At 39.2% G+C, this 288,358-nt stretch overlaps 2 protein-coding genes across 5 annotated transcripts in view; one reads left to right on the top strand and one right to left on the bottom strand.

The window, feature by feature from the left end:
• TMEM131 (transmembrane protein 131) overlaps nucleotides 1-127,220 on the bottom strand; it is a 159,992-nt gene extending 32,772 nt beyond the window's left edge. Inside the window, exons 1-32 of one of the 4 annotated variants that reach the window (XM_081326465.1) lie at nucleotides 126,894-127,220; nucleotides 97,002-97,063; nucleotides 80,074-80,114; nucleotides 55,731-55,799; nucleotides 51,354-51,446; nucleotides 48,801-48,924; nucleotides 47,732-47,848; nucleotides 42,083-42,209; nucleotides 40,928-41,004; nucleotides 40,224-40,374; nucleotides 40,080-40,136; nucleotides 39,304-39,365; nucleotides 31,329-31,437; nucleotides 29,565-29,673; nucleotides 28,855-29,008; nucleotides 28,593-28,763; nucleotides 26,648-26,758; nucleotides 26,400-26,534; nucleotides 24,789-24,893; nucleotides 23,476-23,562; nucleotides 21,787-21,939; nucleotides 21,233-21,308; nucleotides 21,021-21,138; nucleotides 19,627-19,765; nucleotides 19,431-19,540; nucleotides 18,109-18,175; nucleotides 17,713-17,864; nucleotides 16,930-17,072; nucleotides 16,524-16,710; nucleotides 14,495-14,680; nucleotides 1,084-1,242; nucleotides 1-496 (exon numbers count right to left, since the gene is read on the bottom strand). The exon at nucleotides 1-496 is cut by the window's left edge and continues 97 nt beyond it. In XM_081326465.1, coding sequence (XP_081182591.1) covers nucleotides 1-496; nucleotides 1,084-1,242; nucleotides 14,495-14,680; nucleotides 16,524-16,710; nucleotides 16,930-17,072; nucleotides 17,713-17,864; nucleotides 18,109-18,175; nucleotides 19,431-19,540; nucleotides 19,627-19,765; nucleotides 21,021-21,138; nucleotides 21,233-21,308; nucleotides 21,787-21,939; nucleotides 23,476-23,562; nucleotides 24,789-24,893; nucleotides 26,400-26,534; nucleotides 26,648-26,758; nucleotides 28,593-28,763; nucleotides 28,855-29,008; nucleotides 29,565-29,673; nucleotides 31,329-31,437; nucleotides 39,304-39,365; nucleotides 40,080-40,136; nucleotides 40,224-40,374; nucleotides 40,928-41,004; nucleotides 42,083-42,209; nucleotides 47,732-47,848; nucleotides 48,801-48,924; nucleotides 51,354-51,446; nucleotides 55,731-55,799; nucleotides 80,074-80,114; nucleotides 97,002-97,063; nucleotides 126,894-127,095 — 4,149 coding nt within the window. In that variant the 5' untranslated portion in view covers nucleotides 127,096-127,220. The remainder of the gene's footprint in view (nucleotides 497-1,083; nucleotides 1,243-14,494; nucleotides 14,681-16,523; nucleotides 16,711-16,929; nucleotides 17,073-17,712; nucleotides 17,865-18,108; nucleotides 18,176-19,430; nucleotides 19,541-19,626; nucleotides 19,766-21,020; nucleotides 21,139-21,232; nucleotides 21,309-21,786; nucleotides 21,940-23,475; nucleotides 23,563-24,788; nucleotides 24,894-26,399; nucleotides 26,535-26,647; nucleotides 26,759-28,592; nucleotides 28,764-28,854; nucleotides 29,009-29,564; nucleotides 29,674-31,328; nucleotides 31,438-39,303; nucleotides 39,366-40,079; nucleotides 40,137-40,223; nucleotides 40,375-40,927; nucleotides 41,005-42,082; nucleotides 42,210-47,731; nucleotides 47,849-48,800; nucleotides 48,925-51,353; nucleotides 51,447-55,730; nucleotides 55,800-80,073; nucleotides 80,115-97,001; nucleotides 97,064-126,893) is intronic. The other 3 variants (XM_081326462.1, XM_081326464.1, XM_081326463.1) reach the window with 3 other exon arrangements.
• A 19,904-nt stretch (nucleotides 127,221-147,124) lies between these two features.
• On the top strand, nucleotides 147,125-261,502 carry VWA3B (von Willebrand factor A domain containing 3B; the record flags this gene model as incomplete). The annotated part of the gene is made up of 28 exons (XM_081326387.1): nucleotides 147,125-147,434; nucleotides 173,291-173,509; nucleotides 173,729-173,823; nucleotides 175,993-176,243; nucleotides 177,624-177,783; nucleotides 181,050-181,219; nucleotides 182,746-182,858; nucleotides 197,478-197,594; nucleotides 202,251-202,447; nucleotides 208,799-208,953; nucleotides 210,204-210,342; nucleotides 211,527-211,658; nucleotides 212,703-212,801; nucleotides 214,990-215,172; nucleotides 217,740-217,867; nucleotides 223,619-223,791; nucleotides 224,540-224,632; nucleotides 225,495-225,534; nucleotides 225,638-225,794; nucleotides 226,976-227,094; nucleotides 227,772-227,822; nucleotides 232,874-233,093; nucleotides 244,692-244,782; nucleotides 248,976-249,100; nucleotides 251,057-251,194; nucleotides 253,407-253,504; nucleotides 255,644-255,882; nucleotides 261,219-261,502. 28 exons carry the CDS (start codon nucleotides 147,125-147,127, stop codon nucleotides 261,500-261,502), a joined length of 4,296 nt encoding a protein of 1,431 aa, XP_081182513.1.
• Between the last annotated feature and the right edge of the window lie 26,856 nt (nucleotides 261,503-288,358).

Genomic DNA, 288,358 nt, shown 5'->3' with positions numbered 1-288,358 from the left:
AGTGGCAATATCAGAGTCTTCTGAACTATGCCTTGTGTTGTTAGCACATTCTGAATGTGAAGGTGTAGGCTGCTGCATCTGTGATGAGGAATTTTCATTCTGCTGCTCTTGTTGCTGAGATACCACTGGTAGCTCTGGTAAATGTTGCTCTAGTAAAACTGGTGTATGCTGTTGGTTTGATTGCAAATTTTGTTTTGTGCTTTTGGACTTCCTGCCTGCTGCATGACTCTGAGTTGCAGCATTAGAATCCAAGCAGAAAGAACCTGCTCTGTTCCCAGTCTGTGCAGAACCTGCCTGCACAGAAGTTCTGTTTGCAATATTAGAACTGTTTTTAAACTTCATGTTATCAACTTCAACTGAATTTCTATTGCTGTGTAGATTCACTGATGAGTTACATTGCTTATGACTTCCTGCACTGGATCGTGATGAGGAACTTCCTGGTCCATAGATTCCTCTGGAAGAGCTGTGATTTGATTCTGATCCAAGGGGATTCAAGCTGAAATAAAAATAACCACATTTAAATCTCACAATGCAAATATTTAGAATATGGGGATCAAGCTACTTACTTAAAATGCATGAGGTTTTAATGAGTAGATATTAAATTCAATTTTAATACACTGAAGAGGTATGTGGAATTAATGCTTAATTTATATCTAAAAGCTCAATATATTAAATAAGTTTCCATTCCATAATCACTGCTGACTCTTTATAAGAGTCCACTGCCACTCTTTCTTCATGTATATATTTTCTCTATAACTGAATTTCAACCATATATTAGCCTTAGAATTCTGCAAATAACTAAAAGCTGGTCTCATGCATCACTTAAAATATACTGCTACAAAATATAAGATGTATACCGTGGATTTACTAATTTGACATATATCTAGGGTTAAAATAATATATTAATTGGTATTTATTAAGCAAGACAATATAGCCTAAGCAACAAATTTGACTAGTAATTTTTAATTTTATGTATATAGATTTGCTCAAATGTTGTGACTTCAGTACAAATCCATTCTGAGGGCAACATAAATTAGTGAAACTGTCACTTTGAAAGCATTTAATTTCTAAGTAAAGCCATACTTTCCATCAGATGAAATTCCAAGTATTCTCCTGAGATCAAATGGCCTTCCCATATCAAAAGGAGGATTGGATGCTTCGAAGGAAAGGCGCCTTCTAAATGGTTCCCAAATTCCTTGAGCTTCTAAATAGGCTGTTCCAATTACCAAAAGGAAGAGCACACTGCAAGAGAAGTGTAAGTGCTTTTATTAGTTTGATACTTAAAAATCAAAAGATATAATGATAGTCTATTTGCATTGATACTAATTATAAAATTCCATTCCTTGACTTGCTAAACTGTAAAATATACAAAATAAGCTTAAATATTGATTCAGCCAATCAGACTTGATTTGTTTTAATTTTTACTGCTTCACTTTATGGAAAAAAATAGACAAATGGCAACCAGTGCAAGTATTTCAGTAGTAATCCAATAATTTTTGGAAACTGCTCATTTCCTATTCTATGACTATTAAAGATTTCAGAATAAATTTGAAACGCCACCTGGTGAATTTACATTCCTTCTGGAACAAGAAGAATTAACTGTTTAAGAATGTTAAAAACTGGAAATAAATAGCAAATTGCTAAGCAAGATTTTGGTCTAAGAAAATTATAAATGAATTAAGAGTCCAGGCAAGTTTGGACCATGAAACCTTTAGCGTAAGATTTTGGAAATAATTAAATAAAATAAACAGCATTTTGTGGAAATTAGAATGTTTTGTGTATTTCGAATCAAAACAGAAACTTGAGATTTTATGATCTGAGAAATTGGATACTAGAGAGGACTAACGATTCCAGGCAGAAAAGAAAAAAAACTCAAAACACTTTGGGTTTCAGTTAGTGTGGAGATTTACAAAATGATAAAAGACACTATAACATTAGAAATATTTCAGGAGATTTTTCAAGAATGTGATCAGATGTAAGTAGCTACAATACTAGAAACATCAGCAATGATGTCTGCCTCTATGGATAGACTATATCCAAAAGATGTTAATTTATTTTTCCTGAAAGTACAAGGTCTGCTTTTTATGGATCAACTAATTCTTGATCCATTAGTTGTGACGTGAATTGACCAACAAGCTTGTCACGTGAGCCTGATGCCATGGGCTGAGAGCAAATGACTGGCCCAAAGTCACCCAGACGGCTTTCATGCCTAAGGCGGGACTGGAAATCAGTAACTAATTTTCTAACCGTAACCACTAGACCAAACTGGCTCTCAAATCCCACAAGTGTTAAATCTGATGTATAAATACTGGAACCAAAAATACTAGCTAATAAAAAAGTGAGGATTATAAGATGGAAGAAGCAGTTAATGTAGAATTACAAATGACAAAGCAAATAAATGACCAGGATAAGAACTTAAACTGAATACAAAAGAAGCTGGTTAAAGTTTTTAAAAGATCTTCTTTGAGAGTTTAGCAAGTCAAAATCTGATAATAACTCTTCAAAGGATTTACTAAGGTGGTTTGCTAAAGCCTCAAAGAAGCCTGTGATGGGAAAAAGAAAAATTGAAGAGAGACCAAATTCTACAACATTTGAATGAATTATAATAATAATAATTTATAATAAATAAATAATACTAATACTAATAGAGTTGGAAGGGACCTTGGAGGTCTTCTAGTCCAGGGTTTCCCAACCCCTGGTCCAGGGACCAGTACCAGGCCACAGGATGCCAGCAACCGGTCTGCACAAACAAGCAAAGCCCCACCCGCGGGATGCAGGCAGCACACAAAACGATGCCCACTCTAGTCCATGGAAAAACCTCTCTCCACATAACCAGTCCCTGGTGCCCAAAAGGTTGGGGACCTCTGTTCTAGCCCAACCCCCTGCTCAGGCAGGAAACCCTATACCACGGGTTGGCAACCTGCGGCTCTAGAGCCGCATGCAGCTCTTTCAGCTGTCTCCTGCAGCTCCCAGTCCTCCGCCATGTGCAGTCCCCCCAAAAAAAAATGGGACTAAAAAAGTTCAACCAATCAATTCAAACTTCTCACAAAAAAAACCCTCGCGAAGTTCAAATTGATTGGTTGAACTTCTTTGGTTTGTTCTTCTTTGAGGACCCAGATTGTTGGGGGCAATTAAGCTGACTTTGTAATAATGCCCCTTGGGGGGGGCATGAAAGCCCTAATAAGCAGGCATATACATAGAATGAAGGCTACTGCTAAGCTTGTAAGCCGCCCTGAGTCTTCGGAGAAGGGCGGGATATAAATGGAATTTTAAAAAACCTGCTAATTCCAATGCTGTTATTACTGTTTATGAGAATCGCCATACCTTGGCTGCATGCTAGTGGGACATTCCCGGTGGCGGGAATGAACGAACGAATGAATGAATGGGAAGGCGGCAGCAGCAGCACTGGAGAATGATTTCTCTCCTGGCCGTTTGCTCCGGTTTCCAACCAAAACTGAGAAAGGGAAAGGTGGGCCAGCGGAGAGATATAAAAGTGTTGCAGCCACTGCCAGGGAGCAAATAAAGTGCAGGGAAGGGCTACTCTCCCAGGGTGGGAAGCCGGTGGCAGCAGCAGCACTGGAGACTGATCTTGCTCCTGGCCGCTCGCTCTGCTTTCCAACTGAACAGAGAAAAAGGCGGGCCAGTAGGGAGATGCAAAGCTGTTGCAGCTGCCGTCGCCACTGCCACAGAGCAGATAAAGCGCAGGGCAGGGCTACTCTCCCAGGGTGGGAAGCCGGCAGCAGCAGCAGCAGCGCTGGAGACGGATCTCTCTCCTGGCTGCTCGCTCTGCTTTCCAACTAAACTGAGAGAGGGAAAGGCAGCAGGGAGATGCAAAGCTGTTGCAGCCGCCACCACCGCCGCCAGGGAGGCAGATAAAGCATAGGGAAGGGCTACTCTTTCCTGGGGCGGGAAGCGACTCCACGGCCGGGGCTTGGAGGTAGCTCATTTTCAGGGAGTGGCTCTCTTGGTGTCGTCTGTTCGTGAGCAGAGTGCCCGGCCTCCCCAGCCTCTGGAAGGCACGGAGACCCTACCTTTCAGCCATCCCACAGGCAGTGGATCTTCTGAGAGATTCCTCTGTGGTGCCTGCCAGGCCTACTGACCTTGGCAGCAAGACCAAGCCACTGGTGCACCCCCCCATCGCCGTTTGTGCAGGGACCCGGAGGTGTCCCCGCCGCCACATGGGGATCCACCTGCCCAGGGCTCAGTGGCAGCAGAGGCAGCAGTTCCTCTCGCTGAGCCCTGTTAGAGGGGGCACCGTGCTGCCCGGACACATTGCTGCTCCTGCCGCTAAAGACAGCAAGCATGGTGGCTCCCAATCTTTGCTTCTATTTATTGCATTGCATTGCTTTACACTTTCCCATTGTATTGCATTGTGTTGCACTTTTTCATAACATTTATGCAATTCTTCCCATGTTAGTTGAAAAACTTCGATTTCTGAAAGGTTTCCTGGGGAAAATAGCAAATCACAAGGCATTGTTTAAAATAGTTTTTCAGTGTCCAAAAATAATAAGCCCCCTGTTCTGTGCATGCGTGTGCACTTTTTGCAGCTCCCAGTTTTTTTCTTTTGTGAGGGAACTGGTTCCAAGTGACTCCCTGTTTCGGGTTGCCGACCCCTGCCCTATACCATTTCAGACAAAAAGTTGCCCAGTCTCTTCTTAAAAACTTCCAGTGTTGGAGCATTCACAACTTCTGGAGGCAGGTTGTTCCACTGATTAATTGTTTTAACTCTCAGGAAATTTATCCTTAGTTCTTAAAGATCAAGACTGTTAGAACTAAATGGAAAGGAAAAAAATAATCTGTTTAAGGTTAAAATAAGACTTGTTTTTATAAAGTTATGGTAATCCTTTACAGATTTTTTTGCTGACACCAGGATTGAAAAAGTTAATAATTTATGGCTTTGCATATAAATAAGGGATGGGCTATGGGAAGAAAAGATATTGATTTGCAGTGTTTTTTTCTTAAAAAAAAAAAGGTGCCGGAACTCAGAAGTGCTGTCACTGGGAGCCATGCCGGTGTCTGTAAGAAACCCCTCTTGCTATGGCGTTTCCACCTGTCCTTTGTACCCCCGCCCCAGCAGCTTGGAGCCACAGGCCGTGGGGATTCCCCTCCCCACAGCTGCCGTGGGGATTCCCCTCCCTGCAGTTGCCACGCTGCAGCCCATGCTGAGCCCCCATCCGGAGCTGCTCCGAACCCCGACCCAAAGCTGTGTTCCTCGTGGCAGCAGTCTCCGGCACTGAACAGCTGACAGCCTCTGGCACCGTCCCTGACACTAGCTGAAGACCCCCCAGCCACGGAGCCTCTGGCCGCGGCACTCGTTCACTTACTGCCCTGTCGCTTCCAAATGCAGTAAGTGAGCGAGCAAATGGTGTTTGGAAGCGTTTAGAAGCGACGGGGCAGTGAGTGAGTGAATGAGCAAATGGCATTTGGAAGCATTTAGAAGCAACGGGGGAGTGAGTGTGTGAACGAGCAAATGGTGTTTGGAAGCGATGGGGCAGTAAGTGAGTGAGCAAGCAAGAGGCCTTTGAAAGAGATGGAGTGAGTGGGGGAGAGACTGAAAGAGGTGCTTTTGAAAGAGACGGAGGAGTGAGTGAGACTGACTGGAGGCTTTTGTGAGCAAAGTGTGAGTGAGTGGGGGGGCTTTTGCGAGCGAAGGGTGAGAGAAAAAGGGAAAAGTGAGGGGGAGAAGGGAAAAAGAAAAGGCACTAACTTCTGACTTCCTCTGTTGCAGGAGTAGAAGGAAGCATTAACATTGAACCTCAACTTTTTACTTTTCTATAACATTATAAACTAGCCATTTCTATAACAATAAATGAATCTAACCAATGAAACCCAAAATACCCCCCCTTTTTTTAGTGATCACATTTTTGACACCTTGTTAAGCACTGGTGGTACTTGAATATTGTCATGTCCTAAAAGTGGTACAATTTCTGAAAAGGTTGAAAAGCCCTGATGTAAATGCAGCCTAAATTGTTCATTGCCATCCTATTTGCAAATATCTTATTTCCTAGTTGAGATGGTGTAGTTGGGCAGCAGGGAGAGGTACAAAGTTCCTGCCTTTGCTGCAGACAACTTGCCTGTGCAACGTTTGCCGACTGGGTCTTTTGGCGCACTCAGCAGCAATTCCTATTGGCTTTCGAAAGCCAATAGGCCAGGGGTAGGCAACCTTGGCTCTTTTATGACTCGTGGACTTTCGAAAGCCAATAGAGGGAGCAGCACAGCTTGTGCAAAAGCTTTTTTTTTTTTTTTTGCAAAAAAAAGGTGCCGGAACGCCGTTCTGAGCGTTCTATGAGAAAAAAAGCCCTGGTGATAACCATCTATTTGAAGGGTCCAATATCCATCATAATTTTGTCAGTCACAATGGCAGTGTAGTTTTTTTAGGTAATACAGAGGAGCAGTTTGCCATTGCCTTCTCCTATAGAGTATGAAGTGATGTCTTTGCCACTGTCACTAAAGTGACCATCTACTCCAACATCTTTCTGTATCTCTGCTACGCAATATAGGTACCTGTTTGCTTTAGCTGGGCTTCTAAGAGTATAAACAGTCTTGATGTACTCTCACAACATTTTTGATCCATCCCTTACATAAACATCAATCTCCAGTGCAATAAGGCTTGAGGGGACTCCTAGTAGTAAGTTACCCCAATAAAATTACCCCTTAATTCGTTCAAAGTTTGCAGCTTCCTCAATTTGGTATACTCCAAGTATGTTGGGACTGCAATTCCTAGAATTCCTAGGTATCTGGGAACACATTTTCAAATTCCACATTTGAAAAGCCTGTTTATGGCATTATAAATTAAGTGCCTTAAATAAGGTAGACAATTGGATAAGCATGAAGGATTTTAGACATTCAGCTATAAATGGCATTTTCTTGCTTAGCAACCAGAGATACCAGATTCTAAAACTAGATCGTTTTCTTCTGTGATCTCTATGTGCTATCTTTTTCTAAGTTCTAAGAATATACATCTGTATAAACATCTGACAGCCTATCCTCTAGAACATCCATTCCTCTTTTCATTTTAATACATTAGACAACTAACTTTATCTAGCTGACATTGAATTTTTTATGCTTGTAGAGGTATGCTAGTTCAGAAAAAGTGAAAACGTTGATTATTTTTTATAAAAAGTTGTAATTGTAATTGAGCTGATATAATACGATATAGCAAGATTGAAACAAACCATGACTCCCTCCATACAGGGAAAATTTCCTTGAGTCATACTTGGATATCCTATTTGCAAATAATATCTTACTTACCTAGTTGAGATGGTGTAGTTGGGGAGCAGGGAGCAGTGGTAAATTTGAGGGGATTCAACAACAATTAATAAAAAATGAGCAAAGATTACAGGAAATGGAAGTAAGAATGGAGAAGGAGGAGAAGAAAGTAGAGGACTTAAGTGAAACACTAATACGGGCGAACAGAGAGCTTGAAACAACAGTGATCTTCCTGGAAGCAGAGAAAGCTGCCCACTATCTGCGCTTTCAAAATGTTAAGGAAAAAAAAAGGTGAAGACCTGCTGGACATGATGGCGGACTTAATGATGAAGGCATTAGGCATAGGAAAAGATGAAATGTTGGCGGAAATTGATGAGACGTATAGGGTCCAAACTAACTATGCGAGGAGACATAATCTTCTGAAAGAAGTACATGTGAGATTGGTTAAAAAATTGACCCGGGATGAATTACTACATAGATCAAGAGAGGAGCCGCTAGACTATGGAGGACAACAAATAACAATTCTCAAACAAATACCTAAAAGAATGAGGGATTTGAGACGAGGCTACCAATTTTTGACATCAAAATTGATTAGATATAATGTGAACTTTAGATGGCTAACTCCAGAAGGCATTCTAGTCACGTGGCAAGATAGAAGGTATAGATTAGACTCGATAGACAAGGCAGATTTTTATAAGCTCCACTTTAACAATGAAGATGAAGTAGAAGACCAAGATGGAGAGGACATAAGAGAAAGGGATGCAAGACAGATGGCTATAGTAGGGAAGGTACTAGGAACAGAGGTTAGAGGAAATAAATCTGGAGAGATTACAGAGAAATATGAAGGCAGAGACAAAGAAACAAGAGAGATCTGTACAACAAGAAGCACAAGACCCAGATATAAGTAAAATAGAGATGAATGCAGGATTTTGTCACTGAATATTAATGATTTAAACTCACCAATGAAAAGACGGAAAATCTTTAATAAACTTATTTGTCAAAAATTAGATATAATTGCAATTCAGGAAGTTCATATAAAAGAACAACAGAAATACCTGTTAGATCAACCAAAATTAGGAAATATATTTGTATCATTAGATCAACAAAAAAGAGTGGGGTGGTATTATATGTGAATGAGAAATTGGTAGCTAAACAAATTTATAAAGATAGAGAAGGTAGAATATTGATAGTTGAGGTAGAAATAAACCATAGGAAAGTACTGATTGTAGAAATATATACCCCGAATGGAAACCAAGAACAGTTTTTTAAAATGTTACATAATAAGATATGTGATATAGACTACGATGAGATCTGTGTTCTAGGAGACTTCAATGCTATTATTGATAATAATTTGGACTACAAGGTAATAAGACCAGGAAAAGGAAAAGAAGAACACTACCAAGATCCTTTTTCAAATTGGCCAAATATCTAAATATCCAGGACATATGGAGAGAAAGGAATCGTGAGGCTAGACAGTATACATATTATTCCAATCAACATACCGTAGTTCATGGTCTAGGATTGACATGGTGTGGATGTCAAGGGAAATTAACTCTGAAGTCGAAGATGTGTGCATAGAGACAAGCACCTGGGCAGACCACAACCCTGTGAAATTTAGCTGGAAAGGGTCCAAAAAAACCACCTAGATGGACTATACAAAGATCAATATTAAAAGAAGATGACTTCAGATTAAAGATGGAGAGAGAATTAGACTTCTTTTTAAAAGAAAATAAAGCTGAAGACACCTCTGTCTAAAATCATTGGGACACAGCTAAGGCTATTATGAGAGGAGTAGCTATAGCATATATGGCGAAAAAGAATAAGGAGAAAAAACAACAACAGAAAATGTTAGAAGGGGAATACAAAAGATTAGAAACAATACTCCAACAAGAACCACAAAAAAGAATGTAAAACAACAAATGGACTTAATTAAACATAAACTTAACATCTTAGATAAAAAATTAGCACAACAGATAAGATGTATAAAACAGAACTTTTTCGAAAATGCAAACAAACCTGGTCGATGGCTTGCACACAAATTAAAAAAAAACAAAAGGAGAAAAGTTGGATTAGTAAATTATGAGATGACAAAGGGAGAATACACTATCAAGAAGAGAAAAAAATTATAGCCCAGGAATTTTACGAGAAATTATATAAGGAAGATAGCCAGGAAAATGAGGAGAAAGCGGAGGAATGTTTCAAAAAAGCAACACTACCAAAAGTTACAGACGAAATTAAAAATATGTTGAATGAAGAAATTAGGATGTCAGAGGTGATAATGGCCATTAACAAACAAAAAAATAACAAAGCATCGGGTCCTGACGGCCTCCCAATAGAAATTTATAAGGAAAAACAAAACATTTTAGGACGACCTTTATTGGATGTGTTTAACGCGGTCCTGGATGAAGCAAAAACTCCAAAGTCATGGTCAGAGGCGAATATTGTCCTGATTCCAAAAGATAACACAGACCATACATCAATTCAAAACTATAGACCAATATCTTTACTTAATTCTGACTATAAGATATTCACAATTACAGCTAAGCAATTAAAAAGGTTTTTAAATAATTTTATACATGTGGACCACAATGGATTTCTAGCCAAAAGACAAACTAAACACAACATTAGGATAATATTGGACACCCTAGAATATTACAAAATACATAGTGGACAACAAATGGCGTTATTATTCCTAAATGCCCAGAAGGCTTTTGATAACGTTAAGTGGCCATTTATATATCAACAACTTAGGTATATGGATATGGGTGAAAAATTTATAAATATAATAAAGGCAATATATACTAATCAAGAAGCTAAAATAATAATAAATGGGGAAACAACCAGGAAATTTCAAATACAAAAAGGAACACGACAAGGATGTCCTTTATCCCCATTACTATTTATACTGACGCTAGAGGTCCTAATGAGGATAATTAGGAATGAACCGCATATAAAAGGATTAGAAATTAAAAAAGAAATTTTTAAACTTCAAGCATTTGCGGATGATTTGGTCTTTATTATGGAGGATCCACAACAATCGGGACCAAAACTGTTGGAAGAATTAGATAAATATGGAGAAGTCACTGGGCTGAAAATAAACAAGGGTAAAACTAAAATGATTGTTAAAAATATGATGAATAAACAGAAAAAAAACTTGGCTAGGATTATGGATATACAAATAGTTAAGAAGATAAAATATCTAGGAATTACTATTACGGCCAGATGCACTTCAATCAAAGAAGACAATTATGACAAAATAGTGAAACAAATAAAAGAAGACATGGAAAGATGGGGAAATTTGAGCCTTTCATTGTTAGGGAGAATTGCTGTCATAAAAATGAATGTATTACCTAAAATCCTATTCCTCTTCCAAAATATTCCTATACAACTTGATCAAAAAATTTTTGGGAACCTGAATAAATTGACATTAAATTTTATATGGTAAGGGAAAAAAACAAGGATTAAAATGAAACATCTGGAGGATATTAAAGAAAATGGGGGATTTGGACTACCAGACTGGGAAACATATTATCATGCAGTGGCATTAACTTGGATTAGAGAATGGATAATTTTAAAGAATAAAAGTTTATTAACTCTAGAAGGCCATGATCTGCAATTAGGCTGGCACACATTCCTATGGAATGAGAAGCAAAGGTTATATCAACATTTTCAAAACCATCGGATTAGACAAGCGCTACTTAAAATTTACATTGTACAACAGGTAGCAACCAAAACCATCCCAAAGAAAAAGAAATGCAAGAAAGCAAAATAGCTGAGGAAGCTTTGCAAATAGCTGAGGAAAGGAGGGAAGTGAAAGGCAAGGGAGAAAAAGAAAGATACGCCCAATTGAATGCAGAATTCCAGAGAATAGCTAGAAGAGATAAGAATGCCTTCTTAAAATGAACAGTGCAAAGAAATAGAAGAAAACAATAGAATAGAGAGGACCAGAGATCTTTTCAACAAAATTGGAGAGATGAAGGGAACGTTTCATGCAAAAATGGGCATGATAAAGGACCAAAATGGCAGGGACCTAACAGAGGCAGAAGAGATTAAGAAGAGGTGGCAAAATTACACAGAAGAACTATACAAGAATGAGCTTAATGTCCCTGATAATCACAATGAGGTGGTCACTGACCTCGAGCCAGACATCCTAGAATGTGAAGTGAAGTGGGCCTTAGAAAAGCTGAGCAACAACAAAGCTAGTGAAGGTGACAGTATTCCAGCTGAGCTATTCAAAATCTTAAATGACGATGCAGTAAAAGTGCTACACTCAATTTGCCAGCAAATTTGGAAAACTCAACAGTGGCCACAGGATTGGAAAAGATCAGTTTACATTCCAATTGCAAAGAAAGGCAGTGCCAAAGAATGTTCAAACTATCACACCATTGCACTCATTTCTCACGCTAGTAAAGTTATGCTTAAAATCCTACAAGCTAGACTCCAGCAGTATGTGGATCGAGAACTACCAGAAGTACAGGCAGGCTTTCGAAGAGGCAGAGGAACTAGAGATCAAATTGCCAACATACGCTGGATCATGGAGAAAGCTAGAGAATTCCAGAAAAACATCTACTTCTGCTTCATTGACTGTGCTAAAGCCTTTGATTGTGTGGATCATAACAAACTGTGGCAAGTTCTTAAAGAGATGGGCATACCATATTAATGGCGTTGCTCTCTACTTTCTATGAAACAAAAGTTCTGCTTTAGCTTTGTGAGAGAAGGAAGAGTCTTTGGACTGTATTAGTTAACTGGGATACTTCCATATTCCAATGAACAGCTAGGGCATCAATGACAAAAACTTCCCCGAACACATTTAACCATCCAGATTCATCAGGTGCAGAGTAAGGCCATTTTAATTGAAAAACATTCCTGCACAAGTTTGGAGTAGCCATCAATTTAAACAGATGAGTGATTTGTCCCTTGTCTGCGACCAGATACATGTTGAGTCAGGTTTCTGGCCATCATGGATTTCACAAAACTCTAAGTTATTTCTACCTGGGCAGCCCGAGTTTGGACATTGAGAACTGATTGCCATGCATGAAATAATCTTACCTAATTCTGAAGAGAGATGGAAAGCAGTGAAACAGAAAATTCGGTAACATTAGCCCTAAAATGACCCTGTCACCAAAACTCAGCAGCAGGCACTCAAATCTGAGTTTCAGATGAAAATTTGGTCAGCAAGAGGGAATTTCAATAGACCATTACTGTGTCACTTCTTTAACCTCTACTCTTTTCATATTATACAATAGAGTACCCCCACTTAAACAGTGAATTCTATCTCGTCAGTCAATTGATAACATGGCTGGTTGGTGCTTTCATGCAGGATTAAATTCTGGGGAAACAGATGGCAAAGCAATAACTGATTTGATAACTGAAAAAGATGACTTTTAAGATTAGGAGGAATACCAATGCTATCAATTTGAAAGCTCCAGTTAGGCAACAACTTGAAAATAAAGAAGGCAAATCATGACTTTTCCTCCTTTCATCAATAAGGATCAAGTTGCATTTTCCCAGAATTTCTCGTTCCTTTGGTTACTTATTTTGTTTGCTCCAAGACTATTTTCCATATAGGGAATATTAGCATCTAGCAAGAGGAACAACGGTTATATATCACTTAAGCCTTATTTGCTTTTTACAGAAACAAGAGTACAGATAGTCCTGAACTTACGACCATTCAACAACAGTTCAAGGTTACGATGGCCTAAGAAAAAATGATTGTAATTCAAACACTTGGCAACTGGCTTGCACTTACGATTGGTTGTAACATATAAATAAATAAATAAATAAATAAATAAATAAACATGCCACAGTCACTTGATTACAATTGTGAGTTTCAATTTCCCAGTCAGTTTCCAACAAATACCATATTTTCCGGCATATAAGACGACTGGGCGTATAAGACGACCCCCGACTTTTGAGAGGATTTTCAAGATTTTTCGTCTTATACGCCGGAAAATACTTACATGCCAGTTGCCAAGTGTCCGACACAAGCCCGATTCAGACCCGTCTGATGCAGATGGTGTAAAGCCCTGCCGGTTCCCGCCCGACGCCGGACGGCTCCGCCGGTGCCGCCTCGAGAGGGAAGGGCGTGAGGCGCCTGCCACGGCTCCCCGAGGACTCCTTAGTAGCCGGGGAGCACGCGCGTGCGTAGGACTGCCCTGCCGGCTCCCGCCCGACGCCGGATGGCTCTGCCGGTGCCGCCTCGAGAGGGAAGGGCGTGAGGTACCTGCCACGGCTCCCCGAGCAATCCTTAGCAGTCGGGGAGCGCGTGCGTGTGCAGGACTGCCCTGCCGGCTCCCGCCCGACGCCGGACGGCTCCGCCTCGAGAGGGAAGGGCGTGAGGCGCCTGCCACGGCTCCCCGAGGACTCCTTAGCAGCCGGGGAGCACGTGCGTGTGCAGGACTGCCCTGCTGGCTCCCGCCTGACGCCAGCCTGTCCTGCTTCCTCAACAGTGAGAGGGGAGGGCGTGCCTTCCCGGGCTCGTCGACTTGTAGCCATGCCAGAGCTGAAAGGGGCTTTTCCTTCCACCCACCCTTTGGAATAAACGCAAGAGCTCCCGGGGTCTGGCGTTTGCAAGCGGGAGGGGAAGGGGCTTAGAGGCTCTTGGGGGTGGGAAGGGAGAGTCAAATTGGAGGGAGAACTGGACTAAGGAGGCTTGAAGTTGCTTTGCAAGAACAGGGGCGCTCGATTGATTTATGTACTATTTTCCGGCGTATAAGACGACCCCCCAACTTTTGAGAAGATTTTCATGGGTTAAAAAGTCGTCTTATACGCCGGAAAATACGGTACACAGTTGGGAAAGCTGAAATCACTTAACAACCATGTGATCACTTAATGACCAATGTAAAATGGTTGTAAAATTGGGTCTGGTTACATGATTTGACTTATTTATTTTGTATTTTATTTTATTAGATTTATATACCGCTCCTCTCCAAGGACTCGGGGCAGTGTACAGGGCAAAAAACACTAACAACACACAAGATATAAAAATTAAAACAAGATTAAATCAATAGCCCTAAGTAATAAATACATTCTAAAATTTAAAATTTTTAAAATATAACTCTAAAATCCAATCCCTCAGTCCAGGCCGGCCTGTTCAAACAACCAAGTCTTCAGGCCGGCCTGTTGAAACAACCAAGTCTTCAGTCATAAGTGACCACACTAACTTATGATGCGAATTCTGGTCCCAACTGTGGGTGTAAGTTAAGGTCTACCTGCATGAAGACATATTTTCTTAACAAGTAGAGAACACCAGCCAACAAAATACTAAAAAAAAGACGCTTAATACCTCATTATTCCTGAGACTACTATGTACAGCGCCAACTCCCAATTTGGTCTAGGCAAAGCTTCTGCACAAGTTGCTAACATGTGATAGGGAAGAGATGCATTTAATACAAATATAAATTCGGAACCTCCTGCTGTGGTTAGTTTCAGTTCACGAATGACTCTGGAAGTAGTGAAATCTGGTGTAAACCTATTGGAATAAAGAAAGACTTTTTTTACTTATCCAGGTTATATCATTTACAACAATAACAAAAAAGCAACTTTGCAAATTCAAATGAAGTTAGAGCCATTCTAAAAGTCAATGTCATTTTTGATGGTCCAACAATAACCAAAGATATGTCATAATTTCCTTCAATTCTTGTTAAAACAATTATGCAGCAATATTGAAAATGTGAAGGAAGCTATGTGAATGTTATTTTAAAATCCTTTCACATTTGGGTCCTGCTTGAATTTTGTTTTTATTTCTTTCACTATGCAATCATGCATTCTTTCATTATGAAACAATATTTGGGTGTTCATGGCAAGATAAATATAAGTAAAATAATATGGGAGCATACAAAACTATTGAAAAATACAAGAAACTTAACAGAACATCCATGATAAATTGTTCTTGTTTATAGATAAATGAAAGAATACGGTATCCAGAAAGACCCCAGAGTAAGACATTATGATACATGAATAACTCAGTAGTAGTCTGTAAATGAAGACTCAATCATCCAGGCCAAAAGTATCTAAAAAGGTTAAATCATGGCAGCTGGACCAAGGTTTATTAAACTGAGACGTTTTGTTATTCAACCATTTTGGATGAGTAACGAAACATCTCAGTTTAATAAACCCACAATAACATGAAGGTATCAGGGCTTTTAGTATAGACCCATTTGCCATTCCACTGAAGCATAAATACTTTAGTATTGGAGGCAGGTGCAGCAAACTTAAAAAAAGGGGGGCAAGGATGCCACTTCTTTATATAGAGTTGTAAGAATTAGAATATGCATATGATTAGATTCAGCACATTAGGTGATGGCAAGGTCAGTGAGGTAATTGGGTTGAAATTTTTGAGATAATGTGCTAGAACTAAGAACAATGATGCACATAGAAGGATTTCATGAAAATAATTACTTTCTAGGGAGTTGTTTTCATGGGTTTATCTTACACTTGTCCTGCTTCCTAGAGCATTTTGCTTGTTTCCTAGTATTTTCTCCCAGATTTATCAACATCCTTTGGCCTTTTAAGTGCTTTCTGGCTAAGCTGACAAGACATTATTCTTTTCCAAGTTCCTAGGAAGATAATTTAGGGGAGGGAACATTTTCTTGTCCTAACCAACATCTTAATTTTCTCCTGCATCTATACGTAGGTTTCTTTGTATAATAAAAGGCAGGGATGTACAAAGCATTTTATTCCTGAAATGTTCCATTCATGGACCAGCTATTTTGTTCTGGATAAGAACTGAAATGGAGTTTAATCTGGGCAGAAAGGATTAGAGGGATGGGGGAAGGCTGGGAAAAAAAACCAAGAATTTCCTTGGCAACTACATTTATGAACATTAGCAGCAAAGGTTTAAGGGCACATAGGCCAGTGCACTGATAGAAGCTACAAACAAAAAGCCTGGAGTGACTGAGGGAAGACAACAATGATATAGAATCCAGAGGGATGGGCAGGCTAGTCAGACAGATCTGTTGGGATGCTAGGGGAGTTTGTAGAAGTGAGAAGGAAAAACTGAGGAGATGTGGGAACAGGGCCTGCAAAAGAAGGGAATAAATGATTGATGAGCACTAACTCTGGCCTACATTCCCTGGATTTTGCAAACAAGCTGAAACATAGCAGGATTTGTTTCTGTTGAAGGGCAGCCAATCTGAAATGGTATGGCAGAACACCTGGTATATAACAGTTCATTTCAGGTCTGAAGCAAAATGTATTTCTGGATTTGTGTAAATCCCTGGTAAAGAGTCTATTTATACACAATACAAAGAACACATAATTAGGTTAACATGTAAATTGAAATTGATACCAGTATTCAGCACAAGGACACTTACAATATGACAATGTCTTTAGAGGCATTGGCACTTAGTGCAAATTCTTGGCAATTAACTATTTTAAATCCATATCCTTCACATAAATATCCACTGATTTCCATGGATTTTATGTTAAATTGAAGCTGTCCTGTATTTTCCACTTTGAATGTTCTTTTCAGAGTAAAATTTGGTTCCTTTAACTTTGTTTCTGTAAGAGAACAAAACATTCAATACTATAATCCATAAATTGTTATATAAAAATATCAGTCTATATCTGTTTTATTTATTTTTAGTACAACCATCATTGATCCTTGTGTTGTTTAGTCTTTTTTTAAAGAAGAGAAAAAAGTTATACTTTATTGACTATCTTTCTTGCACACTCTTCCATGGAATGAACTGTTTTAACTCTCGTGATTAAAGTACTCACTTTCTGTACAGTCTTTTAGCAATGCTTCAGTGATTTTGAATCGCAATGAACTAGCTGCTCCAGGTGCTTTTCCTGCAATCTTCATGCTTTCTGTTGTTCCTTGTCCTTTAACCATTGTAGCATCTATTACTGTTAAATTATTTCTATAAAACAAAAGCAATAGAATCATTATAAAATTAACCACATAACAATCTTTAATTTTTTAAGGTGTTCCACAATTCCAATTTCAATCAGAATACAGCTGAAGAGACCTTGGAGGTTTTCTAGTCCAACCCCCTGCTCAAGCAGGAGACCCTATACCATTTCAGACAGATATAGAAAGACACTCCAGTCTTTTCTTAAAAACCTCCATTGATGAAGCACCTACAACTTCTGAGTCCCCCCCCATTCAACATTGTTGTACCTTTGAATGGTTATTAAAGTGGATTAAAGTAAGCACAACTATCTGTAGTTGCACCCACAACACAACTGACTAATTAAGTTAATTTAACCCTAGATAGGACAGTATCTGAATTAAATTTAAGCCCACTGCAGGCTAGTTGATGTCTCTCTCTATACACACACACACACACACACACACACACACACACACACACAAGATACTTTTAGGACAACAAGCTCTATAAGTTGGATCATGTATACATACAATACTCTTGTAACAAAACATTTCGCTTAATTTATACAAAATCATTGCAAGTCATCTTGAATAATCAACCTGTAAAAAGTATAGTTAAAATTCAGAAGTAATACTTATGTCAATTATATTCAGAAAGCATACTGTACCTGATAATTATTAGGGATGAAACAGTTTTATTAAGGATTGGAGTGAATTTTATGTTAACAGATTTTCTCTCACCAGGTTTTAAAATTACATTTAAAACTGATTGCCGAGACAACCCTTCTGTAAATCCTGTGGAGCTCTGCATTATTTGACCCTTTGAAAAGAGAATAAAATTCAGAGGTTAGGGTTTGGGGCAACTTAAGTTTTCGGCAAGTTAAAACAGCGAGGAGGAGAATGGATCCATGGTCCAAGGGCTGCCCATTCTGCTTTGGAATATTCATTAAGTTCATAGTGGAAATACAATTTGAACCAGGAATTCTAAATGTATAGTTATTTTTAATTACTGTATTATACCAAGACTGACATCAGAAGAAAATCAAGAAGTGAGGGTTACTTACACAATTTCTAGAAACTTGAAATTCTAGTGTCTTCAAATTGATGTCTCCTGTTTTACTTAAATTAAATCTAAAAGAAAAATACTTTATTAGCTGCATTTATGAATTTAGAAAAAATATAAATTTATTTGAAGAAATAAACCCTTTGAAAAGATATATTAAAATATGTATATTTTAATATTTTATGTTAATTACACTTTACAGGTAGTCCTCAAGTTACAAATGTAATGGAGCCTGTCAATTACATTCATAACACGAGGATTCTTTTGAGTGAATCACATAAAATGTGAAAACTCCCTGCTTTCACCCATGCATTCACTAATCCAATGTGCAGGTCATTAAGTGCACAAAGTATCTCAGGGTGGGAAAGGCCATGGGTGGCTTAGTGATAAAACAGGCCACCAGCTTAAGACCAATCAAGGCCTCAACCGACCCACTGAGATACCTCATGCAATTGCTTCCCCCACCCCATCCTGTCACACTGGGTAACTTACCTTGCAAAGTTCTGTCTACTCTCTGCCATAGTTTGACGATTTTGCTTCCAGCATATGATCGGTTTGCAAACGCTTTTCGTGTGCTGAGAAAGAGTGAAATGTTCTGGGTGCCATGATTTTGCAGGAATTCAGGCTGCAAGATCACAGTTCCCAGAAGCTTCCAGTCTCTACATAAAATGTTTGCAAGCTGACAGGATGCTTTGAGGCAGCAAAATCACACTGCCTCAAAGCGTCCTGTTGGTTTGTAACCATTTTGCCCAAAGAGTGAAATGTTCAGGGAACTGTAATCTAGCAGCCTGAAGTCTTGCGAGATCACGGTGCCCAGAAACTTCCAGTCTCCTTGCAAACCAAAGGGATGCTTTGGAGCTGTGCAATTTCGCTGCCTCAAAGCGCTGCCATGGTGCTGCAACATTTGTAATTTCAGGATTGTGTCATAAATATTTGGGGGTGGTTATTGCGTACTTTTGAATGGTCACTAAGTGAACTGTCATAACTCTGGGATCACCTGTATTCATATTCAGTAAAACTGTGAAATATTTTGGCTTAAAGAATCTTGTTTAAAAGTTGCAGGTGCAGCTAATCAATCCACCCCTTTTTATGCACGTACAATGCATGTCAAGCAGAAGCAGGGCTTTGATCCCATGGTCACCGCTCTCATTTTGAAACCAGTGACCCATCACTTAGGACACCCCGATGATATGATTGAGGAGATCTACTTTTCAAATGTGGTTATGCATTAGACAGAAACTTATACTTAAGAGGAAAAATGACATCAAAGCAATAGAGCATACAGTTAATCTCCTTATAAACCCTGTTAATATCAACCCTTACCTGTCAAGTAGTTTATCTACAAAGATTGATGGATTAGAGTATAGCGCTATGGGAAGAAGCTGAGCAAAAATGGGAACATCTGCAGGATTTTCTAGAACAATTTCTTCTTCCTAATGGAACAAAATTAGATTCAGATTTATTGTATAAAATAGATAAAAATGTTAAGATTTACTCTATTAACAATGCCAAGACTTACAGATGAACCATTTGTATTGGTAAGTGAGAAATCCAATTGGTGCTGTGAGCCAAGTAAAGAGGGCCAGGCCAATTCTGCTGTGATTTTGGATGTTACAGCCTTTTGAAGATCCGTGTCCACTTCAAATACAGCACTTAGCCTAGACATTAAAAAATGTTAAACAAACAAACAAAGTAAGAGTAATTCATGGAATTCGCATAATAGAGAAACCGTAATTTCACAATTTTGCAATACAATTTTGATTTTAAAGAGAATTATATTTCATTAAAATATATTACCAACTCTAGTTATAGAGATATAATAATGACATAACTGAGGGTGGAAATAATACTTAGAATTACATAAAACATTTTGCATGGTAAACTGATGAAATCTATGTATAATTTGGCATATGTCCATCTCTGAGAAAAATGGGAGTTCAAAAATGTGAAAAATAAATGAAAATAAATAAATATGGAAATTGGAAGATATTTGTTTACAACACTACTGGAGTAGTTAAGACTTAAGGTACTGCTCACACATTTAATGAACAGAACCGACCTTCGCTCCTTCCGACGTGACCTAAAAACATATCTGTTTGAGCAATCCGGTCTGGTCTGACGGGTTCTGTTGTAATTATTGTTTTAAGATAACTTATCTTCTGCATTTGGGCATTAGGGTTTAATTTGTTTTCAATATCTGTATTTGTACATTTTGATATTTATGTCACTGTTCACCGCCCTGAGTCCTTACGGAGAAGGGCGGTATACAAATCAAATCAAATCAAATCAAATCAAATCAAATCAAATCAAATCAAAAAATAAATAAAATAAATAAATAAGTAAAGGTCATTATTAGATGCACATACTTCTACAGTATGCAATCAAAGAGTTTATGAACCACAATATGGCTAAATAGAAGCATTCACAAGATGCTAAAATCAACTATCTGACGAACACATAACTCTGATTCTTTGAACTCTTTAAAAGACTAATATAATTAGAATTGTGTCTTTGTGCATGTGCATATTTCCGTGTGTCAAAGAGATCAAGACAGCAAGTGTAAAATTACAATCAAAGTCCTGCCTATTTAAGCACTCATTTAAAAAGTTGAAGCATTGTTGGTCACTTATCTCTATTTTGACTTGCTGACTTCCTCTATGGGCATGCCTAGTATAACTAAGGAAAAACACTTATTACAGCTTAATCTATGATAATTTCTTCAGTATATTTGTCAAATGGTTTATCTTAAGTTTCTAGTTTCTAAATTTCTTGTTGCAATTTCATTAGAAAATAATTTCTTTTATGTTTTTTATTTGCTTAACACATATCATTAAAAACTTTTTCACAAGCAGGTGACCTATCTTAAAAGATCAGAATTAACTCAAAAGTTACTATATTTTAAAATAAACTCACTGATTGTTTGAATAATCTCTTATTCCAATCCATTCTCTGAATAAATTATCATGCAACTCCCAATCTGAATCCCATGCATCTTCTTGCATTGATATACTATGCTGTACTTTTGATTCAGCTAGGAAAAAAACAAACCAATAAATTATTTAATCCAAAATGCCTTCAACAATAACTGCCCTTTTAATACTTAAATTATAGAAATTATTACTTACATTTACTCAGAAAAGGCAAACCTACGTAACAGTGGTTTCCACACTGTAAACCAGGATCAAAATAAATATTAGCTATCTGAAAAATATAAGCAAGATGGAAACACCCTGTATAACAACAACATATCTTAGAACAGCAAATATAGTGTACTCTTAATACCGGCAAAAACTATTTTAGACTATAAAAGTGAGAAATACTTCCTATTTGTATACTTGAGAATCTCAGAATCCTTTTAGTAGTTGCATATATGGAATAGAGCATTTCAAGGATGTGTGAGAGGGTTTGTGATCTAAAGAATTTTAAGCCCTGTTTCTACATGATCCCCAATAAATATACTTGAAGTACGTCAACGTTTTCACCAATGCAATAATTTCCTTCTTACTGATTCCAGTAAAAAGAGACAAAAAACTCCCATTAAGACAGAAAACTAAAGGAACCTTTGCTTTTCCCCATCTCCCATCATGCCTCTGGCAGACTTGGTAAATGATGACAATTCCAGTACAAAATCTCTCACACAATAATTCTGTTCATATGAATCATATTCAAATGCTCAAACCTTTGATTTTTTCCCTGGTTCTAGATCTTCCTTGTTACTTCGTAGTCTCTTGTAATAAAACCGAACATCTTCTGATAACGATCGGATCTGTTGTATTTTGACCTTCTGTGAGAAAGAATTCATAAGACTCAAACTTTGATGAACTGCCTTGCCCTAGAAGAAGAAATATAAATGTTTTCATTTTAATACTTTCGTGCCCAAGGTGACAAAATTCTGACACATTAAAAACATTTAAATTGTTTGACGTGTTCAGAGACGACTATAAAAACATTCACTTTAACATTTCATTTAGGCTATTCTAAGCCACACCAACTGAATGATTTTTTTATATAGTTTAAATGATCACAAGTTAAGAAATGCTTTCGTGCAAATGTTTCAAAGTCTGCCAATTTATTAAAATGTTTAGGATTGAACTGTTCAGTCAGAGGATACTGAACTGTAAAAGGAAATCTTTCAATATTACACCTAAGCTATTCCAGTTATCCTCTTTAATGCGATGTACTCAACCTAAAATTCATGAACATAAAAACACATGAAGAAATTAGGGTAGCAAACTCTAATTTAAGGAAGTGCTTGTAGAAACAGAAACCAAATAATTTGTTCAGATATTTATATAAGGAATTCTTCTTCACTGGGCATACTAGCTGAGAAAGTAGGAAGTTGCAGCTGACCAACATTAAGACATTCATCATAAAGTTGTAAATGACTAGATACAATATGATTATTATATGACTACAGTATTTTTTAATCTTTTGGTCAATAAAACAAAAGACAACAAGCAAATAGGATAAAAAGAATGGTATACAACTGAGGCTTTAGTCACAAAGTACTGATATGTTGCCTGTTTTATATAAGATCTTCATCTAACTATAGGTATATACTTTGTTGCTATATTGTATAAAGTGAGTACATTTCTAGAGTGCCTAGATGCAAAAAATAAGCCATTATTTGTGGAAGAAATTGATATCTCCTTTTTGTATATCTCTCCAAATATGTTCTGGAGGCTCAGAAATATTCCAGCAAAGACTTGGAGATGTGCAAGAAGTGAAATAAGGTTAAGTCTACTGATATAAAGCTATTTTCTCCATTTTACATGTTACTCTACAACAGAACTTTGACAATGTCATTAAGAAAAATACCACTGTAATAGAATAAAAACAATGACTTGTCCTACATATGATAGGAGGTTGTGTGTGTGTGTGTGTGTGTGTGTGTGTGTGTGTGTGTGTGTGTGTGTGTGTGTTCCTACTGAACAGGTATTGTACACATATCATAAATTCAAGTTTATAAATGCTACTCATGCAAAAATTAGGCTTGCAGAGCAGAAGCAGTTATATTTTTGAATGTGCAGTCGCACGGGAATTACTTGCATTTCTTCTTAAAGAACATAAAGAAATTGCCTTGAATCAAAAATAAGGCCAAAAAATTGTGTTTTAACAATAGTTGCTTATTAAGTCACAAATATAATTGAAACACTTAATATTATCTTCTTACAGATTAGATAGATTCAGTTACTCAGCCTACCTACTTTATAATTATGAATAAGCAAGTTAGGAAAGCACTCCAAGTTTGCTAAAAAATTAAGACAATCCAGTACCTAATTGCCTTATAGTGCAAAGCTTTCTCTGAACCCATCATGAAAGCCAAAAACCAAGAAGAATCTTTTGAAAATTCCAAATAAATGCTTACTGGAAAGGAAGGTGGAAGCAGAATGTGTTTTGGTGAGCAAGTTAAGGAGCCTACAGCAACGACAGCCTTTACAGGAATTGTTAAGATCTACAGAAAAGGGAGGAAGCAATATAAATGTAATAATCTGAATCAGATTAATTTTTGTGCCATCTTTCTACTGATAATACTTATGCACTATGAAAATCAATTTTATAAACATATGTATGCTTAAGCTTTCTGAAAAAATTAAATTAATATCCACCAATTATTTTCAAAGATCTACTACCCCAGAATTAAAAATCAAAAATAAAAGAAATATGATGCCTTCCTGTATCAGATTTGTGATTAAGAAGCTAGTGCATTTTAAAAGAAATTAAACTGCCCTGTGCTTTGCATTTTTTTTTGGTCTGGGCCACTTTTATGTTACAGCAATTTAGCACTTTTCCTGTGTACTTGAACAAAGTTACAAAAATATCAAATTAATGTAACTTACTTTCAGAAAACAAACTTATAAAAAGAAGTAAAACTTCTGGTTTTGACATCAAAAAAGCTGTTCATACAGGCAATTCTCAACTAACAACCACAATTGGGACCAAAATGTCAGTTGCTAAGCAATGTAGTTGTTAAGCAAGATGCCCTCGTAATTGCTTCACTCAACAACTGCAATCCTGGCACTACCAGCTACAGTCAATAAATGATCTCCTGGAAGGTTAAGTGGAACTCAAATCCTTGCTGCAGGCAGCCCTTCCACTCTCAAATATTCTTATAATCTGCCAAAGGATTTCATCTCACTTCCATGAAAGTTGCACATATAGGCTGCATAGCAGACTAGCAGAATCCTTAAGATTTCTCTTCTTTTCCTGCAGCCTACTGAAGAATTTCAGCTCCCCTCTATTACTAACCCTCCTTGCCGGTTCCCCATTTGATTCTCTGGAGAAGCTGGTGGAAAAGATTGCTAATGTTGATCACATGACCATGGGGAACTTGGCAACCAATTGTAAATTTGAGCTGGCTGCCAAGCACCCAAAATGCAATCAAGTGACAGTGGTGATGGGGATGTTCTAGGCCAGGGGCTGTGAAGCACTCTTTTCCAAGCTGTTGTAACTTTGAACAGTAGTTAAATGACCATTCATAAATTGAGGGTTACCTGTAAATGAGTATTATAATACATAATGAACATACTGGCAAGCAAAATATATATATATATCAGTAGTTGCAGATCAAACTAGCTACCTCCAAGTGCATGGGTTTTTCCTTTTTAGTTTAGTTTAGTTTAGTTTCTACTTTCATACATGATACTTTCAGGATCAATATAATTTAGAATTGAGAAGTACCTCATAATCTGTTGTGATTTGTATAGCTCCATCATGGATCCCTTCAAGTTCTTTTGGTAATAATCTTACTCTGAATACAGCGTATGAACAAGGCATTAATGTTACCTGAAAAATGAAAGTAATTATGTATTCCAATTTAGTCTCTTATTTTTCCTCCAAAAAGTTAACAGTCACCTGAGTGATTTTGTGTTGAAAGAATAAGAACTATGCTTTATTCATTGTTTTAAGAATGAATTGCTCATCAATGTTATTTGTATGAGACAATGTATTCTAGAGCAGCTGTGTTGAGCTCAAATTATCTTGAAGACTGCATAAGGATTTTTTATTATCCCAAAGAATACAGCACTGAAATCTGATCAGAAAGACTCTGAATTCTTGTAATTAAAACGAATGCTTCGAAGAAGTACACAATTCCTCCTATTTCTTTCTGTAGTTTTGTGGCATTCCTTAATAGTGTAGCAGCACTAATGTTAACTGAAGTCTACAATCAGCACAATGCAGGCATAACTGCTTATTCTTTCTGAGAAAGGGATGGCTCTTGTATGGGTAGCAGCTGGAAGCAACAAATTCACCTCCTCATGCTGTGCCTATCACAGCTGATCCCAGGTACTGTATTGCACAGATCTTATTATTGCTTCTCTTATGTAGAGTTCCTTACCTAAGATACCAAAAAAAGCCTTAGACCTGTGCAGGAACCTGACCCACCTGTCATTACCACTGTCCTCACTGCTATCAGGATGAGAAGTATGATTATGTATCTGGGTTGGTTAAGCTGAGGGGTGACTGCACTTCTAATTTCATATAAAGAAATTCCCGCTCCTTGCTCCCACTGTTATTGTCACATTCCTCCTTGCTTTAAGTTAGGAAGCTTGGTGATGAACTTGGCGTGGCCCTACCAATGGTGTGAAGATGCCTTCATGTAGAGTTAGAAGTCCAGGTGTTCCTGAGCTTACCTGTCCAGGAACAAAGCAGTGCTTCCTACTCTAACGCCATAGGAAGGTGGAACTTTAGCAGTCATGGTAGAAACTAGCTGTCCCTGGTCTGTCCCATGACAGCTGCTGTTTGAGATCCCCGCATGACACACTTTCTCATTCAGACTAATACAAATAGGAAATGTGCTGCCTTACTGCTTACTATCATTCTTCTCAAGGAATGATTGATGTAAAGGCTCACAAGATGATTTTGAGGAAAGATGCAGCATGTAGTCTCTGTTTTAAACATATTCTGCACTTTTGTTGGGGGCATTATGGAATTGGTGTGCCATTAACTTATTCCAGGATATTTTTTTAATCTCCCTAATCAAGCCAACAGCTCTGGAATCCACAGAAAGTCTCCATTCAAAACATAACCCTGCTTATCTTCCAAGATTAGTCAAGATTAGGTTGTCAAATGAAGGTATCTTATTTTTATTACTTTGAAATAAATTTCTTTTTTTTTAACAGGTGGGAGAGCAAGGCTACCAAGAATTGCTTATTTGTGAAAACATCAGACACATTAAATATACTGGGACCAATTAAGTTATTTATTAAAAATGTAAATCATGATGCATGTTTTTTATCTACAGAATAAATACAAGAGGTAATAAAGAACATCAAGAAATATGTAACTTACGGAAGTTTGATCCAATACACTGGCCTTTTCCAAGTCTGGAAGACTAGCAATTATTGTAGTTCTATTGCCTTTTTCAGCAGCTAGGAGTTCTATGGTCAAACCATCACCTATCACATTCCAGCCTTTTAGGAAAAGCTTAGAAAAATAGGATAGTATTAGCATAAATAATAAAACTGATGAGAAGGAAGGAAGGAAGGAAGGAAGGAAGGAAGGAAGGAAGGAAGGAAGGAAGGAAGGAAGGATCTTACCTGAATTGGATTACTATTAAGCACTGCAAACATAATGGTGCTAGTTTCTGTGGCACTTAATATACCAAAGTCAATTATTTGTTCATCAGGTTTTTGGGGTAATATAAAATACTAAAAAGAATAAAAATTGTATTAAAAGGTGGATAACTAATACATCTGTTACTATAGTGAATAACATAAATCTTCTTTTCTTCCCCAACATTATTTATTCACTAGAATATTTAGATTATTTATAAATAAATAATCATTGTAGTAACATTGTTTGTATTTGCCTTCCAGCTATCTAGCCTGTAGATCACACAATTATGGAAAAAACAATAAGTAACTAAACCCTATGCTCTAAAACCATTACATAGGTTCATTTCTGTCCCAGTCACTTTCAGTGTGCGTGTGTGCGCGTACACACACACACACACACACACACACACACACTAGTATGAAACATTTATGCATTGTACAGGTTGTCCTCAACTTATAACAGTAATGCAACCTGCTGTTATGGTTGCAAGTGCTGACAAACTTTAAGTGAGACATCCTTGCTTAATAATCCCCACCCCATTTTCCCTGATGCCACCATTAAACAAATACACAGGTTGTTAAGTGAGCATGGGGTACCTCATGGATTGGGGGAGGGCCTGGGAAGCCCGCCACCCAGCTGGGTCCATAAAGGAAGCAAACAGCAAATGGTTTGTAAAGTCAAAAACAGCCCAGGAGGAGGAAAAGCCCACATAGATTAGGGCCTAGCACTACATATCAAAGTTAGAGAAGCTTCAAAACAAGCTTCTATGCTTAGCCAATGAAGCCATGCTTGTGGGCTAGGCTTCTGCCCTAATCAGCTGACTGTCAGAAGATTACAAACCTCTCTTAGGCTTTGGGGAAGTCTCCTTTGCCTGCATGCAAAGGAGGCAGCTTCAGGACAAGCTTCCCAAAACCTTTCACTTGCTTAATCTCCTCCCTTCCCCAGAAATCCAGATTTCTTCAATAAGGATAACAACCAAAAACAAAAAACATGGGAGGGACAGATTTGTTAATTCACCACCACCACCAAAAAATAGGTGCTGAAACAAAGCTCTCTGTCTCTCTATAACAGTTCATTTGCTTTTTACATAAAATGATGAGAGATAAGACGGGAAAGGAATGAGGTTGAAAAAAAATTGATAAATCCACAATGAGGTTGGTAAATCTATGATGGAAGACTTCGGTCATTATTTCTAAATCAAAATATTTTATTACATTATTCACAAACTTTCTTGAAATATGAAATGGTTTATCTACATAGCAGGTAACAAAATACTTGCAAGTATCATCTGATTTTCTCTAGAAACAACATCCTTTTTAAAAAACAGAATTTAAAAAGGAATGGAGCACCTATTTCTATGAAACTATCGTCGTCTGGCAAATGGATACTTAATGATGTCTGCATATTTTTATTTTCTCCTTTTCATGTGGCCAATTAATCACGGTTTTTATTTTCAATCCCAGATTTGCATTTTGAGTAAGAATACGTTAATTAAAAATATTTAAAGCCTACATCCAAGCACATGTCTCTTTCTGTGAAACTGGTGATTTTTTTTAAAAAAAAAAGTCGGCTAAACTTGCACATTTAATTGTATTCTGCTAAAATCTAGCAGTAAGAAAGTTAGGTATATCTGCACTTTTTCTGACAACAGCCAATGGAAGAAGGTGTTTATCTTTGGATTTAGATCCCTCTTGAATTTGGCAACATCTGATTTCATCAGGCTAGTTTCCAAAGCACAAAATTAGAGCAGAAGTGAATTCTGCAGCTAGTGCATATCCTTTAATTTGGATTTAAGTAAACTGAAAGACTAAATTTTAAAGTTTCATTTTGGGTTCAGATAAAACATTTCACTAGATATAAAATTACAGTGAAAGTCTACATTTTTGAAAACAAGGGAGTAACAAAAACAAAGAGCGTAGTACTCACATCTAAAAATCCAGTATATGCTCTCACAGGTAGATGAAATTTAGAAGCATTGGTAATGAGCAGAATATTGTTATCAATATGGAAAGATGATAAAGAAGCCACAAAATAAAGAGTGAAAATATATCTGGATTCATTTGATGGAATTAAAACTGGTTTGCTGAAGTTGTGAACCTAGTTTAATAAATAAAGCAGCAGTTAACTTAAATACAATTTGTGTAACACTGAACATTTATAAAATAATGCCATATATAATGGAGCTTACTTTAAATGTTGCTTTGATTTCTTCCGGAAGTATTATATCATGAATGAAGACTGCAAAACTGAATGTGTTTGTTAAAAAGATTGACCTTTCCACAGAGTCTGTTGGACTGTCACGAATATGAAACAATGTTGCTGCATGATCAAATCCCAAATATCTATTTCAAAATAAGAACATTGAGGGGGAGATTTATGCAGTCTTCTAAAAGTAGTTATTACATATTTATTTCTAATATTGAATTAAGATTGTTTTGGAAAGTTTAATTTAGTACTTCTACAAAAACAGCTTTAAACCCAAACTCATTTTCCATTTCCATATTAATACCCCTTCCAATCAACATATTCTGCCAGAATTAGACATACAAGTCATTCAAATAAATGAAGAGTGGGCAATTGCCAACTACAAGACTATATAGATATTCCCTCTATTTGAATTTCACTAACATGATTCTGATAAATTATTCCATGCTCCCCAGTTCAATTACATTGGACTTAATGGAACTCAACAGTGAAAGATATCACTCCCCAAATCCAGGAAAACAATAGAAAAATCATATCTTGCTTTAACACTGTTCAAATAAACCAAACCCCACAATCCTGAAATCATTTTACATTACTATAAGGAGCTATTCAATTGTTTAACTGTCTATAAAATGTTGTGTAAAGTAAAAAATGCAAGGCAATTTTCAAAAATACATGCTAATTTAACCTTACCCAGTCAATACTTCTGCCTGATATGGAATTTCAAGTTTTGAATAGGTCTTCTCCTTTGCTTTCACAGTTATTTTTCCAGAAAATTGTGCAGGTCGTTTTGCTTTTGATGCTATGATATGTACACATTTGCATACACATACATGAACAAAAAGAATCAATGTTACTTTATGAACATTTTTAACTACCCACAAACATATCAGAAGCTGTTATTTTGATATTTAAGCATTATGTAAGTATTATTTGCTAACTAAAAGTAAAGTATTCTTTTTTTTTAGTCAAAAGGAAAAGATGGAGCCTTCAACAGATTCTTCACTTTGAATTGTTTTGTGTACTACAGTATATTGAATCAGGTAATACACAGTAAAATTTAAGGATTGGAAGAGACCATGGAGATAATCTATAGTCCAAACTCCTGCCCACTGCAGGAATCCATTACTACATTATATGGAATCTGCTGAAACATTTAAAGCAGCAGAATAAAACTCTTCTCTCCTGGAATAATTTTATCAATTTTATCTTCTACATGACAAACTTTCAAAAATTTGAATACAGCTGTCACTCAGCAGACTTTTCTTCTCCAAGCTAAACATACCCAGTTCCTCCAAAAGTTCTTCATATGTTTTTTTCCCTCTTAGGCTTTTTATCAACTGCTCTTCTATAGACATGCTCCAGTTTGCCAATATCCTTTATACAATGCACAACTAGAACAGGATCTGAGATTCTATTTGGTCTGACGAATTCAAAGTAGAAAAACATTGACTTCTATTGATCTTGACATTTCATGTCTACTGATGCAGCCTAGAATTGCATTTATTCTGTAGCTGTATCACATTGTTGTTTTGTGTTCAGATACGATTCAAAAACATAGCCAGATATCTTTCACATGTATTACTATTCAATATGGTCTCTCCCATCCTAACCTTTGCCTTTTTTCTATTCAAATGTGGGACTTGTCTGTCCTTGTTGACAGGCCATCTTGTTTTGTTACTACCGATTTTTTTCAGCTTGTGAAGATATTACTGAATTGTGATAGTGTTGCTGAGTTGTTTGCCCACCACCCTATCTTCATTTTGTCTGCAATTCTGATATTATTTTCAAATTCCTCATCAGTTCCATTCATAAATTGAATAGCACAGAATAGAACTCAATGTTACATATGATGTAGAGTAACTGATGTACACTCATTGAATACAATCATTAGCCAGCTTTTTAAGCATTTAATGGTAATCCACCCTGTATTTTGCCACCCTCTATATAAGAATCTCATGGGAGCCTCTTCAGAACTTTGCTGAAGTTGAGGTATGCTATGTTTGCTGCAATGTGATGATCAACCAATCATTCTGTAGGATATGTAGTCACATTCAATTTAGCCCTGATTATACTGACTCCTCTTTTAAATTAACTACTTTTGCATATGATTCATGCAACCTGCTGAAATTCACATGAGGTATTGATTGTAGTTAGTTATGTCCCATAGACAAAGATTTGCTGAAGTACAGCATCTGTTAACTTGACATACAGTTGACTCTTTGCATATGTATTAAATGGCAAGATGGATATACAGCACTTCAAATACTCTGACTGATTGACTATATATTATACATATTTCTGTCTGTATTATATTAAATAATGACTATTTTCAAAGTAAAAGTAAATAGCAGTACATTTATTTATATTCATTAATATATCTTGGCTTTGAATAAAAAGTAAACTTTAAAAATGTATTTTGATTTCACTGAATGCTGTACCAACATTATCACATACCATCAAAACTAATAGTTGCAACTTTGGTATATTTATTTTCAGAAGCTCGTAATGTAATTGGCTTGAAATGGATTGTGATAGCTTCATTTTGTGGTGTGGGTCTAATACTCTGAAAAAGAAGCAAAATTGTTTCTGCATACTAATAAACAAATCATTCTACTACTATTATTTTTACTAATAATTATCTTTAATAATTATAGGAAGCATACCCAGAGTCAGATATAAAGATCCCTAGCTATGTACAAATGCTCAAAGTTTGGGGAACAAACTGGGAGAACTTGAATTATTTAATACATGAGGGTAGATATGACATAGTTGCAATTACTGAAACCTGGTGAGATAAAAGCCATGACTGGAACGTACTGATAGAAGGATACAAACTGTTCCAAAAATAAAAAAGAAGAAAAAAACCCAGACTCCATAAAAGAATAGGTGGAGTTGCACTATATGTAAAAGACCACTATATTGCTACACAAATGAACGAGACCAAAGATGAAAACCTCCTAGAATGCATATGGGTCAATATAAAAGAAAAAAAAGAATGATATTGCTATAGGTGTACAGGGAGTGCAGAATTATTAGGCAAGTTGTATTTTTGAGGATTAATTTTATTATTGAACAACAACCATGTTCTCAATGAACCCAAAAAACTCATTAATATCAAAGCTGAATATTTTTGGAAGTAGTTTTTAGTTTGTTTTTAGTTATAGCTATTTTAGGGGGATATCTGTGTGTGCAGGTGACTATTACTGTGCATAATTATTAGGCAACTTAACAAAAAACAAATATATACCCATTTCAATTATTTATTTTTACCAGTGAAACCAATATAACATCTCAACATTCACAAATATACATTTCTGACATTCAAAAACGTAACAAAAACAAATCAGTGACCAATATAGCCACCTTTCTTTGCAAGGACACTCAAAAGCCTGCCATCCATGGATTCTGTCAGTGTTTTGATCTGTTCACCATCAACATTGCGTGCAGCAGCAACCACAGCCTCCCAGACACTGTTCAGAGAGGTGTACTGTTTTCCCTCCTTGTAAATCTCACATTTGATGATGGACCACAGGTTCTCAATGGGGTTCAGATCAGGTGAACAAGGAGGCCATGTCATTAGATTTCCTTCTTTTATACCCTTTCTTGCCAGCCACGCTGTGGAGTACTTGGACGCGTGTGATGGAGCATTGTCCTGCATGACAATCATGTTTTTCTTGAAGGATGCAGACTTCTTCCTGTACCACTGCTTGAAGAAGGTGTCTTCCAGAAACTGGCAGTAGGACTGGGAGTTGAGCTTGACTCCATCCTCAACCCGAAAAGGCCCCACAAGCTCATCTTTGATGATACCAGCCCAAACCAGTACTCCACCTCCACTTTGCTGGCGTCTGAGTCGGACTGGAGCTCTCTGCCCTTTACCAATCCAGCCACGGGCCCATCCATCTGGCCCATCAAGACTCACTCTCATTTCATCAGTCCATAAAACCTTAGAAAAATCAGTCTTGAGATATTTCTTGGCCCAGTCTTGACGTTTCAGCTTGTGTGTCTTGTTCAGTGGTGGTCGTCTTTCAGACTTTCTTACCTTGGCCATGTCTCTGAGTATTGCACACCTTGTGCTTTTGGGCACTCCAGTGATGTTGCAGCTCTGAAATATGGCCAAACTGGTGGCAAGTGGCATCTTGGCAGCTGCACGCTTGACTTTTCTCAGTTCATGGGCAGTTATTTTGCGCCTTGGTTTCTCCACACGCTTCTTGCGACCCTGTTGACTATTTTGAATGAAACGCTTGATTGTTCGATGATCACGCTTCAGAAGCTTTGCAATTTTAAGAGTGCTGCATCCCTCTGCAAGATATCTCACTATTTTTGACTTTTCTGAGCCTGTCAAGTCCTTCTTTTGACCCATTTTGCCAAAGGAAAGGAAGTTGCCTAATAATTATGCACACCTGATACAGGGTGTTGATGTCATTAGACCACACCCCTTCTCATTACAGAGATGCACATCACCTAATATGCTTAATTGGTAGTAGGCTTTCGAGCCTATACAGCTTGGAGTAAGACAACATGCATAAAGAGGATGATGTGGTCAAAATACTCATTTGCCTAATAATTCTGCACTCCCTGTATACTACAGGCCACCCAACCAAGCACAAAAAATAGAAGTACTTTTTGCTAACCAATTAACAAATATATGTAGAACATAATCATACCAGAGTCTTAGATTTTAAAAGAGCTGATTTTAACAGACTCAAGAGACAGCTTGGGAAAGATTCCTTGGATAAAACCCTAAAAGGGAAAACATGAAGCTTGGGAAACTCTGAAAAATCATAAAAATGCAGTCTAATACCACTGAAAAAGAAAAAACAAGAAATCCAAGAAACCAACATAGATCTCTGATAAACTGAAAGACAAAAAGGATAAGTATAAAAAATGGAAAGAGGGATACATAACTAAGGCAGAATATCAGCAGATAGCGAGAATCCGCAAAAGATGAAGTCAGGAAAGCAAATGCTCAGAATGAAGAGTCTTGCAAGAAAACTCAAAGATAATAAAAAAAGTTTCTTTCAACATACAGTGAGGGAGAAAATTATTTGATCCCTGCTGATTTTGTACGTTTGCCAACTGACAAAGAAATGATCAGTCTATAATTTTAATGGTAGGTTTATTTTAACAGAAACAGAATAACAACCAAAAAACACATTTCAAAAAAGTTATGAATTGATTTGCATTTTAATGAGTGAAATAAGTATTGGATCCCTTCGCAAAACATGACTGAGTACTTGCTGGCAAAATTCTTGTTGGCAATCACAGAGGTCAGATGTTTCTTGTAGATGGCCACCAGGTTTGCATACATCTCAGGAGTGATTTTGTCCCACTCCTCTTTGCAGATCCTCTCCAAGTCATTAAGGTTTTGATGCTGACGTTTGGCAGCTCAAACCTTCAGCTCCCTCCACAGATTTTCTATGGGATTAAGGTCTGGAGACTGGCTAGGCCACTCCAGGACCTTAATGTGCTTCTTCTTGAGCCACTCCTTTGTGACCTTGGCTATGTGTTTTGGGTCATTGCCATGGTGGAATACTCATCCATGACCCATTTTCAATGCCCTGGCTGAGGGAAAGTGGTTCTCACCCAAGATTTGATGGTACACGACCCCATCGTCCCTTTAATGTGGTGAAGTTGTCCTGTCCCCTTAGCAGAAAAACAACCCCAAAGCATAATGTTTCCACCTCAATAAACATAATGACTGTGGGAATGGTGTTCTTGGGGTCATAGGCAGCATTGCTCCTCCTCCAAACACGGTGAGTTCAGTTGATGCCAAAGAGCTCGATTTTGGTCTCAAATGACCACAGCACTTTCACCCAATTTTACTCTGAATCATTCAAATATTCATTGGCAAACTTCAGACAGGCCTGTTGTGCTTTCTTGAGCAGGGGGACTTTGCGGGCACTGCAGGATTTCAGTCCTTCATAACATAAAAGGTAAAGGTAAAGGTTCCCCCGCACATGTGTGCTAGTCGTTTTCAACTCTAGGGGCCAGTGCTCATCTCCGTTTCAAAGCCGAAGAGCCAGCGCTTGTCCGAGGACGTCTCCGTGATCATGACTAGATGCCAAAGGTGTACGGAACGCTGTTACCTTTCCACTGTAGTGGTCCCTATTTTTCTACTTGCATTTTTATGTGCTTTCGAACTGCTAGGTTGGCAGAAGCCGGGACAAGTAACAGGCGCTCACTCTGTTACAAGGCACTCGGGATTTGACCCGCCAAACTGCCAACCTTCTGATTGACAAGCTCAGCGTCCTAACCCACTGAGCCAATTGTTTTCTTGGTGACTATTGTCACCTCCCGTGTAGTTCTGGGCTGATTCCTCACGGTTCTCATGATCAATGAAACGTCATGTGAGATTTTGCATGGAGCCGCAGACCAAGAGAGATTGACAGTTATTTTGTGTTTCTTCCATTTGCGAATAATTGCACCAACTTTGTCACCTTCTCACCAAGCTGCTTGGCGATAGTTTTGTAGCCCATTCCAGCCTTTAGGTCTGCAATTTTGTCCCTGACATCCTTGGACAGCTCTTGGTCTTGCCCATGGTGGAGAGTTTGGAATCTGATTCATTGATTGCTTTTGTGGACAGGTGTCTTTTATACAGGTAACAAGCTGAGATTAGGAGCATTCCCTTTAAGAGAGTGCTCCTAATCTCAGCTCATTATTTGTATAAAAGACACCTGGGAGCCAGAAATCTTGCTGATAGGGGATCAAATACTTATTTCACTAGTTAAAATGCAAATCAAGTGATAACTTTTTTGAAATGTATTTTCCTGGATTTTTTTTGTTATTTGGTCTCTCACTGTTAAAAAACCTACCATTAAAATTACAGACTGATCATTTCTTTGTAAGTGGGCAAATGTACAAAATCAGCAGGATATCAAATATTTTTCTCCTCACTGTATAAATAAGCTAAGGAAACAGTCAGTCCACTAAAGGGACAATATGGCAAGGAAGTAAAAGGCGGTAGAGAAAAAGCAGAGCTGCTTAACTTATTCTTTGCATCAGTCTTCACGCAAACAACAACAACAACAAAACTATAGCCCAACCTACCACAAACATAACTGTAAAAGACTAGAAATAAAAATTAAAATAAGCAAGAAAATAGTAAGAGAACACCTGTCTGATCTTGATGAATATAAATCACTAGGAACTGACGGATTTACATCCCAGAGTTCTAAAGGAGCTGGCAGATGTCATCTCAGAACCATTGTACCATATCTTTCAAAACTCCTGGAGCATCAGGGAACTACCAGAGGACTGGAAAAGAGCTGATGTGATTCCATCTTCAAAAAAAAAGGGAAAAAACCCCAGGAAACTATAGACCAATTAGCCTAACATCAATACCCCGGAAGACACTGGAAAAGATAATCAAAAAACAAACCTGTAAACATCTAGAAACAAACCAAGTTATAACTAGAAGCCAGCATGGATTTGTTAAAAACAGATCATGCCAAACCAATCTTATTTCATTCCTTGACAAAGTCACTAAATTAGTAGACCAGTGAAATGCTGTGGACATAGTCTACTTAGACTTCAGTAAGACATTCGACAAAATAGACCACAACCTACTTCTTGGTAAGCTAAAAAAAAAGTGGAATAGATAGCATCACCACCAGATGGATTTTTAACTGGCTGACAAACCATACTCAACGAATAGTCCTTAATGGTACTACATCTACATGGAGGGAAGTAAGCAGTGGGGTACCACAAGGTTCTGTCTTAGGCCCAGTACTCTTCAATATCTTCATAAATTACTTAGATGAGGGAATAGAAGGGGAACTCATCAAATTTGCAGATGATACTAAGCTGGCAGGAATAGCCAACACCCTAGGTCAGGGGTGTCAAACTGCTGGCCCGCGGGCTGGACGCGTCATCCGGAAGCCGCGCCTACCCCATTGCTAGCAATGGCAAAACCGTTATCATATGTTGTGCGACATCACGTAACATCGCAAATTTGCCCTAGATGATAAGCTCAAGATCCAGATGGATCTCAACAGACTTGAACACTGGGCCCTATCTAACAAAATAAGACCACACTTGGAATCCTGCATCCAGTTTTGGTCGCCACGATGTACAAAAAGACTCCAGAAAGGGTGCAGAGAAGAGTAACAAAGATGATTAGGGGCCTGGAGGCTAAAACATATGAAGAATGGTTACAGGAACTGGACATGGCTAGTCTAGTAAAGAGAAGGACCAAAGGTGACATGATAGCAGTATTCCAATATTTGAGGGGTTGTAACAGAGAGGTGAAGGTCAACCTATTTTCCAAAGCACCCAAAAGCCAGACAAGGAACAATGGATGGAAACTGATCAAGGAGAGATTCAACCTAGAAATAAGGAGAAATTTTCTGACAGTGAGAACAATCAACCAATGGAACAGCTTGACTTCAGGAGTTGTGGGTGCTTCATCACTGGAAGCTTTCAAGTTGAGACTGGACATCCACTTGTCAGAATGGTATAGGGTCTCCTGCTTGAGCAGAGGGTTGGACTAGATGACCTACAAGGTCCCTTCCAACTCTGTTATTCTATTCAGACCTTCCATTCAGTGTTGAAAATGTTCATTAGAGCATTATGTCAGATTAAGAAACCACACAGTTCACAGTAGCAACACACATTAATTGTAATTCCCAAACACTTATTTCGTTGTATCTTTTCAACTTTTATTTCTTAGGTTAGAAAATATGATGAACTAGAACTGTATGCTACCACTAAAATATATTAGATTGACAACAATCCATAGTAATTTTGATTACAAAGACACCTAAAGCCCTTACATTTTAGATTTTTTATAAAAGTAATACTTGATAGCCTCTTAGATTACATTAGAAAGAAGCTCAACTCTTAGACATATTGTGTTTGATGAAAGGGAACATTAATCTTGGTTTAATATCATGGTTCCGATAGATGAGACCAAGTAAAGCAGATCTCCAAAGCTTCAGTATTCCTCTAAGAACATGTTTATTGGTTACAAAGTATTGGCACAATCAAAAGTGAAACCAAGACTAAAGTTCCCGCCCAAAGCAACAGTATTACAAATGTAAAATTAAGATTCTGGAAAAGATAATGAAGAAATGAATCTGTGAAAACTTAGAGGCAAACAAAGTCATAACCAAAAGCTAACATGGGTTTGCCAAAAATCTTATTGCAATCTTTGACAAAATGAGAAAATTAGTGGAATGCCGTGTATATAATTTATTTGGACATCAGTAGGGCATTTGATAAAGTAGACTACAACTCTCCACTTGATAAGACAGAAAAATGTGGGTTAGACAGCATCACCACCAAATGGATTTGTAACTGGCTGACCAATTGCACTCAACGTATAGTCCTCAATAGAACTGGATCTACATGGAGGGAAGTATGCAGTGGGGTACCCCAAGGCTCTTTTTTAGGCCCAGTATTTTTCAACATTTTCATCAATGATTTGGATGAGGGTATAGATGGGAACAAAGGGATAGAATCAAGATCACGTGAAGTGTTAACACCACTTTATAATGCCTTGGTAAGACCACACTTGGAATACTGCATCCAGTTTTGATCGACACAATATAAAAAAAGTTGAGATTCAAGAAAGAGTGCAGAGAAGAGCAACAAAGATGCTTTGTTTAGACTGGAGGCTACAACATATAAAGAACGGTTGCTGGAATTGGATATGTCTAGTTTAATGAAAAGAAGGACTAGGGGTGACATGATAGCAGTGTTCCAATATCTCAGGGGCTGCCACAAAGAAGAGGGAATCAAGCTATTCTCCAAAGCACCCAAAGGCAGGACAAGAAGCAATGCATGGAAACTAATCAATGAAAGAAGCAACCTACAGCTGCTGAGAATTTTCCTGACAGTTAGAACAATTAATCAGAGGAATAACTTGCCTCCAGAAGTTGTGGGTGCTCCAACACTGGAAGTTTTAAGAAGAGATTGGGCAACCATTTATCTGAAATGGTATAGGGTTTCCTGTCTGAGCAGGGGATTGGACCAGATGCATGATGCATCCAGCCCGCGGGCCGGCAGTTTGACATGCCTGCCCTACAGCAATTTCCCTTATTGTTCCTCACCTAGAATTAAAAAACTTGCCAAACTAAAGCAACTGTTTGCATCACTATAAATATATTCTGGGAATAGTTAAGGATGACCCTTTTTAACCTTCCCAAAGGCCAAACTTTCAATGGCTTCACTGCCTCCTTGCCCTCTGGAATGTCGCCCCTCCCATCTGGGAATCCAAACTATATTCCACCACATGCCATAAGAAAATGGGAACCAAACTTTCAGAACCCAAGCTTTGACTTCTAATTTTCTTTCTCTCTCTCTCTCTCTCTCTCGTTAATTTTATAACACTTAAACTTATATGGGTGGCCCAAAATAACCCATATAAATTTAAGTGTAGAAAACAAAGGAAAGTTATAATGAACTTTGAAATTAAACAGGCAGTACTTACAGTTATTGGTACATCTTTTGTTCCTGAATTTAACAAATGTAGATTTAAAATTTTTGGCAGATCTGTTGAGATATATAGAAGGCGCTGTAAGTGCTTTTAGTACCAAAATCAGAATTTAATTTTAGCTGTAAGATATTTATTTTGCTTTTCCAAGTTCAAGTATATTTAATTGTCCTAATTAGAAAATTGTAATCTTTAATTGTTAAACAGATTGTTTTAAATGATTCTTTTTTCTTTAACATAGTAATTAATATTTTACCAAGAGTATAACTGCAGTTTGAAAAGTCATGACTAGGACAGCCTTTTCCCAGCTTTAGTTGGTGCACAAATTTTACTATTTTGAAAGAGAGGCATTGAGGCCTTCATTATCTTGAGATTGAATTACTGCAGTAATTCATGCTAGCGAGCTAGGAGGCACTTCAACAGTGCTACATCTATAAACTGCACAAAATGCTGGTCCCTTTTCTCCAGGTATTTATAAGAGTCAAAACTCTGCTGCAGCTTTTTGTGATGTTCATTTTGGAACAGTCTGTTCCCCAGTTCAGATCCCACCCGCAACTTTTAGATTTTACTGGTAGCAATGTTGTGGTTGTTCCCCATTAAAGCTTTGGTCTTAAGGTGACTGATGTGCTGCTTATTTAAAGATATGTTTTCTTTTAAATGATCATTTTTATAGTATTTAGAGGTGCCATCCCAAATGAGTGAAATCAGGCAGAATGTAAATTGTATAATTAAATCAATAATAATTATAAGAAATATTCAAATGTAGGATTTACCTTTTGTTCTTAAAGTACCAAAATCTAGCATTTCTGTTGATGAATAAATTCCTGGAGCTTTAAAAGAAAAAAAACCCCAAAATTAGTTTCTTTTCCACTGTAGAAGAGAAGTAAATGGAACTGATTATAAACTACATCACAAACCGGTTGTAACTTCTACTTCTACTGGAAGAATAATGAACTCTGTAGTATCTGAGGAATTTGTTTTTATTCGAATAAATGCTGTGTAATTATCTGCTTCTCTTGAAGAAAAACTTGCTCTCATTACTCCTTTAGTTTCATAGGGAGGGATTTCCTGTTGAATAGACAATAGTGGGAAATATGAGTCAAAGAAATTAAAGGTCCAGAAATCCATTTAGGATAATATTGACTATATTTTGATCTGTTGATTTTATATTTAATAGAAAGAAAGACACCATTAGTTATTATTATCACTATACAAAAATCATAACCATGCTTCTAATGACAATAATAAAGAAGCATAAAGAAGTTTCAATTTGTACTACAGGTAGGCTGCAACTTGCAACCATTCATTTAGTGAACGTTACAATGGCACTGAAAAAAGTGACTTATGCCCGGTTTTCACACTTATAACCATTGCAGCATCCCTATTATCATATGATCAAAATTTGGCAACTGGCATGTATTTATGACAGTTGCATTGTCCTGGGGTTATGTGATCACCATCTGTAACCTTCCCAACTGGCTTCTGACAAGCAAAATCAGGAAGTCAGATTCACTTAACAACCGGATGGTTCACTTAACAACTGCCTTGCTTAGCAATGGAAATTTTGGACTAAATTGTGGTCATCAAAAGCAGATAATAACATCAATGAATTATCACTTACCCACAGTTTTTTTGTTCCTCCTTGTTGGCCAGATGGAAGCTCTAGATGAAGATCACCCCCACTTGAATACATTTCAACTACCTGAGAGGAAAGGCAAAAAAGAGGGGGGGGGAAAAGATAAGAACAAAAGGTGTTAAAAGTGTTAATAAAACTTGAATCCAAATTCAAACTAGAGGTCTCAAGGTGGCTACATGCTTGGATACAATATTTATGACATAACTCTTTTAAAAATGTTCAATTTTGAAGTGAGAAATCAATAGTAATTACAGTGTTATAACAACAGTCTCCTGTTATTCTAAAGGATAAAAAAAATCAATTAATTCACAATTAGTTTGGTGAGAGTTCTATCTATAATACAGGATTCTTCTTTTGCTTTCTAGTTAATTTCCAAGTTTAGCTTAGCAGACATCAAGAAATCCTAACCTTAGAAAGACTATGTAAGATTTGGGAATAGGAACATTAGAAGGACCTGTCAAATGTTCCTAAACCCTAGCAGCCTTCCATTATATCATGCCAGGAAAAAAATAGGTTAGCTCATAGTAGGAGAGAATACTCTTCCATTTTTCCTACTCTGCAAGTTAATTGCCAGCAAAGCATTGGATCTGTCAGAATACCCTGATGTCAGAACACTAATGTAGAGATAATAACCCAGCCTGAAAATAAATAGATAAGATCAAATATTTCAAGAATTGCATGAAATATAGTTCTCAGATCATAATCATTTATATAGTGACTGAAGTTATGATGGTGCTGAAAAAAGTGATTTACAATCAGCTCTAGCACTTACAATCTTTGCAGGATTATCACAGTCATGACTGTGATTTAGGGCCTTGGCAAGTGTCATGCAATTATGACAGTGTAGCATTCTGAGTCACATCATCACCATTTGTGACCTTCTCATCTGACTTCTGACAAGCAAAGACAATGGGGAAGCTGGAAGGAAGTTCCAAGTCATGGTCACATGATGTTTCGTTTAACAACCGCTTAACGAAAAAAAAGCGGGTAAAATCGGGTGTGCTCATATGATACTTCACTAATGAGTACACTGAATATTGATGTATGTTCCATCTCTTATTTTGGTCGTCAGTCAAAGACTACTTGCACGTAATATATTACAATTCTTTAATATACCTATAAATATGAAAATGCTACTACTTGCCTGCAAAGGTTCACTATGGGGATTGTGTATATTTATTATAGGAGAAAAACTGCTGTTCACTGGAACTTTTGCTCCTATAAAAGGGCGCAGCCTGTAAGGGTTTGGTACTCCTACTCCAAACACCTGTTTAGGAAGAAAAAAAATTAGCTAACAATATGCTTATTTTATTTCTCCTAGCTTTAAAGTTAACCCAATTCTCAGCACTAAAGAAACTCCCACATCAGTTTCTGAATCTGAAGTTCATTATTGTAAGGTTTAAAGACCTCAGGCATTACTTAATTTCCTAATCATATAAAATTCAAGTATATTTTTTTTTCTGCCTTTCACCCTCAGCAGTAATGAGCATTTTATGCTATTCTCTAATATTATCTAATGCAGTAATAGCAAAAATATTTGATTTGTTGATATTTTCTTATCTCCAGAATCCATAATTTAGAATATTGAAGTTACCGTATATACTTGAATATAAGCAGACTCGAATATAAGCCGAGACCCCTAATTTTACCCCCCAAAAATGGAAAAAGTTGGTGACTCGAGTATAAGCCGAGGCTGGGAAATGCAGCAGCTCACCTTATGCTCCTCTCCAGAGATCTTCCCTCAGCAGCGGCCGGCAAAGTAGCTCGCATAGTGCAGGGTTGCCTGCGTGTTTGCTTGTTCCGGGTAGAAAAAACGCTGTCGACCCCGGCATCTTTTGCGGGGAGGGGTGAGGTGGGGTGGGGTGGGGTGGAGGAAGCAGTTTGCGAAGCAGCCGAAATGGGGGTGTCAAGCCGACCAGGAGGAGGAAGAAGAAGAAGAGGAGGAGGAGGAGGAGTGGGGGGCACGCGGCAATCCCGCTTCGCTGCTTTCGCCCGGCGCCCTTTTCCGACGTCCGCATCACTCCAGGCTCAAAGGGCGCCGTCTGAACGGAGAGTGCGGGGAAAGTGGACGTGCCGCCGGCGCCCTGCTCCCAGGCCCGGATTGGCTGGAAAACATGCCTGCTCGCGAGTAGGCAGGCGAAGATCTGGAAGGCTCGGGATGTAGGGAGGGTGGGGGGTGGGGGGAAGCGAGAGTCTCCCGGGACGAGGGGAGGTCAGGCTGCGTCCCGGATCAAGGCCGACGAAGCACCGACAGCCACTTTTCTCTCGGATGGGTGGCTGTAAATAGGAGCCCTTCGCCTTCTCGGGGATGGCAGCGGCGAAGAAACGTTGAATGCTGGGCTAGCTCGCCACTTTGCCCTTTTTCCTGCACTTTCCTTCCCGGGTGCAAACAGCAGCCTTCGAGGAAACCCAGCCTGGGCAGCGGCGGCGACTTCCTTCTCTTGCTTCTCCTCGGCTGGTTGGTGCGGCGGCTGCAACTTCACCCCAGCAGCCCGGGCGCGCAGAGATGCTGCTTCTCTTTCGGCTCCGCGTCCGCCAGCGCTCGGAGCGGGCTCGAGGTGCTGCTGGTGAACTTCCTTCCCCCTTCGCTTTTGCTTGCTCCGCTTCTGCTGATGTCACGGCCGCCGGAGCTCGGGAGGCTCGCTCGCCAATCACAGCCGGGAAGCCTGGGGGAGACCGGGAGCCAAGAAGCCAGCCGCCGCGAGTGCTGCGAGGGAGCGCGGCGTGGCGGGCGGCTTTTTAAAGGGAACGCCGCCCCCTTTTTAAACTTCCCCTCTTCCTCCGCCCAGCCTTTACTCTTCTTTCCTTCCACTTTCCGGATTAGGGCTGGGGAAGGAAGGAAGGAAGGAAGGAAGGAAGGATTTAGAGAGGAGGGAAAGGGGAGGGAGGGAGGGAGGGAGGGAACAAGCAAACGCTGCCCCAAAACTGGGGCGTTTCAAGCCATGGCTCCTCCGGCAACAGTCGCTTAAGCTGCAGTTCATCCGGTTCCCCCAGCCTTTCCAAATATTCCAGGCTGGAGCATTCACTCCCTCCGCAGTTCCTCCAGCCATTACGAGCCGTTTCTGGTTAAGTTCAAACAAATACAAGCAGATTCAAGCCGTGGCTCTTTCCGCCCCGAAAATCAGCTGATTGGGCGTTTCAAGCCGCGGCGTTTCAAAACGGCCACAATCTCCCGGCAAGACCTCCTCTGCAGTTCCTCCAGCCATTACAAAGCAACTCTGGTCAAATTCAGGCCGTTTCGGTCTAATTCAGGCAGATGCAAACAGATTCAAGCCGCGGCTCTTCCACCCGAAAATCAGCTGATCGGGCGTTTCAAGACGCGGCGTTTCAAAACGGCTACAATCTCCCGGCCAGACCTCCAGCTGCCTCACCTGACAATCGGGGAGGGGAGGGGAGGGGGGGAGGAAGGAGGAAGAAACCAGCGCACCCTTCGCCCTTTTATTGTCGCAATCGAAGAGGCAGGAGAATGCGGGGTGGGGAGGGGAGAGAGAGAGAGAGAGAGAGTAGAAATCCCTATTTTCGGAGCCGAGAAGAGAAGCGCGGCTACAGCAGTCGCTAGAGTTCCCCCCAAGGGGGCGGAGAAAGAAGAACTCTCGGAGCGTTTCTTTCGTAAATACGCGCGCAGGCACACACTCGCCCAGCCGCGCGCTTCGCCCAGCTTCTCGTGGGGAGTTTGAAAGCCCTTTGTTTCTCTTCAGGGCCGTCAGAAGGGCGAGCAAGTCTCTGCCCTGCCCTGCCCTGCCGTGGGGGTGGAGAGCCAAGCGCGCTTGACGTTCCTGGAAACGAGAAGGGCCTGCGGAGACTGACACCAACCCGAGTGCCCAAGCGGGTCTTCTCAGCATCAGGCAAAGTAGCTCACATGCAAAACAAGCCCGGCAGAGGAGCCGGAGCAGCTCCGCTGCTGGGGGCGCGTCTCGGCCGGGCCTTGCAGGATCTGGGCCGGGCGCCTCTGCTCGCCGCTCCGGCTCCTCTGCCGGGCTTGTTTCGCATGTGATTCCGGGCCAGGTGCTGCTGAGGGCGAGCAGAGGCGCCCGGGCGACCCCAGCAGCGTCAGGCAAAGTAGCTCGGCCGCGCGCAAGTCCTCGGTAAGTTCTTTTTTTTTGTTGACTGGAGTATAAGCCGAAGTGGATTTTTTCAGCCCAAAAAGTGGGCTGAAAAATTCGGCTTATACTCAAGTATATACGGTATTAAATGATTATGCACACATATTGATATAAACTGAATTGTAAGACTTTTTGATAATTTCTTTTCATACATTGAAAGTTTCTTGAAAAACTTACTTTGACATTCAAATATCTTTCTCTTATATTTTTAATATCATTAGAATCATTAGTACCACAGAATGTTCAACAATAATTCACTACACTTCTTAAATCAAATTTTTATATTGATAAATGCACCAACTTTGCAAAGTTCAAAGAACATTTTGAGGATGCTATGTTGCATTGCATTGCACTGCATTACTGAGCATATTTCCAGCCTTTCTCATCTAATGTGTACCCTTAGGCAAAATAATTAGTTCAAAACCTCTAGACATTACCATGTTGGAATGTTTTTTCCCCATGAATAATTCTTATTCAAGAGAAGACTGATCACTAAGGAATCACAAATTAAAGTTTTCCAGTAGAATTCAATAAGAGAATGACCATAGTATTTCTTTCCTTTGAGGGCTAAGTGTTCAGATGTAAGGGGGGAAAGTAATCTTCCCATACATACTGAACATTTGCTGATTGCTCACTGGGAATGAGTGAGTAATTGCATAAGCAGAGACTATAAGAGGTACATAAAGTGGTAATTTTCCAGGGAACAAGCTTATTGAATGAGCAAACAGGAGTTTAATAATGGACTTAGCAAGAATATTTAAGGAGGAGTCTCAACTATTTTTTTCATCTAAGACTTTGTTTCTGAGAGCCTAAGAAGTGAAAAACAAAATATTCTATGGGTAGTGCATTAGAAATAAAAGCATAAATAAATAGAAAACTTTAATTGTAAGTAGCACTGCTTCTGATATGTTTGCATTTCTACCCACCAACAATCTGGCATACACTTTTGGCAACTACAATGCTGTAACAGTGCTTGAAGGAAAAGTCACAGGATGGGAGCAATAAGCGGCTGCTTTAATTCATAATATAAAATGAAGATTTATCCAATTAAAAAAATGAGACATTTCAAGATGACAGAGGAATCAATTCTATTTAATGAAGAACATGAACCAAAGGAGCAAGTTTCTGGACAAGAATGACTACCAAAAACAAGACATATTGGGGAGGGGGGAGACAACAATTTCTACAGCTATCAAGCCCTTACAAAACAAACAGGCTTTGAATTATAGGGAAGAAAAAGATATACTGCAGAACAGAACAAATAGTGGTGAATTTCTGAAGAAGACAGGCCTATAAAATGAATCCTGTATAACCTGGAGATGAAAATTCAGAAGTAAAATTAAAGGCCTATTCTTATATAGGATAGTACAAAAGTTGCTAAAATGGGATCTTTCACATCTCTTAATAAAACAAATAAGGAATACAAATTCAATATTCATAGACTTTGTTGTCTATCCTTCTGTACTAATAATTACTGGCAACAAACAAAACAAAATAGAATTCTGCCTTACATCTGGTGACATGACTCCTGCGATTATATTGAAGAATACAATTTGTTCAAAAGGAACATAAGTAATGTTCCTATGTTAATAGAAAAGAAGAGGGACTTGAACTCCTAAAAGAATTTATTCCCAAGAGCATCTAGTTAATATAAAGGAAGGAATAAATAAATCCAGAACTGCTGTTGTTTATTTCACTCACCTAAACAAGCAGAAGGCATGCATGATACTTTCCAAAAAGACATAAAGTATTACTGGTGGATGGCTTTAATTATTTTGATATCTACAAGGAGGAAATCCAGCCAAACCTCAGCTTTCCAAGAAATATATTCAAAGAGTGCATATCAATGTATCCTTATAAAACTGGAGGGAAGTATCAAGTACGATGCCATAGTCTTGGGGACTATATTCTTCAACATTTTTATTAGTGACTTGGACGAAGACATAAGAGAATGCATATTAAATCTACAGAAGGGAATCCAGAGTAATCCAGCTAATATCCTAAAATAAACTCAAAGCAATTCTGATGGGCCTCAAGATGAGCTGAAAATAAAATAAAACTCAAGAGAAACAAATTCAAAATTTTTCACTTGGGAAACAGAAATCAGGTGCCCAGAATGACAGATAATATACATGTAATAATTCTTATCAAAAGCCTGTAGAATGGTTAACCAATCGAAAAATGTTTAACATTATAATGTGGCTGCAAGATAAAAGAGAAAAAAAGTTGTGTAGGAGTGCATCAATGGACATACTTTTCTGAATTATAGGAAATAATTATTTTACTTTATTCTGCTTTAGTCAGTCAATCTCCAGTTTCAGTAGGGTATTCAGTTCTGGAGCCTGTACTTTAGGAAAGATTCAAAACGCAACTGGTCCACACATGGAAAATGAGGGTGACATCTTTCAAGTTAGATAGTGAAATCAATTCCCAGGAAAATAGGAACTCCCATTCATTGGAGTTCATCTAACCCATTCAAGAAAAGCCTAAGCAGCAACTTGTCAAACTTGCTTTACTTTGATATGAGTACTAAGCAAATGGTTTCAACTCTCTGACCAAAATGCCTGCTTCCTAGACTGCAATTCTATGAACAGGACTTCAAATAATATAAACTGTTGCTAGTTTCAACTGTACAATGTTATCTTAATGTACACTGTACTAGAAAGCAATGTCACACTGTTCTTACCTGGTAAGTAAATACCCCATGATTAGATGTGTTAATAAATAATGTGTTTTCTACATTTCCAACAACTCTTGCAAGAAAAACTACATCAAATGATGTATTTCCTCCTGGGATAATTTTCTGAAAAAGAAAAAAAAGCCAGAACATATGCCATGCTGCTGATTCAAAAGCACAGTATATTAAATATGCAAAAGAAGAATTGATGTATGAAAGCTATCAGTTAAAATCCCCCGACTAGGAATGAAAAAATCCAGATTGAAGTCCACCCTGAGTCATGAAAGTTTACTGGATGACTTTGGACCAATCGCTTTTCTCATCCCACTCTACTTCGAGTATTGTTGTGCAGAAAAACAGAAGAACAAAGTGCAATGCAGCACATCTTAGATCCTGAGAGGAAAAAACCAGAATAGGAATCTAACAAAAAAAATAATGAATCATTTATTTGTCTTTCTGTTATCAGAATTAGAACTACAGTAGCATAATAAAATAAAATAGAAGGGACGCGGTGGCTCAGAGGGTTAGGACACTGAACTTGTTGATCAGAAGGTCGGCAGTTTGGCGGGTCAAATCCCGAGTGCCGTGTAACAGAGTGAGTGCCTGTTACTCGTCCCAGCTTCTGCCAACCTAGCAGTTCGAAAGCACGTAAAAATGCAAGTAGAAAAATAGGGACCACTACGGTGGGAAGGTAACAGTGTTCTGTGCGCCTTTGGCGTCTAGTCATGCCGGCCACATGACCACGGAGATGTCCTCGGACAAGCGCTGGCTCTTCAGCTTTGAAACGGAGATGAGCACCGGCCCCTAGAGTTGGAAACGACTAGCACGCATGTGCGGGGGAACCTTTACCTTTACCATAATAAAGCTGAAGTCATTAAGTTTCTCCTTTGCATTATTTAATAAATTTGCAAATGCAATCTCTGGAGAAATTGATCTCCCATTTTTACTGAATTGTTCATTAGAGGAATGATATAAACATTTTTTAGTTAATGGGATTTTGTTTAAAAAGTACAGTTTCTTATGATAGTGTAAAAAGATTTCACAATAACAGGAACTTCATAAAACAAAGCTTGCTCACCCTATTTTGAAAAAAAGAAGCATGAAAGTGTGATGTTGTTGCAGATATTGAAACTAATATAATAGTCTCTTCCGAACTGGGATTATGCAAGTAAACTTTTTCCATTTTTGGCATCCCAACTGGCCTGTATAAAAAGAAAGACCAGAAAAAGCATTTAGAATCGTTTATCTATTATCTTACCACAGAATATTTATATTTGCAGGTCATAACATATTTTGATACATCACGAAGAAAAAATCTGGTATACATGGTATCAGTAAGAATATCTGTCTTATTTGTTTTTATAGGTGGTATAGAATTAAGTTAACAAAACAAAGAAATGCAAATAGTAATGTCATCGTACAAGCAGTATTTAACTTTTTGTCTAAAGCAAACAAGTCACATAATGTAGCAACACTGAATGGCATATTAAAGAATTACTAACATATGAAAGAAATAAAAATGAAGTTTTCACATGAGAGACCTTTACACAAAGGGAATTATATCAATAAATCAATGCTTAAGCTATATAATCATACGTTATCACTATGCTAATTCCACAATGTGATTTACTACAGTAAAAATAAGATTATAAAAGTTGACATTTATATTAAGGACTATAAATAATCTTATTTATAAAATTGTTGGCATGCTGCTTTGAAGCTTCAGTTGAGAATGGAATCAATTAATATTCCAGTTAAATATTATTTCTTCCATTAGTACTTAAGAGAATGTCTCTAAAGTACTGATGCATTTTTATTCTGAAAAAAATACAGCACTGCAATTACAATTCTTAAAGACAAGTTTCTAAGGTTCATGTTTAGGGTTAGGGACAGTCTTGGGAACTGTCAGCCCTTTGAAGTAAGCCAGGTCAGAAAACAGATTCCAAAAGTAATACAACAATTCTTTTTTATTGATGTAGGCTACCATAACAGAAATTTGAAAGCCATTTAACAGCATCTCTCTTTCTTCCCTCTCATACTCAACAGAGTTAAGGTGGAACTAGCTTGAGTTCCAATGTTTTCTTTCTGGCCTGGGCTTAAATCATGTTTTGCGAACTAGGGTCACATGGTATCTCCAAGGTAACCTTGGTTTTTCTTAAATAAAAACTAAACCAAAAGCAGTAGAAAGTGATGAACAATATTAATTTAGTTAACATTAATATTCAATAAAAGGGACGCGGTGGCTCAGTGGGTTAGGACGCTGAGCTTGTCGATCAGAAGGTCGGCAGTTTGGCGGGTCGAATCCCGAGTGCCGCGTAACAGAGTGAGCGCCTGTTACTCGTCCCAGCTTCTGCCAACCTAGCAGTTCGAAAGCACGTAAAAATGCAAGTAGAAAAATAGGGACCACTGCGGTGGGAAGGTAACAGCGTTCCGTGCGCCTTTGGCGTCTAGTCATGCCGGCCACATGACCACGGAGATGTCCTCGGACAAGCGCTGGCTCTTCGGCTTTGAAACGGAGATGAGCACCGGCCCCTAGAGTCGGAAACGACTAGCACGCATGTGCGGGGGAACCTTTACCTTTACCTAATATTCAATAGCTATTCACAGTTTGGTTATTACGCAATCTTGTTTTCAAGCAATTAACTATGATGAATACCTTCACTGAAATAACAAACTTCATTTGTTCACCCATCCCCTGCGTCCTCAGGTTTACTGGCATAACCAGAGGGATCTTCCGAAGCTCAGAAATGATGAGGTTGACCTCACCTTGGGGGGGGGGGGAGAAAAGGCCCACTACCTGGGGCCTTCCAGATATAGCTCCCCAGATGAGAGAACCTAAAACACTCCCACTTTGTTGTATCTAGTGGGATGGGAAGATGAAACTGGGGAGGGGTAATCCCTCAAATAACCTGATCCAATGCCATATAGGGCTTTAAAGTTCAACACCAGCACCTTGAACTGGAAACAAACTGATAAATCAATGCAACCAACTTACAAAACATTTATACAGTCACATCTTGTGCACCAACTGCAACCCTCTGTGGATCAGGAAACCCTGTTCACAGCCAATCACTTAGTCCAGGGCTTTTCAACTAGTGGTACAGGTACCACCTGTGGTACATTGGTACTTGGCAGGTGGTACGCGACCATCCTAGAAAAGTGGTAGCGGGGGAGGGGAATGAGCTGAACTGGTGGCAGCACCGCACAAGCCTGAGTGAGAGACGGCTGGAGCTGCAGGGCTGTCAGGGCTCAGTGGAAGTGCCAGGATCAGCGCCAGGCTCCAGCTGGAGGTCGGTGCTGATCCCGGCACTTCTGCTGAGCCCAGAACAAACGCCAATCAGCTGGAATGTTGTAGCATCCCCAGAGTCTTGTGATTTACATTCAGATGTTTGGCAACTGATTCATATTTATGACAGTCAGTCTCAGGGTCATGTGAAGTGACCAAAACCTGCTGCAGCGCTGCCAATCCTCAACAGAAATGCTCACAACAATGAAAACCTAGGACAGGAGGAAGAGTGCCGCCGGGCAGGCAGGCAGGTGTCTTGTTCGGCTGTGGCTTGGTGGGAACGTTTTTCAGTACCATTGTAACTTTAAACAGTCACTAAGCGAACTGTTGTAAGTTGAGGACTACCTGTACTTCATCACTTTTTTCCTTTTTTTTTTTTGGTCATCAAGTTTTTGACACCTTGTTAGGCGACTGGTGGTACTCGGATGTTGCCATATCCTAAAAGTGGTACAATGGGTGAAAAAGATGAAAAGCCCTGACTTAGTCACCTCCTTCACAGATTACTGTAAGCTCTTGATGAAAATAACCTTGGAAAATATTCAGACGCTACAAAGCAAGCCTGGACATTGAGGGTTTACCCACTGCTTTGGGAGCTGCAATGATTGCCAGTAGGCTTCTGGATGTAATTCAAAGTGCCAGTTGCCACCTTTAAGACCATATATGGCTGTGGAATAGATTATCTGGGGGCATTTTCTCCATTATCCATCTAATGCTGGAGACTATCTAATCAGGTTGAATAGGGTTAATTACTTCCAGTTCTTGTATATACAAGAATGACATCTGCCCTGGGCCTCAGTATTTTCCCCGTATCTTGGAATTACCTTCCCTATAGAGACCAATCTACTTATCTCCTTTTGGGCCTCAGGACAGTAGTCATGACTGAGTATTTCATCAAGTGCAGAAAAACAGAATGGTATGGTTGAAGATTTGAACAGTTGTATGCTGTTGTACATTGTTTGTTTGTGTACTATTTTAATATTGCATTTGGTTTATCTTATGGATTTATTATTTCAGATGTTTTTTCCTACTAGATGCTGCTGCCCAGATACTGTCCAGAATTTATTTATTTATTTATTTATTTATTTATTTATTTATTTATTTATTTATTCGTTTTATATACCGCCCTTCTCCCGGAGGACTCAGGGCGGTGTACAGAGCAAAGTAAGTATACAATAAACCAACAATAAAACAAATAAAACCCCAGATCTACAAATAAAACCCCAAATCTATCAGGCCAGGCCGGCTTGCTGGAATAGATAGGTTTTTAAATCTCGCCGAAAGGTGCAAAGGTCGGGGGCCATCCGGATTTCGGCTGGTAAGCGGTTCCAGAGGATTGGCGCACCCACCGAGAATGCTCTCCCCCTGGGGGTCACCAGCCGGCATTCTCTGACTGGTGGCACCCTGAGGAGGCCCTCTCTGTGGGAGCGCACAGGACGGAGGGGTGTTGACGCTGGCAGTAGGTGCTCCCGTAGGTATTCCGGACCCATGCCATGTAGGGGTTTGTATGTCATCACTAGCACCTTGAATTTCACCCGGAAGGCAACTGGAAGCCAGTGCAGCTCACGAAGCAGAGGTGTAATATGGGAGTATCGGGGAGCCCCCAAAAGCGTCCGTGCAGCTGCACTCTGTACCAGCTGAAGCTTCCGAGTGATTCTCAAGGGCAGCCCCATGTAAAGAGCGTTGCAGTAGTCAAGACGAGAGGTCACAAGTGCATGGGTGACTGTACGTAGGCATCCAGGTCCAGATAGGGTCGTAGCTGGCGCACCAGACGAACCTGAGTGAAAGCCCCCCTAGTCACAGCTCCTATGTGATCTTCTAAGGAGAGCTGTGAATCTAGGAGGACACCCAGGTTGCGAGCCCTATCTACGGGGGGCAGTAACTCGCCCCCAATATTAAGGGATGGAATACTCTGAATATCCTGACATGCCGGTATGTACAGCCATTCAGTCTTGTCCGGGTTGAGTTGAAGCCTGTTCCTCCCCATCCATTCCCGGACCGCTTCCAGGCAATGGGACATCACGTCAAGGGCATCACTGATGTGGTTTGGGGTCGAGATGAAAAGCTGGGTGTCATCAGCATACTGATGATAACCCACTCCAAAACCACGGATGATCTCACCTAGCGGCTTCATATAGATGTTAAACAGGAGAGGTGAGAGGACTGACCCCTGAGGAACTCCATAAATGAGAGGCTTCGGGGTCGATCTCTGGTCACCCGCCAACACCCACTGTGAACGTTCCAGAAGGTAGGAGGAGAACCACTGAAGAACAGTGCCTCCCACTCCCAATCTCCTGAGACGCCGAAGTAAGATACCATGGTCGATGGTATCAAAAGCCGCAGAGAGGTCTAATAGGACCAGGACAGAGGAATGACCCCTGTCCCGAGCCCGCCAGAGATCATTCATCAGAGCGACCAATGCCATCTCCGTGCTGTGTCCGGGCCTGAAACCCGATTGGTACGGGTCTAGATAATCAGTATCTTCTAGGAACAGAGGAAGCTGATGCGCCACTACGCTCTCAACAACCTTCGCAAGAAAGCGAAGGTTGGAGACCGGGCGAAAGTTGTTTAAAACAGCTGGGTCCAGGGAAGGCTTTTTGAGGAGGGGTCTCACCACCGCTTCTTTCAAGGCTGCGGGGAAACTGCCCTCTTTCAATGAAGCAGTTACCACTGCATGGATCCAGCCTCGTGTCCCATCCCGAGCCATGGGTGGTATGCAAATAAAGGAAAGGAGTCTGCTAGTCGTAAATAGGGAGAGGCGCTCTCCGTTTCAAGGGCCATGAGCCAGTGCTGTCCAAAGACATTTCTGTGGTCATGTGGGCAGCATGATGTCATGGAGTGCTGTTTCCTCCCTATCATAGTGATACTTATTCATCTACTCATATTTGCATGCTTTTGAACTGCTTAGGTGGGCAGGAGGTAGGTGAAGATGGGAGCTCACCCCGTCATGTGATATAAAGTGCTCATGCAAATAAAGTAACTATATTGTATAAATAAATAATTAGTAGTTTTAACTTTTGGGCTTAAATTTAATTAATTGTTTTAAATTTATTTTAACTTTTGTATTGTATGGTTTTAATTGCCCTGTAAACCGCCCTGAGTCCTATGGGAATAGGGCGGTATATAAGTCAAATAAATAAATAAATTACTTAACATAATTCTTTCCTTATTTCCTTATTTAATTAGGGCTTTCATTGGTTCATTTGAGTTGCTGCTATAGAAATTTCTCACATTCAGAAAGCCAGAGTTGCTACCTGCACATTGCTTTTAGAGCAATTGACTTAAATAAAATATTCAGCATGTGTCTTTACCCAACATTATGAACTAGAAAATACTACAAACATGTATAAGTGAATAAGCTGTTCAACCAGAGAATAAGGGTAATGATATACTTGTGGCAGGTGTTTAATATTAGGGAAGAAAAGAATCTTGAATTTTATTTGAACTTATTTCGATTTTGTAACAGCTCAACACAGTACTCAGACCTTTTCTACCTTCCTATGAAGAACTAACAAAACAGATTCCATAACTCCATCATAAATTTCAGAATATAATTTTGTTTCAATTATGCTTTTGTGAAAGTACAATTGTGAATTGTAAAGACTGAAAGACAGTCAACATTCTTCTGATTTTACATCTGTGCTAAACACTTGTCTACGTTATACACCATACATTTAGGAATTCAAGAGCTAGAATGAAGGAAGTCAAATCCATGCATGAACTGTCTTCATTTAGTTTTAAAACATCATTGCAGGACAGACAGCTCTATAAAAATATGTTTCTTTAATTATAGAAAATATCTACAGTCAATCTATGTTCCTAGCTATAGTGTTTATTGATGATAAAAAAGATAAGAAAAATGGCGAACAAAAATAACTTCTTCCTGCCTGCTACTAAATAAGTTTACTTCTGCTTTTAAATCCTCTGTCAAAAACTTAGAATTCAGGGATTGTAACATGATATAATCCTTCTATATTCTGATTTCTTCTTCATTCAGGTTGCCAAATACAAACATATTCACTACAGATGGCATTGGTGCTGAAACTGCAAAATTTTTCAAAAGGACTAGTTACTTTCAGTGTAATGCAGCTTACAGGATATTGTTGTGGTAATATGAAGATATCTCCATGTAAGCCATTTTGCATTTTTATAAAAATATGGAACTTAAATCTAATGAACAAATAAATAAACCATTTGCTTAAGTAGGATTCAAATACGTACATATCGTTTGAAGTGCTAAGCAGCAATCCTGGATATCTGACATCAAGTTATTATCATTGTCGCTCTTTTAACATTACTGCTGCTACTACTACTGTTTGATTTATTATCTGCTTTTATTTTATGCAACTTAAAATGTGCACATAATGCTTCCTTCTCCAATTTTCTCTACAAGAGAAAAATTAGGTTAGGCTGGCCCAAAGTCACCAAGTTGACCTTTATGCCAAAGGAAGAGTTAGGTATCATGGCTTCCTGGCTTATAGTTAAAGCATCTTAACACTTTACCTTTATATAACTCCTGATTTATTTCAGGTCTTGTATTCAAGGGATGCAAAAATGGCAGCTGTTGTTTTGCACATGTACACAATGTGCGATTTGACATAATGAAAAATAAGCTTATGCAATAGTTTCTGGAACTGAATCCTTGTACAATTTGGTCTCTACCTGTATAGTGTTTTTTTTCTGAAGGCATTGTTTAGTATATTAACTAAAATATTCCCAACTTACTGTTCATGAAAATCCAGCATTGGTGGTTCAAACCGAATAGGTCTGCAATTTCCTCGATACATAGATACACTGTTACACAAAAAGAAAAGGCACTCAATTTTAACTTATGCTCAAATATATAGGTAAAGACTTATAACCTAACAATAACTAAAAATTCTATCTTTATAATTGAGTCATTTTTACATAAAAAACATATGTATCTTTTTCCTACACATACAGGCAATGTCTTAGACCATACAGAACACTTTAAGACAACTTACATTCAGAAATCTGGCTGAAAAAAGGCTATGCCTTGCATTATGGAAGAACTTTTTTATTTTAATATTTGGGAAGCAGCATGCAATGCACTGAAGCAACCACCGATTTGCCAAATTTCAACTCCATTGGCCCCAGATTTTGGATCTATTCTGTAAATTAGCCCATTTGAGGTACAATGGTTCAAAAATCATTGCCCTATGATGCACTCTCTCACCCAGTTAGATTATAGATAATGAGTGTTTTAGTAGTATACAGATTACAGATAATTTAAGATCTTACTTATAATAAAATATGTTGCATTAATGGTACCAACGTGGGCCTTTTAGTAATCAGTGCTCAAAGAAAAGAAAATCTTTCCTATCATTTTGGGAAAAAGAATGGTTACTTTTCACCTCCAGGTAGCTTTGGATGACAAAGATTATTTAGATCAATTTTAGGTTAGCTAATATCCTGATTTGGAGATGGAAATAGCCTTGGTTGGATTTCTAATTACAGACATAAGAGGAACAGAGTTCTTTCAGTGGCTATTATTAACTATGATATCCAACTGGGTCAACTTGTCACAGTAGTATTTCGGGGTAGTAAATCACTCCTGGAATGTGCAGGAATGTTCATGAATATAAAGCTGAGACACTATACCAATGATATTTGTTCTTTAAGGTAAAATGTTTCCATTCATAATTTCCTACCATCCTTTAACATTCATATGAAATACGTGAAAAAACCCATCAGGGAATTTGGCTTAAGTATCACAACAATATATAATTATATATTATATAGCTATTTACTCAGACAACTTTCAACAAGACAGTCATTACAAAAGCTGCAATAAAATAATATGAAAATGAACTTTATTTTATTCAATATAACCTTAATCAACAATAAAATAATATGAAAATGAACTTTATTTTATTCAATATAACCTTAAACAAGACTAGATGTAATTCTCATTTAAAGTGATGTAGTGAAAACCAAATGCTTATTTGGAGGCAGTTCTGACAGGATTATATGTCACATACAATTATCTTTATTGATGAAACTGCATGTATATACTGTATATCTTTATTATGGTCTTAGACCAGTACGGCTAAAACAATAAAAGCAGTAACAGCAGTAAAAACAATAGATTCCATTTGCCCATTAAGTCAAAATTGAAATAGACATGATGCAGGGACTATTGCATTATAATAGAAATTGGACACAGGCTGAATCTAGTTTATCAGGATCCCTGCCAATCAATAAAACCTTTTATCTCTACAGAATGGGCAACAGAGGATGGCATGTCCCCAAGTTTTTACCTCTCTTGTATTAGATGAACAAAGCTATTAAACCACTGGGTGTTTTTTTATACGTGCCCTTCAGTATAGCAGATGGGAGGGTTTAACACCTTATCAGCACAAAATATTTTCTGTGGCTTGGTTTTTCTAATTATGAAAGTATCCTGCAGGAATCACTAAATACTTGAACCACTCTAAGGCTTAAAAAACCCTAGTACTTTTTCAATCTTCCTGGCATTCTATGTCAAAGATTCTTTATTTAATGGCTAGCTTAGCCCTGTCATAGTCCATTGTTTGGGGAGAAATCCCGAAGGGAATAATTTCAGTTTGGATTGATTTGATCCAGAAAAAATGATAGGTATTTGGGGGGGGGAGGAGGGGTGTAATCCTCTAGGGCAGACATGTCAAACTCGCGATGTCATGTGATGTCATGCGACGTAAAGGAGCTTTTTCTCCATTGCCGGCAATAGTGTGGGCACGGTTTCCTGGTGACACGCCCGGCCCATGGGCCGGCAGTTTGACACCCCTGCTCTAGGACAATATTTTAATTTCAGCCATAATTTTAAAGATACATGATACACCCTTGCCTCCACCTTATTCATATTTGTCTCAAGCCAAAGGATAACATTTGGGGCACATCAAGAGAGTTGTAAAGTTGCTCTAAGAGACTGTACTTGTTCCAGAAGTACAAAATGAGGTGGCAGAGCCTGCCTGCATCTCATAAGGTAATTCTGCCTTTGATTTTGCCTGAGAGATTTATCACTGGTGCTATGAAATACTCATCCCCTGTGTAGAAACTTCAGGATGGCATTTGAGGATTTCTATACTATTGTGGTTGTATAGCAGATATGGGCCTTTTTGAGCCAATGCATGAAATACCACTCTCAAATAATTAAAGCTAGTAACCTGTTCAATTTGGCAGCATCTATGTGCCAGGAGCACAACTTGGGACTCTTGGCAAAAAACAAGACTTTTTGTTTGTTTGCTTGTTTGTTTTTGATAACTGAACGCTTACAGCATTCTGCCAGTTCCCTCAGAGACCTTCTCAAAGTGACTACTGAAAAGAAACAACCACAGCATGGTCTGCATAAAATAAAAGGAGATATGATAGCCTCCTAGTTGAGGTGTCTTCCAAAGAACGTGGTAATTTGGAACTTTGAAAGTTTAAAACAGTTTTGTTTTAAAGCAGCTGATAATTGATCTATAAAATCCAAATCCTAATATATGGAAAATTGTATATGCCTATACCAGGGGTAGACAACCTCGGCTCTTTTATGACTCATGGACTTCAACTCCCAGAATTCCTGAGTCAGCTATGCTGGCCTATACTGAACACTTAGATTGTTTTACTTAAGAAAAGACTGGCAGATATATGAAACAAGGCACTTTCAAACGATCCCATGGTTATAGCATTTTCTCCTGGAAAAAAACTAAGAAATCCAGTACTCTGTCTTCTTGATATCTCAACTATATTTTAACTTATATTTACCTAACATTTTATTATTCATATTGTAAAACTGAAGTTTTTTCTTAAAAGACAAAAATATGAGTCTATATCAGAATTCATCAGAAAATTTGAGATCAGACATCAAAAAAAGTTTTAATTCATTTTTTTAATTAAAAACTCTTAAGTTGGATTTAATTCATTAGAACTTCATAAGCACAATTATGGAACCTCCTTGGCAATTATACAAAAGTTTCTACTATTTATTTCTGGGATCTTTTTAAGACTTTCTCCTTTAAAGCCTGCAGCCCTGGGATTTTCAGGTGCTCTCTCATATTCGTATGTTCTAAGCCTGTTTAGCTTTTCTGAAATCAATGAAAATTAGCTTAGAACCTGCCACCTCCTGAAGCTTCAATTTATTTATTGTGTATAAACAGAAAAGAGTAGAATAATTTAAAATTAATATCCCAAAATATAAATTTCTAAAAGGACATATTAGATCAATAATTTACTCAACAATCTTCCCTATACTCATACCATAATTAATATCACTGCTCCAACTTTGTGGTAACTGGCTATTAAAATGAAATTAATACAAAGATCAGCCACTAAAATGCAATAAAACAAAGGTCAGCCTCAGTCTACAAAAAGGATTTCCCACCCTCAGCCTAGATCAGCCTAGATCAAACTGGTGGCCCTCGGGCCGGACACATCATCCAGAAGCCGCACCCACCCCATTGCTTGCAATGGCAAAACTCTCCCGATAGGTTGCGTGATGTCACGTGACGTCGTGAGTTTGACATGTCTGGCCTAGATGGATCTAGGTGACTCAGCATTTTCCATCAGCAGCCACCTGTAGATTACATCAGATTACTGAACATGAAAGCAAAATTGCTTTATGTGCTGTGAGAGAAATAATCACTCTTGAGAGAAATTGGTTGCAGATGAACAAGAGCAAGGTGTTAGGATTTAGGGCAAGTCTAAGATGCGATCTAAGGCTGACAACTGTTCTAGAAATTAATGGCCAAGTAGGACAGGAAGAATCAGCTTGATCAAATGAGGGAATCGGGGAAAATTAAACCTAAGATATTAGTTGAATTGGATTAATTGGATTAAACAACTGAGATTTCTGAAGACCAAGAATTTTCATACAGCTAGGATTTATCATGGGTAAATTCAGAAATTAATTTAGTTGTCAAATATGCATTCAAGGGAGAATCCTCTAGCTAGGCTTTCAGTGCAATACCCAATAAATTGATGTTTCCTCCCCTGAATCCTTAAGTACTTCCACATGTATTTGCCTTGATTAACAGTAACTTGGAGGATTGCTACCAATTCCAAAAGACCCCAGATCTAAATCAGAGATTACCTTGTACACTGCTCAGCTATGTGGTGTTTGGAATAGACCCAGCCTGAAATGGCTGTTTATTACTTTGGTTTTAACCAAATCTAGGGAGATCCAGATTGAAGACCACTTTTAGTAATGGAAGCTTATTGGGCCAGGTCACTGTCCTTTAATCCTATTTACCTTACAAGAGGGTTGTTTTATGAAAAATCAGGATAGGGGTTTTACGTTTGCCACTCTGAACTTTTGAGAAAAATGAAATGTATCATCTAAATATATAAAAGAGATAAGTAGTTATCTCACACATTTTCCTGGTTCATCTGGACAGCAAGTTTTGCTTATCAGCCCTGTTTCTTTGAAACAGCAATCCTTTGTGAACAATCCCATTTGAGAAATACAAGATTCACGCAAGAAGGATATATAACACTTTTAAGCCCAAGAACCACAGTTGTACGAGTACATTCTTTACTATCAAATAGTACTAAAGGCCAATACAAAAATAAAATCTAAACATCAGACTGGCAGCTTTTGCAGAGGTTTACATGAAGCACCTGGAAAGCAGCATGTGATCTTAAATCTGCAGATTATGCATTCTTGTTACAAAGGAAAAGACTGCAAAGGATCTTGTATTTAGACAAGACAATTCTAAGTTGCCCTGATGAATCTAGACTGAAGTAATGTTAATACTTAATATTCACTAAATATTAAATAGTGAATAGAAAAATAGGCATGCAAGATTTCTTCACAGATAAAGCGTACCCAGTTTCTATCCTGGATAATTGGCTGGACGATGCTGAATCTCTCCTAGTTATATCTGCTTTGGCCCTCCCTGAAATGGCAAGCAAAACTTGGAGGATATAATGTTAAGAGAGAAGTAATCTGTTATAATTATATTCTCCTCCTCCATATAAAAGGAGGAAAGGCTGAAAAGATCTGGTATTTGAAAAGGCCATATACAATATAATGCAAAAAGAGATACAAAAAATATGTGTAAAATATTGAGAAGCACGTTTGGGAGGCCAAGTATAAAATAATAATTTTATTATATAAGCAAACTACTGAGAGTCATTTTTACTGCAGTAAGATATAAATGCAACAAACACACGCATTATATAAAGTAAATAAATAAAGTCAAATTTGGTTATGCTGCCAGGCCTGGGGCTTCCAAGAAACTGGAGATTTGTCTAATGGTTCCATTGCTGAGAGGAACATTTTTGTCCTCACTTTGCCCAGGGTTAGTATTTTTGTTTTTATATTATTTATTAATGTAGCTTTTTTTAACCTGTTTTATATTGGCTGCTTTGTGTATTGTTGTGCACTTTTCAGGGTCCCCTTTGAGGGTAGATGAGCAATTATACAGTCTTATATTTATTTTTGCTCCAAAAGACCCATTAGGGCTTATTTTTGGATGATGTCTTATTTTTTCATGTACACTAGGCGGCCGGCGCACTCGGACTGTGAAGCCTGCGCAGTGCAGGTGAGTAGGAGCGCTGCTACTGCCGGGCTGCCCCCATTGTAACTGTGGGCAAGCAGACGGTGGGACTGAAAAAGTAAAGCCCATTGTGTTAAAAGGTTTCCTTCTCAAATAAATAGAGTTCTCACAGTGTCACAGGCTACCAGCGTTAAGAGTTATTTCCTAAAATAAACTATGTATGCATGCGCGCACACACCTATCATAGCTGAATATTCTCTTTGGGGGGAATAAAATCACCTGTTCATGATAAGAGCCAAAAGGAATCTGATGGCTGCCAAAGTCTATTCACAATGCCTTGTCTGCCAAGGGGCAGGGTTGGGCACCACATATAATGAGGGGAAAAATTATTTGATCTCCTGCTGATTTTGTTTTTTTTAAATATGTTGTGTTGATTTTTAACACAATCACCTTAATATTTGGTAAAAAGCATGTTGTCTGTGTTAGTATTTAAAAAACAATCAATGACAATTAATTTCTATAATTCTATAGTCCTTATTATGTCTTGATTTTCTCTTCTTTATTCTCTTTTGCCAACCTTAAATTAATACATTTCTTATTATTTGGATAAATAACAATTAAATATAAACAATTTGCTCATTTTTCTGCAAATAATAACCACATCAATATAAAATTTCTTTTCTGATTGATCATCTTGGTTGCCTCATCATAGATCCTATTTACAAAGTTCTTATTTAGATTTGTTTTCCCTACAATATTCAAAACATTCTTACTGGTTAATATTTTCTCAAAATTAATTATTGTTATGTATTTAAGTCTTTTTTCTCATACAAGTCAACCCAACGTTTTCACATTTCTCATATCTTAAAAAAAAGAAAAAAAGAGAATCAGAGAAAACATTTCTTTTAAATAAACCATCCCAACATTTTTATATTTCATATCAAAAAACAAAACACAAAACACAAAAGAAAAAAGAAAGAAAAAAATGCTAAGTTACATGAGGTGTTCATTCCTCTTAAACTAATCTTCATTTATATCCAAATTTTTCTATTTCTTTAACCATATTCAAACAAATGTTTAATTTTTAAATATTCCCTCTGGTAAATCCCATTATCTAGTTTCTTAATTCTCACTTTAGCCTTTTTTTTTTTTTTGCCAAGCATCTTTCCTGATCAGTCTGCTTCGCTGAATCAAAGAATCTTCCCATAATTTTGGAAATGTTGTTGTAGGTACAAAAGGCAAAACAGGTAAGATCTTTTTGTAGGGAGGTTTCACCCCTTCGTATTCACTGAGAATCTTTTCTTTCTTTCTTGATTTTATTTATCATTTTTTGTCTCTCAAGTTCTCCTGGCAGAATCCATTTTGTCAAATCCTTTTTCTTGTCCTCAAACTTATTTTGTAATCTTAGGGTACAGGTTACCTTTTCCATGTCCACTATTTCCTGTAAGGTTTTTTCCATCTGAGTTAAGTCATACTTTCTTTTATTGTTAAGTTCCATCTTGAAATCTCTCTCCTCTGTCTCGTATTCAGTTGTCTGTTTTTTCTGCTCACTCTCTTATTTATTTTCTGAGAATTTTTGTGTTGTAAAGTTGTTCATTTATATTTTCCATGTTATTTCTAATTCACTCATGGTTTGAGATTATTGTTGTCTGGATTAGTTGCAACATAGCATATCTCTTCTGGAAAGTATTTATTTTTTCTTGGTATATTCTTTCTGCAGATCTTTGGTTTTCCATGATAGCTAAAAATCAGGATTTTCCTTTCTCTGCAGACAGATTTAGAGTCAAAATTGAGTTGGTATTTGTAATCTAGAAAGGTCATTTCTTTTTTTAGAGTTTATAATTCTCACTTTGTAGATAGCCCAAAATGTTTTCTTCTTTTTTGTCACAGCTGTTCTGTTATTAAGACAGTGAAGGTCACCAAAACCAAATTATCTTTTCCTGGGCTTTGCCAGTCCCTGTAATAAAGCAACTGCTGTTGTACATTTTCATCCACCACTAGATGTCAGGACCACTCAGTAATAGACAATTGTTTACTTCTATTTTTATGATTTAAAAGAAAAATCTTAACAGATTTCACCGATTTCAAACTTATCCAAGTTAAGTCTTATAATTATTTCATTTCAATCTATTTCTGTTCTCCCTGAACAGTTTAATTCACCACTTCCATCTGTAGGAGGGTGGGGCCAAGATCCCCCTCCTTCTCACTTTCGGAGGCATTTTGCTTTTGGGTTTTTTTTTTCTTTATTTCCCCAGGGAATCAATTTTCAAGTAGAAGAGAGAAAATCCCCCTCCTTCTCACTTTCGGAGGCATTTTGCTTTTGGGTTTTTTTTTCTTTATTTCCCCAGGGAATCAATTTTCAAGTAGAAGAGAGAAAATCACTGTTCTTACCCAGTTCCAAACACATTGTTTACAGTCAGCTTAAAGTAGTGTCTTTGAGCTTTGGCTGCTTGTAGCTTGGGATAGACTCTGACATTAGCTAGCCTTTCTCCTGCCAGTTTCTGGAGGGATTTTCCCAGACAGATCGGATCGACCGCCATCTCTCCACAATCGGCGGGACTTCCATCCTTCTTTGTTGCCTCTATGGGGCAACTTGAGGCTTATTTAGGGTTAGAGTTAGGAGCCTAGTGATTCCTTGGCTGCTGCGCTACTGCGCAAAACCGGAAGTCCTAATCCCCTGCTGATTTTGTATGTTTGCCCACTGACAAAGAAATAGTCTATAATTTTAATGGTAAGTTTATTTTAACAGTGGGAGACAGAATAACAAAAAAAAAATCCAGAAAAATGCATTTCAAAAAAGTTATCAATTGATTTAATGAATGAAACAAGTATCTGACACCTTTGCAAAACATGACTTAGTTGTTGTTGTTGTTAGTTGCGAAGTCGTGTCCAACTCATCGCGACCCTATGGACAATGTTCCTTCAGGCCTTCCTGTCCTCTACCATCTACCATGACTTAGTACTTGGTGACAAAACCCTTCTGGCAATCACAGAGGCCAGACATTTCTTTTAACTGGCCACCAGGTTTGCACACATCTCAGTAAGAATTTTGTCTCACTCCCCTTTACAGATCCTCTCCAAGTCATTAAGGTTTTGAGGCTGATGTTTTGGCAGCTCGAGCCTTCAGCTCCCTCCACAGATTTTCTATGGGATTAAGGTCTGGAGACTGGCTAGGCCACTCCAGTACTTTACTGTAATGTGCTTCTTCTTGAGCCACTCCTTTGTTGCCTTGGCCGTGTGTTTTGGGTCACTGCCATGGTGGAATACCCATCCATGACCCATTTTCTTTTTTTCTCATTTACAAAGTTTTATTAGATTATAATATACAATACAATAGAAATACAAAGTAAATAGTGGAAAAGATGGGGAAGGGAAAAGGGAGTAGAGAAGTGAGGTAAGGGGGAAAAAGGGGGGTAGGCATTGACTTCTGACTTCCTTTGGTGCAATAGATAGAGTATCAATTTCAAACCTCAACTTTTTACTTTTGCAAAATAATATAAACTAGCCATTTCAATAACATCAAATCCATCTAATTGGTAAAGCCCACAATCAAAATTTCATTTTTTCCACCTAAAGCACAAAATCTAGAAGAAGTTTCCCCATGGCAATGAAAGTATTTGTACTTTTTTTCTTTAATCAATACAGTCAGTTTAGCCATCTCTGCTAGCTCCATCAGTTTTTGTAACCATTCCTCTGTTGTAGGAATCAATTTAGTCTTCCAGAGTGTTACCAATTGTTTTCTTAGTGACTATGATCTCAGCTGCCTTGAGATCATTGACAAGATCCTCCTGTGTAGTTCTGGGCTGATTTAATTCAGCATTCTCATAATCAATGAAAGACCACGAGGTGAGATCTTGCACAGAGCTGCAGACTGAGGAAGATTGACAGTTATTTTGTGTTTCTTCCATCTGCGAATAATTGCACTGTTGTCACCCTCTCACCAAGCTGCTTGGCAATAGTCTTGTAGCCCATTCCAGCCTTGTGTACGTATGCAATCTTGTCCCTGACATCCTTGGACAGCTCTTTGGTCTTGGCCATGGTGGAGAGTTTGGAATTTGATTTGATTGCTTTTGTGGACAGGTGTCTCTTATACAGGTAACAAACTGAGATTAGGAGCATTCCCTTTAATCTCAGCTCATTACTGTAAAAAAGACATCTGGGAGTCAGAAATCTTGCTGATTGATAGGGAATCAAATACTTATTTCACTCATTAAAATGAAAATCAATTGATAACTTTTATGAAATGGATTTTTCTGGATTTTTTTGTTATTCTGTCTCTCACTGTTAAAATACATCTACCATTAAAATTATAGACTAATCATTTCTTTGTCAGTGGACAAACATACAAAATCATCAGGGTATCAAATACTTTTTTCCCTCACTGTAGCTGCTGACCTAGAAAATTGATGCCTGCATTGCAGGTAACGTAAACAGAGTGAGCAAGAGAAGCAGACTGAATTTTGTGAAGGCAAGCTACGGCACAGAAAACCAAAACTGTGGAGCCCATTCGGAGACAGGTAAAAATCTTTGGGCAGAACTGACATTTCTGCCCAATGAAAATAAATCAACATATAAATGAGTTCAAACAAAAGCTTGGTACCTGCCCGTAGGTTGAATGCCTCAGTCACCTGCTCTTCCCGCTGGATGCCCAGCCATTGCTTTCCCAGGATTGCGCTGACTTCTTTGGAGCAAGTGGCTTACAATTCGCCCTCCTTCTAACATGCGAAGGAATGTGGCTGCAGGAACTTGGCATTGGCAGAGGCCAGAGCGAGAGCACCAGCAGCAGTCAGCCAGTAAGCCAGCCAGCCAGGGATCGAGCAAGCATGGTGTCAGTTAGGCAGGAGCTTAGCAGCTTGTATTAGTACGCCAACCTGGAACACAGCCAGGAATCCCTTCCAAGTGGCTTGGCAGTCTGACTGAGTCTGGCTGCCTTGGGAGTGCATAGGCGTGCACCTCTGAAGATCCCTCTGTCCAGGGAGGCAGAGGCGGCAGCAAAAGAAGGGGAATGGGGGTGACGGGAGTTTCTTTGCCTGACCCCAAAGACTAGAGATGAGAATGGCTTTATTTTGGGATGGTTGTCTCCAGTGCTTTTTTACTAAAAAAAAAAAAGGTGCTGGAACTCTCATCTTGGCAGGCTCAGGAGGCGGGGGTGAGGCTGCTGCAGTCACAGGTGCGAGGGGTGTTGGTGGTGGGCTGCCCCCCAGGGCCAGAGCCAGCACGGCTGGTGCTGTGGGAGCAGCAGGGCCCGCTCTATATGGTGAGGCTGTGCGGGGTGAGCAGTGGAGGCAGTGTGGGCCAGGCAATGCAGGGTGGCCACTTAGGCACGCAGGGCGAGGTGACGGTAGCGCAGGTCCAGCACCAGGTAGGCCACCAGCCTGGCTGACACGGGTGAGCACAAGGAAGGAGTGCACATGGACTCCGCAGAACCCACCTCCCACTCCTTGTCCTCTCTTACTTACCTAGTTGAGATGGTGTAGTAGGGCAGCAGGGAGGGATGCAAAGTTCCTGCCAACTCGCCTTCGCTGCAGACAACTTGCCTGCCGGTGCAACGTTTGCTTGCCAGGTCTTTTGGCACGCTCAGCAGCAATTCCTATTGGCTTTCAAAAGCCAATAGGCTTTTGAAAGCCAATAGAGGGAATAGCATAGCTTGTGCAAAAGGTTTTTTTTTTGTGCAAAAAAAGGTGCCAGAACGCCATTCTGAGCGTTCTATGAGAAAAAAAGCCCTGCTTTTATGTTTTAATCTTATGATTTTAAAAATATTGTAAGTTGCTCCAAACCTCGCCATGTGGATTGCATACAAATATCATATATTTTTTCCCCGCTCAGGGATCAAATTTAATTATTTTAACTGTTTTTAACTCTTGTATTGTATTGATGTTTTTAAATACTTTGTAAACCGCCCTGAGTCCTACGGGAAAAGGGCGGTATATAAATTCAATAAACTTAAACTTAAATAAAGGTAGAACACATGTTAAATATACATCAAATGCTTCCCTACAAAGTCAATTCTTGCTCAATGACAGACCAAGGAGTTAACTCAGAAAGGCAAGAGGAAAATCTAGAAGAGGTCTGTGCAACTTGTAGAAGGGAAAGGCCCACACTGATAAATTAAACATCTTTGTGGTCTGCAAAGGAATGCTGGTGGGCTAATCAGTGATTTGGTGACTGGAGGAGCATCTAGAGTGTTGGAGCTCGTGGTCATGGTAAGCCATGCAGGCACTAGGCAACATGACTTTCAGGGCAGTGGTGGTGATTTTATTACTTTTTTTTAAAAAAAAGTCTGTACCCTGTCCAAGGGTGCTTAGTACGCTGCATGTACAGGCCTGGTCTAGAATTTATTTTGGAGCATTCAACTATCTAGAGCAGGCATGTCAAACTCATTTTGTTTGAGGCAACTTCTTATAAAAGAATTGCCATTAATTTGTTTTAATAAAATAATTTAAATCAATTTTTCACTTGATTTCAAATTAAATGAAGTGAAAGATTGTGACTAAACAAAATTTTAATGTACAGATAATACTACCAGAAATTATTTTAGCCTTTTTAATAAATGTTGTTATTAATGTTAAGCTCACCATGGAAAACATCATATATTGTTATGTATATACTAGTTAATTATTTAAAGACTGAAGTGCAAGATAACTAGATTCTAAATAATCTATTTTTCAAAACACACAACAGTCTAAACAGTAAAAGTAAAGTCCAAATTAAGAATATTTCATTCTTAAGAATTGTTTAATTTAAAGTGGTTTAGTTGTAATAGATGGTTAGATTCAAAATAGTTTTCAAGAATATGTACAAAAGATACTATTTTTTTCTAGCATCAGCTAAATTAGACATATTACTTTGAGAAAAATGTTTCTCATTTCCTTCCTCTTACCTTTACTGATTTCATTGCAGAGATGTTAACATAGGAAATAGATTATTTTGTTATCTAATTTTACCTTCCAAAAGACAGAAGCAGATGAAAAATGTGAGGTTCCTTCCTGTTGGTTTTTTTGAATTAGCTGTTTTAGATTCTAAAAGTTTAGTTCCTAAAGAAGTAACCCTGTAAATAATTTTAATGTCCTCCTCTATTGCAGGGTAGGCAACCTTGGCTCTTTTATGACTCAAGGACTTCAACTCCCAGAATTCCTGAGCCAGCATGGCTCAGCTTGGAAACCTCTCCCTTTCCCCTCAGCATGGCTGGCTCACGATTTCTGGGAGTTGAAGTCCATGAGTCATAAAAAAGGGCCAAGATTGCCTATCCCTGCAATAGGCTTTCAGAGGGATCTTTTTTTTTTTGAAGAAAAAAAAAAGGTGCCGGAACGCCGTTCTGAGCGTTCTATGAGAAAATAAGCCCTGGTTGTCTCTACTACAAGGTAAACAACAGGTATGAATGGATGGATAGGCAGCCAGCAAGTAAGACCTGTATGTTTTGACGGGGTTGATTAACGTGCACTTGTCGAACTCTACCTGGGAAAACTGCTAAGGGGACGCAGGCGAAGTATAGTGGTTCAAACGGGCAGACGGACCTGGCTTGTAGTTTCATTTTTCCTGCTTAACCCGGTGGGCCAGTACCATCACCACGAGGTGAGGTGAGGCAGGTGGTGAGAGGGTGGCCTGGCTGCAGGACCCCAAAATTCGTGGGTGTAGGGCACATGGGGCAGCGCCACTGCCCACCATGCATAACCTTGTGGCGGCAGCACCAGCCCGCTAGATGCGTTATGTGGCCACTTGTCCCGTTGCAGCTGTGGGAAAGCAGACAATGGGACAGAGAGGGCTGGCTTGATGGTAGCAGCGCTCCCACTCACCTGTACTGCGTGGGCTTCCCAACCCCAGAGTGCACTGACCAAGGCGTTGGCGGGCTGGAGCTGCTGCCGGACACTCTTGGCCGCCGCAGACTTGCTACTACCTGCGCGTGTGTTGACAGTGTCTGAAGTTCATCGGTTTACATACAGTATCTTTACCTCTCAGCCAAATGTTCCCGCTTGGCTACGGTATGTACAAATACTTAATTATAATTTATATTATCATTTATTTTAAGTATTAATGTCAATAATATTATTTATTTATATTTAAATTATATATTAATAATATTTTATAATTCAATACATCCATTGTGTGTTGCAATGGATGTTTGGCTGATGATCTTAACTAGGGCTTATTTTGGGGGTAGGGCTTATATTACGACCACCCTGGAAAAATCATGCTAGGGCTTATTTTCTGGTTGGGTCTTATTTCTGGTGAAACATTTGATTAATAAATAAAATAAAGTATGCTTGAAATAAAAAAGCTGAGCAATGACACATCCAGTCAATGTTGTTAATTTAGGAAAACTGAAGTATGGAAACTCTTGCTACAAGGAACTCTCTACAGTGAAGAATTTAATAATTTCAAAAAAAGATTGTGTAGTAATATAAAATAGTATTGCTATCTGATGACCATACAAAATGTGTCTAGTACCATTTTGTGACTGGTTCCTTTCTTATACTGCAATCCTGTCGTTATAAAAAGTTATCTCAAAAGAACCATGAGCTAGAAAATTTAAAACCTCCTCATAAAGGGGATTAGTAGCCATTGAAGAGATTTACATATGCCACCTTTTCTAATTATATCTGATTGCTAATTATATCTGAAAGCGGGTGGAATTCAAAATGTAGCTATAATTTAAAATTTAAATCCTAGGCCTAAAAAACTGTTCAAATTGCTCTTTTACAGATTAATATTCTACACTTCTATAATATGTATGTACATGACAATCTTGGAAAACCTTCGAAGTAGTTACACAGGTTACTTGGGAAGATATAGCTATTTGAATGAGGATCCCCTTTAAATGCTTTGTATAGCCCTAGTAAATCACATCTTACATTATATAACAGGAGTTATAGGAGTGTTCATTAGAGCCTATGAATTAGTTTTATTGAAATATTTGTACTGTATTTATACATGCTGGCTCAGGAATTCTGGGAATTGAAGTGTACGAGTCATAAAAGAGCCAAGGTTGCCTACCCCTCTACTAGACTATAGTGTATCACTCAGTATTCAGAAATAAGCCCCACTGTACTCCCTGGTATGACAGTAATAGGCAGGGCTTTTTTCTCATAGAACGCTCAGAACGGCGTTCCGGCACCTTTTTTTTTGCAGGAAAAAAACCCCAGTTTCCTTATTGGCTTTCCTAAGTCTATTGCAGGGCTAGCAATCTTGGCTCTTTTTTATGACTCATGGACTTCAACTCCCAGAAATCCTGAGCCAGCCATGCTGAGGGGAAAGGGAGAGGTTTCCAGGCTGAGCCATGCTGGCTCAGGAATTCTGGGAGTTGAAGTCCTTGAGTCATAAAAGAGCCTTCACTAGAGGAGGACATTAAAATTATTTACAGGATTACTTCTTTAGGAACTAAACTTTTAGAATCTAAAACAGCTAGTTCAAAAAAGCCAACAGGAAAGAACCTCACATTTTTCATCTGCTTCTGTCTTTTGGAAGGTAAAATTAGATAACAAAATAATCTATTTCTTATGTTAACATCTCTGCAATGAAATCAAAGGTAACAGGAAAGAAATGAGAAACATTTTTCTCAATGTAATATGTCTAATTTAGCTGATGCTAGAAAAAATAGTATCTTTTGTACACTCTTGAAAACTATTTTGAATCTAAAAAAGTCTTAAGAATGAAATATTCTTAATTTGGACTTTACTTTTACTGTTTGGACTGTTGTGTGTTTTGAAAAATAGATTATTTAGAATCTAGTTATCTTGCACTTCAGTCTTTAAATAATTAACCTAGTATATACATAACAATATATGATGTTTTTCCTGGTGAGCTAAACATCAATAACAACATTTATTAAAAAGGCTAAAATAATTTCTGGTGATATTATCTGTATATTAAAATTTTGGACAAGCAGTGATCATGTATCCTAGCAAAAGATGTTACATATGTGCATAATACGTGTAGTCAGTAGCATATGCCTTTTTAAAAATATCAAACATGCAAAGAAACAAAAATAAGTCCAAAATATCTGTATTACATCCAGAAATGCCAACTTTGCAACCAATATTTCTCATCCATAACTATGGCACCCTAAGGATACCTGCATACATGCAAATGCTTCTCTGGGATCAGTAACACAGCAGGGATTGCTTTTTCCTTCCAGTAGCATATACCTAAAACCAGTTTATTGCATTTGGCAACTGTACTAAAAAAAACTGGTCTTCCCAGTTGCAATGTATGGCAGTGAAAGCTGGACCATAAGAAAGGCTGAGCGCCAAAGAATTGAAGCCTTTGAACTATGGTGCTGGAGAAGACTCCTGCGAGTTCCTTGGACTGCAAGGCGATCAAACCGGTCAGTCCTAGAGGAGATCAACCCTGACTGCTCTTTAGAAGGCCAGATCCTGAAGCTAAAACTCAAATACTTTGGCCACCTAATGAGAAGGAAGGACTCACTGGAGAAGAGCCTAATGTCCATTGAGGGCAATAGAAGAAGGGGACGACAGAGAATGAGGTGGCTGGATGGAGTCACTGAAGCAGTAGGCGTGAGCTTAGATGGACTCCAGAAGATGGTAGAGGACAGGAAGGCCTGGAGGAACACTGTCCATAGGGTCGCGATGGGTCGGACACGACTTTGCAACTAACAACAACAACAACAACTAAAAAAAAATCTCATTGTCAACCAATATAATTCATTTAATTTGAAATCAAGTGAAAAATTGATTTAAATTATTTTATTAAAACAAATTAACGGCAATTCTTTTATAAGAAGTTGCCTCAAACAAAATGAGTTTGACATGCCTGCTCTTGATAGCTGAATGCTCCAAAATAAATTCTAGACCAGGCCTGTACATGCAGCCTACCAAGCACCCTTGGACAGAGCAGAGACTTTAAAAAAAAAGTAATAAAATCACCACCACTGCCCTGAAAGTCATGTTGCCTAGTGCCTCTATGGCTTACCATGACCACAAGCTCCAACACTGTAGATGCTCCTCTAGTCACCAAATCATTGATTAGCCCACCAGCATTCCTTTGAAGACCACAAAGATTTTTAATTATCAGTGTGGGCCTTTCCCTTCTACAAGTTCCACAGATCTCTTCTAGATTTTCCTCTTGCCTTTCCGAGTTAACTCCTTGGTCTGTCTTTGAGCAAGAATTGACTTTGTAGGGAAGCATATTATCATTTGATGTATATTTAACATATGTTCTACCTTTATTTACCAATTATATAATATTTGTATGCAATCCACATGGCGAGGTTTAATAATAATAATAATAAGGGACCTTGGAGGTCATCTAGTCCAACCCCCTGCTAAGGCAAGAAACCCTATACCATTTCAGACAAATGGCTGGCCAGTCTCTTCTTAAAAACTTCCAGTGTTGGAGCATTCATCACTTCTGGAGCCAGGTTGTTCCACTGGTTAATTGTTCTAACTGTCAGGAGGTTTTTCCTTAGTTCTAGGTTGCTTCTCTCCTTGACTAGTTTCCATCCGTTGCTTCTTGTCCTGTTTTCAGGTGCTTTGGAGAATAGACTCCCTCTTCTTTGTGGCAGCCCCTGAGATATTGGAACACTGCTATCATGTCACCCCTCACCCTTCTCTTCATTAAACTACACATACCCAATTCCAGCAACTGTTCCCTATATGTTTTAGCCTCCAGTCCCCCAATCATCTTTGTTGCTCTTCTCTGTACTCTTTCTAGAGTCTCGACATCTTTTTTACATCATGGTGACCAAAACTGGATGCAGTATTCCAGGTGTGGCCTTACCAAGGCATTGTAAAGTGGTATTAGTACTTCACGCGATCTTGATTCTATCCCTCTGTTAATGCAGCCTAGCACTGGGTTGGCTTTTTTGGCAGCTGCAGCACACTGCTGGCTCATATTTAAGTGATTGTCCACTAGGACTCCGAGATCTCTCTCACAGTTACTACAGAGCAAGGTACCACCTATACTATAGATGTGCATTTGAATTTTCCTGCCTAAATGTAGAACCTTACTTTTTTCACAACTGAATTTCATTTTGTTAGATAGTGCCCAATATTCAAGCCTGTCCAAATCCTTCTATCTTAAGCCTATCTTCTGGAGTGTTGGCTATTCCTGCCAGCTTGGTGTCGTCTGCAAATCCCCATCTATCCCCTCATCCAAATCGTTGATGAAGATGTTGAAGAGCACTGGATCCAGAACAGAGCCCTGGGGCACCCCACTGCACACTTCCTTCCATGTAGATGCAGTTACATTGAGGACCACACGCTGAATACGGCCTGTCAGCCAGCTAATAATCCATCTGATGGTGATGCTATCTAACCCACATTTTTCTATCTTATCAAGTAGTAGGTTGTGATCTACTTTATCAAATGCCTTACTGATGTCCAAGTAAATTATATCCACAGCATTCCTCTGGTCCATTAGTTTTATCACTTGGTCAAAGAATGCAATAAGATTTGTCTGGCATGATCTGTTTTTGACAAACCCATGTTGGCTTTTAGTGATAACTTTGTTTGCATCAAGGTGTTCGCTGATTTGTTGTTTGATTATCTTTTCCAGAATCTTCCCAGGTATTGAGGTCAGGCTGACAGGTCTGTAGTTTCCTGGATCTATTTTTTCCCCCTTTTTTGAATATGGGAACTACATATTGGGGCAATTTACAATAGAAAATATATATATATATATTTAAAATCATAAGATTAAAACATAAAAGCAGGGCTTTTTTTCTCATAGAATGCTCAGAATGGCGTTCCGGCACCTTTTTTTGCACACACACAAAAAAGCTTTTGCACAAGCTATGCTACTCCCTCTATTGGCTTTCAAAAGCTTATTGGCTTTCGAAAGCCAATAGGAATTGCTGCTGAGCGCACCAAAAGACCTGGCTAGCAAACGTTGCACCGGCTAGTTGTCTGAAGCAAAAGCAAGTAGGCAGGAACTTTGCATCCCTCCCTGCTGCCCTACTACACCATCTCAACTAGGTAAGTAAGAGAGGACAAGGAGTGGGAGGTGGGTTCTGTGGAGTCCATGTGCACTCCATCCTTGTGCTCACCTGTGTCAGCCAGGCTGGTGGCCTACCTGGTGCTGGACCTGCACCACCGTTGCCTCGCCCTGTGTGCATAAGTGGCCGCCTTGCATCGCCTGGCCTGCACTGCCTCCACTGCCCGCCCCGCGCAGCCCCGCCATATAGAGCAGGCCCTGCTGCTCCCACAGCACCAGCTGTGCCGGCTCCGGCCCCGGGGGGAGCCTGTCGCCAACACCCCTCGCACCCGTGACCGCAGCAGCGCCGCCTCACCCCACCCACCCCCGCCTCCTGCGCTCACCAAGATGAGAGTTCCAGCACCCTTTTTTTTTTTTTTAGAAAAAGCACTGGTAATAGGAATGCAAGTGCAAAATCTTAGATCAATTGCAATTAAATATCTAAATGTAAAGTATTTCCTTACAAATGGACTAAGTATGAATTTGCTTAAAAAAAAGTTCCAACCATTCAATGATCTGTTTTTACTTACACTTTTATACATAGCAATTATGAAATGGATGTAACCGAAGACAAATGTAATCTGTAAAGTATTATTTGGTGCAAAAGATGGAGTATTAGATTTCCCTAACATCAAGTAGTTGAACATAGTTGATTTTTTATTGTAACTGTTGAAATGGCTTTTTGAAAATTGCAGGTCTGGCATTTAAAAAATAAACAGGAAGTGAAATTAGCAAGCACCTGTATGCCTGTTAAGAGACTTTGTTTAAATTTCATTTGTGTGGTTTTAGTTTTTGTTCAACTTTTTAAATATAAGCTTCAGAAATAGTTATTTTATTAAAATGTTTTAGTGGACTGGTAGATCATTTTAACCACAATTTATACAAGTTTGTACACAATGCACATTTTTTTGCTTTCTGAAAGGTTTGTAATTTGTTGGGCTGAATTTTTTTATAAAACAGACAAGCTTTTATAGCACTACAGCTGCAAAATATTATGGGATGTACTATTAGATTTCTTTCTATATGACCAAACCACTTTAATAGATTTTATACTGCATGCAATTATGAATATTATACTATTGTTAACACTACTCAATTGTTTTCATCAATCACCCATTCATTCTTGTCCCCATTCCCCCCTTACATATCTTAAGACAGTAACCCCTACCACATTCAAGTTCTTGAATCCATTTCTTCTGATACACCCTAATTTGTACATACCAAAGTGAGCAGAATTATACTTTTCATTATTTCTGTCCCTTTCAACAACTTACAGATGACATAATATCTACTACCTTCCTAGCAACATTTGCACAACTCAATATTTCTCCAGCTTTATTAAACCCTTCCACAATGGGACACAAATTCTTTCATTTGTTCTACATTGCACCCAAACAGCTTTGGAAAATACAAGTCCAAAGGACCCATACTCCATTCTTCCAAGAGTGATGAGCGAATGAGACCCATCTCTCTCATCTTATTATTTGAGGTTATATCTGGTTTCGTTATTGTGAGGGGAAGTCTGTTATGAGTTTTAAGACCTTAATGTGGGAGGTGATGGTAGGCAAGGGATTCAACCACTTCTGTTTGTACTCATATTTGGTAAGGACCATTGGCAAGATGCTATTTACTACTTCCTCATTTAATTACATAAATTGGGGAAAGATAATCTTGCATTTAGTTTCATTTGCTAAAATTTCTTTCCTGTATTGCTTATTGCTATTGTTACATCTAAGTCATGAACTCTTCCTTTGTATGACCCAAATATTCTATTAATTAAATTCATTTTCCCTGTATAATTAATGCTCTAGGTTTTCCCCATTTATATGTAGTCAAAATTTGCTAAGCTTCTTCCTACGCACATTTGATATACTTAATTTTTACATTTACTCTATCTATAGTGATGGAAAAACTATTTGATCCCCTGCTGATTTTGAATGTTTGCCCACTGACAAAGAAATAATCAGTCTATAATTTTAATGGTAGGTTTATTTTAACAGTGAGAGGCATAATAACAACCAAAAACATCCAGAAAAACACATTTCAAAAAAGTTATCAATTGATTTGCATTTTAATGAGTGAAATAAGTATTTGATTTCTTTGCAAAACATGACTTAGTACTTGGTGGCGAAACCCGTGTTGGCAATTAGAGGTCAGACGTTTCTTGTAGTTGGCCACCAGGTTTGCATACATATCAGGAGGGATTTTGTCCCACTCCTCTTTGCAGATCTCCTCTCCAAGTCATTAATGTTTTGAGGCTGACGTTTGGCAGCTCAAACCTTCAGCTCCCTCTGCAGATTTTCTATGGGATTAAGGTTTGGAGACTGGCTAGGCCACTCCAGGACCTTAATGTGCTTCTTCTTGAGCCACTCCTTTGTGACCTTGGCTATGTGTTTTGGGTCATTGCCATGGTAGAATACTCATCCACGACCCATTTTCAATGCCCTGGCTGAGGGAAAGAGGTTCTCACCCAAGATTTGACGGTACAAGGCCCCGCCCATCATCCCTTTGATGCGGTGAAGTTGTCCTGTTCCCTTAGCAGAAAAACTCCCCCAAAGCATGATATTTCCACCTCCATGTTTGAAGGTGGGGATGTTATTCTTGGGGCCATAGGCAGCATTCCTCCTCCTCCAAACACAGTGAATTGAATTGATGCCAAAGAGCCTCAATTTTGGTCTCATCTGACCACAACACTTTCAACCAGTTCTCCTCTGAATGATTCAGATGTTCATTGGCAAACTTCAGACAGGCCTGTACATGTGCTTTCTTGAGCAGGGGGACCTTGTGGGCGCTGCAGGATTCAGTCCTTCACGGCGTAGTGTGTTACCAATTGTTTTCTCGGTGACTATGGTCCCAGCTGCCTTGAGATCGTTAACAAGATCCTTCTGTGTAGTTCTGGGCTGATTCCTCAGCGTTCTCATGATCACTGAAACTCCACAAGGTGAGATCTTGCATGGAGCTGCAGACTGAGGAAGATTGACAGTTATTTTGTGTTTCTTCCATTTGCGAATAATTGTACCATCCGTTGTCACCTTCTCACCAAGCTGCTTGGCGATAGTTTTGTAGCCCATTGTGTAGGTCTACAATTTTGTCCCTGACTTCCTTGGACAGCTCTTTGGTCTTGGCCATGGTGGAGAATTTGGAATCTGATTGATTGATTGATTGCTTCTGTGAATAGGTGTCTTTTATACAGGTAACAAGCAGAAATTAGGAGTACTCCCTTTAAGAGAGTGCTCCTAATCTCAGCTCGTTACCTGTATAAAAGAAATCAATCTTGCTGATTGATGGGGAATCAATAGGGAATACTTATTTCACTCATTAAAATGCAAATCAATTGATAACTTTTTTGAAATGCGTTTTTCTGGATTTTTTGTTGTTGTTATTCTGTCTCTCACTGTTAAAATACACCTGCCATTAAAATTATAGACTGATCATTTATTTGTCAGTAGGCAAATGTACAAAATCTGCAAGGGATCAAATACTTTTTCCCCTTCCTCCTTCCCTCAGCCAGGGCATTGAAAATGGGTCGTGGATGAGTATTCCACCATGGCAATGACCCAAAACACACGGCCAAGGCAACCAAGGAGTGGCTCAAGAAGAAGCACATTAAGGTCCTGGAGTGGCCTAACCAGTCTCCAGAACTTAATCCCATAGAAAATCTGTGGAAGGAGCTGAAGGTTTGAGCTGCCAAATGTCAGCCTCAAAACCTTAATAACTTGGAGAGGATCTGCAAAGAGGAGTAGGACAAAATCTCTCCTGAGATGTGTGCAAACCTGGTAGCCAACTATAAGAAATGTCTAACCTCTGTGACTGCCAACAAGGTTTTGCCACCAAGTACTCAGTCACGTTTTGCAAATACTTATTTCATTCATTAAAATGCAAAGCAATTGATAACTTTTTTGAAATGCATTTTCTGGATTTTGTTGTTGTTGTTATTTTGTCTCTCACTGTTAAAATAAACTTACCATTAAAATTATAGACTGATCATTTGTCAGTGGGCAAATGTACGAAATCAGCAGAGGATCAAATACTTTTTTCCTTCACTGTAAATAAAACTCAGTTTTATCTGAAATAGAATAGTCTATGCAAATAATATATTTACACCATTCTATGCAAACTAGGATCTTTAATTTGGAAAGTACCTTGCAAGCCACCTTAATGTTCAATCAGTTTCTCAGAATTTTAATATAGCATCAAACAAACAGCCAATCACACGGCAACTGACCACACCGGCACACAAGACATATATAAACTAAATAGGATAAGACACTTCTACCGAAGTCCTGCTCATGATGTTACCTAGCCTGATAACGAAATGTTCGGGAACTAAATGGCAAGCTCAGAGAACAAACTACTGCCAAAATCTAAAACCCGAGCTATAAGTATTTTCTATTATTCCACCCTAATGTTACCAAGATTCCATTACTAGTAGGTAGATAAAGTGTACTGACACAAGATCATGATTTTTTGTCCTAAGAGCTTCAAAATCAAAAAGTTTGTGTGTGTGCAAATATTTTGCCATATTTAATCTGAAGTCATTTAATTATAATTTACTTTTTTCTTTACATCTTGCTCTTTGACTAGTTGAACAAGTCACTGAACATATAACTTTTTAAAAAATGAAAACCTTGCTTGCTATGAGGTAATTTAGGGACGCAGTGGCTCAGTGGGTTAGGACGCTGAGCTTGTCGATCGGAAGGTCGGCAGTTTGGCGGGTCGAATCCCGAGTGCCGCGTAACAGAGTGAGCGCCTGTTACTCGTCCCAGCTTCTGCCAACCTAGCAGTTCGAAAGCACGTAAAAATGCAAGTAGAAAAATAGGGACCACTACGGTGGGAAGGTAACAGCGTTCCGTGCGCCTTTGGCGTCTAGTCATGCCGGCCACATGACCACGGAGATGTCCTCGGACAAGCGCTGGCTCTTCGGCTTTGAAACGGAGATGAGCACCGGCCCCTAGAGTCGGAAACGACTAGCACGCATGTGCGGGAGAACCTTTACCTTTACCTTTACCTTAATAAAACAATTAATTTTACAATTTCTATGGTTTCAAGAAGATATGCTTTTGTGTTTAGGAAATATTGCACAATGTAAAACCCTGTTCTCAGTTCTTTAATTCAAATATGTATTTTCCTGGCACTATGCGTTTCTAGTGAGAGCTGAAAAAAGGAAGATATTCATTAAGGAGGAATGCTCACATACCCTTCAAAGCACCTTTTCTCTTTCTGCACATCCCTACCTGTAAGCCATTCAGAACTTTAAAAATTAGTCTCCAAATCCTTTCTTAGGCCCTGAAAATAGATTGGCAGCTAATGCACTAACAAAGAACAAGCGTGATATGATTAAGTTAGCTAATCCAATTACAAACATTGAAACTTTCTTTTGGATGAACTGAAGTTTAGAAACTTTAGTCCATCATAGTATGATTGTAATAATTCAAGTGAATGGTTACCAAAGCACATATGTCACAATATCTCTGCCCAAAACATCAATTTAAAACTTGTAAAAGGCATTCTTAGTCACCGCTATCAAAAACAGATTTAGAAAAGGAATAATTAGAGACAATGTGGTAGATTTATCAAACAGTCAAAATAATTCAAATTATAAAATATATTGAAAGAACTGTTTAACTAAATCAAATATTGTATTGTAGCAAATAACTTACCTTTTCTGTTGATATGAATTGAGACCAATAGCTGTCTCAGTCTAAAAAAAGAATAGAAAATTTCAATTGTAAAACATTTTTTAAAGAAATTACTTCTAAATATTCAAATTATTTAGAACTGAATATCATCTCTCTATCCCATTACAGGAAGTCTTCAGCCTATGACTATAATGGAACCTGTTGTTCCAGTTGTTAAGTGAGGCACCCAAATAACTGCCTCGCTCTCCATGTTGTGGCTGTTATGTGAAGCATGCCTCAGGGGTGAAACAGACCCTGGAAGGCTTGGTGCAGGCCCAGGCCCACACTGCATCTCCCCAGCTCACGTGATTCGAGAATTGTAATCACTCCCAAAATGGCCTGAATTTTGTTCATGTGACCATAGGGGAACTGCAGTAGCTATAACTTTGGGTAATAAGTCCCTTTGTCCAGTCCTATCATAATTTAAAACGGTCACTGAACAAATTATCATAAATTGAGGACTACTTTTAACTAGAGAATATCTAATCTCACAAACATTTTAGGTTGATACACACTAATAAACTTGTAGATAAACTATAAATGCTGCATATTTTTACTTTCAAAAATCTTTTGACAAAATTCCTCATCAAAAGCTATTTATTTATTAGATTTTTATCCTGCCTTTATTACTTTATAAGTAACTCTTGGCGATGAACATACATAATACTCCTTCCTTCTCTTCTTTCCCCCCAAACAACACTCCTGTGAGGTGGGTTAAGCTGAACGATTGGCCCAAACTTACCCAGCCAGCCCTCATGCTTAAGGCGGGACTAGAACTCACAGTCTCCTGGTCATAGCAAACTGGCCCTTCACCCATTTCAAGCTACCTCAGCAGTACTGGGATAAAAATACAAGCTAGAAAATGGGAAATAAGAAACTAGGAAAAAACAACAACACTCACCCGACATATAAGGAGTATGTATTCGGAACAATTATAGACTAAATTTTATGCAATGAATTGTGTAACATAAAAAAATTCAGATTTTGGAATTTATATTTTAAATTGTCGTATGATCTACATATAATTTACTGTATTACTTATATACTGTTTATCAGTTATAGTTTTACTGTTTTCTTTTTTATACTGACTTTATTATTTTAACCAAGGATATTTAAAGTTTAATAGTCATGTCCTGATTACAAAATGGATGTCAACGCTGCTAACATCGAATGTTATTGCTTGACAAGAGATGAAGAAGTAGCTATTTCATATGTTAAACTTGTGTATTGCTTTAAGACTTGTGTATTGCTTTAGTTTAAAGTTGGGAGGAGGGATGAGTAGGAATGCACCTTCAAGGCCATTTGTCTCTCTAAAGAAGATAAGGCTTTGGCGGGTTTTCTAACAGAAGGGAAACTGATTCTTTAAATTAATTGGAGAATATGATTAATGATAAAATTAGAAAGGTGGAGAATTGTGTTTTAATATATTGTGCAAGGGGCGGAGATTTCAGATTCCAGCTTCCTTCGAGCAAGCATTTGCCGGTGTATTAGGCTAATAAAGGACTTTTAAGGTAAACAATGCCTCAGAGTCACTTGAAAAGCCCATACGTCAGAAACTTGACATCAAGCTGGAATCTACCAACTTTTTAAATTAATTAGGGAGTTCTGACCTCCTGTCGCTGTCTCTAAGTTTGGGAGGCAGTTTGGCAAAGAGTTGGAGATCCCAATGGAGGAAGAAAAATTGTCTGAAGCCAGCTCCCCGGCACCAGCAGCTTCCCCAGTGGGGGAAGGGCCAGCAAAGAAGCCGGCAGAGAAAGAGTTTCAGCAATCCTCCCAGCTGGGAGCTAGACCCAAACAACCAGAATTGGTCTGGTCATCAGAGTGGATTAAGCCCAGCGGAGAGTCCAGGAGCCTCGGAGCAGCCAGGCCATCCCCAAGGGCTTCAAAGGCAGAGGAGGTAGGACAACAACAGAATCCTGCACATCATATTCCACAGATCGGTGGGGAGCAGCCAGGCCAGCTGAGATTGAAGACTCGGGTGAGTGGAAATATCCGTCTGCAGCCCAAAGCCAATCAGTTGACAATTTAGCAGAAAGGTTTGAAGAACTAGAAGTGAGAAGTGCAGTACAGCTCCTGCGAAAAAAGGCCCCCAGCCCACCTTTCGCAGAGCTAATGGCCCTCCCACCCCTGGAGTTCCCTGCTAGGGCCTCCAGTCCCACAGAAGAAGAGGAACTAGAGCCCCCTCAGCAGTGGGCAGTGTGGCAGCCCACACAGAAGGAGGGGCAGCAACCTCTGAGCCTAAATCAGCTGATAGAGGCCTTGCAGCAGATTGGGGTGTTGCAGAAGCCTGTGTTCTGTACCAGCCTGCTACCGGCCCTGCAGCAAAAGCAGAGACAACCCCTTTACAAACGGCAAGAGGCTGGAATAAAGCCTGCCAAATTTATTCACATAAAACAGAGCAAGACAAGACACCAACCATAAAACACGAGCTAAGAAGCAGGAACAATCCAAGCGGTTGCCTTCAGCAAACCAGCCGTCCCACACATTCCCCTTAAATAGAGTTCAGGGCGTGGCCTCTCTCTGCCTCCTTCTGAGGTGCCCCATTGCCTTCCTCTGTTTACTCCTGACTGCCTCCTGCGTCGGGCGTCCTTGAACAGGGCCAGCTGTGGGTCATCTTCATCCACGCTGTCAGACTCACACAGCTGGGTCTGCATCGTGACCAGATGAGAGGGGCCTGGCTGGGGGCTCTCATCAAGCAGTCCAATCCCCTCAGCAAGCTCTTCAACACCCCCCTCCTCCTCCTCTGAGTCGTCCGACCCAACTGCCGAACCCACAGGCTGACCCTGAATCACAACAGCCTGGAGGGAAACAGCCAATTGGGGAACAACAATCCCATGGAGACTGGTCACCACCCCTGAGTGCCAAGCAGCCACTGAGGGGCCCGCAAGTGAGGGAGGCACCACAGCCTTTGAGACTAACATGACTGTTAGTAGATCAGCAGCAGAGGGCGCCACCATTCCCTGCAGCCAAAATCCAGAGCAGACAACAGCAACCCCACCCATCCAACAACCATTGAGGGGTCTACAACAGCAGATGGTGCCACAACATCCCACCAACCAACAGCACCCTCCCCTCAGACAACCACAGCAGGGGAGGCAACAGCAGGGCCCAAACGTGCAACCCCTGGGCCTACAACAGCACCACTGGAGTAGACAGCATTTGGGAGTCCAACAGCAGCAGTGGGGGCCTTGGCAGCCAGTGAATCAACAACCAGGAGGGGGCCAGCAGCAACTGGGGGAACAACAGCAGCAGTGGGGGCCCCAACAACCATTGATCCAACAACCAAGGGGGGGCAGCAGCGATGGGGCCCCCAGCGGCCATTGAACCAACAACTAGGGTGGGGCCAGCAGCAATGGGGGCCCCAGCAAGCAATGATGAGCCCACCCTTCAAAGCAACCTTTGATGGGGACCCAGAAAAACTGATTTTTTTCCTCAACCAAATACGCTCTCACTTGAATCGCTGGGGTCACACTTACCCGGACCCGGGTGTGATGGTCGATGTGATTGCATCCAACCTAGAGGGAGAAGCATCTCAATGGTTGAACAATTTATATAACGAGCAGGCCCCTTAATTGGAGGACCCCCACCTTTTCCTCCTGGGGCTGAGGGACAGATTTGAGGACCCATCCATTGCCCTCAAAGCAGAAGAACAAATCCATAAGATAAAGCAAGGTGGCCGGCCTTCCCTAGAATACGTGCAGGAGTTTCAAAAGATAGCAGGTCGGATAGAGAGATGGCCTGAGCAATCAATAATTCATCTTTTTAGAGAAGGGTTAGACAACCACCTCTCTCAGGCATGTATCTACCGAGCTGTACCCGACCAGCTGCATGAATGGTACCAGGCAGCGGTGAAATTAGATGTCCAGCTCACCCGCTATAAAAAGCCTCCCCCACCTGAAACTGCGCCAAAACCAGGGTCCAGATGGTTACCACCACCCCAAAACCCCCAACGACTGCTACTGCCAAAAGACCTAGACCACCTACAGGTCCGCCAATCAAGTGCTTTCGATGTGGACAGCAGGGACATCGAGCAGCAACCTGCCCAGTTCCTTACCCGCAACAGCATAGACCAGATCCAACAACGAGGAAGAAAGCCGCACAACAGCCACCGAGAGAAAAGTCCAACTGGGTCACCCAGAAGCCCATTATCCAGGTTACGTGCCCCACCCAGGAGGACGCTGGGCCACCGACTGGACCCACCCCCACTTTACCCGTTGTTGACAGCAACAGTGAAGGGGAGAATGACCTGATGGTGAGTGGACACATCCTACCTTTTTTATTACCTGCTAAACTCATAGTCCCTAAGTCAGGGGCACAAGTAGACCTGAAAGTGCTGGTTGATACTGGCTGTTCCCGATGCATCATTAGCCTGTCATGCGCCTTTGAGACTGAGCATACGGGCTAAGCCATTGTCCAAACCTGTGAGGTTTGAACAAGCCGATGGCTCCCTAATGAGAGGGACTTTAGTCACGCAATTAACGGAGCCCTTACGCCTAGAAATAGGCGAGCACTGGGAATTTATTCGCTTCCTGGTAGCTCCAAAGATGTTTGAAACTGTGATTCTAGGAGCCTGGCTAGACAAATGGGAGCCATTGATCTGGTGGGAAAAGGGAATGAGAACTGTGAGGCTACCCATAGGGCCCGATCCCCCCATTGATTCAACTGATGTTACAGGACAATTTAGCCCACCCAATGAGTGAGCACACATGGCTGCCTTACGGCCACCTGGCAAGCCGCTCATCCCCAGCGAGTACCAGGACCTAGCGGAGGCATTTAGTGAAAAAGAATGCAACACCTTGCCTCCTCACCGTCCCAATGATTGTTTCATTGAACTGTTACCAGGGGCCAAATTCCCCCGGCCAAGAATGTACGCTATGTCCCCCCTTGATATGGAGGAGATGCAACAATATGTGGATACAAACCTAGCGAGGGGATTCATCGAACGGGCCAAGTCTACTGTGGGAGCCCCTGTGTTGTTCAAAGAGAAAAAAGATGGGTCTTTACGTCTCTGCGTGTACTATAAAGGCCTAAACGTTGTGAGTGTGGAAAATAAATACCCTATCCCCCTCCTGAAAGACTTGCTAACCCACCTGGCGAAGGGGAGCATCTTCACCAAGTTAGACCTGAGAGAAGCATATTACCGGGTAAGAATAAAGGAAGGGGATGAGTGGAAGACAGCCTTCAACTGCCCCTTGGGGAGCTACCAATTCAAAGTCATGCCATTTGGACTGCAGGGCCCCCCCGCCATATTTATGCAGTTGATCAATGAGGTCGTATATGAACACCTATACAAAAGGATCCTAGTATACCTTGATGACATCCTGATATACAGCACAAATATGACCAACCACATAAAACTGGTCAGAGAAGTGTTAAAGAAACTACTGAATGCCAAACTTTATGTCAAATTGTTGAAATGTGAATTTCACCAAACCCGATTAGATTATCTTGGCTATAGAATCTCCAATGAGGATATCAAAATGGACCCAGCCAAAGTAAAAACTGTAATTGAATGGCAGTCCCCCAAAACCTGCAAACAGCTCCAAAGCTTCCTAGGGTTTGCCAACTTCTACCGACAATTTATTCCCTCTTTTGCCGAGATTGCTCTACCTCTTACAGAACTACTAAAAACAGGCAAGGGAGGGGGAAAACCGCAACCTGGCCAGCCGCTAGCATGGACTATGAGTTGTCAGAAAGCTTTCGAGAATTTAAAAAGACTATTTGTGGCTGAACCAGTCCTAAAGCACCCTTGCCCAGGGGAGCCCTTCGTAATTCAGGCAGACGCCAGTGACGTGGCAGTCGAGTGGTGTTATTGCAAAAGAATAAAAGTGGGGTCCTGCAACCTTGTGCTTACACCTCTAAGAAATTTACTGAAAGAGAGAGGAGATGGACAGTCTGGGAGAAGGAGGCCTTCGCTATTAGGTGGGGGCTATTAAACTGGTGGCACTACTTAGAAGGGAGCAAGGTACCTTTTGAAGTATGGACAGATCACAAAAATTTGGAGGCACTAAAAACTCCCCGCAAATTGTCCCCAAAACAATTACGATGGGCACAGTACTTCAACTGTTTCTACTTTACTCTAAAGTACATACCAGGAAGAAAAAACTTCCTAGCTGATGTGCTCTCCCGATTGCCACAATACAAGAGCGAACGCGAAGAAGTTCATGAGGCAATTATCCCCGGTCCACAAACTGCAGCCTAACTCACACCTCACAGGACCCCTAATCCTGATGACCCCGGGGTAAAGAAAATAAAGCGAGAACTCCTGAATTATCAATGGTTTAAAGACAATCAGACATCCCTAACATGCAGGGATGGTCTGGCTTACAAGGGGGGAAAATTGTACTTGCCTGAAGCTCTTCATCTTAATGCCCTCAAACACAGCCATGATGTCAAACAGGCTGGACATTTCGGATATCTAAAAACTCTACATCTCACTCGCCAGAAATTTTGGTGGCCGGGACTAAAACGAGATGTAGAAAACTATGTCAAGCTGTACTGTATGTGCCACCATGAAAAGAATCCCAGGAAAGACCCCTGGGTTACTGCAACCGGTGGCCGAACCTTCTCAACCATGGGAAGAAATAGCTATGGACTTTATAGTAGACTTTCCTGATAGTAGAGGAAATACTGTCATTTGGACTGTGATAGACCTATTTTCAAAACAGGCTCACTTTATCACCTGCAAAAGACTTCCATCAGCTCAACACCTGACTAAGTTGTTCCTAAAACATATCTATCAACTACATGGCGCCCCTAAGCGAATAATTTCAGACAGAGGGGTGCAGTTCACAGCAATTTTTGGAGAAACTTTCTTAAATTAATTGGATCATCTCAAGGCCTATGAACTGCTTTTCACCCGGCTACTAACAGAGCCACAGAATCCGCCAACAAAATGGTGGAACAATACCTTAGATGCTACGTCTCTTACCAACAAACAAATTGGACCGACCTCCTCCCTTTTGCAGAGGTGGCTTACAATAATTCAGTACATAGCAGCACCGGCTACACTCCTTTCCATGTAGCTACAGGGAAAGAATTCAACCCCAAACCGGAATACCCTCAATTACCCTCCGCTTCCCAGACTCTTGATCATTGGGTGAGGGGTTGGGAAGAAGTTTGAAAAAATACCAAGGTGGCCTTAAAAAAGTCTTTTGAGACCTACAAAAAGCAAGCTGACAAAAAGAGCTCCCCAAAGAACATTCCAAGTTAGGGAAAAGGTCTATTTGTTGACCAAATACTTGCGCCTTAAACTACCCAATAAGAAATTGGGACCGAAATTCTTGGGGCCTTTCCCCATTGTGAAAATCATCAACCCGGTCACAGTAAAATTGAAACTACCCAGTTTTGGGGGGAAATTCACCCGGTGTTCCATTGTAGCTTGCTGAAACCTTTTCGAACCTCCACTTTAAGACCGCCCCTTAAGAAAGCACCTGGACCCCTCGTGGTAGCAGGTCAGACCCATTATGAAGTGAAACGTATTCTTGACTCTAGAATCTTTAAGGGAAAATTGCAATACCTAGTACAATGGAAGGGATACCCATTGTCTGAAGCCATTTGGGTGAAATCTACTGATGTGAAAGCTGACAGACTTATCAAAAGGTTTTATGAGAAACACCCCAACAAACCAAAAACCAGTTCCTAACTTGTGTTTTGTTTACATTACAGGATCTGTCCTTTTTGTAAGGGGGGGCGGATGTCAACGCTGCTAACATCGAATGTTATTGCTTGACAAGAGATGAAGAAGTAGCTATTTCATATGTTAAACTTGTGTATTGCTTTACGACTTGTGTATTGCTTTAAAGTTGGGAGGAGGGATGAGTAGAAATGCACCTTCAAGGCCATTTATCTCTCTAAAGAAGATAAGACTTTGGCGGGTTTTCTAATGGAAGGGAAACTGATTCTTTAAATTAATTGGAGAATATGATTAATGACAAAATTAGAAAGGTGGAGAATTGTGTTTAATATATTGTGCAAGGGGTGGAGATTTCAGATTCCAGCTTCTTTCGAGCAAGCATTTGCCGGTGTATTAAGCTAATAAAGGACTTTTAAGGTAAACAATGCCTCAGAGTCACTTGAAAAGCCCATACGTCGGAAACGTGACAATGGATATGAAATGTCCATGAAATAAGCATTATAATTTTAATGATATAACATTAAAACCCATTGATGGGTTGTTAGGTATCCATCCACACTGTTTTATTTGCTTTTGATCTATATTAACTATCCTTTATATTCTTTTACACTTGTTATATCTTTTTATTTAGTCTTCTAAAACAGCACTATAATATTATATAAAATAAATAAAGGCAACCAAAATGGTCTGGAATTACATGCAATTTTCCTTCCTCCTCCTAGCAGAAAGGGGGGAGGGAATTATAATAAGAATAGCTGCCCTGAAGTGAAAGAGAACTGATGAAATAAAAATGAAGTAACTGAAAGAGAAAGTAGAGGAAAGTACTTATCAGAAATTATAAAAAGAATTAACATTTTACTAGGGTGGGGAAGAACGTATCTTCAATATTATAGTTACTGTAGTGAGATTTAACCTTTTGGTAATACTTGAATAAGGTTATGCTATTTCAAAGATGTAAAGAGATAAGCAGAAGAAAGAGGGAAGCCATTTAAATTGTTTTCGCCCTACTGAAAGTGAAGACTCAAAAAAAATGTGCAGATGCATGGACAGAAACTCAGTCACTGGATTCCCTAACATTTTTTTTCTACAATCCCCACTCATGGTCAGACAGAAGCAAACTTCCCCTTTCAATATCTGTCAGTATTCTCAGAAGGTAAGACAACCAATCCTTTTTCAAAGGTCACCCTTTACAGGAAAAAGACACCTTCCCTTTGAATAAATATGGAGCTTAATAATTTTGCTGTTGTAGCACATAAAATATTATTTTTTGAGTATTGAAAGTATTGAAATTTAAATTCAAGGAATAATTTCTGCATACCATATGACTTACAAATACAGATAGTCTTAGACCTATGACTAAAATTGAGCCCAAAATTTCTGTTGCTAAGTGAGACAATTGTTAAATGAGTTTTGCCCCATTTTATGACCTTCTTACCACAGTTGTTAAGTGAATCACTGCAGTTCATAAGTTAGTAACATGGTTGTTAAGTGAATTTGGCTTCCCCATTGATTTTGTTTGTCAGAAGTTGGCAAAAAGTGATTACGACCTCAGGACACTGCAACCATCATACTTATGAGTCAGTTGCCAAGCGTTTGAATTTTGATGACATGATCATGGGGATGCTGCATCGGTCGTATGTGTTAAAACAGTCATACATCACTTTTTTCAGTGCTGTTGTAACTTTGAATGGTCATTAAATGAACTCTTGTAACTTGAGGACTACCTATATGTGGTGAGATACATGTTTCCCCCTCCTCCTCCCTCACACTCACTCATCTCTCCCATCCATCATATTGCTAATTTTCTGACAGGAGAAAAGATATAGCTGGCAGCCTGAAAGGGAAAATGGAAGATAATAGCCCATAAAGATGGTAAATGAATGAATAAGCTCAATGAGGAACAGCTATAACGTAGCTATATAAATTCTCACCAAAAATGCACTTATTAAATATTAAAAAGGGTCATCTCCTTTTCATGAGCCAAGATGAATAATATTTTAATTTTTTAAAAAACTATTTTGAAATCAAATACAGATAGTCCTTGACTTATGACCACAATTGAGCCCAAAATTTCTGTTGCTAAGTGAGACATTTGTTAAGTAGGTTTTGCCCCATTTTATGACTTTTCTTGCCATGGTTAAGTGAATCACTGCAGTTCTTAAGTTAGTAACATATTTGTTTAGTGAATCCAGCTTCTCCATTGACTTTGCTTGTCAGAACGTCACATGACCCTGGAATACTGCAACTGTCATAAAAATGAGTCATTTGCCAAGCAAATGATCAAATGACCATGTAAGTGTGAAAAACGGTCACAACTCATTTTTTTCAGTGCCATTGTAACTTCAAATGGTCACTAAACAAGCTGTTATAAGTCGAAGACTACCTGTAAACCTTTTTATAATAGCATCATTTGAAATGAAAACTGAAATACAAATTTTTAAAGCAATTCTCTCTGAAAGCAAAGTAACAAATAACAAAGGTAACTTCACATACCTTGCTATGGCTTGTTTTAACCATGATAAACTGAGTAATAAATCAAAATAAACAAGCACAATTCAATTGTAGCACAATTCAGCACTGTAACTAATTAAAAACATATTTCATAAAATCATTCTGGAATTAGGCATTGGAAGGCAATGTTTTTTTATTGTGGATTTGCTACTATATCTCAAACTCATTACTGATGAAAAAGTCATACAGATGTAAAATATTTTACTTTATCAGTCCCTAAACAGTTTTTTAAAACAAATACTTCTTTTTAAAATGTTTCATTCCCTTTTAAACAATTCTAAAAATTGAGGCAGTAATATCAGAACAACAAGCATTTATCTGACAGATTGAAGAAATATATTTTAAGCTGATGAAGGCAGGGAATTTCACAAATGGAGGGCTTATATTGAGAAGTCTTTCACTGCAATTGGGCACCTGCAATAGGGCATTCTCATTAGATTTTAACTGATGGGCATATAATATATTAGAGGAAGGTATTCTGTCATATAGTCGGATTCTACAGGCTTTGAACATCAGTACACATAAATTAGCAACCAGGATAGAACAGAAGCAATAGACTGCCCTAGCCAGGGCATTTTTTTATTTTTATTTTTGCCAGTTGAAATTTCTGGACCAACTCAAGGATAGTTCCAATTGTAGTACAGGTGAAACTCGAAAAATTAGAATATCGTGCAAAAGTTCATTTATTTCAGTAATGCAACTTAAAATGGGAAACTAATATATGAGATAGACTCATTACATGCAAAGCAAGATAGTTCAAGCCGTGATTTGTCATAATTGTGATGATTATGGCATACAGCTCATGAAAACCCCAAATCCACAATCTCAGAAAATTAGAATATTACATGCAATCAATAAAAGAAGGAGTGTACATAGAACGATGTCGGACCTCTGAAAAGTATAAGCATGCATATGTACTCAGTACTTGGTTTGGGCCCCTTTTGCAGCAATTACTGCCTCAATGCGGTGTGGCATGGAAGCTATCAGCCTGTGGCACTGCTGAGGTGTTATGGAAGACCAGGATGCTTCAATAGCGGCCTTCAGCTCTTCTGCATTGTTCGGTCTCATGTCTCTCCTCTTTCTCTTGGCAATGCCCCATAGATTCTCTATGGGGTTCAGGTCAGGCGAGTTTGCTGGCCAATCAAGCACAGTAATCTCACGATCATTGAACCAGGTTTTGGTGCTTTTGGCAGTGTGGGCAGGTGCCAGGTCCTGCTGGAAAATGAAGTCAGCATCCCCATAAAACTCGTCTGCGGAAGGAAGCATGAAGTGCTCCAAAATCTCCTGGTAGACGGCTGCGTTGACCCTGGACTTAATGAAGCACAGTGGACCAACACCAGCAGATGACATGGCTCTCCAATTCAACACAGACTGTGGAAACTTCACACTGGACTTCAAGCATCTTGCAGTGTGTGTCTCTCCATTCTTCCTCCAGACTCTGGGTCCTTGGTTTCCAAATGAGATGCAAAAGTTGCTCTCATCAGAAAAGAGGACTTTGGACCACTGAGCAACAGACCAGGTCTGTTTTTCTTTAGCCCAGGTAAGATGCTTCTGACATTGTTTGTTGTTCAGGAGCGGCTTGACAAGAGGAATACGACATTTGAAGCCCATGTCCAGAATCCGTCACCGTGTGGTGGCTCTTGATGCACTGACTCCAGCCTCAGTCTACTCCTTGTGAAAGTCCCCAACACTTTTGAATGGCCTTTTCCTGACAATCCTCTCCAGGCTGCGCTCATCCCTGCTGCTTGTGCACCTTTTTCTTCCACACTTTTCCCTTCCACATAACTTTCTATTAATGTGCTTTGATACAGCACTTTGGGAACATCCAACTTCTTTTGCAATTACCTTTTGAGGATTTCCCTCCTTATGGAGGGTGTCAATGACGGTTTTCTGCACAACTGTCAGGTCAGCAGTCTTCCCCATGATTGTGATTCCTACTGAACCAGACTGAGAGACCATTTAAAGGCTCAGGAACCCTTTGCAGGTGTTATGGCTTAATTAGCTGATGAGAGTGGGACACTTTGAGCCTAGAATATTGCACCTTTTCACAATATTCTAATTTTCTGAGATTGTGGATTTGGGGTTTTCATGAGCTGTAAGCCATAATCATCACAATTATGACAAATCATGGCTTGAACTATCTTGCTTTGCATGTAATGAGTCTATCTCATATATTAGTTTCCCCTTTTAAGTTGCATTACTGAAATAAATGAACATTTGTACGATATTCTAATTTTTCGAGTTTCACCTGTATGATAAGTATTGGAATGAAAAAGAGAAGCATCTGTTGAACAATGGATTTTAAAATTGATTGAAGAATGGATTTTAAAATTGACTGAACTGGTGGCAAAATTAACTAGAGTCAATGGATTAGATAGATTTATATCTAATCCACTGTCTCTAATTAGTTAATTTTGCCACTTCTGCCAGTTCAGTCAATTTTAAAATCCATTCTTCAGATATTGGAAGCCATTTATGGACTTTCTGCATATTAAATACAGTAACTGATTGTAAACAGTACTTCAAAAATTAGTGTTATTTTGGGGCTTATCTGTTGATTGCTTTTTAAATACACATTGGTGACATTTTTCTATGTAACATAGTACTTTTATTAAATAGAGATGGGAATGTTTATAATTACTTGTAGACAGGGCTTTTTTCTCATCGAACACTCAGAACGGGGTTCTGGCACCTTTTTTTTGCAAAAAAAAAAACAACAACTGCATCTATTGGCTTTGGAAAGCCTATTGCAATCTTGGCTCTTTTTTATGACTCGTGGACTTCAACTCCCAGAAATCCTGAGCCAGCCACGCTGATGGGAGAGAGGTTTCCAAGCTGAGCCATGGTGGCTCAGGAATTCTGGGAGTTGAAGTCCTTGAGTCATAAAAGAGCCAAGTTTGCCTACCCTGCACTAGACGACATTAAAATTATTTACAAGGTTACTTCTTTAGGAACTAAACTTTTAGAATCTAAAACAGCTAATTCAAAAAAGCCAACAGAAAAGAACCTCACATTTTTCATCTGCTTCTGTCTTTTGGAAGGTAAAATTAGATAACAAAACAATCTATTTCCTACGTTAACATCTCTTCAATGAAATCAATAAATCAATAAGGAAAGAAATGAGAAACATTTTCTCAATGTAATATGTCTAATTTAGCTGATGCTAGAAAAAAATAGTATCTTTTGTAAATACTCTTGAAAACTATTTTGAATCTATAACCATTTATTACAACTAAACCACTTTAAATTAAACAATTCTTAAGAATGAAATATTCTTAATTTGGACTTTACTTTTACTGTTTGGACTGTTGTGTGTTTTGAAAAATAGATTATTTAGAATCTAGTTATCTTGCACTTCAGTCTTTAAATAATTAACCTACTATATACGTAACAATATATGTTTTCCATGGTGAGCTTAACATCAATAACAACATTTATTAAAAAGGCTAAAATAATTTCTGGTGGTATTATCTGTACGTTAAAATTTTGTTTAGTCACAATCTTTCACTTTTCAAATTCTGGGCAAGCAGTAGTCATGTATCCTAGCAAAAGATGTTACATATGTGCATAAGCATAGTCAGTAGCATATGCCCTTTTAAAAATATCAAACATGCAAATAAACAAATATAAGTCCAAAATATCTGTATTACATCCAGAAATGCCAACTTTGCAACCAATATTTCTCATCCATAACTATGGCATCCTAAGGATACCTGCATACATGCAAATGCTTCTCTGGGATCAGTGATTGCTTTTTCCTTCCAATAACATATACCTAAAACCAGTTTATTGCATTTGGCAATTGTACTAAAAAAAATCTCATTGTCAACCAATATAGTTCATTTAATTTGTAATCAAGTGAAAAATTGATTTAAATTATTTTATTAAAACAAATTAATGGCAATTCTTTTATAAGAAGTTGCCTAAAACAAAATGAGTTTTACATGCCTGCTCTTGATAGTTGAATGCTCCAAAATAAATTCTAGACCGGGCCTGTACATGCAGCCTACCAAGCACCCTTGGACAGAGCACAGACCTTTTTAAAAAAATAAAAAATAAAATCACCACCACTGCCCTGAAAGTCATGTTGACTAGTGCCTCCATAGCTTACCATGACCACGAGCTCCAACACTGTAGATGCTCCTCTAGTCACCAAATCACTGATTAGCCCACCAGCATTCTTTTGCAGACCACAAAGATTTTTAATTTATCAGTGTGGGCCTTTCCCTTCTACAAGTTGCACAGATCTCTTCTAGATTTTCCTCTTGCCTTTCCGAGTTAACTCCTTGGTCTGTCATTGAACAAGAATTGACTTTGTAGGGAAGCATATTATCACTTGATGTATATTTAACATATGTTCTACCTTTATTTACCAATTATATAATATTTGTATGCAATCCACATGGCGAGGTTTGGGGCAACTTACAATAGAAAAAAATATATTTTTAAAATCAGAAGATTAAAACATAAAAGCATGGCTTTTTTTCTCATAGAACACTCAGAATGGTGTTCCGGCACCTTATTTTGCACACACACAAAAAAGCTTTTGCACAAGCTATGCTACTCCCTCTATTGGCTTTCGAAAGCCAATAGGGATTGCTGCTGAGCACGCCAAAAGACCTGGCTGGCAAATGTTGCACAGGCAAGTTGTCTGCAGCAAAGGTGAGTTGGCAGGAACTTTGCATCCTTCCCTGGTGCCCAACTACACCATCTCAACTAGGTAAGTAAGAGAGGACAAGGAGTGGGAGGTGGATTCTGTGGAGTCCATGCGCACTCCTTCCTTGTGGTCACCCGTGTCAGCCAGGTTGGTGGCCTACCTGGTGCTGGACCTGCGCCACTGTCACCTCGCCCTGCACGCCTAAGTGGCCACCCTGCATCGTCTGGCCCGCATTGCCTCCGCTGCACGCCACGTGCAGCCCCACCATAAAGAGCAGGCCCGGCTGCTCCCACAGCACCAGCCGCGCCGGCTCCGGCCCCGGGGGGCACCCCGCTGCCAACACCCCTCACACCCGTGACTGCAGCAGCGCGGCCCCCCCCATCCCTCCTGCGCCTGCCAAGTTGAGAGTTCTGGCACCTTTTTTTTTTTTTTAGAAAAAAAGCCCTGCTTGTAGACCTATTATGTAAGGGGGACAGAATGTAGCAGATATTTTGGCTACATTTTTCAGCATTCAACCAGGGTGGACATTTTATGTTTAATGTTAGTTAGTGATACATTTGTCATTTTATTGTACATGTTTTTATTTTTATTGTTACCTTTTGACGTTTGCTTTTTTCTTTTTTTCCTTTTTGCATTTTGACTTTTAAAAATTATATATATATATATATATATATATATATATATATATATATATATATATATATAAAATGTTAAATGCTTAACTATTACTTACACACACACACACATATATATATATACATATATACATACATACATACATATATATATATATATATATATATATATATATATATATATATATATATATATATATATATATATATATATATATATATATATATATATATATATATATATATATATACGGTATATATATATAAAGAAAACTACATGAACTATCCAAATAGTCACAAAGCTAACTTCAAAGGAGGTTTTACTAATCCTGATTTACAACTACTGCTAACAAACCTATCCTATATATCAGGGGTGTCAAACTGCCAGCCCACGGGCCGGATGCATCACGCCAAAACTGTGCCCACCCCATTGCTGGCAATGGGAAAAAAGTCGTGATACATCATGACAAGTCATGATTTTGCATTCTTGTTACTTTCTAATTGATTGCAATTTTTCAAAATATCATTAAGATCATAATTTTTTCCTTTCATAGATGAGCATTACCTTCCTCACTGTTATTTCTCGCTTAAAATTATGAATACCCATGATAGCATTTCCCATGCCAGTTTATTTTAGCTTAATATATATTGTTTAAAGACAATATTTTGTAAAACTGTTATATGTCTTAATCCTTAATAACGTTCACAAGCATACAGTAAAAGTTACAACAGCAAAATGACACCATATACATCATGATGTAAAGCAGATGTGTTCAACCTGCAGCCTACATATGGTCCTGGACAGCTAGTAATGCAGCCCCACAAGATCATAAACTTTTAAGATTATGTGATTTATATACATTAACTATATTATATCTTTTATATGTGGACCAAGACAATTCCTCTTTACTCAATGTGGACCAGACAAGCCAAAAAGTTGGATATACATGATGTAAAGTGATGCAAGTATATGATCCATGTTATCTACATAATGTCCACTTGCCTCTACTTCATTCCCTTCCATCACAATATTCTTTCACAGAAACAAATTGAAAAATGAAAACTTATACATTTGAAATTATTCTAGATTACATAAATATTGAATCTAATTCCAGATAATTCATCATTTATTAAAAACTGACTAAATTGTTCAAATATGTCTTTTTATGTTAATTTCAATGTTTCAATCAATTTTATTAAAATGAGTCAGTTCATCCACAAATTCCTTGTACAAAAAATCCAGCTACTCACTTAAAATTTTATCTCAGCATCAAAACAGATATTTGCTGAAATATGCTTATAGGCAAAATAATTTGATATAGGGGACTTGCAAGAGACCATTTGAAAAGAAAATCATCTGATCAGTTGTTCCACCACTATTTTTTCTTTATCAAAGAAAATAATGCAACTATTAAAGCTGGCTATTTAAAGAAGTGTTACTATATAATTCTATTTAACAGTAAATATTTACCTGTAATAAGCCTCCTTCATCGAAGCGTAAGACTTCTATTATGCTATCTGATTGGATAAAAGCTGTAAGAAAAGGAAACAAAAATTTCATTCAAGTGAACCTTGTAACCTATTTATTTTACAATATTTAAAACTTGGCCCAATTCTGACCAACTGTGGGTGCAGTACAACAAAGGAAAACAAAAATAAAACTGCTACTGTAACTAGCCTTCCTGCTGTGTAGCAATCTCCTTGCCTGAACTGCTGGAGGCCATCTTGGGGCTGGCACTGGAGTTTCCCAGAAGTATGATTCTGGGAGACTTCAATCTGCCATTTCCGGGTTTGGCCTTGGAAGTGGCCCAGGAGTTCATGATTATCATGGCAGCTATGGGCCTATCTCAGATCACCTCAAGTCCAACTCAGGATAGTAGCCACATGCCAAATACAATTTTCTTATGGAGCAACGGCAATATGACCTGCTGGGGGAGGGGTGTTGGCTCCCCCCTTGTCATGTTCAGATCACACCTTGATATCTCTGAGATTCCTTTATAATGCCTCCCTCCGCAGTGAGGTTGGACCCATTTGAGTGGTCTTCCCCCAGCAACTGATGAACCTGAATGGGTTCCAGAGGAAACCTATGGTTCACAGAGGAGCTGTGGGTCTTGAAAAGGGTTAAAAGACACCTAGAGCACTACTGGAGGAAGACAAGGGAATGCTCTGTTTGGAAACGACTTAGAGCTGTCATTAAGGCTTATCTTGTTGTGGTAAAAAGGGGCAAAACATCATTATTTCTCCACCCTTATTGCATCCATAGAATGCTGCCCAGAAGCCCTGTTCAGGATCACTTAGTCCCTCATTCAGATTCATTCCCAGTTGGAACCCATGCATGGGGCTGCTACATGTGAGATACCTGGAGATAGGTCTTACCAGTTATATGGGAACAGTTCAAGCTTGATGAAATGGACAGGTCCTTGATGTTGTCAGTGCAACCACCTCTCAGTTAGATCTTTAGTCCTCACTGGTGAAATTAATTGTTCACTGCTCCAGAGGTCGTTTAAGAAGGCCCTGGTTTGCCCCTCCTAAAAAAACCCCACCTCTTCACCCCATTTGTCTGGACAATTTTTGTCTAGTTTCCAACCTTCCCTTTTTAGGGAAGATGGTAGAGAAGGTGGTTGCTTGGCAGTTTCAGAGGGTCCTGGAAGAAACTGATTATTTAGACCTCTTCCTGTCAGATTTCAGTATTCAGAAGCTACAACTAGTGCAGAATGCAGCAACATGGGCAGTCCTTGGGGCCCCTAGGGTGGCCCATGTTACACCACTGTTCTGTAAGCTGCATTGGCTACCAGTTTGTTCTGGCTACAATTCAAGACATGGGATCAGGTTAACTGAAGAACCTTCTCACCTCATTGGGATTGGCACACCTATGTCAGTAGAGGGAGCATGCTGCAGACCCCCATCAGTCAAGAATTTTCGACTTCAGGAAAAGAGACTTTTCTGCCACTTCACCCCGTATTCTTTGTATTTCCCTCCTCCCCATCTTTTAACAGTATTATTTACTGTATTATTATATTATTTTAATGTGTACTAGTTTTAATGTTTGTAAGTTGTCCAGAGTCATCTCTTATGAGATGGGTGGCAAAAATTTAATAAAGTAGTAAATTATATATGACAATAAAAAATACTGGAAACCCATCAATAAACTTCATAAATCCTTTAATCAAATGCTCAAACCAATTATTTTGCTTGTTTAAGAAATGCCAGCAGATTTGGGGTTTTCTGCTCTACTGGGAGGAGGGTATTCCATAAAGTAGGGGATACCTCTGAGAAGGCCTGTTACCTGATCATAAACATCATATGGAAGAGGGACCTGCAATATATCCTCTTTTAATGACTGGATCAGACAGTCAAGTTCAATTCTGCCAAGGCATTTCCTGATATATCCTGATGCTGCACCAAAAATGCCTTTGAAGGTATTAAGCTGCACTTTGTTTTAAGCCTAGAAACTACTGGCAATTAATGCAGCAATTTTAAAATAGGTACTATTCCTGCCTGTCCAGCTTATCTAGTTAGCAATCTATAGTCACTGCATTTTATACCAGCTGCAATCTTCAGTATCTCCAAAGGCAGCCCCTTTGAGCATGTTACAACAATCCAATGAAGTGGTGATTAGAGCATGAGTTACTGTCATCAAGGCATTTTAGTTAAAGTAGGCCATGGCTTCCATTTGCTGTTTAAGCAGATCAGCTTGTCAAAAGATCTGGCCAAACTATCATCCATTGAGGTTCTACCAAATTACCCTTAAAATAACAACTATTCATGTCTTAATGCTTGTTGTTAGTGCCAGTATCTTATTCTGTTGCTCATCATTCATTCTTTATGTTGTACTGAAGAAAAAGAAATCCTTTAAACATCACTGAAGGAGGGGCGAAAGTGAGGAAGTACTGTTGTTTGGGAAAACTCTGCACTAAGAGGACTAACATGTTAAGAATATTTTAGAGCTGAAGAATGGCAAAAAACATATTAGGATTAGGGTACAAAAAATCACTCTTTCTCAGGCAAATTAAAAAAACCCTTCAGTATAATAGCTAGATACAGTATGTGCAGGGAGACAAGGCCTTAACTAACCAAAAGACATATTTGAATACCTATGAGCCAGTTCCCCCCTGTTAAATAACAGTTAAAGAAACACATGAAGGTACTGGGATAAGATGAAAAGTCTACAGTAATTGCATTAGATTATTTTTGCTATATTTCTTCCTTCTGTAAATTAGCATTTCCAATTTTTCTGTTACATTATTAACAATTAATCGAGAAATTGATTTAAAAAAATTAGATCAATGTTTATGTATGAGTAAAATAGGTTTTGTATTAAAATATTTTCATAATTGGGACGCGGTGGCTCAGTGGGTTAGGACGCTGAGCTTGTCGATCAGAAGGTCGGCAGTTTGGCGGGTCGAATCCCGAGTGCCGCGTAACAGAGTGAGCGCCTGTTACTCGTCCCAGCTTCTGCCAACCTAGCAGTTCGAAAGCACGTAAAAATGCAAGTAGAAAAATAGGGACCACCACGGTGGGAAGGTAACAGCGTTCCGTGCGCCTTTGGCTTCTAGTCATGCCGGCCACATGACCACGGAGACGTCCTCGGACAAGCGCTGGCTCTTCGGCTTTGAAACGGAGATGAGCACCGGCCCCTAGAGTCGGAAACGACTAGCACGCATGTGCGGGGGAACCTTTACCTTTACCTATTTTCATAAAACCCAAAACAATTTCATCTATAATTTAAAAACAATGAATTGTTTAAAAGACAAAATTTGGATACAGTCCTTGAATATAGATATGATTTAAATTTTTAATAGTGCTTTAAAAAGAGCCAGAAGTTAATTGCAAAATATTTATTTATTTATTTATATCTCACCTTTATTATTTTTATAAATAAAGTGGGATATAAATCAGGGAACATAGCAAATATTCCTTTCTCTTCCTATTTTGCCACAACCCCCTGTAAGGTGGGTTGGACTGAGAGAGAATGACTGGCCCAAAGTCACTCAGCTGGCTTTCATGCCTAAGGCAGGACTAGAAATCAAAGAAACAGTAGTTGTACTGTAATATCATACCCAGGATGGCAATAGAACATTAACAGCTTGATTTTGTTGTTGTTGTTGTTGTTAGTTGCGAAGTCGTGTCCGACCCATCGCGACCCTATGGACAATGTTCCTCCAGGCCTTCCTGTCCTCTACCATCTTCTGGAGTCCATCTAAGCTCACGCCTACTGTTTCAGTGACTCCATCCAACCACCTCATTCTCTGTCGTCCCCTTCTTCTATTGCCCTCAATCTTTCCCAGCATTAGGCTCTTCTCCAGTGAGTCCTTCCTTCTCATTAGGTGGCCAAAGTATTTGAGTTTTAGCTTCAGGATCTGGCCTTCTAAAGAGCAGTCAGGGTTGATCTCCTCTAGGACTGACCGGTTTGATCGCCTTGCAGTCCAAGGGACTCGCAGGAGTCTTCTCCAGCACCATAGCTCAAAGGCTTCAATTCTTTGGCGCTCAGCCTTTCTTATGGTCCAGCTTTCACTGCCATACATTGCAACTGGGAAGACCATAGCCTTGACTATACGCACTTTTGTTGACAGGGTGATGTCTCTGCTTTTTAGTGTGCTGTCTAGATTTGCCATGGCTTTCCTCCCCAGGAGCAAGCGTCTTTTAATTTCTTGGCTACAGTCCCCATCTGCAGTGATCTTGGAGCCCAGGAAAACAAAATCTGTCACTACCTCCATTTCTTCCCCATCTATTTGCCAGGAATTGAGAGGGCCAGAGGCCATGATCTTGGTTTTCTTAATGTTAAGTTTCAACCCAAGTTTTGCACTCTCCTTCTTCACCCGCAACAAGAGGCTCTTTAGTTCTTCTTCACTTTCTGCCATTAGAGTGGTATCATCTGCGTATCTTAGGTTGTTGATATTTCTTCCAGCAATCTTAATTCCAACTTTTGATTCATCTAGCCCTGCCTTTCTCATGATGTGCTCTGCATATAAGTTAAATAGGCAGGGTGACAGTATACAGCCTTGCCGGACTCCTTTCCCAATTTTGAACCAATCAGTGGTTCCGTGTCCAGTTCTCACTGTTGCTTCTTGACCCGCATATAGGTTTCTCAAGAGACAAATAAGATGGTCTGGTACTCCCATCTCTTTAAGAACTTGCCACAGTTTGTTATGATCCACACAATCAAAGGCTTTAGCATAGTCAATGAAGCAGAAGTAGATGTTTTTCTGGAACTCCCTAGCTTTCTCCATGATCCAGCGTATGTTAGCAATTTGATCTCTAGTTCCTCTGCCTCTTCGAAATCCTGCCTGTACTTCTGGTAGTTCTCGATCCACATACTGCTGAAATCTAGCTTGTAGGATTTTAAGCATGACTTTACTAGCATGAGAAATGAGTGCAATGGTGCGATAGTTTGAACATTCTTTGGCACTGCCTTTCTTTGGAATTGGAATGTAAACTGATCTTTTCCAATCCTGTGGCCACTGTTGAGTTTTCCAAATTTGCTGGCAAATTGAGTGTAGCACTTTTACTGCACTGTCTTTTAAGATTTTGAATAGCTCAGCTGGAATACTGTCACCTCCACTAGCTTTGTTGTTGCTCAGCTTTTCTAAGGCCCACTTCACTTCACATTCTAGGATGTCTGGCTCGAGCTCAGTGACCACCTCATTGTGATTATCTGGGACATTAAGCTCATTCTTGTATAGTTCTTCTGTGTAATTTTGCCACCTCTTCTTAATCTCTTCTGCCTCTGTTAGGTCCCTACCATTTTGGTCCTTTATCATGCCCATTTTTGCATGGAATGTTCCCTTCATCTCTCCAATTTTCTTGAAAAGATCTCTGGTCCTCCCTATTCTATTGTTTTCTTCTATTTCTTTGCACTGTTCATTTAAGAAGGCATTCTTATCTCTTCTAGCTATTCTCTGGAATTCTGCATTCAATTGGGCATATCTATGTTTTTCTCCCTTGCCTTTCGCTTTCCTCCTTTCCTCAGCTATTTGCAAAGCTTCCTCAGACAGCCATTTTGCTTTCTTGCATTTCTTTTTCTTTGGGATGGTTTTGGTTGCTACCTGTTGTACAATGTCGCGAACCTCTGTCCATAGTTCTTCAGGCACTCTGTCTATCAGATCTAATTCCTTAAATCTATTTGTCACCTCTACTGTATATTCAACAGGGATATGATTTAATTCGTACCTGAGTGGCCTAGTGCTTTTCCCTACTTTCTTCAGTTTAAGCCTAAACTTTGCAAGGAGAAGCTCATGGTCTGAGCCACAGTCAGCTCCTGGTCTTGTTTTTACCGACTGTATAGAGCTTCTCCATCTTTGGCTGCAGAGCATATAGTCAATCTGATTTCTGTGTTGACCATCTGGTGATGTCCATGTGTAGAGCCGTCTCTTGGGTTGTTGGAAAAGAGTGTTTGCTATGACCATCGTATTCTCTTGACAAAATTCTATCAGCCTGTGCCCTGCTTCATTTTGTACTCCAAGGCCAAACTTGCCTGTTATTCCAGTTATCTTTTGGCTTCCTACTTTAGCATTCCAATCCCCCATGATGATAAGGACATCATTTTTTGGTGTTACTTCTATAAGGTGCTGTAGGGCTTCATAGAACCGGTCAATTTCATCCTCTTCAGCACTGGTGGTTGGGGCATAGACTTGGACTACTGTGATATTGAATGGTTTCCCTTGGATTCTAACTGAGATCATTCTGTCATTTTGAGGATTGTATCCCAGTATTGATTTTCCTACTCTTTTATTAACTATGAAGGCTACTCTATTTCTTCTGAGGGATTCTTGCCCGCAGTAGTATACCTGATGGTCATCTGAATTAAATTCACCCATTCCTGTCCATTTTAGTTCGCTGATACCTAAGATGTCGATGTTCAGTCTTGTCATCTCTTGTTTGACCACGTCCAGCTTTCCTTGATTCATGGATCTTACATTCCAGGTTCCTATGGAGAAAAAATCTTTACAGCATCGGACTTTCCTTTCACCACCAGACACATCCACAGCTGAGCGTCCTTTCGGCTTTGGCCCAGTCGCTTCATTCTTTCTGGCGCTACTAGTACTAGCCCTCTGCTCTTCCCCAGTAGCATATTGGACGCCTTCCGACCTGAGGGGCTCATCTTCCAGCGTCATATCGTTTTGCCTTTTGGTACTGTCCATAGGGTTTTCATGGCAAAGATACTGGAGTGGGTTGCCATTTCCTTCTCCAGTGGATCACGTTTTGTCAGAACTCTCAGCTATGACCTGTCCGTCTTGGGTGGCCCTGCACGGCATAGCTCATAGCTTCATTGAATTACACAAGCCCCTTCGCCACGACAAGGCAGTAATCCATGAAGGGGAACAGCTTGATAAGGAAGATCAACTACAAAACTATACATAATCATCAAGCACTGTATGCTGAATGAGCAGAATTGTTGAAAGGATAAAATGGGATAGAGGAAACATGAACAAATTAATATGCAGTCTAAACTGGAATGCTAGCCTAATCTGCATTCAGTTTCATATCATAGTTTAAAATACAATTATATCCAGAATGACATCTGAATCTGTATCATGAGTTAAATTATGGCAAGCCTGAAAGTGAACCATAGGGCTAAATTAATAGAACCTTAATAATTGGAAGTGGCCATTTAGGAGCTCACCTAGCTGTTCAATTCAGGAATCCAAATTCCTCTTCTCCCCCACCTCTTGACCATGGCTAACTCAGAGTTTTTCAAACTTTTTCAAGTTTTACAATCTCCTTTTTAAAAAAATCTTGGGACCCATATTAAATGATAAAGCTATAATGAAGAAAATTGTGGTCAAGAAATCTGATCAGGTTCTTGTGGAACCTTACTATTTTGACATTGCCCAAATGAGGGCAAGATAGTATTTCATTCTGGGCATAGAAATCTAAAAAAATCATCAATAAACCAGAGTTTGTTCAAACATTCTCCAAAATTATGAGGGGACTGGAAACTAAATCTTCTGAGGAACAGTTAAAGAAACTAGATATAGGCATTCTGCATTAGGGAAGACTATGGGCAAACCCCAAATATTTAAAGGTTAGTTATCAGGAGACCAGGCTACATACAGCTGGTCCCCTAGTCAATTTGTGCGCATGGTGTATAAAGATGAATGCACCAGAATGAATATCTCATATTAGCAGGGCTTTTTTTCTCATAGAACGCTCAGAACGGCGTTCCGGCACCTTTTTTTTGCAAAAAAAAAAAAAAAGCTTTTGCACAAGCTGTGCTGCTATTGGCTTAAGCTAATGCAGGCTTTGCTCTTTTATGACTCATGGACTTCAACTCCCAGAATTCCTGAGTCAGCTATGCTATTGGCTTTTGGAAGCCAATAGGAATTGCTGCTGAGCTTGCCAAAAGAAGGCAAATGTTGCACAGGCAAGTTGCAGCGAAGGCAGGAATTTTGCACTCCTCTCTGCTCCCCAACTACTCCATCTCAACTAGGTAAGTAAGATATTATTTGCAAATAGGATATCCAAGTATGACTCAAGAAAATTTTCCCTGCATGGAGGGAGTACTGGTTTGTTTCACTTTTCAAATTGCTGTAGGGAAGAAATGATGATTAGAAAAAGGCAGGAAGTTATTTTTATTAGGAAGAATTCATTTATCCCATGCTAGATCTTTGGGAGCTTAGTACCACCAGCACAGAACATTTGCTTTTCTGAAACTTCATTCAAATTCAATTCCTGATAGGGGCATTTGAAAAAAAAAGTTATTTATTAAATTTATATGCTGACTATCTCACCAGGATGACTCTGAAGTCAAGGAGAGGGCTTGCAACTTCTGTTTGTAGTTATCCACGTTTCTGCACACTGAGATAATCGGCCAATGTACAAATACAGAGCCTATCATGCTTTTATATTTATATGGAACAGATACATTACCTGAAATTTTTGGAATATGTAAAAAATTTGAACCAGCCCAGAAACTCATTTCCCATTGTTTGTGTATATAGAAAGTAAACCCTGAAATAGATTTGGAAAGAGCAAGGACTTTGATTAAATGGAAAAGTTGCTAAGCATAGAACTGTTAATTTGCAGATTTTAAAATCAGCCAAACTGAATAAGAATAAGATTGTGACTGAAAGAATACTAATTCTGAAATATAGTAAATATCTTTAACAAGTAACATTAAATTTAGCTTTAGTGTAATTTGCTTGTTTACTGTAGCTAAAACTGGAAACTATATTTCTAAAGCATTAGTTTGGATCATTGGAAAGAAAAAAGATTTAATATTTATGATTTAAAAATATAAATATGTGAGAAACATGTTTTTAAAGACCTTTGCAGCTTGTACTCATATATACCCTGCCACAAAGGAATAACTAAAATTATGAAATTTAGAATCTACCAAGCTTCCCTCCCATGGACAGAAGACAATCCATGGGAAATGTGAATCCGTAATCCATAGCTTTAGCAGCAATAATAAATCTAATTATGCTATACATATTTAAGTTAGCCAAACCCTGGAGCAGTGGTAGCAATGGCAAGCCCTATTATATTATTATATTATATTATATTATATTTTATATTATATTATAATATTATTATATTATATTATATTATATTATATTATATTATATTATATTATATTATATTATATTATATTATATTATATTATATTATATTATATTAATTATATTATATTATATTATTCATTCGGTCGGTTTTATATACCGCCCTATTCCCGAAGGACTCAGGGCGGTTTACAGGGCAAAGTTAAAAAACAATAAAAGTTAAAATAGTTAAAATAAAATTAAATAACAATTAATAGCCCAAAAAGTTAAAAATTTAAAAATTTAAAACCCCTCAGTCCAGGCCAGATAAATCAAATAACCAGGTTTTTAGGTCCCAGTGAAACGAACGAAGGTCAGGGCAGTCCGGAGATCCACAGGCAGATCATTCCACAGGGCAGGCGCACCCACAGAGAACGCCCTTCCCCTGGGCATCACCCGCCGGCACTCACTGATCGGCGGCACCCTAAGGAGGCCCTCCCTGTGGGAGCACACAGGACGATGGGAAATTGATGCTGGCAGCAGGTGCTCCCTAAGATAATCAGGACCCATGCCATTTAGGGCTTTATAGGTCATCACCAGCACCTTGAATCTCACCCGGAGGGCAACCGGAAGCCAATGCAGCTCACGGAGGAGAGGTGTTACATGGAAGTATTGGGAGATTCCCATCACAACTCGCGCGGCTACATACTGCACCAGCTGAAGCCTCCGAGTGGTCCTCAAGGGCAGCCCCATGTAGAGAGCATTGCAGTAGTCTAACCAGGAGGTCACAAGCGCATGAATGACTGTGCGTAGGGCATCTCGGTCCAGATAGGGCCGCAACTGGCGCACCAGGCGGACCTGGGCAAAAGCATATAAGTGAAGAAATGAGGAAAACTGTGGTTAAAGAAATTGTTTGATCCAATAATAAAATTTCATTGATAATCGATGAATCAACCACAATAAGCAAAAAAACTACCCTCATAGTATTTGTTCGATGCTGTATCGAAGGTATGGGAATGAATTCACTAGTAAATTTGTTTTTGGACTTGGTAGAACTTGAAAAAGTAACAGCAGAAGGAATATTTGATTCCTTACTCCAATGTTTTTACTCTTATGGGATGACAGAAGATTATTTGAAAAAATATTTGATTTCTCTGGCATGTGATGACGCCGCTGTGATGATGGGATGTAAAAGTAGAGTGAAAAAATTGCTGTCAGAACGTTTTCCTTCTATTATAGTTTGGCATTGTGCTAATCACAGACCAGAATTATCAGTAGGTGATGCTGCCAAGGAAACTTCAGGAATAGATTCCAATCATTTATTGATAAACTGTGTCACATACCATGCTTCACCAAAGAATAGCAGAGAGTTGCATTCATGTGCAGAATTACTGGAGACTGAGCTGCTGAAAATTGGAAGAATTTTAAGTACCCAATGGGTGTCATCTAGTTTGCGTACAGTTTTGGCTGTATGGAATAATTTTGAATCCCTTGTGTATCATTTTGAACAAGCAATGCATGATCCTACAAGAGATAAAAATGATAAATGCACTTATGATGGCTTGAAAAGAAAAATAACATCTACAGAATTTTTATTGGGACTAGGATTGATGTGTGACGCTCTCCAAGAATTGGCAGATTTAAGTTTGGATCTACAGGACCGCAACATGGACTTGTATAAGGCAAATAAGAAAATAAAAATACTGGTACAAGTTTTTGAAGAAAGAAGGCAGAACTTTGGGCCCTATTATAAATGTGCTGTTGCTGCTATAAGTGATCTTCGCTTTCATGAAGTTTTACTTCACAAAAGAGATTCAAAAAAGGATCCTCCCATTGACCCAAGTATATTTTATACAAAATTGAAAGAGTCAATTGAAAAAAGATTACTTGATAGTAAAGATGATGAGTTGGCATATTGATCTTGCGTACTTGATCAAAAACATTGGCCTGAAGATGTTAATACTCAACTGACATTTGGAGAAGTGGAAATTAGAAACTTATCAGACTGCAACTAAATGAAAGAGAAATGATTTGTGGATTCCGTGAATACATTCTCGAAAAGACATATCCAGAAAAACTGTTGCATTTGATATGGACTCTGAATACCATTCCTATTTCTTCAAGTGAATGTGAATGTGGGTTTTCACAGATGAATCTAATTGCCACCCCAACAAGAGCTTCGTTAAAGACTAAGACAATTTCAGCACTTTTGTTCATCAAACTTGTCGGACCACCTCTGAGACTTTTCAATCCTTCAAAGTACATTGATCTGTGGGTACTCAGAGGACAACATTCGCCCATAGATACTAAGAGCAAGGAAAGGAGTCAAGAAGATTTGCCAGACAAAAGTTTGGAATTTTCTATGAACATTTGCCTTAAATACAATAAATTAAATGTATGTTAAGAATTGAATATATACCGTAGATTCCGGCGTATAAGACTACTTTTTAACCCATCAAAATCTTCTCAAAAGTCAGGGGTCGTCTTATACGCCGGGTGCTGAAACTTTAGGGACAGGGCTGGCTGGAAAACCTGGAGCGGATCTTCCATTTAGTCTGTGCAGGGAAAGCAGGACCAATTGGAGTAGAAGCTGCAGTCTGTGATTTTTTACAGGCTGGGGTCTGGGCTTTTTTCCTTCTAAAGTTGAAGAGCAGCTGTAGGCAGGTGGGGAATGCAAGAGCAACTTGAAAGGCAGTTGGGGAATGCATAGCCAGAGCAGCAGCTTAGCTCTAAGGACACATTTGACTTAGGAACTGGGCGGGCTGGCTGGAAAACCTGGAGCGGATCTCCCATTTGGTCTTTTTTTTAATCCCATTTATATCCCACCCTTCTCCGAAGACTCAGGGTGGCTTACAATTTAAAGCACAAATCAATGTGCTTAGCAATAGCCTTCATTCTATGTATATGCCTGCCTATTAGAGCTTTCACCCCCCCCCACAAGCAGCATTATTACAAAGTCAGCTTATTGCTCCCAACAATCTGAGTCCTCATTTTACCTACCTCGGAATGATGGAACGCTGACTCAACCTTGAGCCTGGTGGGATGAGAACCTGCACTAATTGCAGGCAGCTGGGGTTACTTAAGGCTCTGCGCAGGGAAAGCTTTAGAGCAGGGGTGTCAAACTCAATTTCATTGAGGGCCGCATCAGCATTGTGGTTGCCCTCAGGGGGCCGGGTGGGCGTGGCCAGGGTGGGCATGGCCTACTGGGTGGGCATGGTCAGCTCTACATCATTTGCATCAAGGGTGCCTATGGGGGCCTGGGCAGGAGTGGGACAGATCTGAGGGTCTCTGGCAGAAGGAGGGTCTCTGGGCCAGGGCCAAGGCAGTGGGGGCCGTTCCCTCACTGTTTCCAGGATGGCTTCGTGGGCCACATGAAACCACTTCGCGGGCCTTGTGTTTGACATGTCTGCTTTAGAGTGAATTAGGAAAAGTGAATTAGGAAAATAGGAAAAGAGTTGCTGGAATTGGGTACGTGTAGTTTAATGAAGAGAAGGGTGAGGGGTGACACGATAGCAGTGTTCCAATATCTCAGGGGCTACCACAAAGAAGAGGGAGCCAAGCTCTTCTCCAAAGCACCTGAAAGCAGGACAAGAAGCAATGGATGGAAACTAGTCAAGGAGAGAAGCAACCTAGAACTAAGGAGAAACTTCCTTACAGTTAGAACAATTAACCAGTGGAGCAACCTGCCTCCAGAAGTGGTGAATGCTCCAACACTGGAAGTTTTTAAGAAGAGACTGGACAGCCATTTGTCTGAAATGGTATAGGGTTTCCTGCCTTAGCAGGGGGTTGGACTAGATGACCTCCAAGGTCCCTTCCAAATTATTATTATTATTATTATTATTATTATTATTATTATTATTATTATTATTATTATTATTATTATTATTATTATTATTAAGTTTAATCCACTTGCACTGTTTTATGTTTACATGTTTGATGACAAACAGCCTTATGTTTATAAGTGACAGTTTTCCTACTAAGTACCTGCATGTCATAAGCATTTGAATTAAAATTACCATATTAAAATCAAATCTGATGTTTTTTAATTTTTATTTGGTGTGCGTTGGAAGAGGGGTAGTCTTATATGGCGAGTATAGCCCAAACCCTATAATTTAACAGGAAATGTAGGGGGTCGTCTTATACGCCCAGTCATCTTATACGCCGGAAAATACGGTAACTGTTTAATTATATAAATAAATATATAACTAAAATTATATAAATAAAAGATTAACAAGATGAGAGTTCTGGCATCTTTTTTTTTTAGAAAAAAAGCCCTGCATATTAGGGTCAAAATAAAACTAGTAGCTAGTGAACTCTTCCAACACAGGAGCAATATGGCACCTCCAAGAAATGCCACTTGCCTTATATCACTGTATTCTGGACCAACTGATATTTCTGGACTATCTTTGATAACTGTTGCATGAAATATACACTGCAGTAGTCTAGCCCTGAGGTTACCAATACACGTATCACTGAATCAGGTTTCTCCCCCTCCAAGTACAACTTGTTACTCAAACAAAGCAGATAAATGCCCATCTTGAGACTGTTGTCTTAATGTTGTTAGCAGTTTAATCAATAAAGTTAAACTCAATCTCCAAAGTTTGTTTTAGTTTGAAAGAGTGATGAGCTTTCAGCCTGAATAGCTGTGATCTAGTTTTGTCCTAATGCCTTGCCAGTAACTGTGGCTGGCATCTTCAGAGGTACACTGAGCTGCTTTGTGGTGCATGTCTTGTCAGGTCACAGGCAATATGAATATACCTTTTAATTTCTCTATCTACGTTAAAAAAGGGGGGCACGATGGTCACTGGTTAAAGACACTGAATTTGTCAGCTGGAAAGCTGACAACCATCCCATTTGGCACATTCGACAAAAGAAACTCCCGGCTCTTTGTTGTTGTTAGCTGCGAAGTTGTGTCCGACCCATCGTGACCCTATGGACAATGTTCCTCCAGGCCTTCCTGTCCTCTATCATCTTCTGGAGTCCATTTAAGCTCACGTCTACTGCTTCAGTGACTCCATCCAGCCACCTCATTCTCTGTCGTCCCATTCTTCTCTTGCCCTCAATCTTTCCCAGCATTAGGCTCTTCTCCAGTGAATCCTTCCTTCTCATTAGGTGGCCAAAGTATTTGAGTTTTAGCTTCACGATCTGGCCTTCTAAAGAGCAGTCAGGGTTGATCTCCTCTATTTGATCGCCTTGCAGCCCAAGGGATTCGCAGGAGTCTTCTCCAGCACCATAGCTCAAAGGCCTCAATTCTTTGGCGCTCGGCCTTTCTTATGGTCCAAATTTCACTGTCATACATTGCAACTGGGAAGACCATAACCTTGACTATACACACTTTTGTTGACAGGGTGATGTCTCTGCTTTTTAGTGTGCTGTCTAGATTTGTCATGGCTTTCCTCCCAAGGAGCAAGCGTCTTTTAATTTCTTGGCTACAGTCTCCATCTGCAGTGATCTTGGAGCCCAGGAAAATAAAATCTGTCACTACCTCCATTTCTTCCCCATCTATTTGCCAGGAATTGAGAGGGCCGGATGCCATGATCTTGGTTTTCTTAATGTTAAGTTTCAACCCAACTTTTGCACTCTCCTTCTTCACCCGCAACAAGAGGCTCTTTAGTTCTTCTTCACTTTCTGCCATTAGAGTGGTATCATCTGCATATCTTAGGTTGTTATTTCTTCCGACAATCTTAATTCCAACTTTTAATTCATCTAGCCCTGCCTTTCTCATGATGTGCTCTGCATATAAGTTAAATAGGCAGGGCGACAGTATACAGCCTTGCCAGACTCCTTTCCCAATTTTGAACCAATCAGTGGTTCCGTGTCCAGTTCTCACTGTTGCTTCTTGGCCCACATATAGGTTTCTCAAGAGACAAATAAGACGGTCTGGTACGCCAATCTCTTTAAGAACTTGCCACAGTTTGTTATGATCCACACAATCAAAGGCTTTAGCATAGTCAATGAAGCAGAAGTAGATGTTTTTCTGGAATTCTCTAGCTTTCTCCATGATCCAGTGTATGTTGGCAATTTGATCTCTAGTTCCTCTGCCTCTTCGAAATCCTGCCTATACTTCTGGTAGTTCTCCATCCACATACTGCTGGAGTCTAGCTTGTAAGATTTTAAGCATAAATACAGGTAGTCCTTGTCTTACAACAGTTCTTTAGATCATGGCTTTTAGATCATGGCTTTTCAACCGGTGGTACATGTACCACCTGTGGTACATTGGCACCTGGCAGGTCGTAAATGATCATCCTAGAAAAGCGGTAGCTGGGGAGGGCAATGAGCTCAACTGGTGGCAGCACCACACAAGCCTAAGCGAGAGACAGCTGGAGCTGCAGGGCTGTCAGGACTCAGCGGAAGCACCAGGATCAGCGCCGCTTTCCAGCTGATCGGTGCTTCTTTGGGGCTGTCAGGGCTCAGCGGAAGCACCAGGATCAGCGCCAGGCTCCAGCCCAGAAGAAGCGCCGATCAGCTGGAATGTTGCAGCATCTCCAGGGTCTTGTGATTTACATTCATATACTACAGCTGATCAGTGCAGGGCTATGGGGGCTGAGCAAAGCCCAGGATCGTGTGAGCTGCTACAGCTGATAGGCTTTTCTGCAGGGCTATGGGGACTGAGCAGGATCGGTGCACATTTCTGCAGGGGTTGCAGGGGAATCAGCTGGAGGTGCATGGAAGAGAAAAGGGGGAGGAAGAGAGAGGAGAGGCTATAAAAGAAGGGGAGAGAAGAGAGGATATAAAAGGAGGGGAGAGAAAAGATATAAAAGAAGGGGGAAGATGATATAAAAGGTGGGAGAGAGGAGAGGATATAAAAGAGGGATGAGAAAAAACACAATATAAAAGGAGTGGATCTAGTTTCTCCACTGACTTTGTCAAAAGGTTGCAAAAGGGGATCACATGATCCTGGGACACTGTGACCATCATAAATATGAATCAGTTGTCAAGCATCCAAATGTAGATTGACCCTGGGGATGCTGCAACAGTCATAAGTGTGAAAAATGGTCATAAGTCACTTTTTTCAGTGCCGTTGTAACTTTGAATAGTCACTAAGAGAACTGTTGTAAGACAAGGACTACCTGTATTTTATCACTTTTTTCCTTTTTTTGGTCATCAAGTTTTGACAACCTTGCTAGGCCACTGGTGGTACTCGAATATTGCCATATTTTTCCTAAAAGTGGTACAATCTGTGAAAAGCAAAGTCAGTTCTAGGATTTTTCCCACAAAAACCCCCTCTGGGCCACCCACAGTTCATAGTTCACCAATTGAGTTAGTTCTTTTGCTTTGGAAAAAGCTGTCTGCTTTGGTCAAAACATTCTTAATCACTTGGGCCTTGTTAGATAATGTCTCCAACAAACGGTTCACTTGCATTCCATAGCCTCCCTCTACCCTTAGGAATTTGTCACCCTCCTCCCATCACCCTCCTCTTGTCACTCAAATCTGTGAGTGAAAGCAGGTACTGGCAATTATGGAGTTGAGTCAGGTCTGACATGGCAACCCTCCAGAAGAATGATAGCCCTGGAAAATAAAACACAACAGTGTACACAACTACTGTGCACTTCCAGGACCACCCTCACTTGGGCCAGATATTACTTCTGCGAAGTAATATCTGTCACTGCCACCCATTCTGTATCTGATATTGCCCCTCCATAATACTAAATACTGCAGTTTCCCTCTATGGTTCCAGGAGTTAACAATCTCTTTAATTTCATAGAGTTCTCCTCCTTTAACCAGAATAGGAGGAGGAGGAGGAGGAGGAGGCACTTCCGCAGTGGATTTTAATCCCAAGATATGGAAAAGTTTCAGCAGGCTGCAGTGAAATACAGGGAGACTTGCTTAAGGCTTGACAGCTGCAATTCTATAGTAACCGGATTTACAATCTGGGTAATTGGGAAAGGCCTTAAATGCTTTGGACCCAACTTTTTACAAAGCTGCCTCAGGTTGAGAAATTTTGTAGACAGGTACACTTCATCTCCCACTTTGAATTCCTGTTGTGCCTTTTTTTGTCTGCTTGCTTCTTTTGTGTTTCCCTAGCTTTCTGTAATGTTCTGCACACTATTCCCCACGTTTCCTTTAAGGTTTCCATCCACTCAGCCAATGATACCAAGGACGGTGGTCCCTGAGGTATCTCCAGCACTGGCATGAACTCCAGCCCATGAGCAATCCTGAAAGGGGTAAATCCCATGCTACTATGCACAGAGTTATTATATGCCACTTCTGCAAAAGGTAGGAATTTGGCTTAATTGGTTAGTTGGTAATTGACATAACACCTCTGGTACTGCTGTAACATTGAACTGGGCTGGTCACAGGCTCCATTGGTACTAGGACGGTGGACAGAACTAAGGCCCTGTGAAGAGCCAATTAGTTAAAGGAATTCCCACCAAAATTTTGTGGTGAACTGCACCCACCATCTGAGATGATGCACTTTGGGACTCCATACGCATGGTAAATATATTGTATGACCAGCTTTGCCAGGGTTCAGACGGAGGGAATCTTTGGGCACACTACAAAATGTGCCTGCTTAGAGAATAAGTCTGTAATGGTCCAAATTACAGTGTTCCCCATGCTCTCTGGCAAGTCCACAATAAAGTCCATGGAGATTTCCTCCCAGGAGTTCATCGGGTTGGCTATTGGCTGCAGTAACCCAGAGGGCTTCCCAGGCATTTGTTTTATTGAAGTGCACACAGGACAGCTGGCCACATAAGCTTCTACGTCCTTTTTCATCTTTGGCCACCAGATTTGTCTCTTCACTAGGAGCAGGGTCTTTAAGAACCCAAAATGTCTGTTGTCCTTGCATTGTGACTACTTTGTAAAATCCAGGTCTGCTGGCTGGCTGGGACATATATTTTGGCACCCTTCCAAGCCAGACCCTCCCTCACAGATAGGTCGTTTTTTGTGTTGCTGGAACCACTCATCTCTTATTAGGGCATCTTTTAAGGGTTGTGCTAAATCTTGGGCTGGCTCTGGCTGGAGTGTTGCTTGTTGTCAGGTGAGAGCCAGTTCTGTGCAGTGCTTGGATGGGATATTGGACATCACCACTGCCTCTCGGGCACTATTGTCCTGCGGCATATGGGAGAGGGCATCTACAAACAAGTTTTTTTCCCCTGACAGATACTGGAGTGTGAAGCTGAACCAGTTAAAGTGTTAGGACCACTGGACATCCTTAGGGAATAGCTTCTGAGGGGCCTTCAGCACTTCCAGTTATGATCTGTCCAGACCTCGGAAGATCTTGCTACCCTCCAGGAACTGTCTCCACGACAGGAGAGCCCATCAGACTGCGTAAGCCTCCTTTTCCCAGATGCCTTTCAGTGTTGGATAACTTGCAAGACAAGTAGGCACAGGGTTGTAATTCCCCTTTTGCACTCCTTTGCAGTAGGACCTCCTCCATTGCTACATTGATCCACCTCTATTATAAATGGCTCCTCTGGCTTGGGGTTTCAGGACCGGCTCCACAGCAAACAGGCACTTCAACTTTTTAAAAGTGGTTTGGCAATCAAGGAACCAATCCAGGGGCTGGCTGGGTTTTGGTTTCACCCCTCCCCTTTTAGCAAATAGGTGATCGGTAGGGCTATCTGGGCAATGGTGGGGATGAATTGGCAGTAAAAGTTTGCAACGCCTAGGAAACTCTGTGGTTGCCTTCTGGTCCGAGGGGGCTCCCACTCCAGTATTGCCTTCACTGTACTGGGATCCATCTCCACTCCCTCTTTGGAGATTGGGTATCCAAGGTAGTCTAAGTGGGTCTTGTGAAATTCACACTTAGACAGCTTCACGTAAAATTGGGTTTCCTGAAGTTTCCTGAGTATAGCTCTGACCAGCTTCATGTGTTCTTGGTGTGTATATTAATATATCGTTCAAGTACACTAAGACTCCCTTGTACAGGTGCTCATGCAGGAGCTCATTTATCCATTGCATGAATACAGTAGGGGGCCCTTACAGCCCAAACAGCATTACTTAGAACTGATAGCAGCTTAGGGGGCAATTAAAAACTGTTTTCCCCTCATCCCCTTTCTTAATCCTCACTTGGTAATATGCCTCCCTTAAGTCCAGCTTCGTGAAGATTTTCCCCTTTGCCAAGTAGCCTAGCATATCCCTCATAAGGGGGAGGGTACGTTTTCCACACATATGCTGTTCAGTCCCCTATAGTCAACACACAGTCTAAGGACCCGTCCTTCTTTTCTTTGAAAAGCACCAGGACTGCCCGTCCTGCTCCATTTCACTGCCTGGATGAACCCGCTCACTAGGTTCTTGTCTATAAACACTTGGAGTTTGTCCATTTCTATGGAGGTCATAGAGTACATTTTTGGCTTAGGAAGTTTGGCTCCTAGCATGATCTCTATCACACAGTGAGTGAGTCGCTGAGATGGGAGCACATCTGATTCCTTTTTGCTAAAAACCTCAGCTAGGTTGCAATACTCTGCTGGAATTAGCAGCTCTAACCCTTTTCCTCTTACTGTATTTGCAGTTTCCACTTTCACTTTTGTAGCCACAGGAGCATGGGTAGCTTCTTGCATTTTCCCCGGCTCTTGCTGATTAGTAGCTCTCCTTTGCATCCACCACTTTTCTCTACTCCAGCTTACAGAAGGGTTCCACTTTATCCATCACACTAGTCCTAGGACCATGGGCTCAGTCATCCTTGGTATTACAATAAACCTAATAGTCTCTACTTGAGACCCTACTTTGAGCCAAATTGGCTGGATTAGACAAGTGGCTGGCTCACCCTGTTATTGACCCGTCTAGTTGGGAAAATGCCATGGGTTGCCTTAGTTTTCTTAGCCTCAGTCCCAGCTTCTCCAACACCTGGTGCTAATCACACAACAGGTACAACCTGAGTGCAGCAATGCCATGATGGCCCCTCTTGCCCCCGAGGAGGGCACCACAATCCCCACCTGGGCCATCATGGGGATGATGGTGCCACTTACCATTGAGTCATCATCCCCCTTGCTATGAGTCTTGTAAAAGACCAGACCCTTTCGAGGGTTGGTTGGAGTTCTCTCCTCCTCACTGCCCTATATGTGTCCTCTACTTCAACTTCTCTTTTTCTTGAGTTGGCTGGTGGGCATAGGAAGAGTGCTGGTCATGGTACGAGGCACTTGGCTGCTCGATGACCCTCCTTTCTGCAGTGGAGCAAGTCCCTGGGGCTTGGCGAGGCTTGCCCCTTCTGGATGACAGTGCGCTCCTATTTCCCCCTCCTGGGGCCTGGGCCTCTTTCAGATACTCTGCAGGGCTGACTTTCCTGTGGGATGTACTCCCGGAACTCCATCAGGTTGATCTCCACTTTGCCATCATGCTTACAAGTTCCGCGGCACCCCTTGGGGCGTGCAGTTCTGTTATAGCTCTTGATCTAACTCCACTTGGAAGTAGGAGACCAGTGTACAGTTAGGCCAGTCAGGAAAGTGGTTGGCAAGACTGTGGAACTCCTGAATGTACTCTGCCACTGGCCACTTTCTCTGCTTAAGGGTGCAGATGCGGGATTCAGCACACTGGGCCATGGGATCCTCAAACAGCCCTCACAGGATCTGTATAAATTCATCTAGGTTGCCCAGCTCCCAAGCCCCAGCATCGTGCAGGGACACAAGCCATCCAGATGCGCCATCCTCCGTGTTGGATGCCACTGCATTGACCCAGGCTGCATCATCTGGGTACATTCCCCCATAGTGCTCCATATGGTGCCACACCTGGGCTAAGAAGTAAGCCAGTTTCCCAGGGTCCCCACTGAACCGAATCATGAGGGATGGTGGTGTTTGCTTGTCTCTTGCCATGATGTACCCGGATGGTAGGACCACTGTTGCCACCAGGAGGGCAGAGAGGCCTCGACCCCCATTTGAGCCACCAGGGCTGCTCTCTGCCACATGGAAGGATGGCAAAATTCTTTGCCGCTGCTCCCTGAAAAGGGGATCCAATTGTCCCAACAGGTGCTGGCACCACCGGCTACAGGAGGGGACGAGGTAGTTAGCAACTTGATTGCCTCTGTCCTGGCCAAGGTTGCCTTAGCTCCTGGTGATGTCACTCCCTTGATCTTTAGGCCCTGAACTTCTGTCTCAGCTGCTCCATTGATGGGCTGTGGGCAGCACTGGGGAGCTTCCACTCAATTGACCTCCTCACCTTCCATTTCCTCCCTCGGGGATTAGGAGGTCCTCGGCCTCTGCTGTCTTTCCCAATTTGCCACCCTGCATTCCCTAGTACAGGGCATCATGCAGTTATTCCCTTAAGCTCACTGACTGTGGCTCTGGCTTTTCAGCCCTCAGTTTACGATGTGCACCAGCTGGCTGCACCCCTGCCCCGGTCTGCAGTACCACTGGGGCTTCTTGAGCTAAGGGCTCATCCAGCTTCTTCCTCTCCTCTGATTCTTTGCCTGTTGCCAACATATCAGGTCATTGAAAAATCCATCTAGGCACGGTAGAAGCAAAGTCAATTCTGGGAGTTTTCCCACAAAAACCCACATAAGTAACTCCCTTTTCCCCTCCGGGCCACTCACACTTCATAGTTCACCCACTGAGTTCAGTTCTTTTGCTTTATGAAAAGCTGTCTGTTTCAGTCAAAACATTCTTCATCACTTGGTCTTTTTAGATAAAACCTCTCCGGCAACAGATGGTTCACTTGCATTCTATAGCCTCCCTTCATCCTTAGGAATTCACCACTCTCCTCCATCACTGTTTGGCAAAGCTATCAGCGAAAGCAGGTACAGGTTGAGTCAGGTTTGATACTGACAGCCCAGATTCAAGACCCGAGCATCACACAATGGGATGAGCTCCCATTCCTGCCCCAGCTCCTGTCTACCTAGCAGTTCGAAAGCATACAAATGTGTATAGATTAATAGGTACCATTTTGATAACAGTGTTCTGTGCGCTTTTGACATATAGCCATGCTGGCCACATAACCACGGAAAATGTCTTTGGACAATGCTGGCTCCCTTGGCCAAGAAACTGAGATGAGCACTGAACCTTAGAGTCAGATGTGACTGGACAGGGAAACCTTTATATTAAGAGATTTCAAGATATATATATATGACTAAATAAGTATTTTCCCTTTTTCCTAAAACTTGTATTTAAATTTTGATTTAAAATTCTAAATCACTGTGCAGGTAATTGACTAACTGCCTATACAGTTATCAACAATAGCAGACATTACAACTCAAAGTTAAAAGTAACAAATTGCTAAGTCACAAGGCCAAAATAGTTTCTGATAAGCAAACAATCCAGTTAAGGTCAGATAGCCTGAAAAAGAGAATCAGCATAAGAATATCTTCTGTATCCCTTTAAAAGAAATAAGCCAACTGATGGAAATGCCGTATAAAATTCATTGAAGAATGCAGACATAGAGAATCCAAGATGCTCTAAATAAAAAGTTTGCTTAGTATCAGAAGATACTGGAAGCATAGACCTATTCAAATGGATATGCAAAAGTAGAAATATTTGTTTTCAGCAGCTATGAAATATCAAGTACCATGTCAAGACTTCTGAACAAAAAGCCAGTTTTCTATACAATAAAGTATCTATTTCAAATAGTATGCCTGGAAACTACTATAAACTAAAAGAGACATTTTCATCTTGTCCACCAACACGCCGAAGCCCCACCTGCAGTCACTCATACCTTAGTCATCTCATTTGTCTCCACAATAAGCTCTATAGAGGATTGCCCAATAAACTATCCAGAAGCTACAATTAATTAAAAATATAATCTTCCTATAGGCTTCTGGGTGGGATTTAAGAAGCTGGTTATCACCCATTCTAAGACTCTATGTGGCCAGGCCCTGATTATTTGCAGCACCACTTTCTCCCATTCGAAATGCTCCATATGGTAGGCACTCTCTTGAAACAATGTCATCTGATGAGATCTAAGGGGCATATCATTCCCAGGGCAGTGCCTGCCCTCTAGAGCAGGGGTGTCAAACTTGCAACATCATGTGACGTGTCACAACTTTTTGTTGTGACTTTTTCCCCATTGCCAGCAGTGGGATCGGCGCGGATTCGCCATGACGCATCTGGCCCATGGGCCAGCAGTTTGACGCCCCGCTCTAAAGTTATTCCCACTCAACCATATGATAGGTCCCAGTTCTTTAGGCCTTTACAAAGGCAATGAAAACCTGGTCTTTCCTTGAGCATTTGGGTAAGAATGATTAGAGCTTCTATAAAAAAGGCAATAAATCTGAGTTCCTGGCTGCCAATTGTTTATATCTGATTTTATATATTATTTGATATTTGATATTTTTGTTTATCTATTTGAATACCTCCCAAAATTTCATATTTGAATTGGGTACTAATATAAACGCTTTACATAAATAAATAAATCAGAAGGCAGAAGGGAGGAAATCTACCAATGAGCTAACTGCTGACTTTGCAAGTTCCAGGCAACACATGAGGGCACATTATTAAGACAGGATGAAGCAGCAACTTATTCAAACAGAATCTCTACAAGCCATTCACAAAACAAGAACCATTCTGAAATATCAGCTATAGAATGAGAAAGTAATACAATCTACATATTGTATTTTTTGAACAATTTTTAATCAGTAGTCAATACAGGTTCTAGTTCCTTAATCAGTTTCCCTGACAAACTTAAAATTTTGAAATATAGACTACTACTCAAGTAGATTTTTAAATATTTTATCTTGATTTATATTCATAATGCAGTTAAACATTATCAAATAGGCACTTATTAGAAAAATGGCTCACATATAGCATTTGTTTGACATGCTCCTTCTCCAAGAATACCTGCTATGATTTACTTTCTGTGGCTAAAACTCCTGGCTTAAAGCCACTTCTCCGTTGCTGTAAAAATCAGCTGACAAACAACCCACTGATAACAGGGCCAAAACTCTTCCTGAGCTGTGATAAAGCCTTAAACTAATAATAATTTATATTTTATAAATAAGCAGCTGAAAAACATAAGAATTAAAACAAATTAAAAGTTCCAACTTACAAATGTCCAAACATGTTAATATGCACTTATGGAAAACCAAATTGAAGCTTGAGGGGACATTTCATTTCATTTCATGTTCCTCTTGGATTGCTATCAACTACTAAAGCCAAGACCAAGTGTATATGATAAGACTCTTTCTATACCCTCTAGAAATTTCTTCACAACCTGAATACATGCTTCAATACAATAACCAGGCATCACTCTCACCCACCATAAACCAAGCAGCAAAAATTGTATTAAAATAGTTATACTTTCACAATCATATCTCGATTGAAAAGCACCAGGACTGCCCGTCCTGCTCCATTTCACTGCCTGGATGAACCCGCTCACTAGGTTCTTGTCTATAAACACTTGGAGTTTGTCCATTTCTATGGAGGTCATAGAGTACATTTTTGGCTTAGGAAGTTTGGCTCCTAGCATGATCTCTATCACACAGTGAGTGAGTCGCTGAGATGGGAGCACATCTGATTCCTTTTTGCTAAAAACCTCAGCTAGGTTGCAATACTCTGCTGGAATTAGCAGCTCTAACCCTTTTCCTCTTACTGTATTTGCAGTTTCCACTTTCACTTTTGTAGCCACAGGAGCATGGGTAGCTTCTTGCATTTTCCCCGGCTCTTGCTGATTAGTAGCTCTCCTTTGCATCCACCACTTTTCTCTACTCCAGCTTACAGAAGGGTTCCACTTTATCCATCACACTAGTCCTAGGACCATGGGCTCAGTCATCCTTGGTATTACAATAAACCTAATAGTCTCTACTTGAGACCCTACTTTGAGCCAAATTGGCTGGATTAGACAAGTGGCTGGCTCACCCTGTTATTGACCCGTCTAGTTGGGAAAATGCCATGGGTTGCCTTAGTTTTCTTAGCCTCAGTCCCAGCTTCTCCAACACCTGGTGCTAATCACACAACAGGTACAACCTGAGTGCAGCAATGCCATGATGGCCCCTCTTGCCCCCGAGGAGGGCACCACAATCCCCACCTGGGCCATCATGGGGATGATGGTGCCACTTACCATTGAGTCATCATCCCCCTTGCTATGAGTCTTGTAAAAGACCAGACCCTTTCGAGGGTTGGTTGGAGTTCTCTCCTCCTCACTGCCCTATATGTGTCCTCTACTTCAACTTCTCTTTTTCTTGAGTTGGCTGGTGGGCATAGGAAGAGTGCTGGTCATGGTACGAGGCACTTGGCTGCTCGATGACCCTCCTTTCTGCAGTGGAGCAAGTCCCTGGGGCTTGGCGAGGCTTGCCCCTTCTGGATGACAGTGCGCTCCTATTTCCCCCTCCTGGGGCCTGGGCCTCTTTCAGATACTCTGCAGGGCTGACTTTCCTGTGGGATGTACTCCCGGAACTCCATCAGGTTGATCTCCACTTTGCCATCATGCTTACAAGTTCCGCGGCACCCCTTGGGGCGTGCAGTTCTGTTATAGCTCTTGATCTAACTCCACTTGGAAGTAGGAGACCAGTGTACAGTTAGGCCAGTCAGGAAAGTGGTTGGCAAGACTGTGGAACTCCTGAATGTACTCTGCCACTGGCCACTTTCTCTGCTTAAGGGTGCAGATGCGGGATTCAGCACACTGGGCCATGGGATCCTCAAACAGCCCTCACAGGATCTGTATAAATTCATCTAGGTTGCCCAGCTCCCAAGCCCCAGCATCGTGCAGGGACACAAGCCATCCAGATGCGCCATCCTCCGTGTTGGATGCCACTGCATTGACCCAGGCTGCATCATCTGGGTACATTCCCCCATAGTGCTCCATATGGTGCCACACCTGGGCTAAGAAGTAAGCCAGTTTCCCAGGGTCCCCACTGAACCGAATCATGAGGGATGGTGGTGTTTGCTTGTCTCTTGCCATGATGTACCCGGATGGTAGGACCACTGTTGCCACCAGGAGGGCAGAGAGGCCTCGACCCCCATTTGAGCCACCAGGGCTGCTCTCTGCCACATGGAAGGATGGCAAAATTCTTTGCCGCTGCTCCCTGAAAAGGGGATCCAATTGTCCCAACAGGTGCTGGCACCACCGGCTACAGGAGGGGACGAGGTAGTTAGCAACTTGATTGCCTCTGTCCTGGCCAAGGTTGCCTTAGCTCCTGGTGATGTCACTCCCTTGATCTTTAGGCCCTGAACTTCTGTCTCAGCTGCTCCATTGATGGGCTGTGGGCAGCACTGGGGAGCTTCCACTCAATTGACCTCCTCACCTTCCATTTCCTCCCTCGGGGATTAGGAGGTCCTCGGCCTCTGCTGTCTTTCCCAATTTGCCACCCTGCATTCCCTAGTACAGGGCATCATGCAGTTATTCCCTTAAGCTCACTGACTGTGGCTCTGGCTTTTCAGCCCTCAGTTTACGATGTGCACCAGCTGGCTGCACCCCTGCCCCGGTCTGCAGTACCACTGGGGCTTCTTGAGCTAAGGGCTCATCCAGCTTCTTCCTCTCCTCTGATTCTTTGCCTGTTGCCAACATATCAGGTCATTGAAAAATCCATCTAGGCACGGTAGAAGCAAAGTCAATTCTGGGAGTTTTCCCACAAAAACCCACATAAGTAACTCCCTTTTCCCCTCCGGGCCACTCACACTTCATAGTTCACCCACTGAGTTCAGTTCTTTTGCTTTATGAAAAGCTGTCTGTTTCAGTCAAAACATTCTTCATCACTTGGTCTTTTTAGATAAAACCTCTCCGGCAACAGATGGTTCACTTGCATTCTATAGCCTCCCTTCATCCTTAGGAATTCACCACTCTCCTCCATCACTGTTTGGCAAAGCTATCAGCGAAAGCAGGTACAGGTTGAGTCAGGTTTGATACTGACAGCCCAGATTCAAGACCCGAGCATCACACAATGGGATGAGCTCCCATTCCTGCCCCAGCTCCTGTCTACCTAGCAGTTCGAAAGCATACAAATGTGTATAGATTAATAGGTACCATTTTGATAACAGTGTTCTGTGCGCTTTTGACATATAGCCATGCTGGCCACATAACCACGGAAAATGTCTTTGGACAATGCTGGCTCCCTTGGCCAAGAAACTGAGATGAGCACTGAACCTTAGAGTCAGATGTGACTGGACAGGGAAACCTTTATATTAAGAGATTTCAAGATATATATATATGACTAAATAAGTATTTTCCCTTTTTCCTAAAACTTGTATTTAAATTTTGATTTAAAATTCTAAATCACTGTGCAGGTAATTGACTAACTGCCTATACAGTTATCAACAATAGCAGACATTACAACTCAAAGTTAAAAGTAACAAATTGCTAAGTCACAAGGCCAAAATAGTTTCTGATAAGCAAACAATCCAGTTAAGGTCAGATAGCCTGAAAAAGAGAATCAGCATAAGAATATCTTCTGTATCCCTTTAAAAGAAATAAGCCAACTGATGGAAATGCCGTATAAAATTCATTGAAGAATGCAGACATAGAGAATCCAAGATGCTCTAAATAAAAAGTTTGCTTAGTATCAGAAGATACTGGAAGCATAGACCTATTCAAATGGATATGCAAAAGTAGAAATATTTGTTTTCAGCAGCTATGAAATATCAAGTACCATGTCAAGACTTCTGAACAAAAAGCCAGTTTTCTATACAATAAAGTATCTATTTCAAATAGTATGCCTGGAAACTACTATAAACTAAAAGAGACATTTTCATCTTGTCCACCAACACGCCGAAGCCCCACCTGCAGTCACTCATACCTTAGTCATCTCATTTGTCTCCACAATAAGCTCTATAGAGGATTGCCCAATAAACTATCCAGAAGCTACAATTAATTAAAAATATAATCTTCCTATAGGCTTCTGGGTGGGATTTAAGAAGCTGGTTATCACCCATTCTAAGACTCTATGTGGCCAGGCCCTGATTATTTGCAGCACCACTTTCTCCCATTCGAAATGCTCCATATGGTAGGCACTCTCTTGAAACAATGTCATCTGATGAGATCTAAGGGGCATATCATTCCCAGGGCAGTGCCTGCCCTCTAGAGCAGGGGTGTCAAACTTGCAACATCATGTGACGTGTCACAACTTTTTGTTGTGACTTTTTCCCCATTGCCAGCAGTGGGATCGGCGCGGATTCGCCATGACGCATCTGGCCCATGGGCCAGCAGTTTGACGCCCCGCTCTAAAGTTATTCCCACTCAACCATATGATAGGTCCCAGTTCTTTAGGCCTTTACAAAGGCAATGAAAACCTGGTCTTTCCTTGAGCATTTGGGTAAGAATGATTAGAGCTTCTATAAAAAAGGCAATAAATCTGAGTTCCTGGCTGCCAATTGTTTATATCTGATTTTATATATTATTTGATATTTGATATTTTTGTTTATCTATTTGAATACCTCCCAAAATTTCATATTTGAATTGGGTACTAATATAAACGCTTTACATAAATAAATAAATCAGAAGGCAGAAGGGAGGAAATCTACCAATGAGCTAACTGCTGACTTTGCAAGTTCCAGGCAACACATGAGGGCACATTATTAAGACAGGATGAAGCAGCAACTTATTCAAACAGAATCTCTACAAGCCATTCACAAAACAAGAACCATTCTGAAATATCAGCTATAGAATGAGAAAGTAATACAATCTACATATTGTATTTTTTGAACAATTTTTAATCAGTAGTCAATACAGGTTCTAGTTCCTTAATCAGTTTCCCTGACAAACTTAAAATTTTGAAATATAGACTACTACTCAAGTAGATTTTTAAATATTTTATCTTGATTTATATTCATAATGCAGTTAAACATTATCAAATAGGCACTTATTAGAAAAATGGCTCACATATAGCATTTGTTTGACATGCTCCTTCTCCAAGAATACCTGCTATGATTTACTTTCTGTGGCTAAAACTCCTGGCTTAAAGCCACTTCTCCGTTGCTGTAAAAATCAGCTGACAAACAACCCACTGATAACAGGGCCAAAACTCTTCCTGAGCTGTGATAAAGCCTTAAACTAATAATAATTTATATTTTATAAATAAGCAGCTGAAAAACATAAGAATTAAAACAAATTAAAAGTTCCAACTTACAAATGTCCAAACATGTTAATATGCACTTATGGAAAACCAAATTGAAGCTTGAGGGGACATTTCATTTCATTTCATGTTCCTCTTGGATTGCTATCAACTACTAAAGCCAAGACCAAGTGTATATGATAAGACTCTTTCTATACCCTCTAGAAATTTCTTCACAACCTGAATACATGCTTCAATACAATAACCAGGCATCACTCTCACCCACCATAAACCAAGCAGCAAAAATTGTATTAAAATAGTTATACTTTCACAATCATATCTCGATTGGGGGACAGGAAGGAGAGCTATCCAGTAAGGTAAAGAAAGGAGTTCAGGGTGGCCTGAAGAAATAATTTAGAGTAGAGTAATTTTAAACAAGCAAGCCAAGTCTAACGTTGTCTGTAAATGGTGCAGTAACTGTTTCAGCTTTAAGAGAGGCTAAGGCACAGCTTCAGCTATTACGGCCCGGCTACAAAGTGGGGTAAGTCAAGCCCAGGGGAGGCAGGTCCCAAGCCGGGTGGAGCAACTAACAGGGCCGGGCAGTGAGTTGGCAGCCCGGTTGGGAGGGGACGAGAGTGAACTTCAGCACCAAGGAAGAAAAAAAAATGAAGTAAAATTTCCGAGAAGAAATCGTAAGGGACCTTCGAAAAAGGTGAAAAGCAGTGATTTAGGAAACGGCACCCAAGACGCAGAAACTTTGGAAGGGGAGGGGGCGTAGAAACAGTATTGTACTCATGCTAACAATGTTGACGCGATGCTACGGAAATCATTAGGGAGGACCCGCAGATACAACTGCACAGGACCATCCAACAGAGGGGCGGCCAGGCAATAAAAAGGAACCATCTGGGGAAGAAGGAGGGACTGTGAAGGCATCGCCCTCTTCTCTTCCCTCAGGCTCCCCCTCGGCCACTCCAGCTAAGGGACGATGCTTCGGTTAAACGCCCCGGTAGGTATCCATCGCCAGCTTCTTTCTCACCTTCTTTGTCGGCCCGGGCCGCGTTGAGAAGCAGCGCGACCAATAACCGCAGCGCTACTCCTAGCCAGGGGACTGCCGTCGTCGCCGCTAGGCTCTCGGTCACTACGGGAAGAGAGGAAGACCCGGTGGAGCGCGGAGTAGTTTCCCATTTCAGCCCTGTTGCTGCCTTCGTTGTTGCCGCCGCCGCCGCCGCCGCCATCATGCTCTTGCCGCCTCAGCGCCTGAGAATTCCGCGTCTGTCTGCGGGCCCCTCTTTGGCCCGTAGAGTGCGCGAGGCGGTTCTTCTCGATCGCTCGCTCACTCCACCCACTGTCGTTCGGCGCGTGCCAGAGGCAGCCGCTGCCGGGGCGCGAGCCCTCGGCGCGCGCACATGACTCACGGACACACACCCTCGGATCCGCGCGCATCAATAAGCAGGAGGCCGTGCTTCGAGCTCGGCTCCGCCTCTCCATGACGGACCAAAAAAACGGGAATGGAAGAGTTGCCATCTTGGATAAGGGCAAGGTACTAACCCATACGGTATTTTACAAAGAGCTCCGGAGGCCAAAACGGGCTGAGGCCATTCCATCATCTTTAGAAAGGGCAGATAGAAACTATTTTTTAAAAAAAGACGTGCTCCGGAAGTAAAGTTACGTCATGTTTCGTAAGAGCATTAATTTTCCCTTTAAAGCGACCTTTTCCAGTTGATTAAGCTTTCTAAAAGCATCTGTTTGTAGCATTCCTTTCGAGTTCTCATAATATGCGCGATATTTGCAAGCATTTTAAAATGGGAGTTTTGGTGTCATACGCCATGGAGTCAACCAGCAATCATTACAATAGTTCTGTAATAAGTTTGATTCGGTTCGTCCATCCTATCCACCGTGCCAGGCATAGTCGCTTTATTTATCATCCGATGCTCACTTTTAAGTCCTTGTGCATTTGGGCTAATGCCTGAACTTTCTCTAAAGTCCCGCCTCTCGCACTGATGCCTTTTCTGCACGGAGGAACCAGGTATCAGTCGCCTCAAAAGAAAAGGCACACACAGAATTGTACAGCACCTCCCTCGTTGCCCTTGCATTGGAATGGACTACAACTGCCATTGTCCCCATTCTGAGTAATAGACTAGTTGGAAAGGCGGCTGTATTTGGAAAATTAAGTACAAGGAGTTCATTGGAATTAGCTTTGGTGACTTTGTTTCAAAGTAAATTGTAAGACACATGAGTAAAGGGATTTCCACAACTTAAGGCATAAACGTTAAACTCTTTTAAAACCCCTAAAATCCATAATGGCTGAGTTCAGATGACCACTAAGCCAAACAAGGTATTTTGTGTGGGATGCAAGTGGGGTGAGGTGTACAGTATGCAGAAATGTAACCTACATCCTGAATAGAGATTCATGAAGAGAAATTGGGATATGGGAAGATAATTAAGCCACATGTAACAAACTGCTATTTGTGAAACATAAAACTCAGACCATGGCTTTCATGTTACTTCTTAACATAATTTTACTGTAAAAAACAAACTATTTGTCATGGCCCCTTCAGAGGCTGGGTCCGAGGAGGAGGAGATGGAGCCAGGGCCGACAGGGATAGTGCAGTCCCTGTGGCTCATGAGGAACAACCTGGGACAAAAGGACAAGGCAGTTGTCCCTTGGGCTTTGGAAGAGTAGGGAGGTAGGAAGAGAGGGTGCAGGATGAGCGAGGAAGGGTGGAGGAGATGGAAAGGGCAAGCAGAGGAGTAGCGGAGCTCTGGAGATGAGCAAATGCCTCCCCTTCCTGATCTCTGAGTGCGGAGAATGGAGAGGAGGCAGAGACAGCACAGGGCGACCTGACTACTTGGGAGGGCCCCCCACCCCTCACAAGGATCACCTGGAGAGTAGCATTTAAGGAGACACCATGAGAAGGGGCTTTTGTCAGGAACACGTATTATACTTAATGGCAACATTCGCCACCGCTCCGAGAAGAACTTTGCTCCAGAGTTTTTGCTGTTGTGGACTTGTGTTTGATTCTTTGTTTGACATCTGTGGGCTAACGGCAACGCGGCTCTGTTCTGGGTTTTTGCTGCGTTCCTGGTGGACTCTCCTGTTGTATCGTGAGTTCTTAGGAAACATGAGGTGAGATGAGAGGATGAAAGCAGGAACACTGGTTTATTAGGCAAACAAGAACAGAACTGAGAACAGAGGCTTCTGTGCAGCTAATTATATGGTTGGCCACTAGGCAGCGGCCAATAGCTTTAAAGGAACCCATTCCCGCTCCAAATCATCCAATGATCATCCTGGAGACTGCATGTCTGGCTAGTCAACCACCGTTACACAGACACCCTAATTGAGCAACCTTAAGCAGCATTCAAAGACACATGAAAGCAGTTCAAGTAAAATCCCAATACATTACATCTCCGTGCCACAAAGTTCCAAGTCCCCAATCGTGAACTTTGCCAAGGTTGAGATCCTGACTTGCCCCTGGAGCGTTGCAGCTCCTTTGGACTTCCATTGCTGGGAAGTTGCATGGAATGTGTGCATGTGCATGTGTTTGAGCCTTGCTCTTGGACTGTAGGTGTGAATTGTGCACAGAGACTTTGGAAACGGACGGGGAATTGCTGGATTCTGGTGTATGGTGGTGGAATAAAGGCTGACAAGCCTCTGCCTAGCACGTGTTGCTTGCATGCCAACCCTGTGTCATAACACTATCTGTTTAAAAATAAAACATTGAAAGGCCAGGAAAGATTCTTAATGAAAGAAGAAACAATTAAAGGTAGAGAATTCAGATAAAAGACACCATTAGTTCTATTATTTCCTGTTTAACATTAACTAAATATAGTACTGTAATCAAAATGCATACATTGTAAATGCAGAAATCCTTTCATGTTTTCTCTCTTACAAACCAACAAAGTTATAAAAATAGGATTGTCCATAATGGAAAGACAGGTGGACCCAAAGTAAAGAGGCCAGGACTGGAATAGAAAGTTTGCACAAGAAAAGGAAAGTGGAACAAAACATGTACAGTTCTTGCTTTTTAAAAATTCTTCCACCTTTCTTTAAAAAGATAATGGACAAGGCAGCTGTATCTGGACTACTGGAATGACTTGCACTTCTCTCATAAAAATACTTTTAAACAGAAAAGTAGCTTTGGGACAAACATACAAAATATGCTTATTCGGATGACTAGTCATGCAGCAACCTGTTACTGCAGTTAAGTATCTTTGCTTTATATTATAGCTGTCACAAAGTCAGCCAGATGTTTAGATTGTATTTGGCATTTTTATCCACCTATTGAGTCCTTCCCAAGGATCTGGAATAGGCAGATGCTTTTATTTCATGGTGCTAAAGGTATCATCACAGGATGTAAAATGTATTATTGCAGAATGTAAGCTGTTCCAAATAAAGCTGCCTTTTGCTATTGACTGATGGTGATTTTGTCAGTCAATGGTGTTCAGATCCAGATGTTTTGGGATTGCACCCAAGCCACTTATGCTTTTATTATTACTATTGTTATATTTTCATGCTCTGTTTGTATGTTTCTTTGTTTAGTGACTAGCTGGATAGCATGGTGTAAGAATGTGCCTTTGTCATGGGAGACCAAAGTTCAAATTGTGGCTGATACTTACCATTAACAAGGTCCACATCAGATGCTGGGTAATCACAACAATCTGATGATAAGTAAGCTACGAGAACAAATCATACATGAACGAGATGAGAGACGCTGGAATTGATGGAATGCTACTACAACAGTAGACCTAGTGAAAGGGGATATATGAAACTTATGAGGGAACTACAGATGGACAGAAGACCTACATTCACACTAATTGAGAAACAGTTAGTTACCCATCACTTCAACATAGTGAACAGGAGGGTACTCTCACAACTTGAGGTACACCAATTACACATTACATCCTGGACTCAAGAAGACCCAGAAAAATGATTGGATGTGTAGCCAGCACCTGAGGGTGGAATGTGTCAGCCATCTCCTCAAGACAGCCCCTATAACTCAAACCAATGAATATATACGCTACAGCTGCTGTAGTCCTGGAAATGCTTGGCTACATGATCAAGAAGAACAGTAGTATATCAGTATGTACCCCACACACTTCTGGAAAATGAGATTAGAGGCTATGATCAAGGAAACAAAGAGAGATTGGTCAGCTGGTGGAATTACATAATGGTGTGAAGATTAAAGATAATCTTTACTATTGAAGACCCATGGTGGTGCAGTGGTTAGAATGCATTATTGCAGGCTGACTGTCTCAGCCAGTTCAATCCTGACCAACAAAAGGTTGACTCAGCCTTCCATCCTTCCGAGGTCGATAAAATGAGGACCCAGATTGTCAGGTGTAATATACTGATTCTGTAAACCACCTAGAGAGGGCTGTAAAGCACTATGAAGGGGTATATAAGTCTTAAGTGCTATTGCTACTGAAAAAATATAAAGGCCTGACTTCATCTGAAGCCCTAGACTGCTAAACAAAGGCTCACAGAACTGGCTACCAGACTAAGAAGATACCCTACAGAAGCAGAGGCCAAGAAGATAATTGCCCTGTCCTCCAAAAAAAACCATCCAAAATATACTCCAACTGCCGCACAATAAGACAGTAACAACAGAGCCACCAACAGCAGAAACTGAGCAGTACTGGGACGAACACATGGGAGAAAGAGAATACATAACATCAGTGCAAAGTGGCTGAAAGACCTGAAAAGAGACTAAAGCTTTCTCCCAAAAGAGGAACCAGTTACCATCACAGTACATGTGTGTTCCATCATTCTCTGCCTGGCACAAGTATATGCAGGAAAATATTGTATTGATTGCAGCTTTTTCTGCATTCAAATCTCCATTTTCTTACAAAGATCTATCAGCTTCAGAAATGAGATTTTCCTTCAGACTGCATCTGTAGCAGAAATACAGATAGTCCTTGACTTACCACAGTAATTCAGCCCAAAATTTGTGTTGCTAAGTGAGACAGTTGTTAAATGAGTTTTACCCCATTTTACGACCTTTCTTGCCAAGATTATTAGGTGAATCACAGTTATTAACATGGTTGTTAAGTGAATTTGGCTTCCCTGTTGACTTTGCTTTGTGAGAAGGTCACAAAAGGTGATTACATGACCCTGGAATACTGCAACTGTCATAACTATGAACTGGTTGCCAAGTGTGCAAATTCTGATCATGTGACTGTGAGGATGCTGCAATGGTTAAAAATGGTCATAAGTCACTTTTATCTGACATTTTAACTATAATTTTTAAATATGTCTTGGGCATATTAGAAACCAATTTTTAATAGAAATCATGAACAGTTCACTTCTGATAGTTCTTCAGCTGAGCTTCAACTGAATCATTATACAGCTATTATAACAACAGTCTGTTGGAGAGGGCTATGGGAGAACAACATAAATACAGATTGAGATCTCCTAATGGGACCAAACCCTGCATATGACTAAGCCCAAACTGCTCTGAGCAAAATGTCTAAGGGAAGGGCATGTACTATTGCATGCTTTATAATGCTGATGTGGAACTTTTCAGTGCATTGCACCTAAAAAGTTATCTTGCCCAAATTGATCTATGGTGAAAGAAAGTCCACAATTGGGCAATACTTTAAACAGAGCTAGTCAAAACAGAAGAAAATATGAGCTTTTAGATTGTATTTTTCTAGCAAGTGGTTCGGGAAAATAAAGCAGGGTTTTATTTTAGTACCATGGCTACATTACAGCAGGATGTTTCATCAAATGACAAGAAGCCAACAGACATGCAGATGGAACCATGCAGATGGTTGCAGCATTCTATCTGTGAAGAGATTGGCAATCTCTGTGAAGAGATTGGCAGTGAGATTAAGAAGATGGAGCCAGAGCAGCTCTTTGGAGAAACAGAAAAGACAACATGTCTTTTATTACCATGATGCGTACTTATATCATCTTTGGCATGCTGCATAGGTGATTGGTATCTACTCATTCTGCAAAATAGGTGTGCTCTGTTTTCAAAGCCCTTATGTTTCTTTCTCAGTGTTCTTTATGAAACCAGACCAGTAGTGATACTTTCTAATAGACAACTATAGTGAATATAGGAATGCATTCCATCCTTAATGTGTGACATTCTTTCAGCTTTTTAAACAAAGGAACCAGGTTCCTCTATCAACTCTTTTAATGTTTCCTCGTAGTTGCTTGTTCCCTGAATTTTTTCCCAGATCATCCCATCTGCACTTCTTCAAATTGGTTCCAGTTTGTCTAAACCTTTCTTAAAGAATGTTGCCCATAATCAAACACAGTACTCAAGGCATGGTCTGACTAAAGGAAAAACAACTTGCTATGATTTGGAAACTATTTTTCTATTAATGAGGTCTAAAATTACATTTAACCCTTTTTCAGCCAGATCACAGTCATATGATGATGATGATGATACTTATTATCATGCATCATTTTCTAAGATTTTTATCGCAAGTACCAGTACAAAGGGTAATATTCCCTATGCCTTTGTTTATGATTTTTGTTTAGAAACCAAAGAACCTTATGCTTGTTTCTGTTAAATTTCATTCTGTTTTTTCAGCCCATTTCTTTATCCTGTCAATATGATTTTGAATGTTCTTTTTATATTCTAGGATATTAGTTACTTTCAGATGCATCATCTGAAAATGGATAATCATTCTTGCCTCCTTTCTTCATGGTCATTTATAGAAATATTGAAGAATGAAGACCCAAGGACTGAACTTTTAGCAAGTCACTTGATACATTTACTAGTTTTGATAAGGAACCACTCATCAAGTGTGATTTTTGAGCTATCATAAGATTCACTTAATTGGTATTCCTTCAATTCAACCTTTGATAATCATAGTACAATGGGGTATTTGTCAAATGCCTTGCTGAAATTAAGATATATTACATTTACTGCATTCCCTTAATCTTTTAAATAAGTTACATAATTTGGAATCCTGTAAAGTATCTTAACGTTGACATAATATGAATATGAATCACTTTGCTTGGGCTTCCCACTCCAAAAAGGGCAGCAACTGACACATCAGCTGAGGTTTGGCAAAGGCCTTCCTAACTATGGCCTCTACTTGCTTATTAAGCAAAAGCTGTGGATCCAGGAGGACTCTCAAGCTTGTTTCTTTTGGGGATGATTACTTCATCCACATCCAATATAGAGGTTGTTGCAATGAAGCCAGATTATGCCTAAATAAACATCTGTTTGGCCAGGATTCAATTTTAACTCTCCTCCCCCCCCAATGCAATCTGTCACAGCCTCCAGACATGGAATAAAATCCTCTATTCCAACTCTAGCTCAGCCCAGGATGGATCTAAACTTCCCAACAATTTCATGTAGGTGTAAGATATTACAGGGAACATGCCATACATACTTTGACTGCTTCTGCCCCGTAACTATTAATTGGAGCAGCCAATCAGGAAGAAATGAAGCAACAATGAATCAGTGACATCCACTCCTAACCCTCACAAGTGGTCCAGGGGGATACCATTGTCAAAAGCATCAAATGCCACAAAGAGGTCTAGTTGATCCTGGTGGGTTTTATTGTCTCCATTCAGGTCCTGACAGTCCAACATGGTTTTCATCCCATCTTCAGATATTAATTTTGAGTAAAAGGAATCCAGATAAACTGCTTAATCTAGGAGAGTCTGCAACTGTCATTATGCCGTCTTCTCCTAAATCCTCCCCCAAAATGGAAGATTGGAAGAGATAACTTCTTCAGGAACAAGTGCACTGCTCTGCTCTTTAAGCGCCATGCCATTGTATTTCACAACATTTAAACATTTTATTGGAATATGAAAAAAATCTGAAAACGTATATGAATTTTCAGCCTTCTAACATTAACTCTAGCACTCTGTGTACCATGAAGAATAAATCTCAGAAAATTAGAGTTGAGAATATGCCGTTCTGTTTTGTCAAGCTCACAGAGATTGTGTCATGGAATCTCTTATAACAATTGGTAGAAGCCCAGTGGTGTTACAGAATGTTCATAAACTTCCTACAATAAAATGCTCATGCTGTACATTGGGATTTTGGGGGGAGAAGCTCCTTTTTGTTTGATTTTTCTTTATTTGCTCTTTCCTACCATCATGTCTTCTTGCATAATAAGCCCTTGTATATGTCCAGCTTATTTTTACTTCTTTCTGTTCCATTTCCTGTGACCCTCTGGACTGGGTGATTCTGTCCTCAACATGAAAAAGTAGATCTTTGTTTTACACATGACTAGTATTACAGTATGTGGTATGCAGTGAGTTGACTGTTTATCAGACAAACAGGTTTAAACTTGTTGATCAAAGCCATAGTTGATTCTGTTGCTTGAGAACAGTTTGCATGTTGAAGTTATGTTAATTCTCTATATCAATGTGAGTGGCATTCTTACCTAGATAGTTTAGGTCTCATGCTTTTTAAAACAAATCCCTTATTCTTATTTCATCAGACAAGATGCTGAGGTAGATATTGTTTAATGGCCTTGTGTTAAAAGAGAACAATTCTCTTTCCCAAAATAAGAGACTGCAAAAATTGTACATCTTTTTTAAACACAAAAGACTGAAAACTCATCATGCTTCCAAAATTGCTAACATTGGTTAGAAAAAAACTCACACAAGTTTTGTATACAAATATAAACAGCAATAATTACATGGGTAAAGGCAAATGGAGAAATTCTTTGAGGAATTAAGAAGGAAAGATTGCTGTATGGTAAAGCACTGGTTCTTCTCATTGTCAATGTCAATTCTTTCTTCTCTTTCTTTTTTGAAATTTCTTTTCAAAATGAAAAAAAATCCAAAAAATAAAAGATAATTTGCAAATACATAACAACACCATCATAAGAAGACAGGACAATTTATTGACACTTGTATAATGTTGATGTAAACTGCACAGTTTCTCCCATCCCATATAATGTAATTAATTTGGAAAGTGGAGCCTTTTTGAAGCTTGAATGTAAATTTAATTAATAAACAAAACACATACTGTAGAAATGCAAATAATACTGAAGTGCATATGATTTTAAACTGTAAGAAATTTCACACAATTGTTCTTGATTGGGAATCTTTGACATAATCTAAATGTGAACAGTTTGTCAGGGAATAATCAATAAAGTGATTCATTTGACAACAACGATCCATATTTAGTCATGCTCCAAAGCACATGTTGTGGAATAAAGACAGTTGGTAGTCACCAGACAGATTACCATGTAATTTACATATTTAAATAAAACTGTTGACACTTGTGAACCAAACAAACAACAAAGTGTACACCATTTTTTAAGAAACATCTGTACAGTTATCTCAACCGTTTATAAATGATAGAATTAAAATAATTATAAATGGATTTTAATACTTTTCCCCCCCAGTACTGGAATATGCAGGTTGTCACAAAACAAAATTAACCAAACAAACCTCACACAGATAGGAAAAGTAATCTAAAATACAGGGTTTAGGGTTTAAGTTAGACTAAAAGTGTGGAGAAGAAACAAAGCTTAAAAGTGTAAATTATTATGCAAAAGTAGTAATTCTTTGTAGTTGCCTCATGCTACTTGTAAAGGAGGAATGACAGGTCACATACCTTGACATTCTTCTAATCTATGCAACTAATACAGTGCAATCCTAAAGCAAGTTAATTCCAAAATAAATGCCCCTTCTTCAGTGCAATTCATTGTCAAGGAAAGCTGACTTTTACATGCTTTTATAGAGAAACATTTCCTAACAGTCTGACTGGAAGCTGATAAACTCCTCTTCACTAGATGTAATCAAGCTGACAGCCATCTCTCTACAATGCTGTAATCTGGATTCCTGCATTGAGCAGGGATTGTATTAGATGGCCTAAATGCCATCTCCAGTTCTATTGTAGGTTTTTATCTCCTTGTCTGTGAATCTATTAAACTTTACAACTGAATTGATATATTTCTATTACAACTATGTAAGTACAGAAACACTGTCCTTCTTTACCATTCAGTGCTCCCATTAAATCAAACTACTGTAGCTACAGTAGCTGGAAGATGAACATTTGAAACTTCCTATTGCTGTATCTACATCAGGTTTTCCCAATCAGTCCTCCAGATACATTGGACTTCACTTCTCAAAATGCCTGTCTAGCATGACTCCACATTTGGAAGAAACCATATCCCAGAGGGTATCAGATTCATATTGATTGGAGCCTTTCCAAGAACTCAGCTATTTTTCCCCATACACATTGGAACAAATAAAATGCAGGTAAAATGATTGCAACTTAATAATGATTTTACTTCCCCCCTCCAAAGTTAATTATCTTATATTCCCCCCCCATAGGTTACCATGTGTATTACTTTCATTGAGGGGTCCTTGGTGCTCTCTGAGCTTGGTTGTTTTCTTGCAGACATTTTATTACCCAAATTAGATAACAACATCTAGCACTGATGATGTTACCTAGTTTGTATAATGGACTATCTATAAGAAAACAACCAAACTTGGAGAGCACCAAGGATCCCTCATTTCAACCCTGAGCTACAGATATTCTTCTTTATTGGTATTACTTCCATTAGAAAACACAGAAATAATATTTTCCCAGCTATTACCTCCATTTCTCATGCTTTCAGTAGCTGGTTTCTACATTTCTGGTACATTAGAGCCAACAAATGAAATTGACAAACTATTTTATTTTGAAAACCTTTCCAACTACAGGACTATGCTATAGCCCCATATCCATGTGAAACCAATTCTAAGGGCCACCAGGATGGAGGATCCTGAACTTTAGCTCACCCTCAGCCCAGCCCTATTCAACTATAATGCATTCAAATAAAATTATTATGAACTCAGTCTGCTCTGAGGTCAAGCATTGATCCCATTAAACCTTTTATGTGCACATTTGTGTTAGAACAGAATTTTGCTGCAGATTGTTTTGTCTGACCATTGGTCCATATAGCTGAGTACTCTGCATCTGGAATCTCCATAGCTTCAGGCAGCTTTGGAGATGCCAAAGACTGCTGTCATCATCATCACCATCACCATCACCATCACCATCATTGTCATCTTTACATTAGTGTATCACCTTTCTTTCAAGGGCTTAAGATGGTTTATGGGGGAGAGCTGTCCTATACTTTATGCACACTGAACAGTTATTCTACCACTAGCAAGGTAGTTTTATTCAACAGGAGATATAATTTTGTTTATTTTATTTCTACAGCCCCCCATCTCAAGAAGTGACTCTGACCAGCATATATGATAATATGACCATATTAACACATTAAGCTTGTCAGAACAACTAAGACAGGGGGTATAATGCTTTTTTTTCTAAATAACTCAGTGAATGATAGCACTCACCCAGAAAAAGATTTCACACATTGTGCCAAACTATTAAACCCTTCACTTAGGTGTGGTTTGTTGAATATGTCATAAAAGGGTGTTTATACAGGATGGGAAACTAAACTATGATTTTCAAACCTCAATGACAAAATTTATGCTAAGCCAAACTGAACAAACTACATTATAGTTTAATGTATTATCTGAACATGTATATCAGTAATATTCAGGAATGCAGGCCACCTTTTAAAAGAAGGAAGAATGTGGCAACTTTAATCTATAGATAAAACTATTTTATTTATTTAGCCCCATTAGTTAGAGAGTGTAGTTTCTTTGGCATATTTTACAGATTGCTGTATAATATGACATACAATGACACTTTGAAATAAATAACAATTGCAACATTATTGTGATTTTATGTGTACTGAAATCAGGAGTGAATGTTCAAATGATTTGTGATTAATGTTTACTAATCCAAAGATGTTCCACATTCTGAAGGATGGTATAGTCTCATTTTTTATCTTTCAAATACTCTAATCACAGAGCATAAACTCTTCACACCTTCAAAATTCACTCTCTGGTTTTGACTGTACATCAAGCCTCTAAGGGAAGAGTGGACAATCTGGGTAGAAAAATGACATGATGACTGTCAGGATGATGGTGATGACCATCATCAGCAGCATCATTGTTGTCATTCCTTCATCTCTGCAAGTGACAATTCACATTTTAGTCAAGAATGATTTGCTCTTGACAATGTACTAAGTAGAAAGAACAGAAGAAACGAGACAGAATATGAAGTGGAAGCAGGATGGTATCTGAAATATAAAAAAACCCCTTCCTTAGGTACCATAGATTATCCTATTGTACATCTATAATAAGAAGTAAAGAACATATACAGTACATGGCATTGCAGTATTAATTTTTTTAAACACAAAAATCTAAATACATGCTATTTACTCCCAGGTAGTTTTTCATTTGCCTCTCTTACTCCTTGCTGCTATATTCATACAGTAAGAACCAGTGGTGGGATTCAGCCAGTTCACACCAGTTCGGCAGAACCGTTACCTAATTTTTTGTTGTCCAGGCCCAGAATGGACTTCCAGAAGCGGCATGCACACAGAGAACTGGTTGTTCACATATTTGAATCCCACCACTGGTAAGAACTCTCATTTAGGAATTTTACCTGTTATCCATGTGTGAGTTTTTAAACTGAAATTTCAGATTTACTGTGTCATTTGCATCCGAATTGGTCATAATCTGGATCTGTTTAACATCTTACCTGATTAAATATCCTGAAACTCTGATCTTTTTTATGTACAACTACTTTTGTCAGATGAGTATGATCCAGTTTCTCTGAATGTAGTTAAGTTTTGTTACACTGTCTGTAAAATTAGGGACACACTGATGTTCTCATTATGCTTTTTTCTGTTTGGTTCTATTCAGTTTTATTTTATTTTTAATGTTTAATTTTTTGATCTGGTCTGTAACCGTAATAAAGATTGAATGAATGTAGTTGTTCATTTTGATGTTTGTGTTCATTTTGTGTTCATTTTGATGTTTGGATTTTTAGGGAAGCATGTACATTAAGATTATATTAAAGGGGGGGATGGATGGCAAAAAAATTAGGAACCCATATTTTAATTAGAAGCTATGGGATACCACTTATATTAAAAGAGAACTTCTGGATTAAAGATGTCCAAATTGCAGCCATTTGGGATTAAAAAGACTCAGTAAGTCCAAAATCTCAATAAAAGAGGATCAGAAAATATTTTTGATATTGTGATTATACTCAATAAACAAGATATAAACTCTCAGTTGTTATCAGCATTCCTGGTAAACCAAGCCTAAACCTGGGAAAGCGAATCTTCTTTAAAGACCATATATATTGGTGTTGTTGTTAGTTGCGAAGTCGTGTCCGACCCATTGCGACCCTATGGACAATGTTCCTCCAGGCCTTCCTGTCCTCTACCATCTTCTGGTGGTATTGTACAAATAAGAACTACTATTGCAAGAACTACTAAGGTTGGAATGGTAATTATAAAATAATTCATCACTTAATTTGAATATATCTTGGTATACAAAATTATAAAAATAAGCATTTGAACCTTAATTCTCATTTCTGTTCTCCTCCCTTCCGCTAGATACATGCCTCTCTATATGTATCGTAGAAGGACAATCGTATTAGTCTATGATGGCAAAAAATCAGAGAGTCCAGTAATACCTTGTAAATTATTAAAAAGCATAACATTTTATGAGTTATCTAGTAACTCTTCTGTAATTCCCATTTATTCTTCCAATGGTACTTGCCTATTAGCAATGAGGTGCATTTCCAACATCACTGTTTGTTCCAAGAGTGATTCATTTACCACTCATGCAGGAAGGTGCTATAGATCCGGAGTTTCAACATCTGACCCTGAGACATTAGTTTGAGCACGTGTTTGGGTAAATGCTTCTTTAGTTCCAGAAGTAATTATGTAATGCATAGCATACAGTTAGATACAACATAATCTATATGATGTCATCTTCTTGTGACAAGCAAATAAAAGGATATATGATGGAAAAAATGTTTACAAATGACTAAGATAATGCTGTATGGCCTTCCTGGTTCAACATGATATTCCAATTTTCAAATTGAAAAGGAGCACTGCACAGCCATTCTTTGGTGAAATGATTATATAGTTTGTTGAGTCTGATCCCCTTAACTGTCAACTATAATATCATATAATTTTCCATAATTATAGAAGTTCAGTCATTGTGAATAACCACAACAGATTGTCCTGGATGGAATGAGAACCCTGGAAAGAATGCTAACTATTCCTAAAGTAATTGGATGAATTTGGTGTAATGATAATTATTACAGATATGCTTTTCCTACCTGGGGCATAGCATTTGTGGATGATATCATAAGAGCAAGTCCTGCTTTTAGCTGTGAAATATGCTTCTTTTTTTTGTAGAAAGGCAATTATGGAGAAGATAGAATACAAAAACAATTGTATGCAACTGTTAGTGTTCAGGCATTTGGGCATCAGAATTAGCTGAATTTACACACTACAGTAATAATGATTTGTTGTAACTTGTTGAGTAAACTAAAGCAGGTAAGCAATTTCAACACTATTTTTCTTGCACTGCAGATTTCAATACTATTTCCCCTATATTTATATCTAATGATAGTAATCCAGATAAATAGATTAGTATTTTATTTATCTTAACTGAACTTGTATAGAGCACCAAAATAATTACCTTTTTTCTATTCAAAATTTATATTGAAATGTATTAAATATGCATATTGAATTTGTGCAAGCTATTATAAATAAGTAAATATGTGCTGGATCCACTCCTTCAAAGCTGTGAAGTAGCCCTAGTTCTTGAATGTTTGGCACAACTGTTTTAAGGCTCTCTCAGAGTCTTCACACATGCCTGGAAAACACTTCTGCTAAAATTCCTATCCTTTTTACACCTAGATGTCAGGGATTCTTTAAAGCCACTGAGTGGCTCCTCTGAGGAAGAGAACCACTAGGTGCCTCATAAAATCATTTGCACAATCCTAATGGATATTTGACAAAAAAAATTGGTTTATACTATGTGTTATTGTATAACAGGGACGCGGTGGCTCAGTGGGTTAGGACACTGAGCTTGTCGATCAGATGGTCGGCAGTTTGGCGGGTCGAATCCCGAGTGCCGCGTAACAGACTGAGCGCCTGTTACTCATCCCAGTTTCTGCCAACCTAGCAGTTCGAAAGCACGTAAAAATGCAAGTAGAAAAATAGGGACCACTACAGAGGGAAGGTAACAGCATTCCGTGCGCCTTTGGCGTCTAGCCATGCTGGCCACATGACCACGGAGACATCCTCGGACAAGCGCTGGCTCTTCAGCTTTGAAACGGAGAAGAGCACCGGCCCCTAGAGCCGGAAACGACTAGCACGCATGTGCGGAGGAAACTTTACCTTTACCTATTGTATAACAACATAAATATTAGATAAATATATAAATAAATCACAAAGTATACTTTATTCAGATAATATTTCAAAAGCACGAACTGTAAGTCCATTAAATATAGGTAATATATATTTTAAATATTATATATTTTAAATAGTGACAGTGTGGAATTATTTTATTATTATTTTTATTTAAAATTTTGCAATATATGTCATGCCTTGAGTAGGGTATGGGACTAGAAGACCTCCAAGGTCTCTTTCAGTCTTGTGACTCTATCTTCTAATCAAGCAATTAAATTAAGGAAAATAAATATATATATAATGCAGCAATTATGTAAAGGTATTCCATACCATGTGACATCTGAGTTTTAGCAGATGACTTTTTGATGCTGAATCAGTAATAGCCTGTAATCTAAAGGAAAAAGAAAATAGCAGAAAGTTATACTATTTTGATTGAGGACTTCAGTGTAAATTATAAAACAGCAATTATACTGAATTTTCATATTACATCCCATATACAGTTCACTACAGGTGTTTGTGCATATGAAAGACAAATGTCATGGTTCCGATAAATGAGACCAGTAGAAATAAGAACTCTGAGGCAATTGCTTTCCTCAAAGAACACTTTTAATGGCTACATAATATCAGCACGAACAAAGGTGAAACCAAGACTGAAAGTCCCCCCCCAAAAGGTTACAAAGTAAAAGTTGAACTCCCCACCCCTTTAGTGTGTCATAAATCACAATCTCTAATTACCACCTTCGGCGGCCTTCCTAACGGTAGCTCCAGCCTGCTAAACATTTAGACTGCTTGACCTTGGTTCCCAAAAGAAAGTTTTTGTTTTGATTAAACTAAAATAATGCATCTCCTCCCTCCCTTTGCTGTGGCAACTGAAAATTGAAGGAACATGGCTGAATTCAGAGCATTTGAAGGTTTGACAACAGAGAGAAGAGATGACTGTTTTATTTTAAAGATAATTTTATTGGCTTGAGGATTTGGCATAAATTGCTCCATTAAATTGCAGCAAAAAAGTATTGAAAACATCCATATTTAATCTTTTAGGCATTTAAAGCCAATTTGACCTCATTTTGGAGATAAAGAATATTCTTTATGCATCCAAAATAAAAAAATGCAACAGAAAAGATACAAAAATTAAAATGGTAAAGTGTCTTAACTTGTGTACCTTAGCAAATAGCTTTTGTGAAGGTATAGCTTACATCCATATTGAAATTAAGACACAAGCACTGTAACTAAAACAATGTCCCTACTTCTGTTGAACATTGTTTTCTATTCACGTGAAAAAGGGAACTCTGGCACTCACTGAACAGAAATCCCTGGAATATTACAGTGAATGTTTCTGTTTCTACAATGAAATTACTTGGCAAATCCATAGCTCTGTATATGACCCTTCTGAGAGTGTGGAAGGGTATTGGTTTCTTTTTAAAAATGAGCATCCTATTGCTTTTCCAGCATTGAAGGCTGAATTAGGAAGTTGTTAGGACAGAAGGATAGTTTTGTTCATTATTCACATGATTACAACTTTCTATGAGTTGATGATTATGCTGATCTGTACAGGGGGAGTTATTCAAATTCAGTGAATTATAATGCTTTCATATAGAAACTCTGGGAAGCAGCTCAGCATTCTTTTACTTCTTCCATGACATTCCTTCACAGAATACTGTGTTTCTTACACAACTGCTGCTGCTGCTATGTGCTATGTGATTGCCCTCAAAAAAAAAATATCCTATGTGTGTATTAAAGTACTTGCTCTTTCATTAGCTGCTACAAAATGTTGAAAGTCCAATAAAACATTAATGAAATCAAAAATATTAAGCTAAAACAAGTTATATAAGAGGGAAACATGCAACTGGAAACAATTTAAGATACATTTCAAAATTAAAGGAGGCATTTTGCCCATTTTCTGAATAAGTTTAAATACATGAAACAGGCATTTCTTTATACGGTAGTAACATAATTTTTCATAAAACAAACAAATTAAAAAATAGCATTCAGCAAGATTTGCTTTCCTCAAAAATTGGCTTTGTATCAGAAAAATGAAAGAATAAATGGGATGCTAGAAGATGTTGTTATAAATTATTCAGAGTTATAAGCAGATTGCTGAAGATGCTATCATTAATTATTAAAATTTATAGACCTGTCTGTCATAATTGGTGTTTTAGCTTCATTTATAAAGTAAATAAAGGGATTGCATTAATTATTTTACCAGGTTATGGGGGTGGGGGGTGGGTGTTGCTTCAGTTTACGTAATTGTATCCAATTCTTGGAGAGTGCCTGAACAAGTCCCTGCAATTCTTTGAGCAAAATTTTACAAAAGTGATTTGCCATTGCCTCATGTGACCTGACTAAGATCACCCAACTGGCTTCATGCCGAAAAGAGGACTAAGACTTATGGTGTCTCAATTTGATGTCTTAAGCCAGCAGTCCCCAATCTTTCCAGCTTCGTGGCAGTGATGATGGTGGGGAGAGGGGATGGTTTCATGTGTGTGCCTGCCACTTAAGCAAATGGAACTTCATACACTTGCGTGCTTGCCTGCCCCTTGCACAGCCTGGTATTGCGTGGCCCAGGGGTTGGGGACACCTGTCTTAACCAATACACCAAATTGGCTCTGACTTTGTCAGTACAAGTTAGCAAAATCCTTACCCCACTTTAAATCCCTATCCACAAGTAATATTCTTGTTCCCCATTGCTGCCTCAAACTAGCTATTCATACTTACTTCCCTAAACCTCAGTCAATTTAACTTCTCAAAGTAGAAGAATCAAAAGAAGAAATTTAAAAGCAGGTGCAAGTTTGACACATGTTTTCCATATGAACAATTTAACTTTAGGGAGACGTCTAAGTTTTTTTCATTTAGACTATTTTAAAGCCTGTCCTTAGTGCTAATACATACAGTAGCAATGATGCTAGATGACATATATCACTATAGAGAATGGACTTAAAACTTCATCATATCTTGGGGTATAAGTGAGGAAGATAGTCTTCCTTAGATTTAATTCATCTTAAGTTTGACAAAGTTTGATTTAAAGAATTGTAAGATAGCATTCATGTATCTGAAAGGGGGACACATAAAATAAAGTCACTATAATTTCAGACTGTCAGTAATTAAATAATCAATTAAGTTACAAGAAGGTAGATCCTGCCTGAATCCAATTCCTGAGCAATTTGACAATGGAACCAACCAATTATGTTATTCACAACATACAAGATGAGGTATGTATCTGGAATGTCTTCACATGGATTCTCGGATTCAGATTTAGAGCAGAGTTTTGAACTTGACCTGAATTCAAAAAGCAAAGCAGGGTGGAATCCAATTATCACTTGGGAAGAAGACCATCAGAACATCTGAGAACTGAAAGCTACAGTGGAATGTGGGAAAAACATCCCAGGAGAAGACAATGATAATCATATTTGTAATACAGTTATGAACATTCATTCAGATTATTGCTACATGGACGTGTGGTCAGTTGGAGTCTTTACCGCCGGGCTTTTGATCTAGTCATTTTAATAACTTCTTGAATGTCTCCAAATTTCCTTTCTGGAGAAGATTTTTGCAGAAGGCAGTGAGATTTCAAGCACAATAAACTCTAGATGCAGTAGTCCTTTTTTTACCTCCTCAGTTTATCACCTTTTCTACTCATTGTTCCTTCCTTTCTCCTCTTTTTCTTTTTTTCTGTAATTCCAAAAATCTCTTTTTCCTTCTGCCCTTCTCTTTCTGTCTCTTTTCCAAATAAGGGAGCAACAGACAGATGTGAAATATCTCTTAAGACTTGCAAACTAAAAAAAGGGGAAATCCCTTTAACTGTTTAAAGTTAAACTGTTTAATTATAATCAAACTTTCTGAAAAACAACACTGTGTAGCAACATAAAGGCACCACAAAAAGCAACTGTCATCAGGAATTCTCAGATTCACTAATCTGAAAATTCATCCTAGACAACTTCGTGACTGGTGATTCAGTAGGAAATGCCAACACTATACATGTGCTTGAAGTAGTTTCCTCATTGTTTCTTCTCGCGGATCACCAAAAAGGTGTTCAGGGATGATATTTGTCATAAAGATAATTGACAGTTGTGTCCAAAAAGGTTGTGTCACTGAGAGAAACACACTTGTTCCTATTTGCAACTGGATTCACACATTATTCTAACCCATTAATCATGCTTAAGTTTCCACAAGGCACTAAACCTCAATCAAGTCTTATAGACTGCATGAATATTTATGTTGTTTTCTTAGTAATGGTACAGAACTGGTTTGCCATTGCTTCCCTCCAGGTTGAGCTTTTATTTTTTGATTTTCCAATCTATCTTATAGCTCTGGGATGTTTTAGTTATCTTCCATCTAACTAGGAACTTAGTTCTTTGGAGATCAGCTAGTCCACCCGATGTCAATACTGTTACTTCTTTACCTTTACCAATGGAACAATGAAAGCAACATCATTGTTATTTTTAGCACTGGTCAATAATGCCTCCTACGGTGAAATACTCAGTTTTCTTCAGCATGACAGTTCAAGCAGTATCTTATCTTTGAGAGAGAAAAGTGGGGAGAAAAAAACCCTCTGTGTTCCTAGAAACTGTGTTGAAACATTTATGTAGTGCTCTACCCAGAGAAACGATGGTATGATTTCAAATACAAAGTAATCTCATAGTAGTCACTCCCAACAATATAGAAAGAACAAAGACTTCTTTAGAGTTAAATGAATAAATTATCATTACAATTTGATCAAATGAGTATCAGCTGAGTGTCAACTTTGAAAATGAGCACGGCTGTGGCCATTTTCCCTATTCATTTTTGGTTGACACATAGAAAGGGGGGAGGGGGGATTGCCAGGTGCTTCACTAATCAAACCGTCTCATGGGAACCAAGGCTGCTCTCGAGACTTTGTAACTAATAAACATGTTCTTTGATGAATTTCCAAGCCTCTGAGTTCTGCTTTATTTGTCTTTGTCTGTCAGAACCATAACATTAAACCAAGTCTCTTAAAACTTCATTTTCTCAGAGTGCTGGGCTCCGACTGCCTACCCACTCACTTTTGGGAGAGCAGTAAAGCCTCAGCGAAGACTCAAGATGGAGGAGAAAATTGAAACTGCTGCTAGCTGCAATGGGACTCAGGCTGTCGGAGCACAGGCAGGAGCTCCAGCCACCAAGGAGGTGCCACTGGCAGTGGCTTGGCCAAAGGCTGGGGTGATCCAACCTGGGAAACTGGCACCGCAGGAAGGAACTACAGCCCTAGCGGACCTCTTCCAAGCCAAGGCTGCCCCTCAGTGCAGAAGCAGTCCCATAACTGCTGGAGAGGAGCTCCTATTGCTGCCATCCCAGGGTTCTTCATCTGCAGATGGCAAAAAAGGAAAGGGGTCTTTGGGATGGGATGACTCTGGTGAGTAGAGATTTTAGTCCACAGTCCACAGCCACTCACTTGAACAGCTGAAGGAGAGGTTTGGCTGACTGGAGGTGAGGGATACGATCCCTGTTGCCTAGGAGGTGGGTGCTGTGGGGGGAAATGCCAAGAACTACCCATCTCTTCCCCCCCTTGCTGGAGCTCCAGCCCAACTTCAGGAGTCTGTGCTGCTTCATCCATCCCCCACCAGCTGTGATACCAACCCCTGTGTCCCAGCCAAGTTTTTGCCATGACTTCAGGATGCCAGTCCCGGAGTCTAGCCAAGAGAAGTCCAGAGAGTGGTTTGGCCACATCCCCAGGACCAGCAAGCCACCCAAGCCCAGCAAGCCACCCAAGCCCAGCAGTAGGTGCAAGTGGCTCTGCCAAGGTTCGAGCTGCCTCCCATCAAGCCCACCTTTGATGGGGATCCCAAGATCCTTCTTCTTAAACCAGGTGTGGGCTCATTTAGATTGCTATGCTTATGCCTACCTGGATGGGGCTATGATAGTGAATGCTGTGGCAGCAAATTTAGAGGGAGAAGCAGCTGACTGGGTGACCAACCTCCATGATGAAGGGGCTCCTGAATTGCATGACATTAATCTATTCATGGAGCAATTTGTTTTCTTTGTAGCAGTTCATTGATTTCATAAATGCAGCACACTATAGTTTTTTTATACATAGCATAAAGGTAAAAAACAATATTTGCAGTGTTGTCTTCATTTTAGATGTCAAAAGGTTTTTGCGGCTCCCAGTGTTTTTGGTGGGAAACGGGTCCAAGTGGCTCTTTGCATGTTTAAGGTTGCCTACCCCTGTTCCAGGGGGTTTGGGTGAGTGTGAAGAAGGCATTGATCAAAGCTACCGAGGCTTACAAACAACAAGCTGCAAACGATGCTCCCCTCAGAAACCTTTTCATGTTGGACAATTAGTTTATTTTTCAATGGAATATTAAAGGTTAAAATTATCCAGTTGAAAATTGGGGCCAAAATTCCTTTGTCTTTTTCCTATCACTAAAATCACTAACCCTGTCACAGTGAAATTGAAACTACCATGATTGTTGGGGAAAGTTCACCCTGTGTTTCATTGCAGTCTATTGAAACCTGTGTCAGAAACCTCTTTAAGACCTGTCCCAAAGAAGCCACCAGATCCAATGGTGGTGGAGGGGGAGACACATTATGAAATAAAACATATTCTTGATTCTAGGTTGTACAAGGGAAAGTTATAATACCTTGGTCAGTGGAAAGGTTACCCCCTTTTAGAAGTTACATAGGTAAAATGTACAAATGTGGAAGCAGTTAGATGGATAAAAAAGTTTTACGATAAATACCCTCACAAGCCTCGAGGGAATGCTTAATCTGCTTTTTCTTTTCCCTGCAGGAGACTCTTTCTTTCTGATGGGGAGCTGACTGTCAACTTTGAAAATGAGCATGGCTGTGGCCATTTTCCCTATTCATTTTCGGTTGACACATAGAAAGGGGGATGGGGTAGGTACTTTGCTAGTCAAAATAATCTTTTGTCCCAAGGGAACCAAGGTCATCAGCTGCTCCCAAGAGTGCTGGCTGGGCATTTCGTGAAAAGCCAACCAAAAAGATGTACTGGGGAACGTAGTTTCTTGCATAGCTTTAGAGGTGGGATTTCTTAACTTTGTATTAGGGAATTGTTATGTGTGTCTTCAGTCTTGGTTTCACTTTTGATGTGCTGATACTTTGTAACTAATAAAGATGTTCTTTGATGAATTTCCAAGCCTCAGAGTTCTGCTTTATTTGTCTGTATCTGTCGGAACCATGACACTGAGTATGAGTGTTGTCAGACAATTTAGACATCTCAGTCAAATAAGTTACCTTGGTTAGCAAGAGCAACAAAATAATTTGCACTATTTTGAACTAACACATTTTGCCATTAAGCATTGTGAGAGATTAAATGATAATGAAATACAAGAAGCTATATAAAGCTTAGTAAGACCACATCTGGAATACTGCATCCAGTTTTGGTCATCACATTATAAAAAAAAAGATGTTGAGACTTTGGAAAGAATGCATAGAAGAGCAACTAAGATGATTAAGGGCCTAGAGACTAAAACATATGAAGAACGGTTGGAGGAATTGGGTGTGGTTAGTCTAGAGAAAAGAAAGACTAGGGATGACATGATAGCAGTGTCTCAATATTTGAGAGGCTGCCACAAAGAACAGGGGGGGTCAACCTATTTTCCAAAGCACCAGAAGGCAAGACAATAAAGAGTGTATGGAAACTATTCAAGGAGAGAAGCAACCTAGAACTAAGGAGAAATTTCCTAATAGTGAGAACAATTAACCAGTGGAATGGCTTGCCTTCAGAAATTTTGGCTGCTTCGTCCCTGAAGAGTTTTAAGAAATGTTTTAAGAGTTGTTTGAAATGGTATAGGGTCTCCTGCTTGAGCAGTGGGTTGTATTAGAAGACCTCCAAGGTCCCTGCCAACTCTAATATTTTGTATTCTGCATTTCTGACAATCACGCAAAAATGTGCCTGTATTTCTTTTCTCCATCTTAGCAGCCCAGTTTAGAAGGAAGAACAAACATTCCTATTAAACCACTGCGAATCTGACATTCTTGATGGTTAACTGTTATGCTCAATGGATCCATTTATTTCTGATCACACATGCCCCTGAAATATACTATAGACAATTAGTATATGGAAATGTCATAGGTTTGTGGCAGTGCATTATTATTCTATGAGCTGAAAACTTTTAATTGCATTCTCCCCATATTTTGGTCTGGGAAGAGTAATTTATAGCCAAAAGGCTTGAATTGTCTCTTTGGATATCTCTTTGATTATAATGAAACAAAACTAATGACCCAATTTCCTGATGGGTGAACAGATGAAAATTAGAGGGTAAATAAATCTACTCCCAAACTGAGTATCACTCACGGGTATGATGTGGTCCCATCTACTTTGCAGGCCATCGCCTCCTACCAAAATGTTGTGTGCAATCCTTTGGTCACCAAAAGCTTGCCCATACTTAGTGCATTTCCTTATTCTTTAGTAGTAAGTTACAAATTACTTATGTGTGAGTGAGAACAGATACTTTTTAAGCCCTCTCCCCCAAAATAGAAGATTTCTACTAATTAGGCTGAATGCTAATTAGTGCCAATTAGAACCAACTTTAGCCTGGCTAACTAGGAAGTTCTGAACCTTCCCACCAAAGGCCTTGCTTTGGGATGGCTCTAAAAAAATCAAATGAAAAAAGCTTGGCTCTTCATGCAGGTTCCTATTTAATTCTACTTGCTCTTCTTTTCTGCTTAAATACTACCATAGTATTTGCTAGACTAATACTATGTTTCCCAATCAAATAAAATCTCTTCTTATTGTTGGATCTTGCCAATAAAGAAGAACAAAGCAAACGCCTGTGTTAGAATGACAAAAGCATGAACTAGTTTTCCCAACTTCTGCCATTATATACCGTATATAAAAAATATATAAAGAAAGCCTTAGGGGGTAAAAATAGATGAATCCCATCTTTTCAGACTTCTCAACATGAAATCAGTTTACCAGATGTTTTAATGGGCACTGTTGTGTTATCTCCCAAAAGAGAAAGTTGTTATTAAGTAAATAAAGTAAATCGTCATTCAACCCAATGAATGAACTTAACTTTAAGTGAAATGTACTGATTCAAAAAGGTCTGAAAAAATTAAAATATCTAACCTAGCACAACAGTAATGAAATGATAGTACTCCAAAACAGTAAGCAAGAAAATGGTAGGGTATAACTTTGTTCCTTTTTCAGGCTGAAATTATTAAGAAGGTGATTTTTTTAGTAACCACTTGCCTGGATGACATAATACAGACCAGCATTTCTCAACTGGGGTTCCATCAGAAGTCACTAGGGGTTCTGTGCTTGCAGTATTGGAACCATGTGTCAGCTGTTGGTCTGCTGCCTCACTGGGGATTGTACAAGAAATCATAACTCTCTCAACACACTATTTTTTTCAACCCCACAAGCCACACAGTGCTAGCTGAAGATATAACCACTTTTATGCAGGTTCCCTGAGTCATCAAAATTATTTCAAGGGTTCCTCCAGGATTAAAAGGTTGAGAAACTGACTTTTAGTGATCATGCAAATCAGGTTCATTCCATGTTGTACCACAGTTGTGTGTGCTACTAGAAAATCAGCATCATTGGTACATTCCAGAAGTCAGATCTGAAATAACAGCCCTGATTAGCAGTGCCTATATTTGCCTTAAAGAAAGGATCACAACAACTCCTTCTTTTATATACTTGGTCTTGGAGTGAGAAGCCCATATTTCTCTTACAGAGTATTTTCCTCAGTGAAAAATGTCTTAGCACTGAAGTAGTGCTACACTGGACATTATGCAAAATGGAGAAAAAGATTCACTAAATGTATTGTTGTTTTGCTTATTACAATAAACAATTTAGTCATTATTTTCAAGATTCATAGTTAAGAGAATAATATTATTGCAGCTGAAATTCAGTTTTTTCTGTTAGGCAACACACTTTCTCTAACTAGAACATTTTATATATCTTGAATTTCAAACTCCCATAATCCCCAACTATCAAAACAATTTAAGCATTTCATGACAAGCTACTACTTTGAGACTACAATCCTATACTCAACTATAATTAAAACTAATTAGATTTAATTAGATTTACTTCTAATTAGGCATGTGTAAGCTTGTGCTACAGATCAAAGTGTATAAAGCTAGGTTACCAATTCTCATGGCACAGTTCTTTTGCCTCTAAAATCTGCATGACAGACAAAGGTTCCAGTAAATGTCCTGGGTGCAGAAGTTACCTTTCAAGTGGCAATTCACCTTCTTTTGAGAGGAATATTTCTATTTGAGCACTATGGAACAGGGCACATCTTTGTTCTCTCTTTACCTTAAGCAATGTGAAAAAAGTCTAATCATTACATTATTTAAAGCACAACCAAGCACAAATATTCTGACCGAGGATGTCTGGCTGAAGCTTCATTAAAACAACCACAACCAGGAAATTTAAGAATTTTAAAAAGCAGATGGCATACCGGTACTTCTTTGGCCTTCACAGAGGTCCTGAGAAGAAGGTTGAACTGGAGGAAAATGGCTAGTTCAATAAAGATGATAATCCTGATTAATAAATAGTGTTATTTTATTAGGTATTAAATAGATTTGTGTCATGGATTTTGACCAGGAACCCCAATGCAATTTTCCTATACCTGGGCTGGTTATCAAGTCCCAGCTGGCCAATTCTACCATGCAGTTTTGTTATTAAAATAAACAGAACTCTTGTTTCCTTTAAAAATGTTCAATATTTATTACATGGAATAACAATTACAAATACAGTCTTGAATGTTTCTAAAAAGGCTTTAATATAAACATAATAGAATATAATGTAAGGAATCTCCAAAACAAATTTCTTGCTTTGCATACCATAATATGCCTACTTTTATATCGTCAAGTTGTAGAACAGTTTGTTCTTGCTTTTAAAATGATATGCTAGATAAATATTTGATGCCTGAGTATAATACACCTTTCCTTCCTCTGTGCCGAATGCATCAATCTTAACTTTTATCGTGTTGAGGCTAGTCTTTGAATACTTCATTCTATAAATAGAGAGAGAACATAGTTGCTAGGCATGAAACAAACACATTGCACATATTTGAACTCTAGAAGGATATTTGTTTCCTCAGTTATTTGTTGAGCTAGTACAATAGCAGAAAATATGTCCCCCCCCTTTATTTTTAGAAAACACCCAACTGGTTCAATATATTTTATATTGCACTTGCCTTGACCCCATGGAACTTTCTACCACCAGAGCTGAGAACTGCTCTCCTCACCCTTTTGGCCTTCCAAGAAGGGTATTAAAACTTGATTTTGCTGATTGGCTTGGGGCTCTGGAGGTGGTGTTAGACACAAAAATAGTCACAAATTGAAATCCACTCTGTTTGAGTTACAAATAGAAAAGAAGTTTATTAGACTGTACAACAAAGTCTAAAAAATAACGGTTTGCAAAGCGTGGTGGATTCAGGAAGGCAAACTGCAAAGTCGCGTGGTCGCACAGAGAGACGGACACTTGAGCTGGGTAGTACTTCTTTATTGGATCAGGAATAAAGCTGGGGTGAAGGGGTTACCTGGCGTCTCTTTATACCTGCCCAGGTGAATCGCGACCAATAGATTCAAACCTGGGCTTCCCGCCAGTGCAGGTGGCCAATGGATTTAAACCCCGGCTTCCCGCCAGAGCTGACCATGCCCTGGGGCTGTCAACGACTTGCTCTATTCAGGCTTTCCCGCCGAAAGCGGTTATAGCCTGGAGATGTCCAGCCCCCTGCTGTGCTGACATTCCGTGTATGCTTTAAGAGCATACACTGCACAAACAATGCAGCCAAGCACTGAACCACACCCCAAATTCCAAAATCACATATTATTATACATCCTATCGCGATGCCCCATTCCCTCCCCATGGCCCCATTGGCTTAGGCTTTGGAGGTTACAATCTATCAGAAGCGCCTAAACAGAATACATTATCTCCGCCCCTGTTTGCTTACATTATACTAATAAGATTCCTCCCTTACTATCAATTCTAGAGGAGAGATGTCTCCCATCTTCTACTACACCTGCCAGGGGTACCAGGCACCAGAAGGTACTTAAAAACAATTCCTAGATGGTGACTCACACTGGGCCCCATGTTAACTCCTGTTCTCCCCTTCCCTCCACTTGAGGCTTGTATTTTTCCCCATATACTCAAAGTATCTACTCAGGCAATTGATTATAAAATGATTATTATAAAATATAAAATATGATTACACGATAATACTAAAAGCATATATATTTTTATTTTTAAATTTCCTCACTACTTCCAGTTATTTTCCACAGTGGGATGATGGGTAAGAAGACCTCATCCCTATATGCTTTGTTTCTTGGTTCCTGGTTTATTGCATTTTTTTTAAAAAATAAGAAATTTTCATAGTTTTAAAGTTTTAACTGCTTTTCTATTTATCTCTTCATGAATGGTAAGCCGCCCAGAGTCACCTTACGAGTGGCATATCAATTTAATAATTAAATAAATATCATAAGTCATGCTTGGAAAAATCATCTCACAACTACTGACCTTCAGATGTGTCCATTATGAACTGCAGGCAGGGAGGAGAAATAATTTTCTAATTTCTGGACAGGCAGGAAGAAGGATTAGTGGGCCATTTTGTAATAGTAAAAAGCCCAAATCACTCCAGAAACTGGAGATGCTATCCCAAACTGTATCATTTTATTTCCTCTGAAATAAATCTACTGTTATTTATATATTAACCCAATTTGGGGAGCTCTTACTGGAGGTCTTTACCACCTGCTAGTGATTTACCTTTATGGTGGTTGTTGTTTGCAGATATAATGATCTCTCTATTCTTCTGATGCCATATCAATCCTAAAATAATCCTAAACTTAGCAAGGGTTAAAGATTCCCAACAGGAGCCCATCTTCCCAAACTGGGTTAAGAGCAGCGCAGAAATATAATGGGTTTGTGGCATTGCACTGCTAGAATGTGCAACATACTCCTCTCTGAATTTGAGAAAATTTTCCCTCAAATCTCCTTTGCTCCTGGTGATACAAGGAAAACAGCTATATTGTTTTCTTGGCAACAAAATGGAAGTAGTTTACTTTTGCCTTCTTAGCTTCCCAGTCTAGTTTACAGCAGTGGTATTTTTTTCAATTAGCACAGAATGCCAGTCTGCACTGTGAATGTTTACTGATTAAATCAACAGCTGCATTCCTGCATAAAATTAAACCAGGATTATATAAATGATGGCTTGGTGAACAAGTCAGAGGAGTCTAGTTCACATATCATGCTTAGCCAAAACAAACATGTTCAGACAATAACAAATATATTACATTATAGTTCAAGATTAGACATCTAGACCAAAAATTGAATCTAGATTTAGTCAAGAGTTAGTTACTGAAATGAAGTGGACTAACATATCCTATTTATTTCAATATATTTACCACAAATATGAATAAGTCTGGATCTATTTCATTGTTTTCAGCTGAGCATCGTACTATATTAAATAATTGGGCACAAGATTTCAATCTAGCTGCAGTTTTTACATTGATTAAATAAAGGAAGTGCGACTTTGTAAAACTTAAAATGAGAGGAGTGAATCTGGTTTCAAGCTATTCATGTGGCTTCTATCTGTGTTGTACAACACATCACCCAAATTATAAAAACATAAAGTTGGCCCAGATCCGGCCAATGTCCCACCTACTTTATTATTGTCTTCTCATAAATGGCCAAACAGACATACTTGAAAAACTCACGACATGGATATGTTGTAAATAATTCTGAGGTAAGAAAACAACCATAAATGGTAATAATCATTAAGTCTTCCATGATATTGTCCATTTAAAGCATTTAAATTGGCAGTCCTTACCAGACTTGATGACATCATCTGCTCCAGTTGAACGATATAGAAACAAGTATTTTTGTTTTTAATACGGTTCCACCCTAAGGATGTATAGCATCACTCAGATGTTGTTGCAGCAATAGAAAGTCTGTCTTCCTTAATGACATGTCATCATACTTTATTAGACTGCCCCAATTGTGAGATTCTGGAAGTAGAAAAGAACATATCAGCACATTAAAATATATTAATACATGAGTTTATGATTAATGACTTTAGCCAATTAGGCCAAAAATATTGTAAAATATTTGAGAAATCCTTTGATTTATGTGTTACACTATAATGTCTCCTCTGCTCCAGATGTTGTTGTCAACGCTGCTAACATCGAATGTTAGGACTTTTAAGGTAAACAATGCCTCAGAGTCACTTGAAAAGCCCATACGTCGGAAACTTGACAGTTGTAATATTCTGTCATGGGAGCGTTCTATTCTTCTAGTCATGTTTTATACTTTTTCCATCACTATAATCTTTTTCAAGCAGGATGATCAAAAATTATACACTGGAATCTTATTATAGATTTACAATAAATCTAAGATTTATAATTGGCTTTCCCCCTCAATTTCTTTCCTACTGCAGTTTTACATGGGTTTTGCTTTTTATTCAGCAATTCCACACTGTATTGACAAGTTTAATGAACTGTCTACCAATAAATAAACCCTCTTAATCAATGTTTTTCAAACTTTTCAAACTTAAGATGTATGGATAACTTCTAGCACAATCCTGTTTTGACCAATCATATTACATGCATTTTTGAGACGATGTTTACTTTGACATTACAGTAATTCCAGTTACAATATTTTCTTTAAAAGATCCAATATGTGATAAAGAATACAAATGCATTGTATTTAGGCAATTCAGGAAAGAAAGCAAAACAAAAAGAACCCCCTAAAAACAACCCCCCAATGCTTCTAGTTTATTGTTGTTAATAATACAGAAATAATAGAAATATTAATAGAGTAGAAAGCTACAGTCTCCTAAACAGGGGTCTTCAAACTTCACCCTTTGATGACTTGTGGACTTCAACTCCCATAATTCCTCATCCAGGAAAACTTCCTTCTGCAGCCTGAATAATCAGAAATCTTTTTCCATTCCAGGAGAAAGTAGCAGTTCTTTCTTTAGGTTTGCTATCAGTTAAAGTTTTATCTCTTGAACAACTTTTGTAGCACTTTCTCTGCAACTGATAAGATCTAATTTGCACCTTAGCATATTACTGTCATCTAAGGCCTTGTTTTCCACTTTTGTTGTCGTCACACATCCAGTCCGTGAGTATTAAATCATTATTAGGTGCACCTATTTTAAGGTAAGACTTTTCTTCTTCATCTGGTACTATCCTGCTACAGCTTTAAGTTGCATAAATGTGTAATGCTTTGTCATCTTTGAGGTGAGATTAGATGACCTGTTATGGCAGTGATTAGAGAGTTGGAGTACTGTAAGGCAAATTCCCCTCTAATCACTTGCCAGTTTTAACTGCAGTATTTTCTTCCCAGTACAGGGTCTCTCTGGGCTGGAGAAAAGTAACTGGCCAACGTCACCCAGTCAGTCTTCATGCCTAAGACAGGACTGAAACGCTCAGTCTACTGGTTTCTAGCCTTGTGCCAAAGCAGAAGACTGAGTTCTATTCCTGCTTTAGACATGAAAGCCAGCAAGGTGACCTTGGGCCGGTCTCTCTTTCTTAGTCCAACTCACCTCACAGGGTTGTTGTTGTGGGGAAAATCAGAGCAGGAAGGAGTATTAGGTATCTTCACCACCTTGAGTTATTTATAAAAATAATAAAGGAAGAATATAAAGAAATATAGTTTTTTCTTATAGTAGTATCCTAAAATGCATTTTTACTGTTAGATGCAGCAATCATCCTTTTTTCTTATGGCAGCTTTCAGAAAACGAGTTTTTGAAGTGGTTATTCTAACTTTTTTGACAGATTCCCTATACTTGTCAGTTTCAGCCACTTTTCTCTTCCTGAAGTAAGAACTGGCTTGCCAGTTACAATAATTCCAGTTTTCTACTGTACGGAACTGAGTACAACTCAGTGTCATGGCAAATTCAGCCTCACCCTCTCTGGAGTAATTTTTGCCTTGTCATTTTCTCTTTGCTTTCTTTTTTTCATATAATTTTAAATTGGAGGATGCCCAGCTGGTATGTAAGAAGAGGGACAGGTAAACTAGCCTAGAGAAACTCAGATGAGCCCTGAAATCAAACCTACCACATTCGTGCTGCACTGCTCCATCAGCAAGTGCTTGCTCATCGGCTGTTGATGTGGTGAAAGGGAATGTCAATAAAGCCAGAGGGGAAAGCAAAACATTTTGCTTATAATGGTACACTCAGAAATCAGGACAGTGCTATTCTGCAGTAAAACAGAGGCAGCAAATTTCATACCAGCATTATTTCATGCCAGCTAAAGTTTAGGTGGTTAGCCTTTACCTAATAATGGGGGCAAGCCCTAAGATTAACATAGGCAAGGTTCAAATGCAAACCTTTATTTTTCCTCCTTAGCTTCCTTATCCCTTTTACCATCTTGCCTGGTGAAAAGTTAATGAAATGCAAAAGCTAGCACACTCTGTGTAAACCTAGCATTACAATATTATTCAAATACAGATTTTGGATATATATTTTTTCTCGTGACAACATTCTAGTATTTTTAATGGGGCTAAGCTATATTTTGTATTGCCATTTCTACTGTACAATAATTAACTGCTAGGCTGGCAAGATAATCTATTTCTGTGTAATTTCCCATGGTTTCTGTAATTATTTAGAGTCACCCTTTTCACTCCAGGGTTGTTACTTATGGAGCAGAATATCGACATAGTTTAATATGAGTAATTTCTTAGCAAGTAAGTTATACTCATTAGATAAAGTTGCTCCTACAGAAAAAAGGCATCTTGGGAAATTATTATGAAACATGCAGATAGGATAGCTAATTTATATAAATATAGTATAAATATTAACAACAGCATTTCTAGGTAGTTCCATTTTTTGTTCTTGGTAATAGCAAGAAAATTACTGGCACCTTGCTGCAACCAGAATTGCTCTAATTATTAGATCTATGGAAAATCTACTTGTAGCTTCCCACTTTTGTGAACTAAGGGTCCTTGAGGACAAGGACACTATTTTAAGAAGCACCTGTGAGGATCAGATTATCCTCCCTACCAAAGACTGATCTGTTCCAGACAACATTGTAGTTCACTATTGGAAGGAAGTCTTCATTGTGGTTCAATCCAAGCTAGGAATAAACATGGCGACTGCTTTAGAAAGAAAGTTGCAGTTTATTGAAGAGGAGAGCCAGACAGAAAGATGGCTCTGCCAGAAAAGAGAAAAAAAGGGCTGAGCACATGTAGGGAGTGGGTTTTTATACCCCCTTGAGCCTTTTGTTTGTAGTTGTTTCCTGTTCCTGTTTGAGGCTATTTCCTATGTCACGTATTTTGACCTTTGGCATCTGTGAGTTAATCCTATTATGTCCTGTCTTAGACTTTGAGTGGGGTATGTAGATTTTAGGTGTCTTTGTCTTCTCAATCTTCTAGCTCCAACCTTCCTGGATTTACATGTGCATTTCTACAGAGCTGGTTTCTGCTTGGGGGAGGGAGACCTGGGTCTATTAAGAAAAACTGGCCATGCTTTTCTGCCTCTTTAAGATCCTTTGAGGAAATGTATTTTTCTGCCCTTTTAATATTTCCTTCTCTGGGGGGCTGACTTCCCACATCACCTTATCCATCTTTTACAGTATGTCAATGCTTTGGATCATCTCCTCACAATCTTCATCACAAGCTTGCAGGATATGTTAGGCTGAGAAATTGGGACTGACTCAAAATCCCTTGGTGAGTTGGGGCTGAGCACCCAGATAGTCATTAATTGATCTTAGTCTTCAAATGGAGGATCCCCCCTCCAGCAGTGTTGCAAATCTATTGAACATTCAGGAATTGTTTATAAAAAGCAGCCCTTCACTACTCCTGTTGAACATTTTCTTCAATTCCAGCCAGTTTCCTGGAGCCCTTGTAATAACAGCGTCTTTAAACAGTTTTCCCCCTCATTTGCAGCCAAAGGACAAGGACTTCTAAGGCCTGCATGGGAAGCTATCGTTTGTGATTACTTCTGATTATTGCAGTGAATGTTCTTGCACGGTCATCCTGACTCTAGAGCCACAGACTCTTTTTCCCAAGTAAAGCAGGTGGCTAAAACAAGTAATCCCTTCATGGATTACTGCCTTGTCGTGGCGAAGGGGCTTGCGTAATTCAATGAAGCTATGAGCTATGCCGTGCAGGGCCACCCAAGACGGAAAGGTCATAGCAGAGAGTTCTGACAAAACGTGATCCACTGGAGAAGGAAATGGCAAACCACTCCAGTATCTTTGCCATGAAAACCCTATGGACAGTACCAAAAGGCAAAACGATATGATGCTGGAAGATGAGCCCCTCAGGTCGGAAGGCGTCCAATATGCTACTGGGGAAGAGCAGAGGGCTAGTACTAGTAGCGCCAGAAAGAATGAAGTGACTGGGCCAAAGCCGAAAGGACGCTCAGCTGTGGATATGTCTGGTGGTGAAAGGAAAGTCCGATGCTGTAAAGATTCTTTCTCCATAGGAACCTGGAATGTAAGATCCATGAATCAAGGAAAGCTGGACGTGGTCAAACAAGAGATGACAAGACTAAACATCGACATCTTAGGTATCAGTGAACTAAAATGGACAGGAATGGGTGAATTTAATTCAGATGACCATCAGGTATACTACTGCGGGCAAGAATCCCTCAGAAGAAATGGAGTAGCCTTCATAGTCAATAAAAAAGTAGGAAAAGCAATACTGGGATACAACCCTCAAAATGACAGAATGATCTCAGTTCGAATCCAAGGCAAACCATTCAATATCACAGTAGTCCAAGTCTATGCCCCAACCACCAGTGCTGAAGAGGATGAAATTGACCGGCTCTATGAAGCCCTACAGCACCTTATAGAACTAACACCCAAAAATGATGTCCTTATCATCATGGGAGATTGGAATGCTAAAGTAGGAAGCCAAAAGATAACTGGAATAACAGGCAAGTTTGGCCTTGGAGTACAAAATGAAGCAGGGCACAGGCTGATAGAATTTTGTCAAGAGAATACGATGGTCATAGCAAACACTCTTTTCCAACAACCCAAGAGACGGCTTTACACATGGACATCACCAGACGGTCAACACAGAAATCAGATTGACTATATGCTCTGCAGCCAAAGATGGAGAAGCTCTATACAGTCAGTAAAAACAAAACCAGGAGCTCTTGTTTGAACAAAGTAGGGAAAAGCACTAGGCCACTCAGGTATGAATTAAATCATATCCTGGTTGAATATACAGTAGAGGTGACAAATAGATTTAAGGAATTAGATCTGATAGACAGAGTGCCTGAAGAACTATGGACAGAGGTTCGCGACATTGTACAACAGGTAGCAACCAAAACCATCCCAAAGAAAAAGAAATGCAAGAAAGCAAAATGGCTGTCTGAGGAAGCTTTGCAAATAGCTGAGGAAAGGAGGGAAGCGAAAGGCAAGGGAGAAAAAGAAAGATATGCCCAATTAAATGCAGAATTCCAAAGAATAGCTAGAAGAGATAAGAATGCCTTCTTAAATGAACAATGCAAAGAAATAGAAAAAAACAATAGAATAGGGAGGACCAGAGATCTTTTCAAGAAAATTGGAGAGATGAAGGGAACGTTTCATGCAAAAATGGGCATGATAAAGGACCAAAATGGCAGGGACCTAACAGAGGCAGAAGAGATTAAGAAGAGGTGGCAAAATTACACAGAAGAACTATACAAGAATGAGCTTAATGTCCCTGATAATCACAATGAGGTGGTCACTGAGCTCGAGCCAGACATCCTAGAATGTGAAGTGAAGTGGGCCTTAGAAAAGCTGAGCAACAACAAAGCTAGTGGAGGTGACAGTATTCCAGCTGAGCTATTCAAAATCTTAAAAGACGATGCAGTAAAAGTGCTACACTCAATTTGCCAGCAAATTTGGAAAACTCAACAGTGGCCACAGGATTGGAAAAGATCAGTTTACATTCCAATTCCAAAGAAAGGCAGTGCCAAAGAATGTTCAAACTATCGCACCATTGCACTCATTTCTCATGCTAGTAAAGTTATGCTTAAAATTCTACAAGCTAGACTCCAGCAGTATGTGGATCGAGAACTACCAGAAGTACAGGCAGGATTTCGAAGAGGCAGAGGAACTAGAGATCAAATTGCTAACATACGCTGGATCATGGAGAAAGCTAGAGAGTTCCAGAAAAACATCTACTTCTGCTTCATTGACTATGCTAAAGCCTTTGATTGTGTGGATCATAACAAACTCTGGCAAGTCCTTAAAGAGATGGGCATACCAGACCATCTTATTTGTCTCTTGAGAAACCTATATGCAGGCCAAGAAGCAACAGTGAGAACTGGACACGGAACCACTGATTGGTTCAAAATTGGGAAAGGAGTCCGGCAAGGCTGTATACTGTCGCCTTGCCTATTTAACTTATATGCAGAGCACATCATGAGAAAGGCAGGGCTAGATGAATCAAAAGTTGGAATTAAGATTGCCGGAAGAAACATCAACAACCTAAGATATGCAGATGATACCACTCTAATGGCAGAAAGTGAAGAGGAACTAAAGAGCCTCTTGTTGCGAGTGAAGAAGGAGAGTGCAAAACTTGGGTTGAAACTAAACATTAAGAAAACCAAGATCATGGCATCTGGCCCTCTCAATTCCTGGCAAATAGATGGGGAAGAAATGGAGGTAGTGACAGATTTTATTTTCCTGGGCTCCAAGATCACTGCAGACGGGGACTGTAGCCAAGAAATTAAAAGACGCTTGCTCCTGGGGAGGAAAGCCATGGCAAATCTAGACAGCACACTAAAAAGCAGAGACATCACCCTGTCAACAAAAGTGTGTATAGTCAAGGCTATGGTCTTCCCAGTTGCAATGTATGGCAGTGAAAGTTGGACCATAAGAAAGGCTGAGCGCCAAAAAATTGAAGCCTTTGAACTATGGTGCTGGAGAAGACTCCTGAGAGTCCCTTGGACTGCAAGGCGATCAAACCGGTCAGTCCTAGAGGAGATCAACCCTGACTGCTCTTTAGAAGGCCAGATCCTGAAGCTAAAACTCAAATACTTTGGCCATCTAATGAGAAGGAAGGACTCACTGGAGAAGAGCCTAATGCTGGGAAAGATTGAGGGCAATAGAAGAAGGGGACGACAGAGAATGAGGTGGCTGGATGGAGTCACTGAAGCAGTAGGCGTGAGCTTAAATGGACTCCAGAAGATGGTAGAGGACAGGAAGGCCTGGAGGAACATTGTCCATAGGGTCGCGATGGGTTGGACACGACTTCGCAACTAACAACAACAACAAAAACAAGAAGAGACCTGGGTGTTAATTTGTTTCCTGGACTAAACTATACAGAAAAACAAAACAAAAAATATTGCTCAATTTTCTTTTACAATTCTTTTACAATCGAAGCAGAGTTCAGGAAACCGGTACATAGTTAAAGAGTTTGCTCTTTAGGAGAAAAAGCATTATATAAATTGCACGGATATGCCCGGGATTAAGCCCCGCAGCGATAAAGGCAAACGGCAAGAGTCGCGCTTAAATCTCCGCACCTTTATCCTTTGGAACAAGGCTCCGCCCGCCTCTGCCAGCTGGCCCTGCCTTAGCAACCTTGCCGTCTCCAGGATCAGCGAAAATGGGGCGGCTGCTTTGAGCAGGACGAAGAGCAGCAGCGCCCTGGAATTCGCCGCGTTTGCTCGTCACAATGGGATAGAAGCGGCCTGATAGCCCGAACCAGGTGAGGCGGGGCCCCGTGGAAAGCCGCGCAAGGGTGCTTAGCAGCCTCTTACTGCCTTGCACGGAGGATTCCCAGAATGGGTGGAAAGCTGACGACCTGGCTGGCCGGTTAATTCTACCATCCGTTTCCAGTTAATGCACCCCAGGGACTGAGTTCCCCTCCTTTTATGACCAAGGGGCTTCGGGTTACGAATGTCAAGCAACATCTTGATATCGATAGCAAAAATTAATGCGAACATCCGCTTTTCTTAATTAGTGTTCCTAGGGTCCGCACGTTTTGATTGTATGATCCTTTGATTTGTGGAAAAAATGCAAACATTCTACACTGGAAGTTACGGCAATCCAAGAAATGTAGCTAAGGACTTTTAGAGGTAAGAAAATGAATAGTTCCGTCCGCTCTCCATTACTTTCTCGCCGATCCATGTAGTAGGCAACAAAGAGCAGGCATACCAAACCACACCTCGCAGGCATTTTTTCCTCCTGTCCGATTTCTGAAATGGCTGTAGGTAAACAAGACAATTTCTGCAAAACATATTTTTTCTCAGCCTAATTCTACAGGTACAGGACCTTTACTTCTTTGTATCTTTGGGTCTTTGTATCCAAATTTGTATCCAAATTTGAAACTTTTGCCAGGCTTTAATCCGCATGTTAATTTGCATAGACTTTCTTCTGAAAGATATTGCAATTCTGTCAGGATTTTAATGTGCTGATGACAGCAACAACAAAAGCCTTTGCATCAGACATCTGAGAATCTTTCCTGACTGTCTACCTGTCTGCCTAGTCATTTATTTAAAAAGTTGATTGGCTGCCCATCTTAGGTAACTCTGGGTGGCTTACAGTCATTAAAAAAATCTACTTTAAAACATAAATAAATTCAAACCAAAAACTAAAATCTAAGGACAAGTGGAGAGGGTGGGGCAGAATGGAGAGGAGGTGGAATCTGTTGTTACTTGATCAACCACCTCCACTCTGCTGTTCTGCCATTGGGGTCACAGGCCAACTGACAGAGCCAGGTCTTTAGGCCCTTAAGAAAGGATAAAAAGGTTAGAGCCAACCTCACATGGGGGGCGGGAAAGATGCTCCAGATAGCAGGAGCAACAGTTGTGTGAAAAACAGTCATAAGTCACAAAGTGCCATTGTAACTTTGAACAGTCACTAAATAAACTATTGTAAATAGAGACTAGCAGTAGTCATAACTGCATATTTTAAGCATACTGATTTTGACATATTGCATTAAGCCATGATTTGTTTAACGTGGTTCATGAATTAACCACAACTGGCTAGATTCCCAGAAAATTATTAAATGCAATATATTTTAACTTATAATCATCTGCAGTCCAGATGTAGGCTGTATATGAGAGCAATGGGAAAAGCTACTTCCTTAGAATCTTGGAATATCAGGATTCTAAATTATACAGAGCAGACAGTCGTGCTCTGCCCAATATTTACATGGATCTGAATGCTACATTATTTTCACAATCTTTTCAACACTTGAAACACTCTTCTCTTATAATATAAAACTTTGTGTTTGTAGAACAGTTTCTTTCCCGAACAGAAAAAGTATAGGTAAATAGAAGAAGAACATTATATTGAATGGATCTAAAAGAAAAGAAGAAAGTGATTAGAAATTATAAAATGAAATTTGACTGCATGGTCTTCACTTTACAACCTCAGCAGAAATGCCAAAAATGCTATTGTAAGTTGTCATGGACACATGAGTTCCTCGCTTAACAATCACTTAGTGATGAGGTTCTAGTCCCAATTAGGTTTATATATATATAAAACTCAAGGTGGTGAGCAAACCTAATACTCCAGCCTCCTATTTTCAACAACCCTGTAAAGTGGGTTGTGCCGACTGAAAGTGACAGGCCTAAAGTCATCCAGCCTGCTTTCATGCTTAAGATAGGCCTAAACTCATATGTTGTTGTTAGTTGCGAAGTCGTGTCCGACCCATCGCGACCCTATGGACAATGTTGCTCCAGGCCTTCCTGTCCTCTACCATCTCCAGATACACACACACACACACACACAGAGAGACATATATACATACACATATACATATACATACACACACACACACACACACACAAACATATATATATATATATATATATATATATATATATATATATATATATATATATACACACACACACACACACACACACACACACACACACACATATATATCTCTCTCGATATACAGCCAAATTTGTTTTAATTCATTGCTCAAATCTGTTTCTTAGTACACATTTTCCTCAATTTATGACCATTTGTTTAATGACTGTTTAAAGTTATGATGGTGTTAAAATGACTTATAACTGGTCCTCTTACTTGTACAAATTGTTGTTTGTACAGCCTTGCTTATGACTTAGCATGTTGTATGATTATTATTTGTTCTGTATGTTCACATGCAACAATAGTTTAGCTAGCATTCACTATTGATAAGAGATTAATTCTTGGAATACTGCATAGCAAGCTAACATTGCTGGTAGCAGTTTGCATATTCCTCATTTCTCTGCTGGCAACTCAGCCCCACATTGTGGCAGTGGCTTGTTAACCCAGCTCTTCTTGGAGTTTTGCTAGGAAGCAAATTATTTGGTGTTACAGCCAAAGAGTAAATGTTTGCACATGCCCTTTATTGTACACATACTGTATATTGAGGGTTTTTTGTGTATTAACTAATCAATCCATCAACAGCTGTATTTTAAAAGGTTGTCAAGGTGACTGTTGCTGCTGGTATTGACTATTTCACTGTTGTGATTTGGATCTATGACAGATGACATATAATTGAAAAAGGATCAAAATAAAAAAGTTGACAGGCAGAGTGATTTAGGGATTAAAAGTAAGAAGTAGAAAGCCAACCAGAGTTTCTGAATTTCAATCATTTATCAACAAAATGAATTTTCCCACTTATTTATTTTATTTATTTTAATTCCATTTATATCCCGCCCTTCTCCGAAGACTCAGGGCGGCTTACAAGCTTAGCAGTAGCTTTAGGCTACTAAAATGCTCAATTTAGGTAGGGCACTGAAAACAAATCCTAGGTTTGGAATGATCTTGGATATAATATTGAAAACAATATTATTTTATATCTGAGATTGGATTTCTGGTGAAGCCGTAATCCAGGGCTGAAGTCTGCCAATTCTGATATGGAGCCAATTTATTTATTTATTTAGCGTATGGCTAGTCACACACAGAATTAAAAGCACTTCATATTTACAAGTTAGAACAGTCAAAACAATTTTTTTTAAAAAAGAAGCAATTATAAAACCTAAGAGGAAAACAGAAATAACATTTCAGAGTTTAATGTCGAGTTTGGAGATCCGGTCAGTAGCTGCCGTTGTTACGCAGAGGAAGTCCTTAAAATCTCCTGGGTATCTTCTATTAGTGCAATCCCTCACTATATGTTGGATAGTCTGTCAGGGAGCCCCGCAATCACGTTGTGCTGAAGCCAATAAGAGCCAATAAGAACAATAAGCAAGTAGAGAGGCTAATCAAGTCTTTTGAGAAAGGCACCTTAATGCCTCCTGCAGCCCTGCCTTCTGTTTTCCTGCGGTTGGATTTTTAAAATATGCATCCTAAAATGTGGTTTACTAGTAAGTGTTATATAAACTCAGGGCCTTGGATTTAGCAAACTATGGCTCAGTCAACCACGATCATTAAATGGTTAGGAAATGATTTAGTTTACAAGGAGCTAAAATTTGTTTGAATACAGATGTCTGAAGGTTGAGTCTGAAAAAAGCCTGGACTGGGTGCCTTTTGGATTTGATAAATTATCTGAACTAACCAATTCCTTTATTGGTTTAGTTCATTTTGTTGATATCATTTCCTAAAAGTTTTTTTTATAACCTTATTAGATTTCAGAAATGTGTAAAATATAAAGAATAAGAAAAAAGGTTAAAATGGAAAAAAGCAAAATTAGGGAGTGCAGACAAAAAGGGAAAAGAGGGTATAATCTGTTAAAGTAAAACAGTATTTGTGTAGCTAATAAATGGATTTAGAGAATAAGAATGATGATCTTGATGAAAATATGTGAACTCTGTTATCAAAGCAATGACATCAAAGGAAAAACATATCTCACATTCACAGCAATGGAAAATATGTAGAAAAGCTCAGGGCGACACCTCCCTAATTCACATGAGTATAAGAAGGAGAAAGACATACCCTACAATCAAACTTGCAAGATTTTGTTATAACCAAACTGAGTAAAAGTATTTTTAGCCTTTCTGTAAAATTGTCTCGTGGGTCGGTCTAACTGGTAGGTCTGACAATGGGGCTCTTCCTTGCAGACGTTTTCCAAACTTTTTGTTCTGTTAATTTTTTCCCCAAAAGTCACTAATCTAATGAAAGATTTATTTAATTTTGTGGAACTTATCCTGGCAGTTGACAAATTCAATTTCTAATATCAATATACAGGTATCTGCAGTTGGAAATTTGGGCACCAAACCAACACAGATTGATCATGAATAATTGTTGGATAACTTTATCACAGAAGTTCTGCCCAAAGGGCATGGCTATCAGACATGCAATCTATATCAATTGACCTCCGACCCTGTCAACACAGTCTTGAAATAGTAACAAGTTTATAGTGTAATTTTAATGATATATAGTGCTACCTATGGTTTATGTTCAGGATCCATTCTTAATGATTAGATGAAATAAATTTAAAGACAAATGTGTAATAATATGAAGAGGTCTCTGTGAAATTGTTATGATTTCAAATCCCAATTCGTTCTCCCAGAGTTTTAAAAGATGTTGGAAAGAATTTCCTGTGTTTTATTATAAGGGTTTTATGTAATCTCAACCAGATTCCTTTTCAGGTAGTTCTTCCGTGCAAGCAACAATGATGTCATGTGATTAGTTGCATGGCAACTGACTCATATTTATGACGGTTGCAGTGTCCCTGAGTCATGTGATCACCTTTTACAACCTTCTGACAAGCAAAGTCAATGGGGAATCCAACCATGATACTAATTTAACACTAATGCCTCCTTAAGTAACACCAGCTGCCTGCAATTAGTGCAGGTTCGCATCCCACCAGGCTCAAGGTTGACTCAGCCTTCCATCCTTCCGAGGTAGGTAAAATGAGGACCCAGATTGTTGGGGGCAATAAGCTGACTTTGTAAAAATGCCGCTGGCCCCCCCAGAAAGCCCTAATAAGCAGGCATATACATAGAATGAAGGCTATTGCTAAGCACATTGGTTTGTGCTTAGATTGTAAGCCGCCCTGAGTCTTCGGAGAAGGGCGGGATATAAATGGGATTAAAAAAACAACAACTCAATGAATGTCTCACTTAGCAACAGAAATTTGAGGCTCAGTTGTGGTCTACCTGTACTAGCTTATAGGGCAGAATGTGCATTTGGCATGCAAAAAGCTACGTTCCTGCATGCAAATTTGCATTTGAGATGCTTAACATCAATACCATCTGCAGTGAACTACCAGGATCTAACCTGGTCAGTGATCAGAGCTAGCATCTCTAATTGTACAGGTGAAACTCGAAAAATTAGAATATCGTGCAAAAGTTCATTTATTTCAGTAATGCAACTTAAAAGGGGAAACTAGTATATGAGATAGACTCATTACATGCAAAGCAAGATAGTTCAAGCTGTGATTTGTCATAATTGTGATGATTATGGCTTACAGCTCATGAAAACCCCAAATCCACAATCTTAGAAAATTGGAATATTGTGAAAAGGTGCAATATTCTAGGCTCAAATTCTCCCACTCTAATCAGCTAATTAAGCCATAACACCTGCAAAGGGTTCCTGAGCCTTTAAATGGTCTCTCATTCTGGTTCAGTAGGAATCACAATAATGGGGAAGACTGCTGACCTGACAGTTGTGCAGAAAACCATCATTGACACCCTCCATAAGGAGGGAAAGCCTCAAAAGGTAATTGCAAAAGAAGTTGGATGTTCCCCAAGTGCTGTATCAAAGCACATTAATAGAAAGTTATGTGGAAGGGAAAAGTGTGGAAGAAAAAGGTGCACAAGCAGCAGGGATGAGCGCAGCCTGGAAAGGATTGTCAGGAAAAGGCCATTCAAAAGTGTTGGGGACTTTCACAAGGAGTGGACTGAGGCTGGAATCAGTGCATCAAGAGCCACCACACACAGACGGATCATGGACATGGGCTTCAAATGTCGTATTCCTCTTGTCAAGCCGCTCCTGAACAACAAACAACGTCAGAAGCGTCTTACCTGGGCTAAAGAAAAACAGACCTGATCTGTTGCTCAGTGGTCCAAAGTCCTCTTTTCTGATGAGAGCACCTTTTGCATCTCATTTGGAAACCAAGGACCCAGAGTCTGGAGGAAGAATGGAGAGGCACACACTGCAAGATGCTTGAAGTCCAGTGTGAAGTTCCCACAGCCTGTGTTGATTTGGGGAGCCATGTCATCTGCTGGTGTTGGTCCACTGGGCTTCATTAAGTCCAGGGTCAATGCAGCCGTCTACCAGGAGATTTTGGAGCACTTCATGCTTCCTTCCACAGATGAGCTTTATGGGGATGCTCACTTCATTTTCCAGCAGGACTTGGCACCTGCCCACACTGCCAAAAGCACCAAAACCTGGTTCAATGATTGTGGGATTACTATGCTTGATTGGCCAGCAAACTCGCCTGACCTGAACCCCACAGAGAATCTATGGGGCATTGCCAAGAGAAAGATGAGAGACATGAGACCGAACAATGCAGAAGAGCTGAAGGCTGCTATTGAAGCATCCTGGTCTTCCATAACACCTCAGCAGTGCCACAGGCTGATAGCTTCCATGCCACGCCGCTGAGGCAGTAATTGCTGCAAAAGGGGCCCAAACCAAGTACTGAGTACATATGCATGCTTATACTTTTCAGAGGTCCGATATTGTTCTATGTACACTCCTTTTTTATTGATTGCATGTAATATTCTAATTTTCTGAGATTGTGGATTTGGGGTTTTCATGAGCTGTACGCCATAATCATCACAATTATGACAAATCACGGCTTGAACTATCTTGCTTTGCATGTAATGAGTCTATCTTATATATTAGTTTCCCCTTTTAAGTTGCATTACTGAAATAAATGAACTTTTGCACGATATTCTAATTTTTTGAGTTTCACCTGTATATGTTATGTATTATGTGTTTTTAAAGTCTCACCCTAAATATTTACTGCCTTTGTGGGTAGTATGAGATTTTATTATTTATTTATACCTTTCAAACCTATAAACTATATGAGAGTACGTATCTGACTGATTTGATCATTCCTTTCAAGAATACATGTAGCTAGATAAGCCTTTCCTAACCTAGTGCTTTCCAGATGTGATGGATTTCAATCCCTATCATTCTCAACAGGAAATACTGATTAAGATACCTATGCTAAATGTAGGAGGTAAGGTTTTGCTGGATTTGATAGAGTGGGCATGCTCCTAGCCTATCCTTTGAAGATTATCAGCTGATGGGAACTAGGAAGTATGCCTTTTCTGTGGCAGGCCCTGGTCTGCAGAAAATATTTCTCCATGGAGACAGGTTTTTCCATGGACTGGAGGGGGCATGGTTTTGTGTGCTGCCTGCATCTTGTGGATGGGGCTTTGCTTGTTTATGTGGCCTGGTTGCTGGCATGCCGCAGCCCAGTACTGGTCCATGGACTGGGGGTTTGGGATCCCTGCTATAAAGGTAAAGGTAAAGATTCCCCCGCACATGCGCGCTGGTCATTTCCAACTCTAGGGGCTGGTGCTCATCTCCATTTCAAAGCCGAAGAGCAAGAGCTTGTCCAAGGACGTCTCCATGGCCAGCATGACTGGACGCCAAAGGCACACGCAACACTGTTACCTTCCCACCGTAGTGGTCCCTATTTTTCTACTTGCATTTTTACGTGCTTTCGAACTGCTAGGTTGGCAGAAGCTGGGACGAGTAACAGGCGGTCACTCTGTTACGCAGCACTCGGGATTCGACCCGCCAAACTGCCGACCTTCTGATCGACAGGCTCAGCGTCCTAACCCACTGAGCCACTGCATCCCTGCTATAGGCGGCCAAAACTGTTTAGCCTCCACAAGAAATGGAGCCTTCATACTTAATTCTACCACCTGAAAATAGGTCCAAAAAGGCAGGCAATGTGATTAGCACAGAACAGATATAATTTAAGTGTTTACCTTCTACTTAAAGAATCTTGTGGCATTTTAAAGACTATTAAAAATTCATTGCGGCATAAGCTTTTATGGTCTGCAAAAGCAGATTATAATTTGTGAAAGCTGATGGCATCATAAATTTGTTAGATTTGAGGGAGTCTTTCCATTTATTGTTGAAAAAGTCTTTAAATTTATTGTAATAGAAATCATTAAATGTATAAATACTGTTCCTAGTTTAAGTTTATTGAGACAGCCTTGAATAAATGCAGTCAATATAATAAATTATATTTGTTTTTATTGGTGATTTAAGAGGAACTGAAGCAAAATAAACAATCTGTGTCCTTGGGGTGACTGGCAACATGAGTAATCAGCTTGCTTGGAGTGAACGTGAGTATCTATTAAATGCTTACTCCTGAAATTCCTACTAGACATGTCTAGTATATCTTGACAAGTTACAAATAGCATTATATTGCAGTGTCTTACCTCAATGGTGCAGCAAAGAATTATTTTTTCTTCAGGATTGCACGTTTGGATATCCATGTAAATAAGTAATATTAATAATAGTACAGTAGGACTATTTCTCTTCCTCTTGTGGCTGGAGGATATCCTTGGCAGAAGTGCTTATTCCATTCACTCCAACAGTGGTAATAAAGATTAAGGTTTTCACTAGTTCTTCCATTCTTCCTGCTCTGGTAAGCAGGCCACTTGCAGGAACTCCCAGGTGATCTTGCTTTTTATCTTCCTTTTTCTTTCTCTGAGAGTGCTTTGGCTTCTGAACATCCAGGTAGTCCTTTGCTATTCCTTGTAGTTCTTTAGGGCCATTGTTCTCAGCGCTTGGCTTTTTGAACAAAAGGCTTTACCAGAAGGCAAAGCAACCAGTCATGTACTCTATTCACTCCAAGGACTATCCTCAATGACTAATTAGTTGGTTGATGGCAGAAATTCCCTGTGCTGCTTTTCCTTAGTTTATCTGAGGAGGTAAGGGACCTGGAGCTCAGAGAGGTCAGAACTACACAGAGGAGAACAGCATTTTCCTCTTCCTCCTTAATAAAAGCAGTAACTTTCCCTCTGTATTTTTACTATAGGTAAGAGATGTAGTGCTTGCTAAACACTCCCCAAGATCACTTGTCTACATAGTATACCAGAAAGGTCTGCCCTCAAAAGAACCTAGAGATATCAGTAGAAGTCTTCCTTTGAATTTTCACTCTCTTCCCTGTGAAGGTCTAAAAATAAAAGGAGCATCAACACATGCAGTCCATTGAAGTAGGGGAGAACATTACTTGTTCTTGCTCTGTTTTTGCAGGTTGGCTATTTAGTGGTTTTACTTAATAAAATTGCGTAGAAATTTCAGCAATTTGCAAAACATTATGTTGGAGAAATGGAGCAATCATAGTGGTTGGAAGTTCTAGGACTTATAGCAGATTACAGAGATATTATTACTTTTAGCAGTGAGTAATTTATTAGTGATAGCTTTTAAAAAAGAAAAGATAATACCTAGGGAAAGAAGGGGACATCTAAATAATTTTGCTATAGATAAGTTTCTTTCCCTTTACAGAAGGTACTGTTGATGGAAAGTCTAAAAAAGAGCACAAAACATCTCAGTCACTTGTTGCTTTTAAGAATGTGATAGAAGCAAAAGAAAGGACAAATGATGTCCAATGGGATGTACAGCATCTCATTTCCTCTGCTAAATGGCTTCAACTTCATGGACTCAAGAAAAACAAGATGACTTTTTCTCAGATTTTTCCCCAAATTGGATTCCAGCACAAAGAAGGTATTTCTAAAATATGACGTGCAAAGCTATCTCTTTTATGTTACAATGTGTTGCTTTTTTAGATGTTTAGACATCACTTTTGTTAATAAACAACAACATGTGTATGAGTTTGTACCCTTGCCTTAGTAGGAGTTACTACTTCATGAACTTGTGAGAGACTGTGATGAAGAAAGAATGCACATGATGTAAACTATACATGAAAAACAATTTATATTGTAGATTATGTCTCAGTCTTGGGAAAAATTGTGGCTTCACGATATGCAGATGGTCTGTATCATCAGTACAGAGCAATATCTGATGGCAAGCTCTATAATGTAAGTGTGATACATTTATATTTTATTAGAGTAATGAATTTATTCCTTTTTGAAGAAAATGTGCAGGCACATAAAATGGTCAGCTGTGGAACTTACTTGTGTCAAGCATGTTTGCTGCTTGCACACATCTGAGGAATCTTTAAATAATGGTATTGGAAAAGCTATCTTTTAAAGGAGGGAGTAAATTCTAGGGCATAAAAGCAAGATGTAGCTTCCCAAATTCTCCCCAAATTTCTTGGTCTGCTCCAAAAGCTGTCCAATGTTTGGATAAGAGATATCACATATCTATTCATGTTATTATTTATTAAACATATTTCTGTGCTATCACAGTTCAGATAACTTTTATTTGTACTATGTTGATGATATTACCTTGAAAGCCAAAAATTTAAAGGATCTGCAAGCTCTAATAATAAATGTTTAAGTACTGAAGTGAAAGAAATTGGACTAAAATTGTAAGGAAAACCACACTAATGACACAGATTGAACAACAGCCTTAGCATTGATAGTGAAGACATCAAAGTGATGGATAGCTTTTGCATTTTAGGATCAACCATCAGTAGCAAAGAAACAAGCAGTCAAGAAATATACTACAGATTGACAATTGGTAAAGCAGCCATGAAGGTCTTGGAATAGATATTCTAATGCCATGATGTGTCTATACTTACAAAGATCAGAATTGTGCAAGCCATGGTATTTCTTGTGACACTCTATGGAATTGAAAGTTGCACTTTGATAAAGCAGGCTAGGAAGAGTATTGATACTTCTACACTTTGGTATTGAAGATTCTAAGAATACTGTAACAGCCAAGAAAACAAACTAGTGGATCATTGAACAAATCAACTCAGTTTTCCCTTGAAACTCAAATGACCAGGCTTAAATTATCTTGAATATGACATATTATGTGGAGACCTAACTGTTTGGACAAGGCTGTAATGCTAGGAAAGGTGGAACAAAAGAGAATAAAAGGTTGATCAGCAACAATATGGATGGACTCTGTTATAGCGGTGATAAGTACACTGTTGGAAGACCAAGAAGATCAAATTAGGAACAGAGCACCATGGAGAAAATCTATTTATATGATTGCTAGGAATCAAAATGATGGCCATAATCAAATCTAAATTAATAATAAAAATGCTTCAGAAATACAAGGAAAATAAAAATAAGGTAATATCAGATCAAATTGGGGAAAGTTCTCCAAAATAGCTTGGTCTTTAAGATCAGCGCCTTCTTGCTTTAACCTCCCTTTGTCCCCAAATTCCTGAAACTGGAATTGGTAGCATTTTTTTTCCTACTAGATCTAATTTGGTTGACTGAAGATGGATCTGAAGGTGATCCTGAAAGCATCTGGGTGTCAAATACTTTTTAAGTCAAAACCAGTATCTTAAATTGGACCTGGAGACCAATCGGAAACTAATGCTGGATCCACAAAACCAATGCTATATGCTCCCAATGCTAGGAGCCCAAAAGTATGGGGGCTCCTGCATTTTGAACCAATTGCACTTTCCATATATTCTTTATTAACAGTCCAATGTACAGTGCATTACAGTAATCGATATGGATGATGGTAAGACAACAATTAGTGTTGCCAATTCCTCTTTAGCAGCATTCTGACCAGCATTAGTTAGATCCTGTGTACAATTATTCAGCAGATATTACTGTCCCAGATTCTATTCTAAATCAGCAGTTCCTCTTTCAATTAAAGAAATTCAAAGAATGACTGTGCTGGAAAATACTTTTGAAATATTGTCACAAAAACAAACACCCTTTGGTCATTTTTGATCTATATCCAAATATGATTGGGCAGTAGATGCATGTAAGTTAAAGGGCATTATAATTCTAAATATTTCCACATCTTATTGCTCACACTGATCATGAATAATATTTTCTTGTTCAGGGCAACATGGTTAAAAGTTTTTTGCAGAAGGGTATGTCCAATTTGGCTTCTTATTGGAAAACTCAGTTTAATATGTCTTCAGTAAACATAGATTATAATAAGCCCTTATTGATCTGTTGGAAGGAAGGAAGGAAGGAAGGAAGGAAGGAAGGAAGGAAGGAAGGAAGGAAGGAAGGAAGGAAGGAAGGAAGGAAGGAAGGAAGAAGGTTTCTACATTTCTCAAGTTTTCTAGTCATTACCTTGAAACTTAGTATTCTCTTTTTATTTAAATATAGCTGACAGCCAAAAAGAGCCTTCTCCTTCATTTTGCAAATAGTCTAACTGTAATGATTGAATTGTACAAACGAAGAATGGAGTGGTTAACTTCTGAAAGTCGGCAGATTTTTGGAGTAATACAAGAACAGAATATCACCATTGCTCTGGATTTTGGAACTGCTTCTTTAAGTGAGTTCAATCTCTGCCAAGAAGCACTTTCTATGGTCTTAAAGCAGCAAGTGGCCCAAATTGAGAAATTTAACTTAATCCGGTGAGTTGTCTATATTTTATTAGTGAGATATGCTAATTTTTACCACTGCATTTTAGATGACAACAAGTTATTTGGAAAGTCATATACAATATAAATAACTGAGGAAAAGAATTGCACATTTTTTGCATATTTTTAAACTATTTCTGAGATGAGAAGAATTTATTGTCCATTAGGCATAATAGAGGTGAACTTTACTTGTGATGGGAAAGTGATCAAGAAAACATGCTGAAGTAGAGGCAGTTCCCAAAAGTCAGATTATTGCCTCCTTCATTTGTACAGTGCTTTCTCAGAGACAGGTGCCAGCTCATGTGAACTAGTAGAACTTTGTCACAACTTTGTGCAATTCTATCTGAGCGGCTGAGGACATGTTCTCGACATTTGGCACCCCAATCATATGTCTGTCTAGACATCAGATAATATCTTTCTGCTTCCTGGTCTTAGGAAAATATATGTATATGTATATGTGTATGTATGTGTGTATATGTTTGCGTATGTATGTGTGTGTGTGTACATACACACACACACACACACACACACACATATATATATATATATATATATATATATCCATAATAAGTATAAAAATACAGATCCCAGGCATATCTGTATAGCAGTATGAAATTCTCAAACTCCAGGAAGAATATAAAACAGCTGTTTATTGTATGCGGATGAGGCAGGGGGGAATGGTACCACAGTGTGTGCACACACCCACGTGCAATGACCAATCGGAGGAGATGAGATCAGCAGGATTGAACGGCAGAAGGCATAAACAATGGCTAGATGCACTAGGGAAGGAAAGGGGGAATGGTAATTGAGGGGCATATAAAATGCCAGCTCAGGACACACAGCCTATGATGACTGTGGGATCACATGGCTGGACGCAAGGGGGACAGGTTGAGAAGATAGAAAAGGCAGGAGAGGAGGCACAACAACGAAGGGTAGGACTGACAGAGGTAGGAGGGGCAAAGAAAGGAAAAACAGGAAGAAAGCAAGCAATAGGACTGGAACAAATGCAAGGAGATGCGGGACAGCTAGGACAATTATGGTTAGTTAGGACGGGTGGCCCTATTACATGATCAATGGGCAGAGCACTGAGTCAACAAGGTTTATAAACAAACTCCCCACCCCCTAGCATTTACTCTGATGGTGCTGGCAGTGGACCAGTGAAAGCTAAGGTTGTTTTAGGTTTGAAAATAGTTTTTATTGTTTTTATTGGTTTTTACTATTTTAGCAATAAACAGTTGTTTTATATTCTTCCTGGAGTTCGAGAATTTCATATTGCTATACATGTTTGTGTGTGTGTGTGTGTGTGTGTATGTGTGTCTTTGTAAGAGGATAATGTAGCATTTCCTCCAAATATTTTAGTTACTTCCTTTGCAGGGTGGCTCAGGATCTTGTGAAGTGGCAAGGGAAACCTGTTTTTGTTACGAAGGACTCTATAGAAGATGCCATTGAGTGGCTCTGGACGCTGGAATATCTACCAGCTGTTTGTCACACTGGATCTACAGAAGCAATCTTGGAGGCATTGTTTGATCATACGGTAATCTCCTATTTCCAGAAGTGTTCAGTTAGAACTAAGGATACCCCACTGAGATTTAACTGCAAGTACTGCAGGAATGAATTATGAAGGGCCCAAGTACTAATAAAAGAGCTTGGGGTTTATTTAGAAGGAATTTCTTTCAAGTTATTCTGCAGGCTGAAGTTTACCGATAATAGATGTATATGACAGCATCCTGTTCTATAGGCAGAAGCTTTCCTTCAATTCCCCTTGAAACAAGGGGCAGAGAAATATTTCCATGACACCAAAGAGCTTTGAAATATATAACCCTGGTTGGATTGATCCCTTTTGGTTAGGTGGAAATATTCACAAACATTTTTTCTCTGCATGCAGCCTTTCATGGGAATATCAATTTTTCTAAGTCTAATTAAATATAGAGTGGTATGTTAGATACTGGGTTTGTCGCTTGATTGATGAGACGAGGCAAGTGAGTTCAGCAAAGATCATTGTTTATTTGGTTGCAGGAACTGAACTGAGAAACAGGACTGCGAATGCAGCAGTTTATACCTTGGCCTCTAGGTGGCAGCCAATAGGTTTGAAGCAACCTATTGCCGCCCTAGAAGCAGCCAATGGCGGCACTGGAGCCAGGTTGTCTGAGGAGCTGGAAGCCGTTAGCCAGCTTCCCTGCTTAAGCAACCTTCCAGCAATTAACCCCACATGATATTCCAAAGCAAGACAAAACCCAATACATTACATGGTATTTAAAAGTTGGTGAAATCTTCTGAATTTTCTATATTTAATTGGGTTTTTCTTTATGTTGTTTTAGGAATTGTAGGGAGAACAGATCATATTTTAGGTCATGTTTATGCAGTAATAATGAAAATGCACTAGGGTTCACAAACTTTTTAATTTCCTCTTTTGGCTTGCCAAACTGAGGCACAATAGTCGTTGTCTTAAAAAAAAAGCCAAACTGTACTGGCTTGTTCGGAAACAATTGGAAATTTCTCAATCTAATTGTGTGAATGTACCACACAATATATCCAGGCAAAAAATATTGGTGCTAATCATACCTTAGTAAATGAAGATATGATTATTTGAAGGTAGTTAGGTATATCTGAAGCAGAGATCTCTGAACTTATTTGTTAAGACAGAAATCTTTAATAATGTTTATCTTAGTAAAAGAAAGCAGCCCTGTTCCCTGTTAAGTATGGAGGCTACAGATTCAGCACTAGTGAGGTTAATGAAGTTGGCATCCATTCCTAACCAGAATGAAGCCAAAATCAGAAAGCTTGCATTGTAATATCATGATGCAAATATACATTTGAGCCATAACATTGCATACAAGTATGCAAGGACTGGTGTTTGCATCATAGCATTGTAACACATGTTTTCTTACTTACCCCTGCTTGCCTTCCATGGATATGTAGGCCATACATTGCTGACAGAAAAAAGCCAGGACTTACATTAAAGCTGAGGGTCATACAAAATTGTATTACAGAAAGGGAAATGTTTTTGTTAAGACTACTGTATATACAACCTCAATTAGGAAATAGCTTTCTGTATTTCTGCTACAGAAATATAAACATAGCAAGTCCAAATATTGTCAATCATTCTGGTAACACAGCATAAGAGAGAAATTTAAACAGTTCCCCTTTCTGGAAAATGGAAGCTTTATTTATTTATTAAATTCATCAGGTCATCCATTGTGACCTTGATGGCACACAATATGAAAACAATTTAAAAAAACAAACCACAGAACAACAGGTATCTGGGGGGAAACATTCTTTAAAAAGAACCATATAACACGACCCTTCTGATATAGTCGGTTCCACATCAGTCAATGAAACTGGTTTCTGATATAGAATATGGACAAATTATCACTGTGTCTAGAGCTTGGAACCCAATCACTCTTGCAAAACTTCCTGGCATAACATACAATTCCTGCATTGTCTGTGGTGATAGAATTTGTCACCAAACTCTTCTAGAGGGCACCAAATTGAGGAAATCATGAAAAGACAATCCTTTTTATGGAATAAGAAATAATATTTTTTATTTTTTATTTTTATAAAAAACTACTACTTTTATGAAAAACAGTTGATAAAACATCAGAAGTGGTGTTTTGTGAAGTGAGTAAACTCACCTTCTGAATTTGCTGCTTCAGCAATGAAACAGATGCAGTTCCCAAATATCCAGAAAAACCATTTCAAGCCTCTAGACCTCCATAGATGCCCAGAAACACTCTCACTAGGACTTCTGCTGAAGGCCTGAAAACTTCAGAGTGTCTACCTTGATGCTTCAAACAATGACTTCAAAGGAAATGTTTCAGTTGCTTGGCAAATGTCTCTTCAAATGATTTGTGAAGTCCTTCTTTGTAATATTGATGTCATGCAGATATCAGAAGCTCTTAGTTTATGCAACTGAATCTGGTCAGACCTAGGTTAATACTAATTCCTTCAGGTAATAAAATCTTCAAACTGCTCACATAAGCGGCAACATGGCCATAGAATGGTCATTCTTCATCCTTTCATTAAAAATGTTAACTTTGTTCCACGTAACTTTGTCCTCATAAAACTGATCTTAGCTATCAAAAAACAATTTGTTCCTAAGCCTGTTTCTTCCTGGGAATAGATGTCCTGGGGATGTATTGTTTCAGTACACAATTCACTAGTTATCTGAATTCAGAATGCTGGAAACCATTTTTTAATTATTACATAGTTTTAGCATGTAGTAATTCAGTCCTGTGAGCCCTTACCTGCAGTTTGCTGTAGTATGTCCAACCCCCTCAATAATTCCCCCTTCAAGAAAGTGTATTCTAGAACCGTATATGGATACAGGTTGTAAAATTAATAGTTCTGCTACAAGACAATCCACATATTTCAGTTAGAGCAGTTTTTCAGTTTTTCACAGCTGCTTCTTTTAGTCAAATAATGATGCACCAGAATCCTATTCCTTAACTACTATAAACTTTCTTTTTTCATTTTAAAATGAAAAGTGTGATAAATTTATCAGGGCATCCAACTTCATTGTGACCCTGATGACAAACAAGGATGACATTTGGCACTATTTAAAATGTGTACTGTACAAGTCCACATATGAATTGAGCATGAAGCTCCATATTGGTAATATGAAGACTGCTGTATATCTTAGCTTTCTCTGAGTATTCTGCATGCTAGGGGCATTCTTATCATTTTAGCAATTTTGTCAATCAAAAATAGAAAGGATGTATAGTTCTGTTGTGCATGTGTAGCATGTTTTCCTTTGACCTGAAGATCTGTAACAGTTTTTGTTGAATGACTTCTTCACTTCAGATAGAAGCTGTATACTATTTTGTTGTGGGTGATATACCAGAATGCGCAAAGCACTTGCTCACACAGAAGATCTCAAGAGGACCATGTCCAATCCATACCATATCTTTCAATGCTAGAGAAGAAGAAACAGTTGCTTTCTTAAAGGATCTGAGTCAGCTAACCACTGGCAGGTATGAAGTAAATGGGATATCTAACAATGTTAGCTCTATATACCCCTATGATAATAGGTCCTTCTGTGGTTGCTTACACTGATGCTTTCTGGCTAGATTAGACCACATTCTTCATGTTATTTTGGGATGATGAAGTCTAACATATATCCATGTTGGAGAAATCTGGACTATGCAAATCTTTGGTGTATCACTCATTTCTCCTATCTCCTATCATATTTACTGTCTAAAGAGAATACAAATTGCAAGCAATTGACTAAGTCCATATAGTGCATTAAGCTAACATCAAACAAACCTCATGATGGCTTAGCCTTAGCATGATATGTGAAACCAGCCATAGATAAAAAATAATTATGGCAAGGAATGGCTTGGTAGTCATTTCCAAGAGGCAACAATGGTGAAGGCTGAATCTTTATTTACCTTTCTATTGAAGCAATAACTAAGCATGTTGGAATAATTGTAAGGGTTGTATCTCTCTGGTGCTCTGAGGGCATATCTATTATCTTTCTAGATAAAAACACTTAGAATATCTTTTCCAATCAGTTCTTTGGATGTGCTGATCTGCACTTTCTAGATTTTCAAGGTATGATGGCCAGGAACACTGATGTACTGGAAAAAAAATAGGTTATTTATTAAATTTATATAGCTACCCATTTTAGTATGTAACTCTGGACAGTGTACCATGAAAGAAACCCAAGAAAGGCAGATTTTAAAATAACTATTAAAAATAAACACATACTATATATAGGAGTTTTAAAACTCATATCTCATAAAGCTGTCTAGTGACCTTGTTTTCAAGGAATCCCCAAGACTGGTTTGAAACTCACTTCTTGAAAGATCTCTGGAAGGCCAGTAGTGTCGGGGCTAATAAAAAAATGATTGTAAATCTGTTGTCTAATGAAGAAATGTAACAGCTGATTGAATGTGTAGTTCTACAGCAGGGGTGCCAAACTGCCGGTTTCATCATACCGAAGCCGTGCCCACTCCATTGCCAGCAATGCAAAAAGAGTCGCGATACGTCGCGATACGTCATGTGATGTGGCGAGTTTGACACCCGTGTTCTACAGTTAGAAAGTTGATGTCAATGAACTAGCTATGGTTCTTTTAAAAAAATTGATAAATTTTCTGTTTAATACTATGACAAATGCCCTGATTAACGAGCACATGGTAAAAAAATGAATAATGTAGAAAACAGTTATATAACTTGACTTCTTCCAGAATATTTTATTAACTAGTTGATAAAGTCACGAGAGTATCATATTGCCCATGTCTGTTTACCAGCTGTTTTGGAATTTAAATTATATTTCTATCTTCCCAAGGAGCTTAAATTGGCAGAGATTGTTCTCTGTCCCCTCTATTATAAGAACTATGCGAGGTAGGCAGGGTGGGAGAAGTAAAGATCCAACATCATCCAGAATGGTACAGTACTGTTTTATTTTTAATATCTTTCCTCCTAAGGGAGGTCACACTGTGATTCCAGATGTATATTTATATCCTATGATTACAAATTAATATGCTTTACACTTTAGGTTTCATGCATTTGCTGAAAGGACTGATGAAGTGCTTGTGATGGGCCCTTCACTCAGTAAGAATGAGAAAGCTGCCCTGAATTCAAGAAGGCTGAAAGGAAGACTCCCTTTAGGTAAAAGTAAACAAAATGATGCAGTTTGACACCCCTGTCCTAAATAGAATTATCACCAAGAGCTATGAAAACACAATTTGTCCATCTTACAGCTTGTTTGAGCTAATGCTAAAGCCATTGTATTAAAAGCTATTGAAAGATCCTCAAAAATTTTCAAGGCCATATTCTTCTGTCTTCTAGATGCAGGTTATCCAAGTCAGTTTTTGTGCTGAAACCAGATTTGATACAAAGTCCTGTTATATTTGTGTCTAAAACGACCTAGAAGTACTGGTCACTTACTTGCTTTAGTTGTTTGCTCATGTACACTTGCAACCTATGTTATTTTATAGGCATTTATTACCAAATGTAGAGAGTATTGATAAGTATTATTTTTTATTTATTTTTATTTTTATTACATTTATATCCCGCCCTTCTCCGAAGACTCAGGGCGGCTTACAAGCTTAGCAGTAGCCTTCATTCTATGTATATGCCTGCTTGTTAGGGCTTTCACACACACCCCAAGCGGCATTATTACAAAGTCAGCTTATTGCCCCCAACAATCTGGGTCCTAAGCAAGGGCTGAACACACTGTTAATAGATCACACCTTTTTGACTCTTTAGCCATGTTCTTATTCACAATAAGTAGAATTCAGCTCATAACCTGGGCTTGATGAATCCTCTTAAGTGAAATGGTGATAGATTGATGATATTAAGAATGTCATGCAGTGAAGCAGGATATTTAATGGGAAAATGAATCATTAGTACATTTCAGATTCAAAGAAGGATATCAAATTTCATTGAAAACTTGATCAGAAAAATAGATGAACTTTTGATGAAATAATTGGGAAAAGAGAAAGAATCAGAAATACTGGGGAAGATTGAGATCTCTACCATATGATCTTGTCTTCATGCACCAAACTCTTGAACAGTTTAAATCTTACCTATATTTTTCCATAATATGAGAGGCTTTGAAATGATGCTACTTAACCAATTGGAGAGGAGCAAGACCCTATTTCCTTTGTTACATTTATTTTTTAAAAATGTGGGGAAGCTGACAAACTGCTCCTTGCTCCCTGCTCAGTTAAGAAAAAAATGCTAAAAAATGGGAGTCTGGGGTGGAGAGTCCAGAAGACATGTTCTTGTTAATGGGAAATCGGGTCATTCCAAATTCTATGGAATTCCAGCATTTCAGCTGGAAAGTTGAAGCAAGTTCTGATGCACCACAGTTGAACCAGAAAAAAAAATCAGAATTGGCTCAGTTTCCTAACTTAGATGAGGTACAGGACCTGATGGAGCTAATCTGGGAGTGATGCAAATGTTATCTGTGAAAGTACTCTGAGCAAAACCACACAAGAGTCAAAAAGAGAGAACTGGGGAAAACGCTGAGTGGGTGTGAGCTTTCAGTTAACTCAGTGTTGAAGACAAATGTCAGTCCATACCAAAATGTTTGGTTTTCCCCCCCTAAGACTATAAAGATGTGTGATTGTAAGGAAACAAATTAAGCAGCTGCTTCTTATTCAACAGGACAGACTCTGAATGCCTTAATACATTGCTCTTGTTATGGGCATGTGGTAGGTACAGGTAGTCCTTAACTTACAATAGTTCATTTAGTGACCAAAGTTACAACGACACTCAAAAAAAGTGACTTATGACCATTTTTCACAGTTATGAGCTTTGTGGCATCTCCATAATCATCTGATCAAGATTCAAATTCTTGGCAACTGGTTCATATTTACCGTTATGACTGTTGCTGTGTCCCAAGGTCATGTGATCACCTTTTGTGACCTGACAAGCAAAGTCAATAAGGAAACCAGGTTCACTTAACAACTGGGTTACTAAGTTATCAACTGCAGTGATTCACTTAACAGCTGTGGCAAGAAAGGTCGTAAAATAGAGCAAAACTCACTTAAAAATAGGGCATGTCTCACTAAGAACAGAAACTTTGGGCTCCATTCTGGTCGTAGGTTGAATTAGCCTTTAAGTTCCTTATGGACTCCTTTGCTCAGTGAATCCAATAGCAGAAACTTTCCAGATTTATATGTACCGGTATGTATCTACAATGTGTATGCACTCAGTATATGGAATGTGACAGTTTAAGCACCCACTGATTCACACAATATACAGGTAGTCCTTGACTTACTACCACAATTGAGCCCAAAATTGATGCGACCACAGTTTTAACTTATGAAATGTAGAGAAACCTGTCTTGATTGAGCTACTGCTGTGTATATTTTGAAATCATCATAGGTCTGCTTTCATACTTACTGGTACTTTGCAAGGGAGAAATAAAAATTAAATTGCAGCAAGTTATGCTCCCTGATACTTCTGATGTGGGACATTTTATAAAATATAGTGTCATAAACAAGACACATCTAAAATGCTAAATCATAATGTAAAGGAATATTTTTATAACTTTTAAAGAAATTCACTGTTTACTTTGCTTTATGGGAAGAAAAAGATGTTATTTCAGTACCATTTTTAGTTATTTCAGCAAAACACCCCCTATTTCCTGTGTTTTAGGGAAGAGTGAAATTAATATTTTTTTCTGAGAAAGTGAAGTGGGGAAGATCACCTGTTTCAAAATAGAGATCATTTGTATATTTTCTAAGTCTGTTTTAAGTGAATGTGTAGAAGTTTCCAGAAGAGGAAAGAATTGCTTTCCAAATTGGGTATGTTAATAAAAAAAACCTATCCAGAGTGAACAGAACTAAGCAATTCTGTGATTTCACACAGATAATTTGCAAATGCCACTTATTTAACAACAGCTGAGGCAAATGCATTAAGATTGCACGTTTTTCAATTTTTTTTCAGAAGAAGTGATCTGGAACTTCTGCAAACACAATACTTTTCTAAAATTCAGCAGCAGCTCTTTTTTTTGAGTTGTCCAAGGATCCTGAATAAAAATTACAGCTGATTTAAGAATCCTATTAACTTTAACAGGGGATCTATTTACAGGGATCTTTTTTCAGGCTCCTGCCTTGCTGTTGGAGCTTCTCGTATGAAGAAAAGCTGCTTTATTTGCTAATTATTTTGCTTATCCATTCTTGTAACATTTCCATCTCTACAATATCATTTTTGGGGGGTATTGGGACTAGAGGTTTTATTACAGATACATCAGGGAACTATGGTGCTTTATTTTTGGCTCCTTAATGGTTCTAAGCATGAAATTTGCTTTGTAAGTTTTTGATAAAGTCTTGAAACAGATACAATAGAAGCTGCAAAAGATCTGGAAGTGGAGATAGCAAATTTTGTGCCATTATGGTTTCCCCATGGCTCATTGATGGATTGTTAGCAGCAATGGGGAAAGGCCCTAAGAAGGGTGGGTGGGTGGGATGATACGACAAATCGAACATGCAATGGCAGTGCCTAAGCTAGAAAAGATGAATGCTCCCCTGATTGATTTACAAGCAGTCCTCGATTAACAACAGTTCATTTACTGAACATTCAACAATGAAACAGCACTGAAAAAGTGACTTATGACTGTTTTTCACACTTAGGATTGTTGCAGTATCCCCGTGTTCATGTGATTAAAATTCAGACAACTGGCAACTGGTTCATATTTATGACGGTCGCAGTGTGCCAGGGTCATGTGATCAACTTTTCAACCTTCTGACAAGCAAAGTCAATGGGGAAGCCAGATTCACTTAACAACCATGTTACTAACTTAACAACTGCAGTGATTCACTTAACAACTGTGGCAATAAAGGTCATAAAAGGGGCAAAATTAATTTAACTCACTTAGCAATAGAAAATTTGGGCTCAATTGTGGTTGTAAGTTGAGGACTATCTGTATTAGATTTGTAAGGCTGCCCAATTCTCAAATCTCTCTTGGTAGTTGGCATAATTAAAAGAACCAAAAAGGGAAAATATTTGAAGAGAAAAGGGGTAAAAATATACTATTTTCTTTTTCCAAAGGCCCTTTTTATACGTTCAGGGGCCATTTCAAATTCTGGTCTGATTCTGACAACCAAGATGTAGATGGTGTTTCTCTGTAGGTTAAGGATGTCAGAATTCCTTATGAATGCTTGAATTTCTCTGGTAGGGATACTGCCTAATCCACCATATTGAGCATAAGAGACTAACAGGAGTGGCCAGCCTATATGCAGCTCTCTCTCTCTCTATGCCTCCAAATCAGCTGTGACTCCTGGCAAGTGCCTGGAGCAGTCGCTGCAGGGTTCTTTTGTTTGCAAGATTTTGAAATTACCTGCTTCCTAGGGCTGAGAGAGAATGACTGGTCCATGATCACCCAGCTAGCCTTGTGTCTAAGATGAAACTAGAACTCATGGTCTCTTCGTTTCTAGCCTGGTGCCTTACTCAGTACAGTACACCAAACTGGCTCTCATGTGCAGTAGCTTTTTGGCAGCATTTTTTTTTAAATCCAAGAAGCATTTTGTTATATACTGGGTTCGTTGCTTGATTGATGAGACGAGGCGAGTGAGTTCAGCAAGAATCATTCTTTATTTGCTTACAGGAACTGAACTGAGAAACAGGGCTGCGAATGCAGCTATTTATACCCTGGCCTCTAGGTGGCGGCCAATAGGTTTAAAGCAACCTATTGCCGCCCTAGAAGCAGCCAATGGCGGTGGTGGAGACTGGTTGTCTGAGGAGCTGGGAGCTTCCCTGCTTAAACAACCTTCCAGCAATTAACCCCACCTGATACTCTTTAGTAAGACAAAACCCAATGCATTACACATTTACTTTCCTCAGTTGGCCAAAAGAGGAAGCATTATTTCTGACTGTTTAGAAATCACCATCATGGAGAAATTGTAGATGATTTGAAACTGATACAGAGTCATGAAGCTTTGGATAAAATGTGTTGGCTATACAGTTAGATTGCAATTCTTTAGGAGAAAGTTTTTTTAAACCAGAGGTTCTGCTTTAACTGTTTTTCAAACATGGATATATCTAGGTTAGAACAATCCTCCCTTCCTCCAGAAAATAGTTGGCTCATTAAGGAGCAAATTGTGTGGGTCTTTGTTGTTTGAACATAGCCTGCCCTGTTTGATTCTGATTAGCTGAAGTGGCTATTTTTATGTATTGCAGTATGATAGTGGTAGATGAACCCCCTTCCACTTTTGTGCCATTGTTTCCCTTGTAACTTTGATGATGTGGACTTCAAGTGATTCCCAATGATCTTTTCTTTTTTAAAAAATAATCCTCCAACTATTTTTTAATTTATTGCTAACCCCTAGGTTGATGCTATTTTTACTACTTGCATTCATCTTGGTTCTCCCTTGTATCATCAGCTGTTTTGTGAGGAATCATGCTCAAAGGTTTATCAAAATCCATTTGATAAATATGCTAATTAAAGCTTTCCCACAGAGGTAGGGAAAAATTAACTCTGAATGCTTGGTTGATTTTCTCCAGCCCTCAGATCACAAGAGTAAATTGCAGATCTTGGAAAGATGAAAACAAAGGAAAATTACATACAATTGACATAAGAAGAAAGGATATGAATTTCTTGTTTTCTTCAAAATTGTTTAGGACCGTGAAGCTCTTCACAGATATACCTTCCTAATTCCCCTTAATTTTGATTCAGCAGTTGTTTAATAATTTCCTGCATCTAAGTAAGCATCTCTACTGGCTTTTGCTGATAGAGGGAAGCTTTCCCTCTGCTTCTCTCTAGGTACCTGGTTTATAGTTCAATGGATGGGCTGAGAAATATTAAAATAATGCCTGTGCCTTTCTTTTTATGAGTGAATTGTGGTGTGGTTTCAATCAGCCACAAAGTGTAGTAATCTTCTAGAAATGCTCAGTATGCTGCATCCTATTAACATCCTATTAACACATTAAATGGGAATACAAATAATCCTGGGCATTTAACTGACATTATTGTTGTAGTTACGATGTCACTCCTAGCTATTACTGTGTGAGAGCTTTTCACCAGCAGAAAAGAGATCAGAACAACATTTTTGTTTTAATTTTACTTTTTTTCTCCCCAGTGTGCTTAAAAAGAACAGCATTTGCATTCTAAAATATTTTGTTCAAAATATGGAAAATGAAATTGGTATAAAGTATTTAAACTGAGTTATTATATAGTGTGTTCATGCTAATATTTTTTTTTATTTTAATTCCATTTATATCCCGCCCTTCTCCGAAGACTCAGGGCGGCTTACAAGCTTAGCAGTAGCCTTCATTCTATGTATATGCCTGCTTATTAGGGCTTTCACACACACCCCAGCGGCATTATTACAAAGTCAGCTTAATTGCCCCCAACAATCTGGGTCCTCATTTTACCTACCTCGGAAGGATGGAAGGCTGAGTCAACCTTGAGCCTGGTGGGATGCGAACCTGCACTAATTGCAGGCAGCTGGTGTTACTTAAGGAGGCATTAGCCCACTGCTCCACCAAGGCTCTAGAAGATAGAATGTTGTAGTCTGTTGTTCTAAAATGTTTATGAAGGCATAAATCAAACATCGAATAGAACCATAGATGACTAAACATTAATTATTAAAGTTATTCGCCACCTATCTTACAGTTTGATGCGACTGAACAAAGACAAAGAAAGTTGTTTCCCTCATGCCATTACTCTGCTAAACACATAATTCCCACAGTACTGCCTTATGCCTAAGGATATTTAATCATGTACACATCGAACACAGAAATGTGACTTACACGTTCTACATGTTTTCTGACAGAATAGAATAGAATAGAACATTCTTTATTGGCCAAATGTAATTGGACACAGAAGGAATTTGTCTCCAGGGTGTAAGCTCTCAGTATACATACAAGCAACAAAGTGATAAATCATAAGATACAATCATATATCATAAGATACAACCAACAAAGTGATAGTCATAAGATACCAATAAGAGTAGGTAATAGGAAAGGTGAGAAGGATAATACTAATACAGTCGTATTACATGATTAGATATACTTAAGCATAAGACAGGGCTGTGGGAATTATGTGTTTAGCAGAGCGATAGCATGAGGGGAAAAACTCTTTGTGTCTAGTTGTTTTGGCATGCAATGCTCTATAGCGGTGTCCTGAGGGGAGGAGTTGAAACAGTTTATGTCCAGGATGTGAGGGGTAATAATTATGTTATTTAATATAGTTTATTAAATAAACACCAAAATAGCTTTGCACACAGAAGTGACCCTGAGCAGCTTCATTTATTTATTGCTGAACTTCTGATTTTCAAAGGACTCAGTAATTTTCTTTCCCAGGTGCTTTTGATATAATTTTGTAACTTTCAATAATTCCATGATGGGCAGCAAGGGAAAAGACAGCTTGCTAAATCCTAGCAGCCATCAGTTGAAACAGTTTGGATCAGTTTCCAGGGACAGCTCATATGACTGTATTGTGAGCAAGCAAAATATCTAAGGAAGCAGATTTCACAGAAGTTGTTTCCAAAAGAAAGATGCTTTTAGAATTGGGCGTGAGCATACTGGTGACAATGTGATGTGAAGGCCTTTGCTATCTATTTAATGTATGTGAAATGATTTGGGCTCCTATATCAAGACAGATATAGGAATCAAAAATTTCCAGAGATTTGGTGTCATTCCAATACATAGAAACTGTATGCAATATACAGTATATAAGTATGCAATATACAGTGTATATTGTATGCAATATACAGTATATACTATATGCAATATACAGTATATAAGTTAAATGCTGAATAGATAACTTCTAAAATGAAAGAAACTAATTAAAATGAATATTGAAAAGGTTCAGACTTTAATAAGCAGGAATTACCACTTTCATTTTTAAAGCATATTATTTACACATCCTTAGATTTAAAAATGGTGGAAAATATTTGTAGCTCTGGTGACAGATATTGGTGGTGGCTTGTTCTCTGAGCTTGTTGTTCAGTTTCCGAACATTTCATCACCAGGCTAGGTAACATCATCAGTCGATCCAATTGACCACATAAGACCTACAAAAACAGAAGAGAACTGAAACAAGACACTTCAATCAAAGTTTTGCTGATGATGTTACTTGCCTGGTGACGAAATGTTCAGAAACTGAACAACAAGCTCAGAGAACAAACCACCATCAACATCCTTAGATTTGTGCTGTCCAAGTGTTTCAAAGACAACTTTTATATTGAGTGTATCCCCTTTGTTTTCCCCTCTCTTTCAAAACCTGGTTCTTTGTTTACTGCCATCAATACAAATTATTCTGTTAATTCTTGGCCATTACTGCATTGTTAGAGACTAAATCCCGTTAATCAAGTATGCATTGTGAGAGAAAATAGTTTGTATTATTATGTTTGCCATTGGGATAATTTGGTGTTCTGTCATTGGGATGGGAATCAAAAAAATATTCAATAGAACACTGGGAAGGTTTCAGAAGCAGTTAAGCTGTAAACAATGATGGTGATAAAGACAGCCAGCAGTGCTCATTTTCCACAACTTATTGTAACAGCTGTTGACTGGTACTTATTGGATGAAATCCATACCCTTGATGAATTATTATGAAGTATAGGTTTCCCGTGATAAGTTTATAGAGATTCAAAACTTGGAAAAGTGTTAATGAGAGGAACGATGAGCCAAGTCTTTTGGGATGTTATATGTTTAGATGGTAAATGTTGGTATTTGGGGATTTGTTTTCTGTGATAGAAATGAAATGACATGCAAATGAAATTGGCTTTGACATGTTCTGACCTTTTCTTTCAGGGAAATATACAGGTGAAACTTGAAAAATTAGAATATCGTGCAAAAGTTCATTTATTTCAGTAATGCAACTTAAAAGGGGAAACTAATATATGAGATAGACTCATTACATGCAAAGCAAGATAGTTCAAGCTGTGATTTGTCATAATTGTGATGATTATGGCGTATAGCTCATGAAAACCCCAAATCCACAATCTCAGAAAATTAGAATATTACATGCAATCAATAAAACAAGGAGCGTACATAGAACAATATCAGACCTCTGAAAAGTATAAGCATGCGTATGTACTCAGTACTTGGTTTGGGCCCCTTTTGCAGCAATTACTGCCTCAATGCAGCGTGGCATGGAAGCTATCAGCCTGTGGCACTGCTGAGGTGTTATGGAAGACCAGGATGCTTCAATAGCGGCCTTCAGCTCTTCTGCATTGTTCGGTCTTATGTCTCTCATCTTTCTCTTGGCAATGCCCCATAGATTATCTATGGGGTTCAGGTCAGGCAAGTCTGCTGGCCAATCAAGCACAGTAATCCCACGATCATTGAACCAGGTTTTGGTGCTTTTGGCAGTGTGGGCAGGTGCCAGGTCCTGCTGGAAAATGAAGTCAGCATCCCCATAAAGCTCATCTGTGGAAGGAAGCATGAAGTGCTCCAAAATCTCCTGGTAGACGGCTGCGTTGACCCTGGACTTAATGAAGCACAGTGGCCCAACACAGCAGATGACATGGCTCCCCAAATCAACACAGACTGTGGAAACTTTACACTGGACTTCAAGCATCTTGCAGTGTGTGCCTCTCCATTCTTCCTCCAGACTCTGGGTCCTTGGTTTCCAAATGAGATGCAAAAGTTGCTCTCATCAGAAAAGAGGACTTTGGACCACTGAGCAACAGACCAGGTCTGTTTTTCTTTAGCCCAGGTAAGACGCTTCTGACGTTTGTTGTTCAGGAGTGGCTTGACAAGAGGAATACGACATTTGAAGCCCATGTCCAGGATCCGTCTCTGTGTGGTGGCTCTTGATGCACTGACTCCAGCCTCAGTCCACTCCTTGTGAAAGTCCCCAACACTTTTGAATGGCCTTTTCCTGACAATCCTCTCCAGGCTGCTGTCATCCCTGCTGCTTGTGCACCTTTTTCTTCCACACTTTTCCCTTCCACATAACTTTTTATAATGTGCTTTGATACAGCAGTTTGGGAACATCCAACTTCTTTTGCAATTACCTTTTGAGGCTTTTCCTCCTTATGGAGGGTGTCAATGATGGTTTTCTGCACAACTGTCAGGCCAGCAGTCTTCCCCATGATTGTGATTCCTACTGAACCAAACTGAGAGACCATTTAAAGGCTCAGGAACCCTTTGCAGGTGTTATGGCTTAATTAGCTGATGAGAGTGGGACACTTTGAGCCTAGAATATTGCACCTTTTCACAATATTCTAATTTTCTGAGATTGTGGATTTGGGGTTTTCATGAGCTGTAAGCCATAATCATCACAATTATGACAAATCACAGCTTGAACTATCTTGCTTTGCATGTAATGAGTCTATCTCATATATTAGTTTCCCCTTTTAAGTTGCATTACTGAAATAAATGAACTTTTGCACGATATTCTAATTTTTCGAGTTTCACCTGTATGTGTCAAGATTGTTGAACTTAAGTTTAAAATAGGAAAATACATATGATCAGTCAAGATTGGGAAATATGGACAGGAAACTATTGCACAATTCATTCAGTTTTAATAAAGAAATACATGTCTTGGGAATGTAATATTTGTTGTATGTAAATGCTTAGGCTATGATAGCCAATGCAATCTAGCTTTTAAGGACCGTTTTCACCCTTGCTCAATATCAGAATTTATCTTACTTGAAAATTGTAATTCTTTTCAGTCCACTTCTCAAAACTCTTTGTAAAAACATTAAGCATTCATGCACCACAGGCAATCATATAGAGTTAAGAGTCACAAATACAATAATCATAGCCATTGGCAGGAAGCTATGGTGATAAGAAATACACTATGCAAATGCTGGCCTTTCATATTTCCATCCCAATGTCAGGTGCAAATATGTGAATTGTGAAGCATATATGATGGGATATCCTAGTTTGTGTTTTGTCACTTGTCCTCCTCCCAGTGCAATGGCAGTGACACTATTTAAATTGGATTTAATATTAAACGGTATTTAGAGTATTAGATCTACTAATCTATCAATCCATAAGTTCTGATTTAAATTAAATATCCTCTGTAGTTGCTTTATAGTATTTTGTACAGACTATTTTGTTTCTCATACACTGAAAAACACTGAAATAGAAAATACAGGCTTAAAAAACAGGAGTGGAAGTTGAATTGCTTGTTATTTGAAAAGGGGAGACAGAGTTCATGAGGCTGGGGCTTGCATCAACTTCTACTCCTGATAGAAAACCATGCTTTCCCATGTCAGAACCAGGTAGACATTTACAGTGTGTGCAGGATTGCAAACCAGTCAAAAAAAGAAAAGAAAAGAGAATTTAAACTATATTAATAGGCATTAACATTCTTACTTGGTTTCAGCCAAAACAAATCTCTACATTGGTTAAGACAATAATTTTTAGAAACTGTTGCTTAAGAAGCCAGGCAGGAGAATTTCTTTTGAATATTGGCTTTATCCTCTTTGAAACTCAGCATTCTGCCTTCTTTGATAATTATATGTTGTCCCATGGGTAGCTTTGTTTCTCTAGAAATGCTTTGCGTAGAGGAACAAGTGTGGGCCGTGATTTTTTCTTTCATAGTTGTAAGACAAATTAAGGACCACTTAAACTTGCCTGAATAATAAAATCTTTCTCTTGGGCCTTCTAGAGTCCCACTCTCTGAATCACAGGTAGCAATTAAGGAAGAGTCTTTTCTGCGTTTGTATCCTGCCCATATTTTTTCTCCCCTCACCATATCTACTCAAGAGAGCACACTTTGGATCCCCCCCTTATGAAACAATATCATCTTATTGGGCTCTGGAGTTATCTCAGTGGCAGCATCTATCCTATGAAACAGCATCTTCCCTGGAGAGCTGGATGGCTCTGACCCTGGTAGCTTTTCATAAGCTCTAAAGACCTGGCTGTTTCCCGGGCATTTGAGATTAGGTGTGTTCCGCTGTTGATGTGGTTTTATGATTGAGATGCAGGGCTTTTTTTCCTCATAGAACGCTCAGAACGGAGTTCCGGCACCTTTTTTGGATAGAACCTTGTAGGGTAGGCAAGGCGGGTTGTATGACATGTGTGAGTTCCGGCACCTTTTTCTTTTACAAAAAAAGCACTGTTGAGATGTATTGTTTTACCTTTGGTGCCATGGATTACTGTTTTATACCTCTTGATTTTTATTCTTTATACATCACCCAGACTCACTGTTTTGAGATGGGCAGCCATAGGAATGTAACACGCATACACAAACACATTCACACATTCATTCATACCATGGCAACAGCTTATTTCTTTGCAATATGAATTACATTCTTGTTGTACTGTGTAATCTCACCCCTATTTTTTTCAGAATGAAATGTTGATTTCTGTGGATTTTATCCTCAGTCAGATGGTATAGGATTACAGGCAAAGTGATTCTAATTGCTTTGCCTTTTTCTTTTAAACATGTGGTTTTTAAAAATTGGTGCTTTGTAAATTATCCTTTGGGCTTCAGAATTGAAAAATGTATTAATAGTATGATAATTGTACTTATTTTTATTTATTGTTATTAATAAAAATCATAAATGAAATGAATGAGATCCTTCCATTTGTTAAAAAAATGTAGAATTGGTTTATATTCATTTCAGTGTTTTTTCACTCAAATAAAGGAGATATAGAAAAATCCCAGGAGATGGCAGTATACAATAACACATAAAAATGCACAATGAAAAGTGAAAATGAAAGACTCAGAATAGCTTTACTACTTCTCATAGAATTGTTCTGGAGTTTATGAAAATTATGCATGCATTATTTGTATTGACTTATATTAATGACAGCAGGAATCCATTGCTGCCAAATCTCTGACATATGGCCCTCTCTGAAATCTGCTGTGCTAGCAAATCAGTTCATGACGTGGTTCACACCAACTGCGGTACCATTGCGGCACCACTTATGACAGAAGCATTTGTGGAATAGCATTCATCTGCATTATATAAACATAATTATATTGCATTATCAATTCCTTAATTATATTGCATTCATGACTCCTGGATGTCTGGCACTTTTCTGTGCTGTGTACATTGATGAGGGCTAGATGTTTATTCGCTGCAATAATACTCACATGTTTGGGAGAGTTTGAGACATAAGGCTTTTGGAATGAATGGTGGTGATACATTTATGTTAAGAGAAAGCAAAAGTGGTCTCTAAGAAGCACCATAGAACTGGAAGTTGTTGTTGTTAGTTGCAAAGTCATGTCCGACCCATCGTGACCCCATGGACAACGTTCCTCCAGGCCTTCCTGTCCTCTACCATCTTCTGGAGTCCATTTAGGCTCATGCCTACTGCTTCAGTGACTCCCATCCAGCCACCTTATTCTCTGTCGTCCCATTCTTCTCTTGTCCTCAACCTTTCCCAGCATTAGGCTCTTCTCCAGTGAGTCCTTCCTTCTCATTAGGTGGCCAAAGTATTTCAGTTTCAACTTAGGATCTGGCCTTCTAAAGAGCAGGACTGACTGGTTTGATCGCCTTGCAGTCCAAGGGACTCACAGGAGTCTTTTCCAGCACCATAGTTCAAAGGCCTCAATTCTTTGGTGCTCAGCCTTTCTTATGGTCCAACTTTCACAGCCATACATTGCAACTGGGAAGACCATAGCCTTGACTATACGCACTTTTGTTGGCAGGGTGATGTCTCTGCTTTTTAGTGTGCTGTCTAGATTTGCCATGGCTTTCCTCCCCAGGAGCAAGCGTCTTTTAATTTCTTGGCTGCAGTCCCTGTCTGCGGTGATCTTGGAGTCCAGGAAAATAAAATCTGTCACTACCTCCATTTCTTCCCCATCTATTTGTCAGGAATTGAGAGGGCCAGATGCCATGATCTTGGTTTTCTTAATGTTAAGTGTCAAGCCAACTTTTGCATTCTCCTCCTTCACCCGCAACAAGAGGCTCTTTAGTTCCTCTTCACTTTCTGCCATTAGAGTGGTAGAAGTGGAAGTACAGGATGACAATTCTTAATTTCTGATAAGACTGTATTTCAGAATTGATCTTAAAGGGACTCATTTTCTTCATAGAATGACTTCATAGACTTCTATGATGGAAGCTGTGTGAAAGAATCTTGGAGAGGACGGTTTCTATTTATTTCTCTTCATGGCATACACACTCACTTTCCATACTGTCTTGAAGAACTGCATAGCCTATCAACACAACTTTCCTCAGCTTACATGGGGCTGCACAAGAAAAGAAAAAACAACAACAGTGATACTCCTCCATTTTTCTCACTTGGTTATTCCCAGTTTCATTCTTTCAAGACAATATGCTTAAATAACCTGGATGTCTGGGTGGTTTCACCAACTTTAAGACTGGTTAAATACATGTTAAAATAATGTGTGATATTTTTTATAAAAGGCTCTGGACACAATTCAGAGAAAGGTATGTAATTAATGATTATGTGTCATTAAATCAGTGTCAACTATAGATTTTCCTCATGACAATTGGTCCCTAAAAAGGTCCTTCAGATCTTCCAGTGTTAGACATTCCAGCCATTTCCACTGTAACTGAGTTCATCCACCTTGCTGCTGGTCCTTCTCTTCTTCTCTTTCCTTCCATCTTTCCAAGCATTAAAGCCTTATCCAGGGAGCTAGGTCTCTGCATAATGCCCTGAAGTATGATAATTCTGGAATTAATAGGTTTAGTTTGTTTTCATGAAATATGAATACAGCATAGAATTGGCTCCCCAGAATTACATAGCCATGAACAAGCTCTTTTAAAAAGGGTAATGATTTGTTGTAGCTGCCCTAGGGTTATCAAATACAACAATATTTAACGATTATGAAAGGGTAGAAAAACTCGTCAGTGTTAGCTAATCTATTCTCTGTGTCTTTATATCTTCCCTCAAATGCAGGAACTGGTGTCAGAGAAGATGTCTATCTGATTTGGAAGGAACTAGAGGAAGCCAAGAATATCTTAACCCAGATAGAGAAAATTGTCATAGAGTTTGAGAAGTCTGAAACAGTGGCAGGTATTTTATAAATGCATAATTGCCAAAGGCTTGATTTATGAACAGTTTGATGGAAAGCATTCTCAATAGGTGCAATCCATTAGAGATCAATCTACATATTGTAAATCTGTAGAAACAGTATAAATGTTAGAATAAAATTCTCCTTGACTTGGCTGTTTTTATTTGTAATCTACTTCTGAACTTGAGAAAAATAACAGAGCTAAATTGGAGAAGTTAAGAAGATCTAGCTTATTAATCCTTCAGTGTACATACATATATATTCATTTACTGATGCAATAGCTACTGTTTGTTCAAATTATTATGATCGTCACCTTCACTTGGTCTTTTGCCACAGCTTGCCTCAGTAGATCTGGGTTCAACATAAGATCTCTCTTCGGTGGGAAGAATTTATTACAAAAGTGATCCTAACAGGCTTATTTCCTCTGATAAAAGAGATTGTTGGTTAAGGAAGGAATGAACTGGACTGTGTTCAGCATTATTGGAATTTCTCCAGTTCAGCCAAAACACCTGCTTTGTGTAGGGGGAAGAACTTTTCTCAGGGTCTTCTGCCACATTTTCTCCCAAAAACCAAGGTTTCTGTACTGGTAGTCAATTCTCTCTGTCCCCTTTAAGTCTTGAGTGAAGATGTCACCTGCAACCATGTGGATTCTTCCCAGCCTTCCAGAATCTTGAATGGAGCTCATCCGTCTGGGTCTTTGCTTCCTGTCTTCTAGAAAAGCCACCCTTGGACCCTTCTTTCTCCCCCAAAGGTCATTTACCCTGCACACTTCACTCTCCAATTTCTCTCCAGCTTCTCAATCCACAAGAGAAGACATTAGTCTTTTAGTCTCCTCTCCTGTCTTCTCCCCTCCCCTCTCCATGTCCTGTAGCTACTGAGGAGATTGGTGTTCTCCCAGAGACCCCAACACTTATATACCTTGCTGCACCAATGGAACTGCTTATTCAAAATTTCCCCACAGTAGCTCTGAATAGCAGTCAGGTCACTCCATCAGTCTCATGACAACGCAGCTGCCCCTCAAGGTCAAAAGTGAGCTGCTTTTTCTCCTTATCTCACTCCAATGTCCAGGAGAACAGCAGCCCTTCCCAACCACAAATTTCTTTTTTTATATAATATTTTATTAGTTTTTCAATGTTTACAATAATATCTTTAAAAAGCAACATGGTGTCTGAGTTACAATAGTTCCATTTCAGACAGATACTTATTATTACAAATCTCCACATTATTATAGCCAATACTTCCTCTCTCTTTTTTCTTCGATATATATTATCTCTTATCCAAATTACCGTATATACTTGAGTATAAGCCGAATTTTTCAGCCCACTTTTTGGGCTGAAAAATTCCACTTCGGCTTATACTCCAGTCAACAAAAAAACTTACCGAGGACTTGTGCGCGGCCGAGGCTTTGGTGCTTCCGGGATCGCCCGCACCTCTCCCAAGCCACCGCCGTCCGAGACCTGCCGAAGTTTGGGGAGGTTTGGGGAGGTGCGCGCGCACCTCCCCAAACTCCGCGCCTTGCCTGCCTGCTTCTTTCCGCAGCGGAAAGAAGCAGGCAGGCAGGGCGCGGAGGAACGGAGACTTGCCGACGTTTGGGGAGGTTTGGGCGCCTCCCCAAACCTCGGCAGGTCTCCGTTCCTCCGCGCAGACCTGCCGACGTTTGGGGAGGTTTGGGCGCCTCCCCAAACCTCGGCAGGTCTCCGTTCCTCCTGCCGACCTTTGGGGAGGTTTGGGCGCCTCCCCAAACCTCCCCAAACCTCGGCAGGTCTCCGTTCCTCCGCGCAGACCTGCCGACGTTTGGGGAGGTTTGGGCGCCTCCCCAAACCTCCCCAAACCTCGGCAGGTCTCCGTTCCTGTTTGGGGAGGTTTGGGCGCCTCCCCAAACCTCCCCAAACCTCGGCAGGTCTCCGTTCCTCCGCGCAGACCTGCCGACCTTTGGGGAGGTTTGGGCGCCTCCCCAAACCTCCCCAAACCTCGGCAGGTCTCCGTTCTTCCTGCCGACCTTTGGGGAGGTTTGGGCGCCTCCCCAAACCTCCCCAAACGTCGGCAGGTCTGCGCGGAGGAACGGAGACCTGCCGAGGTTTGGGGAGGTTTGGGGAGGCGCCCAAACCTCCCCAAACAGGAACGGAGACCTGCCGAGGTTTGGGGAGGTTTGGGGAGGCGCCCAAACCTCCCCAAAGGTCGGCAGGTCTGCGCGGAGGAACGGAGACCTGCCGAGGTTTGGGGAGGTTTGGGGAGGCGCCCAAACCTCCCCAAACAGGAACGGAGACCTGCCGAGGTTTGGGGACGTTTGGGGAGGCGCCCAAACCTCCCCAAAGGTCGGCAGGTCTGCGCGGAGGAACGGAGACCTGCCGAGGTTTGGGGACGTTTGGGGAGGCGCCCAAACCTCCCCAAAGGTCGGCAGGTCTGCGCGGAGGAACGGAGACCTGCCGAGGTTTGGGGAGGTTTGGGGAGGCGCCCAAACCTCCCCAAACAGGAACGGAGACCTGCCGAGGTTTGGGGACGTTTGGGGAGGCGCCCAAACCTCCCCAAAGGTCGGCAGGTCTGCGCGGAGGAACGGAGACCTGCCAAGGTTTGGGGAGGTTTGGGGAGGCGCCCAAACCTCCCCAAACAGGAACGGAGACCTGCCGAGGTTTGGGGAGGTTTGGGGAGGCGCCCAAACCTCCCCAAACGTCGGCAGGTCTGCGCGGAGGAACGGAGACCTGCCGAGGTTTGGGGAGGTTTGGGGAGGCGCCCAAACCTCCCCAAACAGGAACGGAGACCTGCCGAGGTTTGGGGACGTTTGGGGAGGCGCCCAAACCTCCCCAAAGGTCGGCAGGTCTGCGCGGAGGAACGGAGACCTGCCGAGGTTTGGGGAGGTTTGGGGAGGCGCCCAAACCTCCCCAAACAGGAACGGAGACCTGCCGAGGTTTGGGGAGGTTTGGGGAGGCGCCCAAACCTCCCCAAAGGTCGGCAGGAGGAACGGAGACCTGCCGACGAGCCTTGGCCACACAGGGTATTCCTGTGTATTCAGGCTTGCAAAATGGCGGATCGAGCCTCTGCTGGCGGCAGAGGCTTGCAGAACGGCGGATCGGCTTATACTCGAGTCAATAACTTTTGCCAGTTTTTGGGGGTGAAATTGGGGGTCTCGGCTTATACTCGAGTCGGCTTATACTCAAGTATATACGGTAATGTATTTCTTATTGCTATCCATCAATCACTTAATAGTTTATTTTATTTTATTCTTTGAATGTATATCCATCGATCTTTTAATATATTTCATATTTTAACATTCCATCTTTAAAACATCAAACACCTTATCTATTTTTTCTAGCTTTAATTTTACATTAATATTAAAATTAAAACGTTTAAGTTTTCGATTGCATATTACTAAATAACCTCTTTTTCCTTTATACAATTCTCTTCAATACTTAATAATGTAATCCAGTTCTCATTTATCTCATTTCCATATCTGTATCAATTTTACAATATTTTAAATAGTAGTCATTAAGATACAAATCGCAAGGAGAAAAAAAAAGAGAAAAAGAGAAAAAAAAGATACAATTGTCCTGGTCCAAGTAAACATCCTTCCATATTTTCTCCATCACCATCTTTAGAAACCTGTATTTGTTGACTATTTAATTCTTCTGCCAATGTATTTAATTATTCAATTTCTTCTATTGAGTCCTGTCCCAATAAGATATTAGTTGTAATCACAGTCTGAGTTTGAGCTTGTTTCATCGAAATACTTTCTAACTCTTTTCCAAAGGCTCTTATTTCATCGCCACTTGTAGAAAGAAGCTGATAAGTTTGGTAGGCTATTTCCCACAGAGCATGAATTTGTTTTTGAAAATCTTCCATTGTAGACCCTCACACCTGGTGTTCAAGGTTACTCTTTATCCCCAGAATTGCAATTTCAAATTTACCCACTGGGTGTCCTCCAAGTAAACTTTTTTTGTTGTTTCCAAAAAACACCCCTGAATTTGTTTGCCGCCTTCCGAGGGGAGGGTTAAATCCCCCCTCACTATCCACAGGGGGGAAAGTACTTAGCAGCTTAATTAGGTGAAAAAAAGCTGATTGAGGTACAAGAGAGGATTCTTACCCTCAACTCTTCCACGCTGCTTTAATGTTGCCTGATGTTAGCTTTGACTTCGGCTGTCTGCAGCTTAGGAGCTGGCCATATTCCTATGGTCAGTCATTCGTCCGCCGGTACAAAGGAAATGCAGGCACTAACGAGGGGGTTGCTGCCCCCCGTGTTTCTGCAAAGGCCCCTTCTGTCTGGACACCCCTCCAGGGCAATTCTTCGGTCTCTCTAGGACCCCCCAGTGATGCAAATCTGGACGTGGAAGATGGGAGCCATCCTCCAGACATCCATTTTACAGCTGTAGGCAAACCGGCCCAACCACAAATTTCTACAGCATGTCATAATCCCAGAAGAAGGCAGTTGCAAAACATTAGAAGCTGTTACCTAAGAAAATTACATAGTCCTGCAAAAGACCATAGTGACTAAGAATTGACTCAGATTACTTACCTATAAAAAGTAATATTTCTAAGGAAAGGAGAATGTATTAGTTGTACCATAAATAAATATGTATAAGCAAATATATCCAATTAAAATTAAGTCATTTAATAGCTTCAGACTGATATTAGCACATGCTAATTTATTAACATTTTTGTATCAGCAGAAGAAATGGATAAAATAGAATGTGAGCCAGAAGTAAAAGATTTTGTGAATTCCAGAGAGTGGCTTCAGAAGAATGGTTTGAAAGCCCAGAATCTGACCATACCTAGAGCTTTTTCTGATTGTGCTTTTCGTCATGTAAATGGAATTGTAGATATAAAATCCAAGCCAGAAGATGAATTTCTTCAGACAAATGCTGTAAGAAATCTTCCCATTGTTGTATTATAATTTTTCTACTTTTTTGTGGAGTTGTGGGAGGTTAGTGGGGAGATCAAATAGATTTCCAGATCTATGTTAGCTTTGTTTCTTCTATAATAGAAAGCTTCATTTGCACTTCTGGCCACTATCATGTTGATACCCTTACAGGATCCCATTGTTTGCCTAGCAAGATTTCCTGCTGTTATTAAAACTGGTTAGGAATTGTGACTGAATGGCGTAAAGAGTATGTTTGCTATTTTCTTAGTCCTCTAGGACAGGGCTTTTTTTCAACCTTTTCATCCATTGTACCACTTTTAGGATATGGCAATATCCGAGTACCACCAGTTGCCTAGCAAGGTGTTAAAAACTTGATGACCCCCCCCAAAGGGAAAAAAGTGATAAAGTACAGGTAGTCTTCAACTTACAACAGTTTGCTTAGTGACTGTTCGAAGTTACAATGGCACTGAAAAAAGTTACATGACCATTTTTCACACTTATGACCATTTCAGCATTCCCAGGGTCATGTGATTTACATTCGGATCCTTGGCAATTGATTCATATTTATGATGGCTGCTGTGTCTCAAGGTCATGTGATTCCCCTCTGCAACCTTTTGACAAGCAAAGTCAGTGGGGAAACCAGATTCACTTAACCTTTTATATCAGGGGTGTCAAACTCAATTTCACTGAGGGCCGCATTGGCATTGTGGTTACCGTGCAGGGGGTTCCTTCCTTCCTTTTTCCCTCCCACCCTGCCTCCCTCCTTCTCATTCCCTTCCCTTCCTTCCTTCCTTCCTTGTTCCCATTTTATGATCTTTCTTGCCACTGCTGTTAAGTGAATCACTTCAGTTATTACGGTAAGTTAGTAACCCGGTTGTTAAGTGAAGCTAGCTTTCCCTTTGACTTTGTCTGTCAGAAGGTTGCAGAAGGGGATCACGTGACCCCCAGCACATGGCAACCATCATAAATGTGAGACAGTTGCCAAGCATACAAATTTTGATTACGTGACATGGGGATGCTGCAACAGTCGTAAGTGTGAAAAATGGTCAGAAGTCACTTTTTTCATTGCCGTGGGTAACTTTGAACAATCACTGTTGTGTATGTAAATAGTTATTAATAAGGGAATTAGCTGATTGCAGAATAGCAGGGTTTGAGCGGGAGATCCAGGTGCAATCATTGGTTGCAATAACCTAGGAGCGGGAAAATAAGCTCCATTGATTGGATACAGTTCAAACACTACCCCTATAAAAGGTTGCAACATTTGACAGTTGACAGTTGACTTTGTGTATTCAATAAACTCGTTCATTGTTAAACCACTCTGAGTCCTCGTCTGTCAGAACTCAACAATTGGCGACGAAGGTGGGATAGACAGAAGACCAGAGATTTGGCGGAATCGTCGCGCAAAGGCGGCAAATTCAGAACGAGTCACCGTCAACCGAGCGGCCGCGGCAGAATAAAAAAATAAATTCTCCGAATGGCGCAAATCGGGTCATTGAAGGAATTCGACCCAAACTTCCCCGAGGATTGGGAAGAATACATCGGACAAGTCGAAGGGTTCCTGTTAGTGAACGGAATCACGGACGACCGTAAAAAAGCGGCAGCATTATTGACGATTTGCGGCACACCGGTCTACCGAATCGCTGTCGGACTGTGTCAACCGCAACTGGTCTCAAGCGTGCCTTACGCCGACCTCCTAGCCAAACTTAAGGTCCACTTTACACCTAGAAGATCCGAACTATTCTGGCGGCGCATCTTCGAGAAGAGGAACCAGAGACCGGGAGAATCCATACAAAAATTTGTCGCTGCTGTCAGGGAAGCCGCAGTACGTTGCAAATACGATAATTTAGAAATAAGAATTCGGGACCGAGTAGTACTGGGCTTGCGTGATGAGCAGCTACAAAACAGAATAATCGCCAAACCTACCGGCGATCTGCAGGAAGTGATTGACGAACTTTTAACTTACGAGTCCACTGGGTATCGCGACCCCCCCCCGCAGCAGCATGGCAGCGGCGTCCGAGATCAACCAAGAGGGCTATGTGGACTACGGGGAGGCGGACCAGCAGTGGGAAGAAGATATTGCTGAAGTCTCCAGGCGATTCGGAAAATTGGCGCCAAGACAACCCAGAAGTGAGGGGCCTGAACCTGCTCGCCGGCAACAACCCGCAACTTCGCAAAGACAAACGACGGGGGCACAACGACCATGGCGGGACACCGAAACCAGACCGCGCGACGTGGACAACCAGAACCGGTGCGGCAGCTGCGGAGGCAACCATCCCCGCGCCTCTTGCCGATTCCGTACCGCAAAGTGCAGGGCATGCGGCAAGACCGGCCACATCCAGGCCATCTGCAGGAGCCGTGTTCGCGACAACCGCCTTCACGAGGTCGACGTGTGGCCCGAGGGTAAGGTAACCCCTTGTGTCAGTGGCAAGGAGACCCCTAAACCCAGGGTTAAAATGCCAAATCTAGGGGAGGTGGCGCGTGTCAGCCGGAGGAGACAAGGAAGAGGTTACAATTTTCCTGGAGGAAAATTAAAAATCACAGTCCATCTGCAAGGGGTCCCTTGCAGAATGGAAATAGACTCAGGGGCTTCAGTGTCGATAATTTCCACTGAAACCCTTGAGTGGATCGAACAAATAAGTGGAAGGAAAATTCCACTTAATTCAACAAAAATTCAATTAACGGATTTCCAAAAAAGCCCCATAAAAATAAAAGGAAAAATCAGCCTTAGCGTTAAATTTAAGGGATTTAAGGGGGTCTTAGAATTAATAGTTACGGAGGGACATAGGACTAGCTTAATAGGGGTTAACTGGTTCCCTGCCCTGGGCATTTGGATTGGGGGGATAAATTCAGTAATTAAAAATAAGACCCTCGAATCAGTCTGCAATGAATTTGCAGACGTATTCGATGGATCTCTGGGTAGGTACAAAGGGCCCCCAATTAAATTTAACCTAGACCCCTCTGTAAAACCAATCAGGCTTAAGGCCCGAAGGGTACCTTTCGCCCTAAAGGAAAAAATCGAGGCCGAGCTCGACAGGCTTGTAGGCCAAGGAGTGTTAGAACCTGTTGAGGGTGGCCTGTGGGAAACGCCGATTGTCACACCCCTCAAACCCAATGGGGATGTGAGAATCTGCGCTGACTACAAAGCCACCCTGAACATTGGGATGAAAAAACATGCTTACCCGGTCCCGACGGTGAAGCAGGTCCTTGCCACGATCCAGGACGGCGCCATGTTTGCCAAGCTAGACTTGGCGCATGCGTACTTACAGTTGACTGTTTCTAAAGAGGCTGCAGAGGCACAGACAATTGTTACCCACAAGGGGGCGTTCCGAGTCCACAGACTGCAATTTGGTATTGCAGCAGCTCCAGGCATCTTCCAAGAAGTGATGGAGAGGACCTTAAAGGGCATACCTGGAGTATGCCCTTACTTTGATGATGTCCTGATAGCTGGAAAAGATGAGGAAATGTTAGTAGAGCGGCTGGAACAGGTACTGGGTAGATTTAGGAGGGCTGGATTGAAATTAAAAAGGGAAAAATGTAGCATAGGGGTTAAATCCACTGATTTTTTGGGGTTTAGGATTGACAAAAATGGAATCCACCCTACCCCTGACAAAATTAAAGCAATTAAATGGGCCCCAGAACCAAGGAATAAGGCGGAACTACAGGCCTTCCTTGGCCTGGTAAACTTTTACCACACGTTTGTGCCCCACAAGGCTGCCATTGCAGAACCCCTCCACAGACTCTTAGATAAGAAGACTCCTTGGCAATGGCTGAACAAACACAGAGTAAGTTTCCAAACTTTAAAGGACATTCTGTCCAGTAAATCAACTGTAACCCACTTTATAGAAAACAAACCGATTTACCTGGCGTGCGATGCTTCGCCTTATGGTGTAGGGGCTGTAATCAGCCACTTAGACAAACAAGGAATACAAAGACCAATTGCATATTATTCACGTACACTAACCAAAGCAGAGCGGAATTACGCTCAGATAGACAGGGAGGCATTAGCAATAGTGGCAGGAGTAAAAAAGTTCCATGACTACCTTTATGGTAGGAACTTTACTATACTGACTGACCACAAGCCCCTGTTGGGACTGTTTACCACGGATAAACAGACTCCCCAAATAATGTCGCCTAGAATGCTGAGGTGGTCCATTTTCCTCTCAGCATACTCATTCTCCCTCCAATACAGACCGGGCAAGGACATGGGACATGCTGACGCCCTTAGCAGATTGCCCCTAAACATAACAGAGGAAGACCCTGCACCTGTGGGACAAATAATGTCCCTACAGGATATTCCTGATTGGCCCCTAACTGCTAAAGACATTGCTGAGGCAACACATAAGGACCACACTTTAAAGAGAGTAATGGCCTGGGTTCTGAGTGGGTGGCCAAACGCCAACCCGGATGAAAAATACATTCCCTATTTTAGAAGGAAAGATGAACTGTCAGTTCATTTGGGATGTTTACTCTGGGGAAATCGTGTGGTTATTCCAGGAATCCACAAATCAGCCATTTTACTAGAATTACATGAAGGACACCCTGGAATAGTACGGATGAAGGCGTTGGCTAGGAGTCACTTGTGGTGGCCAGGACTGGACAAGGACATTGAGGAATGTGTTGCCAATTGCCATCTGTGCCAACGTTCTAGGCCTGAACAACAACACATCCGTACGCATAAGTGGGAGTTAGCTAGAAATCCTTGGTCCAGGATTCATATTGACTTTTCTGGACCTTTCCAAGGGTTAACATTTCTGGTAGTGGTTGACAGCTTCTCTAGATGGCTAGAGGTAGTACCAGTCAGTTCAGTAACCTCTGGTAGAACCATACAGGCATTAAGGGGCCTCTTTGCCACTCATGGGTTGCCGGATTTAATCGTGTCGGATAATGGGCCACAGTTCACATCTATTGAATTTCAGGATTTCCTCAAGGCCAACTCGATTAAGCACCGAACATCAGCACCCTTCCACCCATCCACCAACGGCTTGGCTGAACGGAATGTGAGGACCACGAAGGACGCCTTAAAAAGAATCATTCGAGGCGACTGGCATCAGAGACTGGCCGAGTTCTTGTTGGCCCAACATTCGACCCCATGTTCTGCTACAGGGAAAAGTCCAGCTGAAATGAGGTGGGGCAGGAGACTGACCACCAAATTGGACAGATTACACCCTGACAGACTTCTACCAAGCGCTGAATTGGACATTCCTAACAGAACATTTAAAGTGGGGGATTTGATCTGGGCCAGAAACTACGCCCAAGGGGATAAATGGATTCCAGGGGTGGTGACTGAGATTTTAGGGCCCCTGTCGTACACTATTGAGGGGGAAGGGAATAGGATCTGTAAAAGACACACAGATCAGCTGAGGAAGAGATCCAGTGGGTGCTTGCCAGTAGAGGGGGGCCAAAGCATATTTGGGGAAAACAGTACATCCAAGTTCAGTAATAACATCATGCCAGAGAGTGTGGTAGTGGAACGGCAAAACATCTTTTCCCCTGGTACCCCACAACAACAACAACAATTTAGTCAAATAGACTGGGAGGGACCCTTGCGAGGTAGGCCAGTGACCACTGAGTATCAAACACAAACCAATGCACAAAACAGCAACAGGGAAACATCAGAGTCGAGTAACCCAGAGCCTAGGTCCAACACAGACAAACAGCCAAGCAGTCAATCAGGAAAAGGGGGCCCTAGCAGCCAGAGTAATAGATACCCTTCTAGAATACATAGGCCACCAAAATATTTAAAGGACTTTGTAAAGAAATAACAACAACTGGGGGGTAAGGGGTGTTGTGTATGTAAATAGTTATTAATAAGGGTATTAGCTGATTGCAGAATAGCAGGGTTTGAGCGGGAGATCCAGGTGCAATCATTGGTTGCAATAACCTAGGAGCGGGAAAATAAGCTCCATTGATTGGATACAGTTCAAACACTACCCCTATAAAAGGTTGCAACATTTGACAGTTGACAGTTGACTTTGTGTATTCAATAAACTCGTTCATTGTTAAACCACTCTGAGTCCTCGTCTGTCAGAACTCAACAATCACTAAATGAACTGTTGCAGGTCAAGGATTACCTATATTTCAAGGTTGTTGATCTATGTGGGCTTGTCTCTAATGTGCTAAATAATAATTCACAATATCCTAGTCTCTGTAGGGGATTGTACTTCAGTGTATTTAAATTGCATCAGCTGAGACAAGGCTAATCAAAAGTTTACAAGGCCTCTGATTCTTTTGTCCTGTTGCACACCACTTACTGAATTCATTTCAAACTCATTTACATCTACTGATTTTAAAGCTTGAGTAGATTTAGGGAAACTTAAGAAATCATACTCACAGAGGAAATCTTTGTTCTTTTAGGAGACAAATAAAAAGGTAATCCATGCCAAATACTGTAACAATTTTATATATACTGTCTTGGAAGATGGGTCTATAATTCATTTACATTTGAATAAAGAAAGATGCAAGGAGTTTGAAAATAAAGTGAAGAACGCTCTTCATCAGATGGAAGAAAGGTTAGTTTGCATCCGGATAACATATTTTCTAAAAACAGATCTTGTGATGAAAAAAGGCTGATGTATCTTATTAAAAATATTTTTATTAAAAAGATATTTAATGCGGAGTACTCTAATTGTTTAAAAATTAAGCATGGGCAATGTTAAGGGTCTCTAACTATAATATCAAATGTGTGTATACTGTATTCATTTATGAAGATTCATTTGAGTAGCATAATTACATTCCATAACCTTAAAACCTAATATCTTATTTTTAATGAAATTCAGCTGTAAAAACATCACTTTTATTCTGTAATGCCCCATACGCTGTATATTTTACTAGAATAATGACCAAAATTCTAGAAGTATTCATCCCAACATACAGTAGTCATACATTTCCTTTAATACATTTGCATCATGTTGAAATTATGACTATTCAAGTCTTACTTTATTTTTTAATCTGAGATTTTGAATAAAATTTGAATTAAACAATTCATAATAGTTACCATGGAGCTTCTAAAAGCAAGTATTATTTCTTTAATATTGAATATTTATTCAGTATTTAGGGGATGGATGTTAATAAAGTAATAACAATGAAACACTGAATACTGCATCATTAAAGCTGCCAGCATGAGCTTTAGTCTGCATTTATTTATTTAGTTTATATTCCCTCTTTGTTCAAAGCCGATGGAAAGAGAAGTCCAATTGAAATGTACCCTCTCAATAATTCCATAAAGTAGATTAGGTTATGTGATGGCACAGTTACATGGTAATATGAAGACTACAATCTGATTATTCCTAATCCTCATTTGATGCTGTAGGTCAGGAGTGTCAAACTGCCAGCCTGCGGAAGCCATGCCCACCCAATTGCCAGCAATGGCAAAAAGGCTCAGATACTTTGCATGACGTCACGTGACGTCGCGAGTTTGACATGTCTGCTTTAGGTTTTCTTTGCTGAGAATAATGGAAATTGTAATACCAATTCAATGACTGACAGCTGTTTTAACTCACTACTAACATAAAATCTACAGTATGTAGCCTAGAAACTATATTCCTGCAAGTTATCCAATAATCTTTGTTTATCTTCCAATTTCAAATGTCTTTTAATTAATAATATTTATTTGTCTTTCTTAAAGTGATTTACTTGGCATTCTTTTATCCTTTATATTAAATTAATAAAAATAAAATGATTTAGAATACTAGGAAGTGAGCATTTCAGACATCATTCTTGCTATGCCTTTCATTTCATGTAAAAAAGTATTCTTGTGTAGAATTCAGGACCTTAAGAAAGGAAGCCGAGCGCTCTTTGGAGATGTCACAGAAGGCCACATCTATATCCTCATTGATGTATCACAGTCTATGATATATAAACTGCCTGTGGTGAAGGAGAAAATATATCAACTCATAAGAGTGAGTGACAGCAATTTTGGTGCAGACAAGTGTCCTAATGTGGAATGACTGACTTTTTCTGAAATGGGTCTAGATAGAAAGTTGCCTTTTACAGATAGTCCTTGACTTATAGCAGTTTGTTTGGTGACTATTCAAAGTTACAACATCACTGAAAAAAGTGACTTATGACTGCTTTTCACACTTATGACCGTTGCAGCATCCCCAGGATCACTTGATTTATGACAGTTGCAACGTCCTTGGGTCATGTCATCCCTTTTGCTACCTTCTGACAAGCAACGTCAATGCAGAAGCAAGATTCACTTAACTGATTGATCCCCTGTAGCAAGAAAAGTCATAAAATGGGATAAAATTCACTTAACAAGTGTCTTACTTAGCACCAGAAATTTTGGGGCTCAATTGTGGCCGTAAATTGAGGATTTCCTGTACTGTTGGTCTCTCAAGTTCAGTGGTGTCAAATTGCGGGCCGGATGCGTCCACCCCATTGCTTGCAATGGGAAAAAAGTCGCGATATGTCACAACACGTCACGTGACATCGCAAGTTTGACACCCATGCTCTAGCTGAATATGTGTTGCCTGGAATTAGTTCTGAATGTAATCTTTTCCAATCTTCCCTGGAGTTGTTAAAACTGAGCTAGAACCATATTCTTCCACATCAATGTTCTGCTAGTTCCCTCCAAGTGGAAGAGATTTCCTAAGTCCCATTTTCTCAGATGGAATGGCAGACAATGAATTAGGACATTCCCCATATCATTGTTCTCCAGTGATGGTGTCATCATTTGCTATGTTGTCACTGTTTTTGTAATGGATGGTTTTAATCTTTTCAGTGTTTTTATGTTGTAAGCCACCCAGAGTTGTTGGATACGAGATGGGTGGCAAATAAATTTTATAAGTAAGTAAGTAAAAGTAAGTAAGTTCACTATGCTGTGTGGGAATTCTGGCAATGCTGAGCTCCCAAACCTCTTGTGAGTACCTCATAGAGAAAATTAAGTACAGGTAGACAGTGTTTTTAAGACATAGCAGAATTACAATTTCCAAAACATTTAATATGTATTTGCTAGACAAATGAAACATTATCTCATAACTGACTGCTTCTTATATATGATGACAGGGTGGAATGGTGGGTGGGCAAAGGGAATATGACTTTTCTCATTCAGAGAAATCATTCAACAGACAATTTCTTACAGGAACAGTTTCAGAACAAAACCAGGTTTAACTTTGTTAAATTTGATGCTGAAGCAATAGCCTGGAAAGACAAACTTGCTGAAGTTAATGAAGAAAATATAGAAGATGCTATACTTTGGATAAAACAACTTCAGGTAACTATAGAAAAAAAAATATGCAAATGGAAGGGAGCTAAACTATTTTTGGAGTTCTCCTTCCCTTCCTCCATGCTCTGTGTCAATATATTTGTGTTACAGTAAAATTTCATATGAAGGGAATCCTTCCAAGTAGACAAATATGATTTAGGTTATCTCTACCATCAATATGGTAATTGGTGTTTTTATAAACACTTATACTTTTATTATATTAATTTCTGTTAATGTAGTAACCATGCTTACTAGAATACAGATTTGATTTAAAATAACTCAGCCGTCTTTTCTATAGTAATATTTCTAATGAGCAAGAATGTTGGTTCAGAAGGACATTCCTGCTCCAGGAAGGAATATTGAGGGATATTGGGAATGTTCATTACTTTGAAGGAAATGACCAGGGTTTCTCAGCCTTGACAATTTAAAGATGTATGGAATTCAATTCTCAGAATTCTCTATCTGACATGCTCATTGGTGTAGATACACTTGGTAATTTAAAGCAGGACAAAGGGCATGGCCCAAGAAGAATTATTAATTGGATTGAGAGGCCTAGTATCTACTGCACATGTACTTCATATTCCCCACCACTGCTGTAAAGGAAGAGAGAGAATTCAGTAAGCCACCCAGTCTCTTGATTGTGAGATGGGTGGCATATAAATTTTAGTAATAAATAAATAAGTTAATCTTATCTGACAAAAATCATTTCTGAAGCTGTCTTCAGGCTAATGAAGTGCCAGTAGTCTGTCATTTAATCCAAATAGTTACTGGTAGCTGGTTTCCATTTAACAGTTCTCTTCTCTTCCAGCAAACTACAGAAATATATTTTTGTAGTCTTTCATTACAGAACTGTTACTTTCAGCTATTGAACATATCAGTAAAGAATAATGGGATTTTAAATATCACATATATTATCTACAATGTGAATTAGATTATACAGAGTTTAAAAATATGCCCCACCAGCACACCTGAGAAATAATTTTTATAACCCATTCCATAAATCTGCCCACATTAACATTTTAATTTTTCTCTGTTCCTCCACTGACTGCCTAGGTTGGGACTTCTACAAACATACTGAAAGCGCTTCAGATTGCCTTTGCTGATCGTGACATTCAAGCCATTTATCTTCTTACTGATGGGAGACCTGATCAGGTAGCTATGAAGAAGCAAATCATATCAAGACAATATGATGATGTAACACTGGCCAGATGACAAAGCAAAACAATGATGTAGACCAAGGATGGTCAAACTGACTACAAGGTGACAGATGAAGGAAGGCATACATGCCTGTGTCTCCTCCCAGTGTTTATTCCATCAACACATTGGAAACATGAGAGATTGGGAGGAGGATATGGTGACAGTGGAAGGCAAAGAAGCATTTCTGTATCTAAAGTAGGGCATTCCAAAGTGTGATGTTTAGGGGAAAATGGGATTAGGTTTAGGAAGGGAAAACAACAATTTTGGAGGCTGCTATCTGAACAAGAGTCTTTCTAAATGAAAGATTGAGAAGGGAACAGGGCTGGCAATAGTCATAGGAGGATAAAGCTGCAGTGGAAAGACAGCAATTGTAACCCTGTGAAAGAAAGGTTTAGCTGATCTAAATAGAGGTGATTTTAATGGGGTATAAGAGACAGAAACATGATGATGGCAAAAATGGAAATGCTCAGTCTATGCATAAAATAGAGAAGCGATACCAGAAATGGCAGCTGTACATTAGTGTTGTTTTTCTTTTAACACCTGGTAAAACCTGATGCTCTGTTGGTTATTTTTTTACATATACTACTAGCAGTCAGTGGTGTGCATCAGAGAACATACACTATCAGAATTTGAGCTTCATGTGAATAGTGATGTTGGAACTTTGAAATTTGTATTGCTTATTCTGTGGAGTTTGAGTTTCCTCTCTATGCTGCAAAGTAATGCTATTGTAAATAATGATTAGAAAAGATTTAGCCAGTAAATAAGTTGTGGACCTCTGAATCTAGTCTTCTCCCCAAGTGATACTCCTTCAGAGGTTCAACTCATTCGACTATTGTTATGATATAAAACTGAGGGACAAGATGGGGGAGACTCTTTAAATACATTTTTGGTTTGTTTCTTTTTAGTTAAATATTCCATAGAAATAAGAAATGTATAAGTAAATCTGACAACCCATGGTCGAGAACTTTCAGATTGAGCATAACTACTGTTGAAATGTGAACCTTGATATTTTTAACTTAGTTCTGGCTATAAGGTGTGGGCTTCAGAAGTATGGACAATCACAGCAAAGATTTATATATCTATTTGTTCCCATCTAGTAATCATCTGGATTTTTGTGACCAAATCTGTTAGGCTGAGGTACTTTTCAAATCATCAAGAGGAAACAGGTTTCCAGCCATGGTCTGGAGACAGTAGCAAACAACAAAAAGCAAATTCAACATTGTTTAACTCTCTATTTAAAAAAACCCTTAAAATATTGACTACTTTGGGGGAAATAATAGGGTTCTATAGAAGGTAGAAGAATAACTTATTTAATGTATTATAGAATCTGATATAGTGTAAATATGGATTTTATGTGTATAGTCACAGAAATGCAAAAAATAGTTGACGTAAAGTTTGATATTTTTTTAAATGTTGGTTGGGGAGGTGTTTGCAAATACCAGCATTTTCCTATGCTTCACGCAAGTAGCTACTATTTTTGGCATAGGGATGAAAAGTTTTAGAATGTAGTAGAGAGCATAAGCTCTCTCCAAAATGCCACTGGAGACAGAGGTTAATGTATTCTTCTGGAAAGTAACAACAGTAGATGAGAGAAGCCTGTAGTGAACATTGTAGTGCTTAGGTTGGTTTTGTCAGCTATGTAGACCAAGTGAAGCCAGATAAATCTGAAGCTTCTCAATTTATTTATTATTTGTATAAATAACTCAAGGAGAGAACACACATAGTACTCCTTTGTCCTCCTATTTTTCCCACATCAACAGCCAAATGAAGTGGGTTAGGCTGTGTGAGAGAGAATGATCCAAGTTTACCTAGCTGGCTATCATGCCTAAATGTGGGTCTCTCAGTTTCTGGTTGATGCCTCAAGCACTAGACCAAATTGGCCAACCAACTAAATTATTGTCCAGAAATACTGCAACATAGAAATTAGAGCCATTTGGACAAGGGCTTTTACGTTGGAATGTAAAGCTCATCCAGTGGAATTTGGCTTCTGATTTAAGAAAGTCCCAACCACTGATTGCTATGGAATAATGATTAAAGGCTTCTACACTACTTGATTTATTGTTAAAGGCTAAGTGATCATTTAAGTACTTTCTATTTGGATATCTTTAAATTTACACATTTTCCCTTCCTTTTCTTTGCACAGCACCCGAGCAGAATTTTAGATGAACTCAAATTTCGGCAAAACATTCCAGTTCACACTATATCATTTAACTGTGATGATACTGGAGCCAATCAATTTTTGCATGAGCTGGCCAGCAGCACAGGTGGACGATTTCACTACTACCATATTTATCTGACAGATCCTGATTCCCCAAAACCTTTTGAGGTAAGCCTTTAAAAATGGTCCAGGCCCATTTTTACCAAAGAGAAAAATAAAGAATAATTTAAGAATGATTTTAGACACATTGGAATATTACAAAATGCACCCAGGGAAACAAATGGCTTTGATTTTTTTAGATGCATAGAAAGCTTTTGATAATGTCAATTGGCAATTTATGGTCCAACAACTAAAATATATGGATTTTGAAGAAAATTTCATGAATATAATTCAAACAATTTATCATAGACAAACTGCCAAAATAATTGCGAATGGAGATTTTACGGAGAGTTTCAACATTAAAAAAGGCACAAAACAAGGGTGTCCATTATCTCCACTATTATTTATTTTAACTCTGGAAGTGTTGAACAGGAATGTTAGACAGGATCTAGAAATTAAAGGAATGGAGATAAAAGATGAAAAGTAGAAACTACAAGCATTTGGGGATGTCTTGGTTTTTATATTAGAGGATCTGTTAGAGACAAGTTCTAAATTATTAGCAAAGATTGAAGAATTTGAAGAAGTAGCAGGATTGAAAATCAATAGAGAAAAGACTAAAGTTATAGTTAAAAACCTTACAAATAAACAAAAAAAAACAATTATCAGAAAAAACAGACCTCCAAGTAGTTAAGAAAGTTAAATATTTGGGAATATATCTAACAACAAGGAATGTAACAATAAAAGAAGATAATTATATAAAATTATTAAAACAAATAAAACTAGATTTGGAAAAATGGAAAAATTTACAACTATCAATGTTAGGAAGAATAGCGACTGTGAAAATGAACATTTTACCAAAACTACTTTTTTAATTTCAAACAATACCAATAAAAATTAACAATTTTTTTCAATGAATTAAATACATCGATATTGAAATTTATCTGCCAAGGAAAAAAGCGAGAATCTGACTGAAAATGTTACAAGAAGCAAAAGAAAATGGAGGCTTTGGGCTACCAGACTGGGTCTTGTACTATCAAGCAGCTGGATTAACATGGTAAAAAGAATGGATAACTCTTAGAACAGGAGTATTCAAACTTGGCCCTTTTATGACTTCTGGACTTCAACTCCCAGAATTCCTCAGGCAGTTATAGAAAGGCCAAGTTTGAAGACCCCTGTCTTAGAAACAAAAGAGTATTATACCTGGAAGGGCATGACCTACAACTTGGATGGCATGCTTATCTATGGTATGGGAAGAACAAAATTCACAAATACTTTCAAAACCACTATGTAAGAAATGCACTCCTTTTCACATGGGAAAAGGTAAAATCAAGAACCCACATGAAAATACCAGGATGGATTTTGAAAACAGAGGCGTTTGTACACCCAAATTTAATTAATTATGAGAAATTTGTGACTTATAAAGATATTTTGAATACTGAGGGGAAACTACAAACTAAACAAGAATGGGAAGAACAAGGCATTGAGCTATCATGCTGGCCACATCTGCAAATAGAAATGAGATATGAAAAAGATGCAAAAATATATAGTTTTTACAAAGATCAGTTAAAGGTATAACTTCATTTTGATACCATTTTAGTTTCTGGCTCAAATTATTGTATTTTCTCCACTGAATATAGTCTCTGGGGCACTTGAGGAAATTGCTGCTCTATGTATGGCAATGCTTAATTAACATGTGGAAAGTGTTGATATTAAAACCAACAGTAATATGGTGATAATTAAAATAAGGTTATTTATTTTAGGGACATTTGCATGCTTTTGGGCTATATAGTGCCTACAAAACTAATTAGTAGCTCATAAGCTATTGTGAAGATAACATTATAAAAATCTCTGGCTAAAAATATTACATACTTTGTGCTCTCTGAATTTGGTTGTTTGTTTGCAGACATTTTATTATCTGACTAGGTAACATCATCAGCACTAATCAGGTGTTAGTTGGTGAGGTAACAAAATGTTTGCAAGAAATCAATGAAGCTCAGAGGGAGTCCATAGTTCAACCCCAAGCTGTGTAAATTCTTTTCTATTGGAATTACATTCTTTTAGTTAAGAGAGGGGGGAAAAAGGCTAAGAACTACTAAGGGTTAAGCCTTTTGCTGTCAGGATCCTTTCTCACATTTAAAAATTATGGAGGACTCTAAAACAATTTATATTTCTATGGGATATATTTATCAATATTTCTGAATTAAAAATTAAAATTCATGCATTCATCAAATATTTATTGAATATTAAATCCACTAGATATTAACTAAAATATTTTGCATTCAAAAAACATATTTTGGAACAAATAAAAATAAGAGGGACATTATTTTAATTTTTTGCAAATATCTTCAATGTCTGGCAAATAATTTTGATATTGTGGACCCCTGACAGACATGCAAGGACCAAGGACCATACTTTAAGAAACACTATAGAAAATTCTTCTTGGGAAATCAATGCTCAGAAAGAATAGGTGAAGCAATAAAATATTACTCTAAAGCCTGCTTAATACGTGAAGCGGTTGCACTATAGACTGTATACTGTAGATAATGCCTTGTAATTATTTGCTTTTTTTCCCCCAAAGATGTTCTGTGGTGTTTGTGCTGCTCAACAGTTGTAACAAGTGGTTTACTTTTTGACAGAGTGAGGATATATATTTGGTTAGAAGAGAGATAGAACGAGGAGCAAAACAACTGAAGGAAGTACAATCCCTTTACACTGGCAGCAATTTGATGGATTTGTTTAATGGAGCAAAAGATCTTCACGATAAGTATGTGCTTCTTCTTTGTTTCTTCATTCTTTAGCTCTTATTTCATGATTTTACTTGACTAAAATATGCATAGGACAATTTTTGTCACAATGGTTTTTATTTTGAAAGACAAGGGTAAGGAAATAATCATTGATGTCAATAAAATCAAGCACTCTAAGACGAAAGAAACAACTAGAAAAAGCCAGTGCTTTTATTGCTCAAAACAATAATGAACTGGAAAATATACTGCTCAAAAAAATAAAGGGAACACAAAATAAGACATCCTACTATTAAATACAGTACATTGTATTGTTTAAGTGTTCCCTTTATTTTTTTGAGCAGTGTATAATACTCCTCTGAAAAACCTCAAGGCATCTTTACAGGTAGTCCACAACTTGAAACAGTTCATTTAGTGACCAAAGTTACAATGGCACTGAAGAAAGTGACTTCTGACCATTTTTCACACTTATGACCGCTGCAGCATCCCCATGGTCATGTGATCATAATTTGGACGCTTGGCAACTGACTCATATTTATGACAGTTGCAGTGTCCCAGGGTCATGTGATCCCCTTTTGTGACCTAACAAGCAAAGTCAATGGAGAAGCCAGGTTCACTTAACAACTGTGTTACTAACTTAACTGGAGTGATTCACTTAACACTTGTGGCAAGAAAGGTCATAAAATGGGGCAAAAGTCATTTAACAACTGTCTCATTTAGCAACAGAAATTTTGGGCTCTATTGTGGCTGTACGTTGAGGACTGCCAACATTGTAAGACAGTCTGAGATAAAATAAATTTACCTCTATAGCAGGCATGTCAAACTGCCGGTCCGTGGGCCAGTTGCATCATGCCGAAACCGTGCCCACCCCATTGCTCTTTTTTAGTTTTGTTAGAACCCATGTTTTTGTGCAAAGATTCCCATTTCTTATGGGAGGAAATGATTTAAGTGCTGATAGTTCCTGTATTTTTTCCCCATGAATGGGCATCAGACACATCCCTTACTCTCAAGTGGGATTCCTTTATTAAATCAGTGACAACTCCTTAATTCTAATACTGAGTCTGTTTCAGACTGTTTGTCAATAGCCCCTTCAGAATCAGATACTATTTCAGATTCTTCTGACTTATTTTCAGTAACCGCTTCTTTTTTTGAAACAAGTTTTATTAATTTTCCAATTTTACAGATATTTATGAAGCAATGTGGTGATTGGGTAATCAAAAGTCCAATAACAAAATCTTTTTGTACATATCTCAGGTTACATCAGCAGAAATTCCCTCTCCAATTCCCTTAATTACAATATCACAATCAAATTAATACATTTCTAGTTATAGCATGGTCAGTTGAGACAATTATCAATATATTTTAACTTATACTTATCCATGTCCTGTTTTTAAATTTTACCTAATTTCAATTACAGTGTCTAAATTAGCCTTTAGTATACATAATACTTAGTTTTCAAGTAACCCAAATTTCCCCTATTTCATTATATAGTAGTTGTCCGATCTAAAATACATATATTGTTTGCTTGAATACATTCTTATTTTATTTCACAAATATATTCTATTTCTCATCTTAATGGTTCATCAATTATTAATAAAGTATATTTTATTATACCATCCCAAGTTCTATAATATAATTCAAAACTATGTTCTAATAGCTGATTTTCATTTCCCTTGCAAATCTAAATCCTAAATCTAAAAACAATTTATATCTTTTAAAAACTCCGTTTAGCCCATTAAAAGAGATTTCAGGCTCTGTCATTATAAATCACAAAAGAAAAGAACCCATTTTTTAAATCTAACTCTGGCTTTCTTTTTGGGCCAAGCAGGCTTCCATACCAGTGCCTTTAAGTTCTCAAGTGGGTCTCCCTTCATTCCTACACATGTTGTTTCAATCAAGTGAGACCATCCAGTTGTCAATTTTTCAAAGGAACTGGCCCCTTTATAATCATTAAGTTGTTGCTCTAATAATTCAAATCCCCATGTTTGATTTAGTATAGTTGTCGTTGGTTCAGTCTGGTCTTCTTCTTCTTCCGGTCCCATCTGGATTGGATAAGAGGTCATGTCCAGTGTTGTAGTTGTTGTTTGGCTGGCTGGATTCTCAATATACTGTGCTTGAAGATCTTTAACACCCTCCATCTTAGTGTTGTTTTCTTCGGCTTCTGTTTTTTTTTTGGATTGTAGGTTTTGTAATTGAGATCAAGGTTTGTGTGTCAAAGCTCTCAGTAGATTGTACTTGTTGTTCTTTAAACTCCCCTGTTTTAATATTAATTTCTTCCTCTTCTGTTGTTTTTTGGATTGTCAGTTCATCAATTGCAATCAGGGCTTCATCTGGTAGGTTTAAGCTGGCACCTTTATCTTTCAGTCTGGAATTCATTAGTTCAGTCACTTCAAGGATTTTTTCAAGTATAAGTTTATAGTTAAGTTGTGGGCAGTATTCCTCCATTTCTACAGTGTTTACAGATAGGTCTTTGGTGGAGGCTATTTTTGATAAGGGTCAGCAAATGTCCACCTCCACAATTCCTAGAAGTTGTTTTCGCTGTCAGGTGTTTCAAGTTCTTATATTTAAAAATAGTGCCAAGGACAAATCTGGGCTGGAGCCAGATCTCACAATAAAAGGAAAGTTTCCTTGCTATACCAGGCTTCGCCACAAGATGTCCACAATAGCATGTAAAATCTTTTTCCAGACTCAAATAAAGCTTTTATCCAGTTTAGGTTTTTTTTTCATTTTTTTCCTTTTCCAGCTTAAAAGGTAAATAGGGTAATAGGTCCCCATAGAAATAAGAACTTTTTGGTACCCCAAATATTCCAAAGGTGCAAGTCCAGTTGTTTAGTTAGTTAGTTTAGTTATGTTTTTCATTTCTTTTGAAGCTTTAATTCCCCAAGTAGGCAGACAATGCTATTCCAAAAGGGGGTGAAGAAATTTTCAGAACGCTCCCATAGGAAAGTAGTTGGGGAAATAAGAAAGGTAAGATCTCACCCAAATCCTCCATGTTGTTTTCATTGTGCTTGGTAGTAATTTTGGCTTTCAGCAGGAAACAGCTTAGTGATCGGCCATGTTAATGGTGAATCTTTTCTTCGTCGGTCCAAAGGAGCTGCTCTGGATCAAATGGAGGGCTGCCGCCCTTCTGCAATTGATTGGAGGGCCTCCTCACAGTCGTTGCCCCTCCAAGGTGACTTTCGACCCTTTTCAGGGTCTCTCAGTGGAGAAAAACCAGATGGCGGAGAGAGCGCTCTCCTCGTATGTCCGCGAACGCAAACCGGAAGCCAGTAACCGCTTCTGAATGTGTGGTGTTATTATTAGCTGTTTTCCCTTGTGTACTTTCTGGGTTGACCCAGATGCTTTTGGTAAAATCAGGTTGGTGTGTCTGTCTATTTATTATATATAGATATTGTAGTTTATCTGGGATTATCCTTCATTAAAATAAGTAATAATGCCTGGATTTACTATTCCAGTTTTAATTTTTCCAGTTTTAAAAGTCTAAAATCCTGTAGCCTTTGATATCCCAGCATTATTTCTAATTGGCTTTTATAATTTATTCCTAAGGATATATGCATAAGCTTTGCATCCAAATATCTTTAGGTGTGACACATTTGATTTGTCCCTCCCTCCTTCTATAATTCAAACTGGGGTTATCTGCAGTTTTTGGATGCAGATAAGTAGCTGTGTTAAGTGCTTCACCCCAGAAATCATTGAATAACCAACAAAAGGCATCTTATCATAGTTAGCGGGCTTTGATTCTTTCTTTCTGCAATCCTATTGTGCTCAGGTATATTATGCATATATCCTGCTACTCCTCTGGTTGCTCTAGATTGCATAAATTTCAGCAAATTAGTTTGATTGTATTTTCTTTATATCATGTGCATTTTAAAGAACAACCTCACATTTACACTGCATAACATAAGATTTATGTAATATGCATTCATTTCAGGTATGTATGTGCTTCTTGGAATATTATATACCTGCTGTCATAATTTATTATATTATTTATAACATTTATATTATTATTTCAGTTTACTACTGCCTTTTACACATTTACCAAGGTTCTATTAGCAAAATTAACTTTAATCAAGACTTTTAAACATACCTGTGTTGCAGGTATATCGAGTATGCACTGTTTACATGCAAAAATCAGTTTTTCTTTTCAAACTAAAATCATGTTCAATTTCAAGTATACAATGCTAATATATATTCTCCATCTATAGCTATTTTTTTACAGTCCCTGTGCAGGTTCAATATTTCTTTTAGGATCTTTGATTTCACTATCTCTTTCCATTATGTGAATTTTAGTTCTTTAAAGTCCCTATCCCTTTAATATGTTCATTACCATTACAATAATGTATGAATACATTTCCTTTTTTATTTTGTTTAGAGAAATGTCTTTAGCTATGTCACTCAAAGCATGCTGGTATACCTCTAATTGCCAAACATTCTAAAGGGAAACTTTATCATGAAATCTGATTAATCTACAATATATCAACATACAAAATATGATACATTGTATATATTGGACAAATATATTCCATATATTTACAATTTTCTGATTATCTTAATAAGAATTCGTTATTAAATCATCAGAAAAGTTCATGCTTTGTCACTTCAGTATCTTTTAAATAGAATGGTACTAATATCTACTAAATTTCCAATCCTTAATAGTTCCAGATTCATAAATTTTTAATATTAAAGTATTATTGTTCATTTCATTGTGTCCCTACATCTGTCTTAACTTGTCCTATATTTCCTTTCCTGAAGTACAGTATTGAATCTACTATATGTCATGCTCAATTTCAGAATTATTTTAAACTTTAGTATATATATCCTCTTTTCTCTAAGTTACCCTGGTTTGGGCTTTTTCTGGTCATGGCATCTCTAAAATGCCAGAGAGGTTCTACTTTTCAACCAGTGCCTTTATCTTTGTTTTCCAGATGTTGTACTCCTTCCTATCTGTATGAAATTTTTGGTTCCAGTGTAATAATTTTAAAAAATGTTTTATAAGAGGTAAAAATGTGTCTTAATTAGGACATTCTAACTCTCAATGAGTATCCATAATCTGTGGCTCTAAATGCTAGTTCAACCATATATTTGACCAAGTGCCTGAAATAAATTGGGTTAATTATTTTTACATAACTGGAATCATCTCAGTACTCAGTGTTTAGTTATGGTCCATTGCCTTTGGTTGGAAAATGACTTTGGGCAATTTCCAAATTTCCATTTACACCCAGCATACTTCCCATTAATCCTATAACCCAATCAGAGCATGCACATAAATTCAGCTAGCAAAAATATAGGTTGAAGCTTATTTATTAAACATCAGCAAATATCAAAATAACTGTCCAAATGGGACAAAAGACAGACAAAACTGGCTAAGGGAGACATGAACAACAAGCAAGAAGTACAAAAGGCAGAGAGGACTTAATACCAGCAATCGATATTAGCAATATTTCTATATCTATTTCAAAAGGCATAGAACTTTACAGAGCCACTGAAGGCAATATTGGAAATAATTAGCATGGACAGTCCCAAGAGGAGAAGTTTTCACTTGTTCCACTTTAACCCTTTTTATATACATAAAAGCAGCAGAAGTGACTAAGTGATCCTGCTATTCTGTGCTATGAAAGAAGCAATATAGTGGATGGGGATGTTGTATTCAACAAAATCTTGATATGTGGATTAGTTTGATTGCAGTTCACCTTTCTCAGATATGTATGTTCACCTTCTCACATATGTATTTGTGAGCCTTGGCTTAGGTAGTGACTTGTCTGTTTCTTAAACAGACAACCCAGGCAGACTTTTGCTACAATCCCAGTAACCATAGAAGTTGAGGGACTGAACCCCTCATCTCGAGTTAGGTCCTATTCTGCCTTTGAAGAGACTGCATCAGCTTCATCAGAACCCGATATGGCATTCTCTGAGAGTCCAACCACAAAGAAGAAAGTTTTATATGCAGGTAAAGGAAATTACAGGGATTATTCAGTTACAATATGTCTCATCTTTTGAGTATAGATTTTCTTCTACATTACATGTTTCACACTGATGCTCACTGTAACAGTCCTTATGGTTCCCAGACCTATGCAATCAAGGATCTGAAAAATGACCATTGTGTATGTGATTTAATAATACTAGAGGTATGTGTGGTCAAGTAGTTTTAGATACCTCTTTCTTACTTCATAGTATGAAGTCTAATAGATAAAGCTTGGAGTGTAGAGAGAGTGTTTTCAGATGGGAAGAGTCCCACTTGTAATCATTTTTATGGCTTTTTCTGATGTTTCTTTATACATTTCTTGTGCACACACACAATTCTCCCTGCAACCTCTTGAGAAAGAAAAAAAAATAGTCACATATTGTAGTGTTCTGTAGGAGATAATGGTAAGAGTCATCTATTTAGAAGCATCTTAGGGTTTGTGTCTTAAGATCTATTGTCCTTGGTAAAAAAAAGAGGAATAATCTCTTAACTTGGAATTTAAAGTACAAATTGAGGAACTGTTGAAAGCTACTTCATTCCCACAGTCATTAATTTTCTAAGTTAACTGGGTCCTTTACTGAATTTTAATATCCACCAATATCTAAAAGTTGAAAAGTACAGAAGAATTGATAGAAAAACAAGTGATTGGAAAAACATTCTTGCCTAAAATATATTATTGATCATTGTGAGATTTCTTTCCTTATTTATTTTTATATGTAAATGTCTTTTGTAGAGCCAACAAAGAGTAGCATGCTTAGAACTCAACGCTACATAGCCAAGCCTTCTGAACAAAGTCAAGATGGAAAAACTTCAGCTGAAAGAAAAGGTAAGTTTTCCAGGTGAGCTTTCCCACTTATCTATCTACCATTCTGCATCAACATGCATATTGTATCCCTCTTGTGCTCATTTTCCCTTGATTTGGAGGCAACCATTTGCTTCACAGAGGCTGGCTAACTTAACTGGATAGCAAATAGTACTTGGTGTTTATCACTGGATTGATTGTTTTTAATAGACTGCCTTTTTATCTAATATTTTTTCCATTGAGTCATGGGAATGGAAAATGTTCATTTCCATTCATTTTATTTATTTATTTATTTATTTAGTTTTCTATACCGCCCTATTCCCAAAGGACTCAGGGCGGTTTACAGGGCAATATTTAAAAGACAATATAAATTAAGATAAAAATAGAATTAAAAAGAATTAAATTAATAATAGCCCAACAATAAAACAATGTTAAAACTTAAAACTAAACTATCCTAGAAACATTGCTGTGAGGATTTAAGATGAGAGATGGGTGATCAAGAACACCCATGACTGAATATCTGAATCTGTTTTAATCCAAGAAAAGTCATGTTCTAAGCCTATATTTATTCTCTTTTAATATAGTAGTCTTATTGTGTAATACCTCTGCATACTCCAGTACTGTGGTTGTCTTACTTCCTTTGGCCTGACCTGCTATAAATGCATCTGGGTTTCTCCTAGTTTGTACCCCTGAACACTGTTGGTTTGGCTGCCTAAACAGTATTCCAACTTTCATACACTGCAGTTTTCTTACCTATTAAACTTGCTTTTCAGTCTTTTTCTATTTAATATCCTAGCCCAGATTTTATTCTGCTGAACTTGAATTTTTGATTATCAAAGTAAACAACACTGACAGTATAAAACAAATTTTTAAATTTCCCCTACAGAACAGAAGAGCCCAAAACCTGAACAAAAGATAAATGACAAGTAAGTATATAGGCAACAAAAAGAGTATGTTCATTCTTTTGAGAATAAACTGTCACTATTGGGTTGGTCATGATGTGTTTCTCTCATTCTTTCTTTTAAAAAGCTCTTTGGATATCCCTTCAGCTCAATGGCTAAAGATTCACGGTTTGATTGCTAAGAGACTTACCATAATGGATGCCTTAGCCCCAACAGCAGTTCCTCGTACAACTACTTATGTTCCAATTTTAGATAAACATGTTGTTTCCAAAGTATTTGATGATGTAAGTCTTTCTTTGTGATTTTTTTTGCTGCTTTTAAAACATTATATTCTGTATTACCTAGTCACAGATTGTAATCAGATCTGTGCTACCTACTGTATTCTTTCATTTTAATTCTGGTGGAAAGTAGAACACCTAGCAGAATCTAGGAATATTTTCTTGTAGATGTTTCCTATGTTCTGAGGCTTTTATATTTGGGACTACCCTTTTGGTTTCTCCAAATTAATAGTATGCCATCCTAAGAACATGGTAATATAGTGGCTGGTTGACAAGAGTAGCAATGGCAATAGCACTTAATATAACGCTTCATAGTGCTTTATAGCACTCTCTAAGCAGTTTACAGAGTCAGCATATTGCTCTCAACAATCTGGGTCCCCATTTTACCAAATTTGGAAAGTTGGAAAACTAAGTCAACTTTGAGCTGGTCAGGATCGAACTGCTAGCAGTCAGCAGAATTAACCTGCAATACTACATTTTAACCACTGCACCCAATGGAGTAAGGTAATTGGTGAGGTTGTGTTTCAGATGCAACAGGGAAATGGTTGTGCCTGCATTATCTTAGTGACACTGTACAGCACTGAGGGTTAAAAATGATGGCCACAAATAGCATTCCCCTTTTGTATGTAATAAGCTAGCTAGAAAATGGTTCATTAAATGTGTAATGATCTCCAAGAGCTTTAAATAGCAATAATAGCAACTACACACTGTCTCAATTTAAGGTAAACAATAAAACTAGTAAAAGCTTTTATGAGATTTTCAACAATTCTATAACATTCTTTTTTGCCAATATTCTCTTAAAGTGCTCCATAATTTGAGATAATAATTTATATCTTATTGTTACTCCAGTGATGCTGCTTATATCAGTTGCTACATGAACACTAGGCAAATGTATTGCCATGTTTGTTTGTTTTTTTGGTTAAATAAAGTGGATCTTTTTCTTTATGATACTTGAAGTCAGTTTTATTATTAATATGAATTACTTTTAGCTATTGTCAGGCTTTTAATGTCATTTTAAACTATACTAGGAATTTTGTAAAAGGGGAGTGTGTGATACCCATTAGAGTCTAATAAATGTTAAATTATGTGGGAAAGCTTGGAAATTAGATTCCAAGGTCTTTAGATGTAGGAATAAATGTTTTGTTTTGTTGTATTATGCAGATATTCCAATTTGTTGTATTATACAGATATTCCCATTTGCCCATGTGAGCAGTGATAAGAAATGTGTCACCCTTCTTAATCCTCAAGCAGTAGATCTTGATGCCTACAGAAAGAAGGTGCAAGAAGCAATAACAATGTATGAAAGGCAAGTCTGATTACAGGATTTAACCAACTGGAAATTTTTCTGGTGGTGAGAACTCAAGTTCACCTATTGATGGGCTTTTATGGGTGAATGATTATTATTGAAGAATAGTTTATGTTAAGGTGCTATACTCACCAGAAATTTTTGAGTGGGTGCTGGGTTTTTCCTTTCCTTTTTGTAAATACTGATTGATGAGAATGATTCCCACAACCAGCAAGAGGAAGTACCTACATATACCTTCTTCTTTTCTGAAATATTTTGATATTAGATGAATGTTTGTTGTGTCTCTGTTGTACTATTATGAATCAAGTGGGGGTTTTATTTTAGCAAAATATTTTTGAGAGAGGCAGCTTTGTGAGCTGTTTAGCAAAACCAAGAGAGTTTTGTGATTTCCAAAAGACCAAAGTTTTTATTTTCCTGTGAGCTTTTGAAGATCACAGTCCATATCAAATGTGAATTTTCTTGAGGTAGATTTGTCTAGGACAGACCTAAGATTCAGAAAGCTACAAGGGTAATCCTTGACATCGCTTGTTAAGCTGATAGAAGACCTTAGTCAATAGATAGCCATTGCCAGGCACAAAGAGGACCCGCTTCTATGCATACACTTATTCTTTTAGATTGTTCATTGCCTTTAAACAAGTGGGCTGCACTCTGAAAGATTGTCTCATTTATCTTTATAGACGCCTTGACCAAATTGTTTGGAAAGCATTACCGCAGAAGGAAAAAGAGAAGTAAGATGCCACATTCTGTTTCCTTTATAATATGTTGAAAGGATTAATGGGGTGAATGTTGCCGTTACCTTATTTTGAACACACTATAATATTAAGAACTTTTGTATATCTTCAGTACTTCCCACATTCATATTGGATTGGGGAATGAAAATTATATGGAAATTCTGTCCCTGGTGCCTTATGAATTATTGTTGTTTTCATGCATGGAAACCATATTTGATGCTTCTGAACTGGGAAAAAGCTTTTTTTTCTAACTGACCTCAACAGAAGTGCATTCAACCTGCCTTGAAAACATAATATGGTTAATTTAAGTTTTTTTTTTATTTTTTACTAAGTTTATTTTATTAAATATGAGCCTAAGTGCCATTAATTATAATGTAAAGTAAAAAGCAGGAGCTTGTCACACTGTGCTCACACTGTGAATTCTTCATACTGAAACTACCCAATGGTAGCATTGGGATCAAATGGAACCTAATTCTAGTTGCTAGTTTCAGTAGTTCTGTATGACAATTTGCAGTGAATTAACAGATTTCTATGTAGGACAAAGCAAGAAAATGCATTTCGATGCCCTTCAGATCTTTTTAATCTCAAAGTCAGCTCTGTTCTAGGAGTGGCTTTGGGCCTTAAATGCCATGACTTTAGTTTTCTTAATGATTGAGTTCTAGCTGGTCTTCTTTGCAGTATAGTGTTTCTGTTTTCCATGCTCTTTTTAAGATTTATGTTGGTGCATCAGCTGCATGGTATAGAGATGCAGCAAGGTTTGGGGAGTGAATGTTTGGTTGTGGAGATGGTCCATCATGGAGTTAATATAGAATTTGACAGAGTGGCCAGTATGCAGCCATGCCTTTCACAGTTTCAGTGGCACTGGTGAGATGGCCCTGGGTGGTTAAACCTTATTTAATTTTCAAGTGAGGTCTCTTCACCTATCATACATTTTAAACAAAGTAGATGTTAGTCAGTTAAGGTAGCCTCCAGTGTTTTCCACAATTTAGCTGAGGATATGGAATTAAATGCTTTGAAGTTTATGAAAATGGTATAAAGAGAGGTTGTGTTGCAGGAAAAACATTTTTCAATTTGCTGATGGAATACTAGGCATTAATGAGTGGCGGATCAGCCTTCCCTAAAGCCCAGCTTGCTCCGCTACAATTATGTTTTCTTGTTTCAGTCAGCCTGGGAATTTCCATTACAGGTGTCTTCCACAGAATTTGCTGATTGCCTTAAGGAAGTTGGTTGGTTTATAATTAGCAGGATCATCCTATCTCCTTTTTTTATATAGGGACAAAGATCACAAGCCCCTAGTCCTTGGGAACTTGCCCATACATGTCTATTCAAGTAAATAGTGAGGCCAGAGTGGGGCCTCAGAAGTCCATGTTGTTTTTAATGGCCTTTAGACTCTTTGAGGTATCACAGTCCAAACCAAGAACTCAAAAGTATTTTCTCAAAATAAAATGGTAGGGGAGTCTTTTCATACCAATCTTGATAAGGGCAGTACAACAGTTACTTGCTCTACAAACTTCTCATTATTATCCTTTGTTATCTGCTGTTTCACACCACCTTTATATATAATTCCCACACCTGCCCTTTCAGAAGAGTAGTCTTTAGCTTTTCTAGCCCTGAGTCTGCACACACTTAAAGTCAGGAGGTGTTGCTTAATTACAAAGAGGGTGGTGTTTTCTCTTCACCACAATCAGCTTGACTGAACTTGTTCAGGAAGATCTGTTTCTTCTTTTTTATTAAATATTTTATTAACTTTCTAATTTTACAATCATAAGTACTTAGTAAGCAACATGTTGTCTGAGTCTATTAGTAATTCAGTGGTACATATTAACTTTCTCATTTAGTCCAATACTACACCATCCAGTGCTTCCTTGGTCCTCTCTTCTTCCAGTAGTATGCATTTTTCCATACTGGGCAAATACAATTCTTGTTACTGTTAATACATATACAATTAAACATAGACATCTTTATCACATTTTTCTGGTATTATACATAATATTGATAGTATCAATTTATAACATCTTTTCTAGCCAAAATATATTTCAATTGCATTTGCACTTAAAATCCATTTATTCAATCAATATCCTGTTTCTCTGGCTTTTTTAAAGTTTTAATTTCCCATCAATGTTCAAAATATCACTATCGCTTATAATTTGCTCATAATAAATTATATTTGGATAACCAAAAGCTTCCCTTATTCAAACCCTTTTAGAATTTTCATATTTCCCATCTCATAACAAACTATAATATTCTAGCTACAAATCCTATCCTTCTAATTATAATAATACTTTTATTTCCAACAGTTATCTATTTTCTTAGCCATATTCAAACATCTGTTTAGTAGTATAATATCCCATCTAATAGATCAGAACGTTAATTTTCTTCAGTCTTACTCTAGCTTTCTTCCTTTGCCAGATAACCTTCCAAGTCAGTACATTTAAATCAAGTAGTTCTTCCTTTGTTTTTGTATTTATTATTTGAAGTGAGGAAAGGAATTTGGCTGAAGTGTTTTTGGAAGAACACTTAACCCATTTATATTCATTAAACAGCCTCCATCCTTCTCCTTCAGTTTTTCTTTTCATTTCTTGTTTGTCAATATTCAGCATTTCTCCTAACAACTTTATCATCCATTCGATCAACTCTTCTTCCTTATCCTCAAATGTGTTCTGAGATCTTGACAAGTACGATGTCTTTTCCATTTCCGGTGTTATCACTGCATCTTCTATTGTTTTATTTGTCTGTATCTGTCTGTTAATTCCTTCCTTTAGGTCCTCCATCTTTAGATCTGTTTCTTCTAATTTTCCTTCTGTTTTCTGATTATTAGTTCCTTCTTTGCAGATTGTCTAGAGTTATAAGTTTAGTTTATAAAATTGTTCTTTTATCTCATTTGCATTATTTTTAGTCTCATCCTGAAATAAAACAATTGTCTATTGGATTGATTTCAACATGGAAAGAATTTATTTTTGAAATTCATTAACATTTTCTTGTTGATATATTAAGCTGGGAGCTTTAGAGACAAGTGTTGAAGATGATTATTTACCATTTAAGGCAAATATTTACCATTTGTTTTTATATGTAGTCTATATAGTCCAATAGGGTCCTCAACAAGATAAGAACTCCAAGAGGTTTTTTCCCTTTTTCCCCAGCTACAGTCTGCAAAAGTGAAAGTGTCCAGGTACAACAAAGTGTCTTATCTGAGTCTGGGCTTCAAGCCAAGTTTCCCTTAAGCATAATAAATTGTAGTGCCATAATTCTCCACTAGATGTTGTTGACACTGTCTTCCAGTTTTCCAAATCCAAGCTTATTTTGCAAACTTTCAAATATTTTTTTTTACAAAAGTCTCAAAGGTACTTTTAGTCCCCAAATTTGAAAGCTATAGATCTGTATTAGTTCCAAATTGATCTTGCAGTTTCCTCTGTTTTCTCCAAAAGCATTTAATTTGCCGCTTTTCCTTTCCTGAGGGAGCAGGGCAATAACTTCCCTTCCCTCTATCATTGGGGAGGATTCTTTGCTTTGGGCATTCTTTTTTCCAGGAAAGTAGTGGTAGGGCCATAAAAAGAGGATAAAGTCTCACCCAGTTCCATCCATGTTGCTCAGAAATTGCTACTTAGTGCTTGTCTTCGGTTGTCAGCAGCTTCTGACTGGCCATATTAATGTAGCCAGTCTTTCCCCTGTTGGTTTGAAGGGCTTCCTCAGATTCAGCAGGCCATCATCCCTGTGCAATCGATGAGGGTCCCCTCTTTCTTTGTTGCCACTTTGGGGTGACTATCGACTCTTTTTAGGGTCCCCAGTGGCGTGAAATTAAATGTGGAGGACGGAGCCCCATCTTCCTGCGCCCGTTATGCCGCAGTGTCAAACCAGAAGTCCAGGAAGATCTGTCTCTTCTGTTGGTCCCTGAATCTGATACCTGCTGTGTAGTCCTGTCTTGACTGTGAGAAGACTACAACCTCAGTATCCTTAGTCATTTCCATTTCTGTCCTTTTAAAGGCTAATATAATTGGAGGCTGTGAAGTTGAATAGCCCTGAAAGAACTTAGCTCATATGCTTCTATTACTCATTAGGGAATGCTGTCTTCAGTGGCTGCTCATCAGTTCTTCTCAGGGCAGGTCCACCATACATGTAACTGATACAGATAGGCTTTGACATTTTTATTTCTATTCTTTTGAATGATCAGAGCTATATATATATAGTATAGTCTGACAACAGAATCATTAAACTGATTTTTCAGACTCCAGTTTGTCAAGATTTGTCTAGTGGCTACACTCAGCTGCATAAATTTGGAGAATTAGTAGATGGAACCTACACTGTAGCTTTTCATTGCCACCTGGTGGTTGATAGGTCAGCAGGTCAACAAATATTAAGAATGGCTGCTGGAATTGGGTATGTCTAGTTTAGTGAAAAGAGGGACTAGGGATGACATGATAGCTCAGGGGTTGCCACAAAGAAGAGGGGGGGGGTCAACCTATTCTCCAAAGTACCTGAAGGCAGGACAAGAAGTAATGGATGGAAACCAATCAACGAGAAAAGCAACCTAGAACTACAGAGAAATTTCCTGACAGAGCAATTAATCAGTGGAATGACTTGCCTCCAGAAGTTGTGGGTGCTCCAGCACTGAAAGTTTTTAAAGAAGAGATTGGACAACCAACTGTCTGAAATGGTATAGGGTTTCCTGCCTAAGCAGGAGTTTGGACTAGAAGACCTCCAGGGTCCGTTCCAATTCTGTTATTCTGTTATTCTGCTCCCATTCCAAATGCATACTGACAGCACTTTGTGAGGTAGCTTTATTTATGCCCTGGTGATTTCTTCCCAATTTTGGGTTGGAAAGGAAACATAGCAATGGAGCTATGGGAGAGCCCTAGAATGTTCCAAGTTATCTGGAGCAAATGTAAGAAAAGGTGAGCATGGTAACAATAGGAATCTTTTAGCCAACAGTTGCCCTTCTCTTAATAAAGGACACACTTGATACAGTTAATATATGTAATTGATTTTGGAATGCTAGTATCATAATACATATAAATAATAATACATAATTAAGACATAAACTTTGTTTCTAGATTTGAACAGGATCAGCCAGTGTCCTATGTGGAACATAAAGAATCTTTGCTTGAAGCCTTAGCCAATGCAAATTGGCCTGTTGCCAACGAGGACCTTGTGATGTTGGAAGATGAAATTCTAACAGCATTAACATACCTGCAACAGGCTTCTGATCTTCAAGTAGCCTCCAAAGAGGAACCCCAGAGAATTTGCCCACTCCACATCTGTCCCACTAAAGAGGTTGGTGGTTGCTATTATTTATAATTTCCAAGGAAGCTTCTGTAAATGAAAGAAGAATGAAGAAATAGAAACAAGACTCCATAAACAAAAACAATTTACAATAGCAACCAGTGTTTCTTAACCTTGGCAACTTGGTGATGTGTGGATGTCAGCTCCCAGAATTCCCATGCTGGGAGGGGAATTCTGGGAGTTGGTCCACACATCTACATATTACCAAGTTTGAAAAACACTGCAATAGTGGCCAAATATGCAGAATGTGTGATTTTGAAAATTACTTTTCAAGTATTTCTAGCATGTTGCAGTCAAAATTTATTTTTGAACTGTGTACTGAAATGATGCAACAAGCACTAAAAATGAAAAATACATGGATTGTTTTAATTTTATTGACAGTTTCTGTAGCTCAACTAATTTGGAGATTTTGGGTAGTTAATTACAGGGTAATAGCATCAGATAATATTGAGATCACAAATAACCACACTAGACATCACAAAACATTCAATAAATGTTAAACCTTGGCAAAATAAAATTGCATTGAAAGGCTAGGAGGGAGTACCTGTTCAAACCATGGGTGGGAAGGGTGGAGAATTCCAGAATGTGTGGACCATAACAGAAAAGACCATATTTTTCTAATCTTCAACAACATTTGTTGAGTGATCCTGACTAAAGTGGGAAAATGTTCCTGAATATTTATTGTATACAGCAATTTGGAGGGATAATATCTGAGTTGCTTTTGCTCAATTCAGCTTGATTCATGCTTTCCACAGTGTTTCCAATTCATCCTGGTAATGCATGCTTAAATATCATTAGCATACTGATGACATTTTCTCCAAACAAATAGATGATCTCTCCCAGAGAGCCCATATATCTGTTAAATAAAAAATGCAAGGCTTCCAAACCTCATGGGACTGCACACTGAAGCCACAACAAGTTTAGGTCCAGCTCTCCATAATTATAGATTAACATTGCCTACTCTAGTTGGAGTGCAATTATCATGCCATAATGCCCACTTCTGGATGATCAAGCAAGATGGCATGGTTAATGGTGTTGAATACCATTAAAAGATCTTATAGGACCAACAAAAGTACACTTCCCCATCAGAATCTCCATGAAGATCTTTGATCAGAACAACCAATCTAGTTCAGTTCCATGACTTGCTCTGTCTTAGCAGAGATCAAGCTAACCCATTTGCTTTAGGATGCCATCAGCTTCTCCAGGAACATTGGAGACCAGGTAAAAATTTTCAAAAACTGCTTTATAACAAACAGTATTAGGAAACCTAGATTTTGAAGCAAACTTTCTAGCAGATTGATCAGCTGGGAGTTGTAATTAAAAGTTATCTGCAGGGCAATAGGTGCCTTACCCATGCTTTGAGAGCAAAATGTACTCTGACATTTTGTTATGAAACTTCCTGAAACTCTCCTTAGTTTCTGAGGAACTTGAACTACTTATTCTGTAAAGATTCCAAGGGCACTTCGAAAGAGCCCTGGTGTTAGCATTGCAATGCTTTGTTAAAATATGGCTGCAATGTAATATGTAGTTTGTTCTTAAATTTTTTAGTCTGGAGATGTAGTCTCCCTGTTTCCTTCTCCTACCTCGAGGTCAGTTCATTACAGTAGGAAGGGAGGCACCATTTTTATATCAGAAATTGCCTTTTAAAGAAGCAGACCTACATAGGGATTGTTTCTTGATTGTAACAAGTAAAAAAAAAGAATGAAAGAACCAATTAATGATTGATTGATTGATTGAATGAGTAATATTGAAAGTAGCTGTTAAGATTGTCTGATGTGTTTTCAGTATGGTTTTTGATTAAGTCTCCAAAATCTGCTCTATTTAAATATCTTTAAGAATGTATTACATGCTATGTTGATATTTCCCTGAGAAAGCAAGGCCAAATAATGTGAATGTATTATTTGGAGTACTATTTGGAGTATTGTTAACATTACTTCATATTTGAATAATGCTTTTCCTGCATTTTAGTTGTTGTTGTTAGCTGCGAAGTTGTGACCAACCCATCGTGACTGTATGGACAATGTTCCTCCAGGCCTTCCTGTCCTCTACCATCTTCTGGAGTCCATTTAAGCTCACACTTACTGCTTCAGTGACTCCATCCAGCCACCTCATTCTCTGTCGTCCCCTTCTTCTCTTGCCCTCAATCTTTCCCAGCATTAGGCTCTTCTCCAGTGAGTCCTTCCTTCTCATTAGGTGGGCAAAGTATTTGAGTTTCAACTTCAGGATCTGGCCTTCTAAAGAGCAGTCAGGGTTGATCCCCTCTAGGACTGACCGCCTTGCAGTCCAAGGGACTCGCAGGAGTCTTCTCCAGCACCATAGCTCAAAGGCCTCAATTCTTTGGTGCTTGGCCATTCTTATGGTCCAACTTTCACTGCCATACATTGAAACTGAGAAGACCATAGCCTTGACTATACACACTTTTGTTGACAGGGTGATGTCTCTACTTTTTAGTGTGCTGTCTAGTTTTGCCATGGCTTTCCTCCCGAGGAGCAAGCATCTTTTAATTTCTTGGCTACATTCTCCATCTGCAGTGATCTTGGAGCCCAGGAAAATAAAATCTGTCACTACCTCCATTTCTTCCCCATCTATTTGCCAGGAATTGAGAGGGCCGGTTGCAATGAAGCAGAAGTAGATGTTTTTCTGGAACTCTCTAGCTTTCTCCATGATCCAGTGTATGTTGGCAATTTGATCTCTAGTTCCTCTGGCTGTTCGAAATCCTGCCTGTACTTCTGGTAGTTCTCGATCCACATACTGCTGGAGTCTAGCTTGTAGGATTTTAAGCATACTAGCATGAGAAATGAGTGCAATGGTGCGATAGTTTGAACATTCTTTGGCACTGCCTTTCTTTGGAATTGGAATGTAAACTGATCTTTTCCAATCCTGTGGCCACTTGAATTTTCCAAATTTGCTGGCAAATTGAGTGTAGCACTTTTATTGCATCGTCTTTTAAGATTTTGAATAGCTCAGCTGGAATACTGTCACCTCCACTAGCTTTGTTGTTGCTCAGCTTTTCAAAGGCCCACTTCACTTCACATTCTAGGATGTCTGGCTCGAGGTCAGTGACCACCTCATTGGGAATATCAGGGACGTTAAGCTCATTCTTGTATAGTTCTTCTGTGTAATTTTGCCACCTCTTCTTAATCTCTTCTGCCTGTTAGGTCCCTACCATTTTGGTCCTTTATCATGCCCATTTTTGCATGAAACGTTTCCTTCATCTCTCCAATTTTCTTGAAAAGATCTCTGGTCCTCCCTATTCTATTGTTTTCTTCTATTTCTTTGCACTGTTCATTTAAGAAGGCATTCTTATCTCTTCTAGCTATTCTCTGGAATTCTGCATTCAATTGTGCGTATCTTTCTTTTTCTCCCTTGCCTTTCGCTTCCCTCCTTTCCTCAGCTATTTACAAAGCTTCCTCAGATAGCCATTTTGCTTTCTTGCATTTCTTTTTCTTTGGGATGGTTTTGGATGCTACCTGTTGTACAATGTTGCGAACCTCTGTCCATAGTTCTTCAGGCACTCTGTCTATCAAATCTAATTCCTTAAATCTATTTGTCACCTCTACTGTATATTCAACCAGGATATGATTTAATTCATACCTGAGTGGCCTAGTGCTTTTCCCTACTTTCTTCAGTTTAAGCCTAAAGTTTGCAATGAGAAGATCATGGTCTGAGCCACAGTCAGCTCCTGGTTTTGTTTTTACTGACTGTATAGAGCTTCTCCATCTTTGGCTGCAGAGCACATAGTCAATCTGATTTCTGTGTTGACCGTTTGGTGATGTCCATGTGTAGAGCCATCTCCTGGGTTGTTGGAAAAGAGTGTTTGCTATGACCATCATATTCTCTTGACAAAATTCTATCAACCTGTTCCCTGCTTCATTTTGTACTCCAAGGCCAAACTTGCCTGTTATTCCGCTTATCTTTTGGCTTCCTACTTTAGCATTCCAATCCCCCATGATGATAAGGACATCATTTTTTGGTGTTAGTTCTATAAGGTGCTGTAGGGCTTCATAGAACCGGTCAATTTCATCCTCTTCAGCACTGGTGGTTGGGGCATAGACTTGGACTACTGTAATATTGAATGGTTTGCCTTGGATTCGAACTGAGATCATTCTGTTATTTTGAGGATTGTATCCCAGTATTGCTTTTCCTACTCTTTTATTGACTATGAAGGCTACTCCATTTCTTCTGAGGGATTCTTGCCTGCAGTAGTATACCTGATGGTCATCTGAATTAAATTCACCCATTCCTGTCCATTTTAGTTCGCTGATACCTAAGATGTCGATGTTCAGTCTTGTCATCTCTTGTTTGAACACGTCCAGCTTTCCTTGATTCATGGATCTTACATTCCAGGTTCCTATGGAGAAAAAAATCTTTATTAGCATCGCACTTTCCTTTCACCACCAGACACATCCACAGCTGAGCGTCCTTTCGGCTTTGGCCCAGTCGCTTCATTCTTTCTGGCGCTACTAGTACTAGCCCTCTGCTCTTCTCCAGTAGCATATTGGACACCTTCCGACATGAGGGGCTCATCTTCCAGTGTCATATCGTTTTGCCTTTTGGTACTGTCCATGGGGTTTTCATGGCAAAGATAGTGGAGTGGGTTGCCATTTCCTTCTCCAGTGGATCACGTTTTGTCAGAACTCTTTGCTATGACCTGTCCATCTTGGGTGGCCCTGCACGGCATAGCTCATAGCTTCATTGAATTACGCAAGCCCCTTCGCCACAACAAGGCAGTAATCCACGAAGGGGTGCATTTTAGTATGCATGTTTATATCCAAACAGTGAGTATCAGGCAAGCTCTCTATTCAGAAGTTGCCTGCTAAGGTAAGGATTTGAGAAACTAAACCCCTCAGAGTAGTTTGACTAGAGGGGCCTAGAAGCCCTGTCAATGAATGAACAAGTGAATAAATTTGTTGAATCCTTAACCTTTTTTTAAATGATAAAATTGCTGACTTTATCTGCATAATGGAAGTACTCTTGGATTTTTCCAAATAAAATGGAGATGTGTTGATTTTCTAAATCATTACACTTGGGGTGCAAGGGACATGAAACATCTTAATTTAGCTATTATATTACTTTAAATATTCATTTCAAGGAAATGGACACCTTGTACTTAGCTAGGAACAGATGCTTTGCTTTTTTGATTGACTAATGTAATCTGTAATTGAAATGGACAGATGATAAATGAAAACTCTTGCCTTTCAAGGATTACATTCAGAGAAAAATGGGAATTATTGACAAGGAAGGTTATTAAAATGTTAATAAAGAATTTTAAATAAGGTCTTTGGCAAGCATAACATAGGGAGATTATCAGCAGGAAAAAGCCAGACCTCTGGGAGATTTCCAATTGTGTGTTTCTTTTATCTTTTTAAAAAAGGAAATAAATGTGAAAAGCTTTCTTTTCACTTGTTTGGGATTTTTTGGGGGTGGGTGCTATTCAGTTAGCTTTTGCTGTTCCAGTTGGAAGCCCTGTGTTAATCTACCATAATCTGTTCAAAAGATTACATAATATTTCAGTGTTAATAGTTATGTGCAGAAATGATCAACCCATTTTCAAGGTTCCGACTAATGAACCCAAACAAATCAGAATTCCAAGGCTTGAAGTTTCCTCAAAGGATATGTTTATTGGATACATAATATTAGTGAAACCAACTCTAAAATTCTGCTTAGGGATTCAGTGTTCTGAGGGATGTATTCATCTATCTGCCTTTACATCTCTACTCTTCACCCATGTAGCTTCAAACACTCCTTCCATTGAACTAGGCACTGTAATTTCCCTTTATACAATACATAGAATCAAGAATTTATTTGATTTCATAATGGGTGTTACCCTCCACCATAATGGGACCTGGAGTGATTCGAGATACTGGTCTCAATGTTGATTGTATAACTGGTTTTAATAAACTGCAACGAAACCTGTATGTATTTTCCCTAAGAGTCGTGGGAACTTTAGCTCCACTGTGACAGGATTTATGATTTTTATGATAGGGAAAGGACCAATAAATTTAGGTCCAACTTTTTACATGGTAGTTTTAATCTTAGGTATTTGATTGAGAGATACACTTTCTCTCCTATATGAAATGGTTTCTGGGGGTATCGCTTCTTATCTGCTTGCTCCTTTTGAATTTTTGTGGCTTTGGCTAAGGCACATTTGACATTTGCCCAAGTGCTCTGCAGCGGGTTAACCCACTTGGTCAGTGTTTGTGAGGAGAGGAGTTCTTGAGGGTATTCTGGCATAGAAATGAACTCCCTGCCTGTAGCTATTTTAAAAGGAGTAAGTCCAGTACTGCTGTGCACAATATTGTTATATGCCACTTCAGTAAAAGGCAGGAGATCTGCCCAGTTAGTTTGCTGATAGTTGACATAACATCTCAGGTATTGTTCCACCACTGCATTCGCTTGTTCAGCAGCTCCATTTGTATTCAGATAAAAGCCAAGCTGAGCCCCTGAGAAGATCCGATCAGCTTCACGAACTTCCTCCAGAATTTTGCTGTGAACTGGACCCCTTGGTCTGATATGATTGTTTTTGGTGCTCTGTGGAGTCAGTAGATATGTTTTAGAAACAGTTTCTCCAGTTTCTGGGAGGGAGGAAGACCAGGGCAGGCTATAAAGTGAGCCTGCTTTGAGAAAAGGTCAACAACAGTCCAAATTATAATATTTCCACTATTTTCAGGGATTTCTACCATGAAGTTCATTGTGATTTCCTCCCAGGTTCCACTACCTGCTGTAATAATCCAGGGGGCTTTCCTGGTCTTTTTTTCATGGTGGCACAAATTGGCAGCACAGTTCTAAGTTTCTGGGTCAAGCTGCTGTCAGGGTCAGTGGAGTGTTTTTGAGCTTGATGTCTAGTGGTGATTTGAGAGGCTTTTTGTGAGGGGATAATAGCATTGACCACTTCCTTATGATGGCTCTTGTACTGTGGCATTCTAGACAAGGCATCAGCTAGCTAGGAAGTTCTTCCCTCCAGAAATGTAGTTTTAATAATTTTTTGAGCACTTCACGAACCAATCTGACATGTTCCTCCATTGTTTTTGTAAAGATGAGAATGTTGTCAAGGTAAGCTAGTCGTAGTGGTAGGGGTGGTCTTCACTTTGGGAGCCAGCGCCAAGCATTCAGCAGCTCGTTGTCCTTGCTGGCTGTACCTGAAGCACTTGATAGGGGAGCCAGTAGGAGTTCTGGGGGACCTGGCAACTGAAGCCACTGCTGAACTTTGTCTGAACTGGTGCCTTTCCTGGCTTCACCTTGGCTTTGATTTGGGAGCACTGGGCTTCTTGTAGCACTTAAGCTCAATGTCCAGTGTCACTGCCATCTGGTACCACTCGCAGATTTGCTAAGGAATCCCCCTGTAGGTGCATGCTTGAAACAGGTCGCAGTCCAAACCCTCCTTAAAGCAGTGGATTAACAATCGCTCTGGCCACTGTCTTATTCTGATTGCAACCTGTTGGAACTCTCAAACAAACTCCTTCATGGGTTGACCCCTCTGCTTTAGGTTGCGTATCTCCACCTCGGCTTGCAGAACCTAAGACCCATCCTCAAATCTGGCTCTTAATTTTTCCAGGAAAAGATCTATGTTCCCCAGTTCCAGTGTGGTACTCATTGTGAAGACTGATCATCCACTCTGCAGCCTCCCCTTCTAGGCTTGCTACCACTGCATTCACCATCACTCTCTTGTTGGGGTAGGCTGAAGCGTAGTGGTCTAAGTGAGCCCACACCTGGTTCATAAAGAAAGACAGCTTATTCGGCACCTCATCAAATGTGATCCTGATTGGTGGTGGGTCTGCAGGGGTGAAGGTGCCCAGTGCACTGGATGCCAACCAGGATACTGGTACTAGAGCCATGACTGAGGTTGGGCACATCTCTGGAACTTTCCTGGTTGCCCCACTGGGCTCGTGGCTCACTGTTGGAGAAGAGGGCTTCACCTGAATCCTGGGCTCGATGCTGTTGCTGGCCTGGGTGGAGGGGAAGCCGCACGGGGCATGAGTACTAGACTCAGGCTCTGACGGGTGAGGAGAATTGGGTTGTCTTGGCTTTGGCTCCAGCTGAGACCTCGTACCTGGCAGTCAGGATCACTTCTCTAATTTCCATTCGGTCGAATTTCTCCTTCAGACTTTTGACCGAGTGCCCATGGACTGCTGTCAGGTACTTCCATTCCCCTGATTCACCCCATCCTGTTTCCCTTTTTACTCTCCATTTTGGCATGAGAGATAGAGGTCTATGGGAATAGACCAAGGGGAACTCAGCCTTGGCAGCCTTGGGGTACTCTTGAGCTGGAAGTACTCCTCTGCTCAGTATAAATCCCTGATGGCTAGAACTTCATCCTGCACCCAGGTCTGTCAGGCTTGTCTGCACAGACTTTCAGCCGAACCCCCATTAGTGGAACTCCATCCTCAGTCTGGGTAGCTGTCCAGGTCCCATCTGCAGGGGTTGCACTGGGGTTAGTAGTTGCTTCCTCTTTATTTCCTATCCTGGAATCTTCCCTGAGTCTTTTCCATTCTTCCAAAAGAATCAGGTAGGCGGTCGGGGCTCAGGACCCTGAAGAGTGCTCTTCAATAGCCTTCTATCTCAGAGCAGGAAAAAGTTTTTAGAGAGTTGGTTTAATGTCAAGGTTCTGACTAATAAACCCAAACAAATCAGAACTCCGAGGCTTGAAGTTTCCTCAAAGAACATGTTTATTGGATACATAATATTGGCATAGTCAAAAGTGAAACCAACTTTAAAATTCTCCTTAGGGATTCAATGTAACTAAATGCAACAATTCCCTCCCCTCTGCTGTGCAACTGATTATGCTACCCAATAAAAGCAATTGGTGGGCTGTGTGAAACTTCTTTTCTCCACCTTCCAGCTTCTGTGGGAATGGCCTTGGTTCCCATGGGACTGTTCTATGTTTAGTCTAGCAATGCTATCATTTTCCTTCCCCCTTTCCCCCCAACCTGTGGCAACTTAGAACAACAAAGATGGCTTCAGCCAGGTTTGTTTCAGAAGTTGACACCCATAAACAACCCAAAAATAAGATACAAGCATTTGGGTATCTGGATTTTATTTAAGAGTCTCATGTATAGGGACAGTCAACATAAACCCTTCTGTCTCCCCCTCTCCTGCAATGAATAGTCCAGGAAGTTCAACTCTGCCTTTCCTTCTAGCCTTATATCTATAATTGGTAGAAGAAAAGGTTGCAAACATGATTTTAAAAACAGGGAAGTGCATCTTGCCTGGATGGTGCAAATAGGACAATTGTAGCAGACAGTTATGGCATAGGCAGAAACCTCCCATATAATCCTTCTGCTGTGCCTGGACAAACACTTGTTCAAGCAGGAGGAAATGAATCCTGGCAGCAGTTCTGCTTTGATAGAAGAGAATATTTGTAGCTCAGGGTTGAACTGTGGGGTCCTTGGTGCTCTCTGAGCCTGGTGATTTTCTTGCAGATATTTCATTACCAAATTAGGCAACACAATCAGTGCATTGATGATGTTACCTAGTTTGGTAATAAAACATCTGCAAGAAAACCACCAAGTGCAGAGAGCAGCAAGGACCCCACAGTCTGCTTTACCTGGATAAGTCTCCTAAATTGAAATATCCTCTTCAACATTTGGAAGGGTTCATGAACTGCCTTTTGAGAACCCCTGCATTAATGTTATTGTTCTCCATACTTTCTTAAATATTTGATTTATACGTCTTCTCAGATACATCAGATTGATAAATTAGACAATGATAATTTTGCTGTGACCTTGATTTGTACCAACTCATTTCCCTAGTTCATAGGCTTATTCTGGCTCTTCCCTGCTCCTCCCCCCCTCCCCCAACTGCCAACATATGCTGTAGACATGATATGATTAACACAGAGCAATCACTGATCCTGAGACAACCTTTTTTAGCAGCCCAGTCAGAACATCATCCTTAGTAACTGTTAATCTGAATCTTTAAAGCCTTAAGTACTGAAGGGCAGAAATGTAGGCAGCATTCAACATTTCATTTTGCTTCAAGAATGAATAAAAAGCTTTGGCTTTTTGAATTACATCCTCCTACGTGAACATACAAGTTCTCTTTCCCCAGTAAAACAATTATTTAAAAATGTGACTAGCAGACATTAATAATTGCTCATTTATATTAGCAAATCCAAGGTAATTTCTGTGAAATAATTAAAAGCTGTTTTTTATGTGAGAATAACTTTTCTTAAGACCTCTAACTTTATTAACTATCAAAAAAAAATAGAAGTCTTTTATTGATGCCTTCTGTGACCAACTCTTTGCTTATTGATTTATTCATGTGGATTATTAAATAGATTAAAGAATTGCATAAATAAATCTGTAAGTGAGGCTCTATTATCACCATAATAGGATATAAGTAGTTTATTGTGAAAATTTGCTTTACAAATCTGGATTTTGAAAGTCTTAAGATGACCACATGTAATTCAGTTTTAAACAAAATTCAGTGAAAGTTATATTTGACTAATTAAATCAGTTTATTTGGAGAAAATGAATCATACAGTATGCCAAGTCTTGGGATCAAAAACAAGATAGAAAGAGACAGAAACAGAGAGAACACTTTGTTTTTTATACAGTACATACAATGTATTGTATAAATACATGTTTGATGTATATTATGTTTACTTCAGGGAGAAGAGTTGTGTTTTATACTTCATTACTTTTTTAAAATATTTTTTATCCCACCTTTACTATTTTCATAAGTAACTCAAAACAGCAAACATACAGTATCTAATATTCCTTCCCACTCCTATTTTCTCCAGAACAACAACCTTGTGAGATAGGTTGGGCTGAGAGAGAATGACTGGCCCAAAGTCACCCAACTGGCTTTCATGTCTAAGGCAGGATTAGACATAGTTTCCTGGTTAGAGCATGTATTAGACTTGATAGCCTAAATGGCCCCTTCCAATATTGTGATTCTGTCATGATAGTCCTATTGTATGATCTAACTGGCAAAGACAATCTGAGGCCAAAACTGGAAGTTTCTTTTCCAGCTTTATGACCTGACAACTTTAGGAACTGAAAAAATCTCTTATATGTCTATTCCAAAGAACTGTGGAAATATTGTGTCTGGAATGTTATGAAAAAGGTGATTAGGTTCTTTTGGGCTGATGATTATAAACCAGACTTAAAGATTGGCCGAACATAAGCTTTCAGCCTTTGAATTATATTGCTGAAGATACAGTGATCAGACAATGAGATTCTTAATAGCTTTGGTTTAATTTATTTTTCAGAATTTGATTGACCCATTTCTTATAAATCCCATTTGATTATTTTTTTGATACTATAGAAAAGTAGAGAAATTTAATTTGTCTATTGTATTTTGTTTTCTTTTAAATTGACATAACTTTGGAATTCAGTAATTTGTACTGGTCAAAAAACCATCAGTAACAATTATATTATTGAATCATAATACTTCAGTTCATTATAAATAGTGTTATTATATAGGACCAAATTTTTGTCAAGTCTATTATCTTTAAGTCTTAAATGTGTTGTGCATATCTGTACTTTGTTTTCTGTTGATTCTGTTATGATACATTGGAAAGAGCAAATATCTGGTATTGAAAAAAAGATATTTCTTATGTAATACAGGCATTTTTATTAACTACAGGCAAAGAAACAACCAAAAACAAAAATATTTGATTATCTCAAAGGCCAAAAAGTCATTGCAAGATCAGAAAGCACAGGATTTTATTACCCAGGTAAATATTGCCTATAGGAATATATTTGGGCTGGAATTTTATTTAAAAAATTTAAAAGTTCAATCTAAAGAACTGGTGTGCACCTGTAAATTCTTTGAATAGTAAGTACAACTAGTAGCACAGGGATGATTTAACCAAGTGTTCCAACATTCAGATAGCACTTCTGAAACCAGGTACTTAACAGAATTTACTGCAACTCTTTAAGATCTAATCACAAAAAAGAATGTTGGTAGCAAAAATAAAGATTTCAAAGAACAGCTTGGATGATTATATGTGAAGTAGGTCTTGCCTGCTGTGAACACAATTTTGGAAGATGGGCTTCCCATCTGACCCAGTGCAGCACTTCTTAGATGTGTATCAGAGCAGCCTGTTTTTTTCTAAATTTTCCTGTAAATGTTCCAAAATGTGCCAATACTTCTGTTACCATTCATAAGTGGGTTCTTGAATGCCACAGCAACTTTTTTCAGACTCACAACTTTAATGAATAACAGAGTGTTTGATGCATACTTGCGGTCTAAACTATTTTTAAAAAGTCCACAATGTGAGAGTTTGTTTCCACGCAGGTAGTAAAGACAAAAGCAAATCTGACCAGTTCAGAAACAAAGGACAGAGGAAAACAGGCCAGCTCATTCAAATAAGACAAATACAGGTAGTCCTCGATTTTCAACCATTCATTTAGCGATTGTTCAAAGTTACAATGCTACTGGAAAAAAGTGGTTTACAATGAAACTGGTCCTAACACTTACAACTGTTGCAGCATCTCCATGGTCGCATGATCAAAATCCAGGTGCTTGGCAACAGACATGTATTTATAACTATTGCAGTATCCCAGAGTCATGTGATTGCCATTTGTGGCCTTCCCAGCTGGCTTCTGACAAGCAGACACTTAACAATCACATGATTCTCTTAACAACTCCAGTGATTTGCTTAATAATTGTGGCTAAAAAAAGGTTAGTTTCTACTTAGTTTCTACTTATTACCTAGCAATAGAAATTCTGGTCTCAATTGTGGTTGTAAATGATAAATTGTAAATTGAGGACTATCTGTAGTCAAATGGCAGGTAAGACAATAGAAGGGTGTTTGATAACTGTATCTTTACATAGGGCTAGTCCTGAACTACAATAATTGGTTTTGCTTCCTAGCTATCTTCAATAAATACAGGTGAAACTTGAAAAATTAGAATATCATGCAAAAGTTCATTTATTTCAGTAATGCAACTTAAAAGGGGAAACTAATATATGAGATAGACTCATTACATGCAAAGCAAGATAGTTCAAGCCGTGATTTGTCATAATTGTGATGATTATGGCTTACAGCTCATGAAAACCCCAAATCCACAATCTCAGAAAATTAGAATATTGTGAAAAAGTGCAATATTCTAGGCTCAAAGTGTCCCACTCTAAGCAGCTAATTAAGCCATAACACCTGCAAAGGGTTCCTGAGCCTTTAAATGGTCTCTCAGTCTGGTTCAGTAGGAATCACAATCATGGGGAAGACTGCTGACCTGACAGTTGTGCAGAAAACCATCATTGACACCCTCCATAAGGAGGGAAATCCTCAAAAGGTAATTGCAAAAGAAGTTGGACGTTCCCAAAGTGCTGTATCAAAGCACATTAATAGAAAGTTATGTGGAAGGGAAAAGTGTGGAAGAAAAAGGTGCACAAGCAGCAGGGATGAGCGCAGCCTGGAAAGGATTGTCAGGAAAAGGCCATTCAAAAGTGTTGGGGACTTTCACAAGGAGTGGACTGAGGCTGGAGTCAGTGCATCAAGAGCCACCACACAGACGGATCCTGGACATGGGCTTCAAATGTCATATTCCTCTTGTCAAGCTGCTCCTGAACAACAAACAACGTCAGAAGTGTCTTACCTGGGCTAAAGAAAAACAGACCTGGTCTGTTGCTCAGTGGTCCAAAGTCCTCTTTTCTGATGAGAGCAACTTTTGTATCTCATTTGGAAACCAAGGACCCAGAGTCTGGAGGAAGAATGGAGAGGCACACACTGCAAGATGCTTGATGTCCAGTGTGAGGTTTCCACAGTCTGTGTTGATTTGGGGAGCCATGTCATCTGCTGGTGTTGGTCCACTGTGCTTCATTAAGTCCAGGGTCAATGCAGCCATGTACCAGGAGATTTTGGAGCACTTCATGCTTCCTTCCGCAGATGAGCTTTATGGGGATGCTGACTTCATTTTCCAGCAGGACCTGGCACCTACCCACACTGCCAAAAGCACCAAAACCTGGTTCAATGACCGTGGGATTACAGTGCTTGATTGGCCAGCAAACCTGCCTGACCTGAACCCCATAGAGAATCTATGGGGCATTGCCAAGAGAAAGAGGAGAGACATGAGACCGAACAATGCAGAAGAAGGCCGCTATTGAAGCATCCTGGTCTTCCATAACACCTCAGCAGTGCCACAGGCTGATAGCTTCCATGCCACGCCGCATTGAGGCAGTAATTGCTGCAAAAGGGGCCCAAACCAAGTACTGAGTACATATGTATGCTTATACTTTCCAGAGGTCCGATGTTGTTCTATGTACACTCCTTGTTTTATTGATTGCATGTAATATTCTAATTTTCTGAGATTGTGGATTTGGGGTTTTCATGAGCTGTAAGCCATAATCATCACAATTATGACAAATCATGGCTTGAACTATCTTGCTTTGCATGTAATGAGTCTATTTCATATATTAGTTTCCCCTTTTAAGTTGCATTACTGAAATAAATGAACTTTTGCACGATATTCTAATTTTTCGAGTTTCACCTGTACTCCTGTGTTCTTAGAGGTCTTGTGAAGTTGTCTGAGTGGTTTACATTTCTGCTTGATTGAATAAAGCTTAATATCCAGCTCTAGTTTCTGTAACTGGAGAAACTAAAAATGATGTATGGCAGGAAAAAGAGTGGGAATTATGAAGGTTGGGAGTTGTGCTTCTTTTTATAGTAGGCATTGCTGGTAAGATTATCTTTGGTTCCCTGATCTTAATATAGTTCTTGTCTTTCAATTTGTAACCTACAGCTCAATTTTCCAGAATGTTTCCAAAAACGAGAATGACTTAAAACAGGCTTTTTTTCCAAAATTGATGGGATTCAATAAGACTAAGGGGTTAAAAAAGAAGCAAACATTAAAACATAGCCAGTTTTCTATTACTAAAATTTTGCCTCTTGATCAGAGATTCCAAGAATGCATTGTTTTCCCTAACAGGTTTCACTGCCTGAAAAAGTTTGAAAACCCCTGTCTTAAAAGATCCAATACAATTTGTTTAATGTGAAAATACATAATGGTATATTTACAATTATTTGCCATTGATAAATTGCGGATATGAAATTGGAAATAGGGCCAGCCAAATATCTAATCACATTTTATGCATGAACATGAAAATAGGTTGCAGGGATATTTCAGAGGAGGGGAGTTAATTTTTTTGCATGTATTTATATAGATTTAAAAACACCCAACTCAAAACAAGAAGATTCTCTGCCATCATGGAGGAATATGCATATAAATACATGCGTATAACCAGTGCTTTTTTTGTAAAAGAAAAAGGTGCCGGAACTCACACATGTCATACAACCCGCCTTGCCTACCCTACAAGGTTCCATCCAAAAAAGGTGCCGGAACTCCGTTCTGAGCATTCTATGAGAAAAAAAGCCCTGCATACAACCCTTTTGGGTTTTGCCAGATATGTGGTTGAAGGGGGAATGTGCTCCCTTAGTCCAGCTCCTTAGTTCCTTAAATAGCCATGATACTCTGAAAACCTCTCATCTGATTTTGAAAGCTAAGCAGGGTCAGGCTTGGTTAGTATTTGCATGGAGGACTGTCTGGAAATACCTGAGGCTGTAAGCTTTTATTTGTACACAGCCCAGAGTCCCTCTGAGGGAGATGGGCAATTTCTAAATTTGATTGATAAATAAACAGCCTAAAATCTTCATCTCAGCACTCTTCAAAGTCCAATTGGTGGTGGGGCCAGAATGATAATTTATCACATTGAATCAACTGAACTATAGATCATATTGTTTAATCTCATATTATCTTTTCTTGAGTAGCAGTAGTTCTCTTGCTTTTTCTTCAGGCGGGAACTTTTTCTGTTCCATTACTTAAATTCCATTGAAATAGAGAGAATAGTGAATGAAATATGACTGTGTATTTGGATGTTCTACATGCAATTTGAATTGTGGAGGTTTTCACCATGTTTTTGTTTCAGGAACAGTGGTGAGAAGCATCACGTCATTTTATGCACTCGTTGATTTTGTTAATGGCCAGACTGAGATTGTCCCCTTGAAATTCATTTTGTTTATTGGAGGTGCAACACCTTGTCCACCCTTGCAAGTAAGTAACATGGTGTTTCTCAAGATATTTTTAGGTTGCACGATGCTTTCTTGAGGAAATATCCTTTTTATTTGAATGTGTTTGGAAGTTCTGTATGAATGCAAGATCAGAACCACTGGTTTACTGCATCCGTATGCTAAACAACCAGTTTGATCTAGGGAATTCCTCATTCCTGGGAAAATGACTAGAGTAACAGAGTTGGAAGGAACTTTGGAGGTCTTCTAATCCAACCCCCTGCTCAAGCAAGAGATCCTGTACCATTCCAGACAAGTGGCTGTCCAGTCTCTCTTTTTTGATGGAGCACCCACAATTTATGAAGGCAAGCTGTTCCACTGGTTAATTGTTCTCACTGTTAGTTCTAGAAGTAATTAAGTTCTCCTTAATAAGTGTCCATTCATTATTTCTTGTCTTGCTTTCTGGTGCTTTGGAGAATAGGTTGACCCACTCTTCTTTGTGGCAGCCCCTCAAATAATGGAATACTGCTATCATGTCACCCCTAGTCATTCTTTTAATCTTTGTTTCTAGGTCTAGAAAAATCATCTTTCCTAAAAAGAAATATTTCTCCTTAATTTACTGAGTGAAAGGGATATCTTTTTACTGTACAATACCTGGGCTTATTTCTACTTTCCATATTTTATAAAGGATGAGGGGAACTCTACATTCTACAAACTCTGCATTCCGATGTCATTCATTCATTCATTCATTCATTCATTCATTCATTCATTCATTCATTCATTCACCTTTAAGCAGAATCTTAGGTGGCTCGTGAAAATGAAAGCTTAAAAAACTCATAAAACTACTCAATTGTAAAAACCACAAATCATTACACCCACGTAGGTAGCAGCATCTAAAGTACCAGAAGTGTAAAGATGCATGTTAAAAATAGTTGACAAGACTGAACTTCCATAATGCTTAATACACCTCAAAATCAAGTGAAGTGAATGTAGTGAAAGAACCACAGTAACCAAACAGGCAGTGCTACCATTAGGCAGCAACTAGGAGAAGCAGAATTTATTTTTTTGCTGCCATTTAGTGGCAATCTGGATATTTACAACCTAGATGTGCTTGTCCTAGAATAACTATGTCAGTGCATTTCCCATCAAGGACACCTGAAGAAAGCACTCTAGATCAGCTTTAATGACTTGCATGGTATATATAGTATTGAAGAGGCAGTATCGTGACCTTGATGTGTGTTTGGAAGAGAATTAGTATCCAGTGCAGGTAACCTCAGTACAATGCAGAGAATAGGTGTGGGTGCCATTTGCTGACTGGGTTTTAGCATTTTGAATCAGTTGAGGCATGTGTCTTCAAAGGTGGAATCCTGTAAAGTACATTATAGTAGACAAGAGGTTATTGAGACATAATCATTGTAGCTAAGCTATCCCAGTTCAAGACATACTGTAATTAATAAATCAGATGGAACTGAAACTGAATACATTCTGCCCTTTCAGCTTGCACCAAAGACTATATTTTATTTTTACTTTTAGTGGATAAAGCATAGGTTGATTTCTGTTGAATTTTTTGGGATGGAGTAGAATTTAAGAGCCATGGTGGCACAGTGATTAGAATACAGTATTCAGACTATACCAACTGCCAGCCAACTGCCAGCAGTTTGATTCTCATCAGCTCAAGGTTGACACAACCTTCCATCCTTCTGAGGTTGGTAAAATGAGGAGCCAGATTGTTGGGGGCAATACGCTGACTCTGTAAAACCTCTTAGTGAGGGCTATAAACCACTGTCAAGCGGTATGTAAGTCTAAGTGCTATTGCTGTTGCTATTGCCATTTAACTGCGGAGAAGAATCAGACATGGATTGAAATTTTTAACTAAAAATCTGTGTATATCTTTGTATACTCTTACTGGATTCTCATCTTTCTTCAAATTCAGACATTAAAACCTTAGGACAATTACATTTAAGATAGATGTATTCAATCCACATTTATTATTATTCAACAGGTTGGAGATTATGTATTCAGCAGAATAAGGAAGCCATCGGGAGAAGAGTATTATGTCCCTGGTGTTGTCATAGCAATACCAAATAAAGCTGATTTAGATGATAAACTCTACACAGTTTTGAAATACAACAATAAAAAGGTAAGCAATCAATGAGCAAACCATATCTGGCTGGAATGGCAATGCACTAAATGTACCAATTCAATCCTCTACCAGAGGAGGAATTACTTCCTCATCTTTTGACTGGTTAACTCAGTGTACCTCAACCTTAGCAATCTAAGATACTGGCTGAGGAATTCTGGAAAGCACATACATTGTAAAGTTGTGAAAGCTGAGGAACAATCGATTAACTTTTTTTGTCTTTTCTTAATTTAAATTCCTACAATGTGTTACCTGAAAAGTACCACAAGCACTAATTTTATTGATACATGGTGACTTCTGAATCTTTACTTCAAGAATATGCTTTTTTTCCTCACCTAAGATTTGTTCCTGATAATCAAGTATCTCAATCATTAATCAGATAGACAAAGTAGATCCTATAGTAATATTCAGTTATATCCCAAAAATAATGAAAAGGAGAAAGAGGAGAAAAAACTCTTACTATTTTATCCAGGCTTTTAAAAATTTCATTATTAAAAACTAAAGCTTTTATAAAAGACATGAAAATTATTTTGAAGAATTCCTCTTTTTCATGGTTGTACTAATGCATATTCTTTGCTAAAAAATTAAAATTTATAAACAAAAAAGAGGAAAAATATAAACTTCTAATTACGTATAGAATACAACATATGCTAAAATTATATAAAGTATTTATATTTGATAAATGGGCACGTAATACAGATATGTGTTTAATTCCAAGGATTTTGGAATAAGGAAAAGTTGGATAAATAATTGTCCTCTCAACTGAACGAGCTACCACTAAGTAATATTATTTCTGCTACTAAGAATGCTCAGGACAGAATGTAATAAATTTAGCTAGTGTTAAACTTTATAAAGCAAAAGATTATCAAGAAATTTTTAAAATATATTTTTAAAAATTATATAGTTCTTCCATAACATTTTAAAATATTTTTTTCAGAAGCTACATACAACAAAGCTGAATATTTAGCTGCACTTTTCCAGAAATAGATACTATTAAATCTATGAAAACACTTGTATCTCAGATTTATAATCCTGCATTAATCAGATGGTCGGCAGTTTGGCGGGTCGAATCCCGAGTGCCGCGTAACAGAGTGAGCACCTGTTACTCGTCCCAGCTTCTGCCAACCTAGCAGTTCGAAAGCACGTAAAAATGCAAGTAGAAAAATAGGGACCACTACGGTGGGAAGGTAACAGCGTTCCGTGTGCCTTTGGCATCTAGTCATGCCGGCCACATGACCACAGAGACGTCCTCGGACAAGCGCTGGCTCTTCGGCTTTGAAACGGAGATGAGCACTGGCCCCTAGAGTCAGAAACGACTAGCACGCATGTGCAGGGGAACCTTTACCTTTTAAAAATACGTTTTCTCCCTGTTTATAGCCAGCTCTTTGTTGGTGCAATGGAAAAATAATAAACAAGATTTAATGATGTGATAAAAATTTGAGTTTTGCTAAATGTGCACAATGTTTTAGAAGACTGGAAGTCCTGCAGGGTCCCTTCCAATTCTGTTATTCTCTTATATATTTTTTCTTTTCAGTATCATTATTTCTTAGCAATAAAATGAGTGGTGGTGTGGCCTAGAGGTGAAGTGCTCGGCTCCCATTTGTAAGGCTGAGAGTTCAATCCTAGGTAGCAACAGATGTTTCTTTATCAGGGTGCAAAAAGACGATATCTGCTATGAAGTCCATGTAGGCATCAGGAAGGGCATCCGACCAATGAATGCTCAGCTCCATTCAGTTTCTCTGACTCTACCCCGAATTAAGGGATTACAGGGTCATAAAAAAAATTCTTAGCAATAAAAATAGCAGACAATTATAAAATGGTTACATATTTTGCTCTTGACACCAATTTGTCTCTAAAAAAATTAGGTTAACATGGTTGTCTCTACTTCTGTTCCTTATAGGTAAAATCAGTATCTAGCATAAAAAACATGCATAATAAATAACCTAAGAGTGATTATTCAATATTTTATTTAAACCATCTTATCTTTGATGTTACTTTGAAGATGTCTACTGTAGTAATCAATCCTTGTTGTGGAAGATAATGCTTGTCTTTTAAAATATTATGAGAAATTGAGGTCCAGTACATTGTGCCCTACAGTTAATCAACTCACCACTTTTTCTTGCTGTGTAATAAATTTCTTTAAATTGAATGATTTATAACTCATTATATTAAAAATCAAAGTTTAATTTTTTAAAAAAATGTTTTGTTGTAGGATCATTGTGTACGAAACGGGCTAATAAAAATTAGTCATAGAAGGTATACTTGTTCCTGCTGCTACATCAATATGACCAAGATGATGGATTACCTCATGTGAGCATGAATAAATGCTTCTTATTGTATAAATTAAATGCATGTAATGCATATAGTCAGATATTTGTTAAATCAAGTTCCTGCTAAAACTGCTAGTGTAACTTTCAATCATTTTGACAGATTTCAAAAAGTATGAACACTAGTTCCAATGACTTCTGCCTTCTGTGGATACTGTTTGATTGGAAAGTAAATCCTTACGGGTTCTGAGAAAAACCATCTGCCTGTTGCAAATAACTGAGGATGATACTTGTTGGAAATAAAATAGGGGAAAAAATTAAATCTTCCCTCCCCATCATAAGATCTCAGTGCTACATAAGTAATGTCCATGCTTAGTTTGTTCTTATAATAAACCTTTATTGTCAAAGTACAACATGTGTACATTGAGATTAGCTGAGCCTCCCCCCGTGCTCTCTCCCTCCAACACACAGTGACAACAAACCCTCCATCCTACCACACCATGTGAACCAACTACACCACACACCGGCCTCCCAAGTCAATTATGCATAAAGTGTATAAAATTATTTCCCATTCAAAAGCCTAACAGCCCACGGATAAAAGCTATTTTTCAGACTGTTGGTACGGCTGGCTATACTCCTATATCTCCTACCGGATGGTAGGAGAGTAAAGAGATACTGTCCAGGGTGTGAGTCATCCCTGAGAATCTTCCTCACTCTTCCAAGGCAACAAGCCCTGGCGATGTCATCCAGTGGTGTCAGGGAACAGCCCACAATGTCTTGTGCTGTGCTCACTACCCTCTGTAATACTTTCCTGTCCGCGGCTGTCAAACCAGCATACCAAACCACAATACCATACGAGAGGACGCTCTCTATAGTAAACCGGTAAAAGAGGGTCATAAGCCGTTGTTCTACCCTGTTCTTCCACAAGGCCCTAAGAAAGTGAAGCCTCTGTTGGGCCTTTCTAGCCACCTGGGTTGTATTAACTTTCCAGGTCAGATCTTCACAGAGGTAGACTCCCAGAAATTTAAAGGAGGAAACTCTCTCCACACAGTCCTCCCCGATGTAAAGTGGGGCAGAAATTTGTCAATGCAACTTTAGTGTAGCAATACAATCAAGTATGAGGCATCAAAGCCTTTGTAATCAAGACCTGTAAAAAATTCAGAGTTTTGTTATAGGAAAATGGAAGACATTCTAGCAGTGACACTGGGCTTTTTGTTATTTTTCAAGAGCTACCCGTATCAGGAACTATCATGTAATCCTCTGCCCCAACATCAAAGCTATACCTTTACATTTCAGTTCTGTTTTATTGAGTAAGAGAAGGCATCTCCAGTTAATGGACAATATTATGGCTGACATCCAATTTATTTAAAAAATCATTGTACTGTTTAATAAATGAATCATTTTAAAGCTATTATCTGGAAATGTTCTTTATCAAAATGAGTCACATCATTTTCTGAATTGCAGTGAGGTCAGGAGAATATATTTGCTAAAATTTAGCTAACTGCCATAAGCATCTGCAGCAAGCCATAATGACCAAAAAATGACACATGTGCAGTGATATCTCAATGCAAATCCTCTTCTTCCTTGTCGTTCTGATAAACCTAAGGAATCATGATGTCATGACACAGGTTTCATCAGATGTTACCTTCTACTTCTGTAGACACCTTACAACCTTACAACAAAAGAAAAAAGGATTGTATATAATAGTAGGAAGGAGAATAATGACAGGATTATTACAGCAAGGACTGTTAGGTTAGTTTCTGTATGAAGTATACAAGGATGATCTGATGATGACATCTGTCACTCTACTGATCATAAGGTTTAATTCAGCTGGCTAGGTGGGTAGCCCTTAGCTCCATCACTGTGCCATGTGTGTCCCTCCTGAAGCTATGCGCTTAGTAGAAGGCGAAGAACAGAGTGTACTGTTCTTCAGTCATTAATATACAAGAGCTAATATGTGAATTGCAATGTGATACTTAACCATAAATGGAAAGTATGTAGGATGGGGATTATTAGTAATGTATTGGAGAGTAGATATAATAATGAATAGAACAGATATAGAGGACAGATAGAAATATATTGAGAGCTCCTTGTCATTTCATAAATAAAATAAATAAAATGTTGGCTGAAATTTGAGGTGCACCATGCCTACCTTTATTCTATTTCCTCCTTTGAATTATAGACCAAATGTAAAGGTCCCAAAGCATGTCCATAGAGCAGTTGCAGATGCTGAGAGACAGAAAAAATCTATTTCTGTAGGAGGGGATTGGAAGAAAAAGAATGAAAGAGGAAGAGTTAACAACAAAAAGGAGCGTTGTAAAGAATGGACTTCATCTGTTTGTGATAAGATGTTTGACCCCAGAATTAAACGAAGAGGAAATAGTTCATCACCATCTTTTCATCGCAAAAAAGAAAGTACAGGTACAGACAGTAAACAGGAAAAAAGTAATGCAGGTTATACGTTCAAATGTAGCTAAGGTGGAAGTGCTCCATTAGGTCTTTTCATCCATTACCTACTTGATTATTTTTGTTTTAATATATTTATGTCTGGAATTTTGCCATTTATTTTATAGATTCTAACATAGCCCAAAAGGTAGGCTGTCCAGATGCTATTTCATGCATATGTATACATACATATACATTCTACATGCACATAGACCCAAATAGCTCAACTATTGTTTCAATGATGATGGCTGTTCTCTTACAACAGGAATTTTCCAACAATTCCTTTTATCATTTCCATCTGCTATTATCTGTTTCTTTTCTCTTCCTCACTAAACCTTACTGAATGGAATAATTGGTTCTAGTCTACCATCTGCTCACACAGTATGCTCACAATATGTTATTTTCTGCTTCATGTACAGTCAGTTTTATCTGGTTCAGAACTGACTGATTAGTTGTTCTTTTGTTCCATAGCACTGTTGGTAAATTTAGAGGTTCTGTCCTTGGTCAGAAAGATACCTGCCACACACATCAACTTTAATATATTCCACATTCAGACATGATTTATACACTCAAAGGATGAGTTGGAATTAATGAAGCAAAGATAAATCTTATTATATACTCTTTTCCTCTCTGTTATCTCTTTTTCATTGGCTGTTTGATTTTGTGCTTCTTTTTAAATTGACTGTTCATTTGGCATTTCTAATGTAGCTTTTTTTCCTTTGTAATATTTTAAGAAAACGTGTGTGAGAAATCAGTGCAATGGTTCACTAATCTGAGCATTCTTTTGCATCCCCTTTTTCAGTCCAGGTGTATATAATGTTCTTTGCCAGTCTTTGCTTTTACACTGCCTGTTCTGTATCTTAAATTATCCAGTGGTGGGATTCAAATATGTGAACAACCAGTTCTCTATGTGGATGCTGCTTCCGGAAGTCCATTCTGGGCCTGGGCAACAAAAAATTAGCTACCAGTTCTGCTGAAGTGGTGCGAACCGGCTGAATCCCGCCACTGAAATTATCCCATGGGCATGTCACACACAAGTACATCATTATTTTGATGAAATATTGACTTACTATGAATGCCTCTAATGTCAGTTTGGTATTTCCATCTTTCTTTCAACTCATTTGCCTATATCAGATATTAGTCATACTCTTGAACATTTGTATCCAAAGCAAAAATTTGTGATTGGCTTGTCTTTATAAAAATATCACTTTTCTTTTCTTGTTATATTCCTCCATTGGTTGAAATAGCTTTCCTTGTTCTTGCGTAATACAGATAGTCCTCAGCTTATGACCTCAATTGAACCTAAAATTTCTGTTGCTAAGTGAGACATTTGTTAAGTGATTTTTGCCCCATTTTATGACCTTCCTTGCCATGGTTGTTAAGTGAATCACTGTAGTTGTTAAGTTAGTAACACGATTGTTGAGTGAATCTGGCTTCCCCACTGACTTTTTCAGAAAGTCAGAAAAGGTGATCACATGACCTGGGACACTGCAATCATCATATATATGAGTCAGTGGCCAAGCATCTGAATTTTGATCACATAAGCATGGGGATGCTGCAATGGTTGTAAGTGTGAAAAATGGTCATAAGTCACTTTTTTCAGTGCTGTTGTAACCTTGAACAGTCACTAAACTGTTGTACATTGAGAACTGCCTGTATTAACATCAGTCTACACACAGTGTGCGCAAGGCTTCCATCCTCTTTGTTTCACAGCTTTTATCACAATGCCTTGTTCAGAAAGCCACTTTGATCTTTTTCTCCTTGAAATGTGATTCCCCCACCACCACACGCACTGGTTTTCAAGATATCCCTTATCTCTTGCTGAGAGATGCTATGTACTCCCTTGAACTCCAAATAACTTTTCAGAATTACATCAGAAACACTGAACAAAAATTCTGGATATAAATATAATGGATATAAATATAATAAACATTATTGATATAATAATATAATAAATATTCTGGATATGATCCCAATATTCAGAGATATTTCTTCACTAGATTCCTCAATGCCCCAATGGCAGAACTTCTGATGTACAGCTTTGATGTATCTGCCTTGAAAATAGCCCATGTTGAACTGAATAGCACAGTCAAACATCATTTACGACACTTTGCATTAGATCATAAGTTGTTTTATGATAATTTTTATGTCATTAAATGTTTTATAAATTTTGCCATATTTCAATTCCATGTGAGTCCTAGGCCCCAGAATTTGGATTCATTCTGTCAGTTATCCCATTTGAGATAGCTTGGTTCAAAACTTTTTGCTCTATGAAGTAACGTTACACCCAGTTAAAAGTTACAGGAACAAGAGTTTTAGTGGTTTATAGATGATTCTGTACTATATTCAATTTTAGCCTAACACACATCTAATGAAGTTCTTTTTTAATATCATTGTCATCCATTCCTTAGTATGAACATCCCTTGAATTGTTTATTATATAATTATCTTTTTTTAATTATCCCATTCTGATTTACATTTATTTTTTAAACATGGAATGCAATATATCATATTTCTATTTTATTAATTTCAGATTTCCTTGATTCATATTTCTCACAGTCCATGTTACAATGGTATGTGCCCTGATAAATGAGAAACTTTTATTTCAATACTGGCCCCATCAGTGATCTGGATGGCATTCTGGCTTTGCCTTGACCATCTCACAATCTCAAAATCTATTTAAGGTAGTTTGATGCTATTCCTCAATAATTAAAAGAGTTACCTTTGAGCTGATATCATCACCTGGCACCTGGCTTGTCTAAATGTTAGGCTTATGCTCCTGCCAGTGTCACTCTCTGGGTCATTTATCTGATAGGAGGGCTCAGAAACTCCAAAGTACAGGTAGTCCTCAACTTATGACCACAACTGAATCCAAAATTTCTGTTGCTAAGCAAGATATTTGTTTTGCCCCATTTTACAACTTTTCTTGTCAAACTAAATGACTTAGATTGTACATAATCTCACCAAAAATGTTTAAATCAAGGTTTCTAGAACAAGCTGCAGTCATCACATTATGTCTAAGTTCCCTTTTCACACTAAATCAAAATGCACTAACCATATTAGCCTTAGTGTAATATACAAATAAAATGATTGTAAACCATGGATAATGGATTATGTCTTGCATGAAGAATGAACGCAGCCTTTTGCAATGTATTCCATTTGAAGTAGCCAAATAATTTTTAACAATTGTATGGTTTACTTTAGGAACTACTAAGAGTTATTATAATGCAGAATGATAGCTCCTGACTCATAATAAGTATTCATTTTTGGTTTTGCATGTTTTGTAGAACATGAATTCTACATAGATGAATTCGAAATAGTAAACTTTGAAATGAATGAGTTAGTATTGAAATTTGCTGTCTCGATGGAATGTGTCCACTTCCTATTACTAGAATCTATCTCTTGAATAAATTTTAATCTTGTTCACTTACTATTATATTACTATAGTTTCCTTTAATTTCATTAACTTTACTTACATTTATTGATACAAAGTTTTCTCATGAGTCTTTTATTGTACACAAAACCATAGCATATCACATCAATAAAACAATGTGTTCATAAAACATTCTTATGTTTTTCTCATTTCAGTCATTCCACAATTTTGTGGAATTTACATGACACACTGGGCCACAATTTCACTATGTGAATTGTGTTTGCGCATCATGGCAGACTAAAATATGACTACTTTGTGATTCAGTGTGTTGTATGAATGTAGCCACTATTTGGGTGGGGGTGGGTGGGTTATGAGATCCAGTAAGGTTTCTGTAACCCATTAGTAGGATAAATAGTAATACTAAGCCATCATTTATATACTGTACATAGCAATAAGTTTACACATTGTATTAAGTCAAATTCAAACACACCCCATACTGAATGAGTTCACACAGCACATTAGATTAGGATAAAGTGGGGCTGAGCAGTTTATAGAAATTCAAACAATTTTCTCAGTATGTTGTGTGAATCAGCCATTATATGGTAAATGTACAAGTTCCAATTATCAAGTCACAGATTCTGTTGTACCCTGATCTTCAAAATAGTACCAACTTGATCCTTAATACATTAATAAAAATCTTATTAATACCAATAATGCCCATTCATTTAAGAATAGGGAAATTCTGGCTCTCCAAAATTCGAGAGCAATCTTCTCAGTGTTCCTCACCATTGGTATAGATGTTGGAAATTTAAACCTTAACATCTGAGAGCTATTTGGCTTCCCATCCCTGGTTGAAGCTTTGGAAGGAGATTTTTAAACATGCTTAAAAGAGTACAAACAACATGAAGCCTTTTCCCCACATTTCTATATATCCATTTTTCACATTGCCATGCAAGACAGCAGAATTCCACCCATGCATTCTTTGACCATAACAACATGCTTATAGTTACATCATTTCAGGTATTGCTGATGGAGGAGCTCCATGCAGCTAGTCCTCGACTTACAACCACTTACAACCACAAATTGAGCCCAAAATTTCTGTTGCTAAGTGAGACAGTTGTTAAGTTAGTGAGACAGTTGTTAAGTGAATCTGGCTTCCCCATTAATATTAGTTGTCAGAACATCTCAAAAAGTGATATGACCCCAGAACACTGCAATCATCATAAATATGAATCAATTGCCAAGCATCTGAATTTTGATCATGTGACCATAAGGATGCTGCAATGGTTGTGTGAAAAATGGTCATAAGTCACATTTTTCAGTGGTGTTGTAACTCGGAGCAGTCAGTAAATAAACTGCTGTTAGTCAAGGACTACCTGTATTTATTTTAGCCAGTGACAGATTTTGTGACAAAGACAGTTTGGTTCATTTGTTCCCTTTATTCTCTCCTTTAAGGAACTGTTTGCATTATTAGGGACGCGGTGGCTCAGTGGGTTAAGACGCTGAGCTTGTCGATCAGAAGGTCGGCAGTTTGGCGGGTCGAATCCCGAGTGCCGCGTAACAGAGTGAGCGCCTGTTACTCGTCCCAGCTTCTGCCAACCTAGCAGTTCGAAAGCACGTAAAAAATGCAAGTAGAAAAATAGGGACCACTCCGGTGGGAAGGTAACAGCGTTCCGTGCGCCTTTGGCATCTAGTCATGCCGGCCACATGACCACGGAGACGTCCTCGGACAAGCGCTGGCTCTTCGGCTTTGAAACGGAGATGAGCACCGGCCCCTAGAGTCGGAAACGACTAGCATGCATGTGCGGGGGAACCTTTACCTTTACCTTTACCTTTGCATTATTGCTAATGATGTATTCTGTGGTTTCTGGCTAAGAGGCAGCAGATCAGTTTCCACTGTTCTCACTAAACTCTTTCTCCCTTAATCTTTTTTGTGCCAGCAGCTGCTTGCAAAAGCTTCCCACTTGGCTTTTCCTCAAGCGGTGAAAAGATCTGTCTGTCTTCGAAGGCTTCTGAGTATAGGCCACACAAGGATCTTTGGGGCTCTCACTATACTTCTGTGTACCAGCAGACTACCTCTGATCAAACTAGCAGTTATAGCAGCAGCAGCAGCAGCAGCAGCAATGTCTCCCTTTCCAGCATTGAGAAGGTGGAAGAATTGGCAAGACGGCTTCAGCAGTACCACATAGCTCAAAGGAAAGACAATTCCACCAGTTGCAAATAAATAGCATGCAGATGAAAAACAAGAAAAGGGGATTAGTCACCACTTTTGAAGCTGTACTATATCAATCCTGAATAAACCATTTGATATTAAACTTTTTATATTAAAATTATATAGCATTACAAGATCTTTGTAAGGAGATCTTTTCAAATGTGGCCGTCCAATTGCCTGATATATTGGCACAGAATCAAGCATAGATATTTAATGTGTGACCAATGTGTCATGGTGCTCATTGTAGGTCTGTCCTATACTTATCGTAGGACTGTCCTATACTCAAAGCTACTACCAACAACTCTCACATTGTTTCAGTTATAAGCCCCTCTGTCTGCCTTTTCCTACCATGCTGCTCTATGTAGGAGATGTATGTAGGTGTTAATCGGAGAGTCTGGCAAACAACTTTGAGAAGGATTTAGACAGCAGTTTAGAGAGCATAATGAGAATGCTCAAGAACTTAGCAACATGAGTCCTATAAGGATCTAAACGTGTTCATTCTGGACAAGAGAAGATGAAGTGTGGCTATGATAGCATTCTTCAAATACCAAAAAAGATATTCCATAGAAGGTCAAGTGTTGTTCTCTGTTGAAAGCATGGCATAGAAGAATGGATCTGTGTTATGAAAAAATAGAGCCCAATCAAATTTTAGAAAAATCTTATTAGATAATGAAATCTGATAGAGATGGTGGAATTCCTAATACTGAAGGGAGATAGTCTATGTAACATCTTTTAATTCTGAGCTTTAATCTTCTAAGGCTTTTAATTGAAACGGGGTAGCAACTACCATATATTTAATTTTTTACCTCCACTCACTTTTTTAAAACAATTTTTATTGACTCTTCTCCCTTTTGTAGCAAGCCTTCAACTTACTATTCAAAAGGAGACATAGCTTTGTCCCAACCAAAATTCATTCTGCATAAGTAAAGCATCTAGCTTAACATATACTGACAAATTTTCACAGATTTTCTTGACCCCTCTACCACCATTATAGCTAAGATATTAGAAGAAGGTAGTTCTGTTTCCAGTTTATAGGACTGAGTGCTGATGTTCATGAAAGCAAATAACACTATGCTTCTCAAGCACAAACATCTGACAGCAGCATCCTTGGAATATCCCAAGTGCAGAAAAAAAAGGAGTGTAATAGAATATAGTATCATAGATAGATAAATTAATTAAATTGATTGGCTGACTGAACAGGTTCCACCATGGTATGATATTGCTACTAATATTTATGAAAACGTATGTCTGGATGTCAACTTAGGCAAAATTGGTCTTTAAAAATCTCCACAAAATCTGTAGGAAAATCTCACCGAATTTCTCCAGAGGAAGAAGAAATAGCCAGAGCGCCCTCATGATATTGTATGTTTCATAAATAATTCTTCAGAATAAAACTTCTCATAAAATATTTCTACAGAGTAAATACATTACAGAAGTTTTCTCATGCTAAATCAAAGTAGGTGGTCCAAACCAGGTTCCTCCTTTCTAGTGACAATCTCACTGATGTATTACTGTACTCCTCCCATTGTGCACCTAGTAGGAAATTTTGCCTAAATCTTGCTGCTCTGTAGCACATCTGCAAATAATCCATTCTATGTTACTGTGTCAGCCCTCCTGGATAAATGAGGCTAATTCTGCTTTATTGTAAAACTACATTAACAGAATCTTGCAAGTTTGAAAGTATAAACTTTAACCATCTGACCAATTATTTATTTATTTATTTATTAAACTTATATACTGCCCTTCTCCCGTAGGACCCAGGGCGGTTCACAAGGCAATTAAAACAATATTACAATACAAAATTAATAACAATTAAAATAGATTAAATTTTCCTTAATTAAAATCTAAAACCCCTATAACTCTGATTAAAAACCCAATTACAATAAGTTAAAAAATTAAAAAATCCTCAGTCCTGGCCGGAAAGCTCAAAGAGCCAGGTCTTCAGGTCCCGGCAGAATGAACGAAAATCAGGGGGGGCAGTCCTAAGCTCTATGGGTAACTGGTTCCAGAGGGCAGGCGCACCCACAGAGAAGGCCCTCCCCCTGGGTGTTGCCCGCTGGCAATCCTTTGCCGGCGGCACCCTGAGAAGGCCCTCCCTGTGGGAGCGCACAGGATGAAGGGAACTTGATGCCGGCAACAGGTGTTCCCTCAGATATCCCGGACCCAAGCCATTTAGGGCTTTATAGGTCATCACCAGCACCTTGAATCTCACCTGGAGGGCAACCGGAAGCCAATGCAGCTCGCAGAGCAGAGGTGTTATATGGGAGTATCGGGAAGCCCCCATCACAACTCGCGCGGCTGCATTCTGCACCAGTTGAAGCCTCCGAGTGGTCCTCAAGGGCAGCCCCATGTAGAGAGCATTGCAGTAGTCTAACCGGGAGGTCACGAGCACATGAGTGACTGTGCGCAAGGCATCTCGGTTCAGATAAGGCTGCAACTGGCGCACCAGGCGAACCTGGGCAAAAGCCCCCCTGGTCACAGCTCCTATATGATCTTCAAGGCTGAGCTGCGAGTCCAGGAGGACACCCAAGTTGCGAGCCCTATCGATGGGGGGTAACACCTCACCCCCATCATTAAAGATGGAATAGAATGGTTCACTTGAGATGCCTGTACGCACAGCCACTCAGTCTTGGCAGGATTGAGTCGGAGCCTGTTTCTCCCCATCCAAACCCGAACCGCCTCCAGGCAATGGGACATCACGTCGAGGGCATCACTGAGTTGGTTTGGGGTGGAAAGAAAAAGTTGGGTATCATCGGCGTACTGATGACACCCCACCCCAAAACCACGAATGATCTCACCCAGCGGCTTCATATAGATATTGAACAGGAGGGGAGAGAGGACCGACCCCTGAGAAACTCCACAAATGAGAGACCTCGCGGCAGACCTCTGCCCTCCCATCAACACCGACTGCGAACGGCCCAAGAGGTAGGAGGAGAACCACCGCAAAACAGTGCCCCCCACTCCCAACCCCCTGAGACGTTGCAGCAGGATACCATGGTCGATGGTATCAAAAGCCGCTGAGAGATCTAATAGGACTAGGACAGAGGAACAACCCCTGTCCCAAGCCCGCCAGAAATCATTCATCAGCGTGACCAATGCCGTCTCCGTGCTGTACCCGGGCCTGAAACCCGATTGGTATGGGTCAAGATAATCAATTAAGGTAGATCCTTCCTTCCTCTTACCATTAATCCATTGGGGGCTCCTGTCTCTCTGGTCTGTTTGTTTCTAGGCAGCAGCATCAACCAAGGTCATCCACACATTCAGCGACATGCTTATCAATAGATCTTTAACACACAACATTCCAGGAGCTATGAATGGCAACTTCTCCAGCTGAAATGTTCAGCTGTGCCTAGGGTCATCCATCATGTGAAAAGTCTCCCCCAGACGACATACACATAACTCTAGTTACTTCTAGCACTAAATCATTGTACAATTCATTGAATTCTGTTTTTCCCCCAAAATCCTACTTCCTGTCATCATTTAATCAATAGAAGGCTGAAAACCTTTTTGAAACCCTTGGTTGCCATGGAGTTGTTACTCAGAATTGGGCAGGTAAGTTGTAGCCACTGATTAAAAACTAGTGAAGAACTAGAGTTTGAGAAAGGGATTTAAATATATGGTGATCAGTGGGGAACTGCAAACTTCCCTAAGAACATTGTGTGAAAACAAAAAGTGAAGAGCTAGGGTTTCCTTGGGTATAATGCCAACTGGGAAGACTTCCCTGCCACACAGGCTACAGAAGTACAATTTTGAATCTGAAGCTTCTCAATTTTCATAGACATGCACTGAATATTCTTATAGGTATCTATAGTTTTGGTTAACCTAGCAGTTCACTGACTAATATACTGTATAGTGCTGTTGAAAACCAGAGTAGTACAGTATATCATACTCAACATACTATTGTTTTTAAGAACTGCCCACAAAGAGCTGTGCTTCTGGACAGATGTGATAGTCTTCCCCTATTAATGATGTTTTCCCCACTCCCCACATCCCCACTCATGATGTTTTCATTCCAAATCCATTTTTTTAAAAAGCCCATAATGTAGTAAGGTGAATTAATAATTTAATTATGCAGCTTGAAACTCTAAGGAATGCTGTTTGACTCCAATCAAATTCAATTAACTATATGCAGTCTAGCATGTTCTCAATTGTTTATTCTCTGTCCAGAGTAACAAATACAGGTGAAACTCAAAAAATTAGAATATCGTGCAAAAGTTCATTTATTTCAGTAATGCAACTTAAAAGGGGAAACTAATATATGAGATAGACTCATTACATGCAAAGCAAGATAGTTCAAGCTGTGATTTGTCATAACTGTGATGACTATGGCTTACAGCTCATGAAAACCACAAATCCACAATCTCAGAAAATTAGAATATTGTGAAAAGGTGCAATATTCTAGGCTCAAAGTGTCCCACTCTAATCAGTTAATTAAGCCATAACACCTGCAAAGGGTTCCTGAGCCTTTAAATAGTGTCTCAGTCTGGTTCAGTAGGAATCACAATCATGGGGAAGACTGCTGACCTGACAGTTGTGCAGAAAACCATCATTGACACCCTCCATAAGGAGGGAAAGCCTCAAAAGGTACGGTAATTGCAAAAGAAGTTGGATGTTCCCCAAGTGCTGTATCAAAGCACATTAATAGAAAGTTATGTGGAAGGGAAAAGTGTGGAAGAAAAAGGTGCATAAGCATCAGGGATGACCACAGCCTGGAGAGGATTGTCAGGAAAAGGCCATTCAAAAAAAATTGGGGACTTTCACAAGGAGTGGACTGAGGCTGGAGACAGTGCATCAAGAGCCACCACACACAGACGGATCCTGGACATGGGCTTCAAATGTCGTATTCCTCTTGTCAAGCCGCTCCTCAACAACAAACAACGTCAGAAGCGTCTTACCTGGGCTAAAGAAAAACAGACCTGGTCTGTTGCTCAGTGGTCCAAAGTCCTCTTTTCTGATGAGAGCAACTTTTGCATCTCATTTGGAAACCAAGGACCCAGAGTCTGGAGGAAGAATGGAGAGGCACACACTGCAAGATGCTTGAAGTCCAGTGTGAAGTTTCCACAGTCTGTGTTGATTTGGGGAGCCATGTCATCTGCTGGTGTTGGTCCACTGGGCTTCATTAAGTCCAGGGTCAACGCAGCCGTCTACCAGGAGATTTTGGAGCGCTTCATGCTTCCTTCCGCAGATGAGCTTTATGGGGACGCTGACTTCATTTTCCAGCAGGACTTGGCACCTGCCCACACTGCCAAAAGCACCAAAACCTGGTTCAATGACCGTGGGATTACTGTGCTTGATTGGCCAGCAAACTCACCTGACCTGAACCCCATAGATAATCTATGGGGCGTTGCCAAGAGAAAGATGAGAGACATGAGACCGAACAATGCAGAAGAGCTGAAGGCCGCTATTGAGGCATCCTGGTCTTCCATAACACCTCAGCTGTGCCACAGGCTGATAGCTTCCATGCCACGCTGCATTGAGGCAGTAATTGCTGCAAAAGGGGCCCAAACCAACAGTGGCGTAGCGTGGGTTGTCAGCACCTGGGGCAAGGCAAGTAATTTGCGCCCCCTAACCCCCTCCACAGTGGGTGGCGACCTGGCGGCTCAGATCAGATTCGCACAGCCAGCACTGCAGTGAGAGAGAGTGAGTGAGCCAGGCAGGGGCAGAGAGCTGCGAGTGCGAGCGCGCCCCCCAGATGTTGCGCCCGGTGCGGACGGCCCCCCCTGCACCCCCCACGCTACGCCACTGCAAACCAAGTACCGAGTACATATGCATGCTTATACCTTTCAGAGGTCCGATATTGTTCTATGTACACTCCTTGTTTTATTGATTGCATGTAATATTCTAATTTTCTGAGATTGTGGATTTGGGGTTTTCATGAGCTGTATACCATAATCATCACAATTATGACAAATCACAGCTTGAACTATCTTGCTTTGCATGTAAGGAGTCTATCTCATATATTAGTTTCCCCTTTTAAGTTGCATTACTGAAATAAATGAACTTTTGCATGATATTCTAATTTTTCGAGTTTCACCTGTAGTGTTAGGACTAAACATAGCTCCTTTAGGAGAGCATTTCAAGATTGGAGCACCTCTCCCAATAAGCTGTGTCCTTTATACACATATAATTTGCTTTTCTGTAGATTGTACTATAGAGAAACTCTAATTATCATAATGCTCTTGTAATTTATATAGTAGGAAGTGCTTCTTCACATATGTCAGAGGTGTCAAACTGCCAGCCTGTTGGCCAGATGTGTCATGCTGAAACTGCGCTCTCCCCATTGCTGGCAATGGAAAAAAAAGTTGCAATATGTCGTGACAGGTCACATGACGTTATGAGTTTGACACCCCTGACATATGTGAACCCCAACCCTTTTAGAACTTTTAGCACATACTTTGAACAGGCAGTTTTCATTCTAGGTCCTTGGAATGTATGTCATATACTCCATTAAGACTAGATGTATAGGCCTTTATGGGCTATACAAATTGGTTACTAGCAAATCCTTTATCTTCCTAAGAATATGAAGGGCTGCTGCTGATAGAACAGCAGTGGATGTACCAATGACATGCAAATAGGGGCATGGCATAATGTAACATCTATATCTGTCTGCTCTGAGAGTTTAAGGGAAGGATGACTATGTACCATTCAAATATACCTTTCTGTAACCATTGAGCTTGAAGACTTAGATAGCTTTTAAAGTTTATGCACCTTTTACAGTAGACGATTTTGTCCCCATAAATAATGTCTGACTATTCACCTCTGATGAAAGATTAAATTAGTTACCTGATGCTTCTGGTGGTCAATGTACAGTAGCTGATCTCCCTTTCTCCAAATTCCTAGATCCGGTAACCATTAAACCACAGTGGCATCTTGATCCAAATCCCAAAGACTTTATCCAGTTATTTAATATCCATTTATAGACTACTAAAATTCTAATTGTATTTATCTGTTTGTCTGTTTGTACCCTCAAGTTAGCCTAATCAGTGCATTATGCCACAACAATTTTTGAAACTTAAAGTACCTAAAATCTGCTAATTTAAAAAATGTGTAAAAAATCCAAGACTATCATTTCTGTGAATTGAAATTTTAATGCTGTTCAGACCTATTTTATTTGCAAAAGCAGTGGCTTTGCAATATTCCTCTAATCACATGAACATGATTTCCAAAGCTTTCTGCCAGCTTCCCATGAGCAAAATCAATGGGGAAGCTATAGTCATTCTGTTTACCTATTTAGGTAAGTAAATATTGACTAATTATTGAACTAAATTTGCCATTACAATTATTTTCCTACTTATGATAAATAACCTTCTTAGATAATCATGGGTCATCTAGCACTGGGGTAAAAAATCTACAGTCAGCCTAAAATTTCATGTTCATTCTGATCACATCAGACTGCACTACCTGACTCTCAAAGGATATCACAATGATATCTAGTACTGTAAATGATAAAAAGTAGAGAGAACAATATGAAATAAGCTGAAACTTCCAGTTCAGATATTACCAGGTTGAAATATATCTCCAAGTGCTCTGTTGGTATAGCCATAATTGTTTCAGTGTCAAATCTTAGCCTGAATCTTAACTGAAATGAATATAACCAATTCATTTAAACATGACTACTTATAGTTGTTCCACTATTACTCACTCAAGCTTTTCCCTAAAACTTCACAACTGGCCAATAAATTGCTACAGTAATCCACATGACCCAGTGAGGATTTCTTAAAACCCAGTTTGGCATCCAACTACTTCAAAGCAGATGGGGCTATTGGATAGGCTTAAGACATTGCAAATGCTTCATTGAGGTCAATGGTCTCGGCTGCTTTGAAGTCAATCTCTTTTGGAGAATCCAGTATTAGAATGAGAGGAGGTTAGCAGAATCTCTCCACACAATTTAACCATTTTGCCAGATAACAAGTGAAAATAATTCTATGAAATTAGACTAAACCATAATTTGCCCAATTTTCTCTGGAACAGTACCCATGTTGGTATTTTAGAGAAATTATCTCCAAAAATGTGCCACAAATCCTCTTATATTCTCATATTACATATATTAATGAAAGTGTTAAGTATTACTTTATTCACAGGAGTTTAGAAAGGCTTGTTGGAGACTGTGAGACCATAGAAAGGATGTGGATTTGGTTCACAGGCAGGTCATCTGTTAAAAGTGATGAAGAGAAAAACCTCAAGGAGCTTCTGGTATGTCCTATCATTTGGTAGGCAACCTGTAGCAATAATTGAAAATCAGAGAGTAAAAAAACCCACAATACTTGGAAATTGTATAGTAAAACAATTCTAAGAATACAGGCTACCAGAAACCAGATGAGGGCAGTGCAAACCTACAATAGAAATGAATTTGGTACATCACCAAATTGCCCAGTAGGTTGTGTTCACTGATAGAATTTTAAAAATCTATATGGTGGATTAACTTAATCAGTTCTTAATTATGTAGAGAAGAATTCAAGCTCATTCTAAATGTGAATATAATTATTCATATATAGCCAATTTTACATTACCATCTTGTGCATATTTACTCTGAAGATCTTACTGAATTCATGAGGCTACAAACTTAATCAAAAGAGGTTCAGGCTAAAAAGCTATTTTCCCACATGTAAAATGCAAGAGGGGAGGAGGAGAAATGTATTTTTCTGCTGTCACAATTCAGGTCAGTGTATGGTATTGTGCAGAATTGATTCCTGGGAAGTAGTGAGTAATTGTTTTTCCAAATAAAGCATTAGTTGAATAAGAAGTCTTTTTTCCACCCTTTTCTATTTTCACAGGACATAAAAGTTGAAGGTCTACAAGTGGTATTCCATCTACTTTCTTCTTTCATTTCAAATCATGTTATAGTTGTTATCACTGAATTACGGTAGTCATATTTGGAAAACACCATTTTCTATTGCCTTTTGCAAAAGGATGGATTCCAGCAATTATTGCCTATGGCCCTATGGTTATTTCATGTGGTTACAACTAAGGGAGGGCCTCCTCAGGGTACCGCCGGACAAGGATTGCCGACGGGCGATCCACAGGGGGAGGGCGTTCTCTGTGGGCGCGCCTGCCCTATGGAATCAACTGCCAATGGAACTCCGGACTGCCCCCGACCTTCGTTCATTTCACCGGGACCTAAAAACCTGGCTCTTTGAGCTATCTGGTCTGGACTGAGGGGTTTAATGTTTTTAAATTGTGATTTAATTTTTGCGGCTAGACTTAATTTAATTTAATTTTAATTTTATATTTGATTGTTTTTAAATTTTGCCTTGTAAACCACCCTGAGTCCTTTGGGAATAGGGCGGTATATAAACCGAATAAATAAATAAATAAATAAATAAATAAATAAATAAATAAATAAATAAATAAATAAATAAATAAGTATATATAAAAAGAGGCTTCTAATTAGCTGCTTTTAAATATCTCATAGAGTTCTTCATGGAGTATTTTTACATGACAAATTGCAATTTATTACTCTTGAACTTTTTTATTTGATAAACAATTTTTTAGAAAAAGTAATTTATTTATTTTAAATTGGACTGGAGGAAAAACAATCCTATACATTACATGTGTACTGCTCCCTAGTTACAGTTATTAGTGAGCAACAAGAAGAATATTATATTGTAAATGGATATATCTTATATTTCAGCATCTATGATCTTGATAGGGAAAAGCATATATGTAAGGGATGCCAACTGTTATCCCTAGTAGAGATTGCATCCTTTTTGCAGTAGCTTAACAGATAGCAGGGTAACAGAAGTGAATAGTTTTATTGTGTTACATAACACTTTGTCACTAAATCTGTCAGGATACAGGAGCTACTCTGATCATGATCTTGATCTGCTTTGATCATGAGCACGATTATCTCTTGTTCCACATGGAACTGGGTTCAGAATGGATCTTATATCTGAAGCTCCTAAACTCTGCCATTCCAACATATCCACACAATGAATATGGATCGTCTATCGTGGAAGCATTTACATCCCTCTGGGATATATAATCTTCCTGTTTTTAACCTAATGCCTTAATCACTACACCAAATTGGGTGTTTCATTTTTTGTTAAGGTGTAAAAGTTTATAGATAAATAGATACATTCCTGTTTATCTTAAATTATTTCGAAATATCATTCCCAGAATTGGGTCATATAAATTTAGCTTGATCAATGCAAAACAAAAGTACTATTTTCCATGATTTGAAACTATACTTCTATTGATTTAAAATAGAATTTGTCTTTTTAGCAGACACTTCATATTCCAGACTCATATTGAATTTACAATCAGCTACAGTTGCAAATTCCTATTACTAATCAGTTATCACCCATCCTCTGCCTGGGATTACAGCTGTAAGCAAAACTATATGACTGATGGGCTTTGCAGAGTGATGGATCATATTGTTGTGTATATCTGAACTAGAAAGCCAGTCTTCTTTTAAGACACATTTTTCCTTATGTGGCTTTGTACAAATTACTATTATTGTTTCCCAATTATCTGGAGAATATCTACTGTCAGTGGATTTATTATTCTGCTCATTCTCCTCTTATTCAAGAGAATGCAGACAAGCCCTGAATATCTGTACTGAAGTTAAAGAATCTAAAACTAACTGCATATTTTTTTAAAATATAGTGTTTGGCAATAAGCATGGGAAAGAAGCAACAAAGCATTTTGTTCACTGGGAGTCCTGGAAACAGAGGGGTCAGAACACTTATCCTTGAAAAGAAACTATTGCTCTATCCTAAGAGAATTTCCTTCAGAATTTTCTCAGCCGCATTTTCTTTAAAACACTCTTTGCCTATCAAATACAAACACATGTCTTTTGAAGTGAAGGTTTTTGCCATTATATATCCAGTTCTATTAATAATAATAGTATGCCTTGTAATACAGGTAATCCTTGACTTACAACAGTTTATTTAGTGACTATTCAAAGTTACAACGGCACTTTGTTATGACCATTTTTCACACTACCATTGCAGCATCCCCATGGTCATGCAATCAATATTCTGACACTTGGCAATTGACTCATATTTATGATGGTTGCAGTGTCCTGGGGTCATGTGATCCCCTTTTGTGACCTTCTGACAAAGTCAATGGGGAAGCCAGAGTCATTTAACAGTCATGTCACTCACTTAACAAATGTGGCAAGAAAGATCATAAAACGAGGGATAACTCACTTAACAAGTGTTTCACTTAGCAACAGAAATTTTGGGGTCAATTGTGGTCGTAAGTCAAGGACTACCTGTAATCTGTATTTTTATTACTGATGGTGTATTGCAGGGGTGTCAAACTGCTGGCCCGTAGGCTGGTTGCATCATATGGAAGCCATGCCCATCCTGGATCTGGCAATGCAAAAAAAGACACGATACATCATGTCACATCACGTGACGCAGCAAGTTTGACACCAGTGGTGTATTGCATATGAATGTCTATTCCTGAAACCTATTTATGTTAATCTGCTTGTCGGGTGCAAGCCTCAGCTCATGAGCAATTTCCTTTTAACTTAAGAGATCTGTGGATTTGACTTGCAAGTAGCTTGTCAGGTAGGTTTATGTCTGCATGCATGTATTTGTTTTGCTGTGAAGGGGATAATTAACTCCTGCCATTGCAAACTATATATTCTTCTTATCCTGTTTTCAGCCATTGCATCAAGGACCCATGTTTTATGATAATCAATGAGCAAATATGTTTTTCAATAAAATCTGTTAACTGAACAAGAGCAAATTTATAGAGGAAGAGGAAAGATAATTACCTCAAGATGCACTCAGAAATCCTATGTAGCAAGGCTTGCTAATAATTAATTATTTATCATGTTTTATACCTTAATGTGTGATGAGTTGTATTGAAGCTCATATCCCTGCCTTATTCTGCCTCACATGACTCTTGCCTTCTGGAATTCTTTTTCCCCCCCTTCTCTCTTGCAAAGTAATCATCACACTTTTTACACATTTACTCCACTTTTGGAACTTATGCTCTTTTTTATTGAAAAGTTTTACAATACATTTTTGAATACAAAACCCCCACCCTCCCCCTCCCCCCTCCCCAACCTTCCCCAACCCTACCCTACCCTCCCCCCTCCCCGACTTCCCAGAGCTAAATACAGGGTATAAAAATACAAACAAACATAATCTAAAATATGCAAACAACAATAAAATATTAAATTCTATCGCACTTTAACTCTCAGTAAAATAACTACAAGCTAGTTATACATCATATATATCCACTACTTATTCAAATGCTAAGTGAAACTTTTTAGTCCCATATTGGAACTTATGCTCTTTTCTGTCCCTTGAAAAACATACCAGAATTGCTTTCTTATGCATGTTTGCTCAGAAGTCTCCCTTTTTGAGTGGGGCTTGCCTCTGGGAAAGTTTCCATAGAATCACAAATATTTATTTTGGAAATTCCTTCCTTCCTTCCTTCCTTCCTTCCTTCCTTCCTTCCTTCCTTCCTTCCTTCCTTCCTTCCCCTCTTTTAGTGGTGGCAGGGCATACAACATACACGAAGGAGAAGAGTAAGGGTTAAAGGAAGGCAGCCTACCCCCGCCCCACACACACTTTTCATCACCTTTACACCACATCCAATCCAATCTATTTGTGGGTAGGTAGGGATAGTGGAGATCTCAGGGAGAGACCCACTCCCATGGATGCCAGGACTGCTATTTAAGAACAATCCTTAAGTCCAAGTTCCAGGCTTTCCCCTCTATACAGCTGATTGGATCCTCAGAAGCATAGGCTTTTATTGAGACTTCTGCGCCAGGGAGGCCTTTCAGATTGCCACCTGTGCCTTAATCACTTCACAAATGGACTACTGCAATCAGATCTACAAGATGCTGTCCCTGAAGACTATCCCAAAGCTATAGCTGGTCAGAATGGGGTCTTGAAAAAGGAGTTGGGGAATATGGCAGCTCTCAGGCCTCAAACTGCCTGCTTATGCCATCAAACTGATAATACCGTAATAAAAATCACTATTTGGGAGCAGTAGATGATATTGTTACTATGGAAGAAAACTTCATATGGAATAAGCAGCTCTAGATTGGGAAAGTCGGGGTTCTAAAGGATTTTTCTGCTCTAACTAAAAATAATGGAATGTTCTGTGTGCATGTATGGGTCTAAGAGAGAGCTGAATAATTATAATAAAATAACATATAGATACAAAATATATTTTAAAAAAGACATTAATAAAACTTCAATGCAGCTTTATTCATTGTGGTTATAGTTTAACTTTTTCTCACACATACTCAGGTTCAATGAGAAACTTTATTATTTTATACAATTATTTTCTCCATTTATAAGTTAATATGCTAAAACAGTTATAATATTTAAACTCAGAAATGAATAGCCATGAGGCTTCAGAGGTAATCACATAACTGACCTATATTGATTTTTACATGGATGCTAGCTTCCTAAGTTCTAGTAGTGTTGAATATAAAATCAGTTTACATACATAGAATAAATTGCTAGATTCAAAGACATTTCATTTAGCAAAGATCATATTTTGCTGCTGGATCCTATTTGTGTTTATCCAGCGGTAACTATCAGCATGTCTGATATGGTGAATTCCCTATTTAATATTCTTTCAGTTTTGACCCTGGTAGATAAAAAGTATGCAGTAAATAGTCAGGAGAATTATTTTAAAATCTAGTAGGTTAAGGGGATAAACAAGGATCCTTCTAAGCAAAGAAGCTCAAGATCCATTCTGCTTAGTTAGTTCTCTTTTCTCCCATTTCCCTAAGAATCATGACTGAGTTTGGAGAAAACAGAAAACTGCAGTTTGTGGTTCTAAAAATGACTCCAAAGACATGCTCGGTTTCTGTGAGAATCAATATTCCGATTTTCAGAAGTTCTGCTATAGACCAGGGGTGACAATAGTTCTTACAATAAATGAACTATGAACTCAGTAGTATGTACAGCAAGTATGCCTGGGTTTGAATAAGAAAAATTCTATAAGCCAAGGTGGATCCACTTCAAAACCAACTAGCCAATGCTCAAGTCTTTGAGAACTGAGAAGATTTGTATGTAATATCTAATTTTCATTATTAAGACTAGGGACCATCCAATGAAGTTGGTGGGGCAGAACTTTAAAACAGACAAAAGAAAACACTTCGTGATGAGTCTGAAAGAGATGTTCCCAATATGACAAGTGAATGAGGAGAAATTTTGGGGAAAAAATATTGTGCTACTTTGAGTTCTTAGAGTACAGGAACAGAAAAATCCCTGCAGCAGAACTGTAAAAGTGGTAGTGTCATCATAGCCAATTGCCTCAGCAAGAACAGTAAATGTACTTCAAGTAGTAAGTCAATTCCCTGAAAGACTGGATTGCTTTCCTTGCAACAAAAAAGATAAGTAGCTGGGGATTATTGCTTTTTTTCAACATTAGGCTATGGTTTCTTCCTGATTACACTCTCTGTTCCACTGAGGAACTGCTGAGCTGTTTCCAAGAAGGCAAGATGAAGCAATGTTAAAACTAAGATTGAAGCATTGATGTTGAAGCACTGCTGTTCCTTGAAATATCCAGATAATCCACTTAATGCAAGGTGGCTGCACTTGTTGGAGCTTCTTGGGTTAGAGAGAAAACTCTTGACTGCTCCTAGCATGTGTCATGGTCTTCCTGGCATGAAAGACCAGTATTAGCTAGTCAGGTTATTGTTGCTGGGCTAACACCTTTTTGCAAGAAATGTAAATAGGTTTTGCTTCAAGGAACTCTACATTCTGTGGTGCTAACTTAAAGGCTGAAAATAACAGCTACAACTAAAGGGTCCAGGCAACTATTTTGGGCCTATCATTATGTCTTTTTTGACCCCTCCCCAATTTAGACCCTCCTAACTGAATATTTTAGTGTTAATTTACTGTGGATGTTTTATGTGTACATGCCATGTAGGTTTTATATGTATAAAATGTTGGTAATCTTGGGAATCCTACAGGATTTGGTAATATACAGGTTGTCTACAAAGAGAAAAGTAGTCAAACCAAGATTTTTTTTTACCACTTTCAGTTCATTCGTGAGTGAGGCAGATTCACTAAAGTTATGTAGTATTAATAGTATGAAAGCTCTGTCTTTCCTTGTATGTTCATTGTAACATCACATGCACATATGAAAAGGATGGGGCTTATCTTATGATGGTACAAAGCTGCTTACATCATTTTGAAAGGCACTGCAATGGAATGTAGTAATCTGGATTTCTAGGAGGGAAGGTGTGCATACCAGAGGAATAAAAGGCAACTCAATTCAGATAGTTTGTGGGAGAGAAAAAAAGTGAAGCCAGCCCTCCCTAATAGTTTCCAAGGTACATGCTTCATGTGGCCTGTTTCAGTTTGGCAAGATTCTGTCTATAGGTGTGGAACATTAAAGAAATCTGTTTGGAGGAATCATCACATGTCTTCCTTGATTTTGAGAGCCTGACAGGCACTTATATTTACAAGGCCTTTCAGATAAAAACCCACTCCCATTTTCTTCCATTTTAATTTCTTCAGCCAACTTATTTTTGTTACTGCTATTTATGCATTGCAATTATTAAATAAACAGTAGTTAGAAAAGTTTGCGCATCTACTGATGATTACTCAGAGATCTAAACTAGACCCTAATACATCTTTGACCCAATCTTTCTATCCAATACTAGTTATTCAAATGGTGATTTGCCCTTCTATCCCATTCAGCACCCTGAATGAAAAGGATCAAACCTCTGTAGAAACTGACTTGTCCAGCTCGTTCACTCACCCCTAGAAGCGTCAGCTATGCCCTCCAGGATGTGGCTACAAGATATCTGAGGCTGAGCAAGGGGGCAGAATTGTGCTGTTTGAATGTGGGAGATTTTGCTGGGCTAAGCTATGAGCGTATCTGTTGCTCAATCCACTGTACTCTGAAACAGACGGAGGAAGAGAAAGACAGGAGGCTTAAAGAACCGGGGAAAGATAAAGAGAGGAAAGGAAGGTGAGGAAACCGCTCCTGTGGGCGCCTCTGCAACCCCCGCCTTGTTCCGCCTTGCGCTTCCCTTGGATGCTGTCCGTGGCCACCGGTGCTGAACCTCCTCGGAGTCGAGCCCTCACACTGGAACAAGATATCGGCCATTTGCTCCCCTTTGCTGCTGAAAGATAGCAGGAAGGGACGAATTTCCAGAACAGCAAATTGAAGCTTTGCTTTTAAAAGGAATTGCCTCAAAGGAGAGGAGCACGCGTGGAGGATTGTGAGTCTGGGAAGATTCGTCTCGGGATAGATCCAGGGTTGCGCTCCCTTAGGGCGAATCTGAATGCTTTCCTCGGAATATAGCTGGCGGTTTGCTTTTTCCCTGTTTTATTTCTTCTTCTTTGTTTTCCGTCTTACCTCCGTTGTTCCGAGAGGGTAAGCCTTGCCGTGCCTGCAGTTAGCATTCATGGATCAGAGCAGGTAGGAAACTTGCTGACAACTCCAGCAAAGTATATACTTTTACGAAGGAGCATTAAGGAAGTGGAACATACCCACCCATCTACAGGGGCTTTTTATTAAAACAAGGTTTCTCGGCTGCCTTGCACACATACAGCTACAAAGAAGTATCTGCATCTTGTTCAGTTACAAAGGAAAATATGACCCACGTAGTAATTATTATTAGTGGAAAGGTTTTTGTTCTTACTATTTGGGCTCAGATCTGGAATGTCTGGGATGAGGGGGGGGAAATCGAAGCATGAGCCAACTGTCCTTGTGCTCATTGCTAAATTGATACATTCAGAATCTAGGTTTGTAGGAATAACGGAAGGGTTTCTGTGACATGATTCCCATGGAATCTGACATTCTCTTTACAATATACACACAGAGAGACAATCTCCCTACAGAGAAAACTCATATACCTCTCAAATCACGTCAATTTTTTTTCAGGTAGGGACAGCACTTGAACCTATTGTTCTGAGGTGACTAGAAATGCACTCAGAGCTCATGGTTTGACTGTTTGATCCTTCCAAAGTCCTTAACAAGATAGTCAAAGCCAAAAGCTGCTTTTCCTTTTAGCTGGTTTTAACCCATCTCTTTCTTTCTCTCTCCCTCCCCTCTTCTCTCTCTCTCTCTTTTTCTCTCTCCAAAATGTGAGAATCAGAGAGGTTCTCCTGAAGAATTCAGAGCTCCCTGACTCTACAGTCTCTCCAGGTAAGGGAGCTCCACTGGTATCTCCTCCATTTTCTCATTTATCAGCCTGCAGTACTTTCTGATTTTCCTCTTTCTTCTGCACCCAATTTTGGCAATCTCCCCCCCCCAGATATCTATGCCCCAAATAAGTGTGCACATGCTATCACATCAACTTTTTTCTTAAAGATTCGTTTCTCATGTTACTTCTTGATGGCACCTGTTTCCTTTTCTCTGAAAATATATGAAAAATATTAGTTGCATTTGCATTCTTTTCTGAAAAGTGTTATGTGACTTCTGAACCATGTTTAATTTTTCATGCAGAACTAGTTGGGAATAGCATAAACCATTAAAACTGGTAGATGCTTCAAATTTTCTTTTTAAAAAATCTGGCACATAAAACTGTAGGACCAATGAAAGTGGATCAGGTAGTTATTTTGTGATTGACAGATTTCCCTCTCCTCACAGTCATGGGTTCTTCATACTTATTTAGGATCACTTTTAGATGTATGGACAAAAAGCCTAATTTGAGAAGAGTCTTTGAGTCCTGCTTTGTTTTACATATATAAAGAAATGGAACCCAAACTGAGATTATTCCAGTGAAGGGATGGTGTTGTACTAAGTACTGATCTCACTCAAAACAATCTCTTCTTAATTATAAAGAGCTATGAATTCTGTGGCACATCCATCCAGAGTGAGAACATTTCACAAGCACTTAAATAAAGGCCAGATGCATCAGAGTAGGACCAGTCTAGGTATCAAATGAACGGGTTGTGTCTAAGGAGTGGAATTAACTATTGCTCGGTCAATTTAATAAAGTTTCTGGCAATATGCATATACCCTCACTAGTATATTACTTTCAGGATGCTACACACCATGTTGTAATGACAGTAAAAGCCCTATTATTGCCTTCTCCTGTTAGGTTCTAAAAGTACAAATGGACCAATTTTTCTCATAGAAGTGTTTCTGCTCAGAGATCCAATCACCTAAACACACCCTTTTCAAGGATATACCATTTCATTTTTCTATAATGCCTCTTAATAAATATTTAAAGGATATGCCTTATTTTCATTTGGTTCTTCAGATTGTGCCCTCTTAGGTCTCTCTCTCCCTACAGTCCTGGTGTCCTAAAAGATCCTCTTCTACCAAAATCAGCTGAACACTGAGTGAGAGAAAAGGAAGAAAAGCTCCCGGACAGAGGAACAAACAAACATATTATCAAATGAAGCGCATGGAGGTTAGTCAGTGTATAAGAATAAAATTCAGCTCCCTTATTTTTTTGTAATCATGACAAAGTGGCAGTTTCAAAAATTACTGCCCAATTCCTGTGAAGCACTCCTGGGTTCCCCAGAGAGTAGAAGAAGGCTATAAAAGTTGGATAAGAGGGACACATATGCAGTTAAGACTCTCAATGGATTGCCAGCTTATATTAAAGAAATGTCTATATGTTAATGGGATTTTCAAAGATTTGTGTACACATTGAAGACAATAAGAGGTACACTGATGCACAAAGGTGCTACGAGATCATTTTTCATTGGTGCTTGGAGGGTTTATTATTGTTTTTTCCAATATTATAATATGAACGTTTACTTTTAAAGGGGGTACTGTAAAAGATATTGTTTCCACTTCCACTTTTATTTAATAAATTTGGGGTCCTTGTACTAATTAATATCGCCTTAAATATGTTTTATTCTGCTTGAAAACTCACAAAGCTAATGAGTCTATATTGGGACTGCAAAATCTATTTAGATTGTAAAATTGACTCCTTTGGTAAGTTACATTTAATTTGTTAAAAGAAAAAGGTGATTCATTTTATCCAATGAGTTGCTTCAAAATAGTTTTTCCCCCTTAAGGATTAAGAAGGTGAAGATATGTGCAAGAACTATTTCTGATCATAGCCCAGTTTGGCTAGAGATTTATAAGGAGAATAAGGAGAAATTTTTTTTGTTTTGTTTTTTTTATATATTCTATATTAATAGTGTTTGTAGTTATCCTATGTGAGCTAGAGAGTGATAGATTTTAGAGTCTATGGTTGTTAGCATATGGTTGTTTATGATTCTTTTTTTCTTTTTTATACCTTGTACTTAGCTCTGGGAAGTCGGGGGGTGGGTGGGGAGGGGGGGAGGGGTAAGGAGGGAGGGATAGGGGAGGGGTAGGGGGGATTGTCAAAGATAAAATGTATGATAAAACTTTTCAATTAAAAAAATAGTTTTTCCCCCTGACTGAAACTAGAATAATCTACCTCTTAAAATCTGGACTGCTTTAAATAATGAGTTGTTTGATTTACACTTCTTATTTATGGAGAACAGAGATTTCTTTTTTCCCCAGACTGGGTGATAATTTCCAGATCCTGCTACAGATTTCAATTCTGATTGGTCCACAAAGCTGACAAAACTCTTTGAGTAGGATTGTCATATAGATAGAGCAAATCTTCCATTTGGCTGCTCAGTGGCCCTTTTTAACTCCTGACACTGAATATACTGATAAAGGGAACAATCTCTTTGACTCATCTCTTACAAAGTTCCATAGCTCATATTCTCTGTTCTCCTATCCATTCTGTCATATGGCTCAGATCCAACTAAAGTTTTGATTTGGTCCTTTTTCTGTTGTTTCTCTTATTCTATTTTAAAGTTCCTACTTTTCATGCCACTACTTTTATTGCTCCATTGCATTCATTTATCTTGGGATTAGTCTTCCCACTAATCTTTCAGAATGCTATATTAACTCCTCCTGATCTTCAGCCATAAACCTAAAAGGAGTCCCTGAGGATTTTACTCCACTAGTTGTTGCTGAATATAGGGGACGGTGCTCATCTCCGTTTCAAGGCCATTGAGCCAGCATTGTCCAAAGACATTTCCATGGACATGTGGCTAGCATGACATCATGGAGCACTGTTACCTTCCCACTGAAGTGGTACCTACTTATCTACTTGCATTTGAATGCTTGTGAACTGCTAGGTGGGTAGGAGCTGGGGCAAGGATGGGATCTCACTGCATCGTGTGCAGCTCAGATCTTGAACCTGGGCTGCTGACCTTCCAGCCAACAAGCCTAGCATCTTAAGCCATATCTTAACTCAGTTTTCATTCCTCCATCTTTTTTGCCAAGTTTCATTAGCCCACTTCTCTTCCTTCAGAATTCCTCATCTCATTCTCTATTCATGGTTGCATAGATGGAAATACATCCATCACATTTTCTATGTCATGTAAGATAAGATTTGAAAAGATTTTTTAAAAGGGAATAATTAATAAAAGTGTCGTTTTTTATTTAATTGAAATTTTCCCAATATATGTGCTTTTCAAGATAAAATCTCTGACAAACCTCTTACATCAAATTTCTATTATGACTTCTTTTTGATGTAAAATTATCCTAGGCAGACTTTTTAAAGTATATATTTCTCCAATATCTATAGTACCATATATCTTTTAAAATGGCGGTGATGTTGGGAAAACCCAAATCTGTGCTTCCCCTTGGCAACTTTGAGTTAAAAGGATTTTTTTTATTGGCATACATCTTTCACAATTTGGGAGGATTTGGCTTTTTAGCTAGAGACAAACAGCTCCTGTCCGACAAACAACAGAGTGCTTTGTAGCTGAGGACCCTAAATTATATTTTTTAAAAAATTAGGTAGGAGGCTGACATACTCTAGAGAAAAGTGCCAACCTCTAAGTGAGAATTATTTTCAAGAGTTCCTAAGAATTCCTTATCTGTTGTAGTGATTTTCTTTTTTGAAAATAAAAAAAATGGGTGGTGTACCTGATACTTTGGTTGTGAATCATCTAGATGCCTAAAAAGCAAAAGTGATATTACATGCTAGGATGATATAAAACATTTGGTGGGAAATAGAAGAAGCTGTACAAAGCAACTACACCAGTTTTTCTTACATAAATGTTGTTTAGTAATTAACTATGCTCATCGTGTCAGCCATTTTATCAACAAGGTAGGCCCTATCCCTTGTACTGCTAGACACTTAGTAAGTACTCAGACAAAATAGCCTGAAGATTTCAACTGTATCCAACCAGTGCAAAAAAGATGTCTACTCCTCTGCTGCATCTACCATATTTTTACGTGTATAAGACACTATTTTTTTCCTGCAAACACTCTGTTCAAAAATCAGGTGCATCTTATACAAGTGCAGCATCTTATACATGGAAAAATAATGCTAACCTCCGCAGCCCACGGCATGCCTGTGTGGGTTGCCATGCCGCCTGGTGCAGGTGTCAAGCCCCTGTGGGCTTGCCACTAATGGGAGGGGGAGGGGCAAGATCGTCAGCCAGCTGAACTTCTGGATTTGCCGGCTCAGCTGTTTGGCGCTCCGCCGAACAGCTGATCAGCACGGAGAAACTCGCATGCCAGAGCGTCTTATACAATGGTGTGTCTTATAGATGGAAAAATACGGTATCTATTAACTATCTATCGATCTTCTATTTATCTATCACCTATCTATCTATCAATCATCTATCTATCAACATTTTTTTTTATTTATTTTTATTTTAATTCCATTTATATCCCACCCTTCTTCGAAGACTCAGTGCGGCTTACAAGCTTAGCAGTAATTTATTAGTCAATCATCTATTTCTGCTTACCTGCCTGCCTATTTTTTGGCTTAGCACTTTAGCAGAGCTCAAAACTTCCATAACAATTCCTCATAATGCCAGCAGTATAAAAACACTCATGGGCATTGCAGAAATTAAGTAGTGTCCCTTAGTCTACTCTTACTGATGGCCAGGTCATATTACTACAACTGAGAAAGACTTCCCAGAATCATTAGAAAAGACAAGATCCATGAGAAGGTACTATGTTTCTCCCTCACCTGGATCTGCATTTCTGGAATCATTGACTGATAGGACCTCTATCTTGCCCAAAATGTGTTTCAGTTTATTATATTTATTTAGTCCACTGTTGATCCATGCATTATTTCATCTAATATCCAATGAGAACATGGCATAATCGATTACTTCTTCTTCACTATATTTCAAAATTAGTCATATTGGGAGACAAGGAACCATTGTGGTAGAGTCCTCTGCTTGTGCAATTGGTTACTAAATGATCTATCAATTAAATACTATAGACTTGGTAGCTGAATCTGGCTCCGAAATACCAGAGTTCCAAATACTGTATTTAAGGATTAGATTTTTTATTACAGTCAGTAAAAATTATATCCAGATCATACTAATTCATTTCTCACCAATCCAGTACCTTGTGGAAATTGTGGGTGTCACAGTCCAATGCATCTGGAAGACATGCTATTATGAAGGTAGCACTATATTTTGGACAATGTCTCTTAAACTGTCCCCAAATTTTTAAAAGACTACAGTGAAGAACAGAATTGTACATCCATTCAACCACTGGAGTCCATCACCACACCAGTTCTAATCAGGCATGAAAGCAGTGTTAAGATCTTATTCTCATAACCGTTTGAGACATGTCAATCTGCTTCTTATTCCCTAGCTATAGATTGAGCCAATCGTGCAAAAACCAGTACTTCTGATACATACTGAACAAAGCATGAAACAGATTTGTGCACACCATTGCTATGGTGGAATGTTGTCAAGAGTCGCAGGAGGGAGGGAGAGCAAAGAGACAGTGTAGTTTGAAATATCTGATGGCAGGAAGGTAGCAATGCACAGAGCATATCTTTAGTTATTGAAGTAAGAGCATGGTGGCACAGTGGTTAGAATGCAATATTGCAGGAGATTTTGCTCACTGCCAGCAGTTCGATCTTGACTGGCTCAAGTTTGATTTAGCAACTGTTCCTTATGTTTTAGCCTCTAGTCCCCTAATCATCTTTGTTGCTCTTCTCTGTACTCTTTCTAGAGTCTCAACATCTTTTTTACATTATGGTGACCAACTGGATGCAGTATTCCAAGTGTGGCCTTACCAAGGCATTGTAAAGTGGTATTAATACTTCACGTGATCTTGATTCTATCCCTCTGTTAATGCAGCCCAGCACTGTGTAGGCTTTTTTGGCAGCTGCAGCACACTGCTGGCTCATATTGAAGTGATTGTCCACTAGGACTCCGAGATCCCTCTCACAGTTACTACTTTTGAGCAAGGTACCCCCTATACTATACCTGTACAGTATAGGGGGTACCTTGCTCAAAAATAGTTTATATTCGTCAAGGTCGAATAGGTGTTTTCTTACCATTTTCTTGCTTATTTTAATTTTTGTTTCTAATTTGTCTTTTGCGGTGGATTTTTTTTTTTGATATCTTGGGCTATAGTTCTTTTTGTGTGAAGAATGATGCAAAGTATGAGTCAAACAATAACATTCGATGTTAGCAGTATTGACATAGATATGTAGTGTTCTCTTACATATACCGTATTTTCCGGCGTATAAGACGACCCGGCGTATAAGACGACCCCTGACTTTTAAGAAGATTTTCAAGGTTTTTCGTCTTATACGCCGGAAAATACTTACATGCCAGTTGCCAAGTGTCCGACACAAGCCCGATTCAGCCCCGTCTGATGCAGATGGTGCAAAGCCTCCCTTTTGAAGCCCAAAGGGGCTTTTCCTTCTACCCACCCATTTGACAGCACATTTGCAGACGGAGCAGCCGCGCGTCTGGAGCCAAGCCCCGCCCAGGAGACGGTCAGCCAGGTGGGCTCGGAAGACACGCTGGAGAGGCAGGCTTGGGGCGGCCATGCCGAGGCCGGCTGGTGAGGGCCGCTGCGTGGTCTGCGGGCGAGAGGGGCGCCAGGCCCGCCGGAAGTCCCCGGAAATTCCTGGAACGGGCTGGCAGGCATGCTCTTCCCCGGCCCGCCCGAAGTCCCCAGAAGTTCCTGGAACGGGCTGGCAGGCATGCTCTTCCCCGGCCCACCCGAAGTCCCCAGAAGTTCCTGGAACGGGCTGGCAGGCATGCTCTTCCCCGGCCCGCTGGAAGTCCCCGGAAGTTCCCCAAACTTGGAACGGCCTGGCGGCGGGCGGGCGCTCCCTCCCCGATCCGTTGGGGAGCGTCTCCCAAAGCGCAGCGTCTGGCGGCCGGGAGTCTGTCGGCCTGGTCGCTGGCGAGCTGGCCCGCGGCTAGGACCGGGGCCCAGGAACAGGTAGCCGGGTGCGGGTGGGGGGAAGGAAAGCCGGGCGCGGGCTTCTGCGGCTGGTTGCGAGGCCGGATGCGGGCGTCTGCTGGGAGAGATAGCGGGTAGCAGTTGAGCATCTGCTTATGCTCAGATGCCGCTTGGGTGAGGGGGAGGGGCTTCCTGCCGCTCCCGGGGTCTGGCGTTTGCAAGGGGGAGGGGAAGGGGCTTAGAGGCTCTTGGGGGTGGGAAGGGAGAGTCACGATGGAGGGGGGACTGGACTAAGGAGGCTTGAAGTTGCTTTGCAAGAACGGGGACGCTCGACTGTTTTTTTTCCCCGGCGTATAAGACGACCCGGCGTATAAGACGACCCCCCAACTTTTGAGAAGATTTTCATGGGTTCAAAAGTCGTCTTATACGCCGGAAAATACGGTAATGTAACTCCCCCTCCATTTTTTGTAGACCTGTTTCTTTTGAACAATTTGTATCCATCCATCAGTCCATTCCATTTATGGGTTTCGTCCCATCAGGTTTCTGTAATGCCAACTATGTCACACCCTCCCTCATGTACTATTGCTTCTAGTTTGCCCTGTTTGTTTCCCAAGCTTTGAGCATTTGTATATAAGCATTTAAGTCTTTTATGCCTGTTCGTGGGTATGTTTCCTGTATCTCCTGATTGTTGTTTGGGTTTTTCTTTTTTCTCATCTCTGCCTATCTCATTGCTTGATTTGTTTTCTTGGTATTTATGATTGGCTTTGGGTTGAACAACTTGAAAATGTCAGTAACAGAAGCCACAAGGGGTCTGCTGCCGGCAAGATGGGGCTTACCAGTCTCAGTCCATTGGAGAGGTTAGCTTGGAGTCCCATTTGGGGTGCCAAATTGTTGAAGGAAAAATCTTCATCATGGTTCAGTCCAAGCCGGGAATAAACAACATGGCGACTGCTTTAGAAAGAAGATTGCAGTTTATTAAAGAGGAGAGCCAGACAGGAAGATGGCTCTGGAAGAAAAGAGACTGAGCACATGTAGGAAGTGGGTTTTTATACCCTCTGGGGCTTTTGTTTGAAGTTGTTTCCTGTTTCTGTTGAGGCTTTGTATTTCCTGTGTCATGTATTCTGACCTGAGTCTGGGTGTGCCCTTTGGCATCTGTGGGTTAATCCTATTATGTCCTTAGTGTTTGGGTGGGGTATGTAGATTTTAGGTGTCTTTGTCTTCTTAATCTTCTAGCTGGGAGAGGTGAACGTAGAGCCATGGAGCAGGAGGAAACAATAGGGGAAGGGTTCAAAATGGGAAACCTCTGCCTGGAGCCTCTGGCAGCTTAAAAACAACAACAATGTTCAGACCAGTGGCTTCCCTTTTAGTCCACCCTCCCCTCCATTGCCTCCATGCCAGGATTGACTCTACACCTGCTGAAAGGGCAGTTTTGCTTCCAGCCTCTCCATGCCAGAAACTGCATGCTGTTCACCTGCTGTGTCCCCCTGACAGCCCCTGCGATCTCCTATCGCACGCTGGCAGGCAGAAAACCCATGGCCTAAAGGTCCCATTCTGTCTCCTTCATGCTTAGGAAGGGACGAGGGGAGGGGGAGAGATTGGCAGTGTTGCCAGTCAGGGGTGGGGTGATCCCAGTGAAAGGGAAGCCTTGCAGGCTGTGCGACCAGGCCAGTGAGTGGGGCATGGAGGCACTAGTGCAGAGGAAGGTGAGCAGCAGCCCCAGCAACAAGAAGGGCCGCCAAAAAAAGTGGACTCTGTGTGCACGCCTGCTACAAGCTCACCCGTCAGCCATGCTCTCCACTCCTTGGATCAGCTTAGTGCACCATGGAGAGTATGGCTGATGCAGGCAAGGCAAGGCATGCATGCATGCAGACTCCGCTGTTTTCAGTGGTGCTTTGGTGCCTGGCTCAGCAAAGTGGAGCCGGGCGTGGTGAGGTAAGGCCTGGTAAAGCAGAGCTGGACGAGGAGAGGCCTAGTAAAGCAGGGCATGGCCGGGTGTAACGGGTGAGGCAAATGAACTACAGCTGCTCCTGTGCACCACCAGCCTCTGAGTGCCTGCCATTTCCTGTGCATGTGCTGGGAGGGCACCCAGCTGGGTTGGGGTGGACCAGGGCTGGGGCAGCGAGGGCTGGTCCCTTGCCATTTCTGGAACAGCTTCAGGGGCCAGATTTGGGCCCTTGGCAGGCCAGACCTGGCCTGTGGGCCTTGTGTTTGACATGTCTGGGCTAGAAAGTCACTTGTCTGAGATAGTATAGGTTCTCCTGCTTGAGCAGAAGGCTGGACTAGAAGGCCTCCAAGGTCCCTTCCTGCTCTATTCTATTCTTCTTGATTCTTCATCTCTTTTCACAGAACATAATCCTTTCATGGATTCTGTGCCTTACCTCTGTCTTCATAATAGACCAGCTTTAATAGTTAATCCTTATGTGGTCCAAAGACAGAGAGTGCATACAGTTTACTTTTGTGCCATTGTTAATCCTGGGAGTGACTGTGCTTTCCTTGTAAAATAAAATCTGAATAGCACTATTTCTGCTCAGCTCATCATTTAAACATATTCATTAGCTTGTGACCAGCTCTTGGAAGGATAACATTGTTATGCAAAGGGATTCGCAGCCATCCTCCACACTTTTCACTAAGCACTAAGCACTAAGCCATTGGCTTTAAAGCAAAGAACTGAAAGTTAAGGGCTGCCTCCATTCAGCGATTATTCCTGACTGTTTCTAAGTATACTCTTTACAGCTTGCTTTCATTTTTCTCCACAGTAGTAAGCATTACAAGTGTTTTCTAGCTAAATGGACATTGTTTTAG

Source organism: Vipera berus (genome assembly GCF_964194415.1).
Source record: "Vipera berus genome assembly, chromosome: 4".
NCBI lineage: Eukaryota > Metazoa > Chordata > Lepidosauria > Squamata > Viperidae > Vipera > Vipera berus.
This window is presented reverse-complemented; position numbering and strand designations above follow the sequence as displayed.